Below are 279,637 nucleotides of genomic sequence, written 5' to 3'. Positions count from 1 at the left end.
ATATTTGAGGCTTTCTTATATGCTTTGTAACTCTACTTCCCACCTCCTCTTCATTTAGATCCTTCCTAAAGAAAAGGGTATTTGAGAAGACCCACATTTGCAAGGGAAAAATATTCATAGTGGAAACTTTCTCAGAGATGTATTTCTCCTTTGTCTCCAACTGCATCTTGTCTTTCCATATCCATCTTCGCGATGTTAAGTCTCCCGTATAGCCGGCTGCTTTGTTATCTGTATCTGCCAGATGAAATTAATGAAGATGAAATTCTTACCTCTCTCCAAGAGGGGGAGAATTTATCATTTATTTTGTGGAGCTTCTTCCCATAGCCACGTCGGTCCATTTTGTCTAATTCTGTTGCAAGTTTTTCATTAAGCCTGGTCTTATTGGAGAGCCCGTAAATCTGGGCTCTTCGGCTGGCAGCTCCCAGATTATTGGTGGCCCCTGGGCCCAGGAGCTCACGGTCACCAGAGCAGCCCCCCCTTTACCAAGGTTGGGACAGCTGGGAAGATCGCAGGCCGCATGTTATGCTTAACGGGAGCCGTGTAAAAATGAACGTAAGTATGGTAGGAAATCAGTCACCAGAAAAATGCTCATTTATCACTTCCAAAATGGCTTTTGCTAGCTGTGCTGTTTACCCTTTTTGTTTCCTGAGCGTGTTTAGTCTCTCCATTTGAACAGAAAGATAAAAATGCCAGTTTTTTAAGCCACGTCACATATTTTCAAGGGTAGGAAGATACCAGTGACTTTTATCCCATTTACCCATTTGCCACTAGTATCTCACAGTGCAAAAACAGAAGGCAAATGAAAAAATATCCATCTAAATTTTCAGACTCACCTACTGACTTTTACTCCGTTCTGTGGGGCCTGACTCAAGTTACATTTAAGAGGTATGATTTGCACGGGACGAATATTCAGCTGTGCACTTCCAGAACATTTTAACGGTGCTGATCAGCTGCGCAGAGCACGCAGCCCAAACCTCGCGTAGAGACGCTCCTGTTTCGGGAGCGGGACACCCAACCGCTCCACCATGCCAGCCCGAGCCCCAGACAAAGGGGTGAAATACGAGGGGAATACGGCAATGACAGTCTCTCTTTCATGCTTATGAATCACGCCCCACTCACGTTCCCCCTGGACACGCAGGCAGCCCTTTTATGGTCACAAAGGGGTACTTAATTATGCACATATATGTGTTCTTGTACTACTTTAATAACAGTGTAAGAGTCACTTGAGCTATAGATTTGATTTTATGAACCAAAAGGATAAAACTCAGGTTCTCTGGTGGACAATGAAACTGGATTTTTTCCATTCCTCCTTATTTTATTTTGGTTAATATCACCCTTAAACTTTGAATTATCCTGCAAGTATTAGGGCTCATTAACTTTGTTTTGGCTTGTACTTTGTGTTAATGGGACGTCTTTCTGTAACAAATATGAATCACTTGAATGCTAAGGCTTAAATGTTTAATAAAAGTCATTAGTAGAATTACGTGCTAGGACTTATAAGAAAGATGCTGGTGTTGTTATGGTTACTGCCGTATCTCCGGCCATCTGTGGTCTTTCTGAGTTACCCTCTACTTATGTGAGGCCTTGGGCTGTTACCTTTCTGTGCATGGAATAACCTGATTCTTGCATGCTTGCAGCAAGCTCCAGCCTACTGAACCGGTGCCTTTGCCGAGCTTGCACGTGTGCTGAGGAAGAGAGCGGAGACCTTCAGTCTTCCTGCATGACCCAGAACAACAGTTTCAAAACCAAAGAGCTGCTTAGCTAATCATTGAAATAAAGCATATTGGTTAAAAAAAAAAAAAATCACACATCTGCTTTATCTAGTAGTCTTACCAGCTTGAACTAAATCAGATGTCCCTGCGGATCTGAGCTCTTTGGACTCCTCCTGGATTCTCGCTCTCAAAACCTCTGTTTAAATGGTTCTCTCTTAATTCTCTGGGGTCTTCTGAACCTTTCTTTCCAGGCGCCCACATTTCTCCCAGGGAAATCTCTCTAGTGAGCCTAGCAGGGGCCCAGCCAAAACATCACAGTGACTCGCTCTTGCATTGTTTCCCAAGTGTTTCCTCAAAAATGTATGCCCGGATCCATCTTCTCTCTCCTGGGTACTCTTCCTGACAGCCCAGCTATTGAAGTAGCTCAATGTATGCACACAGTAAACATGTCAACACATCATATTCATAAATTATTACAGGCAATGCCAAATCTGCCACAAAAATTTTTCAACTTTAAGCTGTAGAAGAGGATCTTCAGCGGCAGAAAAGCTGAAAGACTTCTCAAAAAATATGAAGGTTATCTGTTAACCTCACGGCACTAGGATCCAACATGGCATTTGTTTTCCTGCTAGTGGAGGGAAGACTGATGACTATAATACTCAGTGGTGACTGAGGCAGATTTCAGAATAACATAAAACTACAAGAAAGCATTTACAAAGCTGTTCTGGTACCGCTAAACTTAGTCCTGTGATGTTTTGTACACCATTTTTCCTTTTCTTTCCAATTCTTTGATTAAACATCCCATAGTCTACACATTAGTTAAACTTAAAGGCATTACTTTGGTTGCACTCACACCAGTAAGATGCAGTCGATTTTTCTGGATATTCTAGGTCGTGTCTGAGGCCAAAGGATGCTCATTGGCCCTCCTCATTTGCATCAGCATCTGCTTCCCAGGTCTTTTCCCGCCTTTTTCCACCTTTTTCCCTCATTCTACCACCTCTTCCCACCCTGCTCGAGCTCTCCCGCTGTGCTGCCTCGCCCTGGATGGCAGAGACGGGCAGAGGCGCTCTCCTGGATCTGGCTGGGGCGGCTGCAGGGCTTTGCACCCTGCCGCAGCTCTGCTCCCTGGCAGCGCCCGCGCCGAGCCACCGCTGCTGCAGTGCCACCAGCCTCGGCAGAGTGACACGTACCGACAGCCAAAGGAGTAAAAATCAGACCATTACCCTTTTAACCTCCCTCGGTTTGGAAATCTCCCTGCCGGACCTCGGGGATGCGTGGCAGCTGGCAGGGACGCGGCTGGGGGTACCAGCAGCCCAGCCCTGCTGCGTGTGGGGCTGCAGAGAGCAGTCTTGGGGCTGCTCTTGTGTTGCGCTAACTCACCCACAGAGGCAAGGCGTGCGTTTCGGGTGCCAGGGATTTGAACGTCTCCTGTAACTTCATCTGGCTTTGCACTACCCAGTTATGTAGACCTGGCTCCTTCCAGCGATTTTAAGCAGGCGCCTGACAGACCCTACAGCGGCGCTCACCAGTCGGCCATCTGAGCTATAGCAGGTATTTTGTTCCAGCATCTTGGTTATCTCATTTCCTTTCAAGTTCTTAGATGATTCATTGGGTCTCTTTTTTTCTGTGCTTCTGATACTGTCTCATCTTTCATGCATGCAAAGAGTAAATGAAGAGGAGATATTTTCACTATCATCCTATTAATCCAATATGCTAGTTATGCATTAGATACTTTTCAGGCATTAAAAGAAAAAAAAAACCAACTGATCCCTGTATCAAAACAAAGGAAGTGAAAGTAAACAAAGCAGTGGTAATAAACAGGAAAATACATCATGGAGCTTGCAGGTTCATCGTTTTTTGTATTGAAGTTTGATGCAGATAAAAATAAGTACCACCAGTACCTGAGGATCTATGGGCTCCCTCATAGCCCCCCTGCTTTGAAGGCAACTATAGAGCTTTAATCTTTAGCTTATTTTCCCTCAAGGAGAAGGAAATCTCAAAGTTTTCTTAGCCCAAACACCCAATAAAGGGCTGTTGTATAGCAAGAACATGAGAGCCCTTTGGCTGCTGGGCCGTGATTGGGGTCAGAAGGCCTGACCACACGCTTCCTCCTCCTCTCTTGCCAAAGCTCACGCTCAGTTCGATTAATCTCACCTGGGCTGAAATTAGTAACATGTTTTGCTGTATCGTATTTAATTGTTTGTGTATTTGGATTAATTTAACACGAGCTGTACCAAGAGAGGCTTTTTCCCCATAGGCTGAGAACTTTCTGTTTCTAATAAGCACAGCCCACTTTGTTATTCTATGGCTACCTCGTATCCCTGAGAAAACAAAAACTCCAAACTTAATTGGGATAAATCAAAGACAGTGATCAAATTATTTTGTAAACTAGCTTTATGCATATCTCATTAAATGATGGAAGTCATAATAATGCAGTTAATCAGAATATAGAACTTTTTCTGCCAATTTTTTGCTTTTCTTGCTTAAATGTTTATGCTGTTAGGGTAGCCCATCTGGTTTAGATTGCAGAATAGAAATCACAAGACTTACCCACCATCCCCTGACTTGTAATTCTGGAAAAGACTGGAAGTAGTTTGGCAACATAATATGTTTCCCTGCCTCCTGTAGAAATAAATCTTCAGCTTCAGCGTAGATTGAAGCAGACAGCTGAGTAATTTCTAGTCCTAGGCCCAAGCTACAAAATGGGGAACCGAATCCAGATTCCTATGCCTAGTAACACGGTGAGGTTTAGTTTCAGGCTATTACAAATTAAATAGGGATTAGCTGTGCAATCGACATTCAAGCCCAGCTTTGGACAGGGATCCCACGAAGCTGAGTGGTACCTGGACCACTGGTCCGGTTTGAGCTTTTCCCCAGGCATTTCCCATCAGAATCTGGGTACTGATAGTCCGATTCCTTTAACAGTTCATTGAATACAAATGCAAATAAGTGATGAGAGTGCAAGATCTATTGCAGAGTTAGCTGTTGCGGGTGTGTGCGTGGTAACTGTCCCGGTGTCGTTAGTATATTACTGCTCATCACTCCCGTAATCAAAGAAACATTGTTGTTTCCCTTTTACAGGTGAGGAATTAAGGTACACCAAGATTAAGTCACTCACAGAGTCTTAACACAGCTGGGAGCTAAATGCATTTCAGCCGTCGCAGCTCGGCTCTGCTTGCAGCGGGCTGACCTGCAACGCGGAGGGCCAGCTTTTTCTCTTATTTCCGCTTGGGAACGCCGAGGCACACACCAGCACGGCGGTGAGCGGCGGCGCGGCGGGACCAGCACTGCTTCCCCCCCACAGAGCCGCCGCGGCCCGGGCGCCCCAGCCTCGGGCGCGCCGAAACGCGGCACCCGCCGCTGCACGTCAGACAGCAACGGACCAGGTTCCACCTCCCGACCACCGGTTTTGGCTACCAACCTCCAGCTGCATTTGGGTTTCGCGCAGGGACCCGTGCAAACAGGAAGCAGTGCCTTCCCGAACCACCGTACCCCCGGGGCCCTTCGGGGCCGCCTGAGAAGTGGCTTGGGTTCTGCATGTGGACCTTACTTCAGTGCTTTAATTTACAGTGTTCGTTCAGTATACATGGTTTTGCTGCTCTTGCGGGCACTATAACTTGGATCTGGCGCTGGTGACCGTAACCAACGGTGGAAGCAGCACCACGGGGCAAAAAGGTCCAGCTGTATTTTCCTGGAAATGCCTATTTCTGGGAAATACAATGCGCTGATTAGTAGCGCAGCCCTCTCACTGAAACACGAGGGAGCGTGGCTGAAGGACACTCTTGAAAATGCCTGATAGCTAGTGCAGGCTGGTTTACTGCAAGTAAAAACCAGAAACATGGTAAAAATCTTACTCTTCAGAGAGATTTTTTTCTGAGTCCCAGGGCTAAGCCATTTCTACCAGGGATGATTCAGGCTGTCAGACACGGGGAAGTTGCCCCGGCCTCCCCTCGGTGCTGAGGAAAAGCCAGACAGCGATTTGCAGGCCACTGCTCGGCCGGTGCGCCTCGTGCCGAAGCCGGTAGCGGCCATGGTCATTTGGGCACTGCCAACACGTTGATCCCCCAGTGACGGCAGGGCATCGTTCGGACAGACACCGCTCGGATTATATGCCTGCACGCAGCCGGGAGGTGCACGCAGCCGCTACTCTGCACTTAATTCCCTCGCTGGGAATTAAAGTCTTGTGCGTGGCTGTGAATACAGCGGCGTTGCTCCTCTGCAAGGGAGCAAGCGAATGAAAGGCTGGAGGATGCGTGGGGAAGCGGAGGAGCGAGGGGTCCCAGGTCCTCGCTTCCAGCCTACGCTTAATTCTCTTGACAGTATCGTGACTCCGTAAGCGAACCTCTTCAGACGTCCCAGTCTGATGACAAAACATCATCAGTCCTGTGTGCAACTTGTTTCCACCAGAATTAGCTGCGGAAAATATTCGGATACCACACTCCCACCTTTGTTCGTTCTTCCTCTGACCCCAGAGGTAAAGGTAACCTCCCTTAGAGGCCAGCTTTATCAGGCAGGAGGAGCGGTGCCGGCAGCAAAAAGCTGCAGATTCACTAGTTAGAAAAATCTTCTAATGTTTTCACAGCATTATTTAGAGGTGCGTAAAGACATAACACATATGTTATAGCTCATTCATTACGGGAAACACACCAGAAAGAACAGTTATATACAGACACCTCATTTAAAGCCATTTGCTGCAGGATAATCAAGCAAAACTGAAGGGTGAGATTTACATACCAAGAGCAGCGCTTGGGCTCTGAAAACAGGCTCCTTGAGCTTAGTCCAAAGGATTTGGGATCCAGGTCTTATTTCACTGCAGAGGGACCTCAGCCTCTTGCCTTGAGAGCTTCACAGGTTATATGATGACAAAACAGCAGGAAGAAAGATTTTCTGCCAGCAAATCCCACGTCGCGCCAGCTCGGGGTGCCGCGGGCCACCCCACGGCCGGAGGTGCTGCCGGGCGGCGCGTGGGGCCTGCCGGGGCCGGGCGGGCACGGGAAAACCCCTGGGACCCCAGCCCATGTTGATTTGATTTCCTCCCTGCGCCAAACCTTGACTGGGTAATAAAATGCGGAGGACACGGGGACATCAATGATATCTCCTGAGCGATGCCACCCTCCACTTCCCAGAGATACCGAGAGAAATACGGGAGAAAAAACATTATCTCTGGGGAGGCTAAATCAGCAAGTCATTACTAAAAAAGATAAAGGGAGACAACTTTCCGCAGGAAGCAGCAAGCACAGGCTCCTCAGAGGGCACAAGCAATCAAAGACAACTTTTGCCTTTGTTTCTTCAAGTCAGGAAGGAACTAGACGCATACAAAATATTTTTAAAAAGCCCATGTGTTACTTAGTATGCTGCATTATTGCATGATGAAGAAAGAACGTTTTACCCAATTCATATTTCGATGAAAGACAGGGCTGTCTCTCTTCACCCGTCTTCCCCACAGAAGAGATCAGCGTGCTTCGATCTCTGTTTGCCTCTCTATGGCACACCGACATTTGGTCCCAGGTTGCAGCAGCGCATTTGCAAGCTGCCCTCGCGCCCGCCCACGCCCTGGGCAGGCAGGAGCTCCCTGGCCCTGGGCAGGAGCAGGCTTCGGCTATTCCACATGGAAAGAGCTGCAGCAGGCACCTTCTTCAGCTTCCAGGAGTTTCAGTTTCAGATGCAACTTCAAACAGAAATCGTAACAAAGATGAATTTACCCCATTTTTGAAGGATCTTACAGTGATAAATCGTGCAAGTGGTAAATCCAGCCTCGTTTCTGCCGTGTTTCAGCCTGTGAGGCTTAAAAATACAGTTTGGAGGTCATCTGGCTGGTTAGCATTCTCCCCAGAAAACAGCATTTCAGGGCCTTTTGCTCAGCCAGCGAGCCAAGATGGGCTCAGTTTTCTCCAACTTGCTGAACAAATCTGACCACATTCTGCCTTCTGCTCTTAAAGGGTGCGGGGATCCCGGAGCCGTCAGCATCATGCTGGGACCTGCACGTGCTGCAGATACACGTACAAATATCCAACAGGCAGCAGCCTTGAACTCCAAAACTGCAAACCAGAGGCTGAATACTTAAAAAGCAAAATAAAATATTTTGGACTTCCAATAGCACCCACTGTGAGAGCAACCTCTGTCTGAGTGTCTGCAGTATTTCGGGAATGCAGGGTGGCTGCATATTTGCAAATCAATGGGTGGAAGACGGCACGTTTGTAACGAAATGAGAGATCGCAGCAGTGGTGATGGAATCGCTCTGACCAGTATCTGTTCTGTCACTCATCTGCTAGCAATAATAAATGATGGGTCTAATTCAACAACATTCACATCTAGCTTTTATCTATATGGAAGTCTCAAAAAGTAATCTTCCATTGCTTTGCAATGAAACTGGCTATATTTTTTGATGAACTGCTCTCTAAAAATGTGCCTGTACTTGTTATCACCATGCCTTGGTTATGAAAGCCTAATGCCAAAAAAATGAACTTGCTTACTACGTTATCAGGACATGCTTGTTTTTTTCTGCTTTTACCATCTGCTTGCTTTCATATGCTTTCCATTACTGAGACAGTGTATTACACTGCTAACAGAATTAGTAGGAATAATTTAGCTCCCAAAACAAACATCATAGTAAATACAATGGGCACTGTTCTGCTCCCTCTTTAACCTGTGCAGGGCACTGAAGTCTGCTCTGTCACACCTAAATGGGTCGAATTATTCTCTTAATTGTAAAAGTCCAGCTCCTACTGGCTTCAGGGATGAAATCTGGGTATAGACAAAGGAGGAACGCGACTCACGCTATCCTTATACTATAGCTAACATCTAACATAATGAAATAAGGGGGTTTCTTCACTGCTGCGTGTATGTGTACACTATACTTCCAATCTACTTGTTGAAGCAGGTGCAATCTATTTAAGGCTTATCTAACATATCACGCACACAAATTGTAAGAGATCTCCGCCAGGCTTGTGTGTCCACTGGGTAAGAAAAGCTGACAAGCACCAGCTCCAGAAAGCAGCAGGAGACAGGGGCCTCTCCGAAAAGCCCACGGTAAAGCCGTGGCGAGGAGAGGGGCTGTGCTCTGTGCATGGGCCGATGAGGTGATGCACCCAGCACTGCCATCGCTTGGGCTTGGGGGATGCAGCTTCTCCACCGCTTGCTAAGGGGACCTGGACCAGACAGGGGCTGGGGAGGGTGGTGGTTTGGGATCGAGCCTCTGGCTGCGGCTGGGCAGACAGCTAGATTTGGGCAGAGGAGGGCAATAGCCAGACTGAGAGCTTGCTTGTTTTGTGCCTCGTTTTGTGCAAACACAGAGTTTTTGCACTGATCCAGGATGGACACAGCTTTGTGGAGCAGCTGGGGGAGAGAACGAGACATGATGGTCGGTGCCTTAAAGAACAGGAACAGAAACCAAGGCTGCATAGCTGCATTTCCACACCGCTCCTTAAAGAGCACTAGGAAAACACCACCTACAATGCTGTTTGGAGAGCAAAACTCCGCGGCAAGGGCTGCAGGCAGCTGGTGCCCCAAAGGCGCAGAGGCGCAGCAGCGCCAGCCACTCGCACGCAGCCCACCTCCCTGGGGCGTTCGGGGTTATACTTGCACGGAGGGGAGAGCTGATGCCAGAAAAAAGGAGTTTTATTTGCCAGTGTCTACCAGTCTACCGTGTTGTTACTTCTATTATGCTTTTCAAAGGAGAGGCACCCCTTGAGATAACAACTTCAAAAAAACGAAATCTGGCAAGGATCACAAGTGGCAGGCTTTGTATTAGCAAAATATCAAACAACCCAACATCTCTATATGCTGTAACAGGAAAAATACAAGCATGTGAGCCATCACTAATGGCCCGGCTATTCCTGGTTTTCTTACAGACTAAGAAAAATATGATTCTACTGGGTATTTTTCATCCCATTCTGCTGGGGAGTCGTGCACTCGATTCGCGTGAATGCTTTTCAGCATCAAGATGATGCTATATCCCTTAGTCTCAATCACTTCCACTAGCATCTCCACAGGGAAATGATCAGTCTGAATAAAAAGAAAGTAGCAAAGTGAAGAGGTTAACTCTGTTGCATAGAAAGAGCAATGCCAGGGAAGGACTTGGAGGCGAAGCTGAACATCTTCTCTTTATTGCATAATTATAGAGAACAGAGAAGCACCACTTGTCGCTGGCTTATGAACTCTTCTTTCTGCCGCATTTACTAAAGCTTGTTTTCAGGTTACGCCATAAAAGAGAATGAATGGAACCAGGTTTATCTCTGAAATGAATTGCGCACATGGCTGCTGATTCTTTTCCCCCCGCAGAGCACCGTTTGGAGTGCTCTGAATTAACTCCCAGCTTAACAAAATAAACCGTAATATATAAACATCAATTAATATACATGGTAAGTGAACTTCCTCCCAGATTTACTTGTGGTGAATAGGTCCTGGCTCCAGTCCTTGAAAACCAGCATTGAAAGAGCAGAGCTGAAGCTGTTATAAATTATTGTTTGTGATAGCAGTGTCATAGACTAGAAAGCTATCAATGGGAATCACAGTAAATCAGGAAAGAACTGGTATAAAATGTGCTGGTGATGTAAACAACAGGCTTTTTGCAACTGAAAAGCATGTGATTGGCATCAAGTTCTTGATTCAATAAAACATTCCTCTCTTCGTGGCACATGAGCTTTGTTTCCACAATATGGTCCTGCACTTTTTGCATTAGGATGTTAGAAACATTGCTTCCTTGAGCTGTTCAACCCAGCCGCCCCTCTCCGCTGGAGGAGCTGCAGGAAAATGGAACTTAATAGGAGATTTAAGATACCGATATTTGTACTGTTATTGTTTTAGAAAGTTTACTTTGACTTCATAACATGAGGAAAACAATTTATCTGCGATACATATGGCTAATAGCACTAGGAAACCTGGTTACCTAAAGCAGCATCCCTCCTACTTGCAGCAACTGTAGTGGCGTCTTCTCTGTGACATGGTAAATCATAAAGATTGCATAAATAGGGTGATCTGAAGGTAAGAAAAACACTGCTGAGGGTCTGCCTGGCATCAGGCATCCAGTGGAAATCAGACAACCATTTCAAGTGCTAATGTGGTAAAAGTCTTCTTTTATTGGGTTGCTCGTGGTTACTCGCAAATGTATTTGATCCTTAGAAAAGGCAAAGATAATAACCGGAGAATATCTGGGCTAAGTAAGTTGTTGAGCTGAAAAATGTGTCTAAACATATACATATCAAAACAAGTTAGTGGCATCAATGCCTTCCTTTTTCAACTCAATTCAATTCATCTTATGAACTGCAAATTAGTTCTTTGCGTATTTGTCATGATTAGGCTAGGTTTGAGTTATTCATAGGAGACGGAGAGCGGAATACACAAGAAAGGACGGGGAAAAGCAAGGAGGCCGGTCTCTCCGGCACGCCGCAGATGGGCACGATACGTGGTAAACGTGCCGAGAGCACCGCTTCCCTCAGCAGGGGCAGGAAGCATCAGCGCAGTATTTGTACAGCTCAGGTACTCCCAGAAAAGGCCCTGAAATACCTGTTCCTCATACCAGGTAAACAGGTTTCCGAGGGAATATTTTACTGCATTTTTTGCATCTGCAAACCAAGCCTTCATAAAAAATAATAATTAAAAAAAAAAAAGAAAGAGAGGGAGAGAGAGAAATGGTTAGCATTGTTGGTGCTGCTTGGGTCTTGCAAAACAGTTCAGTGCGAGGAGGAGGAGACAGGATGTGACAAACTCTGCATGAGTTCACTATCAGTTTAAGGCAGAGAGTAAGGTTAAGAAAAGTTAGAGAAATGATTACTTAATGTTTACTAGCACTGAATAAAGGACTTCATAGGCATAAGCACAGCACCATCCTAAAGGGCACTCAATTTCCTCGTGTTTTGCAGATCTTTGAAAGGTACGTGCAGTTCAGGAAGATGCAAATAAAGATTATGGTGGCAGATTAATGTTGCCATGCCATGATGTAGTAGTTTATAAAAGAAAGAGAAAAGGCAGCATAAATAGATGACAACCTGCTCAAGTTAAAATAATTCTGAAGAAAGATAGTAAAAATTGTCCCCCAGGAGCAGCCTGAGAAAAGGTTAGCTCTCTGTAACTCTCTCACAGAAATACCACTTCCCATGCCTAGCCTGCCAAACAAATACGGATATACTCCCGAAACACTAGCGATGTAAAGGCCTAGCTGCTCATGGCCTGGGACAGGCAGATTTCCTCAGAGTCACTGAATCGACAGGTAGAGCCACAGCAAAGCCCTGGTTTTGGAGAGCAGGGAACACATTGTGCAGGAGCTAATCATAGGCAAGAATTGGCAAGGAGCCGGCACCGGCTCATTCAGATAAAATTAAATCAAAGAATAAATAAAAATAGATCTGTTACTATATATTGAACTAAATACCAGGAAAAAACTAGTGAAAAAATCTTGACCAAATAACTCGGGGACATCAATTTAGAAATGGCTTGACATTTAGATCAAAGAAACCTTCCAGCAAGTTGGGGGAAAAAGACAACTTGTAGTGAAAAGCTTCAGATCTAACAGGATGAACAATCACTTCAAAATGGCTATTACTCATAAGGGAGATCAGACGCTCGGGGTTGCCAGAGCAGTCCTGAAATATCGAGATTGTCCTATATATATCCTGGCAAAAGCCTCCGAGACACCATCGAGCTGCGGGTTTTCTCCGTCTCCCCCTTCCTCACAGGGAGGCCGATCCCGCTGCCGCGTCTCCGGAGGGAAGAGACGGGGCCGGCTTCGACCCCGTGCTGGGGTGCGCCCCTCGACGCCAGGAAGGGGCCCTGTGCCGCCGGCCCCTGCAAAGCCAAGCAAAGCTAGTCGCCCTCGCGCTAAGGGACGGAGCAAGACACGGGAAAGAGGCAGATCAGCAACGAGAACTAACTGAGAGGCCAGGGAGCACAGAAATGCAGTGAAAGCTGCTGGAAGTGAAGCATTGCGAAGGAAATTAAAATAACAAATGCCTCTTCAGCTATATAAATAAAAGGAACACAAGTGGGGGGGGGGGGGAAAAGAACTGCTCTGAAGTGGGGATGATGCAAAGATCAAAGATAACTCAAGTGTGGCCCCAAATCTAAATGAGTCCTTTACTCTGGTTTTCTCTAATAACAGTGGTATTGAATTTGGTGGGGGAGGGCAGGATGGATAACAGGAACCAAGGTAAGAAAGCAGCGGTGGAACTGAGCGTGTCAAGTTGGGATGGAGGGAACGAGAGGACAGTTGCTGTCCCTGATGCTGAAAGACAGGAGAGCCAATAAATTTATCCAAAAAGCTAGCACCTACATAAAGAAAGGGATAAGCAAAGGGATATGCGAAGCTATCGCCTACATAAAGAAAGGGATAAGTGATCTGGGCATGGTATGTCCTTTTGGCTGAGCTCAATTCTGTGTAATTCATCAGGACAACTGAATAATTTAATTTTGAATAAAATAAAAGTTGAAGACATGAAAGCAAATGGAGGGGAAAAAAAGTATCATGATGTTACCAGAGGTTTAGTGCTAGACTAATCTCATGTTTATCTCTGAGATAACATTTTTCTAGAGGAGGAAAAGACAAAATTACAACTAAGTGGACTTTGGCAAAGCATTTGCAATAGAGTCACATGGGAAATTAGCATTTAAATCAGCGTGTGCATTTTGCCACACAAGCATGCAGCAGGCAGCAACAGGTCCACTGCAAAAGGCAGGGCTGCGCTGAGTGGGCGTCCTGCGCGGGCGAGGGCCTGCTCCATGAGCTGCTCTCCCGCAGCAAGCACATTGGAGACAGCCTCACGAAAATCAAATGTGTATTAACAGCACGATCTGGTGTCACAAATTTAGGGGTCGTTGCCGGTGCGGCAGAGGATGAGAATGTCACGCAGAAAGATGTAGATAACTTTGAGCAATAGAAACAGAGTTTATCTCTAAAAGCAAAGGCTAGTAGCAAAAACCTTGCTGTAAGACGGCAGCACTTGCGTCCCCGGAGCGGGGCCGGGGCCCTCACGGAGCGACCACCTGCTTTGAGGGGTCTTGGTGCGGGTGCTGAGCAGGGCCGGGTTTCGGGTTGCACTGGAGGCAGCACAGAGCACCCACTGCAGATGAGCCCCCCGGGCCCACACTGGCATCTGCCAAGAAACCGAAACATCTCAGCACTGCCTTCCCCGCAGCCCGCCCTGGCCACGCCGGGTATTTTCCACCATCTGAATCTCTGCTTTCCTTCTCCACCACCCCGGATAATGAGCATTTTGCCTTACTTATAGTTCATTTTGCCTGTTGTGCATACTGCCAGGTACACGCTGTCCTGCAACTTGAATAACATACCAGCAGCTGAAGACAACATTTCATTTCCATTGACTGATCACTATATCCCCAGTCCCTCTAAAGGCACACAGCTCTGCTGAAGTGAGCACAGCTACATTAACTTGTTGTGGCTAGAGATTTAGCCAAAACATCTGAAGAAAATATGAGAAAAAACATCAAGATTAAGCAGGGCTGCCTGCTGTAGCCAGCACTGGTACCCTGCAGCTTCTCGGGGTGCAGCATCTGGGGGTGCTGCCATGGGGCAGGGGGTGACACTTGCCCAAGGCAATGTGTTTTTGCAGTATTCACTTGCCTCCTGCCTTGTGGGGCTGCAGGGTCCCCACGTTTCGCAGCTGCCCTGAGTAACGGCTGCATTTGAGCCCGAGGCGAGTCCCTCGAGCATGCCAGGCACATCCGATCACACGAGAGCTGAAGACCAGCTACGTAGGTAGGCGAAGTGATCCTAGCTCCTGCGCCGCCTCAGCAGGGCCTGCAATGCTCACGTTTTACAGAGAGTCTATAAATCCAGCTGTACGCACGTACACATGCATTCATTTAATTTCACAGTTATGAGTAGCTATATGAAAACCCACAAAAATAATTTGCCAGACTCCCACTCCTTCTTTCACTGGGTTATAACAGCTGGTATACGGATTTAGATTTTGGACCTAATACCGCAGCTGCAACTTTGAAAGTGTATTATCCTTCTCCCTCTGATAGGACCTGCCTAAGGGTGTCACCCCAAAATTAACTTTGTGGGTGTAGGGGGATGAATCTTAATCGATGCATCATTTCTGATCTTTAAGAAAAGCTCAGCCTAACATGGATAGTCTGACTCTAGTAAGGTGATTGTTAAATGTCTTTTTTCTAAGGGATACAATTTATGAAGTTTTACCACAGTATCTTTGACATGAGAAGCCAGGCAATGAGGAAGAAACGCACAGAGTAGCTGGGCTCCAAGGGAGGGAGGGAGGGCGCTTTGCTTCCCAGCGTGGGATAGGTGTCGTCAACAGCAGGCAGGGGAAAACTGCATCCATCAGGGTGGCAGGGAGGCAAATCTCCCAGGCTAGGAAAGGATGAAGCAACTCAGGAAGATCTTGACAGATAAGTAAAAATCAGAATGGTGTTTTTCTTTCTTATAGATCTCTTCTTCAGTAACAGCTTTCATTATTGCAAATCTATGTTTTCAGCCCTTATTTTACCTGCATAAAATAAGCATATACCTTTATTTTCTGGTCTTATCCAGTTATGAGAGTGCCATGGCAGCTCCAAGCACCTCCACGCTGGGACATGGCAGGTGCGACGAGGGTGCCCCAGGAAGCTCTTCTCCGCACATTTTGGGGCTTCAGAGAGTCTGGAGAGAGATCTGAAGTCACAAGGACTTAGCTCCTGGCTATTAGCTATGTAGAAATTTGTGACCGATGTATTAAGGTTAGTCTGGCTGAGGTGTAACTGGAAATGCCTGCATGTCAAAGCACCACAAGAAGCAGTGGAGCAAATGTTAAAAAACTACCCTGTATTGATAATGACAACCCAGGAGGCGACTGACAGCTGTCAGACTGCAGACACTGAGAAGCGTGCCCACATGAAGACCAGCCCATCCACTCTCCAATAGGGCTGGCTCCATCACTGATGATCCACCAGTAGGTCTTGTACTTGAGTAATGGGAAGGTGGGAACCAGGATGCCTTACATCACTCATGCCATTCGTCCCCTTGTCCCAGAAGGGAGAGGAATTAAAGTGGGGAAACAAAGACAAAGGGGAGCAACCTTGCTTTTTACATCCTCGGAGGATGGAGTGAGCAAGATTTGAGACCAAAGGATTACCATGGTTACTTCTTCACTCCTAAAGGGACCAACACATCTGAAAAGCAGTTTGTCATTTGCATTTGTAGAGAAACTGCAGAGATGTAGTGAGGGCTCAATGGCTGGCACCTCTGTCCTCGTGCTCCTGGGCGTGGGCATCTGATGCTTGTGAGCACGTGGATATGAACATACATAAGATATGCACATGTGCGCACTCATGAGAAACCAGAGCATGAGGGACTGAAATTACTTCTGTTTAAAATAGTCACCTTTCCCTTCCGTAAGGTCTCTCACTGGATTTTATTGCATTCATTTCCTACAACACATAGCAACAAATCTGGGGAGAAAAGTGTTTGTCAGATCCCCTTCAGCATGCACTAGAGAAGCTGGAAAAGTACCTGGAACTTGGAGGTCACTCCCCTCTTGTCAAGATCTCCTTTACTTTTTCCCCTTTATGTCTTTGTTTCAATTTGTCCACAACTTTTCTTCTCACAAAGACTTCTGGTCACCAGCCAACATTTTACTTATGATTAAACAGCATACCTTGTCTCTTTCTGTTCTGTTTATTTTCCCTTTTTCAGATTTCTCTTGTCAAAATGTACCTTTGCTTTCACTTAGAAGTTAAAATTGTTTGATCAAATCTGGAGCTACTCACCAGCATAACACAGCTTGACTAGGTTCAGGATATTGGTAATAAATGACGTACTTCTACATACTTGTGTCTCATTCTTTGGTTTGTTTTGTCTTTCTGCATATGAATACTTACTTGTATTTCACTTCCAGTTAGAATTACATAATTTACTTCCTGGAAGGAGCAAAAGTTAAGATGTTATAACATAATTTTATCCCATATTGACTTGTATGCATACCTCTGGTCTTTTCGCTAAACATCCTGAACTCCTTTTTCTACAGTGTATCACAATTCATCCATTAAAATAAGTTTGTTTCACTTGGTGGACCCTTGAGTATATTAATTTTGGAATGAATTTTCTAGTACAGCTGTGATATCACCACTAGAGCTGCTGCATTTTATCATTACAAAATTAAGAAGACACAAGAGAAGAGATTTCTTAACAGAGGAAAGTCTCCTTTAGTTTACTACACTTGTCATAAAGCAGAAGGGAAGAACTGAAAGTAGGAAGGTAAATATACCGTAGAAACATGTTCCTGATCACTGCTATGGACTGGGAAATGCTGTCCTTAGCACATGGGTCTGTGCCCATCCCAGGCCCCTGCTAAGTACTGACAATCCCAAAACACGGAGTCTCTTACTGGGTAACCTTAAAAACACATGAGGTAATGCTGCCTTTGGTTCAGCACTGGTGAAGTCACATCTGCAGCACATTCCAGGGAGGACATGGACCTATGAGGGACAGGCTGGATGGGAGGAACAGAAGAGGTCAGCCGCCTAGGAATCATAAGCCACGATTACAGGCTGAACAACTGTTGTTGTTCAAACCAAAGGAGAGACCGAGAGGGGAATGCAACATCCTTAAAGTGCAACCAGGCTGCTGCAGACAGAAATGACATAAACTAACTCCCATGTCCATGATGGATTGGACAAGCAGTAATTGCAGAGAAGCAGCAGACGAGACTGTAATTGCAACAGTGACAATTTGTGAGATTTACTCTAGATATTAGGAAAACCACAATCAGGATAGAGATGTACTACAATAGGTTCACCGAGGGGATAGAGGAACCACCATTAAAGGAGGACTTTAAGAACAGGCTAAAACAAACCTCCTTAACGCATAGTCTGACTTTCAGTACAACAAGAAAGTGACTCCTTGAAGCCACACCTAGCTGTTTCATAAACCACATGTATCACAAACCACACGTATCACAGAGCTCAGCTGTTTCCACACAGATCTATGTTCCCAATGCTCTCAGTCCTGGTAGCACATCCATGAAGTGCTGTGCCCTATTTTAATTCATCACCCAAAGAAACAACAGTTCTCTCTGCGTAATTCACCCTGTAAAGGTGGGTACCATGAGTTTTATTGAATGAAGGATGTACCAACTTGCACATCAATCAAATGGCTACACTGTGCTGAGACCTGTAATGCATAAAATTTGAGAGGCTTGTGGGAGCATGGATTATTCTGTACTGCTACATGTGGCTTCCCTGAGCTGTATTATTTATATGAACCATTGCATTCTGCTTCATTTCATGCAAGTGAGGTGAACTACTAACCACAGTGAGTTCAGAGGGAGTACTGACGTGAACTTCAGCAGTGCGTGATGTCAAAGGAAGTGCAGCCTTTGGTAGCTAGGGAGTTTCCCCAAACGTTATCTCAGTTCAGCCACACACAGATGGTACTAATCTCTGCTAAGGAGGAGCTCATTTTCTTTCTATCACAAGAGCAAGATGTTCCAAGGCTGCTGCTTCACCACAGGTAGGACAGCACTGGAAGGAGCACCAGGAGAAGCAGCGCAAAGCTGTAGTTTCCATAGAGGTACTGGCACATTGGTCAGTCTCTCTGTGCTGTCATTCCTGCCAATCTACTCCTGTGCTTCTGAGGTGCAAAGGGGGAAGTTTCGAGTTCTAACATGGATCCAGCAGGTTGCGAGCCAGCACTGGCTTGCTGGGTTTTGACTGTGCAATACTACTGGATGCTCTACCCTGGGTCCTCTGGCTGTAGCCTGCAGGCAGCTAGATGCAAGGCACTGGCTGTATTGCACTGCATTGGGTAGAAGTAGCCCAGCTCTCTTTTGAATCCCAGATCCTACACCACCACAGAGAGTTGAACTGCTACTTGCTGGGGGAGGAAAGAGTGCTTTTTAGTTAGAAGATCTTAATTTCTGCCCTAGCTGATGCCAGCAGCAGCCACAGCACGAGGCATAGCAACAACTGCAAAGCTCTTTGTTGGCCCATAGCTTATAACAATATATATGTAACTCACACAGGGTTTGAGGATTAATTAGCTAATGTTTGTGAAGCTTTGAAGATAGAAGACATTCTGTAAGTGTTGAAGGATTGCTATCCTGGATGTGGTGTCATCAGGATATTAAGGGGTTTTCTCGCTCTGCAGAGAACAGTTTCTTCAGGTAGCTCTACATAGCAAGCTTTTTTTTTTTTTTTTAAGCTTAACTTGTGTTAAACTTAAAATTTGATTGTGGAATGATTTCAGTGAAAGATGCAAGAACCTTCTTTATGATACCTTTCCATCACAAGCTCCCCTCAGTTCTACAGGCCATGTCTTGGGCCATACTACTGAGAGGTTTATTTAAGTTTTCCAACACACTTTCCTGCAGGAGAAATCCTATTGCCAGGATGCCAGGAAGAACAGATGCAGCACACCTAGCTCTGCCATCCTCTTCCGCAGCGACAACATGCTGTATTGGTCCAAACACACACCTACGCGGAGCAGCCGCCTGAGGAGTCAGGTTGCAATTGGAACAGCTTTGAAGCTCAGTTTGTCGCTGACTGTTCAGTTCCTGCCGTACGCAATACACAGTTGTCTCTGGTGTCTATTCTCCAACACTGACAGAAAACAAGAGACTGCCAGGTTTAAGAATTGACCGACCTATAAAGACACAAATTTTGGAGGATAAGGGTACCTATCTCTAGTACCTCTTTCTAGGCATGCATAATCACAAAGTGTTTTTAACATATAAGCTGCAGCACAAGTGCCAGCAATTTGTCACACCAGGGCTGGACATAATTAACCACCTTCTGGAATCTCACCTGGTTCACCTCTCTCAAAGGTCAAACCCCATTTTCTTAAAGAGTAAATTAATCCTCATTCTGCCCTCAATGCTTACTGTTGGTTATAACTCCAGAACAACTGTCAGCTCCAAAGCACATTAGGAACTGAAAGCAGGATTTGATGAAAGAAGAAAAAAACCCACCTTTCCTAAGCTTTCTGGGAGAAGCAAGCCAATTCCTTTACTGAGAGTGCAATGGAGAGCTTTCAAGTGCTTCATTCAGTCTTAACATTTAGGGGTCCACATTTTCAAAGCTAGGCAGGATCTGAAAGCAGACACTAGGTGGGATTTTTAGAAGTCCCTTGGTGCCCAATTTCTATTAATGTCATTATAAATCAGAAACTGAATTTCTAGGGTCCAACCCTGACTTAAGCACTTAAATTCCTTTGGTTTTCCCTGGTTAGTCTGAAGCAAATTGATTATGAGATCTAGAAACGGCAGAAAAATGAAACATATGGAACTTTTTTTTTTTTTTTAAATACCATGTGCCAGTTGAATGAGCCAATATTTTCAAGATTTCAAGTATTTTCATATTTCCAAGTGGACATAGTTGGAGAACCCTATAAAAGCTCTACCATTCTCATCCTCTCAAAAAAGATGAGTCTCTGCAAAGTCTAGAGAATTAAATCTCTCTCCGCCTCCCTGGGTATGAGATTTAATGGGTTATATAGGCAAATGTGTTCCATCATTCAAATGAAAGTTCAAAAACCCTTGGGCAAAGATAAAATATCTCTGTAACATCATCTCTTATTTACAAGATCTTTTGTAACGTGGACATTAAATAAAGCCTGAAGTTCTGAAAGTCTCCTAGTTTCTGTCTTTGTCACCCAAAACCTGCTGTTTTGCTGAAGGTGCTGGTCTCAGCATACTGTGTTGAAAGCAGAGATTACAGCATTGCCTCAGATGGCTACTGGAAATAGCGTTTTCTACACTGCGTGCATATATTAATCCTGGAGGACTTGAGGCTTATGAAGCACATCTGTTTGAAGAGAAGAAGAAACCTGCTGATTTTTCAGCTGATTTTCTTGCTTGGTCTAGGGAGACATCTCTAGGTTTTAAGGGATCCCTTCAGAGAAGACACTAAACTGCAATTTCAGGCAAAAAATTCTCCAAACTTCTCTGGACAATAGGTGATTGTGACAAAATAAGGTTTTATAATTTTATCCAGAAGGTTGTTCTGTTTCATCCAGAAGGTAAAAGTCTCTGGACTTTGTTCTGGACAAGTCTACCAAATACTGTTCTCTCAAATGTCTTCCTCAGGGAGCAGGTTTTTTCCCCCCTGTTTCCTCTCTGCTAGCAGGTGCCACACAGCAGAGATGCTAAGTGAAAACTGGAGGCTCCAACACTGTTATAAAAACTTCCAGAAAAGTGCAAGTTTCCTGCTATTAATAACCAGCTAAACAAATGTCTTCACAAAAACAGGAATGGCAGTTGGTGCAGAAACATTACTCAGGTAAGAAGAGAGGGTCAATTCGAGCCCCTTGCCATATATCAAGAGAAACAGGGAAAGCCACAGGTCGAGCACGCCATGTGCTCGGCTGCTGGGAGGACCAGCACAAGGCATGTTGCCCCTTGGACGCGTACCCGAGCACGGCCCTGCAGCAAGGCAGGGCAGTCCATGCAGCAGCCACTGTGCATGATCAGCTGAAGGTGCAGCAGCTCTGTTACTCTTTACAACGATCACACAACTTTCGTTATTTTTAATTTACAACATTGGTATTTTTATACCATTAATTTTAAGTTAATGTTTTATTTTTAATGTAGCCCTGTCAAGTCTACTTTGGCCCAGAATCTAGGTTACAAAAATGAGCTTTCACACAGCCCACAGTCGAAAGAAATGCTGCCATGAAAACCAACGTTAACAGGTTCCACTTAAAACAATTTATAAACATGCACACGCACACATTCCTGCGCTAAACAAACAAGGGTACCCATGTCACCTGTGGTAGTTTACTTGCATCTACCAGTGCACGGGAACCTGAAAGTGAAATTGCAGCTGGCCAGTGTTTCTGTTATTCAGGGAAAAATGCAAGTCAGAGGAATCAAAAGGGTGACCACTCGCTATGGCATATCTCTCATCCTAGAAAGGGGCTACCACATGCTCCGTCAGCCAAAATGGCCCAGGTAAGGCAAATCTGCCTCTTGTAGCCATAACTCACAACGAGATGCAAAACTAGAAATCCCAGCAGAGCTGTTTCAGCTACATTGCATTTCTCATGCAATTTGTGTTTTTCTTCCCCTATGCCACTCATCTTTTCAGCTCCAAAATGTTCCCTATTTTTAGTACATAATTTGAATTAAAAATTAAACAAAATGGGAAATAGCAGACTGGCAATCACTGTCCCAAAGCACTGTATGCTAATTGCAGACACGATACATGTCTCAGCCTGATTCTCTTTCCACTGAATTGAATGCACATTTAACCAATTTTCCCTCCCTGCTCCTGTACAAGTCTATTGTCCTTGTTTTGCTCAGCATATATTTGATTCCTTCTCCTCACTCCATCTTCTGATAGGAAACTAAGAGAAGATAAAAACATCTATTATTTCCTTTCTCACAGCACACTTGCTCTTGGGCTAACTCCTGAAGTGCTTATACCAGTTGTAGAGGACTGGTTCTCTACATGCAGTTTTGTCTCAACATTGCTGCTGCTGCTGCTGCAAAGCCACTGCTGCCAAGGCGCGTCGGGCAATGCCGCGCCGGCGCCCCCGGGAGCTGTCCACGAGGTAAACAACCTCGTGCACCTGCACGAGGTAAAAAGGGCACGAAAAGGGCAGAAGGTCGTCTCTAGGGCATGAACTGCACAGACGCATTTGCCATCTGCGCATGAGCAGGAGACCCCCAGAGGCCCCAGCCCGTTTCTGGAAGGTTCCGAGAGGGCGGACTGCCCATGACAGTTAATCTGCATGGGAAGCGAGGAAGCACCTCCCAGAGGCGGGGCAAGAACCTATAAAAACTGCAGACGGCGTGAATGGGGGGGGGTTGCTTGTGATGACTGAGGAACTTGAGCGGAGTCAGCGGAAGCAGACAGGAGCTTCCCGCTGCTGCCCCCCCCCACCACCGAGACTCCCAAGAGAAGAGGACCAACGGGACGCCGCTGGATCCATGGGTGGTGATATCTGTCTTTCTCTCTCTCTCTGTCTTCTCCTTTTCCTCTTTTTCCCCTAAATGTGTGACGCAGGACGTGTCTAGTTAGTTGATTCCTTAATAAATGTTAAAATTGGTTGGCTGGTGTCATTTCACCTTAATTCAGTCCAAGGGCATCATGAAGTTGGTCGTTTGGCCCCAAAGGGAGGGAGGTCGTCCTGAATGACTCCCTTCGGGCCGCGACACCAGTGTGGCTCCCATTGACTAAAATGCTAAGGAGGAGCTGGGGCAGGAGAAGACTGGGAAAGACTGGAGGGGAGATACAGACTTCATATAGATTGAAAATTTAAGTGGAATAAAGAAAAAGTATATGTGCAAGCATAAGACCTTTGCCTATCCAGAACTACTTAGAACTTAATAGAAAATAAGCAAAGTCCTTGTGGGAGGGCATCAGCATGAAATCACTTTCTGTTACTTGCTCTTACATATAAAGCACAGCAGCTCTGCCTGCAGATACACAGGTGAATAGAAGAGGAAGCATTTAAATGATGGAAATGAAAAGCAACTTCCTCAACCAAACAGTTATTCCATCAGTATAAGTGTCTTCTGAACTGGTTCCCTATTCTGAGAGATTTACTAGAGTCTGCAGCAGAGACCTCTGAAATCAGGGAAGATCTTTCAATCTATTTCATATGGCTTTTGATTAGCCTCTTAGCATGGACTAAAAACATGACAAGGTACAACAGAGCTGAGAAACAGGGAACAGGCAAAGACAGGTTTCCTAGAATATTACAGGCAGCCCAAGTTAATTCAGGAGAATTATAATGTCAAGTCCCAAATAGTTGCAAAATATTTGAATTGATATGTTCTTTCTAATCCATACTTTATTTTTAATATGAAATTATGCAAGCATCACCTCAGACATCATCACTGCTTAGATTTGCTGCATTAGCTCTAAATTTACACTGCATTACTAGAATCCAAGATTACCAAAGTTAATCTGTGTGAACAGCTCTGCCTAGAAACACCACAGGTCATGTCTCTCCTCATTGTAGAGGTTATCCAAGTTCAGACTCAAACTTGCTGGACCAAGTGGCTCAAGCCAGTCCCAACCACACTGCTTGTGCCTGGCAGCTGGTGCATGCAGTATTTTGGCAGGAATGAATTCAGGCTGGCCTCTATCTCCCATAATTCCTGTTTTAGGATGAGAGGACCCTGCAGGACATGCAACTAGCACATGTCATGTCATGATCTTCCAGCACAGCTTTTGACAAATGTCCCATCTGCTGTGGCCTCTCAGGCCCAGACAGGCTTTCCAGCACAGGCAACAGCCTGGTGCTTGGGAACACCCCAAGGAGCCCAGTCAGGAGATCAACTCAGAGCAATTGACCTCAATGGTGACAAAGGATGGGTCACTCCCCAGCACCAGGTTCCTGCTCTTGCCCCAGACAATACACCTGCCCTCAGCTCTGCTGCCTGGCAGACACCAGCATGGAGCAAGGAAGCCCATCATTATTGCAAGAGGCACATTCAAAAGCCCTGGCCACACCATCCCACCCATTTCCAGCATAGCAGCAGTACCTTCAGGCTTCTTTGTCATGACCAGCACCTAGTGTGCAGAAGAGGATGGGAGCACCAGCCTGCCCTGCTTTCTCAGCACCTTAACCAGACCCTCAGCTTTACAAAGCAACCACAAAGCACTTAGTCAAATGGTAAACTGCTAGAGGAGGCCACATGTTATATACTCTTCACCACCACCTGTGATGCATTTTATGACCTCTGAGGAACCAGCTGGGTTCTTTCCACCTGGACTGAGCAAAGCAGGGGGTTTGGGGCTGCCTTTCCTGTTGCAGTCAGCACTCCAAAGTCCCATGAGGGAAGGGCCACCTGCACCATCACTCAGCACCGTGACCTTGGCATGCACAACAGCCACAGCTGCCAAGACCTCAGTCTGCCATGCCCTATTAAGGCTGCCTCTAATCTTAATAGGCAGTATATTAGCAAGAGCCCTTACACATTTAACATGTTGTAAACAGGGCAGGTGTTTTTAGTTGCCTCTGAAGACATGTCTGGAAGGCTGTGGATCAGCTGGCTCAAGCTGGCTGGGTGCTGCTTGCACCTATATTGCTCTTAGGGCTGGGACTTGGGTGCTGGCCAGCTTCTCTGTGGCAGCACAAGTTCAGCTGCTTGGAGAACGTGCTGCAAGGAATCACCAAATGTGCAGGAATGACAAACGCAGCAGGGTGTCGGGAAAGGGTGGGCTCAACCCCAAGCTCATGACAGGGTAAGGGTAGCCAGAGAGCGTTCACCAGCTTAGTCTTTTGAAAATCAAGCACTTTGTCCATAAATTGCTACTGGGCTTAGTAGCAGCGTGTGAGAATCTCTTTCACTGCAGTTAACACATAGCACATCACTGCATATGTGAACTATAGGGAAGGACTTCCTTTGCACGCTCAGCGGTTATTTCCCAAAGCTGAACACGTTGGCCACATGAGCAGGTTGAGCTCCAGCGATGTGTGCGAGGTGTTTGCAGCGGAGCGGTGGCAGAGCCTTGCTGACAGCCATGTGCCCAGGCCATGGCCCCATCGGGTGCTCTTCGCGCACGGGTCCTTCTCAGTGAGCCAGGGCTAGGCCCCTTGGAGAAGGAGCATAGGGCAATAGTGCACACAAATAACTCTTCTACTTTTGAGGAAGAAATTAAACTGAGAGAAGGGTTCAAGGAGAGAGAAAGAGGGGAACGAGCAGAGCTGCTGCATCGATGCGGCTGGTTGCTGCTAGTTTCCCTCCGTGCTCCCGTCCCAGCACAGGGCGCCGTGACGGTGTGAGGAGCTCACGATGTACGTGGAAACCCCACAAAAACCCTGTTCCCAAATGCTGGCTCTCAAGGACACTGCCCTGGGGGCACTCAGTGGCGTTGGTGCCTAGGCAGCGCTGACCCCGTGGGCACGAGCACCTGGCCACGAGCCCTGCCGCCTGGTGCCAGGCCGTCGGGCCTGGGGACCCACCTGGAGGTCCCCATCGCCCCCCAGCCTCCTGCGTGGCTGCTTTCTCCCCCCTGGGAAGACACACGGGAGGAGGAGGAGGGGCACGTGCCGCTCGTTCCCAGCGTGGGGGCTCCCAGGCCCCCAGAGCGGACGCGGGGGACGGGCATCGTGGCTCCGGCTGCTCCCGAGGGGCTGGGAAACCACAGGAAAACATGAATGGAAACAGTGCAACGCGTGATTATACAGTTTAATATTTGATATGCAAACCTCCATTCGTGCCCTTAGCGGAGGTGTGCCCTGGGCGCTCCGAAACCACCGCTCACAAACGCCCGGAGCCCCAAGCCCTGGAGGAAGGCGAGCGGCGCTGCCGGGCACCGCGGGGCCTCTTCTGCCCGGCTCAGAGGTCCGCGCTGGACTGCCCCGCTCTGGTTTTCCCAAGGGGAAATACCCAGGACTGCCACTGCACTCAGCGCGGCGGCCGTTTTAAATAAAAGGAGAGCTTCTGTGTTGCTGCGCTTCGTACAATATTCACAAACTCTTCACCTTTTGTTTTACGCTTCAGACATCATTTGAATAATAAGAGAATATATCAGCCGCTTCCTTGTTCTTTAATGCGTTTTGAATAGTATTCTTTCCCGTTCTTCTAAAAGCAACGGTAAAGGGACAGATCTGGCACATAATTGCGGTAAAAGACGTTTCACATAATCAGAGATCAACAGGCATGTTTTTAAGGCTTTTTTTTTTTTTTTTATTCTTCCCACTGAAATGTGTTGAAACACAAATAAATATGTCCTGACAGTATTTGCAAATTAAACACTGGGATATTGTATTGAAACATCAAAGCCCAAAAGTAACATTGACAGGAAACAGATACAAACAGAAGTGCAATGTTTCTAAGTGCTGAACTGTAAAAAGTAAACAAACCAAATTAAGATACAGTCTCGGTTTTCAGTATAACAAGAAACACAGGATACAAACTCTTAAAATGCATTATTCAGTATGATTATTCCTCAGAGCACAGAAGCACAGAGCAACCCCTCTACTCCAGAACCCTGGACGTTGAAGTTCGGTACTCCAGGCCTCTGCCACACAGTAGCAACTCATTTTTTGGGTTTTTAATGTATATGCCTCTTTGTGTTTCATTACCACTTTTTATATTCATTGCATAAACTGTAAGGAATTGCTCCTTTTGATGTGTTTTTATGTCAAAACATTTATTTTTCAATGCAAAAAGCACCTGGCAATACCTCTGAAGGATACATACTTGCGTGAGCCATCACCGCATGGCGGCACGTTCACTTCCACTAGCCTGACCGTAGCTGTGGTCACAAAGCACTCGGGTGAGTTCACTGTCCATATTCAGTTTATCCACAGACTTGTCATATGAGGTGCTTTGGCCAAGAACTGCACATGCTTTTCTGCCAGCGTCAGGAAGCCAGCAGAGCAGACGTGGTAGTTCGCCCGTGCCAGGTGAATGCTCCTCTCCGTGTCTGCAGGCGGGATCACCTGCGTGGCATTTCCATAGCTCACGTCTATCCATCAGCTTGCGGTCACCTTGGAAATAAGATGCGCACCCTCTGGGCCTTCCTAACGCGCCTTAGCAGGGGTATAACGAAGTGTTACGTGATCAAAAGTTGCTACAGACCAACCTAGAGCGCAAGCGTGAGCAGATTTTACAGGAGCTGAGCTTGCACATGCTGGAGGAACTTCTGAAATTCCCACTTTTATTTTCTCAGCTGCACCTAGGTCTCACGGTTTGCTACTGGAAATGAATTAAACCTCAGAGACCAGTCTGGGCTCATTGTGGTGATGGACGAATTGACGTTGCTGAAGACAACAAACGCTCCGACTGCCTGGAAGCTGGGCAGCACTGCGGACTGCTGTGAGAAGCCAAAGTGCGAATCCGCAAGCCGCAGAGCTTGGCAGACTTTGAAGAGGCTTGAAAATTAGATCGATTTAGCATCATAGACAAGACCGTTATTCTTACAAAACTCGTGCGTTGTTCCCAACGAAAAGATTGTTGTAAGCACAGAAATGTGAAGTGCTTTGACAGGAAAATGCAGCAGCAAGGAGCTGACATTGGCTGCCTCTGTAAAGCTGGGAAGAATTAGTGTTTTGAAAACAGGGGTCAGATGTTCAGCTTTGAAATATAGAAGGCTTGATGCCACTGAGTTCGGCGTAATTGTACTGTCCAAGCCATTACTCCTGTGCAAGATATTCTGGTATTATTATCATGGATCCCCCTTTTACTGGCAGGGGCAGGAAGACCGCAGGGCTGGATAGGGTGGGAAGATGAGTACAGAACAGAGGAAATAAAAAAAAAACCCTATAAGGAAAGAAAGAAATGCACGTCTGTGTCATGAATTTTAGATGACCGTCTGCATGCAGATGCTGTCCGGCGGGAGTAGGTGCACGCCTGGACAAGCTTTCCCAAGGGATTGGGGGGGGGGAAGCAGTCCACCAGGAAACTCGTCCCACCTGGTGCCTCCCATCGCCAGGGATCGCCCGATCCCACCAGGGCGCCAGGAGGGGCAGAGGAGCAAGGAGGGGTGCAAAACCTCCGTCTCCAGGAGGACTATTAGCATCAACAAATGTCTGTGTTCCTGCAGGAGCTGTGGCTGATTGCACCGAACTCCTGCAGACACATCTGAGGAGCTGAAGAGCGCATTATGAAAAATGAATGGGTTACGCAGAGCCACACTTGCGTCAGGGCTCTCCTACCTGCAGCACAGCCTGGGTGCCGCTGGCTTTATTTAAGCTATGTTAGGTTGAGGACTTACTTTAAAGAAACATGCACAATTTAACTGAGAAACATCAATTTATATGTGCACTTAAACCGAATACCAGCTACTGAACCCCTTGTTCACAGAATCCAATGGTTGAATAAAGGTGAATTTGGATCTGAGTAAAAAAATCTTCCAGCATATTTATCCAAGTCCAACAATCCTCCATGAAATATTAATGTGCCTGCCTTACCATACACTTACGCATCAAAACTTCACACAAGCTATCCTAATGCGTGTGGCTGGACTTTAGGAATACAGTACCGGTGACTTGCGACTCGTCCTCAATGCAGCAAGGCATCAGCTGTCTATGAGCATTTTTACTCCTTGTACATAATACTGTATATACGTACCAAGCTGTGTGTGGTTATTTATTTACACCCTTATTTCTGCCTTAAACATCTGAGAGAAGACAAAGGTGAAGAGAGGTATGTTTGACAGGCCTTCAGATGCAGGGATTTCCCCTGGCACGTGCTGTGCTGTGCTCAGCCCAGTCTGACCGCAGGCAGGTCAGTCGTCCTCCGCCAGGGAAACCTGCTGTCCACTGCAGCGGGAATTTGAGGGAACACCACGGGTGTCCCCCCCCAAGGCAGCAATGCCAGAGCCACGTGGAATTGCTGATAGCTGTATTTACCATGTCAGCATTGGCCCAGGTCATGTAGTCAGAAGACCATTTTGAATTTTTAGATTATTTTTAAATGGAATTGTGCCGAATGAAGCACTGTCTTCATCAAAAAGCCGCCTACTTCCTAAGTTATCCAACGACACTCGTCTATGAACAAAGCTCTGTTACTCCTTCCCTATGCTTATTTGCTCTTTTCATGTCCTCTGTATTAATTCCCCTTGGGTTTCCGAGCCCTTAGTACAGTTTGATGAGGAGATTCTTTCATTTGGCCCCTGGTACATGGTCCTTCACCTGCACAGTGGCAACAGAAATAATTAGCCCAAATGGGACGGAAGAGCGAAAGACAGCCCAGCTGAACGCCAGCTGCAAACACCCCGTTCGATACTCTGCAGTGTGTGTTAATGCCTGTTTTCAGCACATGCCAATAAGACACTGTGCAAACACGACTGTGGAGTGGGCAGGCATGAAAACTGATGAAAGTAATGCAAAATCTCTCAAATGATAAATGGGAAAAGAAACATTTTAGATAATTCCTCACTGACATAAATGACCAGACAGAGATCTTCGTCCACTTCGGCCCTCAATTACATGGTGCAGTGATCAGGCAATTTAGGGGGAATGGCACCTAGGTTAGCGATGATAGCTTGGTTCCTCTGTGTATTATAATTACAGGAGGCAGGGAAAGCTTTCAAACACACACAGATACAGCTTACACCCAGTTCTGTGAATCCAGCATGTGAAACACGTTCATTTTTCTTCATTCTTCTAGTTTTATATCTAATAATTCTATCTAATAAAAACCATTTTATATCTAATAAAAACCACCAAGTAAGTATGCTATTATTTAGTAATTGAGCAAATGTAAAGCACTTAGCATTTTTTTCATAGAAACATATTATTTTTTTGAGTTTCAGGTTCCTTAGAACACTTACCTTACCTTAGTCTAGCGATTCACTGATCATGCCTTTCATCTCCTCTGCTTTTCAGAGAATGCCACATTGGAGTAAACTGTGAGGAACTTGCCTTTACTGCAAAACCACGGGACTGACTCAAGCCTCCTTGGAGATCAGCTTGTTCAGCTACTTGTACTAGCCTTAAGAAAGGGAAAATACTTCTGGAGCTAAAGAACCTCCCAAAACTGTGAATGCATTTAAACCTGGGTATTTAAAACCGTACGTCTTTATTGTCAGGTAGGAAATACGCTCTATTAATTTAAAAGCGGTTGATAATGTTTTCCACTTACTATCACTATAACAATAAAATGCCAAACTGTTTAATTCTAAAAGTCAAAACAGTGTGTGGGGGAGGGAGACGTGCAGGATTTAATATGGACAAGCAAAAACAACTCAGGCTTTTCAGAGGGCAGATCAAGCCAGAGTTATGGCTATATGTGGTGAGGAAAAAGGGATTTGTAACTTGATAAGACAATGCTTTTATGTTTATTATGTATATTGGCCTGTAAGATTTACTGGGAGACGTATACAGTCTTTAAGTATTAATACCCTTGCTTTTAAGTCTTTGTTTTGTAAGTGCTGCGATAGCTGCTTATCTGTAGGCATTTAACAAACAGTCACTTGTAGCAAAGCATAGGACTGGATGAGACTAGACAGATACACGGCTGTTTTGTGGATGGGGCTCATACGCTCTAAGGCTTGGTTCCATCAGCTAATAAACAGGCTTATTTTTACAGCTAATAAACAGGCTTATTACTATTTCTTGGTGACAAGATCAAATAAATACCCAAATACAGTTGGGTCTGTTTATTAATAAATTAGAATGACAATAGATTAGAATACAGAGACTGTTATGCCTAAACTGATCTAAAACTGAGAAAACTGTGGGGTTTCATCCTGAGACCAGTAAGATATGAGACTCTCCCTATTTGCAGGAGAACACTCAATTTGAAAAAGAAACTCTGTCACAGTGAAGCAACAGGTCCGCTTTGCTAAAATTTCAAAGAAGATGCCTTAAAAAAAGCTTACAATCTCTTAGTTTGATTTTTTTGCAATGAGTTCCTGTTGTCATGCAGCTTATTTCTAAGAAATATAAAGTGTCTTACCTTCTATTTGTATACTTTACTGTAGTCCTTAACGGTAATAAATTTGCACCTTAGAATCAAGTATTGATCCGTTTTTTTACCATATGACTTAATAATACCCAAAACCCTGCTGGGGTTCTTACAGCTCTTTATTCAGCTTCAAGAGATAAATAAGTACCATGTAAATAACAATTTATTTGTCTTCCACCAAAACTGCCAGCCACCTTCCTTCTTCAGAGGAAAACAAATCCCTCCACGAGATCAATGGGAGGAAAGAGGATGCTTGTACGGTGCAGGTCTGCAGGCAGTGGTGGCAACGCGGAGCTGTGGCAGGAGATGGAGGTTTCCCAGGAAGCCGGGAAGCGGCATGGGCTTGCTCAGCCTCAGGGGCCACTGGAGAGCATGGGACCAGAAAGCCTGGCTGGAGTGAAGGACGTGGACCTGCAAGGACGTGGGGCCAGGAGGGAGGGCCAGCTCCCGACGGCTGCTCTGCATGAGGGCAGAGGATGGGGCCTCTGGCGACGGGGAGCAGCAGTGCAGAGCAGAGACAGCGGGGCAAAATTCTCTCCTTTGAAAGTCACTTTTCTCAGTTTCGTCTTTAGCCTTCGCATTGTTTCGTTGGTCATGCATGCAGCATTTGGAAACCGTTCCATTTTCCCCAAGGGAAACACCAGATTCTCAGCAGCTGGTGTAAAACCATCACATAGGTCTCTCTCCTTGATGGACGGGTACGCAGGCAGCACCGTGCTTTTTGTAATCATGATGCATGATACAGGTTTTCCAGGGATCTGGCGATCAGCTCAGCCCACCAGCAGCCTGCCCTGCGACTGCGCTGCTTCAGCTGCCGTGTCCCAGAGCCCGGCTCCAGGCTTTCTTGGGCCTGGTAGTGTGTTGGCAAAAGCAAAGAAAAAGCGGGAGAAGAAAGTTTCTGAAGAGCAGGGGTAAAACTCTGCTTTCAGGAAGCTCAGGGATCCCCGCCGGCTCGGCAGGGCTGCAAGCGAGAGCAGTGTGGTGCCCCTTGGACTGTCCCATCCCAGGCTCGGCCGAGCGCTGTCACGGCGGGGAGGGAACGCAAAGCCTGGCACCTGCCTCCTTCACCGAGCACCTCCCATGAAACAGCTTGATCTTCCAAATGTTGAGCAGCCACAGCTCCCACTGAGATCACCGAGAGCTGTAGCAACTCAGCGCGTGTGAAAGATTGGGGGATTTTCATTTGCACATTTAAATATCAACTTTGGTGTCTAGTTTCAGGTAGCCAACACTTACAGTGGGGGCCAAGGCAAATAAGTGCGTCTGCTCCTGACTAATACTTTCTGGAAAGCGGAACACACCAGAAAAAAATCATAGGACTCGAGGCCTTTTTCAATAAAATCATTTTCACATCAAGAAATCTGAAACAAAGCAATTTCTTGAAAGTATTTTTAATGTATTTACTCATACAAAATAACAATTGTTTCTAATACAGGACCGTGCGTACAGAACAAATAATGGAGTCGAATGGAGATTTCTCTAGCGCATCTTTTCATATCCTCACTTCTGCTCCTGATTAGGTTGGAAGGTGGGTGCTGGGTAGCAATAATGAACATTGAGCCAGTAATTTATGAGACAGGAAATTGAACAACCAGCTCCTCTGCCATTATTCCTCTGAATTTCCCAAGCTGTAAATGCATCAAACAGTAACAGAAATGCATAAATTCTGTTAAGCAAAAGGTCTCATTTTTCTAGGTCTGTCTACAAACTTTAAGGAAAAAACACCCTCTCAAAATCAACCTGCTGACAGAAATTCTATAAGACCAGATTTTGACTCTTCTGATAATGAATTACCATGATGGCCTAAATTTTCTGAAAGTGTTAGTGATTTCAGATGCCCCCTCATTTGGGATCCTGAAACCTAAAAAAGACACTGGTTTCAGAAAAAGCCACACATTGGCCACCCCAACCTCAGACTTTTAAAAAATGTTTTATATTGGGATTCCAAATTGATGGACACCCAAAACAGTTGATTATTTTTGCCAAAACGTTAGCCTGTGGATGTGGAAATGGGAAAAGAGGAGGTTGCGGGTGGAAGACATTATTCTGACATGAACACAATTAAATGCTAATGTACCATCTTCCCAATGTGTTACAAATATAGGACTTGATTCTACTTATCAAAAATAAGGATTAATACCACTGCAAGTTTACAGAATTAGTGTTGAAAAACTGGACAAAGAGAATGAGAAACTTTGTGATCCTGTCTGCCATGAATTTGCAATCTGATAAAATACATTTGCACAAGGAAAACTGTGCAGATTCCTTAGTAACCAAAACTTCAGAGAAGTTTAATTCTTAGGTGTGTTTAAATGGTCTGAAATACACTGCATCGAAACCCTCAGCAGCAGCAAAGAGCAAGATGCCCGTGTCCATTGAGTAATACAAGTATAAAATTCAATTCTATTTTTTCACTTTGACTGCCAATTTTATGGCACTTCGTTTAAGCCTGAATCTCCAAAGAATCAGTTCAAATTAGCTTTATAATTTTCCCCAAAGAATCTGCTTTAAAATAAATTGAATTAGAACATAAGACTTCGTAAATGAGTATGAAATGCAAGTGAACTTATCTGAAGAAAACCCTCTTTTAATCAGAAGACAAATAAAGCTCAGGTGCAATAATATATGACAGCTCTGAAAATAGTTTGTCCTTGCTGGTGGTTTAACATCGGACAAACCATACTTCGTGTAGTTGCGATGTCTGAAGGTTTCATGTCATGTTACTAGGAATAGGACTTCTGATATAAGGCTGTGCTGTAATGCAGACATCAGACTCCTCCTTTTTTAAAGGACTGTCATTTCACCAGACCTGAGTGGTGACGCTGCAGAGGACCGGCGCTTTTTGACTCATTTTTGCACTGCTGGGGTTCAGAATGAGATGAATGTGGTTTTCCACCACAGGCGAGCAGGATCGTGCCCACCACCAGCTGGAAATAACGGCACCATGGTATAGCCGAGTGCTGGGGCACTTGTCTGAAAAAGCCGAGGACACTCACCTAAGGTGATATTAACAGGTTTTAACCAATGACCGAATATTCTGCAGAGCTCTCAGTATAGGGTGTCAGTCCTACCCCATCATCAGTTTTCACTATGTCTCCTTGGCAATTCATTAGCTTCCCTTATGTTTTGAATAGCAAGCGCTGAGGAGGTGCTTAGTGTAATTATCATATCAAACATACATAAAAACACTTTGCATGCCACTTACATGCAGCTGCTTTCAAGGTGGAAAGCTGAAATTGGGATGATGTTAACTCCAGCCACAGTTTCAAGCTGCCCCAGTGTCAGGTTTCCCCCATAATCGAAGGGCAACGGGGAGATGGGCATGTTTTTCTGTGGATGCCTGGGGAATCTTGCGCCGTTGTATTCAGCGTCCAGCAAGTTCACTCGAAACCCTATTGAGGGACATGATTCCTGTTGTCTCGCTGCAGCCAGAGAAGTCTAGGTCTCAGTTGACTGGCTGGCACAGCTCTGACCATGAACATGCTAATAACATGGTCAAAGAAAAAAAAATTGTGATCACTTTGTCTAAGATCGCATGTTTATAGAGATGCTTTGTTGTCACTTGTGTTGTCACCTTCCTTTTTCTTTAAAGATGACCGAAATCAGTAAACCTGATTGCTTTCTATTTAAAACACAAGGAACAGAGGAATTAAGCCATTGCTCTGAGTGTGTTTAGGACAGCCCTTAACTAGGGAAGCAGCATACTGCAAGTAGATGTGGTCAAAGTCTTGGTGTTTTGGAAGCTTTACCTCAGGAGGCCTAAAAATGTGAAAACCGGAACCTGAATTTTTCTTCCCAAAGGGAAAAACGGCATCGTTTCAGGTGGTGCAAAGGAAGTGCGCAGGTCCGCAGCGCTTCACACAGTAACATGGGAAAGGAAACCCTCTCCAGCAACAAGAGAAACAAACCCTCAGGGCTGTCCCCACGGCCAGAAAGCAAAAATACTCCAGGAACTGAAGAATGCTGTTTTGGGTCAGGACAGAGCATGCAGCACTTCCAGTGTAGCTCGGCCATGTCTCCTTTAGACTTTAAATAACCCCAGATCACAAATTGACAGGTGGCAGCAAGGGCCAGTGACTGACACAAAAAGCCTCTAATATGCTTTACTCTTTATAATATGAACAGAAACAATACCAAAGAGCAGAAGGCTCCTCCTTTGTATCTGACAACCTTGATTAATAGTATTTCTGGCTTCTGTTTGAAAAAAAATATTGCTAAGATCCATATGGGCAATGACATACTGAAGATGCCAGCAGAGAACAGAGTACAGGAGTGCAAAACAGGCTTTTGATTTTCCACAGATATAGTCAGAAAAGTCTTCAATCAGGACACCTCATTATTTACTTAATTATTCATTTCGTTTATTTACAGTACTGATATTACACATAATATGGTGTAAATCCCTAGCATCTTCAAACACCAGATGCTGGTTTCTCTCTGCAATCCCAAAAGGAAAAATCAAAGCGTCACTGTGAGAATTAACAGAAAAGCCCAATTAAATTCCTTGCCAGAATGTTAATTTCCCAAAGATAAAACCAGCAAATTAATAATAAGCTTCTAGTCACCTCCCTTATCACTTTTGCACACATTTGAAATGACAGTAATCTGTATTTAAAAAAGGACATGATCAGGTAGACAAACAAATTTTTAAAATGATTTGAAACCCCAACTATATTTTCTAGAGGCACTTCACAGTTTCTCATCTCAAGTACAGCTCATAGCGAAGAACTGCTGAGGGCAGAGTTAAGCTGAGTGAGGGGTTATGGGCGGGTGTTGGTGGAAAGGCATGGGAGAGGAGCCGTCTCCATGCAGAATACACCGAACCACAGAAAAGGGGCTGGAAGGGTATCAGGGGTCATTATCTCATCTCCATGCTCCATGGCAGAATCAACGACACCTAAGCTTTTCTTGGCAGGTTTATGTCAAGCCTGTCCTTCGAGGCCCCCAGCCATAGGCATCCGACAGCCCCTACAGGCAATCATCCTGGCCAGTCACTCCCTGACCATTAGAGAGTTTTCCTTGCTTTAAAGTATATCTCACTTGCTGCAGTTTAATCACGTTACTTTTTGTGCTGTCAGTGGACATGAAGAAAAGCATTAATTTTCATATCTGAAGCGCTCCTTTGTGCATTTGAATAACACTCCCATCCCCTTGCTCAGCCTTCATATCCTCAGAGTGAGCAGCCCCAGTTCACTCGGTCTTTCCTCAAAGATCAAGTACTCCTCGGTCCTCACCATCCTCGGGTCTCTCGCTAAAGGGTCTCCATTATCACGCAGCTGCTGAACCTGAATGTCTTGGCAAATGTCTATTTGCAGCTCTACATGGCATGTATTCATATGACTCACATTTTTGGGAAGGGATACAGCAAATAATGTAAACAAGCCTAAAAGACCTTTGGTGGCTGAAAGCCCCATTCCGCTGTGGCTTGCCCAGCACTGTTGGAGGTCAACAGGCTGTCAGCAGTGATTGTCTATCTGCCCGGTCTTTTAAAGCATGCTACTGGGACCAGTGTGTCCTGAGGCGCTTTGCAATTGCCCCGACACCACCCTCCTATTTTGGGGAACGAGGCTGATGCCATACACGATCGGGTCAGAGGGAATTGTGCCATTTACTGCAGCAGAGGCTGGACTGAGCCCTGCTGTTTTTCTGCTGCCTCTGCATCCTGCTCATCCCTGACATTTCCTCCCTGTGCCAGGGAAGCCCTAGCAGTACATGATAAAATGGGCTGGAGGCTTCCTACTAGTACTACTCCATGTTCATACGAAAGATTAACTTTTTTTCAAGTCCAAAACAGTCAGGTATCTTCCAGCCATATTTTCATTCCATTTGGACAAATTATTATTAAATGCACATTTTTAGAAAGATTTTGACAACACATTGCTCTTTTTTTATACGAGGGATCTACAGAATCAAGCAGGCTCACATTAAACACACTTCTATTTCATGTGTGGGACCAAATCAGCACTTTCATTATCAGAGCAACACATCTGAAGTTTCAACCAGACAACACTTGAGCAATTATGTGCATATATTATCTGGCATAGGGGGGAGAAACATCAAATATAGCTTGCCAACATACTGTTGCCCATGCAGTTTTTATGATAATATCAGAGACTATTTCACAGAGGTTAAATATTTAGGTTTTCTGTTGATTGATGCAGGAAGGGGCATTGGTTGGTTCTGTAAAACATGCAAAAAAATGCTTTATTTGTGTAGCTGGAGATAAGTAAATGGCTCAGAAAATAGAGGAGTAGGAGGTTATCTCAGCAGGAAGAAGGAGGAATTGAATATATTCCTAGGTCTTAGAGGTAAAGACTCATTTCTAGACATGTTTGTGGAGTGCTCAGCCTAATGTGACCTTGTACAGGGACAGATGCTCCTGCAGTAAATATACCTGAAATAGTGATCATGAGTATTTAAAGGAAGGAAAAGATTTTATACCAGATCAGATGCAGTCTCCAGCACGGAATCATCAGCGAGCTGTACAAATGAACATGGGCAACGATGGACCATGAAGGTCAGAACACTAAGGCTTTACAAGTCATAAAAATGCAAAGTTTCAGACAACCCTAGCTCTATATTGCAGATATGTGAACATCACATTTATTTTATTATATATGGTAATGGTGTAACTATAGAGTTAAATTAACTCTTATGCTCTGAAAACTGACTATAAAATGAGATTGTAGTGTTTCTTGTTTATTGGAAATCAAAGATTTTTGAATCAAATATAAGTTTCTAAGTAAAAAGAGGCTTTGTGTAGTTGCAAATCTCCCATCAAATCTTCCAGTAGAGCTGACATGTAACTAGATTACTGTTTTCATGCACTATCATCAGAATCCACAAAATAAAATCATCCTCACTGGCATCGTTGCAGTTCCACTGATTATGGGTGGGATATATTAAAAATGTCCAGGGGTATTTCTCTGCTGTGGAGAATAGCACAGAGACATCCACAGTAGCATTATATGAGCTTGCTCAGATACTGAAAGCAGCTTAGCTTCAGCCACGTTTTACTGACATAAATTAGCTCGTGTGTAGCTTTTTGTGCCATGTCAAGCCCTAAGGTATTGAGTAACGTTGTACCTAACCTCAGTGAGGGATGCCACTAACTCAGTGTAGACCCTTTTGAAAATCTCACTTTTACCTTCAGTGGTGCCTGTGTAGTCTTTCTGCCCTTGTTGGGTTTGTACCAGGTGAACTGGATTATAAATCAACAGACACAATTAGTACTGCTGTTGCAGTCATGCTTATGGAATAGAAATATATCAAACAAAAAAGTTTCATGTTAATATAACTTCTTTTCATAAAAACCCCACTTTCATCTGTGTGTGTATTTCCCTCTGTACTTCCAGGGTATTTCTAGTGTCATTTTCCAAGGTTTTCTCAATTCTACTGACACGCTCTGGTCTGTCTGACATGACACCGACACGGTTGGTCCAGTTTGTTTCTAGACACTTTTCAGTTCTGATGTTCAAAACAACGTCCAACAGCTTTTCTGTTACACTATCAGCAGGATTTTTTAAAGGTGGTAACATACTTAAAACTTTTCTCCTGTGTTTAACACCTTTAGCAACAGAAATCTAAATTTTGTTTCATGCTGTTGAAAAATAAATAGACAAGTAGAGAGGAATCTGAAGTTATTCATTTTAGAGTATGAAGATTCAGTCTCTCTCTGGAAAACAGTAAAATATAATCTATGTAACAGTTGCTTTGGCTTCAGCTTCTTCAGAAGAATTTTCAGGTAGACTTCCCAGGGACACGTGCTCAAAGGATCCTTATGCTAACTGAGATTTTATCTCCTGGAAATCCCAGCATTTTCACGTAATAACAGGATGTCACGTCCATAACCACTGTGTAGTGGAAAGGGTAAAGAAAACCTCTCGAGTGAGAGACGGAAGATAGCTACTTCAATCCTCGTCGCTCACCTCGGAAGCTGTAGCACCTCCTGGAACCCAAGATACGATGGAGAACCGCAGCCCAGGACCACGATACCCTCTCCCCCTCCACTGCGCAAGCTCCCAGAGAAGCTCACAACTTCAAATACATACAAAGTTACTTAAAAATAACTGTGCCTATGATGTTCATTTGCCATAATGCTATTTTATGCTATTCTAGAAACACAAATGGATGTTCAACAGAGTATAAATTACATTTACACTCATTCTATAATCCCTTTGCAGTTTGAGAAAGATATAAAATGGCTCAAATATAAATAACAATGGTAGATCATACAAGAGAGAATAGAATACGCAGTCAATAAGAAATCATAGGATGGTACTATATTTATGTCAATCAACACATTTTTAAAAATCAGATCCTCTTAGATAAACGTGATATGATTCTCCTTTGAAATTATAAGTTTAGTGTATCAGTGTTATTCTGATATACAGCCTCTGTAAAGCATTTGACTCAGTACTAAACATTTGGATTTTGAAATCACTTCATAAAAGCAAGGTAACACACAATAAAGGGATTCCAGTGTCCAAAAAACCCTCAATATGTAACTGTTCATGAGGAATCTTTCTTGAATATATATATTTAATTTTTTCCTATAAAGACTAGTTTTGTGATCTACATTCTTTGTTAATGTTATTCTTTAACAGTTGTGTTATTTCATAGATTAATAAAGCCTTGCTATAATAATGAAATAATTATAAATTCATACATAATGAAGTAGACAGGTCATTTTTACCACATTTGGACACTGGTTACAACACACAATGTGCATAGGGCACATCCTTGAGAGATCTGGGGAGCCAAATTATCTGTTCCTGGCTTCTGAACGGGGGAGGCTCTGCTCTTCCTTTGCATTTCCATTTTTCTCTCTTCCCCCAGGTTCACGACCACATGAGCTCACCACCCGCCATGACCGGCTCCAGCTCTCGTCAGGGTTCTCCAGGTGTCAACTGAATCCACTAAAATGGTAGAAAAATAGCCCAGCAAGTGTGTCCCTCTTCCTGAATACTAGCTACGCAGCTATTACTTCAGTACAAGGCATTCCCACTAATACCAGACCTTTTAAAAAGACTGTGGTAGCTTCAGCTGTGTTTTGTAGGGAGCTTGATCTGCTCCGCATGTGCAACTATGTTAGATGGGCTTGAATACACTGCACCAGCTAGGAGGCTGTAATGGCAGACATACATTTTTTTTCAAAATAGCTCCAAGAGAGACCACAGGAAAGTGTCTTGGAGATCCTCTTGGGCAAATGCAGTCCTGCACTGGTTGCAGTTCAAGGTTGTGTCATAAAGAAAAAAATTATTTACTTATTTGCAGCCTAATTAGATAGCAGTTTTGAAATAAAATATAATTCAGGGTGTTTTTCCACCTCTTCTTTTGGATGTGACTTCAACAATTTTCCATCCTTGATACCAGGGTACATGTTAAGAGCTATAGCTTTGCTCAAAGCACTATAAAACTTTTTTAAAAGAAAGTAAGTGTAAGTGAGAGCAAAGTTGCTGCTTAAGAATCTCCTCTGTGGTCAGAAGGCTGTTGCACACTAGTAATTAGCAGTTAAAGACTTATTTGTAGAGCTTCCTAGAATTCAGAGGATGATGCGTAAGGTCAGGAAATAACCAATCTATATAAAAGATCATAAATTTACTATGATAGCCCTTGATTGTTTACATTTTCTTATGCCACAGTCCAGGTTTTGTTTTTGTCAGAGATGACTGGAAGGGTTCATTCCAGGTGTAGCATCAATCTGTGTTTAACATTTTCCTGTAAATGCAGATGTCTTGTTTTCTCATACGTCTTTAAGACTGTGAGGCTTGTGACACAAATGGTTTTGCCAGCAAAACTGAATGGGCTGCACTGAAGCATGGTGGACAGCTTCTGCTGCACACGTTGTGCCATGGAGCCATGGGCTAAGAAATACAGAGAGATCCTGACTTTTCAGCTTAGGGAGGAGATGTCGGAGGGGAGATATGATCAAGCTTTACAAAATTATAAAAGTAGTGATTAAGGCAAATGGAGACTGTTATTCACAGTATCTTCTAAGGCCAGAACTAGAAACATTCATTGAAACTAGTAGGAGACTGATTTATGAAAGAAAAGATTTTTTTTCACTGTGGGGAATGGCTTTCTGAAATTTGTTGCCACAAGAGGTTCTTGGGTACAGACAGTATCAGCAGGTTCAAAAGGGGATTAGACAAATTCATGGGCGAGGTCCAAAACAGGAAATAAAGGAGATAGGCAACGCCGTGCTGTCCAACTTTCTTAACTCAGTGACTGTGGATGCTGGGGCAGGATGAGGGGAATGAACCGCAGGTAGCATCCAGGCTTGTGTGCTCTTCCTAAATAGCATTGCCCATTGACACAGCTGGACACAGGCTATTGAGCTAGATGGACCAGTGATCTGGCCCTATAGGGCATTTCTCAAGTTCTTAGGATTTCAGTAGGACCAAGGTACCTACATTTCTTTGTGTCCCTAGGCCTATGTACACCATTTGTAAATTTTTTAGTTCCAAACTACAGTTAGAGAACTGCATAGGGAACAGAGAACTGCAATAATGAATCACTGCAATAGAGAACTGGTACAAATCAGAGCCACAAATATTTTCTTTTAGACTTACTGTTCTTTTTTGCCATGACCATCTCTTAACTACAGATCTAGCAAGTCTTCTCATGCTGGACTTAGAGTCCTCAGTTCTATACATCTGAGAATTAGTCTTTCCTGATCTGAGTTTTAATACATCATACTAAATTCTAGCTTGCGCCAATTTTCATCATTATAAAAAAAATATTATAATCATGGCAACAATGTAATTATAGTTTCTGACCAGTCAGTGTTAAAGGCATCTAATAAGTTTCAGTATTAAACGATTTTTTTAATAAGCCCAGATGACTCACTTTTCTTAAGCTCCATTTGTCTCCAGTAAATTTAGGTGATTTGCTAAGTTTAGAAATCTGCAGCTGTTCTCATGAATTGCTGTGAATACAGAAAATCTCTCTATGAAGTAGCAGCTCCAAAATTTGGAGCACCACAGCTTTGTCAGCACAGTAGCACATAACACCCAAACCTTGTTTCTAGGCAATATTTTCCATGATATTGCCCTGCAGTGTATAAATATGCTAGGAGTCAAGTGACAGTCTGATGATCCCCGCACTGCACCTCATGCTCTTCATGAACTGCGGGAGTGAGGATGCCTCTGACGTGTCTGATTTCTAAAATTCTTCTTTTTTGTGTTTATTCACATAAAGTGCCCAATCTTAAAAACCTAAAACTGCAGGTTGATTCCTGCAGGATTTTCAAAACTACATAAGTAGTTAGTTTAAGCAAGTTAGCTTCCAGTGGAAACTGGCTTTTAGGCTAACTGCCTAAAAGGTTTTGCAAACTGCAAGAACAATCTTCGCATTTATATAGGTGCTTAAATATTGCAGAAATGATTTCTGAATTTTATTTTTTATGATATGTAATTTTTGTTTTAAATTTATGATAGTAAAGTTATACAATGTATGAATAAAAAGTATGGGAAAAATAAAGAGTAATCTAACTGGTTTCTAACATTGTTTCTGAATTAAGTGTATTTCAATCTCACTATTGAATCCTCAGATTATTATTATGAAAGCTACAGAACATAAAATGAGAAACACCATTACGCTGCTATGTAAAGCAGAGAAAGAAATAGGTATGGCTCAGGATGGAATCACTTCTATAACATGGGACTTAACAGAAAAGAGTTTTAAGTCTCTGACTGCTGGACACACAGAGTGTGCTAGGTAGGAAAGCATCACTCTCCGCACACCCTGTATGCTTAATCATCACTACTGCCCACTGTCACAGACAGGATATTGGACTAGGTCGATCTGACCTGTACAACAGTTCTTACGATTTTCTGTCACTCAGATTAAGTCTCAGGACTCCAGTTTTCATCCTTTTTTGGGTAGAATCCTATGAATCCCTAACCAGATGGGGCTTTTGGGCTCCAACATCTGCATGACTCTGCAATTGTTCCTGTAGGTGTGACTTCCTGTCAGTATTAAAATTCATAAAATCAGTAGAACAGTAAAATCTGTTCATTTTCACAAAGCTAATTGTGAAAAATCATATTTAATTACAGGTATTAATTCAGATCAAGAGACTCTCAGTGAAAAGAAAGCTTAAAAGTAAGATGCTAATGCATGTCCTAGCTTATCAGGCAGTGACCTATCTTCCAAATAAAGATCTGGAAAATCTAAGATACTTGGGGTCCTTCTTCAGGGATGCTCTCTTTAGGGAGAGCCTTTCAGTTTTGTAATAGTGCCTTCCTCTTCTGAAACAAAGCTGTCAAAAATCAGAATTTCAAGCCCTTTTATCTTCTAAGGCCTTTTGAGCCAGGTAAATATATCTGTTTGCTGCTTCCTCAACAGAGCAAGAAAGTAGAATTTCAAATGACTTTCTATTTGTACTTTTTTATCAGTAGGATTACATGTTACTAACTCTCAAGACTGCCCTTCGCCAGAAATAGAAATGCTAACAAATATATGACACTTATAAATTAGTACAATGTTTGACTATGACATGATTCCATAGCATCTGTTATATCTCAATATGTCACTGAATATTTCACAATTATTTAACATCTATCACAGCTTTCTTCTCCAAGAAAGATTAAGTATTTCAAAGTTCCTTCCTTCTAGCATAAATGCTCTGCAGTTACTAAGGTTCTCCTAGTAAGACTATCTTAGGTCATTTAATGCAGCAACTCAGCCTAATACTTACTATTGTAGGCATCTTATTTCTCACAACTAGTTTGTAAGCCATCTTTATCTACATTCTTCAAAGTTTTCTTGTTTTCAGTAAAGTAAATGGTTAAACAAACAAAGTGTTCAATTTAAGTACCAAAGCTAAACGCATCTAAATACAAACTTGACTAGACATTTTGCAGTGCATACAGAAGAACTCCTGCTTGTTGTTAGTGAGAGATTTCATCTGACTAAGGCTGAGATTTGCACTGAAGCATGGATATCAAAGCAACTATAAGCACCAGGGCTTCTCTGGCTAGCTCAACATGAGCAAGTAATTCAGTGAAAAAGCAGCAGATTAGTATATTGATGCGATTGCTGAGGCTCTTACCATGTGGAATTTGGGGCATTTGCTACAGGCTAGACAGTCTGGTCCACTAGGTGAAATGTTCTCACCATGTATTTTGTTCAAAATTTTCTGAATATGGCAGTTGGCGCAAAACTTTCAAATGTGGAGGAGAGCAGTGGAAGCCATTCCACTATGCCATTACTCCACCATGATCACACAATGTTTTAGCACCCCATTCCTGTGTTCAGAAGTGACTGTCACCCTGTGGAGCCTCATGATCCTTGACTTTGAAGCCTTCTCTCCTACTGATTAGTGGCTAAAGTTTGGGGTAGGCAACTCCTCTATTGGCCAAGTCGTAATCAAGGGCTCTAACACCGTCCTTCTAATACTGATTAACAGTCAACTGCAAATTTGAAGGTGCAAAGGCCATTTCGTCATTCATACAGCATGAGAAGCACTTCAGGACACAGTAGAAAGTCTTGACCATTCTAGAGTCTCCTAATAGTGCATGACTGCTTGATGTGAGCTGGAGGACTTTACAGTGGTGCAAGATTCACTCACTGAGATCCATATGTCTCCATTAGGCATTGAAGCATGTTTAGTGGGCATCTCAAGTGGACTTCTTGTTTACTTTCCTTGAAAATGAATCTAATTTGCATGCACCATACCGAAAACTGAACCAGTGGGGAAAAGTGGGGAAGATTAGGGGAAAGGATTCACTTCACATGATACTATACTTTGAGCCAAAGTGTTAATGCATATGCAGCCTATGGGTTCTTTTAAAATTCATCACTAATATTTTATTTCTTGTAAATAAGAGGGTCAGAAACAGAACCTTAAAGAACTACCATAAAAAAATAACTTTTTTCTTCCTTTTTCATATGGAAATACGATGTCATATATTTTTTCAAATCTTTATTGGCAGTCTGTACACAAAAAGTTATACTAAGAGTTCCTGAGTCTTTTTTACATTTGAGTGCCTTTCCACTCAAAGAACAGTGTTAAGGAATCAAAGCAGGGATGCAGCCGTAATTCTTGCTAATTTTATGACTGCATTTCATTGCCAGAGAAGCGTAAAGCCGGTACGTTGTAGTAAATAAGAATAACACCAAAGCTTTTCCTTGAAGCGTGACATTTTGTGTGCCAGCTAGTAACTGGTTTTGACTTGTCAGTCACCACCCACCTAATTGATTAAAGATAGAAGACATGGTAAAACTCCCACAACCCTAATGTACTGTCTTTACACAAAGTTTTATTTGGGGACCTTATAGGTACATATCACATATTCTATGATGTACTGCACGAATTTACTTTTGGTTTCTTCTGATTATTGAATATATGGATAAAATACTGATTATCTGATACAGCAGAAAAAAAATATTTCAGTAAGAGAAATCTTGGTATGGGCTCAATCCTCTGAATTCTACTTCAATCAAAACTCTCCCTGATTTCAGTATATTACGCTGTGCAAGCTACCAGGAATGTTTGCTTGCCCAAATGCCATACTTTAACAACCACTCATTCCATCTATGCAATCATCCAAATCCTTTAAAAAGAAAATTACTAGATTTCAACAGTTATAGTGAATCACAGAAGCCCAGGAGAAGAAAACGAACATATTTTGATAGTATCTATGGTTATGTAATCTATCTATCTACTGAAAATGGTAGCAACAAGCTCAGTACATAAAGGATCTATCTGCAACAATTTAAATAAATTGATCCCTCATTTGAAAATTTGAGAAAAGTAAATATATTTTTCACAGGTATTCTTAACACGCAAATCCTGCTTGCAAATTCACTGAGATGCCAGAAAACAAAAAAGCCTGCATAGTAAGAAAGTGAATGTGCTCATAAACTTGGAAAACACAGTACAACATCCTGGTAAGTAAATCCCGAAGATCCACCTCTGTGCTGAGTCACAGGGTATGTGAATAATTATTTGTTCCTGACAAAGCTATGGCTCTTTCTCTATATTTACCACAGCTCAGCTTTTTGCTGCTGGAGGTTGACCCACAGTTCAGTTCCCAAGGGTCAGGCAGAGATAGTAGCCATCAAACTTTTTTTTCTGGGCACAAACCACTAATGGCCTTACATGCTTGGGATGAGCTTGTTTTGAACCTAATAAGAATGTGACCTACTAATGAGTGTATAATCCCATTTTATGTCAATTTACAGCTGACATGAATTGTCACAGAGTTGTAGCTTGCAAGCTAATGCTGCAGCTCATAGCTCTTAGCTCTGCAGATCCTTTCATGTTGACTAAAAGGGGAACCATTGCATCAGCAATAGAAAACATACAAAAACAAAGAGTACATGATCTCTTTCTTCCAATAATTGGGTAGCTATTGCTCTTACTGTTTGCCAAACCATTACCGAGAATGTCCCAACCACTTCACCCACCTACTAAATGTCCTTTTATCAATCTGCAGTGATAACTGAAGTGTTTCTGCACTTTGCTAGCCAAAACCCTGATAAAGACAAATCAGTAATTAATTTTTATTCAAGTATTCAGTAGGGAGAGTGTCACCAGAGCCTACCCAGTTCCACTCAGTTGTGGTCATCTGCACAGTTAATTTCAATGAGTCCTCATGGGAGGAGAAACAAGAACACTTACAATCCCTTATTAAAGTTCTGCTTTTTTCTAAAAAACTTTTGCAACATGGTAAAATAATTTCCTTGGCCTCTCCTGGAGTTTCTGTTCTCAGTAATTCAAGTTTATAGCAGCTTTTCAAGTACTTGGCAAAATGAGGATTGAGAGTACATGAAACTAAAGGAAACAGAGAGCTCTTTCCTCTCTAAAGCTTCTTGCCATATATAAGATATACATTTTTTTTTCTTAAAGGGAAAAGCATACAAAGACCTTTTTGTCTGTTATAATCTTTAACAGAAGATTATACTTGTATAGTATAATGTCTATGAACAGCAAATATTGTCAAATATTTAAATAACAAACCACAGTCAGGCTAGAAAATTAAACAAAAGAGGCCATAGATTTTTTAATCTATGAATAAAAGTTATTACCAGACATTAGACTTCCTGCACTTGGAAACTTCTCAGATCAGATGCCCTTCTGAACTACATAATTATTTTTTAAATAAACAATATAAAAAATAACATAGTAAAAAATAAAATACTTCTGCATGGATTTAGTGTTTAGGAAATGTACATGGATTGAGCACCATGGAAACGGAAGTCTATTGAGCAAAAAAATACAGTGTAAGTAATGGTACAGCGCACCATCATATGCTTCCTTGTGAATGCATCTAGACCTGTAGAAACTATCCTTGTGGGATAATAATTCAATTTTCTGTGTCTCTGCAGAAGCTATGATGATATTGCTAATTAACATCCATGGTGATGATTCTCTTACGAAAACATTCATCTATTGGGAAACGGCATTTCTAAGACAAAACCCCAATCTATTAGCATGTCTTGCTATCACCTTTCAAAGGAAACACCAGTTCTCTCTCACCGATTAGCATATAAAGCAAGCTATTTGAGTTACAGCTCATTTCACCTAATGGATATCTGGTTCTTATATATAGAATCAGATATATCTACTGATATACTCAGACTATCCAATTTCCTACCATCATTTATGCACTATCTGCCTCAAAGGAGAGAAAGATTTTACTTTATGTATGCCTAGCAGGATATATATACATGTAAACCATACAGGAACAGAAAATGTAGACATCATCTTATAAATACTTCACCTGCATATTACACTTTGGCATGTCTCACTTAAATTTTGAAAAAATAAATGGAGACTTCCCTCTTGATTTAGAGTAGGATTGATAGCTATTCTCTTCCTCTTAGTGATCGTTATTATTTGTTATTTATCTACAGCAGTAGTAATTATGTGCACAGCCTGCAAGCCCACCTGAAGAGGGGTTTGCTTCTGGACAATTTCAGAACAAATCTCTAATCCAAGTAATTCAACAACTGTGAGGGAAACAGAAATAGAGCAAGAGAGTGGACCATATGATCAGATATGGTGACCATAATCAAATATCTATTATTTATTATTATTAATATGAACACATAAAGGAGTAGGAAGTAACTGATCATAGATAAAATGAACTGAATAAGAAGGATTTATCTCACCATAGCACAGTTTGGATGGCTGTATAAAAGTTAAAGTAGGCAAGAACATCTCCATAGTCAGTCACTAGGTGAAGAGGGAGGGAGGAAGGAAGGGAGGGAGAGAGAGAGAGAGAGAAGACAGCTGTATAGACAGTGACAGATTGTTATACTTCCCCACAGTTCTTGGAAAATTCTCTGATCTTGCTAAAGTGCATACATCCAAATTTTTCACTCAAACTCACCTGAAAATTTGTATCTACAGTATTTTCAGCCTGACGGACTAAGGAACATCATGTATGCTTTAAAGACCTAGTCTTATCTCCACTTAAAAATTGTTTCAAAAGGGAAAAGCTAAGTATTTATGCTGACCTTACTTCCTTACTTTCACGGTACATATACAACTCTTGAGTTGATTTTTTGTTGTTGTTCAGAATTACATCATGCAGATAATTCACCAATAAATGTAAAATTAAAAATAATTTGTAGCATATGTACTGAACAGTATGCCAAAGTGAGACAATAAAGGAAAGACAAATATACTATTGATTCTAAAAGACCAGGCATTATCAGTCATACATTTACTCAGTTTGTACATGGGTGAGATATTTTGTTCTGTCAACAAAGGACTGTTGAAAAAGTGAACAAATAAATTTCATAGTAACTGGAAATCAGGGTCACTCCTTTTTCATCTGTTAAGTCAAAAAGAAAAAGTATACAGTTGCAGTTCCTAACCAGGGTGATTGGGAATCAATAGAGATTTCAAATATTTTAAGTATTCTACACACGCATACACATGTAAATTAATAAACCCTACTTGTCAACAGTAAAGCTTCAAAGGCTGTTCTTCTGGGCTACATTTATAGTCAAAGTTCTTAAAATGCTAACTGAAACAAATGAAGTTCCATTGATTTTTAAATATCTTGAGATCTAAAGTTTTCACTTTGTCTTTCACTAGAGAATATACTTTAGGCAAAGTACAGTGTTGATACTTCATCTTGTCCGTACTTCATTGCAGATTCAAACTCTTTGAAGCTGACATGACCATCAGAATCCTGATCAACTTCTCTATAAGAGAAAAAAGATTTGGTATTTAAAACCCAAAAGACATTATGTAAAACAGAAATTGCACTTAGTTGAAGATATCCAATGCCAATATTGTTCTTGAAGACCTCAAGAGTCCTACTCATTGGAATGCTACACAAAGAGTTAATGAACTAAAAATGCTTTTTATGTAGTACATTTTACAAGAGGATCTCAAAGCTTTTTAAAAAGAGTATCATCATCTGTATTCAACAGGAGGTAAAAATGAATCACAAAGAGATAATACGATTTCCTCAAATTTAGCACTTCCAGTAAAATAGCTCCTTTAGCTCTTCCATTCCCTTCCTAAATCAAAATTTAATCTGCTGGGACAGAGATCTTCCAAGTTCCATAAAACAATCAGCAAACCAAAGCCTCTAGGTCTTAGGATATTATAAACTTACATTTAAATTATCCCAAATTGTTCCATGACCTTCACGTGTTGCAAGCAGTTTTTTTGAACACAGAGTATGTCAGCAAAACGCCTACTTCTTGTAGTTGTAAGAAAAAAAAAAAGTTATAGACTAGTATATACTCTAGTAGGCATTCTAATAATCAAAGAAATGTCTTTGAAAAGTAAAAACTGCTAATATTTATCTCTATGATATAAGCTGATAGAAGATGGCAATTTAAGTATTGCCATTAACATACAGGGCTAGTAGCACACCAATGGGATGCATCTTCTATACAGATAAAATTGCAAATTCTAAATTAAACCATGTTGTTTAGCAGAGATATATCTTATTATCCTTTCAATGCCCTGGAAATTGCATAAGGATTCTAGACCCTGAGAAAGTAGTACAGTAGCTCAGTTTTAAAGAAAGCCTCACACACAGGGATGGAATGTGGTGATTGACACTTACTCTAAAAATGCTCTCGAGAAAAGCCAGGTTAAGGTAAAAGAAAATAATTTATTTACAATGTCTTCAAATACAGAAACACAGTTACAAAGGTTATAAAGGCTGATAAACAGAAAACTGCTTACATCTGCCCATCCTTACATCAGTTCCAAGAAGCTTCTCTAAATTATCCAGTTTTCAAGACATCAGTAACTATCAAATCATGGTACTGAAGAATTTTTCTGACAAAAATACTACATCTTAAGCAGTTGTCTTCACAGAAAGTGTGTCTTCACAGAAAGGGGACTTGGTATGGGATATGTGCCACCCCTTAATTCCATCTCTCTGAAGAAGTACTATTTAGATTAACATTTTACCATTCTCCCCTTCAATAAGAATTATTAATCTTCATCTTACTCAAGAATCCTCCAGACTATTGACTCCCCAACTGTTTGGAACTGTTAATATCATTCGGTAAGATTTCCATCTTCTCTTGGCAGTAAACAGTATCTGTCCTAGTGCTTAAGTAGACTATAAACGAACTATTAACCTATTGCGAAGTAAAACACTTTCCTAAGTTGGTCAGCCAAGGGTGAAACCACATGATGCAATGATGAATCTTACATGCCCACAAACATATGGAATGACAACCAATCCTTATGGAAATATTTAAATGGAATTAATTCCTAAAACATGATGATATTCTATTGCTTTTCAGCTAGTAACAAGTTTGGGATGATGATTAGCCTTAGCCAAGTCTTTAAGGACTGCATGATAGCTGGAGATGGACCATTTACTCAAACTGATAAATCACTTGGTAAAAGGGGTCCTTTCAAACACAATATGTTATTATACAAACAAATGCAAACTTATGCATCAGTGAGGGAAGAATGTAGGTCACAATTACAAAATGGAGCTGCTGTCCTGGAAAGCAGTGACTGAAAAGGACTGAGGAGTCATAGAAAGTAATCAACTGAAGATTGTCTCCTACTGTGAGGCTTTACATAAGAGGGTGAATACAATCCTTGAAGCAGGAGAATATCTAAAACAAATATAAGACTGATATTATCTCAGAATAGAACATTAGCAAAATTATGAGTGAAATACTGTATTGAATTTCTGGTGCCCACACTTCAGAAAGGACAGTAAGGAAGTGGAAAGAATTGAGGGAATATCTGCAATGATTACATGATTTCTGGAAAACATGCCTTATAATAAGACATTAAAATACTCAATTCAAAAAAAGATTGGAGAACTGAGTCAATCAAATCAAGACCATAAGTATCTCTCTAGCGAAAATATTTTGGATAGTAAATATCTTTTCAAGGTAACATGAAAAGACATTATGATAGGCACAAGTTGGAAGCCAAAGCTAGAAAAATTTTAAACTTAAATAAGGTATAACTTTTTTTTTTTGATGAGGCTGATTAGCTATTGAGGTAACTTACCCAGGGATATGGGAGATTTTCTATTGTTTGAAAATCAAGACTACATAACTTTCTGCAATATATGTTCTAGTCCAAAAGAAGAATGCTAGGTCTAATTATTTCACTGCTGAATTGCACCGCTGTGGGAAACATTATCCATTGAAACCAATGTCTAAAGTATATTAAGGGTCTAATATAATATATTATTTAATTTCCTCCACTGGAAATAAAGCAAAAAAGGCATATCTAGAGAATAATGGATATAGATAAAGTGAGATGAATCCCAGCCTGAGATTTTAGGAAAGTTTAGGAATCTGATGAATTCTAGATTGAATAATATCACCTCCTTTATCCACTGGTACGGCCTAATAAAAAAGATGCTGTAGATGGTGATTGCTGGTCAATGCTTGCAACTTCTTATTTTCACTTACACATCCCTATTTCTATAGTGATGCTTTTCAGATAAACAGGAACCTCATAGGAAAAAAGAAAAGATTTACCAAGCCAGGTGATTGGTTCATTTACCTGAATATTTTGTCTCCAATGGAAGTCAACAATGGATGCATATGAAAGAAATGGATGAGTGTATAGTGATACACTGTACCAAGTGATACACTTGGTTTACTCTCCTTTGGTTTATTCTCCTTACATTCAGGAGTTTCCTAAGCCTGAGATGTATGTTCGTATTTATTGCATGAATTTGTCTAACAGCTTTTTGAACCACTGTGAACCAATGACATAAGGCTCATGGCTTGAACAATTGCTCTATGAATAAATACCTCCTCTTACTTGTTTTGAACCTGCAAGTCATTTGATATTCCTTATAACCTAAGCACTCTTCTCAGTGCCTATATGCATAAAAGGGTGCACCTTATTTTTAAAGATCAACCATTGAGGCATTTTTAAACAAAAAGCCTGTTTTAATGATAGTGATTATAACTGTAACCTGCACTAGCTATTTGGAAGGCAGTTAACTCATTCAAAGACAATGTATAGATTGAAATTCCTGAAAGAATGTCTAATAATCAAATGACAAAATCTTTTTTTTTCATTATTATGAGGTATTCTCAATATAATATAATCCCAGAAGATCAATTCATGAGTTTTTTAGGAGTCAGTGTTGACAATCTGACTACACTGAAGTTCATAGGAGTTTTGCCATTAACTTTCAGGAGGCAGGAATTTTACCCAAAATATCTGAATTATGGGCATAAATCACATACATAATGTTTATATTCACTATGTGGCAAATAAACTGGAAAGTAGCTAGCAGCAGTAATTTTAAGAAACACTAGATTTAATTTAAATATTATAGATTTTTGAAATCTTGCCAAAAGTAGTCTGAAAGCCACAATGGTCTTGGAGAGTTAAATTTTCATTTTCATATAGCTGAAACAAATGATACACTCACCTTTTGATTATGAAAATAATATGTCACAGCATATTAAGCTTTATTTTAGAGGCCACTATGCATTTAACCTACTTTAGTAAAATATATATAGATATTTCATGGTATGTAGTAGCTACAGTAGATTGCATGCTCTTTTACTAGCAATTGAGTAATAATCAGCATCACAAGTTACTGACTGTGAGATATAAATTATTCTCTTATTCAATTAGGTAATTGAAGACTTCCAAAATCACCTAAGTGTATTTTCATAGGAAACTAGATTAGATAAATGGTACTCTTCTTTTGACAGGAATATTTTAACTGTAAATCTCAATGAGTACAGTAAATGAATAGTCTAAAAGACTAATGTTTGATCTAATTTATCTCTTGAAGTTTCATGTTTATTAATTCACTGAAACAAGTACCATCAAAAAAGTATCTAGATGTAAAGATAGATTATCTTTTTATTTTATAAATAACTGTATATATTAATCAGACATTTCAACTTTTGCCCCACTGTCCTCAAAACAGTTTACATGTGGCCAATTCTTGTAATTCTTGGGAATAACATTCTCCAAAAGTAGCAAATACTGAATTTGGCCACAATATTTCTTCTTTTTGTATGGGAAGACTCTCATGTAAGCATTACTTTTTAAAGTAGGAACTAAATTTGAAATATGCTGTGATTTATACACCATTTCTTGGTAATTCAACATATCTATCCAAAAAGTGTAAAAATATAGGTCAAAGATTTTAATCTTCTCTTTTTATTTGTCTAGGTAATTCAGTATCTAACCTAAGCGGTAAATCAGAAAGCTGAGCAACCTTTCCTATTGTTTAAAACAGAGAGTAGTGAATGCACTGCAGTGCCAGCAGAGACTGCACTCCAGGTGGCTTTCAATTGCTTAGCTCAGTAGGGCAAGTCCCAAAAGTCAGACAGAATAAATTAAATTCTGCTCAGATCTCTCATGCCATGGCCATACACCAAATGGCCTGTGAAGTAGGTGGTTTAAAAGCAGCTTAGATTTCTCCACTGTGTAAACATACTTAAAGAACATTAATTATACTACTAAAGATTCATGGTCCTCACTTTGACTTTGAAAGCACTGAAGTCTTCCCTTGAGGAGGAAGTTTTCACTTCATCCATTTTATGCAGGCAGAAATTTTCACAGATAGAGATCAGTGTGAAGAAAACAGCAGATATATGATGTAAATCAAATTTAAGATGAGAAATATAACATACAGGATGTACCAGTGAAAATGAAACCTCCCAGGTTCCTTCTTACAGCATTCTACATGAAAAGGAATTTTAAATACTTGTTCCCACGCATTTTTAGTTTCATCAGTTTACCAGGCACTTAATAGTTAACTGGAATATTATGAGAAACAACAACTTACAGAGGCCCCTACTACCCATGCACAGTTGTCATTAATCAAATGCCCACATGTGTAGACTTAATAATACATGGACTTTTATACACTGCTATACAACAACCATACACATAGTGGGTAGTACACTACCTAAAATACCAACTATTAGTATTAAAGCTATCAAAACCCGACCTGGAAAAATTTTCTCAGACCAGATGAAGACATAATGAGATATACCATGTGCAGAAGTAATTTATTTCTGTAATAGTCCATGAACTACTGTGATTTTTCTATTGTCCCTATTTTTCTTCTTCCACACTGAAAGACTTAGAGTATTACATACTAGTCTTCTTGAATTAGAGGCAGAAGCATATCAAGCACAGAGGGCTGTGTATATGACTTCAAATCAAGACTTTGCTACAATTCACATTTCACTGGTTTAGGACATACCAAGAATGCCAGTGTTTTTTCCTGATTTATTGTAGCCATGCCTCAAATGAGATTAAATATTCATATACACTTCTATCACGAGCCTCTAAAACCTACCCATATCAAGTTCCCTGCTAGCTCATTATTTAGGTGTATACTGTGAGTAAAAATTGTGTGCATTCTCTTTAAATTATTCCATAGAAGTCATAAAGAGTGCAGTTTCCTGGACTACCACACTAGACTGTATCTAAACTGCAATCCAGCACTATGAGCTACTCAGTAGTTTTGCCCTGAAACTAATTATTTTCTAAATTTCAAATGCTATGTCATACTCAGACACCAGATGCCAGCAGGACTGCTGGCTATAAAAGAGTTAGGCCTGGAGTCCTTTTTTGCAAGTATTTCTGGACATAGTTCCTTTATGCTTAAGTTCTTGGCACCATTCAGATCAAACCATGTCTGACTTATCTTCGCTCTTCTGACCTGTCTGTGACAGTGGAAAGCCCATTCCTCTGTTAAAATGTAAAAACTTACAATGTAATCCAAGAATTTTCCTTTGCAGCTGCTCTGCTTCTGACACTAGCCTTCCTCTGCCTCAGTCAGAAAATCTGGATTCAATTTCCAAGGGAACCAGCTTTCCCATTAAAACTTAATCATCTATTGCATGTACCCCAGGGATAAAAATTTCCAAATTATGTTTGCCTACATATTCAAATGATATTTAAATATATTATTCACATCCTCTTCTTCCACTTTCATTTGCTTTATACAGACACTTATTACTTATTTTCCTAGCCCTTCTTGATCTGCAAGCAATAACACTGAGCTGCTAATGCAAAATGAGTAAACAACGCTGTACTCCTCCTGTCCGCCCCTGTTTTAACTTGCTTCTTATGACCTGAAAAATGTTAACAGATCTATAGGGTAACATTCTGCCAGCCTACCACCAGTTGTAGATAATTGATTTATTGACTTTTGCCTCAAATTAAATTTTAAGAACTTCGGACTCAGGACTCTCTTTTCTTGACTATCTGACTGAGAACAGCCACCCTGAACTCTTCCTTTGGGAATTTTTATAATACAAATAAAAAAACCTTCTAAAAATAAAACAATTTGTTTTCCTACTATCTAGTCACAGGTTTTACAAATTAACATTGGCTCCAATAGGCAACTATTATAAACTAGATAATAGGAATATTTACTAAAAAAAAGGCTTTTTTTTTCTCCTATGCAAACTATTTACGGAAACAACTATGAAAAGAACAGAATATTTTCTCAGACTGTCCGAAATACCAGTCTGTGGAACAAACAGATTCATAAAAATATTCTATGTGATTACAATACAATTCCAGAGAGTAAACAGAAACATCACTTGAACGTACATTAAACTGTACAACGTCGTATAGACTTGGATGACTACAGTAACTGAAATCTTGTACTTTACAGCTTGAATTGCTCTGAATAATAAACTCAGCACTTGACAGTTATTCAGAAAAGAACAAACTATTCTTCTTATGACTGTTGAGGTTACATATCAACTTCTACAGTTTCTGGCAGTTTTGTCGGATTGTATGTTTGTTTTTTCTTAATAACTGTCAAGTACTGAGTTTAATAAATAAAGTTTTAACAGCCAGACAGAGAATTAAATTAATTATATCTTTTATATTCAGATTTTATTGTTATTATGTTTATTTGTTATTTTTAAAGAAATCACCAGGGAAGAATTTAAACCAGAGTCAAGACTCTCACTGCATTAGAACCAAAGCTGTTATACTGGTTGAGCAATGAAAGTAAAAATTACACCTCATGCAAGCAGTCCTGCCAAGGATAAAATAACTCCCCAGTTTAAGTTTCAAGGATGACAGTTTCTTCAACAAGCAACCTTCTCTCCTAATTATCCAGCTGGTTCTTTCTACTCTTAGTCCTTGCCTCTTTGTTGATGGGATTCCTGCAAAGCTCCACAGCTGTTTTGTTAGTAGTATGTGTATTAATTTCACTTCTTTAAAAAGCTAAGTGTTAAGAAAAGCCATTCTGATTCTTAGTAAACACAGAAGAATTATGAAGAAGACAACTTTTGCTTTGCTGTCTAAAACTGGATGTGCTATTGGATTACTAGCAGTTAGAAATCTCAGTTAAATAGAAGAGCTTAATGAGGCATTTAAATCATCATTAAATTACATTACATTTAAAGTAGAAATGCACTTTACTTAAAACAACCTTCACTAGTGTCCAGTTTTTAAAATTATTTTTAAAGTAGGGAACAAATGGATTACTAACTGAGGAGAGGACTGCACCAACAGTATAGTACATTCAGCTGTTTCTCCACTGGATTAAGTACAGCCCTTTTTTCCTGAGTGCACTACCTGACTACAGTACTGCTCTTAATAATTGTAACATACTTTCTACTTGATGTCCAACCTTACACCTGCCATATTATTTATCCACTGATATAAGCTTTACCTGATTTTCTTCCTCCTGAATAATGGAACTAGTGTTGGATGCCACAGGACCTTCACCAGATTCTGTCCCGTCTTTCTTAACTGTTCTCTTTTCTAAATTTTTATCAGTCATGTCAAGGTTGATGCCCCACAGGGCTAGGTTAAGTATTTCTTCAGAGTTTAGTTCTATGATTGCTTCCCAAAGAGCAAACTCCCCCAAATCTTCTTGTTATTTATCTCCACCTTCCTTTTCTACTGACCAGAAGAACTTCACAGAAGAGCCTCTGAGATCCTACTTCTTTCAGTATGTTTCCCAGTTGATCTTGAACTTTTTTGGTGTGTAAATAGAACTGTAACTTGTCCTCTCAGATAGGCTAATTAGATGCATACTTTAGGCCTCACTAGGATCCTTTTCAGCTTTGAGTCATATCATATATCCTTGCCTATGGCAGATAACACTGTCTTCTGCCTTCTAGATTCACCCTCCTGATTAGCCTCTTGATTCCTTATAACAAGGAATTACATAGGTCTGTCTCTTCTTGGTGTTAGTATGAAATTCTGATTTTCCCCATCTAGCTGCAAGTCATTTTTTCTTCTACCATATACGATTCTTTTTTCCTTCTGAATGCTGCTACTTGTCTTACCTCATCACCTTGTCATGAAGAACTACATGCCTTTCTATACTTCTTTGTTATCCCATTATCTCTTCCTTTTCTGTGTTCTCCAATGCAATAAATGCATTCCTCAATTTTGTTTCCTGCCCACTATCTTTTGTCTTATCTTTATATTCACTTACTTTCAGAGATTACATTTTTAGATGAGTCTCCCAAACCCTCTTGGCAGTAGGTATCTGCAAATATGCTGCTGTCAGTGCAGCCTTATCTCTCCCCGTTGCCTATGTCTTCATATTTCTGTACCACCTTTTCTGGCTGTTCCTTGGGTATTCTCTTTCACAAACTCTAATAAGTGATACCTTATGCATAAATAGTTTCTTTTGCTTAACTATTACCTAATAAGATACACCACACAGCTTCTGCATATCAGTCTTATTTATCTTTTCCATTCTTCAGGTCACCTCTAGAGTTCCCTCAGTAGCCATCTTAGTCTTCTTTTTCTTGTCTCAATCTTTTAGAAAGAAAAGGAGAAACCTTTCCTTCACCTCCTCTATGAATTCCCATGGAAATTCCTCTTTACTGCTTTTTGAATTCTGGCTTTCCTAAGGGAAGCCAGTGCTTCTTGCCATTAAAGTATTTTATCAGACTTTACCCAGTTCGAGCTTCACAGTTAGCTTCCTCTCAATGTCACTTGCAAGACCTTTGCCCTGTTCCTCACACAAAGCTCCAGGAAACCTCTGCAGACAATAAGCTACAGTCAAATCAGAACTTTTGTAAACTGCAAAATACAACCAATGAGCCACCAAACTAAAGATTGACAACAACAAAAATTCTCTTTCATTTAGGAAAAATAATTCACCCCTTGAATGTAAATGCCCCAGCTTACATCAATCTTTTTTACTGGTTTTTATTGTTCTTCAGCTTCTGCCCCTTAGGAAAAAATCTACTGAAGCTTACAAGGATCTACAGGTTCTATAAATGAATTAAGAAATGGCGTACATAGCTCAAGAAATAATTGCCATTGGGAATCATTATAAACTGAATGTGTTTCTGTTGGAATTCCTTAACAAGCAGTTTTAAGAACTATATTAATAAATATTTTTATCCATGATTCATAAGTAAGTATTAAAATAACTGCAGGTACAGTCTATGGATGATTCAGACAATGATGCAATAGTATATAATGTGGAAGATATGGCATTTGGATACAACGCTCTAAATAGCCTATTAAGCTTTTCTGTTCAAATAAAATCAGGTTTTATAGTCATAACTAGAAGCCATATACCTAGGAAAAAGAAATGCAGATTACATTTGCAATGGCAGGCTTATCATGGAAAGAAAATCATAAAGGACTTAGGAATCTTAGTGGAAAAGCAACTCAGAATGAGCTTTAAATGAGCAGTCAAGTCATAAAGAGTGAACTCATTTTTGGTTACATAAATAAAGGAGAATGTGTTATTTATGCTGCAGATGCAAAATGCCATGATGACACCAATACTGGTATATTGCATTCAATTTTTGTGTCTGTGTTTTGAAAAGAATTCTTAAAATTCTGGATGATGCAGAAACTTTCCCTACCAACAGAAAAATTGCCCTAAAGAATTCATTTTCTTCACGTTTCATCATATGCTGCTGACATGACCATCGCATACCTTTGTAGAGAGAATACTTCATATCAAAGGGCTTGTAAACAAGAACCAATGACAAAGGCTGAAGAGAGAAAATGAAGAATAACACAAATAAATTTAGGAATGAAGGTGATTAATCATTATGACTAATTACTAATTGAAATCCTGGTATTCCACTTCTTCATATTTTCAGACCGGACAGGATTCTTTATGGAAAATGTGTATTATTAGGTACATTACTGGTCAACTGGGTCAAATTATATATACATATAATGTACATAAACAGCCTGTAATGTACAATTAGTGAGGCCTTTTTTTAAAAAAAAAAATGTTAGTCACCATACTTGTACTGAAAGAGCTCAGATAATCCCTCACCTCTTCCCATTTTACTAAGTGTAACTTAGCATTAAATTAAAACCATCATCCTTGCTGAGGACTAGATATGTAACTTTAGAGCCTACTAATTCTGCCTTACGTTACTCAGTAAAAGCACTGAGACTGACTCAGAGATTGACTATTGTTCCCATAGTACTAACTCTCATCAGCTGAGGAAAAAAGTGAATTTAAAAATGAAGTGTGTCTTCAATGTCATGATAACCCTGGTATAATCAAAGAAGTGCATATGAAGGTTAATTTTTATTCATTCATAATTTCTCCAACCAATATTTACACTACTAAATTTTCTATTGGAAAAATTTGTACTCCAAAATAAAGATTATTTTAAGAATTTTAAATGCATTTTCTGGAAGTCTCCTGTTTTGCAAATCTTGATTTGTAAGTCTTTAGATAAATATAATATATTTAAGATTTTCATCCTTTTACCTCATTCTTGTAGGCCTGAATAGCTTTATTTGAAAACATGAAATGCTTTCCTTCATGCTAACATAATATCTATTATTATCATTCATATTCATCTTCTGTTGCCTAAGGGCCCCAATCAGGCTCAAGATCTCATTTCATAAGGCACTATAAAATATAGAAGACAAAGCCCGTAAAAATGACACCTAAAAAAGATGACAGATTAAAAAAAATCAAAGTAGATGGGCTCTATTCCACCTAAATCCTGCCTAAATTGGAATTTAGGTATTAAAACTTCCTTAAATTCCAGGTGTCAGCTGGTCAGCCTGCTTTCCAGAGCTGCCAATCTTCGAGGTGGCTTGTTAGATATTGCCCTGCCAAGCCAAGAATTCCCTGTGTGACAAGTGCTTACTGTTGCTCACCCATGTGCAGTAGAAGCAGAAGAGAGCCTGTACTCACACAAAGCTGCCGTTCAAGCAGATGGTCACCTGCACTCTCCCCATGTTCCCTGGAGAAGTGTAAATAAACATCAGCAAGCAACTAAATTCAATGGAACAAGATGGTGTCCAATTTTTGCCTATATTTTATTGCTTATAGCATCACTCAGTGTGTGAGGGGCCCTGCAGATGACTGGGTTCATATAGTGCTAGGCTTTGAATTATTCTGAGGCAGAACTTCTCCTACCCCTCTTTCTAAGGCTCATGCCAGTGGCAATCAAAATGTAAGAGTCATCAAAACAAGTAGAAAACAGGCAAGAAGGAGTCTAATTCTTCCTTAATAAATAGGTGCTCCACTGTAAGAGAAACAAACTGACTCTAGACCCAGCTGCCTGAAATGAATATGCCTCATGTGACAGTCACCAGATATAACCAAAAGCAGGGATCAGGTCTTCCCCTCTCCAGATGAATTCCCACTCAGCCGAGCTCCAGGAGGATGGGAACTGAGTGGATGGAAATGCCTAACATCCTATTTGTTTCTTCACATTGGTTTGTTCCATTGAGAATGCAAGAAACCAAAGGGAAAAGTAAACATCAGACTGAAATGGAATGAGTTACTTTTAGGAGACACTAAGTTCCCTGTACAATCATGGGAAAGATGGAAGCGTTATCTTCAGTGGATTAAATGCCCCCTATTCACTGGCTTCTGTGTCTTTTCCCCAAATTCAGATGGTTTTCTTAGGTAAACTGTAGCACTTTTGTAAGTGAGGCAATGTCTGATTTGTAAACAGATGCAAATTTTTAAAACATATGATTGTGCTCTTAAGTTTCCTATTCATATTACATCCATCTCCCCAGCCAACATCCTCCACTTCTTAACATTATTTGATTCTAATACTGAAAGAACAATACTACAGAAAACTTGCAGACTGCAGAAAACACACACATATATATATATTTCATGTTTTTTCTTAGAATCTCAAACTGCACTTTCAGATCTTGCAACACAGGCAGGATCAGATCTGAAAAGTTTCAAATAAAAAGTACAGGTCAGAAGAGCAGACCTGTACTTCTGTTCTGATATTCATTCTTCTGAGTAATTCTTGAAACAATGTTCTAGCATGGATGAAGAAGATACTCTGTGATATGAGATGTTATCCTTTTAAACAGATTAAAAGTTGAGTGTTGAAGGTCAGGGACACATGAATGGGCTAACAAGTGGCAAGTTAAGGTCTCCTGCTTGTCCAAAGCTGCAAACTCATGATGTAAACTCTGAAAGTAGTGGCAAACATTCTCCTTGAACTGTGCAATTTTCTCACACTCTTAAATGTTTACCTTTCATGAACAGCCTTCCTGTTTCTCAGCCTTTCAAATGCACATCTGCTCATTTGTGTGCAACTGCTGTAGAACAGTTTGCTCTAAGTTCATGGTTTGAGCTTCACAACTTAAGACAACAACTTTAGGTGGTAGCACTGTCTGCACAAATCTGAACCCTATGTCACATTCAAAAGACATTCTTGTGTATTTTGATTACTATATATTCTTGTTACCTACATTTTAAACTGGATATTACCAATCACTTAGACCTGTCATAATCCAAATTTATTGCAGGACATGGGATAGAAAGAGCATTATTGTCTCTGTCAGATAATCCACACTATGAACAGGGCAGGCATCTCTTCTTATTTCCTCCAGCATCTCTGCAGCATTCGGCATAGCTAATGCACTATGAACTATATGTAAAAGAGGTCCATTTTTTGAAATAGCTTGAGTTATTCCAAAAGAGCCATATCCAGAGAGGCTCAGCAGAAAAATGTAGCACACACTTACTTCCCCTTTTCTTCAAACCAATTTTAAAGTATACATGCAGACACTGGAAGAACTGGTAAGGGGTCATGAACTCCAGTGAAAACACCAAGTAGATATCACAAAATCCTACCCTTTTATCATATTGTATTGCATACAATAACACAGTGTCACCAAACTGCCTCAGTACTAGAGCTCATAGATTAAAAACAGAAGGTGGAAGCAGAAACAGAAAAAGAGAAGTTACACTGGTGGCAAGAAGAAGCACATTAAGAAGCTTGTGGTACAGTGAAGTATCTTTTGGCAGATGTTACACAACCTCATTTAGGCGAGTCAGTCTACATTTTAGAACTGATCCTGGACTTCTTTTTGACAATAACTCTAAAAGAGTTATGAGAATTCATCCCATCTTTGCTGCTGATGATTTGGCCTCTGTAATACATGTCTTTGTCACCTCTCAGCTGGACTACAGCAATGCAATATCCCAGGCATGAAGCCATTAGCCCTTAGGAAACTCAAAATAGTACAGAACACAGCAGCACATTTCCTCTGCAACACAGGGTCCTGTAAGCACACCAAATCTGCTTCCACTTTCTACACTAGCTCCTGTAAGATACTGAGCTAAGTTCTGTATCTTTATCATTGTCTTTAAGGTGTCCAGTAGTTTAGGCACAGCATACCTAATACTGAGAACCTGTAGCTCTGTCCCCTTAAGGGCAAACCTGATTCTGTGTTACAGATAAATCTTTCACAGAGCTGCTGAACACATCGTCATAACATTTAAAGCATCATTACTTGCTATTGAAAGTACAAGACATACTTTCTGCATCTTAATAACAAGCTCTTTTGTAATGACAACACAGCAGTTTTGAAACAAATTTATAAAAATCTAACAATTTTTGCTTTCTGTAAAGGGAGAAAATGAATGATAATAGAATCAATCACACTTCAGTGTTACCCACATTTTTTCTGGAAGCTATCATGATAATAAGCAAGGTATAAATATCTGAGTAGCAGAGCATTCACTGTTTCTTCCAAATGTAGTGGCACCGCATGTTTCACATGAACCAGGATATTCCATGTCAATGATGATTAATCCAATTGTTAAAAAAAAATTACATGTGCTTGAGCAATGTGCTTGAGAAACCTTTAGGAAAAAAAGCATAATATTAAGATGCAAGGTAAAGTTTTCTGAAGCACTTTAAAAGTTTGAAGACCTAAGTGTAATTTATTCTCCGTGAAACAGACTTGTAAGTGGATAGCAGACCCTGAAAGTAGGACTTAGGCACTTTTAATAATTTCATTTAAACTTTTTCTCACAAGCAAAGATTAAATGAAAAAAAAAAGACATAAAATCCAGAAACACTCTATTCAGCAAAGGATGAATATAAATGAAAATTGCTTCATGGAAATACTGATCTTAGTTTCTCTGTAAAAATTACCAAAAAAGATGCCATAAAATACTAACTAAAATACTGTTTTATCAACAGAAACCATTCTGAAATTATGATTATTAAAAATTATGTAATCATCGGATAGTAAAATGCTAAAGAACTGATGGCTATTCAAGTAAAAGGGCCTGTCTCCCATTATGCCTTCTCTGATGCACCAAGTTCCCATTCTCTCCACCTAATTTAGGTACAGAAATGCATTAAATACAATGTAATTTTTCCTAATGGTATTTATTAGTATCAATGTAAATAAAAGAGTTTGAAATCTTACCTCTATTATATCAGTTTCTGTTAAACAGATTTGTGCTCTAAATGTCACTCAAGTCTTCAAGTAAAGGGACAGTTGCAAGGAACCATAAATATGTTAACATTAATGGAAAGAAATGAGTCTGTCTTAAACACTATGGTACCAAAAAGGAGATCAAATAATTTCTATTTCAAATATATAATCACTTTAACTGAGCTATCTAGTACCATCTTGAACTTGATTATGAGATGAAAGAAATGGGACGGAGATGATAATCATTTAATCTCTTAAGAACAGCTATTCTTAAGAGCTTTTCACTTTGTGCTCAACAGTCTCCTAGCATGTTATGATCCGACTAGAAAAGAAGCATAATAATGAGGAAAATTATGTTTCCAGTAACACAGATTTTTCTAACAGGAAATTCTACAAAAGAATAAATAAAGGAAATCTGATCACTTTAACAGATGGTATCATAGATGAGTGCACACATGTAGTCTTTGAAGGTGACGAGTTCATACCGTAAGATTTGGTAAGGATTTGTAATTTCAGAACTAATGTAGAAGAGATTTCACACATTTGCCAATTCTGGATGCCAAGCAGATATACACATAGGACTGGAGGAGAAGAGAGACTGCATGGTTCTGACTGTACGTTCACTAGATATTCAAAGCAAAATCCTAGTCGTAATTAGCAAACAGAGGGTTCAGATGGATGACATACAAATACCCAAGCAGCTCCTACATGGACTGTGGGAAAAGGAAGTGTGATTGCTCAAAGGGGTGTTTCAAGGACCCCTAAAGGACATGTTTGACCAAGTACAACCTATTTGTCAACTTGTTTGAGTTCTTTGCTGCAAACAGACAGCAATGGAGTACAAAGATATGAGAAAGAACAGGCACGCTTGAAGTGGATGTCCTGAGGTTTGCAGGAACTGTTTGTGTTGTTCCCATGGAACATTAACACCATCCGTCCTCCAGGCTAAGCACAAAAATGCCACCTCAAAAATAACTCACTGCAAGAGTTCCCCTTCTATGATATATTTAAAAGAGCATGAAAACAGTTGTATCTCCTTCTTATCAGCTAATTTTTGCTGACACCACTTTTACCTTTTCAATTACCCTAACATTTGAAATACTTTGGAGAAGCTTGCCTATTATTATGGAAAGTTTTAAAATAGGCTATCAGTCTGATATAAACAGATGTTCCTTGGTGGCTGAGTAAAGACAAAAACTAACATTGTGTTGTGCTGTAAATCAAACTTGAATGCAGTCTAAAAAAAAAGCAGTTTGAGGAAAGAAGCTAATAAAATACCACAAAAGCAGTCTGCACAGTAATATTTCAGGAGACTTGATCTATAAGTCCTGTTTTGCATACAGGTTACCCAATATTTATGACTAATATAATATCTTTTTATAATATCATATGGGGTCTAGGGAGTACAGCATCTAGTACACGTTTTCTTCTCAAACCATGATATGATTTCCATAAAGAAAAAAAAGGAAAAACAAGAACTAACCAATATCAGTTATTATGCTACATAAAGGGAACAGTTTACAGAGTGCTCATTTTTAATACTTTGAGAGATTCAGGAAACAGGAAGAGAATCACTTTGATCTATCAACATGTGAAACAAAACCTTGCCGTAGGAAACTTCTATCTTGTAATAGCTATCAAGCTATCATATACTGAGGTAGCCAAACATTCCTATATTGTAAGATTTGAAAACAACTCTTTAGCCACTGAAGACAAAACTGAGGATACTTCAGAGTTTTTTTCTCTGATAATGGCAGGATATTTCAGTAAGTGTGGGTCAACTTTTGTCCCTTGGAAAACTTATATACTAAATGTTTGGGCAGCAAGTAAAATTAAAATTTTAACAACTTCCTGGAAAGTCTAGCCCATATAACGTTATACATTTTTTTAGGAAAAAGTATGCTGAGTTTTCTTACTCAGTGATAATATATGGTCAATTCTGTGTCTTTAAAATCTCAATAAAAAGAACACTACCTCTTCATATGTCTTTATATATCATCTACTTGTAAACAAAACTGGTGCAACCCCCAACATCTAGAAGAGCTCAGCAAACTGTTAAATGGACACATATGTCTGGAAAAGTAGAAGGTATCTGTGCATAATTAATGTGCAGCATAAGTTATAACACAAGAAAACAAGAGACACTCGTACTTTGAGTAAAATAATCTTTTATAAGGAACCTCACTATAATTTTTTTTTGAAAGAATTAACATTCACTAAAGAGGTTGCAGTAAAACATAAATCTGTTGATATGTGAACTTAATGGGTCAAATACAACTGATGGCATATACAGTATGCAAAAGGCACAGAAAAGTTTTTGCACATTATTATACATCATAGAGCTCTGATTCTTAATATTGCCATATGTTAATAGCAGCTGGAACTGGAACATATCCCATATCACTTACTGAAGCACAGAGATACAGTTATAATAGATTTATATTAATACTTCACAGGTAGAGCTATCACACTGAATCTTCTACTTTCAGATTTATTTAGTTCATCTCTTAAACTATGCCCCCCACTGTCATGATTAGCATGAACTGTAATATTATTTTAAAGATTAAATTTTGAGGTAAACTTCAGATACACAACTTTTCCATAATATCTTACAGCAAAAAGGAAGAATATGGCCATTTCGTGATTGGAAAAAAGTAAAATGTTGAAAAGACCCCTTTTTAAAGCATTGGCATCCATACAAGATTCTGTACTTTGCATGCATTTGGCTTTTAATGAGAATGTTTTCTATAATACACTTCAGTGAAAAATAGGCATCTCTCAATTCATTTTGTTTTCACAAGGAGTTCTCTTGTGATCACCTACTGATAGTATTAATTAACCAGAACATACTTCTTATCCGTCTATGTACTTTTGAAATACAAATACAATGGTTTCTGTGGGTAGCATTGCATAAATCCTTTGTCAGATAAATCAGAATTACTGAAGAATGCAGTCAACCCTATACCTTTGATTATCACATTCTGCCTACCGAAACAATTCTTTCTAACTGCATATAGTAAGCTTTACTTCTCAAGTCCCACTTATTCCTTGCATTACTATACATTTCTGCCACATTTCTCCTCTGAGGTGGTTTTATTCCAGTAGTGGGTGAATTAATTTGCATATATGATTGTAAAACATGTAAAGTGACATAAAAATGTAAGTTTCTAAGACTATCTGTATTCTACTCTGTATACCATAAATTTTCCTCTACTACTAATGGTCCAGATTATGTTCTTTGTTTCGAAGCAGAAATCTCAATGAACATCAATCAATACAAAATTCTGAAAATGGTATCAGGAATTTATGCTTTTCAAAGATGCTATTTGCACGCTAGTACTTCACATGAAGCACACCTTAAAATAAATATTTTTATTCAAAGATTTGATAGTAGTGCTCTATTTTCTCCCACATTTTAATATTCCTGTGAACCTCTAAGGGAGTGCTTTCAAGCACTGTAGATATCTACAGCGGAAATGTATAAACTAGCCAGTAATTTAAGAAAAAAGTTGATTCTTAAACATTTTGACTTTAAGTTTTCTATTTTACATACCTTATTCTCAATTTGGGATCATGGTAAATTAAGTTTTCTAGACAGAAAGAGGGTAGGCTTTGGAAATTCTTTTAGGAAGCTACTTTAAAAACAAATGAACCTGAAAAAAGCAGTGCTAGTTACAGCGAATTCGAAATTGCTTTTGTGCTTCCTTTTTTCTATTTACTAAATATGATTCAAAAACATTGACTGTACAAGAGGTTAAAATAGCATTAAGTATGGGTCAAATGATTTTCACTTTGAGGTTTTCAGATATTTAGGCCTTCTGATTAATTCTTCTCATTTTTCTCCCCGTTCAGCAATTGGATTTACTGTCTGTTTCAGTATGAAACAACACGTAAGGGTAGCATAGAGCTAGATAACATAGATTGCCTCAAAAGCTGCCTTGATAAAAACAGATGGAATCATACAAATATTATCTATAAATGTGCAATTACTGAACCTATACTTTTTCTTTACAAAAGGGAACCTTTAGTATTTATTTAAAGAAAACCATGCCAGCTAGCTAGACTATTTGATAAAAAGGTATTTTGTTATATAGTTTAAACATTCAACTAAACTATCATTAAACCTGCATGCATCATTAGTTGGGTTCCTATATTGCAGTACTGTATTCAGTAATAAGTGAAGACATGCATCAAAGCATAAAAATACAAGTACATGTTTCAGGCAGGTTCATAAAGAAATCAGTAGAGGTAAAAACATTTCTCTTCAGATTTATAGAAATCATAGATTTAAAAGAAATGCTAGCTGTTTAATAAAATTGCCAAATAAATATATTTTATATAACCCATTATTCTACACTGGAGAATTTATATTTTCATTAAACTTTTTATTTATGTTAAAAAAGACTTTTTCTAAAAGTACTGAAGGATATTAATTTTATTTTACTAAAATAAATTTAAAGTTCTTCAAAGATGTACAATATCAGCATGTTATGCTTCAGGTAGAGAGGCCAGACATTTATATTCAAAATTCTTAAAGGAAATGAAGGCTATTTACCAGTATATGGAGTTTGAGTATTTTGTTCCTGCAAATCCCCACTATTAGGAAGGGCATGCTTTCACTTTTGAAACCAGAGGTCAATGAGCCAGGCATGTGCTCCATCATGAATACAAAACTCCATACAGAGTTTCATTAAAAGCTATGCACCTTGCTGTCTTAGGGGACCTCCACTGATGGATTAATTGAAAAAAGCCCGAAGGAAATGAGAAAATTGGAGAATTTACACTGAAATTCTTTCACTCACTGGTAAAATTCTGTTTTCTTTCACAAATCAGTCCTACAGCTTTCTCTCTACTACACAGATATAACTATAATAGATAAGAAAGGAAGTGGGAAACAGTAAAAACAACAAGATTATTTTCCCAAAACAAGAATCTGATTAGACTCAGAGAGTATAATTTTTCACTGGCACTTCATATTTTTTCAGAATTTATACATTCCTACAGCAAATCTATAGAATGCCACTACATATTTTATGGCAGAATGTTTGTTACAACCACACCCTCTAACAGCATAAGAGGATTTAATGCAGAGCATAATCCATTCGCATAGCAGCTGAAATGAACTAGCTTTCCCTTTAACATTAGCCCTGTAAGTTAAAAATAATCAACCCCTGCCCCATATAAGCACAAAAATTGCCATACTGGATCAAACCATTGTTTTTATCTTGTACCAGCCTTTGACAGCTATCAATAGCAGCTACTTCAGTATTTACTACTACACTAGTATTTGCCCATAGTCCTAAGTATCAAAATAAGGAATAATTCTTCCCAATGGTTATTGCTATGTGGCTGCCTTACACTCTAAATGTTCATAAAAAGTCTAAAAATCTTAAAATATCTATTTAATATAACTTTGTATATTTTTAGTCTTCATATAAATGCTTACATTTTTTCTGAATACTATTGAATATTAGGATTTAGGTAATATGTTCCTATGTTCACACAATCCTAATTGCATTTTTTGTCATGGTGTTTATTCTTCTATTACAATAGAAGATGAGTAGCAGTTTCCAGTTCTGTGTCTTTTTACCATCCTCTGTTTCTTTCCATCATGTATGTTCTTATTCATCTCTTGTCTGAGCTAACTGATCCCAATCTTTCCAATTTCTTCTTATGTGCAAGTTTGCCCTTATCTGTAATACTTTTTGCCCATTTCTGGATTTTTTCCATTAAAAACAAAGCCTTGCTGAGTCAGGAGGTAGAATTTATGTAGTATAACTTGTCATCTAAAAGTTCTGTCTAGTTAAAACTAGCTATCTTGGTTTCCTCTAGCCAATGGAGAGAGGGAGAGGCACTCCCTGAGAAGAAGTCATTCCATCCTACCACAGGCATTTATCTAAGATAAGTGGGAAGAATCATCCCCTACAAGAAATCCTTAGAGGAAGATGAGACTATCATTTTCCCCTGAACCACATAGAGCATCCAAGGAAATGGGATACCAGCAACTTACATCAGTACATTACAAATTTTCCAGTATTGTTTTCCTTCTCATTCCTTTTACTACCCAACACTATCCCCATATGTTTTTGACTATTGCTGAATATGAGCTGAACTTTCATTGAAATGGCCATGAGGCTATTCAGGTCATTTCCCTGAGTAGTTAGAGTTAATTTAGAATTGAGAATGCATGTACACATTAAAACTATTCCTCTGGATGTATATTCGCTCAATTCTTTAGGTAATGGTGTTCATTCCCCATTGAGCTACCAATTTATTTAACACTGAAGGTTCCGTTAAAGACCCCGATAAGCATGCTCACTCTCTATCAACATAAATAATCTGACGTTCTTTATAGACTAGTAACTTCATTATTCAGCCTTTTGGATAATTAAAAAATGTATTAAAAATTTCAGAGCTTAGAGTCAGGGGACATCCTGCTACTAAAGTCTCATGTTTGCAGTTTATCCTTTATCTTACATTTACTATTCTGTTGTTCAGACAGACCCATAGAGTGATCCTAATCTTGAAGGTGCCAAAAGCTCCAGTTGGTATGAAAGCTCATATGGAAACAAAAGTAAAGTCTCCACAGAGGATGCGTACTGTCTTTATTGGAGAGAAAAGAATTTGGAGAGAAAGGTACAGGATCCCCTTTACCCATAAATCCCAAGGAAAGTAATGAGATTCCACTATTTAGCAATGTAGATCATGTAAAAAGATTGTGTGAAAAAAGAGACAGTCAACCTGCAATGGTAAGTCTTTCTACCAAATGATACTATTACTTTATAGTTAAATTTATGTATAATTATCTTTATTTCTTAGAATTCTGTTTACGCAATGACAGAAAACCTCTGTGATCAGATGCAACTCCTTATTTTATGCTGAAATACTGCAGATATACTGTCAACAGCTATACAAGCCAAACAGAAAGACAAATGCAAGCAGAGTAGTAAGTAATGCCTATTTTACTATTTAGATATAAATACTATATTCTTTCCCAAGAAGGCTTGTAGTTGCTCTGTAAATAGGTTACATTTCTTTTTCTCAAAGGAAATCATATGCAGTTGGAAAGGCACTATATAAACAATGGAATGTGTCACTCCACTTAAAGAACTGATATATGAATTTAATAACCAATCATAGACAGACTCATAAAGAAGAAATATGGATGACAGATGGATGGTTTAGTCTAGAATTGGAGGCCTGTGTTCAGTTATTTGTGCTTTTACTAGTTCCATGTATGACACCAGCCAAGTCCTTTCATCTACCTTGTGCTTTAGTTTTCCTATTTGCAGCATGGAGGGAACATACCCCTTCACTCCCTGAAAAGCTGTGATAATACACTATTAATGGTTGCAAGATGCTTAGGGGCTAGTGTGAGGACATAAAAGTTCCTAAGAAATTTACTACACTCATCATTAAGGTAATTTGTAATTTTCTATTATGATGTTCACACAAGATGACTTTTTTTTCCATTTTGTCCAACAAATAGATAAAATCACAGCAGGTTAGTAATTTAACTGAGTCAATCACAGGCAAGGATTTTTTTCTCTTTACATTCCTTCCTTGCCTTTTTTTCCTTCTTTTTCTTTTTGCTGTTTTTTGGTTGCGGCTGTCAAAAAAGAGTTGAGGCAAGGAATTTATAATTTGGCCCTTAAGACAAGAAGACTAAGTCAACCTTCTGTCTTCTGGTAAGAACTTTAAAGACGTTCATCTATGATTGAGGAAACTCAGCTTTGTAGTTCCTACAAGATTTAACTGTTGAAAAGCTGTTACTGGAATTTGAGAAGTACTGCCTCCAGCATGTTGTATCAATACTGTAAAAGGCCTTTAAGACAAACACTAAGACACTGAATTCATAAGCATAACAGAAAAGTCACTGTTGGGTAGGAAACATCAGACTGATGGTCTCAAACGGCTTATCTGAGCACACAGATTGCTACGGCAAGGACTAACAGATTGGAATTGTAGCAAATGTCTTCATTAGTTCATGAAGGCAAGCTGTAACACAGCCCGTATGTTGTAAGACAGAATGCAGTCTTCTATTTGTATATGCACAAAAAACCCCATAATTGTTTTTGCTTGTTCCTGGCTCACCCAGTAATTCTGAAAGGATCTGAAGGGCAATCTGAAAGGACAATTTGAAGAAAAAGTCCCTCTAATCTACACTTGAAATTAAACAAATGTTACTAAACTAAAGTGCTTCTTTCTTCCTACTAACACTGTGTGTGTCTCACCTGGTCTTTTTCTTTCAGATATGTTTTAGCCAGGCTTAATCTCATCCAAACAGGTAAAGAACTGGAAGACAGCACTATCTGTGACAAGTGTAAAGGAGATGTACAGGCAGATGAAGACTGCGTGAAGCTGGAATTTTGCACTGCTGTGTCTTAATATCCCATATTAGTCTAAGCATTAAAAATGACAGAAAAACTAACCTGAATTCCATGGACAAGTTGTCTGGAATCACAAAAGCTGCTGCTCATCATTATTTTCAATGACTAAAGGAGAGATATTTTAGGAAAGCAATTAATGCAGTTTCTGTTTATCCTAACCTTTCTCTTCAGTGCTTATCATTTGCTAAAAAGGTAGAAAATGCCAACACCGCATGGTCTCAGACTGCTCAATTCTCTTACTTTAAAGAGTATGAGACATGCTATGAAAGGAACTTCACTGCTTTTTATATGGAGATAAGAATAGCTACACATGTACTTCCAAATGACAAGGTCTTTCTTTAATTTGAAGTTCCAACACCGAGCTTCCGCAGGCCCAAGTATTTTTTAGGCTCAGAGTATCAGTTATGATACAATCAGTGTAATGTTGTCAAAATTGTGATAATCCAAGAACTGAAAAATTTGTGAGATGAAGTAATATCTTTCATTTGAACAGCTGAGACAGCTGGATAAATCAGAAAAGATTTTGAGCACACAAGCTCTTCAATTCTTGCATCTCCTAAATAATTTTTTTGGTGGAAAAAATACATTAAAGTTATTTTCAGCTATTGCAGTTTAAATAGAATTCAGATAAAGGCAATTATAATAAAAGAGAATTTTAAAAAAGAAAAATACCATATGCTAATATTTTACCACATTTGGATGCCACCACTGAAAATTCTTTTCCATATAACATCAAAATAGCTAGGGTACATAAAGCTCTTAGTTACAGTGAAAAACAGTGAGAAATAATGTATATTTGATTTATTCAATCTTACTACAGCCAGTAAAGATATTAATTCACAATTTCTATGAAGAAATTACATTTTAATTCTTATTGTGTTGATATCTGACCATAGTGATGGTATTTTGGAAGGAAAAATCTTTGCTGACCATCATTTCTCCAAAAGTAATTTTCTTCATTGCATTTGACCAGCTTTATCCATTGGCGCATAACATAGTGCATTTAGTGTTTTAGAAATTACACTTTCAATCACCACCAGTCCCATAGAACAAAATATTAAAGTTAAGTGCTGAAAAGTGTATAACTGTCTGTGAATTCTGATGGGTAATTATGCAAGGCAAACATTATACCTGTGTAGTAAGTGGTATTTACCTTCTTTCCATCCAACCATTTTTCTGTTATAGAGGAAAGTCATGCTTTTAATCTGTAGCTCCTCATATTTTTACTGTGCAAACCAATGAAGCAATAAATTTGTTTGTAAGGAAGGAATATTTCTGCCTATTGAAATTTTAATGATAGTGACATTACAATGTGGATTTAACCTGATAACTGTGAAAGAGAACAGTAAAACCATATTCATACACAAGCTAACATCTGTAAAGAAAATACAGTTCTTATAGGCACAAAATACTATTAATCCTGAATATGCCTTTTCTGGTTAGTAGAAAGTTCACAGGTCATAAGGTCATCATACTTCAAAGTACCTTACCCAGGTATTAAATGCTTTCACACAGATAACAATCTGTTTTAACAACAATTTTTGTGTTTGTATTTTTTGTATAAACTATTTATAAGAAAGCAACAAACAGGTCCGAAGGTGGCTTTATAGTCTCTCAAAGTAGGAGTCATTTCTGGAACATCTTTACTATTTAGGTCATGATGTATTTAAAAGCATTTTCAAAAGTGAATTAAAAGAGTTATTTCAGATAGGTGCAATGGTTTACAGATGGCAAAAAACCATGTCTTGCTATATGAATGTCTTAACTAGTGAGAAGCAAAAAGAGCACTTTTCAAAATATGGAAACATAGTGTTTCAAATGATTCTCCATCTGATAACAGTGAGATTGTTATTTTACCTTTTGGTGGCTTAAAAATATGAAAATCAACAGATTGCAGACAAATGATTAATAAATTCATAGGCTTAAAACTGAAGTTGTTCTAATCATCTAGTCCGTCTTTCTGCATAAGAAACCAAAAAATTTCCAATAATTCCTCAGATGAAGTAAATTATTCAGCTAGTCAATCTAGTTATTTAATTTAGATATAGATAAAATGCTTTATTTTCAGCAACCTTTGAAGAAATAAGAACTGCATTCTATGGGATAGGTATCTATACATGCATTAAATATTCTAATGATGTGATTTAGATAAATGGATAAAAGACAACAGCTTTGATCATAAAATACTTCTTTTTCTTGGAAATCGTCTCCTTTGCTATATGCCTGAATTAAACATAGCTCAGGAAAATTACGGTATCATTTTAGACTACTTATGTCTGAATTTGCACAACACCAAAACACTACATGAAAAAAAACCATTGAAAAAACAACATTATGACTTAAGAGGCTCATTCATTGGAATGCTTTGTGACAAAGATAAAAGATTAGCGTACTTTACAAAAATCCATTCTTGGAACACTTAATCTGATACACAGCATTGCCATTCTGTGGGACAGCCTAAACGACATCTCTCGTATCTCCCAGGATCTCAGCAGTATTAAGCTCTAATTTTTATCTCTCTGAAGGAATAAGTAAAAGTCTGGCACTCCTGTCCACCCACTCCAACCACATCATTTAGGAGTGCTTCAATTTTATGAATATTAGGTCTGACCAACAGGTCAGGTAATGGAAAGAGGTTTGATTTTAACGTGAGACCAAATAAATCGTAATAAAGAGTATATATACCTGTTAATAAGAGACTTCAGATGCAATACTTTCCACCAGGCACAGACCTTGCCCCCTTGAATCTAAGGAATGTAAAGTTAACAGAAGGGCTAGTTATAAAAATAACATTTTCTTTTCGTGTACAATTTTCAAATTCCACGTTCACTGTTGAAGAGCTGAAGATACAATTCCTATTCAAAACCTTAATGAACCAAGTTAAAATAAAAAAGAGTAGCATTACATCAATCTGTCTGGTACTCAATAGCAAAACTTGCTAACTGGAGAAAAGTTGGTAGGAAACATCAGACTACATTCTGGTTCCATATGAAATGCTGCATCTGAAATAAATATCTTATTTGACAGAATCTCTCACCAATCTCACATGTCTAGAAGAAGGGAGGCAAGGTCTCTGATGAAAAGACTCACATTTTGTTATTGGTTTCTTTAGGTAGGAAATGAAGCTTCTTTTTTTGTTTCTCATATAGCAAATTGAAGTAAAATTTAATTAACAAAGAAAATGGAATAAACCAGGAATATAAGAAAGAATTTAACGTTGTGAAAAACTGTATCACCAAAATTATCAAAGATCAGGCACAGTCACAGGTCATACTAAGAATGGAACGAAATATGTACAGAGCCAACATACAAAGAAAATGATTCGTAGAACAGCAGAAACTCACTAATCAAAAGATTTGCATAATAATCATCCATCTGTATGAAGCACCATATGGCAAACAAGTCTATAATTTCACTGAATATGCTTTCTAGGAGAAACATGTTGCTTGTGGATTCAACTAAGTAAAAAGAAAAAAAATAGTGATAAATGGTTGATACACCCAAGTGAGGGGCAACTTTTGAGGTCAATATAAGCAAGGCATGGAAGGTAGCACCCTTCAATAATCATACACCTGAAAAATACATTCCAAGTGTGTAGCAGAATATATAACAAAACAGTTCAGAGAAGAAAAGCAGTGGGCTACTGGCAGTGAATTACACATAAATCACACACAAATAATTTCAAATAACTAACATATCAAAAACTGAATTCCAGCTTAGCTTTCAACAGTGAGCTTTGTACAAATACAAATAAAAATTAACACTGCAAGATTATTCTCTTATATGCATTTGAAATAACAGAAAAGATCATCACAATTACAAATGCAGTGATAAGATCTATAACACTTGTATTTATTTATGTAAATTAAGGCAACATTATTATTGGCATAAAAGAAAAAAATTCTTTGATCAGTTATAGGAGAAAGTGGGCCATCTTTAGGAAGGTTTCCTTTCTGTAGTCACTGACAAAGCTTCTACTAATTTCCTTGGGAAAAGAATCACATTGTAGCATCTTTGTAATATTTAGATAACTGTGCTTCACCAAAAATAAAATGTCACTGATTTTATAGTAAACAATAATTCCAGCAAAGCAACTTCATTCGATAAGGATTTTAGGAATTTTGTGGAACTGCACATGTATTGAGAGGTTTTAACAACTAAGCTAGGATCTGGTTTCAAATATTGTTGAGGGAGCTTTTTAAGAAAAGTATTTAAGTAGACTACCCTTGCTTGTATGCTATATAATGAACCCATGCTATATAAACAAATATTTATGAATCAACGGGCATAGAGAAATGTCAAATCAAGGAAGAAACAGAATTTGTGTCTTATTGCTCATGAACCTGTTTGGTGGATATCTTTCTATAAATATGGCAAGCAAGCTCAGGACTATAAGCTTCTTGCCTTTGAAGAGGAGGGTAGCCAAATTTATCTTTGTAGAAATGAATCCTTAGCTCTTCAGCGCTAGCTACATTGACAGAAACTACATTGACAGCACAGTAATAGTTAAGGTTAATTTTCAAGGAAGAGACTTGTTACACCTCAATCAATCCATGGGAAAACATAAACAATAGAACAGAAAGGTAGTGAAAGGTGGAAGAAACTAGACCAACTGATTGGAACTGCATAATAAAATATACAGAATTATTTTATTAATCCAGGCTCACATAACGAAAAGTCTAACAGGAACGTGGACCAAAAGGAAGTACCTGAAGAAACATCGTTTTCATTTTTGGCAAATGGAAAGTCCACAAAACAACTTACAGATGCTATTTAGAACACACTATTCTTTGCCCCCACTAATCATGGATTAAATAACAGAAGAAAGTATTTTTTGCATGAAAGAGACTCTTGTCAGCTTACCTCTCAAGCACAAGAATCTGCCACAGAGATTGAAACAAAATTAAATTTTAGGGATCTCTCCAAGTTAATCTAAAGAAATGTTACTGAGAATATAAGTGACCAGAATAAAACTCCATTTAACCTCTCCAGATGAAATCCTGTCCCATGAAGTCAATAGCAATTCATTAATGTGATGAAATTATGGTCTGACCAAGGATATATGTAGATGGTGGTGATTCAGTCTACTGGCTAGGGATGTTACAGGGGAGGTCTCCCTAATAAATTCATGCTTGGAGCTGACACATTCTTGGCGAAACAAGCAAAGTAATAATGAACAGCTTATATTTTTAAAGTTACTAGTATTTAAGGTTAGTCAGAAATGGAGCTCCTAACAAACACATTAAAAAAGATGGTATCTTAAGAAAAAAAAAGTAAGCCTCAGACAGCAACTGACTTTGGCCAGTTGTGACGTTTGCTATTTACAGAAAATTTAAGACTTTGAATTAAAATAATAGGTTATACAAGTAAAGCTGAAAACTACTCCAGTTTTCTGTACTGAATTGATGATTTATAAAATAATCCACTTATAATGTTAATCTTAATATCTGTAGATGCTGTTGTGGGGGGGATTATAAGTATTAACAAATATTTTGAATATAATATTGGTTTAAGGCTCTAAAAAGGATATTTAAAATCTATTGAAGCATATAAATGATTAATTCAAATAAAAACATTCTGCAATTTCAGTCAGTTTTAATTTTATATTCATTTGTATTAAAGTGAAACAGCATAAAACATATCACTTCAGTGTAATCACCTCATAAAATATAATACAAAACTGAAAGAGAACATGCACATATAACTCTACCTTTTTTTCACATGTAACAGCTGTTAGGTGATCATATTCAAACAGAATCTATTCCACAAACAAAAATACCTCCCAAACTCCTCGCTGTCTATAAAAATCCCACTCTGCTAAAAAAAACTTTAAAAATGTAATGAGGTATGGAATTTCTTCCATTTCCACTCCCTTCATACTGGCAAATGCTACGAATAATTCTATATTTTGGATGGATTTGGAAGAGATTTCTCCACCCTCAATTTGCTAGATTGCAAGTTGTTTGTAAATAGAAATCGTTAAACCAATGATTACTCAGTGACAGTGTAAGTCTAGTTCCCTATGAACTAGTGTCTATGCCATAAACACCTGCCACCTACAATAGCTTCAACTGGCAGTCTTATCAAAGAGACTGGGACTTGAAAGTTATTTAAATACAGGAATTGATCGGTGAAGTTGGCATGGGACAGAATGATTTTCTTACTGTTAGAGTGGGCTCCTCCATCGTAGACTTGAAGCACAAAAAATAGGCAGCACAGAAAAGCACACCGTGGAACTGTACATATTGCAGATCATTCAGTTATAAAATTTCAGAACATGATTTCATCTAAGTTTAAATATACTCTCTCTGTATGTTCATGAAAAATCCTAAACATCTAAGATAAGGAGATGTCCTGGTCTGGATAGTCTGAGATTAAGGTATTATTTTGGAATAAATATTTCATTTGATTACCAAAAAATGAGAGCTGTGAATTATTTCTCCTTCATTTTCACTATACATTTTTCCAGTTAAATATTTCTTGATTTAAATTATTATTCAGTAGAACTTTTGCATATTATCAGTGCCTAAGGAAAAATATACTAGATGTATACTTTTGAAACACCGACGATCTTTTGATCTTCAATAATGTTACATTGTTAGTTTTCAAAATTGGAGCAGGCATTTTTAAATCATCATTGAGGCCTGTAGATTCCATACTCATTCCACAAGTTTCGGTTTTAACCACTGCCAAAGATTTCGAAGGCAGTGTCTCTGGGAAACCTTAACATTCACAGTATTTATTTTACATAAAGAAGCAGAAAGACAAGATATTAATGGGGTTATGTGGACTAGGAATGTCACATACTAAGATCCTCAGTCACCCCCAGCGCATGTAAAAGAAACTGCTTTTAGATTTGCATTTTTCTTAGACAGCCTGCAGAACTGTTACAACTGTTTACATATGCTTTTTAATGAGCAGAGCTGGATAAGCTATACTACTGGCCGGTAATCATAAAATAAATACACAGTTACGGTAGGAAGTATATTAAAGACCTCAATTTAAAGAAAGTCTCTTTGCCAAGGGAGTCTTCCCAACGTCTTATACAGTTGCACATATCTATCATGTTCATTTTAATGAGCTCAAGACAGAGGTTACATCTTTGACCTCTGAAGCTCAAAGATCAAGATATCACAGTCTTATTTTGTATCAAAAATCTCTGGAATCTATTCATATTGTGGGCATTATGTGAACAATTGTTTTAATCAAAATTGGGCAAATACTGAAGTAGGAGTCAAAGTAATGTGTTGCCTACAGCCCCAGTGTCCATAACGGATTCACCTTTAAATAATTACCATATCACCTATAACCCTGCCGAAGCATGTTTCAAGACTCAGGGCTCCCTGGAGAAAATTGTTCTATTACTAATTGGGGATGAGTAGAGAAGATGGAAGGAGAGGGAGCTAGCTTTAACTCTACTTCTTCTTCAGTGTTAGCATAAGAAGCAGGTAATTATTTCTTTTTATGCTGGTCCTTGGTGTTTTTATGTTTGTTCAACAGTCACATATATGCAACCACATAGCAAGATTAACTGCAGGTTAATACTGGGTGTCCAATGAAAATACTATGATCCTTGCCTAATTTAAGCAGATATGGTGCAGTAATTTCAGTTTGGACTTTTAACCTGCTTTCTGAGCAGAGGTAAAGAGGTAAAGAGGTGAAGCACACACATATCCTGGGCAAAATATATATATATATATAATAACTAAAAAAAAAATAGCAAAGAACACTTAGGCTGTTCTTTTGCACAGTTCTTCAAACGGTAAATAAGACAACTATTTCAGAAAGACAGCAGTAGCCATGAAGTGGCTCCAAATTTTTTTCTTTTGCTAGAGTAAATAAACCTATAGACATCCAGTAAGAGAACTATGATGTGGAATGTCTGCTACATAATATATTGCAAAATGGAAGTTGAAATGGTTGGTAAAACAGTTGCAACAGGAATGAGTGGGGAAAAAAAACTGTCTAGGGAAAGGAGAATGACTTTGAGGTCACTGTACCTGCCTACCTCAGTTTCTGTCTCACCCACAGATCTTGTGTGTTATCTTCTCTAAGTCTCACCCTCTGTAACTCAGTTTTTGAATAACAGGAATTAAAAAACATAATTATTTCACTTTCTGTTTATTTCCTCAACTCCAGCAGAATTCCATGTGAAAATATAGCAATGTGATGAGCCTGGATACATTGTTTGATAGTTGAGATTGCCTCTAAATGGTGGCCATAAAAATAACTTCCTTTGCTGTAACTTACAAAGAAACCCTAACAGTATTTTGCAATGGTTTAGAAAGCTCAGTTTTCAGCCAAACAATAATACCAGCCACTTCAGAAACTCATTAACTGAACAGCATTATTAAAACTGTCAGTGAATTTCACTCCTTCTGGCCAAACTAGATGAGAAGATGATCCGTAACTGTACAGCTCCTTTCTGAGCAGATAGTAATGTAAATCAACTAAATCAACAAACATTTTGTATTTTTCTACAATCAGCAATAACACTGATTGCCAGAGAGCAAAAGTAGCTTGGAAAACACTGAACTTGCCCAATTCCATTGAACAGGAAATGTCTACTGATGCTGACAAAGGCTGGAACCCTTCGTGACAGAAGACCTTCATGTTCTGAAATCTGCAACAGGGCTTTACTGTGGAATTTATGCGATAGTCCAGTAGGACTAACCAAGTAAGTTGTCCAGGAACAGGCTAACTACTCCACTGCTGTGGACACTGCAACAATCCTGCAATGCTCTATGTAGAGAACTAGACTCTGAAAGGATTACTTGTTCATAGATGGAGAGAAGAAGGAGCTTGTGAGAAAAAAGAAATATTTCTAGAAATAACAGATCCTTGAAGGCATAGTATTGGTAAGTCATTGTTGGTTGGCTCCACTACTGGTACTGAAGTAGATTTCCTGAACAACACCCAAACTGGCACTGTGATTTCCCAAGCATTCACCTGCCTCTGGATGAGAGTTTCAAAAGCTTCTCAAGAAACACCTGGCAACTTCTTAATGGAACATGCCAAGGGGGACTTTGAGTGGCAGTTATGCTTCACTGCTGGTGAGGGACTTTGAATCTAGAACACATGGATGTTTTTGACCCACACCTAAAAATAACAAAATCTGCATCTCATTCGCCAGAGTCATTTACAGTGCTATTGCTAATAAAGGTCTATGATTGCTAATAAAGGTCTATGTATGGCTATATCTATGGCTACGTATTTCTACACTGTCCTTTGAGCCTGCAACCATGGCCCCAGAAGCAGCCTGAAGACTCCTCTGAGAATGGTGGACCATATATATGAACATGCTTAGTGGCTGGGTACATTATTAGGCTTACCCATATAGGCTGTCTTAAGGCTATCATATAGATTAACATGCTTATCAGACTGATCACACCACACTCACAACTTCTTAAAAGCAATACAAACAGAATTAGTTGTCTTCTGTTACTGGAACAGATTATTGAGATAGTTTTCTATGGACTCATAAATTTTAAAGTTAAAAAGAATCATTAGCAAACCTAGTGTGACCTCCTGTACTCCGATGACTTTTAAATTTTTCTGTTAATTGGCTGTATTGAGTCAAATAACTTCTATGTATTTAAAATACCCAATATTTATTTAAAAATAACATGAGATAGTTTACTACTTCTCTTAATAATTTGTTCCAATGATTAATCACCATTACTGTTAAGTATCAGTATTGCATTTCTAATTTTCATTTCCCTGGCTTCAGTTTCCAGATAGTGTAGTGCTTGTAATGCTTTTCTCTTTGGTTAGTATATATTTACTACCTAGTATTTTCTCCCAGTGGAGGCATTAATACACTGTAACCAGGTGGCTCTCAAGCTTTGTAATAGACTGAACTTGGTGAGCTCAAAGTCTCTTAATATAAGCAATGATTCTAGACCTCATTCCATCTTCAGGTTTGTCTTCTATACCCTCTTCAAATTTTAAAGAATTTAGACATCAGTATTCCACACCATATTTCAATATCAGTCTCATCAATGTCATGCAAGGAGAATGAGAAAATAACCTTCCCATAGACCCTCATTACCTACTTCAATTATTATATCCAAGGACCGCATTTGCATTCTTTGTCACGTTGCTCTGCTGGAATCTCATGTTTGATTGCTTGCCCACTATGACCCCAACCACTTTTCCCAAGTAGGAGCTTTTGAGGATATAGTCCTTGTAATTCAGACACAGCCTGGAATCCCTGGTTCCAGATACTTGATTCCATTTGGTTGCATTAAAACATACACCTTCGAGTGACTACCAAACTACCTAAGCCACTTTGCATAACTGCCTTGTCTCAATCGTTCTTTGCTAGTTTGCTCATCTTAGTGTCATCCACATATTTCACTAGTACTGGCAAGTCACTCACAAAAATATTCAATAAAACCAAGCCTCGTATTCATAACTGCAAAACTCATGTGAAAACACCTCCATTCAGTGATAATTTCCAATGACTTTCTGAAATATATTCAGTTGGTTCTCAATCTATAACACTTTTATAATACTATGTTTTATATCAGACTGTCGCATAAGTTACATGCTGTACAATATCCTAAGTATGTTACGTCTACACAATCGTCTTTATCACCAAACCTTAAATCTCACAAGAATTACATCGGGCATTGTTAGGGACAGTAAGGGAAAACCAGCAGAGACTAGGTCACATTTACTCATTTATACCATCAGAGGACCCTACAGGGCACAGGGAACTCACACAGCTTAGCACGTCACTGCTGACAGAAGTCCTTGAGCGTGTATGCGTCATGATCTGCATGTACATTACAGTAAGAGCCACATTTACCTCATCCTTAAAAGCTATCTTTCTCAGAGATGTTGGAACAAAAGACTATTCGATATAAAATATTAACAAATGGTAGATTCCAATATGACAGTATGCATTTCAGTATAATAATATCTTCATAAAGATAATTAAGTTAGATCTAGTAACTCTGTGGGACCTTACATCATTTGAAATTTTTTTTAGTTACTTGTATCAGGGATGGAAACTACCAGATCATTTTTCTATTATATTTATGGGATATTATTGAATACTGTGCTTATAAAGACATTTCACCACTTCTACTGTACATTTCCAACTGCCAGGCTTCCACTTCTGAACAATACAAACACAACATAAGAAACTGGTTGATAAAAAATAGTAAGTTGATAGTATTAAAAAAGGAACAAAAATCCTTTGTTCCATTCCAGAATTTTTTCTATCTCTAGTGGAGGTAGAAGAATAAATACAGTTCTTTTAATAGTCATGAGAAAAGTGCTGTTGTGAGAAGAGCAACAATTAATGCTAAGCAAGAGAATGATATAAACTGCAATAAGATTAGAAATAGCACCGTAACTGTAAAGCATATATTCTGGGGTAACAAAGGAGATCAGTTAACACTGCAAGTATCTTGTGGCAGTGCATGTCATTTAGACAAGTACATAACACATGCACATGGTAAAGGTCTTTATGATACCAATTATTAAAAAAAATCATTCTCAGACAGTATCATAAAGTTGGGCCTTCATCCAAAACACAACACTTCATTGGCCAGTATCCTATCCAACAGCTGAGGATGAGGTCAGCATCCTGGGTAGCTCCAAGGAAAAAGACCAGGAATAATCGCAGCGGCAGGTGCACACTGTCAAAGCGCCACAGCTCTACCTATTCCGCCTGTGTTCAGGACTTTTATTAGCAGCTGCTATCACATGATTGAGTCTTCCCTGTCACACCCTCCAAACAAAGCACACTACACTTGTGTCTGCCTTAACACAGGTATTTTTAGGAATTTATTTTGTCTCAAGATAGAATCTTCTGTTTCTACAACAGGTAGCTTGTTACCAGAGGGAAGATCTTTTACTAGAAAGAAAAAGGATTACCAAGGAAAAGGGTGCAAAATGAAAATATTTTAGGGTCTGAGCATTTGAAAAGTGCTTTAAATCTAAATTGCTCTTCCCTGCTTTATAGCATCAATATCTTGTAGAACTTTTACATTAAATCTACATCAAAGTCTCAGATATTTTTTTGTGTACCTGTGACAATGGAGTTCCATGCATATTCCATGTATACTCCCAATTCAGGGCAGCATTTGTTAACCAATTACTTCTGTGCATATGCTGAAGTACCAGTATATCCATTAGAGTCAACAGAACTCAGTCAGCTCTAGGTGCATCACTGATTTTGAATCTTTAATTTATTTGAATAAACATTTGTAGGAGATTTAAAGATAGAAAAAGAACATTTGAAGAGTCAAGAACTAAGGCCCAATCCAACCTGTACATTCACTATGGTAGAATGGTTCTCCACTTGCTATTTTCTGAAGCCAATAACACATAGACAGTGATAAGAATTGACAAAGGCAGGCTGAAAAAAGCCTCTCAGCTTTTTAAAAGAGAATTCTTTATAATTACAAAGGCTGGATCATTTTCAGAATGAAATATGATTTTCAAATTTACAGTACATCTTCCTCTTCTTTACTCTCAGCTTCCTGTTTGTAATGTGGTGGTTGTAACAGTCAGCTGTTTCCAACAGATCTTCTATGGTGTTGGTCTTGAAATGTCAGAATCAAAGATCTGTTTAGTTCAGCTTTCATTCTCCCGCAATGGCTCCTTCAGATCCTTCACTGATAGGTACATGAAACTCCATAGTAGCAAATCATTAAATGGATTGTTCATAGATAAATTTTCTTCTTAATCTAATCCATCTGCAGCTGGTGATCATCTTGTAATTGCAAAGTAAGAATCCTGATTGCTTGTCAATGTCACTGCAAATAACTAATGTAACTGTGCAAATCCTTATAATTAATATAACTGTCTCAACTTCTTGAATAGTGCTAAGCTTTAGACCTTGGGTTCTATTTTATGGAATATACTTTAAATGCAACTATCCGCTGGGTTGAAACAACAATCAAAAAGTATTTTCTTTCAGCAAAATGAAATTTCTTGCCATTCAATTTTATTATTACCCCTTTGCTTTACTACCTCATCAAATGGTATGTTGAAATACACCATTTTACGTTTTCTTAGCAACTGTTATTATGTATCCTACTATTTATCTGCTTCCTAAATTAGAGAATCCCAAATTTACAGCGTCTTTTCATGTGGAATTCTAACAAGGTTTGTTCCTGTTTTTTAAATTCTTTTTCTTTAAGTTAGAGAAACCTAGTGTTCAAAGGCAGACCACAACTTTGATTTATACATTTCTATACTTGTTTGTAGTATATTTCTCTATCCCGTGTATATTCTAGTACTTCTTCAAATTAGGAGTGCATTTCCAGTGAAATCTCAACAAAAGCACTCCTCCCGATTTGAAATAAAGATATTCAAAACTGAGTAGTAATTATTCATTCCAATTTGTATTAGCTTTATTGTTGAACACATCACTTTTCCGTCACTGTGCTGTCTATTATCCTAGCTTTACTGGGAGCCTCTGACACACCTCAAAACTTGTCTACTTGTGATTAAGGTAAATAACATTATGTCATTTGTAAGTATTGCTACATCACTGTTCATCTCCTATATTGGATTTTAAAACCCTCAGGCTCTTCCTTAAAAGTTTTTTGATGATAAAAATGGCCCAATTTTTCTTCCTCTTTTCTTCTTACACACCATGGTACAAAAGTACATTTTAAGAGATAGCTCATTTCCTTAAAGCTTCTCAAAAAGGTTATTCTAGAAAGCCTTCAAAAAATCTTGGAAGCTTGAATTCAGTCAATATTTATGCAGTATTTTGAAACCATACTCTTTCTTGAGAATAGGGACACCTATCTTTTAATTCAATGTCACCACCAGCCTTCAAAGGGCAACATCTTAGAAAGCAAGTTGCATATTAAAAGAACTTCCTAATTAGAAAAAAACACACAAAAAATGCAAAAGTGCAAGCTAAGATTAATCTCAACAATATCTTGGTGCAAAATTCAATAATTTTCTCTTGAAAATATTTTGAAGTATACTGGATCTAATTTTTCTGTTTTCTAAGCATTCTTATCAAGCCTGAGGTGTCTCCTCCGGGAGATTTACTGTTGCTAGGTTTATATATCCAGTCCATTGTTTCAAGTGCTGTGCAAGTCAGATTAATCTAACTATTCATTTTGTTTATTTCACTGTTGCTGAATCAAGGCAGGCCTGCGTCTTGTAAGAATAAAAATACTTTACATTTCTAGAGCACATTTCACACAAAGTAGTTAATTTTCCTCATAGGGACCAATTATAAAATATGAAGGAAATGACATTCATTCACCGATACTGCACCCTTAAAAAGAGCAGCAGAAACGGTAACAGTGGAAAGCTACTTATTACTTATTTTTTGCTCTTTGCAGAAGTTAATATATTTATTCACAATGATTTTTGTTAAAGCACTGATATACACTAAAGAACTTCAGGAGGTTTTAAATGTTTATTTAAATTTGTTTTATCTCTATAAGTCAGCTGTGGACGGTGACTAGAAGGGCTTGGATCTTCTTCAGCTTGGTTTTCCATTCTTTACTCTTCTGCCTTGATGGCAGAATAGAGAAACAATCCTATAACCTTGCTGTTGTTGAACTCTTTGGTTCCTGATAGCCTTACAGAGGTAGCAGAGACATTTGCAGGCATCAACGAAGAGAATTGCAGGCATTTGCCTTGACTGCAGAAGAGGAAGCATCAATGGCTATGCAAAAAGTATCAAGAATAAAGAAGGAAAGCAAGCAGTATTAGTCACAAAGGATTTTCTTTTGGTTTTAGATAATGGTGTGTTCCTGGCAACAGGAGTAAATTTATTTTTTTCACTGATTTTGGGGGAGGCTTTCCTTTGAACATAGCACTCAACTCAGTTTGGTGTAGTGTTACATAGTTTAGCACTGTTTTCAGTTAAAGATTTTGTTTCTGTGTTAGTAACAGCACATGAAGTTATAGCCAAAAAAATCAAAGAAGATAATAATAAAACTGTTTTGCTTAAATAAATGTCATCTTCACACTTAAAGCTGTTATATCCTAATTGTCCTGAGAGTAGCTTTCTCATACATCGGTACTCTGGAAAACTGTTCATCCTGACCCACCTAACTGGAAGACTTAACTCCCTTGAGTTAAGAAACCACTGGAACAGCCACAAGGTGCTGTCACAAAGAAGCTTCCATCACTTATTTGGTTTCTAGGATGACACACTGATTTCTACAAAGCAGAGGGGAGCATTCTCCAGAGAAAAGCCTTTCTAGATCTATCACCCAAGAGAACAAAGGGAAAAAGACCTGGTACCATGCACTATCTTTTGTTTCTTTAACATCAGTCAACAGTTCATACCACTTACAGGATCAGGAATACATTGGCCACGCTTACATGGCAAATCTGGTATGTTTTAGACATTCAAGCAGTCTAGTAGACATATAATACTTACAAAAATGACAAGAAATGCTAGTTTTTATTACAAACACTTTAACATTTATATTGTTAAATATCCCTGAGTCATTCATGCAAAGTTATCAGTGAAGTCAGCCTGAGGAATGCTGACTCATGAGTTTAGGAACACCAAAGATTCACCATGGCAAAACAAATATTTCATGAAGTAACGGAAAAAAATAATGGACTTGTGAACTCAAGTTTTTAAAGAAATTGTTAAAATGACCAATAAACCAAGAAATACTGATACCTGAAGTGTCAGATTGGTGTTCTGTACTGTTAAAGAATGGCAAAACAAAAACACAGGAAAAATGCAGCTAACATCCATGTATTCAGGGAGAAATGACTCAGCACCACCAGTACCAGCTCACGGGTCTTTATGATCTGACTACTTTTAGTGTTAACATTCTATTCGAAGCTTTGTTGCTAATCTGTTCCTGCAAATTAGGATTATTTCTACACTCCAGTCATTTTTGCGTTTGCAACAAGTTTTAAACTTACTCTGCCCTCAAGGTCCTCCCCAACTGTTTGTATATGTTTTAACATCAAATAGTTGCTTGTGATCTTGTACAGGTATTTGGAGGGAATAAGAATTTTGTCTAACACAAGATAAACTTTTATTTTCCATTCATTACACCTGCCTTTACACACCACAAAATTTAAACTTGAAGTTGCACAAAGAAGCTGCACTTGAACAAGCACAAAGAAAATCTTGCTTTCTGAAAAAGAGATAACTTGTTTCACATGAATTAACTTAGATAATGGAAAGATATACATACATTTTGCATGTTATATGCTGTATGTATCCCACTCAGAAATAAACTTCATATCATGTGTTTAATGTTAACATATGTTTTATATGATTTCTTAGGCACAACATATAAAGGAGACTTGATGACCAATGTGAACCAAGCAACGATTGGCAAAAATATCTGGTCTTATAAATAAAACAATGTTCAAAATACATTTAAGCAGAAGTTTGACTGTGTTTTTCAGTCCAGTGTCTTGGTAGCAATGTTTTGCTTTCCAATTGCTGTCCTGATAATTGCACAGTACCTCTTTCTTGCAGATTTCAGTTGGGCTATTACTCATGAACTGTCTTTTACTCTTCCCCCAAGCATACACAAAACCTTCTTACCAAACTTTGGTGGTGCAAAATTGTTCTACTGTGGCTCATGGCCACCCATTTATGGTTCTGAGGAATCAAGTAAATCATTCAGACATTGATAGTCTTAAACAATTGCACACACATTCTTCCAACATGCCCAGGAGAGACGAGATCTCCTACTCTTCATTAGGAAAGACACAGAGAGCAGATCTCCCTCTTGTAGCACAAGAACCACCGTCTAGGACTCTGGAAGTCTCAGTACTTACTACTGTTGGTGCAGTAGCAGAGGATACAGTAATATGAAAATGGCTGTACAGTTTGATTAATCGCACCCAAACTAACTTTGCAGAGTTTGCATGGTGTGGAGTAAATAAAGCACAAGGCCACATACTCAACAGTAAGGATGAAACGGACTATCGAACAGATGCTCATTTATTGAACAATGTCCCCTGATAGCTCTGAATGAAACAATGAAACAGGAATTCCTTTGTTAAAAACAAAAAAGGAAACAATATGTGGTCACATAACAACTCTTACAAAATTCATGCTCACAGATTGGCTCAGATAAAAACATGCAGCAAACCCACTTTAGATTGCTTGATTATGCAACCTCAGAATTCTTTTAAAATAAATTTTATAAGCAGAGTTTTTTAAAAAATCAAGTAGATGTGTATTAGTATTCAAATGACTTCTGATTAGAGTTGGAATCTATCTTACAGTCACTTGAGCTAACAGAGCACATATGCACATTAATGACCTTCCACCTTGTATATGGAATTGGAGCACTGTAACACTAGATGTTACAAATTCCTACCAGGAGTAGGAGAATACAGAATCTTAGGAGTCTTGGGATTCCAGTTTCTGGAGGGGTTGTGCTGTAGAAAACAAGAATCTCTTCTCTTTCCCTCCAAACTCTGTTGACTTGCCCTTTTTTCTCACCATCTTCTCATCCTAGCCCTATTCTTATTGCCTATATAGAGACCATTTCTTCTTTTCAGTCTTTTTCATTCTAGTTGTCCTTACTATACTTACCAAGTCATAGTCTCAACTCTTTGGATTCCTTTCCGATTCTCTGCCCAGCTCCTAATCAGACCTTTCACATCCCAGCTCCTCAGAGCATCTCTTTCTCGCTCATGTCTGCCACCTCTTCCAGCTATTCCCATACTAGTTCACAGACCCAGTCTTTGTGCCCAAGCTTCTTGCCCATTCTAGTGAATCTCCTCTCCTTAACAGTTTGCCCAGTCAGTCCTACTCCTCTCTTCATCAAATCCCTTCTCATCAAATTGGTTCTGATCCACCTTTTCATCTCCCTTATTCCACTTCCACAGTTCCAATCTCCTTTTCCACAAGAGACATCTTCCCTTTGGGACCAATATCCTGAGGGGGTATCGAAATAGGGGTTTGCCAATGTATTGCAATGGTTGCACACCATTTTCAACTGAAACTCTTAGAGATAACAGAAAATAACAACGGGCAGCCCAATCACAGAAAAAGTATTTGTCGATAATAACTATTTAATACTAAAAAATTAAAGCATTTTTAAAAATATGAATAGTTTATTTAAATTATAGAAAATATTTCCTCAACATCATTTGTGTATATTTTTCTGGTTGATCTCCTTCTATAAATTATTTTTTCAATGCAAAAAACTATTCCATATTTTTATATGCAAATTTCTAAACATATACTATACAGTCCTCCCTCCTAATTTTAGATTTCAGGACCTTGTTACCACATGGTTTTATTCAAGTTGTTATTCGAATTACAATATTCATAACAAATTTAGAAACTACAGCTGAAAAACAGACAAGAACCTAATTTAAAGTGGTCACAGATCTTAAGTAGCCTATTTTTCAATAATTCTTATTCATTATGACTATTATAAGAATAAGATTCATGTAATAACTGGCATATATTATAACAATATCTTGTGGTCCTACATTAAGGTATGATCACTGTATGGATACTGAAACTTTGTAAAAGCATTAACAATTATGGTACTAAGGTGCTCAGTGTGACTGGTGAGAAATGTCATTTTGCAATGAGGAAACTGTGGCACAAACAGCACAGCAATTTGCTGAAGAGTATGCAGTAACCTTTGGCAGTTAAATAAAACAGATCTTCTCACTCTTCTTACAAGACAACCATTCTAAAAATATTCATTGATTTGTCCATGTTGGACACCCACAGTGGAACTTCCTTATTCAAGAACGTTGAGCAAAAAAATCCCTGAAATTTGTTTTGATACATTTTGATGATAAATTCTCCATAAATTCAAAATCATATTTGAAAACAGTCAAGTGCAAAACTGTGCTAGAAGGAATTTTATCTATGCGAAGCATTAGAAAATTAATCTTTAAAAGCAACCACAAGAACACACTCTTTCTAGAAGTGATTTAGAGGCAGAAGCTGCAGGAAAACTGGATTCTTGCTGAAAGAGAGCGGTATTATTTCAGACTCTCATATTCTAAGTAACTAAGATAATTAAAAATCTGTGTTAATTTTAGGTTGAAAAATAAACTATCATGTTTTTTCAGTTTATTATTTTAGAGTCTTTTACATTTTTCTTTATAGTCAATTCATGTTTTGAAATGTATGTTTCCCCTAGGGTAAATATATTATATTAAGGCATTATTACAGAAAAAGTTGCTGTCTATTTTTGCTACCTAATGTTACAGGGAAAAAATCAATCTACAAAGAATAAAAAGTGTTTCAACATTTATCTTAACATTCTTTAAATCCATTTTTTCTCCATCTTTGCTTTTTCATCTTTTTTGTATTCCTGATTATTAGACTGTACCATGCAGTTCATATGCCTCTTTCCTTTAATTACTTTTCGTACTTTTCTTCATCCACATTTTTACTGCTTGTTGCTAAGCAACATGCATAACATTAGGACATACATTCATCTATCTTTGAACAATTTCTACTTCCTATTTGTGTCGTTCCTTTCCAATACTTTATCCCATTCAATTTCACCCTTGATTTCCATTCTTTCACATCTTGCCCCGAGTAACTTTCCTACCAATAACTATACAATTTTTAATATAATTTCTAAACAGCTAATATAGTTTTAATATTCAACTATTTTTATCACTGTTTATTTACAAAAGATTAGATGATACAGAAAATATTCCAAAGTAAAAAGAAAGGCATGTGTTAACTTGGGCAGAGGTATGAAGTCAAGAATAGAAGAGAGAGCAGGACTACCAAGAACGCTCCTGCTGGAAGGCCAAAAGACAACATGAGTTAGCATCTAAGATGCACATTGCTTCATAAATGTGTCACGGTCTTGGAGGTAGAGAAAAGTCTAAATTTGATGCAGTTAAGAAAAAGGAGCTAATGTGAGACTTAAAAAGCAGAATGTCACGTACAAAGCAATTACTTAAGCAATTAGGAGGCGGAAAGCTTTGGTCCTGGCTCCATGTCTTGAAAGTTGCACAGAATAGCAAACAGATTAACTTTAGTAAGCATCCTCTGAAAGACTTTTAAGACTTATCCTATAGATATCACAGGTGTCTACTTGAAAGGCTTCATAATAATAAAAAAACTTGAAAAAGTTTTGTTCTAAACTATTACAGAATATGCAAGAAATTCAACCACTTGCCATGCTCCAATCTCCTATAATTCTGTCCATTTTTGTTCTTTTGCTTTCTTTCAGAAGCATAAAAATATATTCTCCTCAAAAACCCTGACAGGGTTATGGCAGGGTACACAGGGGTTAATGATGTCCTAAGGAATTAGCCTTGCCAAATAACAGACGCTGTCAGCATCAATCCAATTTTCTCTTTTAGAAAAAAATTAGAGGAACAGAAGCAAGATCTTTAATGAGTAGAGAAATAATGAAATCTAGCATACTATAAATTTCCTACGTCTCCCTATCAAAATAACCCAATGCCCTAGTGACTTTTCCCTTTACAATACTTCCAGTTCTCTTCATGCTTCTCACCGTCTTCCTTTTCCTTGTACATATTCTGCGTTTTCAGGATCTATTCCCTAGTTGTACAGCTGAATAACAGGCAGTATATACCACAGCTGACTGAAGCTATATGTATGTTGAAAAACTACTTACATGTAAGAAATGAGTAAACACCATTAATAGATAACCTGCTTCTGTTTCTCAGAATGAATAAGTAGTATGTTCTCTGCTTCAGCCAGAAAACAATGTACGTTGCCAAAAATCTAAGTTCTAAAAACTCAGGATTTTTGAGATTTCTATTTGTATCCAGTTTGGCTGAAATGGGCCAGTGTATTAAAAATAATTACGATGGGACAGACAGAAAGCGTGATTGCATAAGACTCGTTTCCCTAGAAAACCAGAATGATAAATGGTGAAATAAAAAATAGAGGCAGTTTTGTCCAAAAGTCAGAATATAAAATGAGGAGTCAAGGTTCCTCTCTATTCCATAGTAGGGCACATTTCATAATTTGCTTCAGATAACCTTGTTCTTAGATCTTTCTTCTATACATCAGCACATATATATGATATGATAAGGATTCTGGAATGGGAATCTCCCCCATGGTTCCTGATGTGGAACACAACACCAAAAAATTTTCAGTTCTTCTGTTATTGCCTTAACTTTTCCATGAATCCTGGTATGCTTTCACTGTGTGTTTGCATAGTCTAAAACTCTGGCAGGATTCTGTCTTCTGATATATATGGAAAAGATTATTATGTCTTTATGTGTTTTATAAGTTGTTCCTCAGACTTTTTTTGCCTGCTTATGATTTTACATTTAACCTAACAGAATTTACAGTCCTTCCTTCCTTCCTTTCTTCATTTGGACAAAGCTTCAACTTTTTAAAGAATGTCTTCTTATTTTTAACAGCTTTCCTTACCCTCTTTTGTTAGTTTTTTTTCTATTTTGTTTTTCTGTTCTTTTTGATAGGTGCTATGCATTTGCTCCAAAACTCCAATACTATGTTGTTAAATAATCTGCATGCTGCTTGCAAAGGATTACTTATTTGCTTACTTATTTTATTCTTAGCAAACTTCTTCACTTGTGTTTATGTAGCTCCTGTTCAAATTCAACACAAAAGTAGTGGATTTCATAGCTTTTTTTTATTCCTGCATAGATGCTGAACCTAATGCCTTTATGGTCTTTGGTCCATAGGGGAGTCCTTTGGCAACAACATTTTGAACCAGGTTTGCCTATTGCTTAGGATGACGTCAAGAGTTGCTTCTATTTTTGTGACTTCCCTGAAGGATTCACTAACAGCATCTAAAAATTTAATCTCAGAAGCTCACCTAGCCTTGGGTTAGCTGAAGTCTCCTGTTACTACTGTGCTTACCATTTCTGCAATCTATTCTGTCTCTCTCCTTGTGTAACAGTCTCTGTCACTATCTTATTTGGATAATCAATAATATACTCATAATATTCTGCTTCTCCTGCTTAGGTCCTGCTTAGGCATTTGATCATGCTGGCACAATTAACTTCTTAATCTGATTTGACTCTAAGTTTTCTTTAATATATAGTTTCATTCCTGCACGAGCATGATTTAGTCTGTGTTTTACTGACCTACCTCCTTTCACCAAGTTTTCACTAAAAGTTAATAATCTTTGTTTACAGTAAAGCATCCTACTTCCCCCATCTTATATGTTAGACTTCTGGCACTTGTTAAAAAAGCACACATGTAAGTGGTTTTTTTAATTTATTTTTCTGCATCCTGTTTAAATAGGACGCTGTTCACACTATTCTTCACTGCTTCCTATGACTTTTGCCAACTTCTCCCCTCTACCTATTTGAGGATTACATCTCAAACCAAAATAAATGTGTACTTTTACTCACTGTTATTCCCTGCAAAGCGGACCCTGCACAACCTGGCCAGCAAATTGTTCCCAGACCATCAGGAAATACCTGAAAGCCTGGAGTGGGCAGCACCGACCTCAGCAATCAAGTCAGTCAGATAAGAGAACGCATCTCTCCCTAGTCAACAAGGTAAATCACATTTGTTCCTGGTTGTGGATGGACATCTGCCACCATACTGGATTTTCTTGATATTTCAGATATTTAAAACAATTTAACCTGAATAACCCTAAAGACTGTCAAGAATGCTTCATGATACAAAACTGATTCCCCATTAAAGCCACTGTAGTAGGCAATAGTTTCTTTAACATCTAAAAGCCCTCCTACTATCAAGACACACAGAGTTTGCATCAGAATAGAAGGCTATATCTATGGTATCTTACTACTTTGCAAGGTCCTGTAGATTTTGAAGCACAATAAAATGATATGCACTAAACAAGCAGCAAGTGTGTATATGTGCCTCTATACGCTTGACCCTACTTTCAATTTCTCCTAGATAACATCATTCTAATTCACATTGTAAATATAATTAGGATTTTGTTACCAAACAGATTAAAATCTTTTTTAAAAGGTTATACAGGGTTGTCACCTGATTTCTTGACATTAGTAATTGAGCTGTGGACTTGGATTATTATTTGTTGCCACCAAGGACTATAACAACTGAAGAACAGGAAGAATTTTTTCCCAACTTCTATGCAACTACTTAGGTTTTCCACCCCTAATATTGAAGGTATAAAACGATATAAAAGATGAAAAGATCCAAGCTTTTACAACCCACTGGTCTGGAGCACAGCTAACATCCAAGTACAATATTTTCCAAGCCCATTAAAGTCTAAATACTGCTACTGCTCAGGGGGAAATTCATGATCACTGAATACCAACAATATTAATCACTTGACTTCAGAACATACAGTCTCTAAAGTTCATATCCTCTTCAGCTATCTTCTTGCCTACATATGAGGTATGATTATTGTTTACTTTCTTCTAAACGAAGGACATCAGCACATGCACAGGGAAGTTCACTACCTGAAGGAGCTGACTAGGAGAAGCTTCCAGTCCTGAACGGTCAGGATTTAAAGTGTGAGAAAAAGAGGAATGGGTCTGCACAACAGAATTGCTGTGCTATGCACATACATGAAAATAAATATAATACACATTTTCTAAAATCAATCCTCAGGAAAAAGAACACCACGTAGCTGAGGGCAGAACAAATTACTTAATTATAGTCTTGTTAATTAAGTGAATCAGTGACTCCTTACTGACCTTTTTCACTAGATGACTCCATATTAGAGTCCATTTTAAGTGTTTATGAAGCAGTTTGTCAGCATTAAAAAGTTAGCTTGAAGAATTTATTAACCTTCCAACATAATATGCCAAGAGAAAGAGTAAATAGTTGATATCATTCTTTCAAATAAAACTTCAAAAGTCCTTTAAATTACACTGAACTGTTTAAAAGATTACAGAGTTATTACTTTTCAATATACAATTAATCTAAGGAACAATTTATTAGCTCCTTATACTGGAATAACACTCATGCTCCAAAATTTTAGTGATAGCATATTATATATATTTAGACATAAGCAGAAGACAATGCTGCTGTGTATTTATATTCACTAACTTATGTAAGGAATTAACATTGCATTTGGCATTACAGTGCATATACCATATACATATATGGAATAAACCAGCAGATAAAGACCAATAGAAGGAAGAATAGAATTTGCTGCCAAGTTTACCATTCGGATATACTGGCTAGTCCTACACAACCCTAATCCTTAACTAAGTCTCTCAAGTACTACTGAATATCATGTGACTTCTGAGGTTCTTGTGCTATCACAAAAATCACAGAAGCACACAATGATACACAAATCTGGGTTGAAAGGGACCTCTGGAGATCATCTGGTCCAAACTTATGTTGAAAGCAGGGCATAAGATTAGGCTATCCAGGGCCCTGTTGGATTGAGTCTTGAATCTTTCCAGCAAGGGAAGTTCAACCACTTCTCCAGGTAACCTATTTCAACATTTAATTATTCTCAGTGGTGAAGAACTTTTTTCCTATATTCAGACAGATTTTCCCCTGAAGCAACTTATACCCATTGCCTTTTGTCACCATACACCTCTGTGCTATGCTGTGGCCTTTTTTATGATAGTAGGATTGTGTTTATCATTACCAAAACAGAAGACAAAGCACATGGTCAAGGGTATCTGTAATCTTAATCTATGCTTCTATGATTCTACAATTAAAAGGTGATCTTCTCCCCTTATCAAATGTATTTTAAGAAAATGTGTACAATATATGAAAGATTTTGGCGAAAAATTCAGTAGATACATTTTAAAAGTTTAGAAATCATCTTCGATTATTAAATCCTTCAGGACTTATGGCATTATGCCTTTCAAACTTCTGAGGGAAATATTATAACACAAGAATACAGTAGTTATAAACCTGATTAAACAAATAGTTCTGTGAATAGTGGAATTAATGACACCTGATTGCCTACAGATTCGTGTCTTATGATTGACTGACTTTAGAGTCTAAGGTGAAATCTTCGAAGCTTTTCTGCAGTTGGGCCCTTATAAGGTCTTTCTTCCATGCAGACTCTCTGGTGTCTGTTAAGATTCATTAACTCACATAACAGCCCTTTCCTCTGTTGGGACACTTACAGCATTGCTCTCTTCTGCTTGGTTCCCCTATTTTTATGAATTTTGCAAAAGTCCAATTATTTATAAGACCTCAGTTCTTTGTGATATTTCACTGATATGTGTCTGTATGTTCCAAAGCTATCAGTGAGAGGACACACATTATCTCATATGCCTTATTTTCATAAGAAGTTAGTTAAAAAATCCACAGAAATATTGCTAAAACTGAAACATGAATACTTCTATAAACATTGCCAAATTGGTGAATATAGGGATTGCTAGAAATACACATATCATTTAAATGCTACTAATAATCTTTTATTCTTAATTAAAACAAAAAAAATAAAGAGGAAGCAAAGGGTCACTGTGTAGCTAACTCACAAACAAAACATGCTGCCAGTTAACTTGAGAGTATTTATTAAACCAAGTAATGACTTAGTCTGTTGTGTTAAAAACAAGTGCTGTCATCAGGTATCTCTTTAAACTAGCTATTAATTTGTTAACATGTATTATTACAACATCCTCTTTTCTATTGTGCTGCAGTTTTGATGCTGATTAGCATTCTCAAAATGCAGCAAAGAAAAAGAACAAGAAAAAAGAACAGTATCTAAAATCTTAAAACACAACTGGCCAATAATTTGACAGGAAGGCTGTTCTAATATGTTACAGACTGGCTCATTTTGATTTTTGTCACAGTTTTCATCTAGCATAAAGGGACCCTAGACTTTGCAAACAGGTCTTTGCTACTGCAAAGAGTTGTTGCTATTGATATTATTCTCTATTGATTAAAGTAAAAAAAATTCCAAACATACCTGCATTTGAGGCTAGCAGCATACATCACAGATTACACTTCAAATAAAAGGTACAGTTTATTTTGCTTAAAATCATCTTTTTTCTTAATACTGGAGGAAAATACTAGTTTTAATAAAAAGCATGCTCTAAAGGAGATGAAGGAACATTTTCCGCTTTAGGGTAGAGGTTCAGCTCTGGAAGATGATGAACAGGAATTGTTCCCTTCTAATGGCTGTTTAATAGTAGATTTGAAATCAGTTTGGTAGGGTCTATCTTCTTCCCGGTTTCTATCGTCCAACACTGTTAAAAAATAATCAGCCTCTGTGTAGGTAGCCCCTCTAAAGAGATCACTAGACTGAATAAATATAAGCAACTTTTACACTGCTAAAAGCAACTGCTTCATAGCTGTGGCATTTTGGCAGGTGAGACAAAAGATATCTGCACTGCTACTATCCCAGATGTTATTCATACCAAAAACAAGAAAAATTCAATCTTTGATGTTGTGAATTTGGTCTATTTTATAGTGCTACCTTCTCATCCTTTTAATTATATCTTACAGTTTTATCCTATCTGAAAGAAACTGTCTTTTAAAGACAGCCCTGAGGACATAACATGCTAAGCACTTATAGTGGCATTAGAACATTTTAATAAGTTATAGCACCATAGCTGTAATATGGTAAGTGACCATGTGCATGCTCCTACTCCATGGTAATGCAAAATGAAGTGGATTCACATAAACTACCACTGAGAATGGTTTATGCTAAAGCAATTTACTTTGCACTTCAAGGACCAATGAAAGAAGGCCAGCATGAATGGCAGGAGTCATAAGTAAGAGGCATGAGGCAGTGATTTATTAAAATTTGCTAACATAATTCCTAATGTTTCTTTTGCCAGAGTCTCAAAAATAGAAAAAAAAAACCACTTAAATACCATCTTTAAGCCAGAGGTCTAGCTTTTAAAAAATTATTTCAAGATTTGTTTTATGCAGTCATATTTTCCCAAATTAGAAAAAAATGTGCCGGATTATTTAGAAGGAATGAATGTGTAAACATGTGGGACTTCATACAACATTCACATGCTAAGTCTCAAACCTGCAGAAATTCATGTGTGCGCTTAATCCAAGTATACTAGCCGTTCTTTTATCTTCAGTTAAACCAATACACACAAAAGTGACTTTTCTGGAAGATTGGGAAAATAGATGTAGTTTATGTCTGCTAAAAATTCGGTTTCAAATTTTTGTTAAGATGGTCTGGTGTCAGAGTTATTTATAATGAAAGCTCCACGCACTGAAAAGTGCATTGATTTATTGCTCCAGAAGGAACTGTATGCCCAGTTCCTGGTAGATTTATCTGGAGACGTTTTTTATTAGACCAGTGTTAGCGCTAATGAACAGTTTGAATTTATAGTAGTAAAATATGCTAAATAATTAGTTTACAAGTTTGGAAACAAAGTTATAGAAAGGAAAACCAAACCAAATACATTATCAATAATTGCCCATAAGATATATCTATCTTTAGGTGCTAATTCAGGATTTTCTACTAAAGGTTTTCAGCCATGCATGTTTTCTTCCAGAACATCACCTCACTTACCTGAGCTTGAGACACAGTCTTAACTACTAACTGTGGATCAGTTCCCTGTGTAGTGAAGCATCAAATAGGTACCGCCTCGAAAAGCACGAACCTGTGTTCGGGTAAAACTTCTTAGTATAAAAATTATTTAATTTCTTTGTAATGCAAATGGAGTATGAGTGCCATGCTCTAGTATTTTAACTAGCCCATTCTCTAGTGTTTTAACTATCCAGTTTAGGCTTAGGCAGATCCCTCTAATTCATTACAAAACCACACACTGTAAAAAACAACTATTAAAAAAAACTTATTAACACCACAATTAGCTTATGATAGTATTCCACAGAGATCTAATCTGACATAGAAATACAATCAGTTATAAAATTGGGAGACATTTCCACATCCTATTATTTAGAGGGAAGTCTATGGAGGAGTCGCACAGATCAAACGTTAAAGTCCAGGAAAAATTCTTAACAAAAAGAATTTCCCTTTTCTTTATTATTAGTTAGTTACGAAGTGGCATTGCTATGCACAAACACACACTACTACCGTGCAGGTATTATAAATATGAGGCTTTATCCTTTAGACTATGCTCTTATGAGTGACAGATGCAAGATCAGGCCTACTGACCTGTTCTAAAGTCTGTATCACACAGAGCCTTGGGTTCCTAGACAAACACTATAATCTCTAGACCTGTTTCACCTAAGGAGGAACTGTTTTGCTCCTCTCATCACCTTGAATATCATTAGTATTCTTTTAGATTAAGTATGAGGGCCTTTTTTTTCAGCTCCTCTCATTTCTTATCTCATAAGGATGAAACAGAATGGGTACTATGACAGCTGCTGGATTCTTCATCTCATGAATACCATCTAAGGACAGGTAGGAGAATCTATTGGATGATTTTTCTTCCTGTCTTCCTGGAGTGAGATATTGGTTATGGAAAAACAGTCTAAGTCCAGTCCATGACAGAAGATAGTAAATAAAGATGCTGGGCCAGGTCAGCTACACATTTTTAGATGACATTGACTTTCTCTGGATTCCTGGGGGATTCTGATATTGAGTCTGGTTTACCAGACTTCTTTTACCTTCTTTCTAAAACAAAAACTTCTTTTACCAGTGTTAGGGCAACAGTATATTATCTGTGGGCATGGGACCAGCTTTTAGCCAATGACTCGGAAAAAAGAAATGTACCTACACACATATGCACGCACAGACAAAAATGGATCTTTTCTGTTGGAAATGGTTCTCAAGAGATAAGAAAACAGACTTGTGTAGGTGATTAAGTGTGATAATATGAAAGGCTGCAAGACAGTTGCTTAAGAAACAAGAACAACAAAGGAATAAACTACTGCAGGCATCACCAGAGCTGGAATGACATTGTACTGTGTACTATGTTTCCATGGCAACTAGCCATAGGAAGATGAATGTTTCATATTCACTGTGCTCTGCAGTACATGTCTATAAATCAAACTTGCATAAAAGAGCATAAGATTTCTTCTGTGGGGTGGCTCTCCAAACCAGGTTATTTTCTTGTTACTAGATAATTATATGAAAAAATATGAGACAATTAGGTCATTTTTAGTATAGAAAGAACTAATATATACAAAAGTACTAAAATACCTCTAGTGTGTGATCCTATCAATCTAAGAATATAGCAGCATGCAATGCAGATTATGAATGCCTCCTTTTCTTCCTTAAGATCTGATGTAGGCTTGCTAGCTTTAAAAACTGTATGAGACTTATCTGTCCACTTTTGTTTTTTAAGACATTTTTCATCATTCATTAGTTCATTCACATGTGATTGGTTTTCAGCTTATTTTTTGTTACCGTTTCCATTATTCTAGTCTAACAATTTAACATACAAATACCTACCTTTTCGATACAAATGATACAGCTAAGACAAGTATTTTCTTAGCAGCAGTAGTTAATAATATTGTGTAATTCCATTTAGATGACACATTCATACTCACAATGGAAGAAAATATTACTTGATATTTTTTCTTCAAGAATTTGAATCCCACTTTAAAAAACATATTCATTTACAGAGAACAAGAAATTACAAATCATTATTGCAAAGGATATGTCACATTTCATATCTATGTTCCCAAATGCAGAACAACAGCCTTATTATAAAGAAATTCTCTTGTATATTACCTATTTTAAAAAGCCACACCAAGAAAGAACACATCATCAAACCATTTACCATACTAAGTACTCCTGCAGTTCCAGTGTCAGGCATGAGTCGGGTTTTTATGGTACCGTGGCATTTCAATCAGATGCACACCAGACACATGATAAGCATTTGAGCATTTTATTCAATATAACTGCAATATTGGCTCAGAAACACTAAAAAGTTACAATACTGTAAATATAAAATCAGCCAAGATTATGGTCAGTTAATACAAGCAAATCTAAATTGAAAACACTTGCATTTTGGAAAACTTAGCAACTAACAACACAGGATATTAGTGATGTCTGTAAGAAAAACAATCCATCAGGAGCACGCACCTACATTAAATATTATTTCAACAGTATGAGATGAAAATATATTTGCATTGGTCCTATTTTCATGGCATAAAATAAAGAAAAAAACTACCCACTTACTATACTCAGAAACACTGCTAAACCAGGTATCTTTTTTCTTTCATAAAACAGAGCATTTAACACCACCCCATACCAAAGTCCCTATTATTAATTCAAATTAATTCAATACATCTTTAAACATTTGTAAAAGAATATTCAGTATTAAAGTGAAGCAGAGATAGTAACTGCATGTTTTGTAGCCCTCTATTCCAGTAAACACAATACAGCCATTGCTTGTAACAGGCCACAAGCTTTGTACTAAGTTTGCAAGGCCTGAGGTTTGTCAGACTTGGCTTGTCTGAGCTAGCTTCACCTGCCTGGAGCTTTTTAATTGGTTTAGCTGTAGCAGCAGTTCTTCTAAAGACCAGGTGGCTATGCTTAATTTGTTTTGCTCATTTTTACACAACATAAACAGTTTTATATAGACAGAAGTAATAAGAATTTGTTCTATGTAAAATGAAATATTTATGACTCTAAGATAATGACTTAGTGTAGAGAAACACAGGCCTAGTATGACAGCAGGGGCCTGGAGATGGAGGGAGAAAGAGCATATAGGGTAGAGAAGCATAGGCATGGGATGGTAAGATGCAGGCACAGGCTAACACCGGCAGACCAAGGCCATAAGCAACTCACCAATGGTCAGTTAAAGAATTGCAGCTCTGGGAACTGGACAAAGCTTGTTTTAGGAACAACAAGGAGAACAAAGTATCTAACATATTACATATGTGCCATACATAGTAAACTTGGATATGCGTGGATCCTACCGTGAGAAAGGCGAAATTGTCAATATGAGCATCATACTCCTTCTCGTAAAGGACTCGGGATACTGGCAATGCACCATACCCTGTCCCCGAGACTGAAGCCATCAACCTCAGGACCTCAGAAGCAGGGGAAGGAAGACTGAGAATAACACCAGAAAAAGGGGTAGATACTAGGAAGTTTGTGCATAACAAATTTAACTGTATTATTACTGAGACCTTTTCTGTAATAGTGAATTGTTTTCTTTTTCTTTCTTTTTCTGCAATCATTAGATTTGGAATAATAATAATTCTTTGATTAGCCTGTTGATATTTCAGTTATACTAACAATAAATTCCTGAGTTTACATGTCAGTGTGTCTTCTCTGTAGTCATAACAAGATTTTTTGCATAACAGTTGTTGTACAGGTAGGTTAGAAAAATAACCCTTACTCTTTATCCGGCTTCTTGCTATATTACATTAAATATTTTAAGTCTATTTTAGCATTAATAAAATATATGAATGGTAAATAAAAGAATTTCATTTTAAAGTCTCAAGTTTGGTAAAATTGATGCAAAGTGTATGGATGCCTCATTAAGAGCATTTTGCACACCTACAAATGAAGTAATTACATATCCAAAACCTGTACTATTCTAACCTTGGCATAGGACTCTTGGATTTTGCTTGTATATGTATTATGTGATATATTCAGAGCTCAAGGATTGCAAATGGATTTGAATATTTTATCCTGAATATTAAATTTAGAGTAGGACCTTACTTTCATACAAATTATAAGCAAATGAAAATAGGTAACTCATGTGGTCAGATGGAAGAGATGACTTTGAAAAGTGATTCATTCAAAAGTATTTTAGACTTTGGCATGTATTAGTATCTCAAATTATGATTATGTACGTTTTAAATATTTGAGGTGAATCTACTGAAAGTTAAACGATTTCAGCAGGGTCCTTCATTCTTAATGCATATCAATTACCGATGTTCTCCCCTCCTTGAGTTTTGCATAGCATGAATACCTTTGTTTTCATTTTTATGTCAAAGAATATGTTGAGGATTATGCTTGATAGCAGAAGATAATTCCTTACTCTGTATGGTAAACAGAGAAGTTGGAATTAAGTACGTGCTTTTAACTTTTTTTTCCCTTTCCTTCTCTTGCCTTTCCCTTAAACCCATGTAGAGCTAACCAAAGGTTTAACGTCTTCTGTAACTTTTTACATTTTTTAAAGAATAATAAAATACTATATCCAACAGTCCAATACAAAGCTATAAAAAATTAAAGGAGCCCACCAGTACATGAAGTGGTTTGGAGATAGCATCTCCATTAAACTGATAATTTTATAAACAAACAGAGGAAGTTATTCATATGACAATTTCATAAAGCTCTGAAATATAGCTATTAAGCTTTTTCTTGTCTCAATAACGTGCCCCTATTTTTTACCTAAGATTTGGAGTGCCTTTTTGAATTGAGTTTCCCAGTCTTCCCCACTGATTGTACATGGCTCATATCACAGAGTGATCTCCGAGTATGCAAACTGCATTCCTTTCGGAGGAAATTAAACCGAAAGATGTGCTCCAGGCACGCACCCAAAGCACTCCAACTCCTAGTGGGCATTCAGTCTATTGACCAGATTCGAATTAGTCCAAGTAATCCCCTCAGTGAATGTTGAGTAGACATTGGGTCCTCAGCATAAACTTTCTGCTCTATAGATTTGACCGCTACATGTTGTATTAATTGCTAATGCAGACATAGGTTTTGAGAACTCTTTTACAATATGAAGGTAATGCTAAATATATTTGATAATTCTTAAAATAAGAAAAATAATAAAACAATGTATTAAAAACACAAAATAAAACAACATGAACTGCAATTGCATATGCTTTCTTGACCTAAAAAGCATTATCTAATGTCACAACAGAAAAACTGAACATTAGGCCCTTCCTAAAAGTTCTTAAAATAAAATACTTAAAAAGAGTAGTCCCTCCAGCTATTCTGCTTACATTTTCATTTCTGAACAGTGTACCCCAAAGTGATATTAAAATCACTTGGAGATCGTAAGAAAAATGTATCACACAATTTTTCAAACCTGTGGAGGGCATGAACACCAACATTTCTCTCCTTTTTTGGAATAACGTGAATTGTTGAATTTTCTTCTTTTTGTAATATAGGGTGCACTGTAAACTGTGTTTATGTTTATCAAAATCCTTACGCCTCACTTCAGTCTGATAACATGATTATTAAGTATCACTTTATAGACTTTGCTGCAACAAGCTCCCTTGCTTTCAAAAGTCCTAAAACAACCTTTTTAAAATAATTACTTTTCTCAAAATGTATTATATCTTTAATGCAAAAAGACAAGAGGATCATCTAAGACATTAGTCAGTCTACACTATGATTTTGTTATCCCACGTGAGTGGCCTAGAAGATGCACATACCTATCCCTGTTCTGCTGTAATGCTTACATATGCACTGTACTGGGACATACACAAGAAAAAAAACCTCCCCAAAGCGCCACATAGCACACACAACCAACACCACATTATTACAGGTCATCTTCACCTGATCTGTAGTATATTAATAAAGTTCAGACCAGATACTGCCTGTAATCTCAATTTCATATTATATGATGCCACATGACTCTTTTGTTGTTATTACTGAGTAACATGAAGGTGCTTTGCTTATTAATACATAGCCTATAAAATTAGAAAATTATTCAGCCCTCAGTAAACAAACAATTTCCCAGCCTTGGAGCTTAACACATAGATTGTTTATATCAGTTCAAACAGAGGTTAACATCCTTCACACAATTGTATGCTTGAAAATTGCATGAAAACTAACATCTTTTAACGATGGTGCTCAACAAGCTATCTGATGTCATGCCTGCAATAGCAAGAGAATTCTTTCAATGACCAAGTTGCTTCCAGACAACTCATTCACATCACCAAAAGAAAGTTTAACACCTTTCGAGACAATGTTTTCCAAAATACTTTTGAAAGAGTGTCCACTTGCAACTGCAGAGTAAGAGCAAATTTTTTACAATCTACAAATTACTCTTCCAAATTTTACCTTTTCAATCCTGAGCCAAGGTTAGCTTATAGGAAATCCCACCACTAGTGTCTATTACAATACACACTACAGTTCTAATTCTGAATTTTTCAAGAGAGAGCTCTTAAATGCTGATTTCCTGAGTACATCAGGAAAATGTGAAAGTAAATAATTTTAGGCTTCTCGAGAAACAGTGCAGGTTAAAAATTATTTTCCATATTTGGTAATATTTATTGGATTTTGCAATATATATTCAAGGTGCTGAGCATATTCCTTTGCTTGGATTTTATGTAAACCATATAGGGACACTGACACAGTAATGTACTGAAGCTTTTATCTTTTGTTGCATGACAGAATCTAATCATTTCAATTAACTGAAATATACACAACAAAAAGACTGCCATCTAAGAATAAGGAACTTTCTGTCAATCTTACCTGAAGGCTTCAACTACGATTCTTTCAGACAATCTTGGAGAAACGGAATTGAAGACTTTCTTGAAGTCTTCCAAAGTCAAAAATCCTCTGTCTTTTAAATCAAAATTAGAAAAGAGAAAAATAATATAAATTGTTTCTTTAAAAATGGACTAATTCATACGATTATGCTTACTTGCTATCTAATCTATTCACATTTTTGATAAGCTTATACAGTGTTTAAAGTTACTGTACTTGCAAAATATTTTAGGAAATGGCTACATTAAAAGGGGGAGTGGATGAAGGATCTATGAAGGATTTTTTACTAGCAATTCCTTTGTGCCATTGTTAACTCTGTTCAAAAGTACTGTGCCCACAACATCTACAACTCTCACATTTAAAAGCTTTAGTTTTAAAAATAGTGATTTTGAATAGAAAATGTAAAACTTTCAAAACGTAGCCTCTAAAATATGTGAACTTGCATTCCAAATCTATCATTTTTATTGAGATCTTTGTTAGCTACTCCGAGCACTGTTTCAAAAAACTTCCTTTCATAATGTATTTTTCCTTCTGATTAATTCAGTTGCAAACTTAAGCTCCTAAATATGTTATATCAGAATGATATCAACTGATCACTTTGTCTATCAATTCATTTTGAGATCCAACTGAAAAATAAAGCACCTCAAAAAGGGCTATCACATCTTGCGTGCAACGGACAGTAAGATAAACAAAAGCACTTACAGCACTTCAAATGGTTAAGTTCCTTGAAATAACTCACTTAAATGATAATGCTTAAAAATTTACTTTTAGTTCATGGCAAAAAATTGCAATGGATGCTTATCTGACCATCCCAGTACCTGATCTGCCATGTACTGCATTCCCACTTTTCGCGGGCCATAGACCTATTTCATGTCAGGGAAAAACACGGAAAGGATCATCTGAATGCTATATGTCTGTTAGCTCGGAGGCTCTTGATGAAGTTCTCCTTTTTTCATTTTGATGAAGAGAGATCCTCTTTGCTGTCTAGCAGGAATGAAAAAGAATCACCACATCTATTTCTCAGTGAGAACTAAAGAAAATCCTTGTTGCTTTGGTTTCCCTTCCTTTGTCTATCATGATGGGTAAAAAGATCTATAGCCATCACCAGGGACAGAAATCTGCAGAGCATGTGGCCTAAATTAATGAGTGGAGATAGCTGGGTATGAGCAACAGAAATAATGAGAGGTGGTAACAGCAAATATGTACGGCGATTGGCTAGAAATTTGTTTTAATAGCTGGAGGAGCTCACAGCACAACAGACAACCCAGAACTGCTGTCTAGAACCCTGCAGATTACTGATCCTGACTTTGTTAACAGAAATATCATCAAGGTCTTTGTTACTCTCCTACTTCGTTACTTCACTTTGAAGCATCTGGGACACTCTTTAACTTCATTTTATTTCCTTTAAGTATTCTATTTGGCTTATTTATTTTAGATTTAAATTAATATGCATAATATCGAGCAGAGGAGAAAAAGGTACCTTGCATGTCAAAAGCTGTGAACATGTGCCTTGTTTCACTATCCAATAGCTGCACAGCCTTCTTTGTGCTCATGAGATTTAAAAATTTTTCAAGTAATATACCTAGAAAATAGAAAACATAAATAAATCTCCCTGCAAAAAAAAAGCTCATTTATTTTTTCTCCTTAAAAATATGCATGACTCTGGTCAAATAACTATGAATAATTTTAATTTTATAAATAAACACAAAAATAAAAATGGAAATAATGGTTCTCAAAGTTAGATCACACGAATATCTCAGTATCTTTTAGACTTGAGTATAACGCTTCTGTCTACTTATACTTCTTGCTAGCTGCCATCTCATCTTTCTTTAAACTGGAGAGAAACATAAACTTTCCTAAGTCAATAGTACTTGCATGCCATAGATAAGGATACACAGGATACAGCATAAACAATATATCTGGTATCATTCCCAGCAGTGAGTGAAGGCTCTGAGATGCTCTATGGCCTCAGATACAGTTTCCTAATAAAACTGAATAGTAAAAGTGGGTTCGTTATTCCTCTTGTGTACTGTATGAAACTCTTCATATGTACATTTATCTCATATTTTTAATGAACTGAAAATGAAAGAACTTGAAATACAAACCTAGTTTGTAAGTTCTGTCTTAACTGACCATTTGGTTCTTCTAAAATCAAAGTAAAATGTAAAAATTAATAAAGAAAAACCTGCTCCCAAAACTTCAGGCCTCCCCATGAAGTGTGCAAAAATCTTGACATAAAAATTTCTGTAGAAATTTTCTGGCAAAAATAAATGTAACTTCAGTTCAAAATGTAAGCAGACTCTAATATTCTTCCATATGTCTTTCTAATATATGCTTTATGCTCATTTTAAAGAATTTAATTTTCTTTAGAAGGCAATGTGACTGTATCCTGTAGGAATTTTTCTTTATCAAATAACATAACAAAAGCTCTGCATTTCTCTTTATTTTGATTTATTCATATTCTCTTCTTTTTGCAGTGGTTCAAAAGCACAGCTCCTTCAGCTCCACCTGCTGTCTCAATTCAAATCTTAAACTGCAAGCTTATGGATTTCCAGTGTTTCATTTCTTATTTCTTCTTGAAAAAAATCACATATTAAGAACTACTACACTCTCAGTTTCCAGGAATACAAAGACATGCTGATTTCAACTGCTAGGCTCTGTACATGCACAATTTCTTTAATAACAGAGGTTGCTTAAACATACTGAACTTGCTTGCATGAACAGCTTTCCATTCAATTGGATAACTATGGAAGAGAAACCATAAAAAGCAATACAAGCTTTCCATCCATTTATTTTTCTCTTTCAGAGTAACATATGAGCCCAGAAAATTATAGTATACAGTTTTCCTTTTCTGGAGTGATTCCTGTAATACAGTGCCGCCTATTCATTGATCTTTGAGAACTGGTGATTTATGTGCTAATAGTACAGGCTGTAAAGCCATCTAAACACAAAAAGGTAATCTTAAAAAAACCAATCAAAACAATTAGTAACAAATCCATAATATAACTTTATATGTTAGTTCACTATTTTTAGATCAGGTATTCATATGTGGTTGCTGTCTTGAAAAAATTCAGGTAAACTACTCAGTCCATATTTTTGCCTACATGAAAGATTTACAAGTCAGAGTACAGTTTAACGAATTTTCTTTTGACATCAGTGCCAGAACAAACAGACCCAGCCTTCACAGCACCCTTCAGCTGTATCAGTACAAACGTTTATGAAGTCATGTGAAAAAGAGGATCAGGGAACTTACTGTTAAAAATAACCAATTTTTTGCCACATTATTTTTTTACATGAATCAGTTCTTCAACATGATTTGCCACATGGCCCCATAAACAGATGTACTGGTACAATTGAGAGGGCAGCATAAGGACAGGAAAAAACAAGCAGAACTGTATAAATAGAAGGGCTGTCGCAGGAAGAAATGTTTATTGAACTGTGGTGTAAGACTCCAGTATTCACCCAGCTAAACAGTGGAACAGTATCAAAAAATTGATAAACCCTTTTTAATTACTTAACAACTCAAACACTGGAAATTACTAATTACTTCTCTATATCATCACCACTAATTATATTATGTTGCTATTAAGAAACACCACTTTGAGAAGCATGAGTAAGTTCAAAAGTGAATTCCAAACTAAACTAAACACAAAACCATTATAAGTGTTCCAAAACTAAATAAAATCATATGATCCTCTTTAATAGCCTCGAGCAGTTCATTTCTCAGTAATCTAAACCAGGTTCTTCAAAACTCTTTAGTCTAAGCTATTGATTTATTAAAATTATGAATGAAAGAGGAATAGAAATCATTGACAGCTCAGTGTGTGTGTATTACCTGAATTTTCTGGTTGCACAGAAGACATTACTGAATCCACTTCCACCTGGGAGAGAGGAAACATACCATGTTTGGGTTTTTTTTTTTGTTTGTGTGTTTTTTGTTGTTGGTGGGGGTTTTTTTTTGTTTGTTTGTTTGTTTTTTTAAACAGAAGTGATCAATGTGAACTCCTACATGATTTCAATTTTGTACTAACAGTTTGTGACTTAACTAAATTTTGATATCATAATATTACATGTAATACTGCAAAATCATCTGTGGTATTTAAGAAAGAAAAGATTTTATTTTAATATTACAAAAACTCTTCCTTGCCAAGTAAACTAGATATATCAGAGGTCCTAAGAAAATCCTAATCAGGAGCCCAATCTTAAACTCAGTATGCTTAAACAAACATGCTTAACTTTACACAGACTGAAGTCCAATTGCACAAAAAAAACCATAATATGCAAAATTATTTTTTTGAGAATCAGCATCCAAATTTGTGATTTCCTTGAAACAAAGAAAGAAGTTTCTCTTTCAACAGTTACATTGGAATCAAAGTATTTCCTGAAAACTAGTTTGATCAAAATTCATATGATAAAACTGTGTAAAATAATAATTTTTTTAAAGAGATTTAAAAAAAGGGAAATGAAACAATAAAATGTATGCATCATCCAATTTCTCCTACGACCATCCTGAAACCAGTCCATCCCTGTTTGATGTTATGTACTATGTTGCTCCTTTATTGTCTTTCATTAGGATCTTAACTCACATTTTTTTCTGATAGGAACATGGGAGTGACACTTACATGTTGATTAGTGTGTTACTGAAATTCACTAATATTTTTGAACGAAGAAAAAAAAGCTAAATGAGGTGAGGAAAAAAATATATAATTTTCAGAACTGAATTAGTAGCTAACCAAGAAATTACTGGAAAAAGTCTTTGACCAATTTATTAAGCAGAATGGGAGTATATGTCCAAGAAAGCACAGAGGTACACCTAGGGCTGTATTTATACTGCTTTTTAGCATGACTGAGTACATGCTCCTCAGTCCAAACTCTTGCATCTATGCTGCCAGAATACAAGACCGCACATAGTTGCAGTGCTGAGACAACTGACGTGGGAGGAGATGACATGGTAGCAGCTCTTGGCACAAATCTAAGCACACCCTTTTCTGGAGAGTGGACCAGCCAAACATGCTGTGGCCAGTTAGGCTAACACCACACAATCTATTTGGCCTGCGGCACGTTTCACATAGACTGTGTTGGGCAGACAAATAGGCTAGGGAGTCGTTTTCAGATGGCTTTAGTAAAATATGCCAGAAGAGCAGCTGGAATTTATAAGCAGCCCTGAGCTTAGGCTGCCCTTCTGTATTAAGGATGCCAAGCCGCTGGCATCTCGTTCAGCAGCAGATGCCAAACTACCAGTGTCCTGATATGAACATATGGAGCTGGGTCAGGGAAAATGCTGGACATGCTTTTTGGCCTTGCACAACATAGCTTTCTAAGTACAGCGTAGACAGTGCTTTTGTTTAGATATTGCACTGAGTATTCAGAGTGAAACTTTGGCTGGGACAATGACATGAAAACATTTGAATGAGATGACTTTTGATATGGTTTACATCAGCCAGCAGATTTTTCTACCTTAAACTGCTATTCCTGCAGTACCCTTTCTGTTTGAAGCACTTAAGATCTGAATGTGCATTTAGCAAGCTGAATGGTTATTGATATATAAGAGCATTTTAGATCAGTTCAAATATTTTGGGCACAAAGGGGACCACTGAACCAAATTTTACAGGAAAAAAATATTATCTCCCACTAACATGATTCCACAATGCTGTTAGTTTCCAGAAAATGATGACTTATATGTGCTGATAAACTTATTAGAGGTACAGACAGTATCAGTCCAAAAAATCAGGTTTATCTCTTCCCATTTTCATGCTTTCCTAGTTACCTGTCCCAGAAGGCTTAATTTTAAACAGTAGCAAGTTCCGAACCACTGAGAATAACCATATGAAAATAGTATTTTATAAAAAATGAGAATAGAATGTTGTTAAATCTCATCAAATGATTTTGAAAAAGCAAGTGGAGTAGAATGTGATTCAAATTTAGTTTGCATTTCTTCCAGCAAAGAGTTTTTTGGTGACATCTTGTGGGAAAAGTTAGCATTACTTTTTATTTAAAGAACAAACAAAAACCTGAGCTATAAAAATGACATAGCAGCAATTTACCAATTTACTAAAAATGCAGGTGATGCGAAACAGCTGCCATTTCTACTAACAAACATATGCTAGTGTGTACCGTGGTTTAGGAAACAATTTTGCCTTAATTAGTAACACATACACACCATTTCCTATTTCTTGGCAAAGCTCCTCAAAGTGCTGTGTCAGGACTGGTTTAGTGAATTCTGAAGAAATACAAGTGCTGTTACTATAGTCTTTGATTTTAGTAATTTTGACAACAAAATAAAATTGACATTAAAATACTCAAGAACTGGATACTATCAACCAAAATTTAACTGCAGCATTTGTTTCCTGTCTAGTGCATAGAGAAAGCTATGTTTCTCAGAACTGGATTAAGACCACCAAAATGTTGAAGAAAATACTTGCAAGGCCTAACCAACAGTGAAGCACAAAAGATGTGGATGTGCCATACCCCACAGTTAATACAGATTAGTCAAACCAGCGAAGAAAAGTGTCTGTCAATCCAGTGCTCTCTCAGTATTTCACAATGAGTAATCAGTCATTGGAGAAAGTCACGGTTCCTGGAATTGGGACAACTTAAGGAGCTAGCAAAACCACAAGACCACCGAATAGCTCTGGGAACCAGTATCATTAATTCGTTCTTGTGCAGTTGCAGAGAGAGAATGGTCTACAGTCAGGTGGTCACAGCCCTGCCTTGAGAGACAGCAGGTGTGACTTAGCACCTTTTCAGGAAGAAACATCTAAACTTGAATCCTCTTGCCTCCAGGGAGTCTTTCACTTTTATTTTCTTCCCAAGCAGGAGACATCAGTGACTTACACACAGAACCAGTTCTTGTGTGAATGCTGTAAGCATGCTTTGACTGCTCCTACTGGGAGAAACATTCAGAGAATGTAAACAGGAGAACAAGCTAATTCTCAGCTACTGAGTACAGGCAGGTATAAGCCAGAGAGACTAATATAGTTCAGAGCCTGGCCAGGAACCACGCTTTAATGTGTAGGCATATTAATATCAAAAGCAGGGCTTGCCTATAGTTTAGGGTGCAGTTTAGCATGAGGTCTGCCATTTAGTGCAGTATCTAGGGTGAGGGGAAGCTGAGCATTTTCGTGTTCAGAATTCAGCAGTTAAGACTCAATTTAGAAACCTAACTTTCAGATCTGGCCCTAACTCATTTGGGAAATGTTTATGCACAGCTAAGATACATTTTTATAATTTAAAAGGGTTTTTTTTCGCTTTAACATATAACTGATGTATTCTTTATGCTCTTTTTGAGATCAGTTACACTACTACAGAAGAAACATAGTTTACAGAACTGCATTAAGCCACGTGATTTATCCTTTATCTTTCTGTGAGTATGCAACACATGGTTTCTTTCAATAAACCTTTCTTTTCTTAATATCTTCATACAGCTATTCATTTATATTGTCATAACTAAAAAAGCCCAACTTTCATTTAAAACGCAAAATATCTATGCTTTTAAGAATATGCACTTGTTATTATGACATGCAGTAGTTTCTTGCCAAATGGTAACACAAAGTAAACAGAGTGCATCACTAGTAAGAAACAGTAATTTGGATCTCATCTCCAGCTTTACAATAAGCTCAGTATATCAATTATTTCATACCTGCACAGTACATCCTTCTGCTAATCACGGTCTAGAGCAATAACTTCTCAGCAGAAAAGGTAGTGGTTTGATTATTTTCTTTTGAAATAAATGCTCTCAGATAACAAAATTTCTTTAAGAATCTAGAAGTATTCCTGTTTAACAAATTTAGTGTAGCCCATTCCAATCAGCACAGACCAGTCTGTAAAGAGTGTTCTCTACAAGTCATCCATATATGCTGAATCTTCAGAACATAAATGATAAAAATATATACCTTTGAGGGTTTGTAACCAAACAACATTACTACGGCAACTTTAAAGTCCTCTCTGCTTAAATAGCCTTTGTTATCTTCATCACATGCTTCAAAAACCTGTAAAAAAATTATTTACATTAAAAAACAATAAATCTGATCTGAAACACAAATTTTTTTACTTAGAATAATAGTTACAGGAAAAATAAAACAGATATTTACAGAATAAGCTATGCTATTTAAAACAAGCTACAGAATATTAGTTCTATTTCAGTCAGAACCTTGTCCTACACCAGCTGAAACTACTATGATTAGTCCATTTAATTCTAAATTTTTGATAAGTTACAATATATTCTGTTTCTGTTTTATGCACTTAACAAAGAATGCCTTCCGCGTAAATATTCTGTACCAGTATACCTGGTACAGAATTCTAGAAACCAAATGACACTACATTTTGTTTCTACCAGATCTTTTTTTTTTTTTTTCTTGAAAGATGCCAGGCATATTTAGTTCTCACTGAAGGCACTCTACAGACAGGAAAAAACAGCAAATTTTCTCAGCTATTTTTAGAAGAAAATACACTTTCTGTACTTTATACCTAGATAAAAGATTAAGCACACAATATACAGAAATAGCTAATTCTCATAAGAGGCTTTCAGCCTCAAAAGAGCTTCAGCAAGCATTGATAAACCATTAAATGTTTTCACATTTATCTTGTAGCATCGAAGAGCATATCTGCGAGCTGCTTCAGGAAGAAGCATTGCAGGCGGTGTTATACCAGAACTCCGCAGAAGAGGGCTAAGGAAATTACATAAGCAAGTTTCAGTAAGACGTTGCTAGGTGTAGCTTGCTGATTTTATTACACTTTGATACAAGGCACTTGCATTATTTGTTAACTGCAGTCACAAGCAGATAATAAATTAGTATAAAGAGACCCAAATGCTCTGAGAGTGCATTTCGTTAGCTAGAGCCAGCTTTGATGTAGCCCATGTCTTACTTGGATTAATTTCACACCTGTTTTCCTCCCACTCCCCTCCTGAACTTGCCTCGCAGTGAACTCGCTAGCGGGGGCTGCAGACACAGCAATTAACACGGAGCTGAATGACTGATTATGCAAATGCTACACCTGCCCTAAACTGACAGCGGGGTCAAACGAAGAGTTTCTAGATGAACTCCAATCACCAGGACGTGACTGTTTTGCCGCGGCCGGAGATGCCAGGGCCGCTTTAACGCCTCTCGATGCCCCCCGCCCCTCTGAGGGGGCGGAAAGGCTCTCCGGCAGTCGCGGAGGACGGAGGCCCCTCAGGTCCAGCAGCAGGCGCCCCCCGCGCCACAGCCCACCGGGAAGGGGCGCGCAGGCAGGGCCCCGCGGCCGCCCACCCCGTGCACCCGCACCCGGCGGGGAGGCGAGAAGGGGCCCAGCCCGGCGGCGCCCCTCGCCCGGCGGCGCCCCTCACGCTCCCGCAGCGCGGCAGCAGCGACCCCCCGGCCCGCCCGCGGGCCCCGCGCGCTGCCATCGGCTCCCGTCGAGCAACGGCAGCGTCGGCGCCTATTGGCTGAGACTCGAAGCGCGCCATTGGCTAGGAGCGGGCGGGGCGGGGCAGCTTGGGTGGAGCCGGGCCGCTGCCTCCTCTTATTTTAGCTCGGGGGCCGCGCGGGTGTTCGGGCTTGGGGGAGTTGCCGCTGCTCTGCCGGAACGGGAAGGGGCGGGTGCTGGCGCTGGCGGCGCGTTGGCCGGCGGCTGAGGTGAGCAGCGCGGGGGCTCGTGGGGTCCCTGCGGGGGGCGCTGCGGCCCGGCTGGCGGCGGGAGCGGCCGTTGGGGCTCCCTATGCTGTGGCCTCGCACCCCCCGCCCCAGGGCGGGCGGGCTGGCGGCTCCCGCGCTCTTGGCTGGCCGCGCGGCTCTGGCCCTGCGCCCTGGTGGGCGCGGCTGAGGGCCTCGCCGGGGCAGAGGGGGCTGGGGCGGGGGACAGGCCGGTCCCCAGGGGCAGCTGGAAGGGGGGGGGGGGCTCGGGCCAGCATCGGCTGGGTTATTGCAGGCCGCGGAGCGGTTTGGTTTCTCGGTTGAGCTCGCTTGTCTAGTCTTTTGACACAGTAACTTTAGTTTCTGGCTGTTAGTGGGGTGTTAATGATTGGCTACAGCTGTGTTTTATTTCTTGCTCCTGTGTGTCTGCAATGTAGTGTGCTAGACCTAATAGTTAACCTTGGTGTAACTAATATTTATGTGATGAAAGTCTTTCCTTTTATTTTTTAAGGGCTTTTGTGCATGTGCTCCTATCCCAGCTAGTTCTGAGTGTGCAGACTTACACACGGGCTGCTTCTCCTTTGATGGTTGCTTCCATTGTGAGTATTTCTTTGTCTCCTGGATGCAAAAGCAAATAAGCTTTGTGTGCTATGAAATATCTCCTAGCCAGAAGCCTGGAGATCCTGTCAAATAAAGAAGCTATAAAGGTCATGGGGATGAGTGAAAGGATAGTAGGAAGGAAAATGGCCTTGAGCACAGGAAACATGGTAGAACTTTGTGGGTTTTTTGTCCCCCCTAGGAACATGCTTCAGGAAGGAGCACATGGAAAATGGACGGTATCTAGCAGCGATGAAAGTACTGAAGATAATTCTGATAATGAGAAACCATCTACATCTTCATTATTGCATGCTGCGGGTGGCAGAACAAGCGGGCCACAGTATCCATGCTCTGAAGCTAGGAAAGCTGCTCACAAGAGAAAGGCCTCTCCACTGCAGTTCAGTGATAAAAGTTTTTCTGCAGAAACACGTCCAGCAGAAAAACAGAGACCTAGCCAAGAAGGCTTAGGTTGGTGTCTTTCTAGTAGTGATGAAGAGCCTGAAGATCATGAAAAGCAAGTGCACAAGGAAACAGTGAAAGAAGAGAAGAATGATGCACCCAAAGAGCACCCTCTGAATTTTCACAAAGATAATGAACTCTCAGAGAATCAGAAGGCAGAGGAGTGTTATGAAGCACCCAGCGAAGCCCAGGATACCTGGGATTTGTTGAATGGGGGGAACCCTTTCAGATTTTTCCTCACTAAAGTCAGAGGAATCAAACTGAATTATAATTCTGGAGCCCTACACATAAAAGGTGAACAAGTGAGTTCTACAGAAATGGGCTTTTGGGAGGCTTGTGGGCAAGAGAGCGCTTTTTAAAAATTTATTTATTTATTTTTAATGCATGTATTCTTTGGTGTAACTGAGGCTTCAAATTCTAAATGTGCAAGTTGTAAGAACTGGTTCTGTTATCCTCACCTTTTTCTTTTAGAAGTAGAGTGTATGGCATAAAGCTGTTGATACTGATTTTCTTGTAACTTCTGAGTGATGGTGCACAAACTTACTCTTCACTTATCCAAGGCACATCACATGATGCTTATTGCTGCTCTCCACATGAGTTCATTTGGGGAAATGCACTTCCCTTTGTCATCCTAAAGGGATGCTTTTCTTGGGTGCCTGACCACCCTCCCACATTGGTTGTTTGCACTTGTCTTTATACTGCTGATTGGTTTGGACCTAGTAATTTACTGTTACTTCAAACTGTACAGGGTATCCTTTCTAGAGCTCTACTGCTGGAGTTTGTGGTCCCTCTTCAATGCAATTGAAGTAAGCATGAAGCAGAGAGAAGTCTTCAGTGTACAATAGCAGTGTTTCAAGAATACTTTGGGTGAAGGTAGTTGTAGCTGATCTGAAGGGGGGGGAAAAGCTCTGCACACCTGTAAACATCCACTCTTTCAGAAAAGAAATCTCATGCGTCACAAGACAGAATCAAAAGCAAGCATTAGTAGGGGATTTGTGCACAGAAATCTAATGAAATGGAGTATATATTTCTGTAGTGTTTTGAGAACAAATGGTTGAAGACCCATACAGTTGGTTGTGACTGTTTCCCTACCTGATATGCTCCCTATGAGCATTTGTTATTGAGGACAACCTGGTGTCAGAGGTATCAGTTGCATGGTGCTGTACATCTTTACCTACCTTATGAATGCATTGTGGCTTTTGAGCTTTCTTCTCTTAAGAGTACTTACCTTGCTAAGTGATTCCTTCAGCTTGGGGAGAGGCTAGGTTTTTTGTTTAACTGGCCAAACTAGACTTTTGTAGAGAATGGGTATAAAATATGGTGTCTGTGCTGGAACATATATGTAGGATGTATTTTCAAGTAGCTGCTGCACTTTAGTTACTGAGGTTTTAAGTCCTTGAGCTGTTTAGTGTTTTGTGTTCCCAACAGTAAAATAGACTAAGGATATGCATTGTCCTTTATTGATCTGCTGCCCTTGGCCTGTGTTGATCAGCAAGTTCTTTGACAAAACTGTGGGCAGTTCACCTCCACCCCTGCCCCCAAATGGGGGGGGGGGGGGGAGAACGGGAAAAAAGGGATATTGGGGGCTTCTGTCCATGCAGCCTCCAACAGATAAGCATTAACTATACTCTCATTGCTTCTAACCACCACTGTTCCTTAGGCAATCTCTCTAGAGGAAAGAGTGATCTCTCCCTTTCTCTGTATGCTTTTGGTCTCTCTCCTAATCAGTTTTTAACTTTATTTTTCTACTTTGACAGGGGTTACTCTTTTTAGGACTGTAAGACCTGAATTGCTTCACAGCAGCATCAGTGACTTGAATATTCAAACTGTTAGATTTAATTGTGCATGTCTCTGTTCCACCAAGCCTATGGATAGTGTGGCACTTGTGTTGTAGTAGTTGTCAAGCTGTTCAAGATGTGAATGTTTACTTTTTTAATGATGCTGTTCTGCTTTAATATTTTTAATAGATATTTTGTCTCCTCTTTTTGGGACTCTCCTGTCTTCTGCTCAGGTGAGTTTCCTTTTTGCTGAATTGATTTCACTTAATGTAACTTTGACCTCAAGCCTGCTATTTCATGTTTGTGTCATGTAACTGATAACTAGCTTCTGTTAAAACACAATCGGGGTTTTCATTGTTTTCAACTATGTAACAATTTACTGAAGTGTAAAAAGAAATCATCTGGTGTCCTGCTCTAAATGAAGGCAGATACTAGACTGCTTTCTGTTGCCTGTTTTCTGGGAATGGGCAACTGAAAAATGCGTATTTGTATGTGTGTAGATGATGGCAGAAATGTGTAGTATACAGTGCAGTCTAGGATGATGTTTTTGTTATTGCATGGCAGCTCTAGCTATTGTGCACAGTACAAACACAGAATAAAGAAACAGTTCTTGCACCAAAGCTTTTACATTATGTATATGTGACTCCTTTGTCTGCATGTTAAACTATGAATACTAATATTTAGTATTGAATAATTTAAATTCATCCTTGAATTTTAAAAAGAAACATTAAAGAAAGCATGTGAAGTTCAAAAATATACCTGTTTTTAAAATGTTATTTGCAGTTTAGTAATACCTGTTCATATGATATAAGTAGTACTGTTCGATACCTTTGTGTAGAAAATGTTTTTAGCTGTAGTCATTGTTTTGACAAACTCTGCTTTTCCTTTTTAATGAGTCTGTTTTCTTTTTCTTATGTGCAAGTTTAATTACTGTATAGATGTGGAATGGCTTGTAAGACAGTATCCGCAGGAATTCAGGTATGTTTATTTGCATAGATGAAATGCTACAGTTTCTGACTCGTATATGTCACGCAAGTTTTGTAATCAAGCAATAAACATGTTTGCACTCACAAATTATTTTTACTGATTGTGTATGTGTAGGCTCTTGGTTTTCCTTGTATGCTTTCTCTATGGCTTTAATTCTCTGTCAGTTTCTTGCATCTTTTTGAGGCACTGTTAGCTGCTTGGAGTTCAGTATGATTGGTTTCTGATTTTATTAACTAACTTCTAGAAGGCCCCATCATGGTCTGAAACAACAATGCATTAGAGGATATTAAAGACAGAACAGCAAGTTTTTATGCTGTACAGTTTACAGAGCTAAGAGCACAATAATGCAAGAGAGAAGAGGGAATATAGGAAGAGCACAAGAAAAATGTGTGAGAATGATCAGGATGATATGGAATGGTCTGAATTGCTGGGGGTTGTCATAATAGCAGCTTTTATTCATGTTTCTTTGACACTCCATTCTGACAATTGCAACTCTACCACACATGAAGGGAACTTTTATTATAACTGAGTTTGTTTAGTAAAATGAAGATGAATAAGTGCAGTGGAATGAGTATTAGGAAGTGAACTTGAAACTATCACAAGAATAGGCCTTGCCCTCTCCTTTCCCTCTTTGCTCCCCATTTCCTCCATAACAAATCAATAATTAAATTGACTTACAGACCAACACTGTCTATATCAATAGTTGTAAGTGATTATCTCTGTTTCCTGATAAAGCTTCTGGTAAGGAGCACTTGTCTGTGTATTACTAGTTTTTACTTTGGTGTCTGATTTTTCCCCCCCCACACACACACACTTCCTGTTTTCCTCTTCCATCAACATTCTCTAGCATAATCTTCTTAGTCTATATGACAGTTCCTGGTTTTTTTTGGGGGGGGGGCGGGGGGAAGATAACTGATAATCTGAACAGATTCTAGTGCCATTGTCCTACTGGGCCACTGGGTTTAGGAGCTGGGAGTCATAGCTGTGTGGGAGAATGTTTTGGGCTGATGGCTAATTCACTCAATGTTTTAAAAATAATCTCCTTTTATTTAAGGAAGAAGCCTTTATTGATAGTTCATGGGGAAAAGAGAGAATCCAAAGCTGAACTGCTTGCACAAGCACGCCCGTATGAGAACATTAGCTTTTGTCAGGTAATTAACTTTTGTAACATCTTTCAGTTGAAATTAAGCAATCTGTGTGCTCAAAACCTTGTTGTGGACAAAAAGAAGAATATTTTGTGTTACATGGGAAGTCAAAAAACTTATGCTTTAAGCAAGATACTTCCCGGGACTATAGGAACAGATTAGCTGTGTTCCCGGTGGTCTATGATTACTGTATGCTGTCACCCACAAATAGTGTACACAGAATAGTTGCCCACAAAAATGCTGCAGGGCTCATAGAAGGGCTGACCACCTTCTCCACAAATTTATTACACTCAAATTCTTTTTGTGGATGAAAAGAAGCCCTGTTTATATACAAAGAAAAACATTTTATTATTGTTGTTCGTGTAATTGTAATCTTAAGTCTCATCAAAGAGTTATTAGATCAGATATGTTACAAGAAGATACTACTGGAGAGTTTCAGCAATACAGTTAAAAATCACTATGCATGCACTTGCCAGCATCTTCCATTTTCTCTGTTATGCTTGCTCTTTTGCTGTCCTTGAATCTCAAGGTAACTGGCTCCAGCCTGGGGGAGGGAAGTGTTAATGGCAAGGTGCCAGCGCTCCAGAATTTTGCTGGGAGGAGTATATCCTCAATCCTGGGGGTTTCTTCCTTTTTGGAAGGAGCTTGATGCTGAAATTTTCTTCTTCCTCAGGTAAACTGGTTACACTGAGCTTCCCAGAGATAATCATATTGATGCAAAACTTGGCAAGTTCCTAAGGCCAGGATTTTTGAGCTGCAGTGTGCTGTACTAATCAGGTGTTTGCACTAAGTTGTGGACTGACAACAGTTCTTTGATTTGACTGATAAGACTTTGGTTGCATGAAGAATAAATACATGATTTTGCATGTAAGGTATTCCTTTTGATGCATAACAAGTATTTAAGTGTAATTATCTCCCATATGACAGCCTTGGCTGTCAGGGTAGTTAGTAGTCAGATCCTAATGTGGGGAAGTGATATTTGCGATGGATTTCTTACTTGGCTATACTGCTCTAGAGTCTTCTAGTAGCCTACATGTGTTCCATTATATCAGTACCCTAAAATGAAACTCTAATATTTCAGTCTTATATTCCCCCCTGCCCCCCCAGTATTAACTAGGAACAATGTTGGAGCCATCATTGTATAAAAGTACTTAACAGCATCTGTAGCTCTGATAACGTAATTAAGCTTGATAGCTTTTATTATCATGGTCATGGCCATTGCATGTATGGAACTGAAGTACTTTTTTTCTGAAGGAAGGCTTTTAAGTGGTCTGAAGATATTTCATCCTTTTTCTAGAAATTATGTTGCAAATAGCAATTTTAGTAAGAGGAAAGCACTGAACAGAAAAAGGCAATTCTGTCTCTGGTTCCTCTGTTGATTCTTTTCTTTGCAGTGTTAGCCATCAAACTGCTTATGAGAACTGACATAAGTTTGAAAAGACTGACTGTTTCTGAAAATATTGCTGGCAAGAGACCAGAAAGCTTGCTGTAGTAGTTGCAGCAAAAAGCTGCATTGCAAGTTAAAGTATAACTTCTGGCAATTGGAAAGTATATTTAAAGGCAATAAGAGAAAAAAGTTGCATATGGTTCATAATTTCTCCACTAGAGAGCAGTGAAATGAAACGGACATAAAGCGCCTTCCTCCCCTTAATGTTCTTGCATATAGAAATGCACAATAGAAATTTCTAATGATGATCAACTCTTTCATTCTATAGGCTAAACTGGATATTGCATTTGGAACTCACCATACGTAAGTAACTGCTATGAAGCAGAAAACTACGCTTCTAAAGAGGACCATAGAGTTGGTATATGCAGTCACCACGTTTGGAGTAGTAAATGGTGTCTAATGCTTTAATTTAAAGCATAGGAAGCTAGGTTGTTACTGTTTGAAGACATGATTATGAAGGAAAGGTCTACTATATATTGAGATCAAACCTAGAAGTAGTATTATCTCTTCTGTTCTACATGCATCTGTTTCATGTATCTGCAAGTTGTTTTAAGGCTATAAAACTGGATTTCATAGAAATTGCTGAGTCTTAAGGACAAATTTCCTTCATTATTTTGTATCTATTGATTATGGAATTATTCTAGTTTAAGGAAACAAACCAGCTGTTAACTACATGGGAGATGTGCAAGCTAGACTACTGGAGTCAGTGAACTGCAGATATTGGTTGTCATAACTCATACGAAAACTATACGCAGACTTTAATAGTCATTGACAGATTCGACAGAACACTGTCTTACTGCTCTGTTTTTTTGCAGTTAAATTTGGAAAATCTGGAAACAATAAGTACATTATTAATGATTTTCAAAGAAAAGCTTGAGTTGGATATCATAGAAGTGCCATGAAGGGAATTTGTAGCTTGTAAGCTACAGATAAGAAGAGATGTCATCTTGTGCTTCATACAGCAAAATTCTTTGGTTTCAGGGCACTCCAATTTTTTTATCACTTAATCTTTTTCTGTAAGTCTTTTAAAAGAAGATTAACATTAAATTAAAACATAGATCTGAAATGCTCATTTAAGGCACACTTCTATTTATGATAGAATGCATAGTGACCTTCTCTTTACCTGTTTGGAAAAGCAAATATGCAAATGGGGGGGGGAGTCAGCATTTTTAACAATGAATCTGGCTTCTCTACCAGTGCCTCCATGTAAGTGAGGGATACTGAGGGTATTAAGGTTGATTTGTTAAACTGATCATTTTTAAAGCTTCAGCTTATTTTCTCTTAAATAGTGTAAGCACCAGCTGGCTTAGTCTCTGTATGCTCCCCTTTAAATTTCTTCTATCCCAGTATTTGGGGTTAATAAGTGAAGGTGATGTTAAATGCTGGAATCCTTTTATTTTAAAGGGGTTGTTCTGGATAGTGTACCTCTCAATGCATGTTCTAGTGTGGATGGAACACAGCTAGTAAGGACACAGCAGAACAGTAAATCAGATGCACTGGAACATGCATTCAGAGGTAGATTACCCAAAACAACCTCTTTAAATGCTGTAAGTCTCTTATTTTATATTTAACATTTCTAAAACTTTAGCAGTTTAGAGTAAGTGGGTAACAGAACACTTTTGTTCTAAGAGAAACTTAACAGATTTTACCACAAAAATGTAAAAATTTAAACTTTGTTCATGTTGCATGATGTAAAACTTAACTACATGTTAGCAATTTTGAGGAAGTGGTGTTTTGGTCAGTGTTATCACTTTCATATACCTTAATCTTAGCATATTATTTTGCTGTAAAATTCTTGCTTCACTGTCAGCTCAGTGTGTGCTTGGAATAAGTCAAAATAATTTCCAGATTTGTTTTAATTAGAGTTAAAGGCCTTGCATATTGCTAGGCAGTAAGAACAGAAAATTTGTCTCTTTTCAGTGCATAGTATGTAAATCCTAATCTGCTAAATTCTAACATTAAAAGCAGAAATTTCTGAGTAAGTCATTGCCTGAATTTGAGCCTGATGTTTGCTTAGCATTGATCTTGCCATGAGACAGCAATGAAAATAGGAATATTTTTCCTTATGACTTTAATTTTTGATTATTGGTTTCTCTGGCAACCACACTCTACCCTCTAGGTCATGTGTATACAGTCTTGACACAACTGTGAAAACTTAGTCACTTATGTGAAAATATACATTTCAGTATCTTATTTTTTTCTGGAACTCAATTACTAGTTTTAAAACTCCTTTGTCCTGTAGCTCAAGTTTAGATTTATAGATACCTCTTATGAACACCTCTTCACCATCCTAATAGCTAGCTAAGTACTTTTTTCTTTTTTTAAGTTGTTTGGTAGAACTACTAGATTTTAATAAATTCAACTATAGTAGAAGACCCTTTGGTGTACCTTTAATTCCTTTTTTTAAACAAGCAACAAAACAATGAGTCTATTTGAAATGTAGAAAGTGTTCTGCAAGTATTGTTGCTTTTGGTAGTCAGTAGCATGAGATGTTAAGCTATTACCTGAAATACATCATATGATGCCACTAATAAAAGTATATGTGGATACTCTAATGACTTCCATGTGAGTTTGGAGTAGTATGCCCATAGTTTGAAGTTAATTGTTTGTGCTGTGCAGAACTAAGTAAATGATTTGAAAAAAAAACTCTCTTAATAGAACGTTGTAATGGATTATTAATTCATTTGTTTTAAGTATACTGAGAGTAGAAAATAAAGTATGATTCTATATGTACACTGTCTTTAAGGAAAATGATGTTATTGTTATATGAAGAAGGTCTTCGAGTTGTGATACATACATCTAATCTTATTGCTGAAGATTGGCACCAGAAAACTCAGGGGTAAGCAAAAATCTCTAACAAATCTCTTGTTTCCCTGCAAGTAGTTTAGGTAGTGAGCCCATATGCTTTGTTCTGGGTTATATATGTTAAAGTTGATCTGAAAGATAGGTGTAAGTAATGATCTATTTTTTTGTTTTGTGATAAACAACAGAGATTTGATAAGGGAACATATAGAATGTGTATGGTGCAGGGTTTTTTACTAACTATATTGACTGTGATGTACTAAATCAGAAGCTGGATTTCATTTTTTTTGAATTGTCAGCAGAATTATCTGCATTTGAAGAGCTGGATTATGTTAGTTATGTCAGATAACTGGGAACAGTATTTGAAATAACTTGCTTGGTTTGAACTGCAAAAAACCCATTTTTAATGTTCTCAGGATTTGATCTTAACCATTTTTAGATCTAGTTCATCTAGTTCAGTGTGGATGACCTTTTTGGAGAATTAGGTGTCTTGACTTTCAAAATTGTGCTGACCTACGTTAGGTGCCTAGATGCTCACCTGCATATATAGCTATAATACAGCCAAGCTAAAACCTGCAGTGGGCTAATATTTTCTGAATTGTGCACAGAACAAACTCTGAGGAAAAAATGATAAAACCTGTGAAGCTGGTTCTACTTTGAAAAATGACTTGCTGAAAAATGATCTTTAACTGCTGTGGCTTATCTAAGTGACACTTTCTAATCTGTTTTAAGTCTGTTTTTTTATTGCGCTAGGCATGCAACTCTCTCTGTCATTAAGCACCCAAATATGTTTGCAAATCAGGGTTTAAATTCTCATTAATGCTTATTTTAAAAATCATTAAAGCAGGTTAGAAACTTAATTTCCATTGTTTTGGCGGGAGTTAAACAAATTAGGCACAGACACTGTTTTGTAAGCCTTGTGATGTGGCTGTTGGGATCCTGGGGTGTTAAAACAATTAGAAAAATATAATTTGGGCCTGACTGTCTTCACTGGAAAATAATAAGCATTTGGAATGTATCAACATTAATTGGCATGATGAGATAATAAGCATGTAGAGATCCTTCTTGTGCTTGCAGCTGTTCAAAGACATGTTACAAATCTATGCAAGTAGGCAGTAAGGACTTCTACCCCGAGAGCTCTGAGCATGCGTAGAAATGAAGGACATGATTGTAACAAATGCTCTAATGACTGATACAGATTAGGGGAGTACCTAGGTACTTGATGACATGACTACTTTGAGGAAATGGAGATATCTGTCTGGAAAATGAGATGCCTGCAGCAGACGCTTGTAAGCTTTCTTTGCTTGATACTATCACTGACTACAACAATTCTTAGCTCTATGCCAGGCTCTATGTTGTTTTGAAATGGCACATGTATCACTACTGTTACTTGAACCACAGCTTCAGGGTTAGGGGTTTCTCTTAAATTCAGTTTTGAAACCTAGCTATTTTTTTAGCTTGAATAAACAGCTGTTCAGCAAAGTCAGCTTTGAGGTTAGTTCTAATAAAAGCATAACATGTAGCAACTAAAGCCTGTGCTGTACAAACAGATTACAGGGTCTAAAGAACTGAATGGCATGGAGAAAAATGAGGATGTATTGTTCTATTTTCAAATACAAAAACTAGGTTTCATGAAATGGGACTGTCGGAAAATATTTTCAAAATAAACAAAAGTAATTTTTCACAGATCAACTACATGGTTTGTGAAGAGCTCCTTGCAAAAGGATATTCTGGATGGTAGAAGGACAGAAGATGCTAAAAGGGTACCCCCTTTGGGGTAGGGGGGGCAAGGTCCACTGAGGGTTGCAAAATAGGTGGAAACTTCCTGAGTTGGGGTAGTTGCTCAGCTGAGAACAGCTGGAGTCTGCCCTACGAGGAAATACAGTGTATGTTCACTTTGTTTTAATACTTAGGCATCTGCTTAGTGTCACTGCTGGAGACAGGATACAAGGTATTGCTAGTACAGGATACAAAATGGGCCTTTTCATTTTTCCAGTGCTACAAGTCTTGCATTTTTCAGATAGTGCTGTGCGGCAAGAAACTACACTTAAAAAGACTATAGCTGTCTAGGCCTGAACTCTAGTTGCTTTCTACTCTAAACAAAACTTCATTCAGAGCTGGCCACTACCTTAAACCCATTCTGACCACTTTCAGCTCTTACTATGCCATGCTATCTCTGTATGAAAAGCCTATGAAGCACTCTTTGTAGAAGCTCAAGCAACTATTTAAAAGTTACCTTAATGTTGTAAGAATAATGTGACTGGGCAGATGTTCTCTTTCTACTGTAACTGTATCTAGAGTGTAACTTGATGGGCACAACTGAAGCATTTGCCTGATAAACTGAAATAATACTTAGGATCTCCTTAAACAAATTGGTGGGAAACATGGTTTCTTAATACATTTCCTAATTGCAGTATGTCTTAATACAGTCAATAATGACCCAGTGTCCAAGGAAACAATGCATGTTTTTATAGAGATTTTTTACAAGGGTTTCCTTTTAAAACAAACAAACAAAAAACAAAAAAAACAACCCCACCCACAGGACTGAAAGTGATATGTTAATAATAACACCACCACCCCGTGTGAATTTTTGGGTTAGATCTCCATGGTAACTTATGGTATTAGAGTTCTTTGTCAAACTACTTGAAAGTAGCTTTTCAGAAGTTGCTGTCTTCTGGACATCATCTCATTGCTGTTAAACATGGCATGGTTCTGAAGCTCTACACTTGTCTAAAGCGACCTCTTATGAGGTTGAGTGGCAGAAGTGCAACTGCTGGTTTCTTGCTTTGAGATCTTTTACTTAAAGATGGCTTTGGTATCTTTTGGCAGTTTTACCTTTTAGAAAACTATGATATGAAAATACCCATCTGCGATGATTGACAAGTTGCCCTACTTGTCAAACATGAAAAATATTTTTTCTTTTTAACTTTGCTGTGGTAATATGTAATTTCATCAGTATGATGGCTCATAGGCTTCTGTATGTTCTGTAAGTCTCTGAATTACAAAGGATAGTATGAACTTTCTGTAAAATTGATAATGCAGATGCTTTGGTTACTGTAACTACATAATGTGTGAATAGAAAGAACTGCTAGATGTTAGACTGAAAATAATTGTTCAGGTCTGTTTCCTCAGAGTGCAGATTAACCTCCAGGGTTGTTAGTTTCAGTTGAGAAGGAAGTAATATCTCAGACTCACTATGGTCTTACAATACTTATGACTGCTTGATCTTGTTTACTGGCAACATGTGATGCTGATAGTAGTTTGAGTTGGCTGTAGACTGTGCTGATTTTGTCCAAGTGTTTTTAAGACAGTCTTGCAAGAGCAAAGCACATGTTTGTGTGATGCAGTTATTCCTGAATTTAAAAGGAGTAGGACTTCTAGTTTGTAAATGTCAATATAAAGCTTTAATTTTCCTCCCCTTTAGTAAGCTTTAATGAAACTGGAATAAACTAGTAAGGGGTCTCTTATTTCTTTCCTCTCCACTTAGCTGCTAGTGTTCTTTGAGGCTGAGCTCAGTTGAAATAAATGGGTGTTTATAAAGTTTGGCCTATTCCTGTGGTGTTTACAAGGTTTCTCTCAAAATTCCAAAGTGATGGACTAAAGGGAAACTATAACATAAGAGCAGAGTGCTAGCATGATAACAGTATGTAGTACATTTTCTTTGCTTCAATGCTTGCATAAAGCAGATAGGATTTTAGCAAATACAGTCTTCATCCTATCTTGATGAAAGAGTAATATAAGAAAGACCCTTCTGTTCCCTACTATTTTTCTCTTGTCTTGATAAAAGGACAGTGGAGGCATGAAGGCAGTGGAAAATTGGGCAGTATACTAGATACCCAATAGACCTAATTTTGCTGCCTAAAGAATTTATGATAGTGGAGGGCTAAAGGAGGCATACCCACAATCAGTGATAGAAGAAGGAGAAAGTACTAGAGTTTTAGTCACGATCAAAGGTGACTTAGTCAACTGAGAAAGCAAGAGAAGCTTCTGGGATGTGTCCATCTTGACTTAGTAGGCCTTAATTTGCTTTTCTGCCAATCTTTATCTCAGCTATCCTTTGCTGATGTATTAGGATGCTAGTGCATCCTGGGATATGAAATTCATGTGCCATGTTAGACCTGCATAATGTTATGAAAGCTTCATCCTTTTATACCAGCCTGTGTAATCTTGAGTACTGAAATATTGTCATGTCATGGCTCCCAGTTGCTTTCTCATTTTGGGAGCTATGTGATCTTTTAAAGCTGTTGGCTTGGGGTTTTTTTTTCAGTGAAAGATTTGTGGAAGTTATCATCTCTCTTCTCTGTGTAGAGCCCACCCTGCTTTATTTCAATGGAAGTTATGGAGAGGTGAAATATCATTGTACTCTACCCTTCAAATTATGCAGAACTTTCAAAATCCATAGTTTGAATTTTTCTATGTCATTACACAAACTAGTAGCTCAGTAGAATGTGTTGCAGTGTAACTTTTTTCTATTTGTACTGAAAATCTTAATGGACTAATGGAAAGAACTATTAGTTGGTAAGTCCAAGCCTGGCTTATTTAACAGTGATGTAAAGCTGTAAACATGCATGGATGAATATGTACATTATCCTCTTGATTTGAGAGTATTAGTTTTATGCTCTTATCCTGAGTGTAAGACTTGCAATGACTCTGTAATTGTAAAGTAAAGGCAAGTTACTTTGTAGTTAGTAGCATCGCAGTAAAACTGTATCTGTCCAGTATTTATTTAGGGCTTCCAGATCTGCTTTCATCACTTACTAAAACATTGTGTTAATGTGTGGAGTTTTTTGTTTTGTTTTTAGAATATGGATAAGTCCTTTATATCCAAGGCTACCTCAGGGAGCAACGGGTTCTGCTGGTGAATCTGAAACTAATTTTAAATCTGACCTAATAAGCTACTTGATGGCTTACAACTCTCCTGCACTCAAGGAATGGATAGATAAGATTCAAGAACATGATCTGTCAGAGACAAGGTATATATTATCATGTGTTTATAATAACTTGCATGCTTTTTTCCAAAAAATTAAAAATCTCTATTGTCAGGATCCATTAAGTCATGAGTTTGTTTCTTAAGCTTACCTTGTTGCAGACTTAACAGCATTCAAACATGAGTCTAACTTTAGGCAGTTTTCAGTGGGGCTGAGTTCCTGGGCTAGTTGCTCAGGAACCTGAAGACCTTGAGGTAGTCCAGAGCTGATGGTTTTGAACTGTCATACACTTCGGGTTGAACTTAAAGCAGTAATTGGCCTGCTTAAGTAAACTGTAACCCCTTGCAGATTTTAAAGTTCTAAGTAATGAGCTGCCTTTCTATCTTTAAATGATCACTTTTAGGTATATTTGCAATAATGGCTTTGGCATTCTGATATGTAAAAAATGAATTTCATTTAAATTGAACATTAATAGTCTTAGGGAAATCATGGTGAATTGAGCAATTTCTAGTTTTATAAGCATATGATTTAAAGGAATGAGAAAAGTCTCTCAGCAGTAATCTGACAGAGGTAGCTGTAAGGAGTGATGGAGGCACTGACTTTTATTTAAGTCAGTCTGGCTTAAATATTTGCTTCTGTAAAATTACCATTGAAGAATCTGAATTGTGCTGGGTTTGCTGTGTATGCATGGGTCATATAAGCAAAGGTTATTGTAATGGGATTGTATTAAGAATAGGCCTCTGTACTTTAAGGCAGAGCTCCATCCATTTGTATGTGTACAGAATTTGGCCTGTTACAAGCATGGATCATGTGTAGTATTCTGTAGCAAGATATGTGGTATAATAAAAATGCAGTTATGTAATAACATAATTTGTCTTGAAGTAGTCTTCTCTCATATCACAGTGTTGATATCAGTTAAACATCCTGAATGAAATGATAAGTAATTTCTGATAGATTATCTTGCATTTCTTCTGAAATGAGGTATTTACTTTAGAAAGTATAAATGTCCTTGGCTACTTAATAGCAATTTTATAAGCTGGTGACATAATTGAAAAGAAAAGCTGAAAACTCTGATAAAGTGTGGTGGAAACAGAGACTGAAACCTTGCCTAGTTTAATACATGAAATAGAAAAATGTGCCTTTTTGTTCACATGGAGTCTTACAAAAATACATATTAAAAAAAAAAATGTAGCTTGTAGTCATGTGAGCTGACTTGAGCTTGAGTGTATACTGTTGCTCACTTGATCAGCTGCATGGTTTCTATAACCTGATCTTGGCCAGCTTGGGTAAGCCCTAGCTGATGAGAGTTTTTGCATGAGTTAGGGGAGTGCTGCTTGTTAAGATGAGCATCGCTTCTGCCCTGTGTATAATGTCTAGGGTGCACTCATTCATGGATGAAATTAGGCATAAAATGCAGTGAGGAACAGCTTCTTAAACCATCCATCAGCAGAGTCTCTGGGCAAGTTTGTTACCTGTTTGACTTGCCCTGAAAACAGACAAATGAACCATTACAGTTGAAAAACTTCCTCTTTGCTACCTCTGAGCTATTAGACAGCCAAATAAGATCTCAAATCTGTTGATTTGGACATAGCAATAGATTGGGAATTATGCTTCATGCAAAATCACATGCCCAGTTCTGTGCCAAACAAGAATTGTTTGCACTTATTGCTAACAGCATCCATCTTCTACAACATGGATAGGAACTATCTATTTCAGTGCACAAAAATGCAGAACAGCCTGATGGTATATGACAACCATATAAGATCCTGAAAATAAATTATACAGGGGAAAATCCACTTTTCTTTATATTGCAGGTCTTAAGTGCAAGAGATTAAATATTTATGGTTGCACTTGTGTATTTAAACTATGATGGCAGTTTTTTTACTTGCATGTCTTAATACTTTGCAAACTAAAATGTTCCAGAAATGATGCATGGTGTCTTATGTGCTGCTATTCTTATTCTGATGCTAAATGGAAGATATGGGCATGCTGATATAAAGTGCGCGACCTTACACTTCTTGGTCATCATAATGTAACTTTTCAGACTGACTTGATTTCCACTGACCGATTGTATACTTTTGGGTAGCAGAGCTCCAAATAATCTTTGTGGTGTTTTTTGTTTCTGTAGAGTGTATCTGCTTGGTTCTACCCCTGGACGATATCAAGGTATTGATAAAGAAAAGTGGGGTCATCTTAGGCTCAGAAAGGTACTAGAACTATGGGTTGTTTTGTCAATATCCTCTGAACTGTAACTACCACTTTGGCGAGCATTCTTTAGTTCCTTTCAGTTCTTCCTGCTGTCCTCACAATCTTCTAATGTATTGTTACAGTTGGCAAAAGCGTAAGTTTGCAACTCAGTACAGAGGCTGCATGTAATATTCCTGGGCCCTGTTACCAAGGTCAGCTCGTAGTCTGAATTGTCATATGTGTACAGGTATGTGAGGAGCTGCCGTTATTAAAATGACTTCCTGTCTGCTGTTGATGTTTTTGGTGAATCTGATGCTTACAATGCAGTCTCCTGTGACTGGGAGCCAAACATAGCCCTTTTCAAAGGCACTTGCTGAGGAAAAAGGTGCTGATATAGACTTTTTACATATAGGAAATAGGCTTATTAAATTTACTTAATTATTAAGGTCTATTACTGTTTTTTTCCCCCCAATGACCTAGTAAAAATTATTGAATTAAATAACAATTTGCTCATAGTTAATGTCATTCATTCATGTTTTTTGTTCTACTGTATTTCTAAGATTATTTAGTGACCTTAATTAACAGAATAACTAGGAATACTGATTTTTTTTTTCTCCATTATTTAGATAAGCCACATTGGTAAAGGTCTGCACAACACCTTTGTCTTAGGTTACTGCAGGGTCCCTTCTGTTTCAGTACTTAATTTTAAATAAGTTATTTCACCTCATCTTTTAGGTGCCTTTCACCATTAGGGAATTTTTCAACCTGTATCACTTGGTGAAGTGATACTGTTTCAAATTCCACAGTGAATTCTATATATGATAGGATCCATATGGATCCATTGCAATGCAGTCCATTGCAAATTTCAGTGACATGTAAAATGTCTGTTTATCATGCGCCTTTTCAATACAAAGTTACTGTTCAATCTCATGTTGCATGTAAACAGCATGTTTTCGCTCTGATATAGATGTCTGCTGTATAGGTTCATTTGTCCGGTAAGACATTAAATGAAAACAAGCCAGAGCAGCAAATCTGTAAAGGCTACGGACTGTCTTGTGGCAGATGTTTCTGTGATTAAAAAGCTTAGGGGTTTTTTTTAGTGTAAATGCAGATAAACACAGTGATACTACACTCATGGCTGAAACCACTTATGCCTTCTTGAGAGGGGAGAAAAGGTAGCTACTACATATAATTTAAGGATTGTCTGTATTCTTCTGTTTTCTCTTTTTAATTGGACTTTAAATTCATTCACAGCTTAAGAACTTTAAAAGAATTATTTCAGTTTTCTCTCTGTTCACATTTCCCACTTATTGTAGGGTTCTACTGTAGCTGGGGTTTTAGGATATGAAAGGAATTGGATGGCTAACAACTATCAAATATTAAAGTTTAGTCTTTTAATTTCTTTTGGCTCCTTAAACCCATGTTCTATGTTTTTTAGGAAGACTCTGCAGAGTTTTTTACCCATTATCTAATTAATGGCTCTCTGATTGCCTTGTGACTTTTGTCTTGTGACCTCTCTTGAGGGAGTAGTGGGCTTTGGGGAGATCCTAATGGTAATTAATTTATTAATGATTTGTTAATATTACCAAGTTAAATATGTAGCCTCAGTGTTAATCTTTTTCTTTGCCAAAAATGAATTGGGGAACATGTCGGAAGCAATATCAAACCTGTAATTAAGGTTGTCTTTTCCTGTTGAAGCCTAACAATGTTTTAATTCTTCCTCAATAGCTTTTGAAAGTGCATGCCTCATCGGTACCAGCACAGGAATCTTGGCCTGTGATCGGACAGTTCTCAAGCATTGGCTCAATGGGAGTGGATGGGTCCAAGTGGCTGTGCTCAGAGTTCCAGGAGAGCCTGGTGGCCACAGGCGGCAGTGTGACAACTCTCCTTAAATGTGATGTTCCGATTCACTTGGTATGCTTTTAGATGCTGGTGGCCTCTATTTAATGTTTATTCATTTACTCTTTAATCTCAGTCATTGATTTGCTTTTATCTTTTTGAAGAGGCTAACCTAGTTTTCATCTTGAAATCAGTAGAAGAATCTTTCCCCTTCAGTTTCTCAGTGCTGAAAGTACATATTACTTGTTGCACTGTAACAGGATAATGTAATTTAAAAAAAAAAAACTGCTAGACTTGAGTGATGAAAGCTAAGGGGAGTTCATCTCACTTTGCCTTAGATATCATCATTGGAACCAGTTGCTTATGCTTCCTTGATAGTCACTGGGGGGAGATTCACTGTCAGGTAGTGGAAGTCATCTGACGCATTTTAGGATGAGATAAATCTTGCTCAAGATTTCTGCTGATAGAGTAGATGTGGATGTCTGTCTTGTAGACATTTGAAGTTAAGCAAGATGCTAACTTCCTGTCACTTATCCAGATGCTGTCTGCTGAATTTAATGGTAGACAGGAGAGACCAAGAGCAGAACAATGTTTTTAATATTCCCTAAAACCTGTTGTTACTATTGCTTTTGGACATGTTACTGTTGTTTTGGACGTATGCTAGTTTAGCAGCTTCTTGGATGTATACTTTGGAAGATTTAAGTTTTTGTAAGTTCCCTGATCTGTTTTTCCTTCTGAATGTTGAAACCCAGGTGCTTGCTGTGCAAGTAGATTTTAGCTCTAACTCTGGCTCTTATCTGAATTATTTTCACAAATGTTTAACATCTCTACTTGATGGAAGTATTATGCAGCAGATTATTATGGTAGATTATTATTGTATTATGAAAGCTACATAAAGTGACACTAACCTCCATGTTTGAACAGAGTATTCATATAAACTTGATATACTATAAATTCCATCTGTATAATTGGTTATGTTTTCCTCTAGTGACAAAAAAATTACAATATTCTCATCCTCATTCTATAGCTTGTCTTCCATTGAGTTTAGTAGAAGCAGCTGTTTGTGATGCTGAGGTGTAACTGAACTACCAAGTGATTCATACTTAAAACTATTTTCTAGCCTGATTATTTTGGTGAAATTATCAGCACAACTAAGGGGTTGAGTAGAAACAAGTGTTCGTGGTAGGAGCTTGTTAAATCAAAAACTTCTCAAACTGTGCCCTCACTGTTTGCCCTATGTAGTCATATTTGAAATGCAATCTAAAACATTATATAAAAAAAGTTAAGAACTTACTAGGACCAAAGTGGAAGAAGGAAATTTCTTCCAAAGGGACGAAATTAGCTAAACCATGACTCTTTGAATCTCTACCTTTTGCCTACTGACTTTTGTTAAGCCTTCTAAGATGGCTAAACACAAAGGCTTTCGCTGTTACTGGCACAGGACTGACTTTCCATATCTAGTTTAAACTGCTGTGTAGTTCTATTCATTCTGAAAAATGAAGCTTTCAATGCCCTCCCCTCCAGTATGAATTTTCTGGTTTTAAGGGGATTTTTGGTTGGAAATTGTCAGCTGCGTATTTAGAGCTGCATTATTAAAGTTGTGTTTTTTGTTGTTTGTTTGTTTTCCCTGAAGATTTATCCTACTGTGGACAACGTGAGGCAAAGTCTGGAAGGCTATCCTGGTAAGCAGATGAATGAAGGACGGGGGGGAAACCTTATTGGCATTTTTGTGGTCATAATGTCCTGCAGACTCACTTCAGTGGTTGCTGTTGCATCAACCTGGAGTTGTCATCTTGCGGGGAACTCTGAATAGGTGGCAGTAGAATCCTTTTATTTCTGTTATTTTGGCTCTAGCCAGACTTGGTGAACTGCATAACTCTCATCTGTACAAGTGAACAGCTCCATGGATTCCTGTAGCTAGTGCATCCCTTAGAGTAGTAAAGCTTTTGTGACAGTCCCTATGGGTTCTTCTAGAACAGGTCTTGCATCATGTTTCTAATACACAGCACTGATATAACTCAGTATGCTGTTGCTGTTTTGTCTTTGTTAGAATCTATTTCAAGAAATTGTAATACGCATTAGCCAAAGACTAGATGAGATGCACATGCCATTTCATCATAGAAGTTCTCCTTATTTTTTAAAAATAAAATGGCTGTTTTGCAGGATGCTGTTTTATTCCTGCTAGCTTGTGAGTAATAATTGTAACCTGTAGCTATGAGGTGATATTGTAATCAAAAATATCCGTAGACATTTTTCTTTAAAAGAGGGCTTAATTCCAGAGCTTGTATAATGATTTCTTTTGTCCCAGTGCAAATCTGTTACTTAGTTTGGGGACTTGTTCAATTGTCAGAATGAAAAAAGCTACATACTGTTTTATACCACTGTAGCATTTGACTGTTTTCCAAAAATAAGTTGTGATGATAGTACAGATAACATATTCTGAAACCAGCAAGGGGCCTGGGGAATGTCTTTCAAAAAGCAAATGTAAATATTCTGCAATTTTTTTCTCCTTAAGCTGGTGGCTCACTTCCATATAGTATACAAACAGCACAGAAACAGCTGTGGTTGCATTCCTATTTTCAGTAAGTAAAACTCAGTTCTTTGGTTTTTCTCAGATTGTGTGTTTAAACTTAAACTGCTGTAATGTTTGAGTGTTAGTAGCATGTTAAGGGGTAGTGGTGGGATGCATGATATTCTTCAGCTCCTTAAGATAAATGCCTTTAGCTCTAAATCTGGTGGTCTTATGTCCAGAACATGGTCAAAATGTGCTGAGTTTCTTTGTTTTCAACCTGTTAAAATGACAAGGGATACTACTGCTAATGGAAGACCATGTCAGATTTGGGGCTCTATAAACTTCTATTTAAGCTTTCCTTCTTTGAAATGGCATTATGTTATTCCTTTATGTTGGTTGTATTTTTCTAGAGTTGTTTCACGTTCCCACTTCTGCCTCAGTGTTCACAGGGTTTCAGCCAAGCTTATTACTTTCTCATAGCAGGGTTAGTGGTAGAAGTGGTGTTAGGATGGTGGGTTTGTGGGTGGGGTTTTTTGTTTGTTTGTTTTCTCCTCTGGAGTGCAGCAATTCTGTTGCAAAACCTCTGTTGGTCCCCTGTGTTAATACCATCTTTTGTTAAAGGTGCCTTATGTTTTCTATTAGGAGCTTCTATTTTCACTTGCTTCTAATTTTGCCAAATTCTAACCATCTGACACATTCCATGCCAGATGTCTCCCTCAGGCTGAATCTCTTTAAAAATTTAAGCATTTTTTGAGAACAATGGGAAAAGTTGTTTTTCACAGATCAAAAAAAAATTCTGGTAGCCTTTCAAGACCACAGTCACCCATTCCCTTCACCAGCAACTTTTAGCTGTTCCAGGTGGAAGCTGCTCTGTGCTTTGACTCTTTGCCCATTTCTAAGTATGGTCAGAGTTGGCGAAGTTGTGTTATGTATTCAGATGGCCAAGAATACAGTTGCTAGTTGCAGAGAGCATTCTGTCTTCTGGAGTGAACAGTCCTGTTATTTGCTGCTGTGAGCATTGCTGGTCAACATCCAAGGAATGGAAATGGAACAGAAAGCATGAGGCTTTGTGTCTCCTGCCTTTTAAGTGTGCCCTCTGAGCGCATTCAGCAAAGGAAGAAAGCTACAATCAGAAGTTAAATGACCTTGAACACTTTAAGGTGGCTCAGTCAAGATTCAAAGGAGATCATAAAATTAGGGACACTTGTGTAGCTTTAATTCAGCTTCTGTAAGCGTAATGCCTTATGACAACTTTATTGGAAGAAAAATTTAACTTTGTAGGGTGTGTGCTGGTTCCTGGCCCCCAGTTATTCTCATTAGTGCATGGAACATGACTTGTTAATGAGATTATTTAATTTTTTTTCTGTTCAATGGGAAACCACTCTTATACCTATCTCAATGAGCATATTCATGTCCTGCTCTGATAACAAAAGGACTGTTTCCAATTTATCTGTCAAGAAGTAGCTGCGGTTGACAAGTGGCCCTGCATAATCTGCTTTATAGGGACTACCCAGATGCAGATTATTATCCTACAATAATACAAGACATTAGCCCTCAAAGAGAGCCTGTGTGTAAGCTGTCATCATGTAGCAGTTGACATACAGCATCTTATTATTGCTGGTAACTTGAGAGAGAGAGAGAAAATGGTGGGTCCATTTATATCAGCTTCTCCATAGTGACCACATAGTAGTTTTTAACCTTGCATATTCTTTTGGGACATTGTTATAGAAATGGAGGGCCTTTTGAATTTGAGTGAATATCATGACTATAACAGTCATCAGCATTGAAGCATTCAAGTCTACAAACACTGACAAATCTATTTTTACAGTCTATGGTATAGATTCCAGAATATTGCCATTGCCATGCTCATTTGTTGTTGTATTGTTGACACTACTATTGTACTCAAAGTATGGCTTTTACTTTCGGACAGTGAAATGTGCCATGCTCAACACATGCCACTTAGACTCTGTGGGCCCCAGGTTTGATACATTGCCTCAGAGAACATGCATGATTAGTGGTAGATGATCCTTACAGTGAAGGAGATAGAATAGCTCCTTTTAGAAGCAGGGTGAGATTAATGGATAGGAAAATGGTGTCCTATATTCCCACTCAGAGGTAGAACCTCTACCCCAAGCATGCTAATTTTATAACATCTCTGGCATACTGTGGGTGGCTAGTCTAACTCTTCTGTCAGTTGAATGTATTCAACTACTCTGTAATGCAGCTTTAAACTGAAATAACTTTTAAAGTAATTTCTCAAAAGAATAAGATGACTAACTTAATATTTATTTCACTTTTCTGATTGCAGCAAGTGAATACGAGACTACTTTGTTAAATTAGCTATTGTGTAGATAGTACAGTTTGCTCTGTTTTCCCTCTTGGAGCAGGGTTTTTTGGTTCAGTATTCAATAAGTACGCCCAGTTATTGATGAGAAATTTGTGGTGCTCTGTGGTTTAATTGTTACTTTATGAAACAGCTGATGAACTTTAACAGTGCATATAATATATTTTAATGCTAATTTTAATTGATTGCCGTGTAGTACCATGTGTCTTATGCAGTTAGCTTGTAAAATTTTTATTTTCAAAGAATGAAAGGAGTTGATTTGACAAGACCTTATTTGGTTGGCATTAGTGCATCTTAAGTCTGTAAGCTTAATTGTATTAAAGCATTGTCTGGTCTTTAGTCTTCTTGAGTTCTGAAGAAGAATAAACTTGCTTCTCAACTTGAACCACAGTGTTGTTCCCTAACTTCATAAAAACCAAAGTTCCATGGATCTAAAGATCAGAGAGATAGAGCACTTGCACAAAGGACCTACTGTTCTCTTGCAGCTGAGACCAATGGCAGGAGTTTTAACCATGCTCAAGATATGTTGCCACTATCTTGAAATGGAAAGCCCATTGACTGTTTGAAGAACTAAATGATGAAGGAAATGGTGTTGTTGAAAATGAGTTATTCCTGGCTCTGTTTGTGTTGTATATGTTTGCCTGGATTAATTTTCAGGGTGTTATCATTTGGCTTCCCTGTCTCAGTAGCTCCACTTATAAAGGGGCCAGTGCTTGCTTCTTTCTCATTTGTGCCAAAAAAAGCCAACTGGTGAATGACTTACTGTATGTCTTTGTAAGTGCCCTTTAAATTCAGTGATTGCAGTTTGTTTTCAAACCTCCAAATTCAGTGAAGATTAAAAAGAATATTTATCAAATACATAATTGAAAAAAAACTTCTAAAACTTTGCAAGTGATTAAGGTGGATATAAAAGCAACAGTTCATTAGAACTCTTGTTTGTAGTGCAAATGAATGCAGAAGTACTTTCTGTAGGGCAGAAGATACATTGTTCATAGTACATAATGTCTCGGCGGGGGTGGCAAGGGGAACAAGTTCAATTTAACTCTAAAGCAGCTATTGTAGAACTGGAGGGGCAGGAGGGGCAAAAATTGTTTTACCATGGTGAGAAAGCAGATGGGCTGTTGAATTAAGTGCTTTGCATCATTGTGGAGTCACCTAAAAGTGGCTGTCCTCACATTAGAGGCTACATCTTTTTTTAAAAAAAAAAAAAAAAAAAAAAAAAGGGGTAGCTGCAAGTTATTGGTGAAAACATCTGGGACGGTGGTCTAGTGTCAGAGTAAAGAAATATTAGTGATAAGGAATCCCAGTCCTAAGAGATTTAAAAAAGGGGTGGGGGGACAGCAAAAATGCTTCATATTTTGTTGTTCAAGTAGCTGTTTCTGATAATACCTCTTCGCATTACTTTTCCTCATCCCACACTTGAGGATTTAGGTTACATGATATCATGACCTATTTAACTTTCAACAAAATAACTACTTCAAGCTGTGGTTATTTACATCCATAAAATTTTGCAAAGCTAATTTTGTTTAACTTACTATATTTATCTCCTAAGACACTGAACATGCCTGAAGTTTTACTGCAGCATGAGATCAGTACTTAGCACATCTTCTGCCAGTTACATTCTGATGAAAAGTTTACAGCTTAGAATGTGTTAAGCCAGTTTGACTGGAAGTACCCTCAAAGTGTTACATTCACATAAGCTCTCATTGTTGCTGTGCAAAGCAACTGCTCTTGTATTTTACAGTAGGCTTTTTACAATTGATTTTTGTTATTTTCTTCTAAAGTATGTCAGAAAAGATCCATGATAAAGTTGAAATTTAATTGATTTAAGAATGGATTAATCAGATATTGTACCTATCTGAAATCCCATCCAGTTCTTTTGGTTTATAAGTTTGTTATGCAGTCCAGAGGAATGTGCTGATTTTGAAGCTGAAGGAGAAACATCTAAATGTCTCTTTAATAATGCTTTTGCTAAAATCACCTAGTTTTGAGTGAGGTAATAAAGTTAAAAAAAAAAAAAAATTGAAGAAAATATCTGATCACTTTTTTCTGTCCTTACATATTTGTTGCCCTGTTAAAGGAAATATGGCAAAAATATACATTCTTCTTCCTGATCTTAACTTTCTGGGGTCCTAGTTTCAATATTCTTCCATTTCCATAGTACAGTAAACTAAATGCAGTTAGTATCAATTGTAGAAGAGTGGTAGTTTTGTTGAAATGTGGTATTCAGTTGGATCCATCAGCAATGATTGAGAGGCATAAAGGAAGTAGATTGAGATGGTATTTCAAAATTACTGCAGCTAATGGGGGAGGGGGGGGGGAGTTGTTCCTTGAGTAAGACAGTGAGACACTTTACAGATCTGTATTCAGTTCCTGACTTTTTGGACAACCTTAATGGAGTTAACTTTTCTGTGCCATAGTTTTTCTTATAAGAAAGAGATACCTAAACAGTTGTGTGATGGAGCTGTTAACAAGAATTGTTGAGTTGCAGTATAGCCTTACAGTCTGTATGTAAATATGCAAACTATGGAGTTCCTACAGGGAACACTAGCTTAGTTAGCTGTGTCTGTATCGTATGTGCTTAGCCTACTCTTCAGAAACTGCCTTCAGTGTGGCTTGCATCTAAACATAAAGATATCTGGATTGCTCAAAACATAAGTATAGTGTTTCAGCTCTTGCCCTTTGGGAATGCAGCACTAGTTCTCAAAAACAGTATTTTCAGTCCTCCATTTTAGGGATGTTAAAGTAACCAAGTCTTGACTCCTGAACTGCAAAGTCTCTGGACTTACTCATGGGGAAGTTAGTCTTGAAAGTAAGCTTGGGTAAACCTATAACTCTAGCCCTTCTACTTTCATCTTATTAGCCTTTTAAATGAGCACAGTTCACTTAAGAGTATTTTTCAGAGCTGATTGATTCATTCTGATCTGCCCCTTAGAAAAGGATGCTAAATTAGGAAGATAGGATTGTGACAACTTGCACCAGAGCTTATTACAACCCAAACCCAGAAAAGAAAAGCCTCTGGATGGAGGAAGCCCTTTCACTTCCTATTTTTGAGTGAGGACTAACAGCTGTGAGTGGAAAGTGCTTTTAAGTACCACAATTACAGTTAGTGTTCTATAACAGGGTTGCTGAATTATCCAGCAATGGCTTGTTGTTTTAAGATAGTTTATATATATGTGTGTGTGTGTGTGTATATATATATAATGACCTCTACTGTCTTAAGTGTTCAAATTTCTCAATGACTTAGGGCACAGATAAAAGGAAGAGAACAGGTAGTATCAACAGTCTATCAGTTGTTCCCTGCCTTGGCTTCATGTGTAATAAACTTTTAATAAGCTTGGGGAATTTTGCAGGGTTTAATTTGGTGCCAAGATAAAGCTCATTTGCTTAAAGGCATAACCACTGACTGTCTTCAAAGAAGAAGAGTTGGCTGGAAGTTTGGACTTGGCTTCTCAAGTGCCAGCTGGAGTAGAGGAATGGAAAGCTTGTTAGGGGATCCTGATAAACTGAGAAGAACGTCTGGTTTGTTTTTAAGAAAACATCCCTGCCCTTCTGACTTCCAGTAAGATTGTATTTCAAGATAAAAATTCAGTAACACAGTATTTTCAGCCTTTCTGTAGAGTACACAAATATTAAGAGCGCTGAGTAGAAAAGGGTAGTATTACCAAAAACATGGCAATGTAGTATGGTGATTCTTTTTTAGACCTCATAACAAAACCTTATCTGAAACATTCCTTTTCTCCTCTTTCTAGTAAATGGTCAGCAGAAGTCTCAGGTCGAAGTCATGCCATGCCTCACATCAAGACTTACATGAGACCATCTCCTGACTTCCAGAAGATTGCATGGTTTTTAGTTACAAGGTAAACAACTAACTACACACCTCTCAAAGCTGTAATGTATAAAATTCTGATCAGCCGTAGGCCCAGGTGAGTTACCTCTGTACTCCTTATGATACTAGAAGTAGTGATACGAATTCTAGTCCATACTTAATGTTTCTCTGATGCATTTTTGGGGACTTCGTGATCTCTCTAGAAAGTTTGATCCTTTTACTGAATGATATGAACCTTTCTGTTTAGTGGAAACTAAATTGGCCCTAGAGAGCAGTTAAACAAAAAACAAACAAGCCTTAAGAATATAGATTTTTTTTCCATTGTTAGAAAAGTACTTGCAAGCAGCAAGATATTCTAGATCCTCTAAATAACCTACAGAATCAGTCAGGTGTACACTCTGAGAGCTTAAATGCAAGAGAAAATAACTTTGTGGTGTATAGCCAGATGTTTTTCTTACAGTTATTAGTAATATCTCTTAGACACTTGAATGTTAACTTTAATAACCTATTAAAAATGGCAAATTCATTTTGGAATCCTGTTCTTGGCATCAACTTCACAGGCACGAAACAATAGAATGGTTGCAAAGAATGTGAAGTCTAAGGCAGGAAAACAGGTATAACCTACAAGTTAAATTTGTGCTCCCCATATAAATTGCTGTCTGACCCCATAAGCCAGCATGGGTTTTGACTGCTGAATGTAGCAACCAAGAGTTTACCTATGGAAGATGAGAAGCAGCACTTTAATTCTTTTGCAGGTTATTCATATTTTATTCTGAATTCTTTAGATTAACAGAAATAGTCTGCATAGAAGTCTTTGAGCATGCAAAGTGACATAATACAACCTGCTTTTCTGTATATTGTTAATAAGGAGTTTTTTGAAAGCTAACTTTCAGAAACCTGAGGAGAAGAAAGGTATGGAAGGGAAGGGTAGCGGAAGGGGTACATACTTATTCCTGCTATACCTAGTTCACTTTGTTTCATGGAACTCTACCTCTCAAACCATCTTAGGTTTATTTATCTCTTTAGACAGATGACCTTGTAATTACAGTTAAAAACTTCTATTATCATGCAAATACGTTGCTGTTTGCACAAAGCAAATTCTTAATCCTCTTTAGGAGAGGAAGTGGAATGGTAGTGGTGTATATTTTGAAGTTACCAAAAATTCTAGACTTAATAAAGCTTTCTCTTCTGTAATGTCTCCCACTTACATATATTCAACTTCACAATAGACTAGCCTAGTATTCTTTCTTGTGGTGGCAAAAAGGTGTTATTTGGGAAGAGTGTGTAAGGTTGCCCACTTTCTACAGTTTGTTTCCCTTGTAACTTCCTCAGCAGCCACAATTACTGGGTCTGGGGTGTTAGAAAGTACTTCTCTGCCTATTATTTTGCATTTATTTGTGGAGCTATTGTCCATTAACTTGTCTAATCCTTCTTAAACCTGCTGATAACATCTGCCTCTGCAAAATCCTGTGACGACAAGTTCCAGAAGTTCAATACCTTCTACATTAAAGTATTCCAACTTGTTAAACTGCCTTAATTTCTATAAACTTGATTGTGATCCACTTTTAGCCTTTTCTCCAAACTGAAGTGTGTGCTCCTTTAATCTCTCCTTGAAAGGAGCTGCTCCAGCTTAATTGTTTTAGTTGCCTTTCTCTATACACCTAAATTCCATAGGTCCTATTCAAGTTGTGAAAAGCAGAATTGAAAACAGAACTCAAGATGTGGATGTATCAGGGTTTAATTTGACTCTGCAGATCAGATTCACCTGCTTTTATAGGTGTATAAATCAGAAATCAGTTTTGTACATTGCTCTGCACTTTGTTTGCTATGGTACTTCAGTAGGATTATACGTTGGGGACAAGAACCAAATTCTCTTTGCTACTAGTAAAATGAAAATGTCAAGGAAGATGTCTCTTCCTTCCCATGTTTCTACTAATATGGTTGCTGAAGGATAAGCCGAATCTTTCTGCTGGAGAACTCTTCTGAGGGAGAAGCTGAGCTTTAGTTTGACTGCATAGTTTTGCTGCCTTTACCTGTCCAATTTCCAGGCATACCCATGGAGGTCTTTACTTTTTTTTTTTTTTGGATGGAAGCATCACAGACTTGCTTGTTCTTAGTGAAGTGTTTTCCTGCAGATTTCGGAGTGAAGAATTATCAAGAAAAATCAGAGACGGGGGGAAAAATGTTTCCTGTTTCACTTGAAATACTTTTCTGTGAAGCCTGGATGGATCTCTTGAGAAGCCCACAACTTTGTTCGATTTCTTTGAGCCTAATATGCTTCTTTCCTGTTTTTTGTTATATGGATAAGGAAATAACTGAGACCAAAGTAGTTCTTCAGTCCTTTTTTTGTATGAGGAGCGTGAAGATAGTGAACTTCAACACTTGTACCTCTGAGAACCCTTAGTGTTCACCACCTGTCAAAGCATAACCTGGCACTACCACTGAAAATAACACAACTATTAACTAGGCAGTTACTGATTTCATGTTTCTACTTGGGAGGACTTTTTTTGCCTGAAAGTGATCTCTGTGCTATACAGTTTCTTTGTATACAGTTACACAAGGCAGACATTGATCCAAGACCTGACATAGGCTTTCAACTTCATACTGTTCCAGGGCATCTGCACACACCCACCTTTGATTTAGGAACCTCTGTACAACTTTATATTGCACTTTGTGATGTGCTCTTAGTTTTAAGAAGCTGCAAATTAGTGGTGGTAAGCTGATAACGGAGCTCATCTGGCCAAGAATCCTTGAACTGCAAATGGAAGGAGGCTAGGAGGGTATGTTAGAGGAGTTATAAAACCAGGATAAGAATATATAGGCATATCTTAGAGATATTGCAGGTTTGGTTCCAGACCTCTGCAATAAAGTGAGTCACACAAATTTTTTGGTTTCCCAGTGCATATAAAAGTTGTTTACACTATACAGTAGTCTATTAAGTGCACAATAGCATTATGTCTAAAAAAAAAAGTACATACCTTAATTAAAAAAATACTTCATTGCTAAAAAATGCTAACCATCATCTGAGCCTTCAGCCAGTTGTAATCTTCTTGCCGATGGAGGGCCTTGCCTTGATGTTGGTGGCTGCTGACTGAGCAGGGTGGTGGTTGCTGAAGGTTGGGGTGACTGTGGCAATTTCTTAAAATGAGCCAACAATCAAGTTTGCTGCATTGATTGACTCTTCCTCTCACAAAGGATTTCTGTAGCATGCAATGCTGTTTGATAGCATTTTACCCACAAGAGAACTTTCAAAATTGGAGTCGGTCCTCTCAAACCCTGCCGCTGCTTTATCGACTAAGTTTATGTAATATTCTAAATCCTTTGTTGTCATTTCAACAATGTTCACAGCATCTTCATCAGGAGTAGATTCCATCTCAAGAAACCACTTTCTTTACTCATGCATAAGAAGCAACTCCTCATCAGTTAAGGTTTTATCATGAGATTGCAGCAATTCAGTTGCATCTTCAGGCTTTTCTTCTAATTCTAGTTCTCTTGCTATTTCCACCACATCTGTAGCTACTTCCTCTACTGAAGTCTAGAACCCCTCAAAGTCGTCCATGAGGGTTGGAATCAGCTTCTTCCAAGCTCCTGTTAATGTTCATATTTTGACCTCCTCCCGTGAATCTCATATTCTTAATGGCGTCTAAAATGGTGAATCCTTTCCAGAAGGTTTTCAATTTACTTTGCCTAGATCCATCAGAGGAATCACTGTCTATGGCAGCTCTCAAGTCTTACTATTTAAGAAATACATTTCATAACACTAAAGTTGAAATTGTTCCTTGATCCATGGGCTGCAGAATGGATGTTGTATTAGCAGGCACGACAAGAAGGTTAATCTTGTACATCTCCATCAGAGCTCTTGGGTGACCAGGTGCATTGTCAATGAGCAGTAATATTTTGAAAGGAATCTATTTTCTGAGCAGCAGGTCTCAACAGTGGGCTTAAAATACTCAGTAAACCATGTTGTAAACAGATGTGCTGTCATCTAGGCTTTGGTGTTCCATTTACAGAGCACAGGCAGAGTAGATTTAGCATAATTCTTGAGGGCCCTAGGATTTTCAGAATGGTAAATGAGCATTGGCTTCAACTTAGTCACCAGCTGCATGAGCCCCTAACAAGAGAGTCAGCCTGTCCTTTGAAGCCAGGAATTGACTTCTCTAGCTATGAAAGTCCTAGATGGCATCTTCCAATATAAGGCTGTTTTGTCTACATTGAAAATCTGTTGTTTAGTGTAGCCACTTTCATCAGTTATCTTAGGTAGATAATTCTGGATAACTTGCTGCAGCTTCTACATCAGCACTTGCTGCTTCACCTTGCACTTTTATGTTATGGAGATGGCTTCTTTCCTTGAACCTCATGAACCAACCTCTGCTAGTTTCAAACTCTTCTGCAGCTTCCTCGCCTCTCTCAGCTTTCATAGAATTGAAGAGAGTTAGGGCCTTGTTCTGAATTAGACTTTGGCTTAAAAGGAATGTTGTGGCTGGTTTGATCTTCTATCCAGACCAGTAAAACTTTCTCCATATCAGCAATAAGGCTGTTTTGCTTTCTTATCATTCTTGTGTTCAGTGGAGTAGCACTTTTAATTTCCTTCAAGAACTTTTCCTCTGCATTCACAACTGGGCTGTTTGGCACAAGAGGCCTAGCTTTCAGTCTCTCAGCTTTTGACGTGCTTTCCTCACTAAGCTTAATAATTTCTAGCTTTTAAATTAAAATGAGAGGTGTGCAACTTTTCCTTTCACTTGAACACTTATAGGCCATTGTAGGGTTAACTGGCCTAACTTCCATAGTGTTGTGTCTTAGGGAATAGGAGGCCCTGAGGAGAGGGAGAGAGACAGAGGAGCATCCGGTTGGCAGAGCAGTCAGAACACATGCAACATTTAAGTTTGCTGTCTTATACAGGAGCAGCTCGAGGTGCCCCAAAACAATTACAATAGTAACATCAAAGATCACAGATCACCATAACAGATATAATAATAATAATGAAAAAGTTAGAAATATTGTGAGAACTACCAAAATGTGACACAAACACAAGGTGAGCTATATGCTATTGGAAAAATAGCACCAAAAGATTTGCTCAATGCAGAGTTGCCACAAACCTTCAATTTGTAAAGACTGCAGTATCTGTGAAGCGCAATAAAGCAGAGTGCAATAAAATGAGATCTGCCTGTAGTAATGCTTTTTCTGTAGGGAGCTGCTCCTGACCATTGTCAGAGATTAGCAAGTGGATTAACTGGACCTTTGGTGTGGCTCACTACATCTGCTCTTGGGTTCTTACACAGTACTAAGGAGAAAGATAAGAGTTTTATACAGCTCCTGTTCTTTGTTTTTCATCTACGTGATGAGATTGAGAGAATGTAACACCAGTATGGCAAGTGGGGAGGGAGAGACAATTAAGCAGCAAGTTTTTTTCTATTTCATGTGATCATTCCTTATGCAACAATAAAACTTACACAACCTATGTGGAACTACTTTTGAAGGTAGCAAGTAGTATGAAGCTAACTGGACACTTATTGTAATATGGCAAAGGAATTCCATTAATTTTTATTCTTGAAACATCTTTCTGTTGCTCTGAGACTGTATAACTAGGACTGATACCACTTATGGTAGATGTGAATATTGAAATTAATTTGGATATCTGCACTTGTTAATTTGAATTAATATTGGATATCCATGCTTGATAAGGATGGTATACAGTGGTGAATCTTTACATCTTTTTCACATCTGAAATCTTTCAGTTTTAATTAAGGTTCTTTTTGGGGGTTGTAATCTGAAACATCCATATTGCTCTACAAATGGTGTGTATGTAAAGAAAGAGGCTGTATGACTCAACTCCGTTCTTCATAGTTAACTTTCAAAATTGTCTTGTTTACTGACTTTGCTGTGTTTGCTACCAGTCTTTGTAGAACTTTGAGGTTCTAGTTTCTGGAAGCAGCAGCAAATGCTAGTATTACAACACTATGTGGTATGCAGATGAGTTAATCCATATATTTTTTAGAAATTATATCTATCTATAGATATTTTATAGGGTAAAAGACATGCTAGACTGCTTTAGAAGTGGTTATGTCATCAACTCCTGCTGTGTCCTGGCATGCTTCAAACTGACATTAATCTACAAATTAATAGGGAAGCTTTGCCTGTTAGCTTTTTTGAAGTTAGCTAACATAGGAAAACATGATCTGATTGAAATACAAGAGGGCTTTTTTCTCTCATTCTCTTCTTCTACTGTACACTATTATCAAGAAAGCATCCAATATGTCTGTCAGTTAAAACTTAAACATTTAAGCTTTGTATTTTTCTGTAGGTTTTGACCATAGAATTGCATTCACTTCCTGACTCCAACTTGATCTACTTCGTAGCAGATAACAGATGAAGGATTAGCTACAGTATGATGCAGAATAGCGCATTTAAAAAAAACCCCAAAAAACAAAAAAAAACTTCTTAGTTGTTTTTTATAAATGCATCAAAGAACAAAATGTTAGAAGCAAGAGATACCTACTTTAATACTTCCAGAAATGTTCTATACTAAATGTCTTATAGTCATTATTGAGTAAGCCTTTCATCTTCCTAAATCAAAAGGTTAAATCTGTTTACCCATACCCTTTATCCTTCTGAAATGTGCAGATGAATATCAAAAGGTTGAACTGCTCTTGTAGAATGTGATACATGCAGACTTTTATAATTATCCATATGCAGTGTATGAATGCCCTACTATATAGTACCTCTACTGCTCCCACTGTGCTGTAAAAATAGCAATAAGGAAGAATGGCCAAATTGCTTTATGTGAAAAGACTGTTCTGATTCAAGTCAAGTTCTCCTACTAAAGTGCATTGCTACAGCTGTAGTAGGTCAGTATTTGCTGCTGTGAAGTTATGCCTCACTGAAATGCTTTCTGTCTCTTTGCAGTGCCAATCTATCTAAAGCAGCTTGGGGAGCTCTGGAGAAAAATGGCACCCAATTGATGATTCGTTCTTATGAACTAGGAGTCCTTTTCTTGCCTTCAGCGTTTGTAAGTTCATAGATCATCCACAAATCCTGGGACACTCTGAGAATCTGCAGACTTTTGTAAATACAAATGCAATTGAATAATCTAGTTTGCGTTTCCCATTTAGAGTTTGTAGCAGCTGGAGTTTACATAAGCTATTCTTTCAAATAGATATAGTCTGTTTACCCACCCAGCAAGTATGGATTTGGTCTTGATAGGACATTTTAATATATGTTAACATATTAAAATATTATCTTGTTTCAATAATGTGATAAATGTTTGCAAAGATGATCAAATCTTTCATACTTTTTGAAAAAAGATGTGAGTGCATACTATATTAAAGTGATGTGTACTTGAAAAACAATTCCTAATTTACCACTGATTGCTGGCTTTGTTCTTTTCCTGAAATATGCTTACAAGGCTGTATGACTGTCTCTTCTCATAGTTTGTGCTTTGAGAACAAGTTCTTGAATGTGTCTTCTAAAATCTGAGATACAAGCCTGAGAATCTCTTCATCAAAGGCTGTCTACAAGCTGAAGGAATGTATTTTTTCTAAACTGTTGTGACAACGATCTGTGTGTATACAAGACACGTTTTATCTAAAAAGTCTGTTCTAGTGTGTGGAGTGGAGTACTGAGAGACATGGATAACTTTACTTAGTGTGATGTAAGGACCCTCTAGCTTGTCTGAATGCAATTCCAGCAGATGCTATGGGAATGAACATAAGAAACAGTAGGTATATAATCATCTTTAATATATGTTCCCTGTGATTTTTTTAAGGACTTCACAGATTGCAAATTGTGTCAGACTCCAGTGTTAGTGGCCACAGCTGGACTTACTCTAATTAACTTGTCAAGTTCCTTTTTGAACTAATTTGGCTATCTGGATCCCCCACAGAGTCTTGTGGTAGTGAGTTCCTTGATAAAATTGTGCATTGTGTTTAAGAAATAGCTTCCTTTTTTGCTTAGGTTGTTTTTTGTTTTGTTTACCTCCGCTGTCTGATAGCGGGGAGATCTGAGTTTCTTGTCCCTGCTGTTAGTTTCTTCCTGTGGTGAGTCTATTGGTACTAAGATGCTATTAACAGCAATTAGTCTATGATAAGCATGCAATCAAATGTCTTTCTCTGTGAAAGTGTCCCTTCCAGAGAAGGAATTGCAAGTCTTTCTAGAAAAAAGTTTGTTAAAAATTGTTAGAAATATTTTTTTCTAAGGAAGAATACATCTCTCTCTTAGGTAATGTTCGCAGAGGTGTTTATGCAATGTTTCAGCATGTCCACATAATGTTTCAGCACCTCTATAGGTTAATAATGTAATCCCAAATGAATGGAATATTTTGACATTATGAAAATATTTATATAACATATAACTTCAGTCTCATTGCAACATTAGGATTGATATAGTTTCTGGCTGTAGCTTCTTATCAAAAAAGAGCTACTGTATCTCACTCTTGACATTAAGCAGTTTATGTAGTAGTGTGGTCTTTGTCTCTGTAAGGCTCATGATACTAATCTCAGACATCATTCTTCCGCATGGTTTATGTGGAAGAAAATATTCAGAGAAAATGGGTTGATCAGAGAATGTAACAAGAAAATTCTACAACTTCCTATAGTAGGAAACATTGATATCGGTGGACTCTAAAGCGAGATTGGTTTATTTTGATAACTGTTAACAATAAAGTAATGAAGAGTTGGGCAAAAAGATGCTTCAGTGTGCCAACATTTTATTTGACTTTTGGCAGCAACTGACCTCAAGGGATAAAATAATGTTCAAAGAAGTTCGCTGCTGTTATCTCCAGATGCTGTGCCAAGCAAAGAGAACTTGCATATGATAGTGGTATGGTACTTAATACTTTCGTGTGTGTGTGTGAACATAAAAACTGATCAGATTCCAAAACTATTTTGCATGAACTGAAGGATCCTGTTCTGATTTGGACTTTTCCATACATTGGTCTCTACTTTTAGAAAACATTTCAAATGGATAGAAAATCAGGAATGATTGAAATAGCTTAAGTCTTTTTGCCCAGAGTGACTATACCTGTTTCAGATATGAGTGATCTGTAAAAACTTTTTTTAATTGCCTGTTAGAATGCTTGGCTCAAATCCCACCATTTCATCCCGACCTTTGCTTCCTCTGTAGGATTTCTTGCACATGGAGCATGGGAGTGGTGATCATGAGCATTTTTCAGTGCCAAAATTTATTTGTGGGAGTGGGGGGGAGGAATCTTGTTTTCTTTTTCTTCCCCACCACCAAATTTCTAACAGTCATCTTCAGTGCTTATGACCTCATTCTTGTGGGTTTTTCCATAGCTAATTTAATTCAGTTTCATAGTTATCTAAAATCAGACTTCATTTTGTTGAGCAGAAATAAATGCTTGTTCAGGAACATTTAGTTTAATGCTTGGAAATGTAAAAGACTTTGAAGAACTCAAAGCTTACAAATTTTGAAAATGAAATTGACTGAAGTTAACACTTCTGCTTCTTTGCCAAGTAGTTGGACCTTTCTGCTATCAAACACAAAAAAAAAAAAAAATTGAAGTGTTCCTGCTCGCAGTCCAATCTGATAGCTAGAGCAAGATCCATTTAGCCATTTGTGAAGAGACTGAGAATTATTTAAAATGGAAGTGTATCTTTATTTGTTCTTTTTGTTTTTTATCAAAATGGCTGAAATCTAAATCCAGTGTCTAAGCTAAGCTTACTGCTGATGGGAAGCATATTGTATGCTCATTAAGCATCTGCTCCAGTCTTTAGCAGAAGCCTTACAGGCCTGCTTACACATGAAAATGCAGTAGTTCTTCTAGATTATTCCAGAACTGTATTATAAATCCCTGATGGATACCGTACTAATAACAAAAATTGCAAAGAACTGTGTTGGTGATACTCCTGTGTAAACACCTCCTAATGAAGCTCAAGCCTTGTGGTCATCAGGGTGAGAGGAAAAATAGACACTGGTTGGGTCTGCTTTCATGAGAGGAAAGACTTCACTGTGAAACGCTGCAAAAATATCTGACCTCTTTCTTCCCCCAAATCTCTTCAGGAACAAGAGAACTCTGTTTGGTGTTGGAGAGTGAATTTCTTTGCTTTGAATCTGTCTGAGGGCTTTTCAGCAGTTTTTGCTTCATTCTAAATCCTTATGCACATTCTATAAAAATCCCAAAGAAAACACTGAAATAGTAGGCATGCTAGACTTAAGACAACTGACATTCTGTTTTCCCTTCTGATCAGCCATGTGGAAAAGGCAGTCAAGGTGTTCCTTTTTCCCCTGTTCCAATCCCACTGTGTCTAGGAAGACAAATTTGACTACTGCTCTATGCTGCTTAGATGTTAGTTGAAGCAGCAGGCAGTGCGTAAACTTCTGTAGTGCAGAAGGATCGTGGCTGGAAATTCAGGCTGTACCATAAGTAAGGGATTGCAAAATGTGTTCATTTTGTGGTGGTGTGTTGTTGTTTTGGGGGGGTTTTTTAGTGTGTGGTTTTTTTTTTAAAGTTTTTGTAGTAGCAAAACAGAGGGAGACCTGATACATGTCACTGGGAGCAGTAACTAGAATCCCATGTTGTATATCTGCAAACTAGTATCAGACTGCTTAGAGAAGTGGGATTTGTGTGCTGTCAATCTGCTCCACTGCTCCATAGAATCTGATTGGGTTTGGCTGTATTTGTGAAACTTTGTCTACCTTGCAGTAATAATGAAGTTCCAGTTATCTTCCTCCTAAGGCCAAATTCTGACATGAAATATGCAGTTTCTGTGCTTTTTTAATGTAGAAAATAAGTACAAATTGTTTAATGTAGTCAGTGTCAAATACAAAAGCTAGGGGCCAGTAGGTTGAAAACTGAACTTCCACTTCTAAACCCATGTTTTGGAAGTAAGCTGCTTGGGGGTGAGTGTGTTTGGAAACTCAGTGGCTGTTCCAAGACTGCTGAAACATAGATATGGAGGGAAAATGAGTCACTGCCAACAAGTAAATAAGTGCTTATGAAAACAAATCTGATTGTAGGCATCAAGGTTTGAAACCTTGGCAAGTGTTTCATATTGCAGTGTGAATTTATTCTTATGATGCAGGCATAAGTCTCCTATCTGAAAACCAAAAATAGCTTAATGCACACAAGATGCTTCTGTCTTGAGAATTGCTGGTTGAGTAGTTATAGCAGCAGAGAATTCAGTAAGAACTGCCAGAACTGTCCAAGAAATGAAGGTAGTATAGACCCATGATATGTTTTCATGTTATCGTGAATACCGTGCTAGCAGTGTCCATGCTAGCTTGTTCAAGGCTTCTTCAGGCATGACTGTACAAGCTGCTGTCACTGCAGTGACATGCTTTTCATAAATAAAATGGATTTGTAATATTTTAGTAGGCAAAAATGCTTCTGGCAAGTTTGCCTTTATGCATTAAGGTGATGATTCCAAACATCTTTAAATAAGAATTTAGCACTCTTAACTTGAGATAATTTTCTCAAAGGATATGTTTTAGTCTAATGAGGCTCTATGCTAGATCCTCCAGTGAGAGGAACTGGCCTTTTGATCCCAATATGTCAATTTATTTGTGTTTTAAACCAACTCAAACTGGCCAAAAATGAGTCAATATCACATTTTTAAAGGGTTGGTTCCATGAAACAACTCAGCATGAGATCAGGTGAGTGCTAGTGCAGGGAGGGAGGAGGGGGGAAGTTCAAGCAGGGAGGTGACTATAGGATCATAGCAGGATAATCTTTTGTTGGCCTAAATGGTTACAGAATCATGCAACCTATGAAGAAGGGAGACCATGATCAGTGAAGATTTAGATGAAAATAGATAAAACTGTCCAAGGAAATGTATTGTGCATTATGAGCTGTAGAGCCAAGTCCCCAAATCCTTTCCTATTTGTCACACAGGTTGCTCTGAAGTAACCCCTGTTGGGGGAATAGAAAGTGAGTGGCTTTACTCTGTCATATCAGAGGTGTATCTCAAAACCTGTAAGCACTTGTTTTCAGCCACCAGAACAGTTTAATTGGGCACTTGGGTAGTAGCTTTTTTTCCTGCTAATGCAACAACTCATGGAGATTTCTTAAGTTAGAAGTTAGGCCTCTTCTGTTTCTCTTCTGTGAACTTCTCTAGCCTCTCCTGAAGTGCCTGTAAACTAATAGCATTCCTCTGACTTCCACAATTTAGCAATGTCATGTGAAGCATGTTTTGAAACTTAGGTTCATTTGATAGCTATCCCCTTTTATATTGGAAGAGGCCATAAACATTTGATCCCTATTCACTTCTTCCGTGCATCTCCTTTTAAAGACCTTTGTCTCTTCCACACTCCTTTTTCCAGGCTGAAGATTCCAAAACTTGCTTAATTGTTCTTGGGTGGAAGGTGTTTATCTTTGCCCATTCTTGTTGCCTTTTTCAGTTATTTCTTCTGTTCTTCTGTACCATTTGTATTGGGAGGGTAGTGAATAAAGGGAGAAAGTTGCACATAAGATGCAGGTGTACCACAGATTTATATCTGTGGCACAATGATGTTCAGTCTTGTTTTCTTTCCCTAACACTGGCATCTGGGGAAGTAACCCTAAAGCTTTGGGTTCCAGTTCAGAAAACGGATTGTCCTGGAAGCTAGTTGGTCTTGAATCTGCTTGATAGAACATAGTATTATGTCAAAACTAAGCTAGAATGAGAAATAGCTGTAATAGCTCATATTGCTTCACTTTTGTGTATGTGTTTCTAAGTAATTAAACTAGAAGTAAAACTGTTGCATTGCCCCACACTAAGGTATAAGGGTCCCAATAATTCATAAACATCCTCTCTGAGTAAAGTTTAGAAGTTAACTATACAAAGTTACTTAGTTTTTAATTAGCAAGTCTTACTCAAAGTTTTTGGGAGACAGCAGGACTGGGAAGGGAAGGCCTGAGGCTCCAGGAGTTCCATGAAAGTGTGGTGGTATCTTGCTGCTTGACAGTGTTCCCTATTACCAGACAGATGCTCATTGCCATCTTTTATAGGGTAGAAATGAAAGGAACAAAACAAAACTTTATCCCTGAGCATGTTTCAGGAATCCAAAAAGGGAAGGGTTTCTAACAGCCTTGCTAGGCTCCCTCTGTACTGCTGAATAAAATGCATCCAGGAACTCTTATCTCATCCCAAGACTTAGAAGGGCATTCTGGTCATGTCCATGCTACTTGATCCCCAAGCAATACCACCATCTTACAAAGCTGCAGGTATTTGAGGTGGTGTTCCTCCTCCTCCTCCTCCTCCTCCTCCTAGCTCAAAGTATCTATGTCCTTGCAAGAGCTGTTTAGTGAACAGAGTGTGCTTTTATAGCATAAAATGTTTTGCATGCCTTGGTTTATAGCATAAAGCCATGCAGGTGATGTTTGAGAGGGCAAAGCTTCCTGAGAGAGTTTGGGAGGTCTACAGAGGGTGGATGGAGCCAAGCATGGTGTAGTCTTGTCTGTATCACTTGGGAATGTCCTACACTGTCTCCTCCAAGCTGTGCCTGGGCATCGTCTTGGTAGCAGTTGACACAGCTCAAATCGTGCTGATGGTGTGCTATCCATTAGTCAGCATGGACAGTCAGGTTCCAGGGCTTAAGCCTACTCTAGGGTCCTACTTAATTTAGCAGTTTAAACATTACATTAACAATTTTGTCATTGTTCAGTTGCTTGTATATAGAAGGTGCTTGTGTTTTGCTGGTATTCAATGATATAAAAATGCAACCACTGTAGTAAAATCAGCTATTGTCACACTATCAAGGTTACTAACATCTGTTTTAGGATCATTTTTACAGGAAAGATGGTAGATGACACAATTTATCAAGGTTTTTCTCACTTAGTCAGTTTGGTCTGCTGTGTTTTTACAAAGTGCTATGTAATAAGTTAGCCTTTAATTTCTGATCAACAAGTGAATGAGAAAGTTGTTCATCCAGAATTACCAGAAATGTGTACGTATGAGATGTAACTTCTAATATATCGCAGTTCATGATAAACAGTTCAGTTTGATTTTTATGTTGACTAGTGATTAAAATGTGTGCAATGTAAAGATGCTTCCTGTGAGTAAATTCAGTGCTTTCTCTGCAGTCCTTTTAACTCCGTGGGTTTTTTCCTTGCATGAATTATAGAATGCACGCAAACGTGCCCCCATACAAGTCATACTAAAATCCACTGTGAAGGTGCATGAGTCTCATGTTCAAGTTTCAGACCTCTCAGACCACAGCCTAATAATGAAGCTCATCTAAAGCATACAAAAATATTTAATGTTAATAAAGAGTTTTTAAGTGAATGTTTTTTACTCCCAGCTTCCTAAATATTGATATTTAATTGTGAAGTCTGTGACAACCAGGAAAAAAAAAGTCACCTTCGGGAGCTGCATGATATGATGCTTATGGGAGTAAAGTGGGGAGAGGGACTGCAGCTCTTTCCTTTTGTGGGAAATGCCTGCAGAGGCACCTGATATTGAGGAGGTAGTTGTAGAGACCAATGGCAAATACTTGCCTTATGTATATGCTCTCATCCTATTCAAGCTGTAGTGCTTAACTTGTGAATCTCTTATGCCTATGCCATGCAGTTAACTCTCCATAAAAAGCTTTTTAGGTAATTTAATATGATATGAAGTCTGTACCATGTTTATACCATTTGCTTCTTCAGTATGATTTTATCATATATTGCAGAATAGGCTTAGTTAGGTGAAGGGTGATGGAGAGCTAGGAATAGACTCCCTTACTTTTGGAAACTGTTTTTTTTTTTTTTTTTTTTTTTTTTTTTTTTTTTTTTAAATGCATGTTTACCATTAGAAATATGTAGCATACAAAGTAGATGAAGTGCTTTAAAACAGCTGGAGCATTCCTGCATCTCAAGACTCATACACTCCAGCTGTTGGAATGCCAACTCAATTCCCCACAGTTCTGTTTTTTCCCCCGATTGTTTCATGCAGTTTTATCACAAAGTTATTGACACTTTTTTTTCTCGTGGTCAAAGTTAAGACTTGCATAGTACACGCTTACTATATCATGGTGAAATAACTTCACTAGTTATGATCATCTGTGTGCCTTCTATTTTTTGCTGAATAAAAGTTTGGAAATGGATCACTTCTCACTTGCCATCATTTGCCAGTTTTTGTTTTTTAAAATACTTTCCAGAACTTATGCTTTGAGGTTGGGTCTTGGCCTGGTGCGCTAATGCAGACTCTTGGAATTATGTTGAATGGTTGTTCTCAACATAGCAGCTGTCATCGTTTACCATTTTAGTGCTTAGGGAAAAATCAGCTGATGCTGACATTAGATCACAAGCTTCTCCTGATTAAAAAGCAATGTTTATAAAATGATTGTGTTCTGTGTTTGAACTGCATTTCCCTTTCTATCGCCATTTCTACTTCTCTCCTCCTACATCTTCCTTCTCACTCATGTTCAGCTCACTTTTAGCTGCTGGGCATTCCTTTCCAGAGGCTGACATAAATTGTATCTTTAGCACTTAGAGCTAAAGACGTTGTTGTCTCAACAACAATGACCTTAACAGTATGGAGTTGTTTGGGGAACCACATTAAACTAATAGATATTCCATGTTTGAAAGAGACTGGAGTGTCTAATGGAAAGCTCTTGAAGTAAATAGTTCCTCTAAGCAGCTGAAGCAGAACCTTCCACTATCACAGCTGCTGTGTCTGACAAGGTTGTAGGACAAGCTTAGACTGATTTGTAAAAATGGCATGAAAATGTTTGTGCTATGCTTAACTTTTAAAAGGCCTATTGAAGGATATGATAATAGCCAGTGAACACTTGGAAATACAAAATCAGAGGAATGTCATAGTTGCTACCAAACTGAGCACTTGATTGGGTATGGCTACCTAGTGGTATCAAATGCTACAGTTGTTTCTAGAAAATCAGTCACAGACCTCTAATGAGTATTTCAGGTTCTGAAAGGCTGCATTTTGGTAGATACTTAATGACTGGTAAAAGAGTAAAACACTGCTGCTTAATTGTCTGTGGAGGGAAGGGTATGAACTGAATCTGTGTCAGATAGTAGCCAGCCATTAACTTAAACTAAAACCAAAGTAAAGTATGTTTTGCTTCTTCACTGGAACCTCCACTTGCAAAGTGATGTAGTACCATTTTTCTCTTTGGTTTATCTAGTTTCAGTTGAGGTCTTCTATCCCATATAGAATCGAGTGGGAAAAGATAAATACACTGTCAATAAACTGGAGTTTTTATATAGGGACTTCAGGATACTAAAACTTGCTTTTAGTGTTTGTAGACTGCTACAAGATTTTAAAATTCAGGTGGTAAAGACATCTGGAGGCACATTTTCCAGGCCCAGGAACTTTGACTGTAGATACCTGAATCTGTCACCATGTGCTTCTTGCAAAAAACTTACTGATACAGTTGAATAAAGCAGTGTTTTGAATAAATGCCTCTCAAAATGTTGAGGAAGGATTTCATTGTGTTCTCTTTCAGCCAGAGGAGCATGGTCACTGAAACTTGTGAGGCTCCCTAATTTTTTACTGCTCCTACTGATGGGGTTTTAGATACTGTTGCTAAAGAATGGCACTTTTTTTTTGAATGGGGAAGAATAGTCCCATTGTCATCTAGTAATAAAGTCAGCGGTCTCCTGTTGGAGTTACTTAGTACAGTAACCAATAGTATCTAAATATTGTAGTGACACCACTGTTAACTTCCACTCTGGTAAAGATAGTAATATTTAGCTCTACCTTATTATTTGTGTGTGGTGTGTTGGGTTTTTTGTTTGTTTTTGGTTTTTATCTCAATCTATGTGGTGTTTGCAGCAAAGAATGAGAGAATGCAGAATTTTAAAAGCTGTACTCCCTCCTTCCCTCTTTTCCCATTCTCCCTCCCTGCCTACTTCTACATTGGATGATGCAAAGGTACTACAAAAGGTCATGGCAGCATCTGAAGCTTCATAAGTACAAAAATCTTGCACTTCTCACTTGAGAAAGTGTATCTCTCTAACTTTTCAATATGTATTGCTGAAAACGGCAATGTCAAAGAATAAAATATGTCCACAGAGGAAAAATTCTGGAAGAAAGAGTATAGCTGCAGAGGAAAACTTAGAAGTAAGGCAGCATTTCTTAGGCAAGACCCTGCTTTTTTGTTTTTGGAAACATCATGGAGAGCTGTCAACATCCAGGAAATGCTCAAAACAGACAAAGCGTGCAACTAGTTTCAATTTGTGTGTGATCTTCTGTGTAAAGATAGACATGTGAAAGTTATTTTTAAAAGCATGTGATTCTCCTTAGAGAGCCTTGTTAAAGAATATATTCCATAACGTAGACTTTATTACTCCAGCATGTTTTGAGGAAAAGTTACAAGTATTCCTTTTTTGGTGTTTCCTGAGTAGAAAATCTGAAAAAGTTGAATTCTGAAGGACAAATGGGACATTTGAGGATCAAATGATAGAGTCCAGTGGTGGTGGAGTGGAGAGGCAGCAGCAGAGAAGAAATAAGACTCTCAGGAGAAAGGAAAATGTGATTGTGTAACTACTGAGAAAGAACAAGGAAAAGACGAAAGCAAGGTATAGGACAAGAGAGGGAAGCAAAAAGCCTGAAAAGAAAATGCACTGAAATAGTCATGGGGCAGAGCAGGTAAAAGAAATGAAGCGGAGACAAAAAGGAAAAGGTTAATGCGTTGAAAAGATGTATGCATAGGGAAAAAGTGATTTTAAATGTCCTGCAAATTTCTATACTCTGTGGTGCCTGTTCTTTCATGTTATTTGAAAAGCACCCATAGCTTTGAAATTCAGAGGGGAATAGATGTGAAATGGTTTTTGTTATTTGAATTAAATTGACTGAGATGATTAAGTATATATTTAGAGTCCAGGGTGGCAGTTCATACCTGTACTGTCTGCTTTAATAGCAATGACTTCACAAATTTCAAACTTGGATCAGGCAAGGCAATAGTTGTGTAACTTTGGTCTTGGTCATGCTTTTTATTTTTGTGTGTGTATATATATATATATTATACTATATATATAGTGTGTGTATATAATTCATGATACACCAGAGAAGCATCTTCTGACATTCTACTTCAGTCACTGGCTGCACATGGAAGACAAGTGAAAAGCTTGCTAGGCAGTTGGCTTATAGGAGATGTGATGTCCCCAGTTTAGTTTGCAACTAAAAATGTCACCCTATAAGCAGTAAAATGTCACCCCGTTAGCAGTATCCAGTGCAATGCACATCCCCTGCCCCCCCCATCAAATGAAGCCAAACTACTACTATTTTTCTGCAAAAAGTAGCTCATTTTTTCCCATCCATCATCCCATATTCATATGCTTCCTGTTCTTTGAGCTATAGCATCCCTGGGACATTTCACATGTTCTTTCCACTACTGACCTAAGTATGGTTATCTGCATTTTTATATGAAATTTCTATCAATCTGAGTGCTTCAAGATCACTGGAAGTGAAGCTGTACAACTTGATTGTCACATCTTTTTCTAAGTAATTCTGAATTTTGTATTTTCCTATTCTGCTGACTATGAGCTTTTGAAATAATCTGTATCTCTGCATTGATGTTTTGAATGTCATGTTATTTGTTACCCTAAAGCCTAGTCTTTACAAGGGACCGTAGCTTGATTTTAATGAAACTTTATCAAAATCCCACTGACCTTAAAGGTATAAGAAAGTGATGTTTGAAACAGATCCCTGGTACAGACAGTCCTTAAGCATGGACTCCCCCCTTCTCTTCTTTCATATAAAAAGCTGTATTTTTACCTAGTCCTTGAAGTAATACGCACCATTTCCTACTTCATAACTACTAATTTCCTGTTACTTTGGGTTATGAGATAAGTTAAGGTCCTATATTCTAAAGGAGCATCATAGGCTGGCTAGCTAGAGCTGCTCTAATATAGATTGATGTTGTCTTTAGTAGCTTTCGCTTTTCTCTGCTATGTTGTTTCCAGAATATCAAAGGAAAAAGTGTGAGGTTCCTTTGCCTCCTGTGCACTGTGTGGTCAGATGGCTGTCTCCTCTCCTGACTTATTTACAACACTAACATTTTGAGGAAGCAAACGTTCAGCAAAGAAAAACTTGTAGTGTTGTAAAAATAATGTCTATATGTGGTGATGTTTATTCAATCAGTACTTTCAGTACTTATGTTTCAAAGTGGTTTAATTTAGTGGTAATGAAGCTTGCTTGTACTGTCACAGACCAGTAGTCTATTAAATAAACTCAGACTGATGGATGCTACAGCATAGATAAAAATATAAGTTAATATTTAGGCTTTTTTTTAAGGGGGCTGTATGTTCAGGATTGGAAAACTACCCTTGAGTTTAAGAACGCTTTTAGAATAAAAAAAAATATGGACTTTAAATTTGTAGTCTATTCTAATCAAACTGTATTTGAATCAAAATGGACTTTTGCTGTCATATCCACCACCACAGAATCTCAACATATTAGGGATTGCTTTTGAAAAACTTGTTAAAACTTATAAATGGGGTCCTATTCCTCTGGAGAAATGGCTGAGTAATAATGTTTGCTAGAGTTACTTGAGTCATATCAAATTCATCTGCCCTTGTATTGCATTGTGTAGTAGCATATCTTTTCTCACAGTCCTTAACTTGTAACCTTTCACTCTTCTTGAAATTCACTGTGAAACTCTAAATTCAAGCAGTTTCAAATCTATATATGAATTTTTTAATATATGTGGCATTACCCAAGTTATCTGAAAAGTATGACTTTGAAGATTTGCTTGTGTATTACAGGTTTAACTTTAATTCAGTTCACAAAACACACAACATCTAATATGGTCAAGATGAAATTAAACAGTAAAGAATTTTTTTAAAGCTTTTCCCAGTAGTTAAATATTAACCACTATATGTTCAGTAGTCATAACTAAAATTTGATTCCAATGTCCGTAAGCGTTTATGCAAAAGAAGCAACAGCTTGTTGTACTGGGATACACTGCCTTTATGGTACTAGCAAAGACCTTAGGCAATTTTGGTCTGGCTTCTGTGAGCAATTCTGCTCACACGGTGCTGTGCTCAGTTCTGTTGCTCACAGAAGCAAGACCCCAAGCCTGTCTCCCACCTGAATATAGGTAGGTGGGTGGATGTGTAAGGGACTGGGAAGGTAGAACATGTTCAGTGTGGACCTACCTATGGGGCCAAACCAATCAATGTGGAAGAATGAAGAGACTGAAGTAGTAGAGATAAGAGAGGCTGAATTCTTAAGACAGATGCTTTAGTAAGTATCTTGTGTCTCAGTAAGGAAAGCAAAGCATTTTGTTTATAAAATAACTCTTGTTGAAAGAGAATTCACAGTGAACTAGGTTTTTTGGGTTTTTTTCCCCTAAACTAAGTCCTTTCCTTCTTTATATTATCTTTCTTCTATAGGGATTGGACAAAGGTTACTTTCATGTGAAAGGGAAGCTGCTTTCAGAAAGTAATGATCCAGCGACATCTTTTCCTGTACCTTATGACCTGCCACCAGAACAGTACGGAAGCAAAGGTAAGGCATGACTTCAGAAAGTTAAAAGTATTACATTTATTATATGCTTTTATTGCCATAAGATTAGATATAATATAATATATATAGTGTATATATTATATATAATTATATACATATATAGTATACTTTTTATTTGCTTTTAGAGCAAATTATTCTGAGTAACTTTACAAGCTATTTGAACACTTATGTTCTAAAGCTTGATTTTTAACATTATCGGTTTGGCTTCGCACTTGAGATATCACTCCCATATTTTGCTTGCGACTTTAAGCAATTGTAGAGTATTTTGATTCTAATTTTGCTTTATTGTTATTTAGGTTTTGGATCAACAAGCTAAATACTGTTTTTTTCATTTCTCTTCCATAATCATGTTATGTATTAGGAAAATAGATTTATTTTTTCTTTAGATTTGCAGCACTTTTCCTAACTTTTCATATTTGCTCTGGGTATTTTTTTTCATACACATATCCAGGGGTTTCTTCTTGCACTTACTTCCCAAACATTACTCTCTCGCAACTCCACCCACCCACAAATTAGTTCTACAGAAAAAGATTTTGAGTCCATAAAGAATATCTAAGAGGCTGTATTGTATCAGCTGCCTTTTAGTCTATTCTATATTTCATAGTTCAGGATTTCATTTACTGCTGGAATCCTCCTTGGGGAAAAGAAGGATATATTGCATAATACTAGAACTGTTTTGCAACACCTCAACCTTCTAAGCTTCTGAGACTCTCTCTAGAACAGACAAATCAGGGAAGTGATACGTAGGTGGTGTTGTAGTGTGATGGTTTGCAAATCTAAAAATTCACTGAGGATAATGATGCTAAATCTGAAAAACTTGGGAAGAGTTAACTTTTATATTTTTGTACTTAAAATTTAGGGGAAAAGATTGTAAGTAGTCTTTTTTTAAGCTGTAAGCTAAAAAATATTGAGCTTGAAATGGTAGAGATTAATAAAGAGTGTGTTAAAGTAACTATTTATAGCAAAACAAATCTTTCTGTGAGCTTTTGAACTAAAAAATGACAGGAAGAGAGAACACTAGAAAGTTATGAAGAGAATAGACCAACCATCCCCTTAATGTATCAGAACCCTGGTACGTAAGTAACAAGGATTTGTCTAAGATAAAATACGATATTCACTGTTCAAGACTGTTGTAGGTTTACTGAACCAGAAGAAAGCTGCTCCTGGAAAACTATTTGCTATCTGACCAAAATTCTAAGTGTGAAGTGCTATTATTACTATAACTGAGTTCCTTGATTACTTGAAATTTGTTACCTGTGTATAGAAGCTCATCAATGTCCACTGGCTTGCTTTTTCTGCAAGTTCCTGATGAATTTTCTAGGTGAAATGATAAGAACATCTGTTTTCGACAGTGGGCTTTACCTTTGTCATTTTGCTTCTGCTGGCGATCTTGTAATGCCCAACCTTTAAAACTTCTGACCATCTCTGAATAACCTCTCTAGGAGTACCTGGGCATGTTATTAAATTGTTGGGTTTATACATACTTTAGCTTGGTGTTTTAGGTGTAGGGTGGTTTAGGTGCAAGTAGTGGAATGTTGCTTAGTATTTGTGTATTTTCTGTGGTGTGATCAACAGACAAAATGTGTTGATGGCTCTGCAAGAAATCTGTGGATCACCAACTGAGGCTGCAGTGAGTCAAGCTTAGTAGCTGAGAGTTATCGTTTAATTCTTGATATCTTGGCAATGATGGCTGTCATGGACTATTTTATCGAAATATATGTTCACATTTTAACCTATTCTGTACCAAATATATACATTCATAGGTCAAGTTTCTAGGATACTGAGAGGTGAACAAAAATGTGCCTTTTTCAAAAATTCTAATCCCTAAGAATACATTTATACTCTTGAATGATAAGGATGGAGGGGATTTTTTTTGCCTAAGAATGCAGTCCTTACACTTGAGCTCCTTTTAGCCTTGGTTATGCTGACCCACTTGTCTTTTCTCATGCTGGTAATGGTAATCATACCTGTTCTATTTAATCTATAATTACAATTTAGTGGATGTTCTTGTCCTTTTCATCTGGCTTCAACAAGACTTTGAGCCTGCAGGCTGTAATACATGTTACTTTTGTAACTTGCAGGGATGCTTTAAGAGCTTACTGCATTCTTTTGAACTATCTAAAAGAATTCATATGTGATATTTCAGTTTTCCCAGTGGAAAAAATACTGGCTTAATATAGAAATGCTGATTCAATGTATCATTACAACTTATAAGTAAAAACACATTGTCCCCTTAAATACTGTTAATGTTGTTTGGAGGTGAGGGGTGTTTTTTTCTCGGCTTAGATTACTTGCTAATTAAAAAGGGAGAATATATTCCATATTACCATTATTATTGAGTTGGCTTTCAGTTCTTCTTATGAATATGTTGTAAGTGGTCATATGTTAGCTGATGTTCTAGTGAGTACTGTGAACATCTGTACTTGTGGATGAACCCTTATGCACTGCCAGTTATAACTGTTGTACTCAGACATGTAAGCACTGATGTCTGGTTGGTAGCTAATGCCTAAACTGATGTTTTTGAAAGGTTTTTCTAAAATGCCATACTTCATTTTAAAATTCCCAAAAATACAAAACTAAAAATAAGAATTCATGTGTGTATTCTCAAATCTGCTACATACACTGTCTTCTTCCTGCTAAAACTTAGTTACATAATTAATGCTGGTTTTGTTTTAATTCTGGCATTTTTATTTACTGCATCAGTGATGTTCTATTTGGTCAAAATATATATGAAAGATACTCCCTCCCCCCACTCTTTCCCTTTTGTATGGAAAGCTTATTTGTGGAGAGAATCTGTCTGTAGCTCGGCTTTTGGGTCTCTGCTTTCTCCCGTGAAAAGGATGGAATTCAGGAATTGAAAGGAGTGGAATTGAATGGAACTCCTTTCAATGGAAGCCAAGTCAGCTACCTATACCTTTTCACATCTCTTTCCTGAATATTCTCTTTGAGTTCCTAAACCTCCTTGTGAAACAGATGTTTAAAGAATGCCTATGTTATGGGATGGAGTCATCGTAAGATAATCTATCCTTAACAGTATGGTTATCAACTCCCAAAGTCTCTAGGCAGTGATATAAATAGATTCATTTTAATGAAGTCTTGAGAAGCAGAAATACAAGTAATTATCATTTCTCTAAAGAAACCATATTGACTGATCCCTATAATTGAAGGATAAAATGCTCCAGGGGTTTTTCCATGAACTCAGATTCTCTAAACATGGGAAAGCAAGCAGCGCATCATTTTCATATAATCAGAAAATCCCTTTCAGCAGCAGGATGGAAGACAAAATGGAGAGAATGAGGAACACATGGTCAGGAACAGGGCCATACATTTGCCATGTAATGTTCTAAGTAGAAGGTGGGTATACTAAAATACATCAGTTTTTCCTGTACTTGTGCAAATTCAAACCTTAGATCAGACATACTCAGTGTAACAGAAGTCTAAATTGCACATAAAATGGTAACAGACAAAAGTGAAAGAAAAGCTGGTCCTTTGTTTGTGGAAATGTCTTTATTTGAGCAGATTATTCATTGTTATCCTGTCACAATGCTTTTATCTGTCATATTAACTACTATTCATCAGATGGGACCTGGGCTCCAGTGTGAAAACTGTTACAGTGAAATAAATGTATCTTGAATTTTGAAAAGCAATAAAATACTTTTCAGGAGGTAAAGTGATAAACTCATCAATAAATGATCTAAATAGTCTGTCTGATTTCAGTCATGATAATTCATGGATTTGATCCAACATCTTTTAAAGTTTATTAAGTTCAACCACAGTGAAATAATTTGGTCCCTGTCCTACTTTTTCTTTAGCCCATATAGCAAGGAGAAAAAAAATTATGGAAGACACTTTTCCACCTTTGCCTCTAGGTCTCATCTGCCTCATGAGTCAGTGGGTTTCATTCTAAATCCCAGGTTTAGGCAAAACAGAAAGATAGGATCTCTTGGAGAAACAGTTATGAAGATTTTGTTCCTCCTTCCTTCTCCTTTTCTCCCAAAAATTTTTAACAGTATAAATTGAGGTGGCTATGAGACAGACAACTTCTTCGTTTTGCACTTTTTTTTTTCTCCCAGAAAGATGGGTTATCCTTATGGAAATAAAATCATAGGCTAAGCTGGCTCTTGATATGGTAATTGTGCTTTATCCCCTCTGTGGCATGTAGCATATTTAAAAATTTTCTGTGGCTTTCACATAGTTTGCAATTGTATTTCTAACTTTTGCCTCCTATATACTCTTGTGCGAGGCTGTTTTACAATACATATACAGGTAAATTCCACCTGCTTATGCCAACTGAAGTTGTTAGATCTTTCTCAAGGGAAGGTGGAATAACATTAAATTCTGTCTCAAACCACTGTTGGCAGTAGTATGATTGCTTCAAGTGGAGATGAGAAGTTTAAGCTGTCTGTCAGAGCAATCAGATCAGGGATGTTTTAGCATCAAGTGGTGTCTGATTTTAATTATGTAGGATGACATTTTGTTTGGGGAAGGGGGGGACAAGCTTGAGAAATTGGGTTTTGGACCTGAAAATTCTTGGAAAATTGAGGTTATAAGATTAATTAGCCCAATGAATCAGTGAATCTGTGCTTCATGCTCTGTTACAGTAAGCTTAAGTATTTTGAGCTGTTTGTCTTCCTCCCCCCCCTTTCCCTAGTGAGTTACACTTAACTTTATAGGTATGTTTAAGTGCAATTAGAATTTTGCTTTAGTGGCTCTGCTCTTTTAAGAGGACCTCAGCAGATGAAACATTTCTGCAACACTTCCTCTGCATTATTGGTTTGCCAGATTTCAGATTTATTAATCTTGTACACATGTTACAGAACTCTCTTACAGTGCTACTGAAAAATGGATGAGTTAAAATAATATGGGTCGTTCTTTAAATTGTGACTGGGTTACAAGATAGGAGTTCATATAAGTATTTTAAACTGTTAGTTAAATTGTTCAGGAACTGCTGAAACCCTTTGAAAAAACCTACAAAGTAGGGACTAAGTAGTTTCTGATAAACAGTTACTTCCAGTTTAGTTTTCTCTTCAGTGCATGTATTCAAATGAAGGAAAGAAACTGGCTGTTCGGTTGACTGATAGCATACAGAAAATATATGTTCGTACAAGAACTAAAGACAGGTTCCAGCTGAGTTCAGATGAACCTGAAGGTAGAGTGGAACTATATATGCACTATATATATATACACTAATTATATGAACTACGTTAGGCTTCAATTATTTCTCTTTCTGTAGAGGGTTTTTCCTCAGTCATTCTAACAATTTCTAAAAACATATTAAAATGTGTTTCATTATTTCCCAGTGGAAATCAATTTTACCCTTAATAACTGTGGGATAAAACTGTCTAATCCCATGCCATGAGAGACTTGAAGAACAATGGGCAAATAAGATGGAAATTTGCTTTAATACAAGTTAAAGCATTTTGGAAAAAATGAGCAGTTCACTTAGCAATTTATTAGTTACACACTAGCTAATGTTTGCAGTCTATGACAGTCATTATTTCAGTTTTTTTAAGAATATACAGAAAGATTTGTAGCATGTCTCACATGAGCAGGTCTCTCCCTTGTGAAGAGCCCTGCTCACTGTTCAGTATTCCATTGCCATGCTGCAATGAAGAGCAAATTGACCTTTTCCTTGCAGCTTCAGATATTCAGCACTTGATATTCTGTCCAGTTTTTCAATGAGTTGGAATTGAGAATATGATGAAATTACATTTAGGAGATATTTTTAGTGACTTCAGGAAACTAGTAACTTTTTTTTTTTAAACAGTCCAACTGGTGTTCAGGGACTAAAATAGGAAAAAGTTCAGGGTGTTGTAAGTTTGTCTCCAGTTCTGGTGTGTTCAGATACTTGATTTTTATCCTATGACTAGAAACAAGTTACTTAACTTGGGATAGCTTTCATTTATCTTTCCTTGTGCTAGTGACTGTGTGCCCAAAAGAAGAGATTAGTGTTTTGTCCTGCTAAGCTAAAGGAATCTTCTATTACCCTGAGCTCCCCAGAGAGACCTGCTGTATCCTTAGGAGGTCAGAAAAGCCCTGGGAAAATGTTACTGTCCTTTGTCCCTACCTTTCTTCTTCCTTTGCTTCTCTTCCAAAAGTCCTAGAATTCTCTACTTTCTCTACCATGTAATTAAAATATTTGTGAAGGAATTAAAATTAGGGAAGATGACTTGTAGGGAGGTTGCTCATATTTTTCAATAACTTCCTTTTTTTTTTTTTTTTTCCTAATTGACATTGCATAGCTACATGGAACTTGTGTACTTTCTAAAGTTTGAAAGAACTTGACTTGTGAAGTGTTGTATTTGAATTATTAGAGAACTTCAAGTCCTCTCAGCATGCTTAATATGGTACAAACCCTAAGAGAACACCCTTCCTTCTGAGATGATAATTAGAAGCCTGTTCTGTTTCTAGGAATACTAATATTTCCAATAGAAAATATTTCACTTATTAGACTGAACATTCAGAGCAAGGGTAAATATACATTATGAATATGTTTAGAAGTTTAATTTTGAATGTATGGAGCAGCAAGTACACAGTGCCACTGTAGTTCACATACTAGGACTTTTTTTGGACAAATTTCAGTCTGTGGTAGCATCAGTTTCCTTCCTAGATGTAACCCAAATCCTTATTATAATCTGGTAAAACTGTGTTTTGAGGTTGCAGCTGCCTTTCAGACACTTCCTCATATGGCCTCCCAGAGCCCAAGCGTAACACTTGGGTACACTGCAGAACCTGTTTTTCTCCATTTTTTTTTAGAACAGTTGTGAAGAAATTAACATTTTGTATCAGAGGAAATTTGAGTTACAAAATCACCATTTAGCTTTACCACTTCCATGTATTGTTTTAGTACAGTCACAGACTTGAAGGTCACTAGATTCTCTGGTCTAAGAGAGAGCTTGTAGAATATGCTTCAGATCATCAGCTGAGGGCATCATGAGATGGCAAATTCACCACTTAATATTTTGCTTCAACAGTTAGTCAACCCAAGAGTTTTAAAAAGCACCCTATTTTGGTTATTCTTTTTTGGGACAGATGTATAATGCACAGTTTAGTTTTTGCACATCTTGCATTTGTTTTGATTCATCTTCTGCAGAGTGCAAAATGTGTAGTTAAAGTCTGAGGAAGTACAACAATAAGTTATCCTAAGAGATCAAAATTAAGGTTGCACATAAAATCTTTGGCATTTTTCCTTTAGACTATTTCTTTCAAACTGTTTTAAATTACCAGCACAAAATGAGAGAAATGAGGTTGCAGGAAGAAATTATCAATTTTATTATGCATGATATATGTAGCTTACATCTTTCTCTTGCTGCAGGGAATAACATGCACATTTTACATTTGGCAGTTTTAAAACAAAGATCAAGATCAGGCCTACTCTGAAGTGACAAAGGACCTCATTAATTTTTAGCAGATAACATCTGTCGTCTACAGCTTGTATATTATAAACTCTGCAAATTGCTGCTTTGAACAGCTGTAGTTGTTCACTTCCACTGGATGGTTGAACAGCAGAAACCCATTTGAGGGCAGCAGATACATCTTCGGAACAGTTATGGAACTTAAAAAAAGAACTTATCTGGTAGATGATAGAACTGTTTAATATCTTGACAGATAAGCTATATTGGTACTATAATTTCCTGAACTCCTCTGTAGTTTACTAACAGATCAGACTTTTTTCAGGATGCCATAGCAAAAAAACGCCATGAAGAAACTGAATGTTTGTACTGGTAGTACTAAGATGAGAGAAAGGCATTCCAAATCTATAGATCATGTGTATAATTCAAGAGTTCCCTGGAAGTAAAACAAATAATGATTCAGCCTGGTATTTGGGAGATACAGAGACAACAGCCTATCTTAGGTATTTATAATTAAAATTTCCCTGTGTTTTGCTGGTAATATTTAGATTTTCATTTCCCTTTAGAATCTTTCAGATGAGTAGTGCTCTTTATATGATAAAAGTTCTCTCTTCCTACAGCTGCATTGTCACATCTCACTTGCACTACTGCTAGTACATCTCTCGCCTATACAGGTTGGCCTGATCTTGTGAAAGCACAGCATTTCTTTGAGAAGGCTTGAGAGTTGTTTCTCATGTCATTTTGGTTTCACCCTCTTGAGAAGTTTCTTTCAACAGATTCATATTATGCAAGTGGATATAGCTCCAGTTTTCAGTACTGGCAAAGGAACAAGCTGCTCTCTGTAGTCAGGGAATATCATGTAACTTGTGATTTTAGGTATCACACACACCTTATGATGGAGGAAATCATCTGCTGTACTAAGAGGAACTTGAATACGTAGTCATTAAGTTTTTAGCATAGTTTGGGAAAGGCCTGACAGATGTGCAAAGGACTGTTTTGTCATCACATCAACATGCTGAAAAACAAAGCAAATCCTGTTTTTTAAATTGCAATACAACATACATAGCTGTCTGAGCTGTTCTACCAGTTCCCCCAATAACTCAAGCACTCTCAAGTTCAGTTCCCATCCTAGCAGAGGACCTCTTCCAGCAACTGGTGAATTTCCAGAGCTGCACAAAGGGGGAAGAGGCACAAGGGACAGGAGGATCTGTGACTATTTTTAAGTGTGTATATGGAGTTGGCAGGCTGTGCACTTTAAATATGGCAACCACTTTATGTGGGAAGCCTTAATTGATGTGTTCTAAAGTGAATTTTATTCTGTTTCAGTTATAATTTTATGCATACCTTGTTATAGTAGCATCAGATGTTTTTCTAAAGCCAACAGCACCCCATTAATAGAACAAGTTTCCAAGTATGTTAATAGCTATCCTAAGAAAGACTTAATTTTTTAGGATTGGCACAATAAAATAGAACTCAGTTATTGAATTAGGCATTGGAGCCTATCAGAGTCCTTTAAGGGTGACTTACCTTATTTCTATCTCTGAGTCTGCCTCGTCTGTATATTTTGCTGAATTAAACAGAGTAACTGCAAACTGTAGTGAAGATGGATAGGTCCAAGCTGCATAATGTGCTCCTGATCCCAGATTTCAATGCTTGAGTGGGACTGGATTTATTCTGATGTTGTATGTAAAGGTCAGTAATCAAATCTGAATATATGTAAGCCTTCATGCTTCTTCCAGTGTAACTTTATTCTGTGCCCAGACTTCAGGAACAGCAATTTCAGGATTGTTGTTTGCTATAGTAAGATTGATGGAAAGGTAGCATTTGCTATGTAGTAAGGTATTCACCTAAAATACAAAAGGTACGCTTGGCTTTCAGGCAAGAGGCAGATAAAAGCAGCTTAGGGAGATAATGGTGCTACTTTTGAGGGATCACTTGGTCTAGACATCCCAGAAACCAGAAAGAGTTTTTGGCAGTGCACTGTCAATTGGATGCTGAAGTTTCATCAGCTTTCTAGAGCCTCTTAATTCTTTGTTCTTGGAAATCACCTATCCAGGGTTTACCAAAAGCCAGACAACTGCTTATTCCATCCAGAGACTCTGTCATGGTTTTAAACCAGGGGGAGAGATGAATGCTTGCTTTGCTTGTTGTCCTTTTGTAATGTTATGTGAAAGATGGCATCTGTTGCGTAGGCTGTGCTTTTTCTATGATTAGGCTTCTGTGACTTGTAACTTCCCTATCAGTCTTCATAAAATCTAAATGTAGAGACTTTTTTTCTCCATGTCAAGCAGATTCAATTTTGTTGTAATTTAAAGTTTTTATTCTGTCTTATCCTCTTACCACCGTAAATGGACATGTTTGTAAAACACTTTGGTTGGGGTATGTTTCGCTGCAATGTACAGAACTACGGTACTCCTAGAGTTGAACTTACTCTAGCAGCATGAGAAGAGGGCTGCTTTGAGAAATACTCTCCCAGCCACATGTTTAGTTGGCTTGGCATCTGTCACAGAACGTACAATTGTATAAGGTAATCAATTCACTACTGCTCCTGCCACTTTCTTACTCCTATTCTCTCTACCAGTAATTCTCACTTCATATTTTGTGAGAACTGGTATTGGATCCCATAAACTTGGAATTTGCACAGTAATAACCATAATCAATAGATTACCTAAAACTTAGATCGACAAGCATGTAGCAAAGCTTCGTTACCTAGCATACACATATATAGAAAAGCCTGGTTTTGATAAATGAAGTACTGTCATCTTCAGTAAGTTGAGTTGAATCTATGCATTGTACAAATTAATGTTACTGTCTTTCTTCAGGGCTTGTTTTGTAGATGGAGAAATGAACCAGGCTAGATTTATGTGAACTTACTTGAGACAGATCATTCTGAAAGGAGTCAAGGAATTTCTTCTGTATATCAGCAGCCTGAGAGAAGTAGAAAAATAGTTTGGCTTCCTAAGCAAGCTGATCTTCTGCAACATATATATGGTGGGAGGAAGAGCCTAGAGTAGGTTGCAGAGCTATTGGTTAGCCCCTGCTGCTTTGCCTTTTCTCCTTCCCAAGAGTGTGAAAGTGGGAACAGCTTCTGTGCTCTCAAAAGTGGAGGGAGGGAACCATCTGCTGCAAACCTATTGCTCATCTAAAGATGTAATGTTTGGAGAAGTGAGGTGGGAAGTTGAACATTTCTGAGTTTGTGCAGGGTCATTCTTTGATACTGAATTCTTACTGTCCCTGTGGAAAAAATACTATAATCCATATTTATAATTCCATTGAGTTAAGAGGTATGCAGCACAAAACTTACTGCCTCTGGGCCAAAGCAATTTTGGTTGCATTACAGTTCTTGTATGCTGTCTGAAATAAACTTTTCTTACAGCTGATGTCAGGTTGTGATATTTATATTTAAAATAACATTTAGGGGAAAAGCAAAGCCTTTTTAAATAAGTCTATGATTAAATCTTACCTTTTAAAAAACAAACAAACAAAGCTGAATAAATATTTTCAGTAAGCTGAAACTGCACATAGTGATGTGATAACCAGTGGGGGGGCTTTAACCCTCCTCCTTCTCCCAAGGGGGAGGAGGAGGAGGAGGAGGATCAAAACTTCATGTTTAATAAGTGAATTTTTCATGAGCATGTTTTTGGTTTGGTTTACAGATCGCCCGTGGATTTGGAATATTCCTTACACTAATGCCCCTGATACACATGGAAATATGTGGGTTCCATCGTGAAAGTTTCCAGTGTTCTGTGGTACTTCACCTACTGACACTGAGCCTTCCACCCTAAATGTGAGACTGCTTCTCTCTGTTTTTAAGCTGTAATGGCTAACATGAAAGAATTACTTAAATATTGATAATGGGGAGATTTTTGGAGAATCTGTGACTCTTGTTATATAACAATTCATGACACTGCATTTTTAAATACCTTTTGTATGTTTTTCTTTCTTACTGTGGTTGCCAATATGCTTTGCAAGGTTAAAATGAGCGTAGACCGTTCTCAGAGATTTCCTCTACATTTTTAGCTGTAATGGATTTAAAATTTGCTCTGCTATGAAACTGTCATTTGGCCCCTGCTAGCTCTAATAAAAGGTTTTTTTATGTAAAATTTAAAGTACAAATAAAGTCAATCTTGTTGAAAAATCTTGTTTGTTCTATCTTCTAAGCCTGTGTACATTTCAAATTGAATTGAACCTTTGCTTTGGTAATTATCACTTCTAATACAAGATCTGATGATACTTGCTGTTTTGGCTTCTTGCAGTATGTCACATCAATTATTTCCTAATCCTTTTCTTTTTCCTTTTTTTCTTTTTCTCCTTGCAGCAGACATCCAAGTACTGTCCAAAACAGTTAAAGTGGATGGACTTGGATGCTGAGGAATAGTCTTAAATAGTGCTTACAGGATGTATGGTCCCGTAGTCTGAAAGTCTTATTGTACAATGCAGTATTTTATTCATACTTCCTTCTGGATCCCAAATAATCTGACTAGGTAACTGTTCCAGTGCCATGTCTTTCATTTTGCAGTCTCATCCTCTGAGATGATTGGGAGTACGCTGGGAATGTACTTCTGCGTAATGTTTGTTTAATGTTGTTTTATTTTGCAATTCTATCCTTGTTTTATTGAAAAATTTCCTTAGAAAAAGTAGTTCTTCATGAAATTGTCACAGCTTCTGCCTAGAAAGGAGTAGTTTTTTGTTGTTTTCCTACATTGTCACAGATCATTGTTACAGAGCAACATTAAAAAGTATTGCTTCTTTTCTGTCTTTCATATTCTGTCCCTTTTGTGCCATCTCTAGTTAAATTCTGTTAAATTAATTTCTCTGCAGTTTTGAGATCAAAAAGGTTATGGCTTTGGGTCATGGTTGGGAAGCTTTATTTTGCAGTTTTTTTTTTTTTTTTTTTTAACAGAGCATAGCGCTAGATAGCCTTGCCCATAACAGTTTTACACTCATTCTTCACAGCAAATACCAGTAACTTACATTGTTCAGTTCTTAGCTAGTGTTGACAATTTAGAGGTGGTTGCTGTAATTGTTATTACTACTTTATCCAGTTTTGAGAACTTTGCAAAAAATGCAAGCAGAGTGAGGGCAGGATGCTATTGGGATGTCCATGCAACAGACTGGAAGATTGCTCTCTGGTTTCCATCTCTCCTCAATTCCATAAGCATATACTTTACTAGTTATACTGTATGCAATAACTGGTTCTGTCCCTGATGAGCTTGAAGAGATGGAGATCTGGGAAAGTGGCTGGTAAATAGAGGAGTGTGCTCTGAAAACTGAGAGATCATAAACAACTTCATAGCCATTGTTATTTTTTTTAACAGAGTATGTTCTCACTTTATTTTCATGATTCAGTCTGTGAGAATTAAAGAAGTTCTAAGTATACAGATGTCTTCATATGAAGAAGACTTTAGGACTCCTGGAAGGTAGGTTAACAATTAATAGACATTGATCATGAATTTGAAGAATGTTGTGATTTATTAATGTTACATATATGAACACTTCTGGTTTTGCATAGAGTGGTTTGACTGGCTCTGAGGCATTTGTGCTTGAATTCCAGATGGAATTTTTCGGTCTCCAGGAACTTAGCATGATTTTATTTCAGTTCTCTGGCACTCAGATTAATCCACTGTCAGAACATCATTCCGAAGTCTGTTGTGGGAACAAATAAATCAAGTGATTCACTCTTTTAGAAGACTTGGGAAATTTTTCAGCACAGAGCTGTGACCCAAAGCAACTTTTACTCTGGTATAAGCTTGCGAAGTGAGGCACCGCTGGGTGGCGGAGTTAAAGGAACGAATAGAGGCTGTTAGTTTGGCTTGCTCAGCAGTATGCGGGTGAGGTGAATTTATGTTTCAAATAAAGGTTGGGCTTGATTTAAATAGGTATGCATGTAGTTCTATTTAAACTTCTGCTCTTCCAGAAGAATAAGGAAAACTTGTTTTGAAGAGATTGTTGCCAGCCTGAAACTCTAGTGTCTTTGGACAGTCTTTTTCAGTCAAGCCTATAACAGCACCCCAACACAGCTGGGCTTGATGATGCATTAGAGCTGTCCAGAAAGCTACTGACAGAACATCAACAGCCAGAAAATGTTGTTTAGTTAAAAATTTATACAGGCATTCTTAAGATGTGCAGCCTCTCAGGTGCCAGGACAGACTTCTAAGACATTTTCTAAGTTAGAATAAAAATTTAGAACTCCTGTTGTGCAGGGTACTTTAAAATTCCTTTTTTCATACTACTGTTTTTGTTACATGTCGTCATTTCACAATATTCCTGTTTTCACTTGCATTTCATTTAATTCTGGTAACTAGTTAAACCATACATGATGATTTGTGTCAGAATTTTGTATGGAGAAATGGAGTCCTAACATTTTGAAAGTGAACCTGTGAAAAATGCAAAGGGGAAAAGGGACAACCTAGTCCAACCCACAACTGAATGGGTAATAAGTAATTCAGGCTGCACTCAGGTAATTCAGGCTGCACTCATACTATGTGGTCTTTGGTTAAAGTGTCTTTTAGATCTGTTAGACTCATGTGCTTTTCCTTTATTTTTAAAAGATAGTTTGCTTGGGGCAGGGAGAGAAAAAAGGCAAGAGTGCTGTCTGTAGAAGTAATTAGAATTCAGCACATCTTCCCCCCCCCCCCCCCCCCAATAAATTGCTGATGATTTTCTCTTCCTGCTGAGAATGAATCTGATCTGGCACCCCTTCAGAATTAAGTGCTTTTCATTACAACGTCAGTGAGAGGATTCATTGGTAATGTTCATCAATATATGCCCATGCAAATAATAAACATACATTTTTTCCAATGTTGCTAATTAGGTTATAAAGAAAAAAGTAAAGTATTTTTTTCTGGCTAAATGGCTAAAATTATTTGATCAGGCTCTAGCCAATTTCAATGGCTAATGAAATTGGTTACCTTTGCTAAAAGTGTAACTGGCTCTTAACCTGGCTGTCCAGGTCCTATACTGATTTTTATAAGCCATCTGTCCATCATAGAGGTCAGCATGGAGGGGGAGAAGACTGCAGAGCTGCCATTCACCCTGCAGAAGTAGAGATCAAGGCGGAGGACTGGAACTTTGGTTTTGTAATTGCACTTCAGTGTTGGACTGCATTGCTGTAGCCATTAACGTAATGTGATAATACCAGTTTACTCCTTTCTGGAACAAGAAAGGAGAATTGATGGTTGCTTGTGATTCTGAAAAGACTTTATCTTTGATCTGGGGCAGCACAACACTGTGCCCTTTCTTACTAAAGTTGCATAGTAAAGCAGTGGTCTAATCTTGGTTTCTTTAAGGCCGTGATCCAGTGAATCTATCTAAAGAACTTTCACTGCGGTTGAGATGAAATGCAGCATCGTATAAGGTAAAAAGGTGCAAAAGGTATGATGTGTTTTGTTCCACATGTTTTGATTACAAAAATGCAACAGTATTACAGCTGACTCATTTGGTGGCTTTCCTAAATGTGTTACTGTGCTTTTTTTGAGTAATTAGTGATATGGTAAATCCTGGTGCTTTCTGCTGTTAAAGCTTTCTACAGTTTTGATATTTCAACCTGTCTTCCAGTGAACAAATATGAACAAGTAACAGGGAGAAATATCTGTACACAAAATTCCAAGTAAATAAAAGTGAATTAATACAGATATGATATTAAGAACTGAACACTGAGGTCAGTAAATTAATGTAGATATTCAGTTTGACATGCCCCAACTACCTGATGTACATACTGGAACAAGACTGAACAGATTTTAATGTTCTTTGTTATGCTGGATACTACCTAATCCCACAGACATTTCTGTTGACATCAATAAAATTTGTCATTTTACTGCTATAGAATTAATCACTATGACCCAGGAGATCAGAATTTAGCCCCAAGACTGGTGTTACATCACACCATGCCATCTCTGTGACCTCAGAGTTTCTTTTAATCTGAGCAACTGTAACTGGCATCCTGAAGGGCAAAAGGAACATAGCAAAAAGCATTAATGAGGTTGAAAAGAGCTATAAGTTTAAAGAAATAATTTTCTATTTTATCCTTCAGTCTTTATCCTTGGCTGTTTTTTGTAATATTCTAGCTTTTCTGCTTCTTCATTTATGACAACTTTATCTCTGCTCACACAAACTAATCACCAGTTATGGTTTTCTATATGTTGCTGCAGTGTTTTCAAGGTACCATGACCCAGATGTATTAATCAGAGTAAGAAGTTCATCTTTCAGTTTAAAAAAAAAAAAAAAAAAATCTATCACTTAGAGTGTAAGAATGAGAGTGAGGACTCCTGAATTCTTCTCTTTTTCTGACTTCAATCTGACTTTATACAATTTGGTTCTTCTGTATAGGTTTCTCCCTTAACATGCAAATCACTATCCAGTACAGTTCCGGGACCAAGCTGGGAACTTACAGTAATGCTTAAGAGATTTCTGGGAATTTTATGTTGACCTGTTCTCTTAAATATAACATTCTCTTAAATATATCTTCTTTTTAGTTGTCTGTATCTTTCAATTGCTTTGCCCCTTTATTTGTGTTACATTTTAACTTCTTTCTAAGCAGAGATGGTTATTAAAAGAACATCCTGCTTTCGTGAAGTCTTGACCCTACTGAAATGCATAGCAGTTCTAGCACTGACTTTCATGTATCATGTTCACCTTTTGTGACATTTTGTTCTATTCATTGTGAGGTGGAAAGAGTAAGGTTGAGATGGTTCATTTGGGGCTTTTTTTAACCATTCAAGATGTGTATTCAAGTTATCTGGTAAAATATTCTGGAGACCAAATAAAATAAAGATGTTCTTATAGTCCAAAATTTCTGAAATTCATAGAATATCTTGTAGAAATTTCTTGTAATCTTCATTGAATTTCTTGTAGAGACACATTCTTCTCATGATACTTTGTACAATACCGTTTTGCTACCTTTGGGGGAAAAAATACATTGTACATGAGAAAGTGTCTTTTTACTATGTTTATTGAAAATTTCCCTGAATTCTGCCTTCCTCCCATTCTATCAAGCTATTAAGTGTAAGCAAGTCTCTTGGTTGGTTCTGCCATGCAGGTTAAGTAATGTATTGCTTTTTCATGTAAATATCACAAAAAATTAAAGTCTTGTTTCTTTGGAGACAACTCCCATGAAAACATCTATTGAATGGTCTTCTGCTTTGTGCAAGACGATTTCACTAGATAAAGGCAAGAAACTTGCATTCCTTACTTCACATTCAGTGAGACTCCCTGAGGGACGTAATCTCCTTGAAACTCTTAACAATGCAACAGATGAGTCTAGATGCCCCAAGTGCCACATGTTTATGCAGTAAATTTTTTTAGATTAGTTTGGTAACATTGAGGTTATTAAGTTTCAAAAATTTTGCTCAGCATAAAAAGGTAATAGAATGCTAATTTCTCAGTTTCTCTAAAAAGATGTTTCATTATGTATAAAACTTGTCTGGAAGTATAATTGCAGCTCTTCTATAGCTTCTCCAAAGACAAGCAGTGTGTTTTAAGTGTAGCAGGTTAATACTTCCAAATGTGCTGTTCAGTCATAAAGCACTGACACTATCAATGAGATACAGTAACCAAATCTCTGAGAATTTTCCTCGTTATCTGCTGGTGCATTAATAATAGCTCTGTTCCAGCCAGACATTTGTTGGTAATTGTTATTAGGATACTGAATGACTAGCTTTCTTAATTATAGGGCTTAAAATTTAACAATAGAAACAGAACTAGTAAATTCAAGGGTTTTTTTGTACTATTTACAGTTGTTCTAAACCTCACCACCACTGATATTTTTTGTCACTCAGTATTGGCATATATAAATACAGTGGAACTGTGTGCTTATGCTGATGAGGAAAGGCATATGTAGCTAGTTTGTATTGATATAATACCACAGATGAATGTACTGAGGTGAATGGTAGTGCATTCAGTGTTCAGGCTCACAAGATGTTAATTTAGATTTTTTTGTTAATTTAAATGTCAGCAAGACGTTTAACCCTTTCCTTCCCTTCCCCGAAACTAAAAGCTAACTTGTGTTCTTATGCCAGTGAACACATTGCATTTTTTGAAGCATTTATTGAACTCCATGCCCAGTAATTGAGTGAAAAAATGATTCACTGTTGTGGAGCAATACAGAATTGTTGAACTGAAAGATAACTTATTTTCTCTGGGAGGAAACACTTGAACCATAGCCATATTCAATAGGAATGTGCCTTTTGGGAAGCGCAGTGCTAATAGAGGATACACAGATGAATTTTATGCATTGCACAGTACAGTGTGACATCAGATACAGATTATTCAGCCCAGTTTAAATGCTCTGGATAATCGACTGCAACTTTACCCTTTGTACTCTTTGCATGTTCAAGTTTTCCCGGCTATCTACCCAAGAGCAATGGGAATACTGAGCTTTTTTACAGGAACATATTCTTTAGAATAAGCATCTTAATTTAAACAGGGGAAATCAAGAGACAAAGGGTTCTTAAATCACTAAAAGGTACCATACATGTGATATTTGTCAGCCATCTTTTCATTTTCCCCTTAAGGATTCCCCTCAATATGAGCTCACATTCACTGTATCTTAACAGGGAGCATGCCCTTAGAGCTGGTTGGGCCTTTTGGACACCTGTCTCAAGGGATTAAATCACTTCATGCCCTTTATAATATTTTAGTTAGTAATATATTAATGTGGTGGTCCCTCTGTACATAAAAGCAACAGAAAAGTAACTATTTCTCACTTAAAAAAATATAAATATATATATATAATAGGACAGACTCAGTATTCCTGGATGATTATCCCTGGATCACGCTTCGCATTTCTTGGGGCAATCACATAGATATCATGATCACAAGCAGTTAAAGGCTGCTGTTCATGTTGTGCTAATCCAAGCCACAGAACTGTTTTGATGGGCAGAAACCTCACTGTAGGCCAAGAGTGCTCAGCTGGTACCTGTATGTGCTGGGAGAGCATTGATTTTGATCCATGTTCTCTCTGGCTGGCAAAGGCTAGCAGGGAAATAGTTTTGGTTTTTTTCCCCCCTCTCTCTAATAGAAACTGTCAATTTTAAAGATACACCAGTTTGTTTTTATGGAAGCACATGGTTGTCTTTTGCACTTAGCACAGAGTATGACTAGCTTTTTTTTTTTTTTTTTTTAATTTTTTTGCTGATTTAATGCCTTCCTCCATCTCTGCTAATTTTAATTGCCATATGTATGGTGAAGAATAAAGATGGAATAAAATTCTGCAACATAATGTGTAACTTATCACCTATGAATAGCAATAAATAGGAAGGAAAAACAAAAGGGAAGCCTGAGTCTTACTCATATTTGGCTCTTGGCTTGCTGTGCAACTTGGGAGAAGGACTTATCCTCTCTCTGTGCCATTCTGCCAGGTTGATCCTTTGGCATGCCCTTTGCCATCCTCTCTTGAAACTGGCTACAGCATTGCACAGTCTTTCCCATGGACTCGAACAAACACCCAGGATGCAAATATGTCTCAGACTCAGAGATGATCGATGAGTTTCATATTAAGTGTGTGATTATCTGCCACTAAGAGAGATTGTAATTGTTAGTATTAGTTGCTACCGCATTTTAACTGCAACATAATTCATACAAAATGAAAAAAGTAGATGTTGTAGTAATACTTTATTAAGCTACTTTTAAAGATAAAATATATTTTAACTTGTATTGCATTGGAAATTGTTTATATATTAATACATCATTTTAAAGTAGAATTCAGCACTCTAATAACTGCCAGCTGTGGCTGAGTTTGGCTTTTTATAGTAACAGTTATTTTTCCGGAAGGCTTTGATCGAGAGCTCTTTGACACTGAAAACAGTTTATTTTGAACTACAGCGCAATCGCGAAAACTGCACCTGTCTTTCAGACGCGATTTCCCTTTAATTGCTCCGTGCTGGAGAATGGAGGTTTACCAACTTGTTGCGAAAAGACTTTGTGATCGGACCTGTAAAGAAAGAGGTGCCCTCTTTTGGCAAAAGGGAGTAATTTTTCTTGCTTCGCGGGCGTGCCATTAACTCCAGACTCCTACTAGGGGTTTGGGTGGGGCTGCAGCCGGCCGGCGGCCCCGTTGCCTGGCTGCTGCGGAGTCGGTAGCACCTCGGCCCCAGGGCGCCCTGCCCGTCGGGCGAGACTGAGCCCGGCGCTCGCTTTGAGGCGGGGGCGCGGGGCCGGGGCGGCCCGGGCGCAGGTGCGGTGCAGATGCAGCACTTGCGCGCAGGGAGGAGACGACAGCGCGAGCGGCGGCTCCTGCCCCGGCGGCGGCGGCAGCAGCCCCCGGCGCCCTGCTCGTCCCCGCGGAGCACTGAGGGACGCGGGCTGCGGCCGGGAGCCCGCTCGGCAGGTGCGGCGGCCGCCGTCCCGTCCCGTCCCGCCCCCGGCCACCCTTCGGCCCCCCCGCCGGGGCACGGAGCGGGCCGCCCGGGGCCCCTGAGCGAGGCGGGGCGGGCGGCTCCGCGGGCCGCGAGCCTCGGCGGGCGGCGGCGCCGGGAGGGGCGGCCGCGCCCCCGCCATGCGCCGCGGCCCCAGCGCCGGCGGGGCGGCACCAGCGCGGCTCCGCGGCGCGCTGCCCCCGGGCCCGACGTGCCGGCTGGCGCCCGGGGGCGCCGCTCGCCGCCCGCGGCCCCGCGGCGCCCTGGCCCCGCGCTCGCCGGGCGGCGGCGCCGTGATGCCCGGCGGCGGCGGCGGCGGCGGCGGCGGCGGCGGCGGCGGGGCCCCGACGTAGCGGCGCTGCGCGGCAGCCCGGTGCGGCGGGCGGAGGATGGCGCGCCGCGGCGGCGGCTGCTGCTGCTCGGGCGCGGGTCACCTGAACGCGGACAACGCGCGGTTCCTCCTGCTGGCGGTGCTGATCGTGCTGTACATGCTGTGCGGCGCCGCCGTCTTCTCGGCCATCGAGCTGCCCTCGGAGCGGGCGGCCAAGGCGCGCTGGGCGGAGCGGCTGGAGGGCTTCGCCCGCCGCCACAACCTCAGCCGCGCCGAGCTGCGCCGCTTCCTGCGCGCCTACGAGGAGGCCAGCGTGGCCGGCATCCGCGTCGACGACGCCCGTCCCCGCTGGGACTTCACCGGCGCTTTCTACTTCGTGGGCACCGTGGTGTCAACCATAGGTGAGCGCCGGCGCCGGGGGGCGGCGGGGCGGGGCCCCGCCGGGACACTGGGGCCCTCCGAACACCGGCCGCGGCCGCGGGGGGCGAGCGCCGGCTACGGGCAGCGCCGAAGTTGGTCCTTGTCCTCGCTTCTCTTTTTTTTCCCCCTCTATCAGAAAGATACAGCCCCGGGAGCCACCTAATTCGCGGAAAAGTGCTTTTCTATGAAGCGCCTCGGCTATAGCGAGCGGTAAAATCGCCCCGCAGCAGCCCCGCTCCCCGCCGGCTCTCCGGGCGCTGCGTCCGGCCGGGCAGCGCGGGGCAGCGCAGCCGCGCTCCCCCCCGAGTCCCGCTCGCCGCCCGGCGGAGCCGCCGCAGCACGTGGCGGCGGCCCGGAGCCCCGCTCACCGCCGCGGGAGCTCCCTGAGGGCTCTGCGGTGGCCTCGGCGCTGTGAACTCTCACCACAGCGAGAGGAGACGCGGGCTGAGGCAGGCTTCACAGGCTGCGAGCTCAGAGGAGACCTTTCTGGCGACCTAACCTGAGCTTTTACGTAACAGGGGTCATAAAACAGATTTTTGTCCTGTCCAGCTGCAAAATACAGTGTCTGGAGTTGACTGTGACGGCCTGGATTTCAGGCCGCTCAGCGTTTTGTTGTTCCTGGCTTTCTCCGGCAGAATCAACAAGTCGGTGTGTGTTGCATATTCCGTTTGTGAATAAACCAAGTTTGTTCAGGCTGGAGGAGCCTTGAGGGGAAGGTGATACTGAGGAGCAGTTCTGGGGGGGAGAGGAGGGTACCTTGAGATGAAAAGGGACGGCACCAGGAGCTGACATGCGTACCCCAGGGAGCCTGTGGGTGTCAACAGAAAGGCTGCCTTCAGGTTGCTGCCGGCAGCTAAAAGCCCTGAAGAAACTGAGCTTGCTTTAGTTAAAGAGAAACAGTCTCGGATGCGTTTTCCACCGTGACAAATGGGGTCGCTAAATCCTGGTGATGGTATCTCCAACTCAAATCAGTTCGCTCTGCCTGTGTTGAGATACGCTGTGGAATGGCTATTTAATTAATAATAGCGATTCTCCAAGAAATCTCCATTAACACCTTCTCCCTGAACAGCAGTTTTGAGATGTCTTGCTTTATGTTGGGCACTTGAGACTTTGTGTTGTCCTGCTGTTTGAGGATACTTGACACTATCAGATAGTTCTGCTGAATCTTTTCCAAATACTGAGTTTCTTTGGTTTTAAGATTGATTTTGTTGTGCAAGGTTTTGGTACACCTCAGAGCATGAAGGTTTGGGTGCTTTGCTGCCTCAGACCTCGTCTGTAAGCCTGAAGAGCTATGTTTAAATGTTCTGCTTAACTGGCATTTTAAAATAACGTACAACATTGTTAAGCCCATTTTTGAGAACTGCTGTAGTTCGCTGTCTGTTGTAACATCTCCTTTAAGGTGTATGTTTCTTGCATGATCAAAATACAGTGTTGGTCCTAACCTTTCCTACTGCCGTGAAATCATAGAAAACAGAGCTGGGAAAAGAGCACAAGTTTCCTTGGTGTTGCAAGATAAGAGTAGTTATAGGCAATTTTTTGTGATGGATGTTTCAAACTTGCACTGTGGGAAATTCCACTGATTTCACAAGGAATCCAGTCTAGCCCCTTATTAGCCTCACCAGAAAAAGAGGCTTTCCTAACGTCTACCTTACTGCAATTTAATCACTTTCATTAATTTTGTCTTATCAGCCTTCAGGCGCAGAGTTTAGTGGCTTCCTAACAGCCTCCCAGGTACTCCAAGACTATCACCATCGTGCCTTCAGTCTTTTTTCAGTTCAAAAAGCCTCATTAACACTGCAAAGGAGGGTTACAGTAAAGTCACCTTTTACATGTAATAGCTACTGCCAGCAGTTCTCAATGTTAATATTTATTTTATCTTATTCAAATGAGGTTGTTAAGGGAGAAGAGCAATTACATTATTAGCTGAAACTGCTTGCAAGCACAAACATCCACTCATCTGCTCACACTTTCTGGTAATTTGTCCGGTCCACTGATTTCTGTTGCCTGTAGTTTGGAGCTCCGTCAGTGTTTCTGTAGAGACCATCTCGAGACCCTTTCCTCCTTCAGCGGTATGGATGGCTGCAGCCTCTGTGGGTTGATGTCCTTTGCCCTCGAGTGGCAGCGCTCTGCCTTAGTCTTATCAGTGGTGTTGCTTTTTCAGTTTCTCGGTCTCTGCTGTCATGTGAAACCAACTGTGAGTTTCAGCTCTTTCTCTTAGCCCGTGCTGAGGGTTGGACTGGGTGGACACCCACGAGGTTATCGCTCGCTGGCCAGACCCCGAGGCTGGAGCTGTTCCGTGCGGTGCAGGAGCGCTCTCCCGCATGCTCTGCAAGCACACGCTCGCTCTCATGAACCATGATGTGGTCCTGATGACAGGCCATGTTTTACACATCTCCGATCAGTCATTTTGCTCTCTTCTGGGCCCTCTCTGGATGGATCCACACCTTTTTTCATGCCCCAGTGCAGCGCTCCAAAATTAATGTATTACTTTAGCTGCAAACTTACTGTTCTGAGGAAAGTGGAAGGATTGTTCCATGTGTCTTCTGGTCTGTACTTCTGATAGATGTATGTATTCCTAGAGCTAAATAAAATTTATGTCTTCACTTACATGCATTTTTCCAGGAATGGGTGCTTTTATCACACATTGCTATTATCAGCTAACCTGCCACGCTCAGTACTAAGTGCTGGTGTAGAAGCTATTGATTTAGCAGGTGAATTATTGTAATAATAGGTCTCTGTTATTTCTCTTATAAACTTTATATAGTGTTATGTTGATCACTTTTCCATAGAATAAATTGTTTTGCTACTCAAGTAAATGTATTTCTTCTGTAATAAATAAGGCAAACCTGGCCACTTTGATGTGCTGCTAAAGCATCACTGAAGCATTATCTGTAGCATCAGCTGCCTACCTATGCTTTAGCTAGGAAGTAATATTATCATGTATTTTTGGCTTTGAGAGGAAAGCAGACAGTTTTACAATATCTAAGGGAATAATACTGTCTTTTTAATTAAGATTCACACAAAAAGTTTGTCACTGATATCAGAGCATCATATGAGTGCATTGAGTCAAGAGGCTGAACTAAATATAACAAACCTATTTTCATTTGTCAGGCAAATACAAAACAGAGCCTAACTAATGCAAAATAAATAATTTGTCCTTTTTTAGTTTAATAATTTAGAGTTTGTTCCATAAAAGGATTTATTCATATCACTGCTCAGCCTGTAACTCCTAATTTTGATGTGTCTTTTACTTAGTGTGACCCAGTGTTAAGGTTACCCATGCAATATATGGAAACGCTAGAAATATAAGACGACAGCCACAAATATCTGTCCATTTGGGAGGCTACCTAACCAAGCCAGGAGGCAATCCCTTTGCGTAGAGTAATAAAAAATTCTGTAGGCCAGAAAGTAAAACAAAACTGAGGTCTTAGTTCATACTTCAATGGGTGTGTATGCCTTTTACAAAGCGGTATAGCGTTCGGTAGGCTGCAGGTGCTCGGCAGGGTTAGGTTATAAGGTCGCGACCATCTGCAGGTGCTGCGATACCTAAGGGCCTCTCTGGTACCTCGGGACGACAGAGCCTCTGAGACTTAGGCAGTGGCAGCCCTGGTGCCCTGGATCCACACACTGGATCCGTGATAGACACCTGAGCACCCCAATTCCAGTTGAAGTAGGTGGACGATACTATCCTTGAGCAATGCAGAGGGTTGGCATACATATTTGCGGTGTCTAGATCCTCCTCTGCACTTTGCAGCCATTGGAAAAAACAGTTCCTGACTCCAGTTGCATCAAATGGAGAAATTACTTACGTACAGCTCAGTTTCTCTTTGAATAATATTGCTTAGCAAAATCTAAAGGACTGTTTACCCACACACACACGCACACCCACACACCCACACACACACACACCCATTACAGCCAGTATCCTAATCTTGATTACAAGGTGTTATTGTAACTATAAATGAAATAAAAATGTATCTTGTATGCATAGCCTAAAGGAAGTAACTCATCAGGCTGACGTACTGCATGAGATGGCTGCCCTTTTCCCAGGACCACAGCATGGTCGGGCCTGGAAAGGACATGCTCTGGAGGGCATCTGGTGCAACCCCCGGCCCACGCAGGGTCAGCCAGGGCAGGGTGCTCAGGGCTGTGTCCAGTCAGGTTTTGGATATCTCCAAGGATGGAGACTCCACAACCTCCCTGGGCAACCTGCTCCAGTGTTTGACCACCCTCACAGTAAAAAAAGTTTTTCTTCTTATGTTGAAATGGAATTTCCTGTATTTCAATTTGTGCCCATTGCCTCTTGTCTTCTCTGTGTGAACTGTTTACTAGGAGGAGGAAATGATACTGTCTGCATAAAATGAGGTTACATTTTCTGGAGAAATTGTCAAAATTTGCATCCTTCCCCTCTGCAAGCAGCTGCAGCATGTTGTTCTGGAGGTGTAAAGTCTTGGTGCAAGGTGAGAAAAGATTTTTGTGCACCACATACATTGCCTGAGGCTGTAGGAGGTAACATTTCCCGGTGTGAAGGGTTTGCTTCTGAAAGCAGAGAGCCCCCGGTAACAGCACAGCGTATTGTACAGAGGGGTCACGGCGGCGTCTTTAAGCAGCTGCAGAGAGAAGCGTCATCGCTGGCTAATGTGGAAATCCGCGTAGCGTGAGGCGGAGACGGGTCCGTGTTACAGCAGCCCGTCGCAGTGTGAAGGAGGGAGCACGGGTGAATGGCGGGGAGAGGGCTGGTGTCCTCATCTTCGCTTACCTGCGGTACCTACTACTCAGTGGAGTTGCAGCACTGCAAAAAAAGAAGGGGGGAAAGGGGGAATAACGCCCAGCCAAGCCGTAAGGTCGTTAAAACCCGTTAGGAACCACAGAGTTGGGCTCCTGTGCCATAGCCTGCCGGTTACCCTGTCCTCACCATACCCCGAGCGCGCGGAGGGTGGCACCTGGGCTGCCAGCTCCCTCTGGCGCTGGGGACTAAGCTCCTGAGGACGCGCCGTTAGCTGGCCGTACCTGACCTGCCTGCCTGACCTGTCCGAACTGGTGCAACGCAGAGCGCGTTGTCCTCCAAGCTCCTCCTTTTCTTCTTTAAATATTGCTTAGGCTGCAGACAGTCCTAATGGCCCAATGGCAAAAGAAAGCCCTATTTTGAATTATAACCAAGGCTCAGTAATTGCAGGTGGGACAATGAACTAAGCTCTCAAGAGCTATCTTCTTCTTTTTTTTTTTTTAATAGATTTGTTCAGTTTCTGGATTTTTCTAATCTTAGATTCAGGAGTTCTCTTTTTTTCTTGGTGAGCCGCCCCTTCAAGAGAAGTTGTGCATTTGCAGGAAGCGTGTGGCACTGTTTAGAGGAAACCAAAGGAAGTCAGTGCTTTTAGTGTTGCTCTTATCTCTGCCCCTCATTCATTAATAAAGTGTGAATATCATCTCTCTGCTTCACTTTATCCAGCCCAGAAAAGAGAATAAAACTATTCTTTGGCTCCAAGAGAGGCTAAGCTTATTTTAATGCCCGTAAACTGTACTGTGGTTCTTGTCCCTGAATGACAGGCGCTTAATCATGAACTTTGGAAGGCATCGTCAGACCTTGAATCCTGTCCTGAATGCAACCCCCTATATATTTTCTTTTAAAGAATTCAGCTGGGTTCACTTTTTTCCTTAAAAATGGTGGTATGTAGCTGTTAGATAACAGCTTAGTGATTAAAGCTCTGACACAAGAAGGGGAGTTTGGGCTTTGGCTCCCTGCTTTGTCCATGTCTTTTATGTTCTGGCTATTCTTGACGAGGGCACAGTCCACCTGTCTTTCAGCTGTATTTAATGAAGGATGATCTTGTACTGATTTGAAGATGCTTTTCACCAAGGTTCCTCTTGGCTATGGAGATATTCCTGTGGCTAACTTCTCCCAAGTACTGCGTGCAGGACCAGAGCACTTGGGAGGCTTCATTACACTCCAGCAACCAGTGGTGTCCAAGTGTCTAAGACACTAAGTGTCAAAGTCCTTCACTGGATCTAAAGTGTTTTTTGTCATCTCAACATACTCATCAGCAGAAGCCCAACAGATTGTGCAAGGCTGTTCAGATTCTCTTTCAGTTAAAAAGTTAGAAATCCAACTTTTAAGTCCAACAAGCTCTGATAAAGGGTAGCATATTGACAGTTTCCCTGCTTTCTTCTAATGCAGAGTGGCCTGAAGGATAGAAATACCCAAAATATCAGTATCATGACTGCTTGAGTTAGTGTGACACCCCCTCTCTCCTTTCTTCCGAATCTACAACATCCTGCAGTCTGTGACTCGACAAGCACATTGCACTTGTACCCTGAAAAAGTGGAAGACAGGTTGCTGAATGTCAGGTCTGATTACGCCTTTCCTTGTGGCATACTTTTCAACTTATAATTACTTCTCATTATAACAAACTATGATAGGTATTTGAAGATCTCATACTTTCAGTGCAGAAAAACGAATTCTGATTACTGGAAATAGCATAAAAGAAAGGGCTTCATAAAAATGTCATTGCAGTAATTAGCAGTGTGTCAATAACTGTATGGTGATAATTTAGAAGTGAAAAGTGGGTCTGGCTAAGCAAATAAAAGCAAGGAGCTGAAATTGAGAAGGGGACATTATTCTCAGGAAATATTTTACACATACACAAGAAACCAAACCGCAAAAAATTTGCACTGATTGCTTTGGAGGCTGTTTTCTTCAGAAGCTATGGAGACAATTCTGTTGGCCTTTACTGTGTAAATAGAGCAGAACATTTTTTTCAAATAATATAGCAGTTCAATTTAGAGGACTACAAGGAGGATTTTAATTAAAGGTAAAAAAAATCTTGCTCAATAGAGGTCTTAAAAACTGATCTGCAAAAGAAAGAGGAACAACATGGCTTGCTTAGTGCCAACAAAAGGAAGCAGATAGCAGCTAGAAAACATGAAATTAGAAGCAGTGAAAAACAAGGTGGTTTATTTGACATGCAGGCAACTGGCAGAGAGAAAAAGGGAAGAGTCTTTCCTCTTTCAGTTTGATACTTTCCGAGGAGCAAGTTTTTTCTAGCATATAAAAAAATAATCACAGTGCCTAGCCTTTGTCTTTTATTAATTATAAGTAATCCTTAAAAATGGACTCTCATTGATAGTCCTGGGGACCTAGGAGACCTGCAGCCTCCAAGAATGACTGTGGGACTGATCCCCTTCCACTAGGCTTGGAAGGGGCTTCGGGAGAGGCATCTCCAGCACAAAATGCACTTCCCATTCCCACCCGTCCTCTCTCTCTCTCTGTTACGTGTTGCCAATAAGAGCACTTAGGCTGAGCCTTTGGGGATGCTGCAGGTAGGCTGATGCTGTTTACTTGCTCTACAGAGGCTAGTGAGGAGTCATCAACTCAGTTAACTTCTCGTTACTACCAGCCCAGGACTGCATCTAGTAATAAAACCAGAATATTCCCAGTGTTTGAAGGACTAATTTGCCCAACTAAGTCAACAGTTCACTCTATCTCTTACTGAAAGGCTTCTGTAATATATGAGAGATTTGCATAAAGCAAAGATGTAGAGAGAAAGGTGAGAAGGAAAACATCAGTTATAATGACAGAATGACCACTGGTCTCTGCTATATGCAGAACAAAGCAGAACTTTTCAAGCAGAGCAAACCATGTAATAGAAATGGAATAGGAAATTAAATCAAACTGGAAATCCTTTTTCATGCCATTTACAAGGAAGATCTCAAAAAATACAGGAATGGTAGCCTGTCCTTTTCTCTCCTGGGCTCTGGTTGAAGCTTAAGATTAAACTTCATGGTTGTAACCCACAAGGCTAGGGGAACAGTTAGGTCAGTTCTCCTGGGTAAGTTTTATTACTTCAGTTAGTGCCAGAGTCTTGAAGTGTTCTTCAAGTCATCCAAATTTAAACAAGATATCTAAAATAGGTCGAATGAATTAACAGGTCCTGATGTGTCTATTTCTCTTCCCTGACTAGAAAAAACAGCTGAGGTGCCAAGTGCAAAAGTAGATATTTATACTCTTGGTGTTGAAAATTAGGTGAAATAAATCCCACTCTAGCAATCTGAACGTGGGCACCCAGGAAGTAGCAGACCAAAATAATACGCCACTGCTGGAAACACTGAATGCTGTATTACTTCTGTGCCACAGGCTCTCTGTCTCTTAAGTGAGGTCAGTAAGTAGCTAAAAGCACTCTGAAATATGTAGAGGAAGTAATTTTATCATTCGCCTGCTCTCAAGAAGATTGGCATGAGGCTTTTTGTGAACAACTGGCAAGATCCTCCAGAGCACAAGACTTGATCATAATAGATTTATCTACTTACAGGTTTATGTACTGGGAGATGAACAGAGCAGAGCACAAATTCCCTAACAAGCTTTTGAAACACATAAGTAACTAAAGAGGAAACCTGTCTAGATTTGAATCCAGTCTAGCTGAAATGTAAATGTAGAAGGAAACTGCTGTGACCACGAAGTGGCAGAATTCATTATTCTTTATAGGAGAAGGAGAAAGAACAGAAAACCAGGGGATTTCAAGAACACAGCTTTTAATAAAGTCAGAGATTTGGAGTGTGCAATGTCAGAGGAACCAAAACTAAAGAAAAAATGAGTTAAGGAGGGTTAGCAGTTTCTCAGATGAAAGGTGCTAATGATGCTAACTCAAGGGATCCAAGTGTAGATGAAGGACAGGAATTATAATAGAAGACCAACATGACTGAATTTTAAGTTAGTTATTGAAGGAAACATATAGAATATGGGTAGAAGGTCAAATCAGTAAAGACAAATAAAAGGAATAATATGCAAATACTGGCACAGAATAGAAAGTCCAGCTTTCAAAATGTGGTGCCAATGGCAAGTGATATCAAGGGTGACATGAAATCATTCGTAAGTACAATACTGATCAGAAAGGCAAAGAAAAATATTGATCTGCTGCACAAAAATGCAGCAGACTCCAGGAAGTTGAAATGTTTCATGTCTTGTTCTGCATCAGTCTACCGAAAAGTCAGCTCTGAACAGATGCATGGTATGATTAACACTTATGATGAAGGGAAAGTAAAAGAACGGGTTGGAATACTTAAGTATGTCAGATGTTTTTGAATCATTAAAGCCAGCTCAGCTTTATCCTAGAATATTCAAAGAAATGACTAAAGCAATAGAGAGCCCTTTGGGAACTCACATTAGAGGCTGCAAATCTGGACAACTTATAATGGCAAACATTTTGCTGGTCTTTAAAAAGGGGATAATGATGGGATGAAATTATAATAGGAAATTATAGCCCTTAAGGCTAATAAGGTTAACCATAATTCACTAAAAAATATGTGAATGGATTATCATATAAACTATTTTTAAACATCAAAATGGAAACAAGGAGACAAGTAATGACCAGCATGAAATTACCAAAGTCAACCTTGTCAAATCAGTCTGTTTTATTCTACGACAAGGTAGAAAGCCCTGTAGATAAGAAAGAAGCAACCAGTACCGGGTGTCTTGGCTTTAGCATGACGTTTGACATTGTCTTACATTTTATAAGCAACCTGAAGAAATGTGGTCTTGAAAATAACTATTGAATCATGGGAATTGTACTCCTGGAATAGTTATCAATGGGTCACTGTCAGAATAGAAGGACATAGCAAACGGGGTTCTACAGGAGTCTGCCTTTTTTTTTTTAAGGAAAAAAAAAAAAAAGGAAACATTCCACTGAAACATAGAAGGAAGATTATAGCTCAAGTGTAATATTTTCACTATATTCAGTACTGAGACACATTATCTGGAATACAGTGTTCAGGTTTGGACTGCTGCACTTCTAGAAATAGGGACTATAAGGAAGTAAATACGTGATCAAACATCTAGAATACGTAAATTACGCAAAAATTGGGAGAAATCAAGGAAGTAGCATAGCTGGTAGAAGGGAATAGTGAGGAAGAACATAATATATGAAAATCTAATGCAAGAAGATGTTATTGCTGTATTCGCTAAGTGCATGGCAGATAGGAGGGAAGTTAATGGGCTTCAGCTGTAACAAAGAGGATTCAGATTATACATTAGGAAAAGTTTCCTAACACTAAGTAAAATGAAGCAGTTGTATAATAGCCTCCCTTGGGATGCTGTAGAGGCTCCACCATCACAGGCTTTTAAAATCAGGTTAACCAGACTCTCTCAAGAATGACACTGGAATCTTTAATTCTGTCTTTGGGCAGGGGAATGGGTGAGGTGACCTTTTCATGCTTTTTACAGTGCTGTTTTTCTCAAGTTGTATGGTAATATATATTTGTTATCCCTGTTATCTTCCAAAAATGAAGGTTGGTGTTCACCACAGCGCATATAGAATTTTGTTCTGTGGAAATTTTCACTTGTATTTTTAGAATACAGATAAGGCATTTTGTCACAAGTTTACAGGGAACTCACAGGGTGTTTTTTAATTTAGTTTTAAACTTTTAGGAAATCAAAGCAACATTTTAAAATGAAGCAGGCTTTGATGCGTGCAATTATGCTATCGTGCTAAGTGTACCTCTCAAATTAAATAAACTTTAAAACAGCCTAAAAATAGAATTTCATGCACTGAGAAGCATTTAATTAGAGCAGTGAAATCAGATAAAACTATCTTTACTGCTGCTAGAATGAAAAATCCTGGATAGAGAAAGATTAATCAAAATCATAATTTAAAATTAACTGATCCTTACTTTGCAGAACTTGCTCCTGTAAGTGCTAAGTACTTTGCTGGAAATCTCTATTTTGGCAGCTGTTACTTATTGTACCTCCTTCTTCTCATGTTACATATACCAGTAGGATGTAGAGACAAAGTGGAAGGAAAGTACTGTTATTCAACAGATGAAGAATTAAGGCTGTGAAATTCCATTTAATGTGAGCAGTGGATATGCTCTGCTGTGCCCTTCAGGGTGTAAAGTCTCCCACTTGGTCAGAAGAGGGAATTTGGTGGAATAACCCATAGTTCACTTCTGGTCTGTTCACTTCAAGCCCTTTCCTGCAGAAAGCCAGGCATGGTGGAAATATGCGGAGGAAGGAGGGCTGGGGGTGCCCAGGTCTTGCCTTCATGTGGTGGTGGGACATGGCAGAGGTCACTCTTGAGAGACCTCAACCATCAGACATACACAAACAATAAATCTCAAATATTTGAAAGTGTTGGAAGGCCTGAAGGATTTGGGTGGCCACATCCTTCATTCAGAAGTGATTTAACTCAATTGCACTTTCTAGAAGTCAGTATACCTAACTCCCAAGCCAAGGCATTTTTGCACAGCCACTGCTGAAGATGGGACTTACGTAGCCTTTCCAATGACTTGCAGTGGTGCGCTTGGTAGGAAGTCTGTCTGTCCAAAGGGAGTGCTGTGAATTCACTAGGTGAGTAAGCACTCCAAAATGTTCCTTTTTTAGCATGCGATACCTATGGTCTGTTGGTAGATCTGGGCTGTTTCATTTGAACGAGCGTGGGTGACTTTAGTCATTCTAATGGGTCAACCCATGAGCAGTGTAATACATACACCATCGTAATGGTGAGCTTTGGGTTGTTTAACATTATGTTTCTCCTATGCAGTCAGTTTGGTTGGTTTTCAGAATTGTTTTTTTTTATAAGGATTAAACAGAAAAATCATTTGGAAAAAGCAAAAACTATATCCTCCTCAAATGATGCAAAATGTAGGGGACGGTTGCCCTAAGTACGGCCTGCTCCTGGCCCTACATGAATTTTTAACTGCAGGTTAGAGCTAGAGGTTTTAAACACTTACGGTTTGCTTCTGGCTCTCTCCAGGTGGGCCATCTGCTCTCCCATCTATTCACCTTGTGCAAAGATCTTTTCCGTGCTATTAAGGCCCTTTCCTGCCTTTCCTGGGCAGTCGCGCTGGCTCTCGTGGTGCAAGGAGCCATGGGCGTCCTTCACTGCTGTAGTCATGATGAGACAGCTAAAAAGAGTGAGGAAATCCTCACCTCACTGTGTTATCTAGTCCACGGATGCGACTCCGACGGGATGCCCCTGGAAAGACTGGAAACTCTGGCTCTGTGCAAACACTTTCTAATGTAACGATGACTAACTTGCTCGCTGTAGGGTGACCTGAAAAATATTTAGGCACTACTTCTGCCTAGTACTTAATTGTAAGGCATCCATAATTTTCCAAGCTGGAAGTGTCCTGAGGAGCATGCTGCAGGCTGCGCTGGAGATTAATGCCACATACTAGAGCACATAGCAAATGAGGGCTTTCTTACTGGAGCTGGTGACACATGCGGTACCAAGTTTTCCTATTTCCTGGAGGGAAAATTACTTTTTTAATTGAAATCAAAAGCCTGATCAGAGCTGAGAACATTAGACATGCCATGAAGTGGGGTGAGTTGGATGCAGAAAAGAAAAACACTAATTTAGACAGATTACATGCTGGTTATTGGAGTAGTTTTAATTTGTGCAGTGGATCAGTGCTAGGAGGAAGGAGGGTCCCAGTATCTGAAATAGTGAGATTGTTCTGAAAAAATAGGAGAGAGACTATCCCAGCTTAAAGTAAGTGATTAAAAACAAATCAGTTCAAGTAATTATTTCTATTATAGCTATTACATTAATGTAAAATAATTATTTTAATTTGGATTGAATCCACTTGTGTAAAAAGAAAAAGAAAGTTGTGCTATTGTGAGTTTGTAACTAAATCATAAATACTGCAGGGGGAAGGGTTGCAAATTCCAATTGCAATATTATCTCACTGTCTTAACTGAATTTTACAGCAGTTTAGTCAAGATATACTGAAAAAAAAGATTTGGGTGAATGTTTGTCTTTTCTCATATGAGTAGTACAGCGGAGTTACTCCTGCACTTTAAGTGAAGCATTTGTTCAGGTGATTGATGCATGATCTGTTAATATATTATGTTAAAGCTTTTTAGAGCAGCATAAAATATTTTCATTTCAGAATAAAATTGTTTCAGTGTTAAAACTGAAAAAAATGCTTTCATATAGTATCAGTATTCTCAGAACTATTATTACCTTATTTTAGATTGCCAGGAAGATATTTAGAGTTGTAAGGATGGGATTTTTACAGCATTCAGGAGGCTGAGGTGTTCCAATGCTTTCACACTGCCATCTCTGATGGCAGAATATAGCTGGTGGAAGTGTTTCAGTTTTCTTGGTTAGCGAAAATTCAATATATCAGAAGGCAGTATTGATTGCAAATATAGCCCAGGCTTCTTGTATACAAATTTTGAGTTTGCGGTAGTTTTGTTCTCACAGTAAGAATGTTAATTAGACCCTACATTTGTTTCTATTCGCACAGAAGAAATTACAAGCATTTTGAATGTGACACTTAATAGAAAGCTGTTCTGTGTAAAATCTGTTAGTCTTCAGTCACTGGAAAACTAAGAAGTGGAAAGTACATATCCTGTCAGTTTAAGACTGCAACATTGTAAAAAAAGAAAAAAGTAGCAAGAAGTAGTAAAATATTGAATTTAAATGTAATAAAAATGTAAACTAAAAAAGGTTTTCTATTTTAAGCATGCATTTGCATCCATTTTGCACTTTTTTGCCTACAGTAATTACTCAGAACTTCACAGCTTGAGCTGTGCAGCCTTCCTGCTAAAAAGGAGTATTCCTTGTGTACATCTGCACTCCTCATGATTCTCTGCTACGTGTCAGCAGTGTATATATAGCCTGACACACCTGAGCTTTGCTGATTCTCTCTAATAGAGGAAAGCACATATCAAATAGGCATGATATTGAATTCCTCCTCCTTAAGTACACACATGAAGTTACTTATAGTCAAGCTCAAAAATCCTCTTCTAAACTTGTCTTTTAAAGCTAGTTAGAGCAAAGCAGTCATGCTCGATGAATTGCTTTGAAAATAAGGAAATGTTATAGTTCAATTAGAAGAAAAAAATGATTTTTTTCCTGAAGTTCTTTCTATAAAAATATAAATGGGATAGTGCTGTTAGTGTGGAACCTTCTCTTTAAATGAAACTATTCTTTTATATTGCAGATGTAATTACATTTTTTTGATTCCTTAAACTTTTTTGTTCCTTTTGCATTCCTCCTACATCACATTCCTTTTCTATTCTTTATACGCTACACAGTGGTACTGTGGTGCTGTTTGTTGTCAGAAAAATGTTCTGTAATGGCCAGTTTCTCTCAATTTAGAAGTAGGAGTTTTGTTACACAGGCTGTCCTTTCTCCTTTCATCTTTTATGTATAATGCTGTAAATAGGAATTTTCATCTTCCCAAAGAGCTAGAGTCTCCATTGTCCAGCTCAGGCTGCAATATTCCTAATTCATCGACTAAGCAGGTACAAGGCTGGTTTGTAGCTTACTGAGAAATCATTTTAGACCATCCAGTGTCCTTCACTGAGACGTATTGGCAGTTCCTTCCTCTGAAATGCTATTTCACCACAGATTTAAACATGGTTGTGCTGCAAGAGGCATTGCCTTTCGGAGGAGCTGTAGACCAAGCCCCCATATCAGTAGACTTTTCCTGGCACTCTTTGTGAGTGTAAGATTTTAACCTTTCCCGCGTTTTGATTTGGGTGCTTTCATTACATGTACTTAATGGGAATTGTCCCCGTGATTTCAAATGAATGCTGTTTTCTGGCTGCTGCCTGATACCCAGTGGTTTTTTGTTTGCTATCACGTTGCATCGCAGCCTTGTCTCATGACAACGCTGCTATAGTGCAGTGCAGGCTACAAGACACCAATATAAAGTCTAAAAAACATTTTGGAAAGAAATGGGTTTCAGAAGTTATTAGTATTACCAATATTGCACAGAAATAGAATGTTTAGTGTTAAGGGTCAAGTTTTGATCCCTTTAAAGATACTTTCAAGGATCCCTAGATTTGTTCTTTCCAACTTCTTTCTTTGGAATCCAAAATACAGAAGAATAAGAAGTAGTATGTAATAGTTTTGTCATAACTAGATATTAAATATTTTGTAATTTATGCAGTGAGAGCTGGGTTGTTGCTTTGCGAATTGTCCTTTAATAAAGGGAAATGCTCCTGTTTGCAATATTTTTTTCTCTGCTGGTCCTCTAGAAAGAATTATCTGCTCTTTAGAGAACTGATTCAGGAGGATACTAGGGAGAGCAAATTAACAGGATGATGTTTTGTTGCAGAAACTTTGGAACTGATTTCCCAGTGTGTTTAAAGTTGAGCATGTAAATAATGGGGTGAGTGAGCTTGCAAACAGTTTAAAAGCCACATTTTATAGTGTACTTCTACACAGATTTTAAAGCATTGAGATGCTCAAATCAAAGACAGAATACTGTTTTTTGAAATAACATTTTACTTAGTCTACAAGTCTATGTCATATCTTGGAGAGGCTGTTACACTGAAGGGCAAATAATTTTCAGATGAATTTTTTATCTTACCAGAATTCAGGGAAGAAAATTCAATATTTTTTACACAAGCTATGTGTAGAGCCTTCTAGCCCTAAAGAAAATATTGCCCTGACTCAAAATACACACAGACCAGGTCTGCTCAGTTTACTAGATGAATTTACAGTCATATTTCAGAGCAGACTTGCACTTTAAAAATCAAATTTTGCTCCCATTGAATAAAAACCATCAAATACTACTTATTAGTTTATTTACTCACACTTCCTAAAGCTCTTTCCCATTAATTCCAGGGACAATTCACCTACATGACCACATCAGAGAAGTAGACGGAAATCCTACTTGTAATCTTCTGTGACGGCTGTCCATGCTCCAAGGAAGAGCTGCCGTCACCTGGGCATCACTGCTCTTTTTTGAGTGGGTGCATGGGCAGGGAGCAGGCAGAAAGGAGGGGGAGGTTGCTGGTAGAAATGGTGAAGGCAACTGCAGAGGAGAAGGGGCTCCCCAGTAAGGGCCAGTGGGAAGGCAAGTGTTTAGGGCTGGGATCATGGAGTTAGCCTCAGCTGCTGAGCTCCAGCAGCAGCACAGGTACTCGCTGCCCCCTGCTCAAGCTGGATTGATCCTGCTGCCTTTCAGTGGCACTGAATATTGTCCGTGCTAAATGCCTTTGCCCCTCTTTTGCTGATATCCCAGATGTTATGAAGACACAGGTCTGGCTGTCAAAAGAGCATGTTTAATTTAGACACGTCACTTTCCAACAGCGAAATTATGCTCCAAAATCTTTTGGCTTGCGTGTTCCCAGAGCCTTTCCTAGAGTGCCTGCTATGAGTCCTAAGACAGATTTTGCTCCACATGCATGACAATTACTGCGTCACACTGGCGCTTGATCCTGCAACGTTTCATTTCTTCATTAGAGTCTTAGAGCCTGAGGCTTTCTTGTGAAGTGGCAAATCTGTAGTTCCTGGAGGGGAAAGACCTTCAGCATAATGAAAGGATCTGTTGTTAGTGATGTCTATCCATTTATTTCATACATGGAAAGTCTGTTTTTCTTCATAAGGCTTCAGTGGAAAGCATTTTAATCACTTAGAGCATTTGCAGAAAATGTAGTCACTTGGAGTAGGTACGGTTGGCTGTTTTTCTTACTCAAGGCAAAGGCTTAAAATTTGTGTAATCTTATCCTAATCAAGAGCACAGGAAGTAAAACTCCCTGTATAGGTATGGGTAGGGATGAGACCAGTCATATGACCATCCTTGTTATGAACAAGGAGTTAACATGAACCAGGAACCTAATTAGAGTACAAATGATCTCTCCTCTGTAAGCTTCTCTCTTCCTCAGCTGCAGCCTGGCAGTCCTGCTCAGGCCCTTCTCCAGGGCGGTCCCAGCCTGGCAGGAACCTTCCTACATATTTAAAAATTTACGTGGATTTCTGCACAATCCTAGCTCCAGAGACCTGGATCATAGAGCTATAGCTGCACCGTGAGTGCCGCTGGTGGGACCTGCCTTGCAGACCCTAGGTGGCAAAACAATTTTCCTGCAAGAAAAGGGGAGACGGTGACTGGCATTTGCATCGGTCTGAGGCAGTGAGGTTGGTATTCAAGCAGTCACTGAGGCTGGCTGAGGGAAGGGTAGAACAAGTGTGTTAAATGTCACTGATTTTTGCATCCTTTTTGGGCATCCTTTCTCAGAAGGTCTCTTGTGCAATCCTAGCTGGAAATCAAAAGTGCCTCGATCCAGCAGGACCTCCAGGGTGATCCTGCTGCTGCCTCCCCTGCCACAGCTGTGCAGGAGAAAACCCTCTGGAGGTAGAGCAGTCCCTGTGATCACCTGCGCTGAGCTGCACCCTCTGTCCCCCACTAGAATAAATCAAGTGCTGGCTAGAATAAATAACCTAAAACAGTATTTCTTCATCTATGTTTTTTTTCTTAGAGCAGTGCATTATATCAGCAGCACATCATTTTTTCCATGACAGAAGATGTTACACAAGAAGGAAGTCATAGGGAGTAGCCCAAATCTAGCATGAAAATGAACAGATCAGAAGCAGGCAAAAATATCAGCGCTGCTTCTGCTGTGTTTATTTGCTGCTAGAGCTGTGAGATACAGCAGGCTCAAACCTAGAGTTGCCTTCCCCTTGGGTTAAAGGTGGAGCACCAATAAGTGCTTGCAATCCTGACAAAATTACGGCAGCTCTTGACGTAATGAGTAATAATGAAAAGCAATGGTGTGAAATTCATTTAAGTATGAGTTTGAGGTGTCTTAGAGTTGCCAGAGAATCAGCACCCGATCAGCATGGAGAAAAATCAAAACAAGAAGTCTGGGTCAGAACGAGAGCTGCTTCGAGCTCTGCGAGCGCCTCTGAGCACTTGCGCTAGCCTTGTTCCTGACGCAGGCGAGCGTCTGAGACGCAGCTGCCTGAGCCGAGGAGGTGGCGATGTTCAGAGGGCTAGCTTTCGCCTCGCTGTCCTATCGGAAAGATTGGGTAACTAAGCTACAGGTCAAACCAGCTGTGGAAGAAAGGAATAAATGTGAAGGGACGTGAGTTTACAGGAAAACTAAAAAGTCATCCACAGCAGGGGGGACTCAGTCAGTTGGGCTGAAACATTAAAACCACATTAGTTACTTCCCTTTCATCTAAAATAACATCTTGTTTCCAAACGCAGTCCACTTTTCTCCCCCTGCATTTTGACTGTTTTCCTATATGTGAACTGGAGCCGTGTTCAAGTCACATAGCTGGAAACTGCAGGCTCCTACCGTAGCGGCGGACGTGTGTGGCTGTGCGAAGGCAGGTGCACGCAGAAACCCGTGTCTGCTCCTGGCAGCTGCGCAGGGGTCCTGGAGCCAGGAACGGGCATCTGTCCTACCAGCACACGGTGTCGAGCCCGTTACACCACCGCTGCCAGCGGACAATGCCCCTAAGAGCGGAGGAAGGACTTATTTTCTGCAAAAATATTCTTCTGTTCAGTTCTTCCAGACAGCGATTTCCCTGGGTAGCCCCCGCGGGCCCTGGCCCTGTGTCCTGCTGTAATGCCAAAATCCTGGAGGACTTGTAAGCAGCTATGCAGACAGGGATATTAAGGGGGGCAGTCTCTACCTGACTCCAGCTGAGTATCAGCTTCTGACCAGGAATGATAAGTATTCCGCTTTATCTGAGCTCTGGTAAAAACAAACATTTGGCTGTAATTTTATCTATCCTTTAATGCTAATTTGGGCATGTAGGATATCTGTGAGTTTGCAGTGCTTCTCTTCAGTGCTAGTGGATAACTCAGAATTACAGACTCGGTTATAAAATGAAAAAGCATTTCTTAGCCGAACTGTTTACAAAACAAATAATAATCTACTTTATCAAAGAGGAGCTAGCTAGTAATTAGCAATAGGTCCTCTAAACACTTGATCTCAGGAACTGTCCCAGGACACAGCTTTAACGCTCAGTTGGATTTCTAGAGAACAGTATGCAATAAAAGAGAGACTTGGGAAGCCAGTTGAAAGGAGTAAAGGGAACCAGGTAAAGTGGAGCTGGTTCAGACTCAGGATTTCCATTATGCAGGCGATACCATTTGAACAGAGATTCCAGAACTTTCTGCAATTCACCTGCAAAAATTTTTTTGCAGAAGTATATTTTTTTCTTTTTGTCTTTCGAAACAACGTGGAGCAGCCAGCTATGCAACGTCAGGGATTTTGCACGCTGCCAAGTGCAGCAGGGACTCCACTTGCTGGATCTAAACAGGAGACTGGTTTCTGGGAAGTCTGTGGCACTGGAACAAGTGGAGCCCTCTCCCAGAGCAAGGGCAGATCCCCCCATGCCGAGGGGAGTCTGAGGGGCACCTGGGGGCCTCCAGCGCCGCTGCGGCTCCACAAACCTCTGCCCCTGTGCAGGGCATTTCGGGGGTGACTCGTCACCGGAGAGCCCGCGCGCAGGGCTGCCTCGCGGCCGCGGAGGTGGAAACCAGGGTCTCCAGCAGACCACGAAGCAGGCAGCAGGGCAGCAGAGGGCTTCGCAATTGTCGGAATCCCGTCTGTGTTTTGGGAAGAAAATATGCCAAAACCAAATGTTCCTGTGAAGTGCTTGGGTTTGATGTTTTGGCATTTCCCTGTGAAAAAATGTTTTGTTAGGAAATTCCTGGTTCATTCTACTACATAGAAACAATTAGAATGTAAGTAAGTCTCTTTGTTCCCTTATTGTGTTTTTTTTCTTAAAATATTCTATTTTTAAAATTAGAAATGAATCTGGCATCTGGCAACAGGGGCTTTTTTTCCTGTCAAGTAACTATTATGGGACTTGGTAAAAGGTCAGTTTGTTCTGCCCCGTGAAGTTAAGCTGTGGTGGCCAATAGAATTTCGTTTGAATCCAGAGAAAACAAACATGCTTTTTTGTGCCTCAGAGGGTGTCAGAAACCTCTACCCTAGCCACAGGCCACATTCAAATTCTCCTTGAAAAAAGACCCGACGGTGCTAAAGGAGGCGAACGTGAGAGCGTGAACGGCGCCTTCCCGCCATTTCTGAGCCTTGTGCTCTTGCAGCGCTCGGGCTCGGTGAGCAGGTAACTCAAACCTGTGCTAACCCTGCGTTTAGACTCTTAACTTCAGGCAGATGAGTTTCATCAGCTTGGTTCGCGTTGCCCCTGGCAGAACTTTACAGGCTTTCTGAGTTTTCAGGAATTATATAATTTTTTTCTCATTTATTTATCTGAAGCTGCTGGTAGAGTGCCCAAATGCAAACAGGTGTATGTACTATATACATTGCCATGGCAATGTGTGTGTCCAGGAGTCTGGTTTGATTTCTCACATTCTTTTGTACTATACCGTATTTCACATGCTGGTGGTAATGGTATGGTTGTAAACGTGAAAAAAAGTGTGTTCATACGTGTTCGGTCAACCCCTTTGATTTTCTTTTTTTGTTTTATTGATGGCTATGAGAATACTGGCTGTGCCTTCCTGGGAGCCAGGGCGCCGTGATGCAGAGGTGTGTAGGTAGCTGCCTTTGATGGCCTTAATGAGGCTCTGACCACAGCAAACCAACAGCATCCTCGTGCCTTTGAAATGTGTTGTAGGCTTCACTGGGCAGGAGCCCACGCTGTGAGATGTGAGTTACACACACATTTCAGCTAATCATATTTAACTCTCACTTAATTAAAATGTTAAAATGGAATAACTTTACTGATTGATGCACCAGGCAGCAATGAGAAATATTTCAGATTACAACATGGTTAGTAGGCAAGACAGGAAAATTGAGTGGATATGACAGCCGTTAACAACATGCCTTGTATTAGATACAAATTTAATTGGCTATCATTATTTCACTAATTAGGAGGTGATCAAAGGACCTGTAGATAGAGAGAAGCAAAAGCACCAATGACATCAAATACTATTTTTAAGTATGTAGAACAATGGCTGTTTTGAAAGAAGGGGCAGAGATTTTTTAACTGTACCATCTTCAAATGGGACCACTCATTTACCACCAATGTCCTTGCCCTTTCGTAATAGGTCCAAAAAAGTAACTCTCTTTAAGATCACCCCAGACTAAGCAATGTAAGAGAAAGAGGTACTCAGCAGAGCAGATGCAGAGTTGAACATCGAAAAATTAATGCTATAGGATGGGTCAGATCTTGAAATACCAGGTACTGGTTTTGTTTCATTTTCTAAAATAATGAATTTGGTTTTGGCCAAATAGAAACAGTAGCAGTGGGACTTTTGATTTCAGAAGTTTAATTTTTGGATTGGGAATGTAATGCCTACAACTAGTCCGGTCAGAGAAGTAAATCCCCCAACAGTCTCTGTGGATGTTGGTTTTTGTGTCAGAACGCAGTAAAGCTGCGGTTGGTAGCTGATGACCAGAAGAGTCAAACAGCCACTGCTACAGATGGTTTCTTTCATAAGTTTTTTCGACTTTACATAAAGGTGCTTTCATCAGCCATGGATTTTCCACTCACACGCACACACTCTCTCTCTTTCCTTCTCTCTCTCTCTTTTGCTCCTTTTTTCTCTCTCTCACTCTCTCTCTCTTGCTTCTTTTTTTTCTCTCTCTCTCTCCTTCTCTCCATCTCTCCTTTGTTTGTTCATTAGTGACCATTACCTTGTTCTTGACCCAGGCTTGGACCCAGGCTTGACTGAGGCTTTCTGGCTGCTCTTCATCTGGATCTTTCTGCTTTCTGTTCATGGGGAAGGGAAGCAATGTCTGAACCATCCCTGTGGCTGAGCAGGATTTAGAGTTGAAGTTTCTCACCTCCTAGGTGAGTGTGTCAAGCACTGCCCAGGGTGTCCCATATAATAAGGTACCACCATGAGTGATGCTGAACACTGCTCATGGTTGCCAGTGCCTGGTAAGTCTGAAAATGTTAGTCAAGAGACTTAGAGTTTAGACATCTCTCTACATGACTCTGAAACACAATGAAGTTTACATGGTCAGGTCAAGACACTGTAGAGTATGCATCGCCACTCATGTGTGTAGGTGCTTAGGGAACTTTGTGGAGGAACAAGTAGGCTTTAGGAATTTCAGAAATCAGATATCTGCAAAATGGAGAGAGTCTGATTAGTGCTCTTGACTTTTTGTGGCGAAAATGTGGCTAAAATAGAGGGTGCTGTAGGCAGGTATCTGAGACAGTCTGGATGTTCGCACATGCTCAACCTTACACACCCTCAGTAGTCTCCCTGATGTAACGGGAACTACTCACTTTTTCATTCTGTGCAAGTAATATGTATAAACAGTTTTTTTCAGAAATGAGTTTACCTTCTGCAATTACACATTAAACATATAATTCATGTGGCTGAAATTTCTTTTTGCTTATTTTAGTTTAGTTCCTCACAGAATAGCATAGCATAGCTAGTTTCTTTTGTACCAGCATTTCTTACAATAAAATGAAACAAAAGAGTAAACGAAGGCTTCTGTAAAATGACAAAAAAATTGTCAGGAGGAAAAAATGGCCTTTATTTTTAAAATTGATTAGATTTCAAGACTTTAGTGTCCATTTAAATTCATATTTTAAAAAATTTAAAGGTATTTTGACAAAAATATGTAGCCCTGAAATTCTGATGCGTGAAGTGAAAGAATAAATCCAATGCAGTTCTATAAATACTTGCTGTTGAATAAATCCTCCTGCTGTTGATCTGAGCAGTGTGAAGTCTGCCAAAACTTCTCATAACAGCACCATGGGAACCTCTGGAATCTTCAAAGGGTTCAGTGATTACTGTCAAAACATGCACAAATTAGTAATAAAAAACAACAACCCTGCCACATTTTAGAGATGATCATCTCCATTAAAGCTTTCTGGATTGTAATTTATACCAGTTTAGTTTCACTAAATTAAGAGCATTTTGTTGGGAAAACAATTATTGTCCCCTTTGACATAATATAATGAACCATGGCAATAACAGTTTCATGGTCATTAGTCAACTGTATACATGAAGTGTGAAGACTAAAATGCATGGCTTTTTGCTTTTTAAATCACAAGCTCTCAGCACAAGAGGCCACAGTGCCAAAGACTGCCTTGACACGCAGCCCGGAGCCTGACAGCCCGTGCCACTGTGCATATGAACCACGCTAATCCACAAGTGCGAAGCTGTGATATTACCTTAGACTTGGGTAAAAATCACTTTTTTAGTGCATCAGTGTTTAGAAACCTTCAGCTTATAAAAATGCTTCCTTTCAGAGAAGGGCTGCCCAGACTATTTGGACGCCGCTACATGGATAAATCTGGCACGTGCCATGCCACAGAACGCCTTGCATTCATATACACATCTACACACGTGTGCGTGCATTAAGAGAGAGAAACAAGCCAAACCCACAAAATTGTCCTCAAATTTATCAGTGTTTGATCTGGGATTTTAACGTTTTCAGACTGATAGAAACCATATATCATCTAGCTGGCTTCTGTGTTTCATAGGCAGATGAAAGGCATCCAGTTATTCCTTTGCTGAACCCTCAAATTTGTCTGTCTTATCAAGATCCTACAGGAGACTAGTGGTGACGATGAAGTCCTTTTTTTTTTTTTTTTTTTTATTTTAGCTCGGTTTCACTTGGTCTGTGTTCTTGTTCCATAAGCCAAACCACTCTACAGTAGCCTCAGCTGTCCCCATGTATCTTGCAACCCCCTCCCCTTGGCAAAAGCCAGCACATGCTATGTCTTATCACCAGCTGCATTGCTAAATGGCTGGCCAATATGTATATGGTGATTGCTGTCAAACCAAAGGTATAGGAGCTCTTTTCAGACTGCCTTTGTTTCAGCACAGCATGAGTTACAGTCTCTCTCTGCTACCCAAACTCTTATTGTCAGAAAAGCTATAGGAGCATAATTATCTTCTAGCTCTGTGGCTGAGACTGATCAGCAGCTCCACAAATTACTCGAGCAGGGTACGACTGACAGATGATGAGAGAGGGGGGCAGGTGGGCGCATAGCTCTATTTTGTTGCAGAACCCAAGTAAAAATATGTATGTGCTTATGTTTTCAGTTGCTATCACTACTGGACTTTCCTACATCAAACTTTTCTTTAAATTTATGAAGACTTTGAGTTTCACAGCACATCTGTGGGTGTAATCATTTTGCTATTAATTCACGGCTAGGCATGGTAAGAATGTCTGTATTTACATATTCTGTGTGTACTTACATAGATGCTATAGAGAGAGAGGACTTTTCATAGCAGAATTAGGCGTGGAAGCCACGAGTGCTAGATCTTTACAAAGTAACACAATCTTTGCCTAACAAATATTTTGCTTTGTAAATCACCTCTTAATAAACTAGAATGCAAAAAATTAGCAGGAAGTACATAGGATGTGAGAGTCCCTATACACAAATGGAATAAAATTTGAACTGCTTTTGAGCAACAGATTTTTCTTTTACGAAAATGAGTAAGACAGAACTTTACTTTCATCTTTCAAATACTGTCATCTGAAATCATTAGTGCTACCTCCGCTGTTTTTCTACCGAGGAGGAATTCCATTTCTCCTCTTTGCTAGGGGACTATGAGAAAACTTGCTGGGTAAAAATGGAATGACTGTATTTTTTTTTCCCCCAGTGAAGTGCAGTGAATCATCTTTGACTCTTGCACATTGCTCATTAACACATTAAATGAAGAACAAGAGCCCAAAGGATCTTCCTCAGCAGCCGTAAGATGAGAGTTACTGGACAAAACAACCTTTGAGTGAGCCGATGAAAGGCACTAAGAGAACTCTGCAGGGATTTTCACTCTTCCTTCCACCAATGTTATAATCATGGACCTGCAGATTATCAGAGTCCTCAGTGCCCACTAGGGAAAATGCAAGACAAATTATCAGCCTCGAAATGCAAAGAATGGAAACCATTGATTGATTCACCTAGATATTTGCATCCTCAAAAATATGGACCATCTTTCAGAACCAACACATAGCACCATCTAGGAAGAATCATAACACAGGCATAAGGAAAGAAAGCCTATTTCCTGATAATGTTCGCTGATTACTAGGAATTATTACTGCTAATGCCGTCTTATGCCCATGGCAATATGACTTTATGAATCTGAGCTTGCAGCTCTCAATTACCTCAAGCTTCCATATTGAAATATAAATCATCCTGAGATGTTACTTCTGTCCTCACTTCAGGAGCCATATAGCAATGAAAGTAGTAGCTCTGCACATTAGAAAAAAATGGTCATTGCATATTCATTTTGCATATATATGTATATACACACATATATATATAGAAAGAGAGAGAGAGAGTGTTTGTGAGGTATTCATGAAGTTGAACCTTCATGTTATACATAAGTGTACCCAGCACATTGGGATATGAAACTCACTGTTAGATTGATTTTGGTTCTTCACTGAAAGAGGCTCTGCCACCGACCTTTGCTGAGAGCTGAATGTGCTCTGAGCCACAGGTCTACTCTCTTAGGTTAGAGCTTGATGGCAAGTATCTGTGCCCAGACAGTCCTGAATTTGGAAACTCTACCATGGTTTTGTTTCTTGGTAGTCAAATAGTAATATGGGAAAGAAGAAAGGAAAAGGAAATAGAGTCACAGTTTTCTACCTACACAGATTTTCATTATATATTTTTTCTTTGTTTCAAACTCTACATTACTGGATTTATTCTTTGAAAAGTGATGCTTTGTTCTCATAAATAAATGTGTGCTCTGGAAGGAAAGAAATGTCCTTGAGGAATGGATGATTTTAGGTTTTCATGATGATGCATCCTTCATCATCATCTGTTTCATGAGGATGCATCATTCATGATGATCTTTATCCATGTGTTAGCTGTAATGATTTATACTTAATCCTGCAATATCATTGGATTGGATATGTGCAATGGAATGGGAAATGTGCCCAAAAAATCATCAGGCTACACTTGGCAGGTAGTGCTAAAAGGTATGACTTGATTGAGATCTTATACTGAAAGCAGTGTCTTCTTTCAAAGGAGCCTCCCTTGACAAGACATTTGAGTAGAAAATTGGAATAGAATTGTCCAGGTGGACTTATGTGATTATCTCAGTGCAAGAAACTAGACCCTGAAATTAGTTTTCACACTTGGACAAATGTGGCAGCCAACATGTTATCATCAGCTGCTTACAGATAGTCTTGAACATTAAAATTGAAGTGGATTACTGTTGTGATCTGAGTTTTGGATACCTCAGAGTTCCCATTTATGTAACAGCAGGGATGATTTGCAAAGCACTAGAAGTTTGTGAACGTCAGTTCTCTGAACTAACATTTTCCTGTAGATCTTTCTGTCTTCAGAATTTAATATTGTACTTAACTCAGAACTCAATAGCAATATTATGCTTCTCTTCTAAGAAAGAAAGTGATCTGTGCCTCAGCAGATATGCATATGGAAAAAGAGACAAGGAAAAACATATTGGTTAGGACTGCAGGACTTCCCCCTATGCCTATTCGTGCTATAGGGTCTTTACATCTCACCTTCACAGCAGCCATGCGCAGATAGAAGCAACACTGGCTTGATGTCTCAACATGAGAAGAAATGCTTGATGCCTTCTGGTCTTATGTAAGCACTGCTCATCTTTCCTTGTGGGAATAATTCAGAATAAAGAGTGTATTAGCAAAATGATCCTGGAATTACAAATTATGAGAAAGCCAAAATATTCAGCAGTTATACCTTGCTAATACCACGGAAACAAAGTTTTTAATGCAAAGTTTGGCTAGCATGGTATCCTGAAGGGTTAAATACACTAAGGAGAAGCAAGTGCAAAGTCCATCGTTAGTGGGAGGCAAAGCTGAATTTGCAGAAGGAGATGCCTTAGAAATGTAAGCAGACATAACACAATGTTTTGCTAGAAGTGAAAAACAGGAACCATTCTCAGATACACTTTTTACTCCAGATTTCTGGTAAAACAGAAGAAAGTCATTTTCTTGATGGTCTTAATATGGCCCACCATCACCCAAGTATTTTAGCAGTCTTCTGAATTGGGGAGTTTTGGTCTCCTGGAGGGCCCAAGCAGGCGGTGCCTGAGCTGCTGGTGGGGGAACGCCTCCAGCTCTGGGCTGGGCCGGTGCTGGGTGCGCATGGGGCTCGTGCTGGCCTGGCTTCCAGGGCAGCTCGCGGACAGACCCCTGCGCCCCGTGGAAACCACCTCGCACGTTGTCAGCAGATGCATTTTATGCATCGGCCCAGTACGTAATACAAACACAAAGGAAAAGTGCTTATGTTCTTCTAAGATATATTTGGCTTAACTAAATATATACATACTTGTATACATCATGTGTATATGTACACATTGTATTTACATGTAATATTATTGTATATTTATATATACATATAACTTTTTATATATAGAGAGAGAGAGAGGGAGTGTTTATGAGGTATTCATGAAGTGGAACCTTCATGTTATACATAAGCTCTTCAGTGTAGACCAAAGGCCATGTTCAAAAACTTCATGAAATGTGGTGCTACATTTGGTTATACAAATATCTTGCATAAATGCTGTCGATTTGGGACCTGTAGGCCTTTGCTGAAAAACAAATAATCTGCTGATGTTCTCTATGCCTGCTTCACTGAGCTCTTTTCTAACCCAAAAGAAGACAAATCATTTCTGATGTTCTGCTAGGGTAAAAAATAATCAGGAGAAAAATGCTCACATTTACGACGTTTCTTCATACATCTTCATATGCAGCGAAGAAACTGCTTACTTCATGGTATACCCTTAAGTGACAGGTACGCAAACAAAGTGGGCCATTTGGGGTTTGCCCTTTACCAATATTCAAATATTTATTAGCTCTTGTGAGGATTTTATTGTTTTCCTTGCATGAAATAACCACTTACTCACTTGGAAAATAAATACAATAGACGGACAATAAAAGAGCTAATAGCTATCCGCTAAACATGATCAAGTAGAACTTTAGGAGGAAACCAGGAAACCACAGGAAAAATATTTTGCTACAGCTTTCCTAGAAGAGGAGGGCTGGAGTCCGACTGAACAAACTGGCAGTGCACAGCTGGACGTAGTTTACAGAGGAAATCATTAGATAGTTGAGACACACAATAACCAGATTATATAAATACATAGTAGGAGTTACGAAGGATATTGAGATAAAGATGCCAAAACATTACTAACAACTTCAAAGACAGATTGGAAGCGGCCCCGTGAGTGCCGTCGTGCCAGACAGTTGCGGGGTTACTGTTGTCTGAGCAATGAAACAGGGAGCAGCCGGTCGCCTCCGCTGGCGAGGGAGCCCTTGGGGCAATTGCACAACCCCTGGCGAGTTAAGCTGTGGCAAGCACAAGCTGGCTCGAGTTGGCCAGCTCCTATTTACGCAAATAAAGCTTTCTTAACTAATTCATGATAATTATAGAAAATAAATCAGTAGACAGCTAGTTCAGGATATGCTACACAAGAGCATCACTTGGTGTTTTTTCCAGGTCTGGATTTTTGACTTGGGGGAAAAAAAAAAGCAAAATAACTCTGATATTTATTGTCCCATTGGAATAAAAATAAATTAAGTAAAAAGTAGCTTTCCCCAATGATAACCAGAATATCAAAAAATGAGCTGTTTAAATAACAAAGCAAATTTTCAGGAACATTTTTGGATTGACTGACAACACATCTGAAATAGATTGGCCTATGTTCATTGATTTGAATGACGTGGCATTGAGCTACAGCTGTTAAAAAGTTACAGCTGCTTATTACTGATATTGGGTAGATCTTTTCTGAGAATGTTCTATTAAAATGATTAGGAAATGTCCTTTTCAAAAAACAAGAATTTTCTGTAGAAAAAAAATTGCTGGATATTTTACGGAAAACAAATCTCTGCCAGAGAGAAGAAAGAATATTTCTGAGAATTAGAAAAGTGAGATGGGCATCCTGTGGCAATTCACCTACTGCATTCACCTGCTTTTGTTTTTTCTTTTCTTTTTTGTATGTATTTCTGTTTTGCATCTCAGAACTTATTTTTTCCTGGAAATTCTTGCCTGGTCACACTTTTGTATTTTTAATTTTAGATAGTCCAGTTTTTGATCATTTCAGGAAAATATTTTGGCAGTTTCTCATCCCCTGTAGTTATGTCAAGAAAGAAAAGGCAGCTTGAAGTTTGGATCCCTGTGTCAACAGGGACTGCAGTTACAGTCAGAATCTCTTCTCTAAACACCAGATGTTTTCTTTCTTCCTCTTTTTTTAAAATATGGAATAGAGAACAGCAGAAATATATATTAAGGTAGGTGTATGTATACTGATATACTGACAGTAAATGGAAACGAAATAAAATCATTTTGTTTCCTGTACGGTGACAAACCTGGGGAAGGAAAGAAATGAGAGGCAAAAACACAAGAAGAGAGCAATATATGAGTAAGGGCCTCATGGATTTGTCACAAACCTGATTTCTTTCCGTGACAAGGTAAGAGGCCTTTTCAGGGAGATGCCAGAGGTCATCATTTTAGCATGCCTTTTGATGTCACCTCACATGACTTTTCATGAGCATCCTGCATAAACTTGGTCTAGATGAAATTACTATAAAATGAGTATAAGCTGGTTGCAAAACTGCGTTCAGACAGAAGTTAGCACTATGAATATGTATAAAAATATGAAGTAGTGTACCTAAGGCAGAGTAGCCTGGTGCCAATACTATTCAGTATTTTTCATAGAAGTCTTTCTGTGAAGAAGGAGAGAGTGAACTTATTGAAATCACACTTGTCCTAATGGCAGGAGGGGTACAAGCCTATTGAATGACAGGACTAACATTCAAATCAGAGGAAAGAGCTACAAAAATGGAATGAAATCTAATGGAAATGCAAAATCCTGCCCTGGGTAATTCTCAGCTTTGCAAGTGCTGGACAGCGGGTGATAGAGTGAGTCCTTCAATAGACACAGCTAGGGGTTATAAAGGATCACAAGGTGACTGTGAGTCAGAAATATCATGCTGCAAAAGAAAGGAAAGCATCGCTCTAGGGGGTGTAAGCAGGAATACAGTGTGTGAGGCGTGTGAAGCAACCTCCGCCACCTCTCTGGGTTCCTGGGGTGGTTCTGGGAGCCGCACTGCAACAAAGAGGGGGGACTAGGCTGGAGAGAGACCAGAGGAGGTCACGGAGAACAGTCAGAGCCTTAAAACCTGTCCTGTTGCCAAGAACTGAAGATTTAAGATGGTGTTGAACACTGCAAAGGCAGAGGAAATGTTCTGTTCTCTGTCTGGGTGAAGAGGGCATGATGTGCTAGGCATGCATCGTATTAAGAAAAATTCAAACGAGATATTAGGAAAAAAGTAATCCAGTGACATTTGGAGCTTACTAAACAGTTAAGCAATCTTAGTTAGCCTTCCTTTGGGGGGAATCATGGAGGAGATGACCTTTTTGGTCCTTCCACCCTTCTTTTCTCTGCTTCGGTGAGTGTGACTTTGCTTACACCTTGAAGCAGTGAAGTTTATGCATCTTATACATTTTTATCATCTTTTATGAAGATGTGGGTATTTGTTTTAGTGCAAATATCATTTTTGGATCCTTGCTAAACTCATCGTAAAGCAGCAAGTCCTGCAGCAATATTACCAGAATGACTGTTATTTATTTTAATGATATTGCTCTATGATATGTTATTGTTATTTCTGCTGATCAGTTTTGTTTATATTTATATTGCAGTATACCCAGAAGACACCCACCTCTGGGTTGTACTGTGCAAGTGTGTGGTAAAGTCCAACCCCTGTCCCAGGTGATTTACATGACAATATTTTTTTCTTCTTCATCAGTATTTGAGGATGTGTTTCTATTTAAACAACTATCCTCTTGTTCTGGGGTTAGAGGAGAGCATACACAAGAATGCTTCACTTTCTTTACACCATTTAATATGTTTTTTTATTCTGTCATAATGTATATTCCCTTTAAATAAACTATATACCTCATACCTTAGCTGCTGTATTTTTAGAACAATTCTATCTCCTGTTCCTTATGTTCCAGCATTTGTTGGCTATTTTGACTGTCACTGAGCTATGCAGTTTTTTTAATGATAAAAAAGTTTGGTATTTGCCTACTCTCTGGGCAAAAAGTCAGTGCGTGATTCAGGTCTCACTCGGTGTGGATTAAATCAGGAGTGGAGGTGCTACCTACAAAGTTTCAGGAAGAATCGGGGCCAGCTTCTGTGTTGAAACTATCATGAAAGGCTCAGCGCTCTGACTGATACGCAAGAGCAGGGGCTGACAATGTTTTTCAGAAGGGAAGACCCAGAAGTGGATGTAGAAGTGATCTGTATATGAAAAAGGGGCTTTAAGTATCTCTGGGATAGTTTGCACCTACATAACTGAGTGGATAACAGCATGAATACTTAGAGTACAGCAATATTCTGCCTTAAATAATGTGAATGCTTTCACACTTGCCATAGTAACAGCAAAATCGAGAGTGGTAAAATTAACTTAGTCTTTGTATATTTTGGATTATTGCCATTTTAACACTTGGTATGGCTTTTACTTTGCCAATGGCCAGAATATATAATAGAATCAGAAATGCTACAGTCTATTAAATTAGCCCTTAATATTGGTTGTAGGGCATACATGTGAATGGTGGTTTAAAGTTCATCCTTGGAAATAAAGTTTGATTCAGAGCATGTCTTTGTCCAAGAAAAATGGGGAAAAAATGCAGTTCTAAAACACAAGCCATCTTGAGTTTAGGATACATTTACTGCTAACTGTGCATTTTATCACCGAGGCTGTATTTAGATTTTGGAGAGTCACCACAGACTTGACAGGGATCTGCGTTCAGCCTCGTCTCCCAGGTGCTAGTTGAAGCTGCTCTGAGGTAACTCTGCTAATAGCTGATTCTTCCAATGCAAGCAGCAGTGGAAATCGAGTTTTAGAGCAAATGGCAGTATTTGTCTGCAAACAGCAGGAGTCTCCCAATACATGTGATTGTTCTAGGTACAAATATATCACAGATCTCAGTAATTTTGAAGGAACTGTGAGAAATCTGAGTGAGTTTTACATGGATCAGCCTATTTTTTTTAAAGAAAACCTCCCTCTTCTAAGAAATTCATCTTTCCTGCAAATATTTCCTTAAAGAAAAAATTTCTGTTCCATATTCCAGCCGTCAACACTAAAAACAATAATATCATGTACTCATAATAAATGCTTTGGGGGCAAGGAAAATGCACTGTTTTTTGCAAGGCAGCTTATGTAGATCTGTTGTACTTTGAGAAACTGGACAGCTCAACTGTCCTGTAGTCAATTCATTGAGTTGTGTGGAGGTGACAAAGCTCAGAAGAACAAAAGGAAAGATAGCTTCCTCCTGCTCTGCAGATTTCTTCAGTCGAGAGCTCTCCCCGGAGCACCTCTTTGCCCCTCTGTTATTTCAGTAGCAAGGTATCCCAGCAGGAGCTCTCTCAGAGCCCTTCAAGCACTGAGCCTTGGAGGAAACCCTCATGTTGATGCCTCCTGATGCCCCCACAAGCCCTTTTGGGAATCAGTGGGTTTAGTCCAGCCAACCAGGTGCCTGTGGCCACCCCAGCCCTTGGCAAGAGGTGGCACAGCAGGTGGCCCCGGGCTGACCCACTGCCCAGGGATGCTGCCCACCCAAAACATCTGCCTCCTGACCAAGGCGTTTTGCACCCAGAAGTGCTAACCCACAGCTGCATCTAGTGTAAGCAGGCCTAGCTTTCTGGACCCATTCCATATTTTTTTCTATTTCATGTGTCATTTTGGCAAAATAAAAGAATTTTTGAGGAGACCCACACAAATTTCCAGGGGGTGGAGGTGTGGATAGATGAGGGAAGGTAAAGAAAGGGTAAGAGGCAGTTAAGGAATGGCCTGCAGATATTTGATAATACAGGATAAACTGGTAGTAATCTACAAGTATTTGAAAAATGTAGATATATGGGAGGAGAGGAATTAGCATAATAAAAAGAGTATGATAAACAGTAATGTGTTAAAATTAAGCAAGGAATAATTTAGGATGAGTATCAGGAAAAAAGTATTGGAAACCAAGTAGTATTAACCATTAGCTGTCAAATTGTGGTTTTGAATAAGTAGTGGTCTACAAGATGTTTGGTGATGTTTATCTATTTCAATCTGTTGTGTTAAAGACAGTTAAAAGTACTCTGAATCTTTCCTCTGATCTCCTTCCAAGTTTGCAGTTGCACCAAGCTTGACACAGAGATGGTCTGTGATTGCAAACGCAAAGGGAATGGATGTGCTCAGTCACAGGTAGGAGAGGTGTCTATGGAAAATCGCTTCTAGTACGATGTGGTTCTTGCATGGGATAAGATTTTACAATCTGTTATGAGTCTATGAGGAGTATTTTATTAGAAATTATGAGAATACTTCTACATGCTATGTTTTAACCACCTCAGTAACCTCACTGGATTCAAATTCTTGATTTAGAAAGTGTCCCACTTTAAATTGTGCTATATCATCTAACTTCATTTTAATACAAAAGCTACGCCCAGCAATTAGCTTTCAGAATACTGAATCTTTTCAATTTTTCTATGTATGTAAAATAAAAGTAATATAGTTGAAGCATTCTATAGCTAATTACTCATCAACTATGCTATCAAAATGACTTGGGGGCTTTGGTGTTTTTTGCCCCCAATATTAGTCATCCCTACCCAATAGTATTTATTTTGTTCATGGATTCTGAGTCATTTGTGGAAAGTTTCACATCTGTTGTTTACAGCACATTTATATGTCATTGAATTTGCTTTCTTGTTGTCTGACTCATCATTGTGTTGCCCCAGTGTGAACAGATTTTTTTGTAATGGAGTTACAAAGACATAAAAATGCAGTAACATGGCACTAGACCAAACTCTTTGACTAGTGTAAAATTTTCCTGTGTGAATACCTGTACAGGGCTAATGACAGCATCCACAAATATAAAGAGAGGATTTTTCAAGAGCTTTTCTTTTCATAAGATATCTAAGTCATTATGCTGTAGGGTCTAAACTGATCTCTAACTGGTCTAGATAGAAGGAAACTTCCTATGGACAAGTCATCAGCGCGGTTTCCCTTTCTGAAGACTGACATTTGGTTTTTTCTCGGGGGAGGATACACAGTGTTAGACATGTAGATGTTGGGATGCCATAACTATTTTCATAGGGAAGCATAGGGAAGTAGTGAAGTGGAGGCAATTTTAGGTAATGGTCTCCCCCTTATTTAATGCCATTTACAATCTCTTCCAGCTTGCGACCTAGTGCAGGGCTCCCACGGTAAGTATATTGCTTTATACTGTGTAACAGGCACAATATTTGAATATCAATGCCTGTGTCTGTTTTAAGACTATAGATGTAGTAAGGAGTACTAACACTGGGGAACAGCACACAAGGCTGATGGCAGCCAGCAAAACTGTCCTCCAAACCTGGACAGGCATAAGCCTTAACTGTGCTAGGGGCCAACATGCTACCTCATCAGGGAAGCTGGGAACACAGCAACCTTGCACTGTAGAGACTGGAAAGACCATTGCTGCTTTTGGCTCTTTTGCAGTTCATCCTTTCTGAGAAAGTGACAAAGTACTAAAGGTTTAGGGATGCAAGTCCTGTGCAGGGTCGAATATAGAATAACTTGTCCGTAGGAGGTCAGTTAAAGGTCAGTTATGCTCTACCATGAGTTCCCATATATGCCGTAATAAAAATGTCTGTTTTTAAAGGGTGACAGTTTCCTTAACTCACAGGACAGACACCATGCAAACGAAAGTTAATTTAAAGAGGCATAATTGTCCTTTGTAATCAAGTATAGAGACTCACAAATGTATGTTCTAAGTGGAAAGATATACATCCAGACCTTTTCAATATGATTAACCAGTCAGGTGATAGGAGTTCCAGAGTCTTTTTGTTGCACTTAATATTTTAATATGTTTGCCTCCCATGCATTCATTTTATACTCACACAAAAGCTGCTTAGCCAAGGAGTTAGTGCTGTAGATTATTTAAAGAAGAGAACTGGCAGTCAAAAACTTTTAGCATCTAATTGAGATTCTGCCACTAACCGATAGGCAGGTTTCTGCCTCTCCTCTGCCTCAGTTTAAACATCTGGAAAATTAGGTGAAAATGCTTAACTATTTAATGCAAGTACAGTGAGATTCAGTTTAACTACATACATATGTAATATTTAATTTTATGAATTCTGAAAAGTACAAATAAATAACAGTGTTTCAGACTTGCTAATCATAATTTTCGTTAGCTTCTTTCGTTTTCAAGGTGATGCTTTGCCATTGCTTTCAGTCTAGCCAAGATTTCGCTCCAAATGCAGTTTTCTTGTGCATTTTGACCTAACAGAACAGTTTCTTTAGATTATCCCATAGATTTATGATTATAGAGAAGCATTTTTATAAATTCCCTTCCAATAGCCTCACATGGACAGAGAACGAGTAATGTTGGGGCACTGATAACCATTTGTTATGACAAGCTCTCTTTAATGTCCTGTTCATTGCTTGGGTTTTTCTTTCTTTCTTTCTTTCTTTCTTTCTTTCTTTCTTTTTTTTTAAATAGGACACCTGAGGTGTACTAGTAAACTCTTCTCTGGGTTTCTGTCTCTTGGTCAAGTCTATGCTCTGTCCTTCTTGCTTCAAGAATACATTAAAGAATAGAGAAATTGCAAGAGGAAAACAGGTTACTCCTTTGGTGGAGAAAATAAGCATGTTCCTGAAAGGAGGTGGAAACTCGATGAGTTCCTGGGTAGCCGATGTTCTGGGTGACTAATGCGTCCCAGCAGACAGCACGCTTTGCAACACGGCTAACGGGAGTGTGTGCATTTCACAGCCAAGGTTGAGGCTCACATTCGCAGGATGCGAGATGGTCCAAAGAAGTTTTGGGGATTAGTGCAGGTCAGCAGCTCAGTGTGCAGCCTGAGTGTGGGTCTGTGGATGAAAGAGCTAAGGTTTTTAACTGTCTTAGCAAGGAGATACTGAGACGAAGTAGGGAGGTTATAGTACCCGTGGCCATGCCACTAAGTCAAGTGCCAGGGAGTCTTATTCTGGAGCACAAAGAGGGGAGATAAAATTTTAGAGAAGGGTCATGGGAATGAGTGGAGTATCGAGAGACTTGTTTTCTAAAAGAAGTCTTGACCTTGTTCTGTCTAGTTTCCCCAAAGGGAGGGTGTGATGCTTGTGTAACCACATGAGGAACAGAAAATTGGTTATAGAGATAGCCCATCTAACAGCTAGGGAAGCATGAGCCTTGTCGAGATTGTACTCCCTCCTCATCCTCCTCCCTTTCCCCCTCTCTACATTGCCCTTTCTCATTAGCAACTCCTTTGCTCTTAGCATCTGAGCTAGAAACTGGGCCTGGTGTAGTGCCCTTGGGGCTGGACCAGGTACCCCTGAGCTGGCTCAGGAGCACGTGAGCGCTCTGGCTGTGTCCAAGCCACTTCTGAGAAAGCCTGGTTTACCAGCAGTAGTGTGGTTTGGCCACCTCAGCCTCTGCAGGGTCTTTTTTAACAACTGGAGTTAGCACAGGATTTGTCCAGCAGCATTTACAGTTGAGCATTCTTACATTCACCATTTGTGAGGAAGGATTTTTTTGCCTGCTGAAGATTTCATTGCCTTTCCATGGAAAGAATTGCTAATTACTATCAAGAATATCAATATAACTGAAAGTAAACTACTATGTATTATTTTCTCTTAATTTAAACAATTTTATTGCTTTAAACACAGTCTTCTGTCTTGCATAATATGCTCCTTTTCAGACATGAAGAGCAAGGTAATACACTTGGAAAGTTCAAAGCTTTTTTATTTATCGTTTTTCATAAATTTCATGTGATGTAGGGAAACAAGGTGATTCCTTCTATATTTCTCTGCAGTCTGGGTATCAAAGTATATGAGAAGATGCTCTGTGGAAGGTGTTTGTCTCCAGAGACAGTCTAAATCTTAGAAAGGAAGCCAATTTAATGTTTTGTTCAGGGTCCTTTAATAATCATTCCATATGCTGATGAACACACATTGTGGCAAACATGGTGATTATTTAATGGAAATATTTTTAAATGATCATTCCTCCATAGTGTTTACAGTCAAAATATTAGGGCGTTATATATTGCTGCGTGAGAATTTGTCCATATATAAAAAGCAGAACTCATGCTTCTTTTCACTATGTGGAAAATAGCAAAAAAAAAAAAAAAAAAAAAAAAAAAAGGGAGGGGCACAAGTGGCAATTACTGAAATGCTTTGTTGGTGATTTTTCTCTCACTTTCAGTATTGCATGATTATATTATTAACATTGAAGAAGAAATAGAAATGCTTGACTTTCAAGTTGCTTTTTGATTTGAATTGTAAAAGCTAAATTTATCGCTGATCAAACCAATGGTGATTTACATAGGATTAATCAGGATCAATTTAACCCATTTAAAAAGATAAAGCACAAAACATCAGGTTTCTGCCTCACTGAAAGGAAATTCCAGACCCATCCATTGCAGTTGAGAACGCACTGAAAATCGTTACTGAGATTGAATAGCCAGTTATCATTTACTCCCCAGTCTTTCCAAGGACATGCACTTCAATTTGTTGTGACTTCAAGCCAGTAGGTTCTCACCATGGGCTAACTTAAGCAAATGTATAAATGTTTGAAAGCAATCACAATATTTTCAGTCATTCACCTTTTGGTGAGAAACTCAAGGGGCAGTCTGTGTATTGGAGGATCAGCTTCATTGCCCACGTTGTGCACTCTATTATTATCTGAATGTGCCCTCAACAACTGGTTTCCTTTTAAAAAAGTTGAAGTTCCTGTTTCCTGTCACCACTTCACTTTTGTCGAGGTGTAAATGCCATAGCATCTGTCCCCCTTTCACAGCAAGACTTTAACTTCTGTCTGTCCTGCTAAAAGGAAGCTTCTTTTCATAGCAATTCAGTATTGTTCATTGACATCCAATGGATTCAGCCTGGAAGATGGAAAACGCGTTGTCAGAAAAAGAGGACTTTTAGGCTTGAGACTTAAAAAAAATAGTAAGATGGTGTCCATTAAGCCATGGAGCTGTATTTAGCTTTCCGTGAGGAGCAAACATGACAGTTGACTGCATCCTGTTATTTTGAATTCTCAAAATCCAGCTTGTATTAATGAAGTTGTTCACACATCCTGCAGTATGAAACTTTAGATTCCTCTGTTGTTGTACTTTAATTTCCATTAGTGAATTTCCTCAGTACTTTCTCATGTTGGGGGAGGAGAGTATTTCATAAACACAGTGCATATGAATGTGTTGCACATAGGCTTTAAAGTGTAGTTTTTTCTGTACTGTATTTCTTGTATAAAGCTATAATCCTTACCTGCAATGTTCCAGTTAGTTTATATGCACACAAATAGAAGGGAAGAGAAGCCTAGAATCTTAAGAACAGGAGATTCTTGGTTCCCAGTGAACTATATATCAAATGTGAGAAGAGAAAAAAATACAGGCAGGAAAGCTGAATGTTGTCCTTTGGTAGAATCATGTCTAATGAGAAGACTTCCCAGGGTTTTCCATGAGGTGGTAGCAGACTTCTTACTATCACTGTTTAGTAATGCAAGAGAATAATTAGAGACCTGAAGATGTCAAAGTTGCCAACATGACTTACTTGTATTAAATCATGCAAATTAAATCATGTATTAAATTTGAGCTTGCATAAAATCATCCTTCATTGAAAAAAATGGCAATGAGGTGTAAATTGGGAATGCATATTTCTCTGTAGAGCCTGGCTATATCCTCTGGGAAAGAGAAGAATAAAACAAATGGTATGAAATTAAAAAGCTGCTTGGGAATGTCAGGGTAAGTTCTTGTATATCTTTGCAATTGATTTCTTGCCTAAGAAACAAGTTTCATGATGGATGAATCTCAAAGCTACACATGAATAGAGTTTGGCTGAATGAGATCCCAGTAGATCTTAGTCTGATTTGGGTTAGTGTTAAAAAGTAAGTTGCTGTATTTGAAAAAAAAGATTGATTCAGGCAAACTGCTTTAATATAAAAGGAGGTGGATGTAATCTAATCTGTACAACTCTGTCCTGAAGAAGGACCCTGGCTGTACCATGCTATAGTTCATCCTTCTCCTCCTGCGTAAACAGGACCTCTGTCAATGAAGCATGTAAGGAAAATCAGAACATATAAGCAAAGTAATACTTCCTCTGGGACATAGGAAGAGAGAAGCAACATCAACAGCATGAAACACTAAAGTAAGAAAAATGAGTGACTTGATTGTCCAGGTGGCCTCTGAGATCCAGATGTAGTGCTGCACACTGGCTCCCCACCTGCAGCCCTACAACCTGAGCAGTGTCCAAGAGTGAGATAAGAGCAGCAGGGGAAGACAATCTGGAGGAGCTCCTTCATGTTTCCAGCAGTAGCATGAACATATGTGGTATCTTGCTTTCCCAGTGCTTTCTGGCTTGGTGCTGTACAGTCATAGGCAGGTTTTCAAAATTGACGCATGGCAGTGTGTATGAAGCTGTCCATCTTAGAATCTTAAATGCAATTGCAAAGCAGCTGGAGGTGAAAGTCAGGTCTTTAACTCAGGTGTATAGTAGCTGTTTCTGCTACCTTATGTGTTAATGTAAAGAACTAATGGTTTTTTTTCAATGGAGGGTTGCACAGAGGGATACCTGTTTTTTTCCTGGACAGTTGCTAAGGTTAAACTGGCTTGTGTAATTGCCTACTGCAAGTGCCTTAGAAGAAACAAAACACAGATTTCCTGGGTGGTTCCAAATTAAAATAGAAAAAATTAGTAGTACTTAGCTAGACTTGTGAAAGGTAATAAACTGACCATGATGGACAGCTCTCCCTCGGCAGATTTCAGCTCCTCCATGTCTTTGATGAAAGGGGAGAAGGCAGTGGAGGCACATGCTGAGCTGGCTGCTTTGCTGCATCTCCACCTCCCCGCCTGCTCCCTGTCCTCAGAGGGACAGACACATGCATGCCCTCATTTTGGGAAACATGAAAACTCACATGTGCTGTCAGGGTGGAGTGATGACCTCAAGTCCATTGGTGTGTTGGCTGCAATTTTTTGCAACTGCTTGCAGACTGCTTGCACTGCTGTTAGATCAGCTAGCATTTATATCAGCTCTGAGAGAGCTGTTCCTGCTGGGCTGTTGTTTCTACTTCATCCCTCCGGCTTTCTCTGCCTTTGACATATGTTCTCCTACATACAGTTGCCCATGGCAACACCCATTTGAAAAGGCCCCTGGTGCTATCGCTTAGGTCCTCCACAGAGGAGCTCTGCCAGTGCCAGCAGAAGCAGCAGAATGCACTCAGCGGTCCGGACCTTCCCTGGTGAGCAGGGATCAGAGGAAACATACCTTCAGAAAACGGGAGTTTCCAAGAGTGGCAGGATTGCATATCCAAAAAGCAAAACCATTTGACAAATCATATAGTCACATGATGACAGTATAGCTACACTGGCAGTTTTCTGGTGGAAGCACGACATCCCTAATGTGCATTTTGCTTCAGAGGCAGTTGTGCACCTGGTAGCCTCTAATCCCTGCCATGTCCAATACTTAGCACCACCTCTCTTCTCCCACCTGCTTGTTTCTTGTGGTGCTATGCAGTTAATTGGATCAAGGAACTGGTCTGGTTAAAACTAACCTGACCAAAAAGGTTATTTTTAACCCCTCCTCTGGATCAATGTGTGGCCACAGAAAATTGCACTGGTGCAACCAGAAAGTTGATGCTGGGGCTGGTGGGCGAGAGCTGCTCCTGCTGCTATTGCCACTGAAGTAAATGTGTGTCAAATTTTGATGTAAACTGAGAAACCTACCTTTCTTGTCAGTATAGCTGAGCACTTACGTACTTATGCTGACAGAACTGGCATAACTACAGCAACAGAGCTCAGACAGAACCTGGTAGTGTGGGACCAACCTGCACTGGAGTCTTGCACTCTCATCTGCCATCACCTGAAAGTATGAATGATTTGGTAAAAGATTTACAGTGCTGATATGGTTCCAGCATCTGTCATATCTGTGGTTCAGGGTGGCTTCCAGGCTCTCCATCCTCAGTTTTGGGGATGGTTGGACTCAGATCTAAGCTGTCTGCAGCAGGTCTTTGTCTTCAGAGCTAAGCTCCTTCTGCATCCTCTGTGCTTTCGACTTCCTCACAACGTATGCCACCGATGGCCAGCTATGTGAAACTGTGGGTCTGTAGCTGTTAATCTGTCAAATTACACAAATTCCATTTACGCAAATAACAAAACTACAGCAACATTTAGCATGGCTTGACAGAGTCGGGTCTCTGAGCAAGAACTACTGAAGCTGACATGCTGCAACTTAGAGCAGTGGCGCAGCTCAGAAATCGGTAAGGAAGCTTCAGGGTCGTCAGGCCTGCCCCTGGTCAATGCTAATAATGCCTTCCTTTTCCTATTTTTTGTTCGTTACACTGAATTTATCTTCACAGGTAATGATTTGCTGAGGGAGATTATTATTTCTTTTCTTACATCTATGGCTATTCTCATGTCCAAATACAAATTAGGAAAGATATGTATGTGGCAGACTTCTAACAAATATCATAAAACAGAAGTATCTTAAAGTCTTTCAAACTGAAATTAAATTTCTATTTGTTATGTATAGCCTGTGGTTTGGAGACTCTAGGAAAATACTTAGTATATGTGTAAATCCTAGATGAGAAGCTTATGGAAGCTATAGCAGGAACCTAGATTTTCCATAGACAGTGCAGTGAGCAAAAAAGCTCAAATACTCATGGATACCTTCCTACTCAAAGCAGTTAACCAAGGCTGTGAGTTTTAAATTAATTCAGTCTGTGAAACTGTGTGCCTGATGCAGCTTGCAGAGGGTCAGTACAGGCAGTGCTGTACCGTTCACCACACCCCAGAGAGAACATTGCTGCAACAAAGGGCTGAGTAAAATGGGGACTCAGAAGTCTTTAAATGACATACAAGAATCTTCCAAGTAAAAATATTAAAGGATTTTAAAAGCCTCTCTCCTTTACCAGTCAGTGTCATTACATGGTGAAAGATGTGATCCTTTAGCAGCATGCTTTAGCATGTGCCTATCTTCACAGCTTTGGAATAAATCCATAACTTCTTCACACCTGCTCACATAATTAAAGTTATGACTGTGCTGATTTATTGCCTTCACACTGCAGAGCTTAGAAATACTCACTTCATCCTATTTTAAATAGAAATAATTAGAGGATGCCATAATAAAGACTCACAATTTACTAATGTGAGTAGACTAAGTAGAGCAATAGTCACTTGCAAAATATGAGAAATAACCATACAGTCCCCTTGAAAGAATGAGCTCCGACTTTTATCATTTGCTTTTTACGGGGTTATAGAAAAGGGGGCAGGGTTTTTTAATTTGTATTTTGTCATGTACCAAAGTATTAACAGAATACTGTAGACTTCGATGCTTTAGAATTAACCTGCAGTGAGCAAAGTCCCTGAAAGAAAGCAGTTACTGTTCCTCATGCTGAATAGACTGCAAAGCAAATGGTGTCTTTGCCTGAATTATCAGAGATCTCCTTAAAGTCCATTGTTGCAAGGTAAAAACAGAAAAGTCTTTAACTTAAGTTGTGAATGTTCTGTGGCAAGACAAGAACGCAAGGTCCTGCACATCCTCTTCCTCTCGAGCTCCAAGGCCTCCGCTGTGGCAGGAGACGTAGGAGGTCATTTCCACAGCACTGTGTATTTTCATAAGTGAGTTGCGAACAAATATTGAAATGCATATAGCCTCCATCATCTTCTATAGACAGGAAATATGCACCCTCATAGTATATGAACATATAACAGTGATTTGCAATTCAAACTATGGGTTTTTTTCAGCCTTAGAATCTTGTATTCAAATTTAAATTGACATGTAGTAAATTAATCCTCTCTTGCCAATATCCCTTGATAATTTTATGGAGATAAATTAGTTCTCATATTAAGACTTGTTTGGGAGGGGGTTCCCAAAATTTAACCATGTATGTGATGTTACTCAGCCCCAAATCCCTGCTTTCAGTGTTGTTTTTTTAATGTGTGAGTATATTGTACTTGATCTCTGTGAAATGCTAGAAGCTAACTGATTAATTAGATGTTTCTAAGATGCTTTCATAGTAGTTACTCCCTAAGATATATGATTTATTAAGTAATTAAACTAGGTGAAAAGGATTTTCTGAGCGTGAATTAATACTTTTGTTAAGGAACACAATAGAAAAGTGACATCTAACCTAAAACTAGGGCAGGCAAAGTGGGGGAGACAGAAAGAACCTTCCTACCAGATTTGCAGCCAAGTTGGAGTAACATGCAAATCCTGCTGGGTGAGCAGCAGAGCAAGGCTCTCCAAGAGCACACAAACATGAGAAGTTCCCTATGCGGTCAGGCCAGGGGTCTGTTCAGCCCAGCGTTGTGTTCCAGCAGCAGCAGGAGGTGCTGCTATTTGGGCACGTAAGCCTGCTCCGGGTTTGAGCTCCAGGCCCCTCGCACTCCCCCAGCATCCACGATTGTTGGACGTGGATGTTAGAGGTTACATTCTGACCTATTCCTCTTATTATCTGCTTATGTCCATGAATTTGTCCAGTTCTTTTTTGAGCTTGCTGATACTGTCTGACTCTACAATCTCCTTCAGAAGCAAATTCTAGACATTCAATACCCTCTGCATAAAAATGAACTTTCTTTATGTTTTAAGCCAATTTCTTACTTGTTTCATTTAGTGACCTCCTACTCCTGGTATTTCAGAATCTGGTGAATAACAGTGCTGTATTCGGTTTACCTGATGCATGGATTTTGCAAACCTCAGTCATACCCATCCTCAGCATATTCCTCTCTAAACTGAGAAGTCTTTTTGCTTTTCCTCATAAGGAAGCTGCCCCATTCTCTTAATCATTTTAGTCATCCTTCTTTGTACCTTTGTTAACTCCACTGTAACCTTCTTGAGGTGTAGAGGCCAGAACTGAGTGCTGTTCAAGATGGCTACACCAAGGTGACTGAACTATGACCTTGTTTTTATTTTCAGTGACTTTCCTGATGAGGCTTATTTTTTTTCTGGCTTCTTTTTTGAATGTTGCGGCACATTGAGCCAAAAAATTCAGAGAACTGTCAATTATGACTCCATGGTGAAATGGCCAGTTCTGAGTTCAGTATCGTGTGAGCATGGTTTAAATTTTTCCGTAGGTACATGACCTTACGTTTCTATACTGAAGTTCATCTGCCACCTTTCTGCCAACTCAGTTCTGTGAAACTGCTACTTCCTTACCATCTGTGTAGCATTTGACTACTCAAAAGAACTGCAGATCTGGGGATCACAGCTGTGCATTCCCTTCTCCTGGTCGTCGATGAAGATACTGAATGAAACTGGTCCCAATTCTGATTCCTGGGCAATTGGCACATTTGACAGAACTCCTGTCTATAGCAACCTACAGGCTATCTCTTTTTACATTTTTACTCATGGTAAACTAGTACACAGAATGATAAAAAGAAAAAAAAATGAAGTAACCAGGCTTCACTTTGGAGGTTCAGATGCGTCTCATGGATATCTGGTAAAGAAGGGATATAGGAAGAAGAGAAAAGTTGGTTCTGTGAAGTAACTCTCAGGGGCAGAATGTTTCTGATGCCACTTCTGTAGTTCAGATGAGTTAGAAGAAGAGTTAGAGTATGAACAGAGAAATTTTCAGGTAGATGTTTGATTTTTTTTTTTTTTTTTTGTAATTTTTTTCTAGTCCTGTAATCAGGTGTGGAAACTTGTACTTTGTTAAAGCAGTGATTTATTCCTTTCTCTAATCTTGGCTTACACTAAAGTCCATGGAGATTTGGCAGACACCTGGCATGCTGCTCTTCATGAAATCTAACTACAGTGGTGTGCAGGTGTGTCTAATGGCACCTTATGTTCAAGACATGTTGAGGGGATGTCAGCAGCTTGATGCATTTCTCACAGTGCAATAAAGGTCAGTTTAAATGCTGGTAGCACAAGGGGCCAAATTCATCTAGAGAAGCCTCCTTTGACAGGTATTACCAGTGTCCTTTTGGCTAGCAGCAGTGCCTTTTCATCTTTATGCCAATATCCAACAGCACACTAAAACAAATGAAACTTAATTCTAACCATTGCACATTATGAGGCAGAACAAGGAATCCATACCCATTATCTAAGCAAAACTTTTGGAATTTGATTACCAAGCATTGGCAACAAGCTGTTCAGGACGAGTGTACAGGTTTGCCTGCAGCAGTGACTCCATAAATCATTGTGAGCAGCGTGAGCAGAGACTCCCTGTCTCTGTGTGCCCTGAGACTACATGCAGGCAGGGGAAGGAGGGACTGCATGGTGAGCAGTGCTGATGGCCTCGGCTGGGAGGCCTGGGTGGCCGCACTGAGGCAGAGCGAGTGCTGGGAAGAAGCAGGGCCCGAAGCCGTGCCGCTTCACTCCCTGGGCACGTTTCTGGCAGTGTTTTAAGCAATGTGCATGCACGCTGGCTCAACCCCAGAGCTCCGCACAAGGGAGCTCCAGAGGACTGGATCCAAATCTCAGTCTTCCCATGAAAGATAGGCACCACCAGCCAGGGTTTTCAATGGAAGTGGCAAGCGGTGCCGCGCTTTGTGCTGAACGCAGCCCTGTTGCGGTGTGATAGTCATGCTTACACCATAGCCAGTGGGCCAAGTGCCTGGGGCACTCCGGACAGAGGAACACCTCGCCTGTGCATCCCAAAGCGCTCAGGCCAACAGAGGCAATGGCATCTACAGGCGCACACACAGAGGCAAAACTAAACACCCACAGAAGGGTGTGTGTGTGAGAGAGAGGCTGGAGATAATTACCTGCAGACTATTCAGTAGCTAAGGGAAAGCTGGGTTTTCGGGGATCTCTTTCTTAGAAGTTGTCACCTAATGTTTTCCTGAAACACACTTTAGGTACCTGTGTACCATTTTTGCTTTGATCCTTGGTAAGTATGTAAGATTTACTTCGCAATCAATATAACTTCTTGTCTTCAGCCAATAATTCTTTCACATACAGCCAATTTCCAGGTGTTTTTACTGCAACAAGTAAATTCCCAGCTGTGTTTTTTTCCAGGCAGTGTTAATTAAGAGGTTACACTTCTTTTACCAAGAAAAATCGAGTTGTGTACTCCCTCTGTAAACAGCCTCCTGTGTGTTCTCACCAGATTGCTGTGCTTGGGCCGAACTTACTGGACACTGTGCTTTAGCTTCCTGAATTTGAAACTTTTTTTAGTCTCTCTAACACATTGCCAGGAAAAGACTGATTTTTTATCATTTCACGGATCTCACTGTTCAGCTGCCATGGCTTTCAGGACTGGCACTGATCCCACAGGATACCCTGTCGGTTTAAGCACCTCCAGGCCCAGGGCCTGAGAACGGTAGGAGTCAAACTGGTTCTTTTCTGGCTCTCGACCCTTCTGGAGATCTTCATTGGCTACCCCGAATTTGGTTATTGAAGTTAAATTCTTTTTCATTTTATTCCAGGGAGGAGGTTGATATGTGTCAGCCTTAGGCTGGGTTACTACCTCTTGATACAGATGATTTTATCCAATCAGAAACTTATCTTCATACTTACATATACTTGTAAGTTTGTATGTACTTACATATCTCATAGGAGTCACAGAGTGCGGAAATCATCACAGAAGATGCTGTAGTTTTCTCATTCATTCCTCAGGGCCCATTGTCAGGTTTTAAGAAACTGAACAGTCTTGGGCAATGTTATGCAAACCTAAGGAAAGACAGAAGGATCATGCAATGTGAGTATATGTGGTTCTCAGTCTGCAGTATTCCTCTGCTTTTCATAGTTTGTTTCTGTGATATGATAGCCACTCTCCTCAAATCAAAACTGATGGCAAAACTTCACCTCCTAAGGTGACAGTAGCAATCTCCAGGAATTTCACATCAATAGCGGCAGGCAAAAACCCAGTTTCTAGACAAGATAAATTGCCAGCAAAAGTTTTATTCATTTTACATTTTTTATTCATTTTATTCATTTATTCATCCTATTTTTAGCATGTTGTGTTTCTATCTGCCAAGATATTTTCATTATAAATAGGTAGCTCCCAGTGAATCCCAGGGCTGTGGATCAAATCTCACTCCTATTGCTGCAAAAACAATATAATTCCATTGATCTTAATAGTTGTGTCTAGTTTGTAGCATATGATTTGTATCAAGGCCAAAATCTGACTGTCCAATGACTTTGTCTGATATGCAGTCATATACAACCGGTCAAGGAATCTGGCTAAAACTGCACTATATAATTATTACTTGATCAGCTGGATGATAACTTTTAAAGCCTTTCTGAAACTCTACACTGGCAGTCACTGCAGGAGTGACTATATTTTTCATACTCCCACCTTTGGTTATGCCTGACAGAGAACACTTGGAGGATAAAATATATCAAAATCATCTCAAACACCACATTACCATAGATTGAAAGGGGCTAGCTTTTATCAAACAACTTTAAAATGTCATATATTATCACCTCCTTTCGTTTGTATATTTAATGTTTTTATAATCTGTGTAACCACTACATATTCATTAGTAGACAAAGTTGCAACTCTCAGATACATTTATACAGGAGGCATTTTTAAAGAAGAAGTACTATTCCTCAGACGAGGTGGGAATCTTGAAGTAGTGAACCGATTTTTTACAAGCAGCCAAAAAGTATGTAGTCGAACAGTAGTCAGGTAACAACTTGATTTCCAAGCCAGGAAGCATCCCCTATAAAAAAACTGGCACAAACATGCTGAAAAAGAAAATTGCTTAAGACAAGGATGCTCAATGATAGGCAGCTGTGGTGGCAGGTCATCAAATACAGTTTGAAATTTTAAGTGAAAGATGTTTTGCCTAAATAAGTTCAGTCCTTAGGTCCGAAAGGCAAGAGAGTTGCTGAAGAACCCAAGTTTTTCAAAGCCTTTTTGGAAGAAGGCACATGCCAAAAATTTCAAACAGAGAAGGGACATTTTTAATAATTTGTGAAGCAATTTGTTAAAAGCTTTTTGGTCATCAGTCACAGAAATAAAACTGAGCTTAACATCTAGGATGTGGAAGCATTTTCTGATCCTTAATACCTTTTGCTAAGAAGCATTTTACTGGAGTTTGTAAAACTTTCAATATGAAGTTTGTCAAACCACCTTTCACACATATAGTGACATGGCCTTACAAATTGTCTGCGAGTATGGAAACGGTTTGTGAGAACAGATTGTCCCGTCTGTTACCCATGCTGAAAGGCAGAGCATTTGAGACTTTTTTCTGTAATCAGGGTCCTGAACAAATGTTTACTGCTGAAATATTTATCATGGATGATAGCCAAAGCAGGAGACTGAGACTTGAATGCAGGTTCAAAGATTATAAGAATAAGACAACTCGTGTCTGACTGAGGAGTTACTTAGCCCCACAGACACAGGGATTAAAATGTTCCAGGTGAGAAGAAAAGACACTTTAAAAGTGCTTCCTAATTAATTATTCTGAATGATCCAATAAATATACCAGTTGGGGGAAAGCCTTTCAACACTGCATTATTATTTATAAGAAAACCCAGAGTTCATAGAGTTAGACTTCAGTCCTTTGATGCTTCTTATACAGTGGGTTATTAGCCAGTAGTTTAGGATTATCTATTGCTTTTATCCGTTGGGATTATCCAACATTTTATTTTCAGTAAAAATGAATACACATTTAAACTGGTTGTTTCTGTACACAATCAAGTAACAATAGCTTATAGAGTAATTTTGGGTATCCTACTGCATCACCTCCCCAGCTAAAGAATAAATAATAAATATATTATCAGACTGCATAATAAACTGTTATGGCAAACTGCATCATGTCTGTAACTAAACATGACCCTGACATAATCACCATTCAGAAAAGACCAGAACAGGCACATCTCCATTTGCTTTAGCCAGGTTGCTCCAGTGTACTAGGATTTTAAAAACAAAAGACTGGAGATCCTAAAAATCTGTAGTGATTATACTGTATGGAGAACTAAGGGGCTGGGCACGTCCTCCACCTGTGCTGCCCGGATTCGGTGCATTTTGTAGGAACATTCAGTACCTCCTTTCAATACTACAGCTCTTTTGAGAGTGGGAAACATGTAAAAAAGAGCATCCCCAAAATAGTCAAGGATATAGTATGTCACTTTGCCCAATCTTTTTTGAATAACACGAAGGATCTGGACTAAGCTGACATCTGGCTTTTTCTGAATCCTTTAAGATGCTCTACCTGCCATTAAGGAAAGCCTAAGAGGATGCCTGGATGAAAGAGGGAAATTTCTGGCTAAAAGAAATCTCTTTAGCACCTGCAGGTTTTTTTCACTGTATTTCTAAAGGGCGTGCTAATTCTAAATTGGATTCGCTCCAGCATCAAGGACATGTGGATCATTTCCCTCCTAGCATCACGAGGCTGATCAGGAATCCTGTTTGACTTTATTCTTCAGAATTGTGTAAAATATATGTTTTTAAATAGAATAGTGACATTCCTTTTTCAGATTTTCCTGTGGCTTCTACTGCTCATGCAAAGTCTTTGTAAAACTGATGCTTAACTTCAGCAATGGTACTTCACCAAACCAATTTCTTCTGGTTTATTTTATAAATTTACCTGGTGACGCAAAACAGCAGATGTTGACAGTAAGACACAAGATATAAGAAATAAGCAGACCTAGTTACCAGAGCAGAAAAATAGAGTTTCTGGGTTGCCTGAGCAGCAACCAGGTCTTTTTCAAGAAAAATTTACTAAGTGAAATGGGAGCAGAAATTAATATGACTTGCAGTAAGCCCCTCTGCTTGGAGAGGGAAGGCCTAACCAAACGTGGTTACAGGTTGTACCCACACCAAGTCTGGGAAGGAGGGGAGGGTATTCCTAGGCCTTCTCCACTGGAAAATACTCCATGGGTTGTGTGGTTATAACACTGAGATTTTCCAGTGTCTGAGCCAATTACCAGCAGTACTGTTCTTGAGTAACTGTCGAAGCTAGTTGTAATCGAGATTTTGGAAAATTATGTCTTTAGTAGAAAGTCTAGTAAAAACATCTTCAGTTTTACACATTGTGCTGCCAGTTGTGTGGCTTGTAAATGGATCTTGAAAAGATCCTGGTCTTCCTAGCCACAATTTGAGGTCAGAAGTTACAAGAAAGAGTACATAAATAAGCAATAACATACATTTGAAACGGCTGCCGCTGATAACCAATGGTTATCTGAATGCATTGAGATCTTCTGCTTGATTACACATCACCCTCAGCATTGCTGTGATAGGTAATTAGCAAATTTTAGGCAAAAGAAACTGTCCACAGTGGGGCAGAGTGGTTCAGAGTCCCTGGAGTCAGCCGTCAACACACATGCAGAGCTGGATGCACTTTAGCTTGCTCTTCATTATCAGGGCTTCTTCACTCCTCACTCCCCACACAGCAGCTAGTATTCAAGGATAGTCTCTATAGTTGAAGTAAGAGTGGGTTTAATATTATATATATATTATATATATGCCAGACATTTAAAATACTTCTTGTTCTGGTGATTGTGGATAGCACTGGATGCTTTTTTTTGGTACCTCAGCTGGAAGGATTTATCGTATGAGTCGATTTAAAGCTTGCTATTCCAGTATCTTTGTTAAAGGACTTTTAGTGGTGCATTTTGTAAAAGATAAATCAGAAACCATAAGCTTGTCAAGATTTGCTAAAAACATGTTTCTGCAAGTCCAGATATGTATCTGGTGAAGAACTTCATCGCCATGTTTCTGAGTAAAGTATCACTCTTGGGACTGCAAGACAGCTGCTGCTTTTTTTTTTTTTTTTTTTTTTTTTTTTTTTTGTTAGTTTTTGCTTTAACCACTTCTAAGAAAACATATGTTTAAAATAAAAATATATATATACTAAGCAAAAGGTATCTTAGCCAATTTTCACTTTCTAGGATGTCAGAGAGGAAGTGACAGTGATGTTTCTTGGTCAAATACAGCATCTGTGATACAGATTTTCAGATGTTCCCAGAGAACCTGGCTGGTAGCAGCACTCACAGCAAAATATGACATTGCCAGTTCAGCCATAATTTCCATCAGCGCATCCCAGGAACTCTAATAGCCTTGACGAAGCTGAGCGCATTCAAATAATTACTGAGTTTTGTTTACAACTCCCCTTTGTTATTTCATGAAATATTTTTATACTGTCCTAGCTAACTTGCTCTTTCAGCATTTTTCTGATAGTACATATTCAAACCATACTATAGTCCTTAAAAACAGAATGGAGTTTTTTGGCCATTTTTAGGAGTTTGGCAGTTGTGGTCTGCCTGTTCCTTTGAAATGAGGTTAATTTTTCTCTATCTATCTACATCATTCCGCATTATGAATGTTGAGAACTTTTTCAGGATGTAACAACATAAAAGCTTAATCTTTTCCCATTCAGTTAAAAACTGTCTTTTGGAGAATGTTATTTCAGTATCTGTTAAGAAAGTTGCTGTGACTTTGAAACCATTAATTTCTTCAGCTCCTGGCTGGATACCAAAAAAAGGTATTTTGTTCTATGTAGTTCACAGGCCTTGTTTTCAGAGGAAAACTGGTCTCTGATGGAAGTCTGGTAAACGCCCTCCCTTCAACGACTTCACCGACAGCCTTTTTAGTTTAAGAGAGATTCTTTTATGACACGGGCTTTTTCACCTGTTATTCAGTATGTGCATTATATTCTGTATCAAAGCACTATTTCCTTTTCAAGTATGGCAACCTGTTTTGGATATGGCTGCCAGTAAGCCGTCATAGAGAGACTAAAAACTGGACAGATTTCTCGTAGTGTGGAAAGGACTTGATAAGTAGCTTCAATACTTCCAGATTTGTTTTCAGGTAGTTAGCGAAGGTATTGGTCACTTGCACTGCTGAGAAATCACGTTATTTAATTCCATGCTTCTTTTCCAAAGTTTAAAGGGCTATTCAGCTGCAGGATAGGAACTGTGAATGATGAGGTCAGAAACATTTAAGTCTATCACCATTTACTCAGAACAGGTAGCATCTTCGAAATTTCTGGAACTTTGGAAACAGCTAGGACTTTGCTGTTTCATGATAACTTTTTTCAAGGGTTTTAAAATGAACCATGCACTTTGTATTAAGAGACAGTCATACATTTCTTCCTCCCCAGCTGAATACTTTATGAGTTAAACATGTGATAATGTAGTTCCTGTCATAAATATATGTAGTAAAGGCTTTCCCAGCTTCACCATTTTCATAGCCAGAATCTGTGAAATCATTGTCATTAACTGCTGCTATTTAATTGGTCAGCATTGAAACTACAAGGTAACCACCACACATCTGTGAAAAAATATTTACAAAGCAAAGAAACTCTCTACTTCTGGATATAACAGTTTCTGAAAGGCTGGAAAAAGCTATTTTCTATCTTCCAAAAAAGTCTAAAATCTCTAGGGTGATTCTTGTGACAAACTTCATTTTCTGCTTTTTAAAATGCTTTTTTTCTCCATTAGACACCAATGTTTGAAATGATGGCCCTTTCTTATGTAGCTCTTTCTTCAGCCAAGTCTAGCACAGAGACCAGGAAATAGCCCCAGATTAGATCTTTCAAAGTTACAAAGTTACTTCATGTGCTGAGTTCAGTGTAATCTCTTTAATGTTCAGGCAAGAATTTCCCCCCAAAGTTTTTACTCTTACATTTTTTGCCCTTATGATTTCAACCTGAGATTGTTAACTATTCAAGTAATCACTCAGAGAAGGGTTCGATTTTCCTTGGGGTTCATAAATATCAAACTCTGATAGGAGAGACCACATAGCTATGTATACATGTGAGCAGAGGTGAAAGCCCTTCTGAAACGCTTTGTTTCCAAAGACGGTGCAGTGCTCTGTCATGCTCTTCTCACAAACAAAACTTGTTAATTCAGTTAACAAACTTGCAGAGAAAAACCTCGTAAAGTGGAGAAAAAGCAAAATAAAGAGTTTCTCTGGCTCTCTCAAAGGCTACTATTAGGTGTATTCAACCTTTGATCAAAAGTGTTTCAGCAGCAATTTCACATTTTTCTTCTAGTAGGATTCAATTCTATTTTATCTTTTCATAAATGAACATCTCTCTTTCTTGCAGACATCATTGAAGTATGATTTTTGATTCCATGAACCCATAAACAATTGGCTGGAAAGTCTGACATCTCCTGTGTCCTCTAGATAATTTCACGTCCAACTGGACATGGCCTTGAGCAACCTGCTCTAGGTGACCCCGCTTTGAACCAGGGCATTGGACTAGAGGCTCTCCAGAGGTCCCTTCCAACCCTAACCACTTTGTGATGGCCTCAGTACACCACTTGTCTAGTTATAGCAGAAAATGTCCAGCTTTGTAGTTCATGACCACCCTTTAACACCTTGTTATAATCTCATTCAATTGTACCCTCCTCTGCATGCTTGTGTTGTTCCTTCGTAATTGTTTGCATGGTTAAGGCATCTGGCTTAGATTTGAGCATGCCAGATGCACCGAGAGCAGGAGCTTGTCATCACCCAGATAGAGTAGAGGAGAGAGAAACAGTCCTTGCAGTAGCTGTTACGCTGTTTGTTTTAATGTTTACAATTGCACAATACTTTGAGTGCAAGCCAAAGTTATTATCTGGTAGATCTGGGAAGATCTGGAGAGGTTCAATGTGAAATTCCCTGACCATTTTTACCGAGAGGTTCAGACTTGTAAAATCATTTAAGTAGGATAAGTCACTGGACTAAGGTTTGTCACACAGATGCAAAGCACTAGTCCTGTCACTAAAAGAGTGTTTCTGGCTTCACAGGAAGGGGCAGTTACATCTTGCCTAGCAAATCCGGGAGATGCATGCTGGATTGTCCCACTGCTGTCCATTCATGCTTCAACAGGATGCTGATTCAAATCATGGCTTTATGAAAAAGCCAGACATAAACTGCATTTAAAGTACAGAATTATACACTTGTTTGTTATTATGCACATGGAAGCCAGCACACTGTTTTGGCAATGACTTACTCTTTTCTCCAAACCAAAATTCACTGTGTTCTCTATCACTATTGGTAACATTTCTTTGATATTTTTTTCTATATAGAGTTCCAAGTTTGTCTTGACATTTTTACACCTGGTGGGAACAAATGCATCTTTTCTAGGTGATATATTCTTTGGATTAGCCTGACATTATTTCACAAATTCACCTTTTATTTCCAAGTGTCCAACTATCAGTCCCCCCAGCATAAATTCATGCTTTTAAAATGCCAAAAAGGGTAGGAAATAGCTTTTGCTCTCTCTGTAACTCCTAGCGTTTGAGGTACCTCAGAAAGATTAAAGCATAAGAAATTCAAAGTTGATAAAATGGGTGTTCAGGTTCCTTATCATATGCTCATAAATGGGTTCAGAGAATTGTCAGCTCAACATTGCCACTTCTCCAATGGTAAATATTCATTGCCAGTTTTGATAACATTAACTATCAGCAGTGTTTACCAGTTCTCATAGTTTTAATGACAATAATAATGTCTGTTTCCCCTTTTATTTCAAAAATCTTACTGGAAGCCATACCAACAACTTTTTCTATATGGTGTGAGCTATTATTCCTTGTTTTTTATTTGAAGTCTATGAAGCACCTGCTTTGGAACTGGGATTTTTTTCTCCTTGTACTTAGCTTTTGGGGGCTTTATTGTGGTGTCTGTCTCTGAGGAACTAAAGCAGTGTTTGTGCTAACTTTTTTACTATGCTCCTTTGATCTATCCTTCAGTTTGATGTATCCAAGCATCAGGCTAACCTAATTTTCTGGGCAAGGTTTTCTGTTACTTTGAGGTAGAAATGCTGAGGGTTGTTGGCACTTAGTGATTCTGGTCCTAATGTCTCCCAAGCTTCCTCTCGAGCATCAACACAAAGCTCGAACTTGGTTAGGAAAATGTAATCACACACAAACACACATGCGCACATACTATTTTTTCACTTAGTTACCAAAAATTAGCTTTTCTTGTCTGTGGCCAGCTTCCTGCTAGCCTATAGTGAAGGAGATTTTTATTCCTCTCTTTTCTTCGTTGAGCTTATTAGTACTTAAAACAGGTCTTTCTTCTTTAGCAGGACTGCCAGTGACCCTGTTGCGTGCATAAAATTGGTGTTATTATGTTGGTGTTTAAAGGTATAGAAAAGCATTATTTTACAAAATCCACTTCACTCTAAAACACCACCAACATATTTTCCTCACACTCATATTATCTAGAGGATAAAAACACATACCACATATTCCCACTTGTTTGTTTCCACAGTGGGAAACCAGAAAACCTCTCTTGCTTTCCATAGGTTTATCCCAAAATGAGAAGAAACACTAAAGCTGTACACCAGAGAAAAGCTGCATTACTGTCTTGGATTGAAAAAGCAAATCACAGAAGCAACACACATATGTCACTTTCTTACAGTATTAGGTGAAAAATTCCTTCCAGGAGACACATAAATCTTTTTTTTTTCTGCAAGAGAAATACGTTACCTTATATATACATGCCAAGAATAGAATTCACAACAGGCAAATTTAAACTAACCTCTGAAAAGCCCTAAAACACACTTAAATTTGTAATATTTAGAAATAATGTGAGTTTTATTAAAGCATTTTAATTAATGTTGAATTAAGTATTAAAAATAGCATTTCCTTTCGATAGGTGCAGAGCCCTACATGTAGCTCTGACACCATGTTTGGTCCAGCCCAAGCGCTCGTCAAAGCCAGCTGGCCCTGGCGAGACCTCGGCGCCCCCGGGGGCACTGCCGGCACGCTTGCGTTTTCAAATTAAATCAAAAATTGCGTGAACCTTTGAATGACTGTTCAGCAAGTCAGAAAAATTTTGAAAACAATGTGCTTTCAAAGCTCTGTCCTGTTCTATGCCTGTGGTAACGTGAAAGGTGTAAACGCTTACAAATATATGGAGGGCTGGGGGGAAGCAGGGTGAGGCGCATGGCACCTCAGGCTCCAAGAACTACATAAAACTTCTTATAAAGGGAAACTGGAAGGTATGCATAAAATATTTATGCACAGTATATATGATGGCAATGGAGCTGTGATAAGCTTGTGCATATCTTACACAAAACCTGTCATGAACCTTAAATAAAATATAAGCTTAATTGCATAAAACCAGATGGCATGGTTCCCATAAACTATCTTATGCAAAAGACTTACAATAATAAAAATTGCAGAGGCGCTCCACCCCAAAGATTAATGTTTTTTTTAAGGGTGACATAGTCTTTGTATTAGAGTTATCAACAGACACATAAAGGTGTTTTTCTATTAATATTGAATTTTTATTATATTTAGAGCCAGTATTGTCCCTTTAGCATTTTTTGATTTAAGCCTTTTAGATTTCTTAAAACTAGAAGCTTTTCTTCAGCTAAAAGTTTCATAAATTCAATGCAGAACATTGCAGTTTATATATTTGAAATGAAAACAGACTGGCAATAACAGGTATCCTGCTCTCTAGACAATTTTTAACAGTGACTCACTGAGCTAAACTTCACTGTATTAAATACAGGTATTGCATCACGTGCACTAACACAGTAACAGCTTTCCTAATGCTCTCCAAACACAAATCACTGAGAGTCCCGAGATTTTGCTATTTATACTCTCGAAGTCCCATTCACACACTCATCATGACACTAATTTTCTACGTCCATGATACAAGATTCAGTTTTCAGAAGGCTTTTACTCAAAGACAAGGAAATGTTATGCACAATCTCTCACATGGGTCTTTTTTGCTCCCCGTGTGGCACAGACTGACCATATGACTGGCACGTTTCTCGAAACAGCATCTCCCTCCTTTGCTCCAGCCCCTGTGGTTTCTTGCACACTCTGGCACTTAGCTCAAGCCCAAGCATCCTGGCCCCGTCCGTCTCTGACTGCAGGACTACTGCTGCCATTGTGTTCCTCCAGAGGGTCTGGGAAAGCATTGCTCAATTGTTAAAAGATGTAAAAAAGAAAGACCAGTAAATCATGATTTTAGGGTTTTATGTAGTCACAGGCAATTTCTATTTCCATTTTCTCTCTCCTATATTATCCAAACCAGCCAACATTTTTTGGTTATTTACATGAAATTCCTTTCTATATTTGAACTCATTCAATTTTCTTGTTCTCATTTCATAGTGACCCATAATTTGGGTGATCATCTTTCCATTTTGGTATGACTGGTCCAGGGGAGAGACCAAGACACCAAGGTCCATCTCTTTGCCCAAAAGCATGGCCAAGGAAGGCATAGCTTGAAGAATAGCTGTGTAGAAATTGTTGAAATTTGGTATGAGGACTGGGAAAGATGAGGAGTTACTAAGCTGAAGAAAGCATGGCTTGGGCCATTCACCCAGGACTCCAGACAGTGAAGTCTTAAAGTTCCTGCTTTAACACAGTTTTAATTCTTCTGAGCCTCATTTCCTCTTTAAAATATGCATCAGTGTGGGTGTTATGCGAGGGACACACAGGCTGAGGACATTGTGTCCCTGGGTCAAGCTCGTCTCCTGTGTCTCCTAGTGCTCTTGTGCCTGGGTATAAAGGGCAGAGCAGCCCTGACACTGCCACCCAGGAAGGTTTCTAAGTGTGCGCACATGCGTACATGTGCATGTGTGTGCATTTGCATACATGCACGAGCCTGGAGTGGACTCCCCACTCTGTGCATCTTGGGGAAGCACAGTCACTCAAAGGTGGGACTGCTGTCTCCGTCTCTTGAAGGCATGTTGAGAGGGAAGATATTAAAAATTGTGAAATTCCCAAACATTTCAGCAGGAACGGCTGACTGTGCTGATCCTACCAACAGGCTTATATGGTGGAGGGCCAGGACACTCCTACCACCTTCAGGGACATAAGATGTTGGAGAGAGAGAGCTCAGGGACTAGTTCACGTGGGAGACGATGGGGTATCTCGGGATCCCACCATTCCTTTGTAGGATGGGGCCAGGCTGGGCATGTAGGTAGGGCCCAGGACAACATGGCATTGTTGGCTTTGCAGAAGCAGGGACTCGGGCCACCCAAGATCTCCATGCCAGCACAGTCTCTCTAGTTCAGCATGAGAGCCACACCAGACCTTACTGCATGCCACAAGTGGCTCAAAAGTATATATGGACCAACCAAAGTATATATGTGGTTCTACCATGGAAGGACTGTAAATACCGAACTCCAATACCATAATTCTTTCCTGTCGTAATATTTTGTGACTGTTGACAGTTAAGATCGACATGTAAATAAGATGGGCTGTTCCAGTTGCTGGAATGAGGCAAACTTTCACCGGTTGACCACTTGGCTACCATTAGCTGAAAGAAGAATTTATCTGCATTATGGTTTGGTCTCGCTTCTCTGGAAGTAATGTAACGGTCTTTGAAACAGTGGAGACAGCGGTGTATGCCAGGTTTGAAGACTCTCCAAACAGCAGATTTCTGAAGTTAGAGAGAGAAGAAAATCTCAAAATATTTGAGAAAGTGTCGATTGTATCAAGGGAACTATATTTATTGTTTCAACAGAACATCTTATGCCATTAGTTTCAACAACAATGCTGCACTTAAGGAATGGATTTAACCACACAAGGAGCTCTACAGAAGGTTACAATCTCTGTAAGTCGGTCTAAGCATCATGCATGACATTACAGATGTAGACTGGCACAGAATGAAGTAGCAGCAATGCTTGTCAAGGTCAGGGTCCTAGGTCACCAAGCAGCAGATCTCTCAGCATAGCAGTACATCTGCAGATATGACTCAACTGTAATAGCCCTGGAGGAGTTTCCAGCTTTTACAGCTTCCCAGGGTGCTCTGACCACAGGGAGGGAGGCGCAGAACTCACTCAGACAGGCAGATCTAGAAACAGACTAGCATACAGCACAAAGGAGTGCTTTTATATGCATACATTCCCAGTGCTCCCAGGCAGCCTGAGCACTTCTCCACCACATAGCTTTTTGCAAAAAAGAATAAGTAACATTAGCCAATGACATAAATGCTACTGCATGCCAGGCTGTCCCTGATAAAATACTGTTCTGTCAAATAACTACTGCAGTAAAGCAGAGTTTCAGGACACAGCTAGCTCGTTCTCCCCTTATAAGTCAGAGAAAAGGTCAAGATGCCGAACTGACTGGTTCTGTCCATGTGTATGAACATAACCATCTCACCAGGAAACAAGTAAGTTTAGATGTAGAGCTTACACTGATAAGAAATCACAGGACTCTGTGTGTGTGTGTGTGTGTGTGTGTGTGTGTGTGTGTGTGTGTGTATCTTATTTTCTGTGTACAGCTATAGACCATGCTAGACACTTTTTTCCCCATCAGAAGTTGGAACCAAGTTCATTTTAGTGCTGTTGGGTAGTTGTGACAGTACTGTGCCTGCATCCATGGACATGCCCTACTCCACAATGAATATCTCCACAGAAATGTGTCTTTTTCTTCTATTCTTGGGAAGGATTTAATGTTCTCTTTCTTTTTTAAATTAGGTCTCTGTTATAAGCTTGCTGGCATAGAAGTATTGTAAAGGGACTGATGTGACATGATTTGAGGGTGCTTCTGCTGTTCGGGCAAGAGTTCCTACCATAGACACACTTACTCAAGCAGAACTAGAGTTTTGCTAAGACAACTTATTCTGCTCAGAGAGCACCAGAATCAGTTATCATGGCAGAAGTGAATTTTGCCAAATCATGAGTGTCTGTACACTGCACGAACAGTACACAGTAGAGTACCTTTACTCAACAAAGTCTTTCAAGTACAGCTTCGCTTAGATTGTTTTTTCTGCCTCTCTTCTAGAAGGACATAATATTCTTTCTAGCAGATAGCTCAGTGTGGAACATACAATCAGGGAAAAAGGATCAGCATCTTTGCAGATAACCAAGGCTTCCTGCAGGTAACAAGAAAGGAAAGAGGAAGATATTTCTCTTAGCTAATTACTATTTTCTTGATGATCTTTTCAGTGTAGTTGAATATCTTGGTCATTCAGTTCCCACCTTCCATGATCCCCAACTGTTTTCCTGTGATTGTTCCACTAGTGAAATTCATGATTTCCCCAGTCATGACAGAAAAAGAGCTGATAGATAAAAACAAGGCAAACAGTTAATCAAATAAATAGAAAAGGTATTAGGAAGATAGCCACAACATCACAGACAAAGAGCTCTGATTGCATGTTAAAATGGAAAGCCATTTGCTGATGATATTTATATTTGTAACATCACAATGATTCATTATTGTTGCTATAGTGTTACCCCTCTTTCTATCCACTTCCTCTTTGTGGAAAAGGGCAGGAGCAGCTAACTGTAATACTGATAGCACACAACTCATGCATTTCAAAAAGGAAATGAAACCTCTTTGAAAAGAGAGATATTTTGCAACACAGTAGAAAGACCTGACATTCATCATCCAAAAATTAACTGTAAAATCTATATGTCTGTCCTAATCTTCCTACAAAAACATTATATTCAGTGCTTCATTCATGCAGAATTAGGTTTGATGAACAGTTTCTCATACTCTTTCATGGCATTGAGTATACCAGAAAATGAAGACTGAAGGCTTAATTAATTTAACTTCCGAATGTCAGGAAATCCAGAATTCAGATACAAGCCATATACCATGTACCACCTGGCAGAGAGAGATAAGTGTGGGTAATGATGCAGGAGGAATTCTTACAGCAAGGATCAAGCAATCTGGTAACTCTGGAGTAGTTTATAGCAGAAAAGATGAAACAACCTAATATTGGCCTGGAGCAGGCAGCTGGATTCGCGAAGTCCAATTGTTCTGCCCTTTTGCCTTCTGCTGTGCCCCAGGCTGTGTCCCGTTGACTGTGCTGTGGAGGGCGATGTGACGGGCTTGGGAGACTAGTGCAGGACAAAAGCAGATGAGTGGGACTGCCATACAGCCTTGCCTTGTAATGGCTCGTCTTTAGAAGCTTGTACTTGCTTAGATCTAGCTTTTCCTTTTCTGATTTTAAGAAGTTGGTAGAATTTTCTGGAGAAAAATAAGACACTGCTGGAGAGGAGAGCAGAGCAGAGGAAAAATTCAGAATTAGTATGAACATTCAGCAGACCATTTTGAATTCTTGTTTAAGCAGGGAAAAAAGACAAAAGATGCAGGAAAATTGAAACTATAAGGAATGTAGTTGCTTAGTATAGCTGGATATTATGAAATGTAATACCAGGATATATTAATCAATGGATCATGGGACACAGGCAAATCAATATCATTCTGATTTCAGAATAAAAATCTGAAATTTCTATTCAGAAGGTCTTCTTCATCACTGGAAACCTCTGTGCTGGTATAGTTAGGATTTGTCGTGCATGTCCATCAATGTCAATAATATAGTGTCATATTCGCAGAGATATCTAACAAGCCAATTGAAATACTTTTCAGTAGTTTGAAAACATTCGATTTTTGCAACTCAAAATGATCAGATTCCCACTTTATTAAATATAATCTTGATTTTTGCATATTTTGCCCTGAAATAACTGTTTTTCAAAAAACGTCACCTTACTTGCAAAATAAAGTTCAGTAGTATTCACTCATACCATAAAAAAATGTTTCTCATTAGCACTTTTTTTTTTCCTGCGGTTGTTTCCTGTTTTTATTTCTTCATCACAAGAAGTAATCTCATATGTTCAAATAATCTCCAAGTGTCAGCCACTGCTTTTATTTCCTCTTTCATGTGATTTCATAATTTCGTTCTGTTCATTTGCTTCTCTGGCTGCTGTTTAACTTCTTGCCCTTTCACTATTACGCTTTATGGATCAGATTGCTGTTCTAGTTGCTCACTAAATCATTTCCTTTCTATATTTGACTGTTGGCTTCTCATCTATTTCTCATATTTAAGTAATCTATTTCAAACGGCCAAGACTGAAGGTTTTCACTTAGGGCTTATAAAGGAATTCAGACATGAAATTGCTGCTTAACTAAGTGTGGTTTATAATCTAAAAACAGTTTTGGTGCAAGGAGAATAAAATGTGGCAAATGTAACACCAGTTTTTAAAAAGGGCTGCAAGCCTATTCCTGGCTATACCAGAGGCTAGCGTCTTCTGTACAGGCACATTAGGAAACTGTAAACAAGAATAGAATTAGTAGGAACATTCATAAAGATAATACAGCTTTTGCAGAGGGAAATCATTGCAGTCTCACAAAAATTACAGCATACCTGGACTTTCAAAAAGATTTTTCACAAATGGCCTCATCAAAACCTCTAAAGAAATAAAGCTCTAAAAGGATAAAAATTGGGGTCCTGTCATTGGTAAATAACTGTCTAAAAGAGGGAAGAAAAAGCCTGGGTTTCAGTATTCAGTTTTCAGAATGGGAGGACATTCAACAGGGTTCACTGGGGCTCGATGCTGAGACCTGTGCAGTTCAACATCATCATAAATAACATAAAAAAAGAGATGAATAGAGAGATAATAACATTTACATAGGATGGAGAAGTATTCAGGATAGTCAAATAGAAACCTGAGTATAAAGAATTGCAGAAGGATCTTATAATATTGAATAACTAAGTAACAAGATAATAGATGAAATTCAGTGGTGACAAATGCAAAATAATGCACATGGAAAAAATAGACCTGGATGCACCCACACATTGCCCAGCTCAAAATAGCTATCAAATAGCTAACAAACTTTGGGCAAGGGATCTAAGATTCACTGTGGATAAGTCTCTGAAAATGGCAGCTCAGTGGTCAGTAGCAATTAAAAAGACAGTTACTATTATGAAATAGGGAGGAAAGCAGAACACATCAGTATGCCCTGTGTAAATTCATAGGACTTCTGCATTGCAAATACAGTTTGTCATTCTTGTCCTGCTCCTTCATCTCTGAAAGATTATATTAAAATTAGAAAAGACTAAAGAAAGGAAATAGAGGTGGTCAGAAGTATGGCTTAGCAGACTAAAAGCTACAGGTTAAATGTTCTAGGACACTTCAGACTGGAAAATAAATAAGAAGGAAATGAAAGAAATCTATAAAATTGGAAAGGGGGAAGGTGAAGGGAGAGTGATTATCATTGCAACTAACAGTGCAGAAGGTAGGAAGCACAAATGAACCGTCAGGTAGCAGGTTTGAAGGAACAAACAAGACTTTTTTTCTGCAAAGTGTAATTAAATTGAGGAACTTACTGCCTCAGGCTTAGTGGAGACACAACCTATATATGGTTTGGAAAGGAGTTTGACAAGACTGATGGCAGAAGTGTTAAAGGTGATGTCCAGAAAGCCCCTAAACTGCTGATTTCTGGAAGCTGGGAGGACATGCTGGGGAAAGATCACTCTGTTCTTATTTCCTTACCTATCTATACTTCTTATAGTGTTTCTCCGTGCATCAGCTGCCCAGCACCGCCAGAGGCAGCAGCCCAGCGCCAAGGAGCACCGCGGCGCCTGCGTGGCTCAGCCCTGCTCGCCCAGGCTCCAGCCGCGGCGCTGGCCCCAGCCCCACCGATGGCCCCAGCTGCTGCACAGAGCGCAGACGACTGCTTCCTGCAAGGCGTCTGGAAAGCAAACGTAGGGCAACTGCTCCTGAACACATCATTTTTGCTGTAAGAAACACTAAGCCACTACGGAAAGCTTAGCTACAAAACTGAAGAATAGGGTATATTTGGATACTTGCTTTGATGATGACAATACCAAGACCTACACGTGCTGGCAAACAGGATTTGCAGCTATGAACGCTATGTAGGTCCAGTGTGTGAATATACTTGATATTATAATTACAGTGGAGGAATACTTGCATGCACAAATCTTAGCCATCTCAAGTACACAACAAAAAATAAGTCGGCAAGTCCATATATACAGTCTTTTATCTGGACTCTGCAGGAAACATTAAAGGTATAAGGGCTCTGTTTTCGGTTACAGTTTTAAGAAATTAGAAATGAAAAGTCTGCTGTTTGTAGGGCTGTACTTTTTGTTACCAAGAGAAGGCAGGCCGAGGGCAGTTCTGCCTGTAGAGGCCACAGGCCTGGCAATGCCGGCTGCCTGCTGGTACCACACCAGGAAACAGCAGAAGTGTGAATTTCCCAGGATACTGTGGGGGCAGGAGAAAGTCAACAGGCAGAGCAATGGGTGTCCTAACATGTGCCCAGACTTTGTGTAAAAACTGAAGTATTTCAGCTGCAAAAAATGAAGTATTTTGGCTTAGAAATGCTGCCTCGATCAAGGATGTCAGTTGTAATTCAGACACCTCCTGGCCTATTCCTCTCTGGTTCAGTTTGTCAGATCAACTGCACCTCACAGGGCACTTCAGAGGAAGCCTCAGCTGCTATGGAGAGACCTGCCAGGCATGTTTTCATATTAAATTTTTTGCAAAAAAATTAAACGCTGCAATCTTTCAGGTTTTAAAGGTTGTAATGGCACCGCAGGCCCCGTTCTCCTTATCTATAATGGAAGATAGTCTCTCCTGGTGATGAAGGAAGGCTTGCAGGTTATAGGTCCACCACAGAGCTTAGTCCACAGTTGAGAATTGCATTATCGAATTGAAAAATGTAGATATTTTGCCAAAAAAACCAGGCATTTTACTGGCAAAGTAGGGGCTTCATGTCTTTGGACCATTGCACCATAGGGCATCTGAATCCAAAGAGTGGCAGCAAATGTTGTTTTTGCCAGCGTCTCCCTGAGCTCCTTGGAAATAGCAGGGTGAGACACTAATGTTGTGTCTGGGTGGGGGAGCACAGGTGAACGTCCAAGGAGTGTTCGTGAACCTAGAAAGCAAACAACAGGCTTATTCTGTTGGGTTTTGGTTAGCAGGCAGAGCTTTGGTGTGAAAGCTTTCTCCGACCTCATGAAGGATCTGATCTTAGCCACAGATCATCCGTGGCTAAGTTGTAGATCTTCTGTGATCATCATCTTTGCACAGCACAAAATCATCAGTAATTTTACTAAAAAAAGAAAGAGTCCTACTGATCTGCTTTTTAGTCAGTGAATGATCCACATTTTTCCTTATACAAATTTTGGGGGAGAAAAAAAGAAGAAAAACAAGGAAAAAAAAATTACTGCCAGACAGTGTTTGCAGGGCTTTTATATGAGAAGGTTTCTGAACAAATTTTCTCTATCAGCAGAGATTAGTGAACAGTATGCTTCTAGTTTCATGGCTAGCAGGAAAAGTTAGGAAAAAAATAACTTGAATATTGGAACAGATTCTTTTTTAGGTCTTTCAGAAAGACAAAATATAATGAAAGTTTTGATTGGTTTGATTTGAATCTTAATGAAATGTTGCATTCTATTTTAAGACTATTAAACCTTTAAAACGCTATAGGTTTTCCACACAATTTTTCCCATTCTTTTTACTTCAGTCTGACCGTTTTTAACCAAAAAGTGATTGATATTTTGAAATGAAAAGTTTTATCACAAAAATACCAAAGGAAAACATTTAATTTCATTTCACCTGTTTCAGCCTTTTATAAATTTTCCCTCTTGCATCTCTGGGATGAAACAATTCACCAAGTACATGAATTTGTGAATAATTTCAAACCTCCTAAAACTCCCTTTGAAGGCAAATTTACCTACTGTCAGACAAGTTTTAGTCTGTAACACAACATTTCAAATTAATCCCTGGAGTAATACCATGATGATCAGAGTTAACCAGACTGAGCATGGCCCAGTATGTGGAAATACAAGACATTTCAAGAATTAAGACTATTTCTGGGATTAAAAGCTTATAGCTCATTTTTGACAGATGATCTCAAAAAGAAAATTGTTAAATTAATATCTTTATTCTATAATACTTTGACATTTTCCATTTTAGTGCTTCTTTGGGAATGTTAGTATTGATTGCTACATATTGAGCTTTACAAAGAGAAAAACAAACAAAAATTCCATTTTCTCCAAAAGGTCAACACTGCCCGCACTGAACTGACAAGGAATAGATTCAGGGCTCACTGTCTTTCTGGTTCAATATTCTGCGGTTTTTGGCATTTGTGGTTCACCTGCTTTTCCCAGCATGCCTTTGCTAGTGGGGTTTTGCCCATGCAAATCTGAGCTCAAAGACAAACCCTAGTAGACCAAACCCATCAAGGTGGTGAGCTCCAGCACTGGCCACGACCCTGAGTGGCGTCATGGGTGGGGAGGAGGCAGCCTGGAGGCATCACACTGTGCTAGGCATGAGCATGGGCCCATGCAGCATTTGCCATCGCCTCATTTCTCCTGCCAGAGAATGAGCTTTGCATGGTGGCAGGACTGCATGCCAGCACCCGCTGCCTAGGCTCCCCTCCTCTGCCTCTGCCCCGCCTGCAGGTCCTTCTCCTTTTTAAGGAACAGAGCGCCCAGGAGTCTGCAGGTCACCTCCGTGCTCGTCCCCACTGGCTGCCCAGAGGCTCCCCTTGTCTGTCGGTCTTTACATGTCTGTCCACAGGGTGGAGGTCATAACTTGCATATAAGAGAGACTGCACAGAAAATAAGTTGGCATCAAAATTAGGATTATAAGGGAATTAGTTCATAGAGAAGAAGGGGAAGGCAGAACGTGAATGGGAATATTTCTGTGCCAAGAGGAACACCAGCAAAAAAGTTGTCACAAAGAGCATTTTGTCTATGTGATTTCTTTAAAGGTACCTGCTTGTGCTGTTCCCTATGACACAGAGCTGCAGTCCAGCTCTTTCTTGACGATAACACTGATGAGATTTGAGCTGCGCGTCGTTGGGAAGCTGTGGTTTGGTGGTGGCTGCTGCCGAGGATGTGGCGACGCTCGAGAGGCTGCACTCAGGCGCTGCCACCTGAGCAGCCGCGGCTCGGGCAGGAGGGAGTCATGCCGGCAGGGCTGAGGCGAGGGCTAGTGTGAAGCTGAGCAGCGCTGGAGTGAGATGAAGCTCTGCTCGTAGCAGGTTTCCTAATGAAGGGAAAATGAGTGTAATTTAGCTCTGTTGGAAACACGATGGTCTCTTCACAGTGCATTTGTCTGTCTTCCAAGCAGAAATGTATCACACTTTGATTACAATTTCCCTTATTTGCCATAGCCTGGTTTCTTTATTTCAAAATTAATGTCCCACCGTTACAAAGAGAGGGAAACTAGCAACTGCATATCTTGTCCAACGTGATATTTCTGTCCTCTCAGCAAGATTGTTTTGGCTTAATTGATCAGTCATTTATTCCCTTATTAATCTTCTTCAGGCCCTGTTCAAACAGCAGCAAGCATATTCATCAGGCATATTACTCCAATTTGCTCAGTCATACTCTGGACATGCTTGTTCACTTTTCATTCTTTCGTCATACCTTATTAAAGCAAGATGGTCTTGTCAATAGCTTTAACCAAAACAAAATTGGTATTTGCAGGCTTTAGGAAGGGTGGGTGATGAGGGAAAACTGAAACATCCCTGACCTGAGAAATGCCACGGCAGGGAATGAGGCCAGAGGCGGCAAGCATTAAGGCTCAAATACGGTTTTGAGCTGTGGAGCAAGACATGGAGAAATAAGAAAGAAGGAAAAGTGCAGCAGTGGTGATTTCAAATAGATCAAATAATGTGCTACCAACAGAGGGGTCAGATGAGGGGCTGCTCTAATGCATTTTGGGGTCCCCACGAAGGATGGCTGCACCAAGCTTCTGCCCTGGTGCGCTCTGCCAGCGCGGGCTGCCAAGGTTGGGGCGCTGGTGCTGGGCATAGGGGCCACCTGCACGTACAGCAGCAGGGAAGTGGGCTCGGAAAGATTTAGTCATGCACTGTAAAGATCTGGTGGGGATGGACCCAACTGTCTGCGATTTAAGAGCCACCCCTGGATCAGAGTAAGGAGTGAGTGCAATAATCCTGAAGCCTAGAAATGAACAAGGCACAAAGAGGAATGGAGCAAGCCTAAGAACCAGACCAAAATTCAAGCCTTCAATAAGCTATGTTTTCTTTCCAGGGTGTTTTCTTTTGCTTTTTGTTTTGTTCTGATTTTGGAGGAAATGCTGCCATGAATTTCCTTCCCCTTATTTCCAGGCCTGGGACAAAGTGAGACGTAAGTAGGTAAAAGTTTGGAAGAGTGTCCTCATTTTTTCCAGAGCTGAGCTATGCCATAGAGATTTGCTGCCATTTCTTCCGGTTTGAATGTGACAAGACTTTGATGCGATAACTAATGGTTTCTCTTTTTTTTCAACTATTCTATTTTGTCTTCCAGGGTTTGGCATGACCACCCCAGCCACCGTTGGAGGCAAAATTTTTCTGATCTTTTATGGCCTTATAGGATGTGCGGGGACCATTTTATTCTTTAACCTGTTCCTGGAGCGCTTGATCACAGTCATAGCTTATGTCATGAAATCCTGCCACGAGAGACAGCTGAGGAGGAAAGGAGTCCTTCCTCACGACGGCCGGTGGGGCTCGGGGGGCTCCGAGGTGGACAGCTTGGCGGGCTGGAAGCCCTCTGTGTACTACGTCATGCTCATTTTATGTGTAGCATCACTCATCATTTCCTGCTGTGCCTCTGCTATGTACACGCCAATTGAAGGGTGGAGTTACTTTGACTCGCTTTATTTTTGCTTTGTGGCCTTCAGCACTATCGGTTTTGGTGATCTGGTCAGTAGCCAGAACGTCCAGTATGAGAGCCAAGGCCTTTACCGCTTTGGCAACTTTGTCTTCATACTCATGGGGGTTTGCTGTATCTATTCCTTATTTAACGTGATCTCTATTGTCATCAAACAATCCATAAACTGGATATTAAAGAAGCTGGACTGCAGGTGCTGCCATAGATGCCAAAGAAAATTATTTAGATCACGGAGGAATGTGGTAATGCCAGGAAATGTGCGCAGCAGAAGAAACATCTCCATTGAGACTGATGTTATCAATGAGAGCGACACAGATGGACGCCGGCTGTCAGGCGAGATGATCTCGATGAAAGACTTCCTGGCTTCCAACAAAGTTTCACTGGCCATCATGCAGAAACAGCTGTCAGAAACTGCCAATGGCTATCCAAGGCAAATGAGCTCTAACTCAAAGCAAAATGGATTCTCTGGTGGGGTTGGAGCCCTAGCAATTATGAATAACAGACTGGCAGAGACAAGTGTGGATAGGTAAAACTAACAGTAATAAGAATGAAACCATATGAAGCATTTCAACAAGTATAGAAATAACATGGAGCAAGTGGAAATAGCTAGAGGCAGAGTGCCACCAGAGAGGGAGAGTGACATGGCCAGCACACCTTCTGCTCAAAGATCTCCCACTCTTTCTTTGGGCTGTTGGTTAATATCTTTGTTCTTTGAATTGCACCAATCTCAGCCTTCCTTATTCTCCTTCCTTCTGTTCCTCAAACAGACTACTGCAGGAGAAATTTCATTTGGCCTTCAGATCAGTTGTCCATGCCCTGTTTTCCTCCGTTTATGTGAAATACAGGTTTCAGGATAAGAAATAGGGGATATTGGAGGAAATCAAGAGTGTCTGCTGAACATATTCTTAATTCAAAGATTGTTTTAACCTTTCTGTCTTATTCTCTTCAGACCTGTTTTCTGAATGTATCTTATCTGAGACCAAAAGAGGAATCATTATAAGCCTTTCTCTGTGATAATGCAGATCTAGTTTAATGGAATAGAATAACAAACTATTTTCTTTTAAATCTCTTTAAAATGTATTCCTATTGTGAAATAGCTTTGCTTGAGAAGCCAAGTTCTGCTGCTATTAATGTTTGTATAAATCTGGAGTAATTCTACAGAAGTTACTAGAACTACTCTGGAACTATTGTGATATAAATGAGAGGAGAATTTTGCCCTTAGAATTTAATTTAGTCTTCCCATTAAAAGGACACTGTCAAAAGTGATAGAATCAAAATGTATCCTACTTTTGTTCTCTCCTGCCTGTTTTCAAAACACATGTGATTTTTTTCTAGGCTATTTTTTCCTCTAGAATTGAGTCACTCCAGTCTTCTGTTTCAAAAAGATCTAATTAAATTGAAATTCGCCATACTGACAAGTTGTATGAACAATTCCACAATAACAGTCAGAGACCTTTCCAAATCTGTGTGAATTATGCTCAGTTGTGACTGTAGCAATTGAACATCAACATTATGAAACATAACTAATAACTGTGTTTACACAACAGGTTTTATCATGCAATTAGATTGCCATGCCAACTTTCCAGTGTATTATTATAAGCGACTAAGACCACAAAATCACTTTGGCAATGTCCTTTTTACCTTTTATGTAATTCTGTTATTCTTCACCTCTTTTCTGGCATTCAGTGATGATAATGACAGGGTCTTGACTAGGGAAATAGAAAATGTATAACTCCTCATTTTTCTCAATGAAATGTTTTGAGTGTTCATTATGGATAGAAAGGAGACTTCAAGGAGAACTGTAATAACAGTGAGAAGAATATAAAAACAGGAAACTAGATGATCTTTAATGACAGTGAAATGATGCTTTATGTTAGGTAGCTGGAGAAATAAGGGATTAAATTAATATAAAGGTCAGTAAGATTTTAAGGAAGCCTGGGCTGAATTCCTGGTTCTCCTCTAATCATGCAGTACATTAAACCTAAAGAGTATATGAGGGTATAAATAAGCAGAATTGATCACAAAGGATCTGATCCAATTCCCTCCGAAGAGAAGAGCAAGCGAATCAGGATTAAATGTTTTCTCACTTCTGATAGCTAGAAAACCTTTTAGAATACTACAGTTTTAGGGAATGTACAACACCAATGTGCAGTTCTTAATTTCTCTTATAAGGAACAATGCAGATAGCCTCTTCAGTTTAGTTTGTATTAGGAATATATTTTATAACCTTTTTCTTACTCCTGGCCAAAAGCTCTTGTGTTTAGGGTTCCTAATATTATAGGATAATATTTTAATACCCATTTTAAACATTATTTGTATTTAAAAAGAAAAATGTACCTCATGGAATCCTCTCATATAACAGAATAAAACCTACATGTTAGATTAAACAATTCTACTTAACTAGTGAAAAGAATTGCAAACTCTTCCTGACATTTTACCGCTAAAAAGTCCTGATTAAAAGTCAAATCTCGCTGTCCTTACTTACAAGGACAGCTTCAAGCTGAAGCCATTAGTCCAGATTCTGATATCACTCAGCTTTGCAGCAGCAAAATATCCCTGGGGGGATCTCTCCGCATTTACATTCATGTAAAATCAGAATCATCTCTTAAACCCTAACTTTGGTGAATAAAGCAGTCTGATTTGTTTCTGGTGTTCTTAAGTAAAATTTGCCACTGAGATATTTTAGAATATATTATAATACCCAAGCTCCATTACATTGTTGTGCTTTTTTTTTTTTTTTTTTTTTCTCCCAATAACTTCATTTCATCCTTAGTGAATGTTAAAATACTTGGATATAAAAAGAGAAGAGTACTGCTCTGTAGCCTTCTTTCCAAAGTCATTCAGAGGTGCCTCTGTTCACTGCCTGTAACCCTATTTTCACTGTAATTAATTGAAGTAATCCTCATGTTGCCAGCTATCAGAAATAGTCTAGGACTTGACCCTTTGTTTAAGCAGGGCTTTCATCCTGGGCAGAATAGCCACAATCTTGAAAAGTGAGGCTTACTTTGGCATTTATATTAGTTATTAACCCTGAGTTGCAAATGACAGACTTTGCTGAGCAGCAAAGACGAGAGAAGTTATCCAACAATACTTCCTTTTCCAGATAAGTAAGGCAATGCCACATTATAATCTTAAATAAATAACCAAAACATGCAAGTTTCATTAGTCCATTTGTTGTGTAGTTCTGTGTAATCATTAATGAAGGTTCTGGCTTCCATCTAGATTTTTCACCCAAATCCTTCCATACCTAGGTAGTCTTCAAAATTTGGTTTTGGAAGTCTAAATTCAGCACAAAGGAGACAGTTGAAATATGATTTGAGGAGACAATCATAGCAAATAGATGAGAAAGAAAATAGAGAGAAAAACATATATACACTGATGGAAACTGATAAAACATTACAATCTATAAAGTCAATTCAGCAGAGATTATTTAGCTTTTAGAATACGACATATCCAAGTATCAGATCATTAAGATGGTCTTTGGGTTGCTTCCGCTGCTCCCAGGATATGATACAATTAAATCACTCCTTTCCTGTCTTTGTGATACTAACCCTCAGTTATTTATCACCACAGAGGAATCTTTGTCAGCAATTTTCAGTAGATCTGAAGACATCCTGGCTATGAAAGCAAAGGACTAACACATAGTCTGGACTGAAAGAAATGGATTTATCAAGCTGTATGAGATTTTCCATGTACACTAGCTCTGCCTTCGTTCACTGACCTTCCACTCTCTCAAGCACTGGCCTCTCCATGACCCAAGCCTGCTGGGCACAAGGCACTCTGCAATGGTTTTGTGGCCTGATTACATGTAAATTTGCAGATAAAGAGGGAATAAGTGCACTAATTTTGTCTAATCATCTCTATTCAGATTTGAATTGCAGCTCCAGAGATGGAGGGCCAGCACATTTTGTGACTGTGCCATCTTGCATCAGGAAGTGATACTATCCCCAAAACACCTCTGGCTTGGCAACTGGAGTCCCACCTCTAGAAGCCTTGGTGACTGTTGAATGAGGTAGCTTTACCTGGAAGGCTAGAATAATTCTTACAGAAAATATTTCTGGATTTGAAAAGAAATCTTTAGGATTGGAAAGGGAAAACTATATCTCTAGTCCAGTGATACTACCATAGTTGCTTTTCTTAAAGAATTGGACAGAGAAATCCCAAAGAGCTCAGTTCATAATGTAGCAGCACGTTACTAAAGTTTTAGAACATGAGGGATATAAGCATGTGTGTCCCCAAAACCCCAGAATTTATCACTAGCAGTGCCAAATGCCCATCCTGTGTGAGAAACAGGCTACAGCAAAAATACAACTGACAGCAGCACATTTCTTGTAAACTCCTTTTTTAAGCAGTGGTGAGGAATTAAAGGAAACGCTGTCGAATTAAAATTAAATTAAAGCCAGAGATGTATTTTTCAAAGCTGTCTAATCTGAATTTTTGTTCCATATTGCTTAGATAGCACTGAAATCTCAGTCAACAAGACAGAAACATACTTTTTATATTATGAATTTCCCCATTGCCTGTTATAAACTTGTGTTATGGCTAATGAGATGTGTGTGTCTTTTTTTTTTTTTTTTATGGAAGCATGTTTCTGTGAAGTCTTAATGTACTGAGGCTCTAAATCTGCAATTAACAGGTCAGGAGTACAAAAAAATCAGTGGATTAAATAGTGAATTGCAGGCTGGCAGACTAAAACTGAAAGTTTTAATGGACTGATTTCCTGGAAGTTATTCCACACTGTAATAATATCATTATTCTACAATATAATTATTGTATTTTGAAAAGAAATATTTAATGCTAAACAAAATATGATCACATAAATTAACTAAGGGTAGTTTTTAGGTATTTTGGCTAGTCTTAGGTTTTGTAAAATCTATGTACAAAATTCTTTGCTGGCTAAGGAGGTGTCAAAGGCATTACATTAATCTCTGCCAAGGACATGGTCCTGTGTTTAAAGGGATAGGAATAGGCTTTTCAAAGGCATCTAATACTTCCTGAAGTCAGTTCACTTCCTACCACACACTGACTTTCAGTAGAAGTTAGGTACCTAATTCCCTTAGGCAATTGGAGAAGCACAGCCAAGTTTTATATTTTGGATTTAAGCTGACGTGACAGTGTCCCTGAAAAGTTCAAGCAATTGGAGCAGGGTTTCAGTGCTGCAGCATAAAAGCTGAATTCATTTATTTAAAAGCCTTTTATGGTGAAAGCTTTGCATCAACCGAAAAGCACAGGCAATGTTACACTTTCTTTCTTTCATTTAATCTTGCCCTCCACCTGTTTTAATTATATTTTACACATTTAGAAATTGAATAGCGATCGAAGGTTGGGCTAGGCATGAAAAACAAACTGGCTCCATTTCTCAGATTGAATTAATCAAGAGAAAGAGGTCATACTGGAGAAAGAGCTTTCTGATTAGCATTACATTTGAATAAGTTTCAGTCAAAGGTGGAGGGTGTGAAGTTGTTTGCACGGCTGCTCTGCAGTGGCTGGGCAAGTGGGACCACTTGCTGTGACCTGCCACTGCCCTCCTCCACTGGAAGAGCAGCACAGTGAGCCTTAGCTGAGAAAAGGGTTGAAATTTCAACCAGTCCAGTTTGCATCTTTTGTTATTTCATTTTAATTTACCAAAATTTGGCAAATGCCATAATTTGTTGGACTCCTCTAAGAAGGAGTAAAGTTCTTTTGTATAATTCCATGTGAAGTTGCGGAAAATCACTAAGTGAAGGCTTTCCACTGGGCAGAAAATACTGCTAAACATACCAGTACAATCTGTCTATTTGACAGTTTTCACAGGAGTGTTTTGCTTAATCCAGGAAATAAGAATTCACTTTCCTCTTCCCTATTTTCCATACATCACTTGGCAGCAATGCCTTTTTAATACTGTGTGCTTACTGCCTAAAAGATCACATTTCACTTGGAAAACTAAAGGCATTGCTCATCTAGATGGACCAAGCCAGTCCTATTCTCTATCAGCCTCAACAGAAATATGATGTGAGCAAAAGGAACGGCACTTCAGGTCCAAATAGTCAGAAGCTTTTTGGAACAGCCCATGTTTACAGAGCTGTTTCATATCAAACCAGAGAAAAACCCTGTCACTGCAGATATTTAAAAGTGTTAGTAAACATAGGAAGAATCCTGTGGACTATATATGCTATTTTAAATTTTGTTTCTTCTACAGTTCTGCTCTAATATTTTCATACAGTTTTCATAATTTGAAATCATTTGTGTTTACATAAAAGAATCCATGAATTTGCAAAGATTTTGAGAGGTGTACTAGGGGGATTTGTTTAAAATGCAATATCCTTTTTCTCTCCTCAGTCTGCCTCACTTTTTATAAAGGGAAAGTTTTAGTAAGGGCAGAATTAAGGGGGTTGCTTTCCTGTGTGTGTCATTGCCGGGATTCCTAACAGATTTCCCATTAGGTGCCGGTACAGAAGCTGTTAGAGAGAGGCAAGGTGGCCAGTTTTCAAACTTTATCTTTTAAAATGCCCTTCAAAGCTACCCCTGCTTTCAGAGCAATAGAACACTGCCAGTGTTTTCTGTTTGTGTCTTAGGCGAGACAACTCTGCATTGCTCTTTGTTATCTTTAGAAAGAAAAGATGCACATGAAGCAAAATGAAAAAAGCCTTATTAGCCTTAATAGAAAATGTTCCTGCTTGGTGCTGCTCAAATCCTTTCCTTTCTTCTAACTCAAAGTTTGCATCAGAGTTTAATTTCTCCAGCTCACAGAAGAGGTTTGGCCTTATTAGTGAATAATTACAGTTCAAATCAAATAATTCTAAAATTGTATTTCTTCTTCTGTTCCAAATACTGGAAATGACTTGATGGTCTGAATGGCTGATGGTAGCTTACCAGGCCTGTTAGAGCTAAAAAACCTGGAATCGCCACTGCTCAGATGGAGTTGTGCTGGAAGTGGAAGTTTCCCTGGAACTGACTGCAGTTCTGCAAAGGCTGGTTTTGATCTGTGCTGCCGGCCTGTGTGAGTCTCTTCTTCCCCTCAGCTTTCTTCATTCAGTCTACACATGTCAGAGCCTCTTGCCTTCTTTTTTTTCTTTCCACTCATCTTAGTCTCAGTTCATCAAACCCTTAGCCAAAGATACCATGGGGTATTCCCTCTCTTGAACATTGCACTTTAAAGTGGACTCATTGTCCAAAAAAAAGATTCTTGCAAAACAAACACCTCTTTATTCAGTATGGATTTAGAGCTTTACCTCATCCATTCCATTTACTGATACAAATTTATTTTTACTATTTTTCATTCTGACTTCCACTGAGAAAAGCAAAACAGTTATCAGGAAGTTGGAATAAAAATTTCACATACAGGTACTTGGATCACAGGCATTCATTTTCTTCACCCAAATGATGCCAGTTTTTCCCAAGTCATGTGTCTGATGTCAGGATCTGTCTTCTGCAGTCACAGTCTGACTCCCGAGACTCTTCCATCTCTTCCCAAGTCTCTTTTAAATCAAAAACTAATGCAAATAAAACACAGCAGGACACAGAGTAAGAGACTGCTGGCTACTGTAGAGCCACCCTTCTGCAGCCCTTCGTGAAGGACCTGGATAGAGCAATAACGGCCAGACAGCAGAGTTTCACTGAGCCAGGGCTGACAAAGCAGGCGTGGGTGTATTTTGAAAGGGGCAATGTCCTCTCCACCACCACTGCTTCAGCTGAGTTAGGCTCAGCTCCAACACATATGACAGTTCTGGTTCAGCGCCAGAAAAAAGCAGCAAATCAGAAGATGCAGCTCAAATCCTCAGACCCGTGCAGGATGGAGAGCAGCACAAATGTCTTGGGCTCCTTGGCAGCTGGAGGGGGTAATCTGCCTCTTGCTGTACCGATTTACACTTAGCAACCGATCTACACAGATACTTCTGTAACCTAAACATGCTTTCAGTAGAGGCTGCTGAGTTCAGTCAGCCTCATGCAGTCAGTATTTGTTGCTGTTGGTTTACCACATTTTTAATAAATGAATATGTCTGTGCTGTTCTGCCAGCACAGTAGCAACCAGCAACAGGCCAGACTTCCCCAGGTGTGAGAGCAACAACAGCCTTGACTTCAACCTTCCTCTTTGGTAAGGACTAATCCTCAAGGCCGATACAAAATGCAGCTATGTTGTAGATGGAACAGATTTTATCTCATCAGCTTCTCTGCCATGATCTCACTGACATTTGAGTGGAATTTCTCCCACCGATACCAGGGGCAATAATAAGACATTCTCAAAATGGTTTTGCCTGATGCCTTGTGGAAACAAAGTATGCGGGATCAGGCTGTACACCTGTCTGTGTGCCTCTGATCCTCCCCAGTAACAGTGGCCAGTTTCAACCAAAACTGCCGAAGGGGGAGAGGTCTCAGCCAGAATCAACTTCCTACACTTTTTGTGAAATGTTAGCACCCGCCTGAGAGGCAGGCTCGCAAGTGACTAGATTCTAGAAAATCCACATAAAGCAGGTCAGGAGGAAGAGGGAGTGAGACAAAAGAGAGAACCATGTTTCGAATGGCCCGTCAACAGAAAAAGCTTCAAATGGAGCGTGCGCCTCCTCAGACTCTCAGCGCAGAGCCAAGGCGAAAACAGCTTCATGTGTTCCAGAGACCACACAACTACCCTTTTGTCTCAAAATATAGCTAGCTTTTAGTGAAAAGAAAATCACTCAGATCCCTGAGTGAGTTTACACAGCTGATTGTTAAAGAAAAAAGTAGTTTTAATTTAAAATCAAACAAAAGTAAATCTTGATTTACTTAGCCTCAAACACAAACCTACACTCTGTCCTTTTAGAGTAACTTATAAAATAACTGCTTTCCAAAAGCTAGTAAAGTAGATGAAACTACTTGAAAGAAGACCTGGAAGAATTCAATCTGAAAAATAAAAAAGTACATCAGCAATACATGATAGGGTTGGTTTGTTTGTTTTTTTCCCAAAACCACACATCTCTATTGTAAAGGTTAAAATCCATAAAAACAAAGTCACGCATGAGCATGAAAAATCTTTCTATTAGAAGCAGAAGTTCAATTTTAATTTACATTTGCACATCAAATCCCATTTTAGGTGAGATTATGTTAGACATATTTAACCTGATTGGCTAAAAGGACTGACACACGGAACAACTATTTTTTTTGTGATAAAAATGTTTTTCAATAACCATTTTCCCGTCACGCGTGAGGCTGTCGATTACCATTTTGAACCATTGATCTCTGTGGTGGGTAGCAGGAAAAGAGCCGTGTGACCAGCAGATCACAGAAACATCCTTGCTTCATTTCCCAGATTAACTTTGTAGATCTATAATGAATGCGATGAATGTGAGAGAGTTCATTATTCATTCATCTAAGGCACCTCAGCACCTAGTCCTGTAGAAAATGCTTGACTGACAAGAAAAAAAAATGTGTAAAATATACTTTGCCTTCCTGTTGGATACCCTTTTAAGGAAATTATGCTTGCAGTGAAGTCTGTCTTTGCGAAGACTTGCTACAGGGAAATTGTGCTGATCCTTCTCAGAACCATGGAGAGTTACACATTAAATATATGAAATACATTTATATTGCAGGAAGTAGGTCAATACAGTGAACTCATCAGTCTCTTGATTTTGATAAATTTTGAATGGGCTCCTGAGAGGAGTCATGTTACAGCTGTTTGTCAGCGGTAATAACTGAAATCAGCAGTTTCTAGCACAGAGGAACACAGACCTGAGTGGGGTCTCTGGAAGCAAGTGTAATATAAATTAATAATAACAGCAAATAACAGATACAACGTAGAACAGGACCTGAGAGAGCAAAGTTATGAGGTCTCACAAAACATATTCCTTATTTTCTTACTACCATTAGGAAGTGACACTGGATGTAAGTGAGGACTGGATGAAGGTTGGGACTTCTAGCCCAGGGAAGTGCTGGTCTCTTTTCATATTCATGGTAAGGTGGGAAGTTCTGTAGGGCTGCTTTTTCAAGAAGTTGTCCTGAATGTGTTAGCAAAAGTGTCTGCTGCATACAGCATCCTGGTGATCCTATTGCAGTGGTGAAGTGTAGCAGAGGGAACACCTGACAATGAAAGCATGTTTGTGTCATTATTACAGAAAGAGAGCATCAAAGGGAAGAGAAGGACATAAGTTTCTTAAACACATCAGGTTCCCCCCAAATAGTAAAATTTTCAAAATATCTGGGTGATTTAGGACCCTGGGTCTCAACATAATGGTTATTTTCAGTGAGGCTCTCATGCCAGTAGGCTGCCTAGAAACAGTGACTGTCTTTCCAAACAGCAGCCTGTGTGCTGGGTCCCTCACAGACGCTGAGTCCCAGGGCACCTGTTGTAAGCCCTCCTGCATCCATGTGTAAAACCCTGCTTTCTTTCCATATTTTTAATGCCCCATCTCCTGCATTGCACCTGCTCCCTGGCCAGCGTGTCCTAAGCCAGAGGCAGCAGGACAGGCTGCTAGCAGCCTCCGTAACAACCTGCCCCCTCTTTCTCCTGGGGATGCCTCTCTCCCTAGCCGCTTATCCACATGAAACTTGCAGAAATTTCATATCTTTCAGATTTCTACCCCTGCTTCATCTGTGATTGAAAGTAGCCAAGACATGCAAATGTTATTTCAGGAGGACTGACAAACTGTCAGATAAACAGATGAAAAGGTAGCTAGCGAAACTGTAGGATTATATTGACCACAATACTAGAAGCAAATGCAAGGGAGCTGCATTTCTAGACTTTCAGTTGTCCACTTTCAGACTGTGGGTCTTTAATTATTGGCAATGCAGCACTAACCAGATTTTCAAAGGCATTTTGATACCTTTGCATGTAAGACCCTGGCAGTTCAGAAAGGCCTAGGTACCAAACTCTCATTGAAATAATGCATTTGAAAAGCTCTATAGGCAGGAATGACCTTACATTCAGAGAGTCCAAACAGTTGTATTCCTAGCTCATTATGAGTAACAAGTCTCAGCAGGACACTGTACTATGACAAATCTCTAATACTAAACAGGTAGGTTAACAAGCACAAGAGTGACCAGCTTGTGAAGGAGGGAAAGGAATCTGTGTCTGACTTGGTCCAACTGCCAGCACAAATAATCTAACAATTAATCAGTCAGAGTGTTCCAGGAAAGAATATCAGAGTATTCTAGGATGAATAGTCAGTGGAAAATCTGTAGAAAGAAAAATTTTTCACATACATAGAGCTAGAGATAATTTTGAAGCACTCCAGAAACACTGATAATTAGCAGATGTAATATCACAAACCACTTCAATATATGCTATTTTAAAGGGAAAATATGGAATTGCACAAGATGGGTTCTGAATGATATTTATATAGGCAAGTAAAAAAGCTATTGTCTGTATCTCCAAAGGTAGCTGAATGATGACATCTGCTCAAGGTGCGGAGTAAGTGAAAAACAAGTGGGATGTGAAGACTTATTCAGAATCTGTGCTATTGTGCTATGTAGATCAGATATATGTCCTCGTCCTTATTATTGTAATAATAATAATAATTTTGCCTGACAAAAAGATGATGACAAAAGCTGAAAAAAAGGCCAAAGGAAGAGCAAATAAAAATATTGAAATCAGAGGTCCCTAAATGCTAAGGTCTAAGAGAAAGAGGCACAATGCATATAAAGAACAAAAAGTCAGACCTATTTGCAGATCCTAGGCATGAAATAAGTTTGAGCCTTGCTTATATTATGACTGGACAGGAGAGGAAAAACAAGGGGCATGGGAAGTGTGCAAATTGATGGAGTCAGTTCTTCAGTATTGGCTCTCATGGGTACTAAGGGGGGCATTTATTCCTCTCCTGTCCAGTCACAACATGAGCAAGTCTCACACAAGTCCCAGCGAGTCTGGCAGAATGACCACTTGCAGAATAAAAGGAACAGAGCAGGTAAATATTGGGTCCCATTTGGCCATTCTTATTGAAAGAATTAAAAAGAATTTGGATAAAAAGGCAAAAAAAAAAAGGAAAAAAGTGGACTTTCAACATTGTGTTTAGTTAATGCAGAACATTAATCATGTAAAGCATGTAGCAAAATTTAAAAGATGGATATTTACGTAAATGATAATTGTGCTAGCTGATATAGAAGAAGGCTTCTGAATCCTCATTCCTCTGGGCAGATAATGTTAAGCAAAAATAGTCTTCTCCTGCGACACACAAATTTTTGCACAAAACTTATATGAAGGTTTTACACTTTTCTCTTGAGCAGATGACATTAAAGACTTGCAACCAGACCAATAAACCCCTGCAGTTCTCCTGAATCCTGTTTCCCATGTTACTAAACCACTCAGGAAACACATAAGCAAAGCAAATTTACTCTAGAAATATATCTCTGGTAAAAGCAGTATAGATCCCATATCAGAGTGAAGTATATATTGAAAGAGCAGAATGTATGTTCATATACTGCAGCCACATCATGCATTTAAAGATTTTTCTCCGTTGCTAAAGAATGTCCAAGAAAGCAGCAGGTTGGAAACAATTTTATGCAAATGACCAAGTTCCTTTTCAGCTTTGGTAAATGCTGTGCACCATTTAAGGGAGAAGTAGTTACATGAAGGGAGATTTTTCAGCTGGTGGTAAACTGACAATACTCCATTAACTCAGATTTACACCAGAGAAGGATTTGGCCTTTGGCACTACATGGCACAACTATTAGGCCAGCTCTTTCCTATTAAATTAATGTACTGATTTCTCTGAAGACTTCTGTAGCGCCCACATTTCTGAATCTTGCAGCGGTTAGATATTACAGTGACAGCAGAGGTACAATGCAGAAGTACATTTACATTAAAAGACCTGTAAGGAAATAAATACTAGAGTGCTTTTTGTATATACATCTATGAATCTTTTAGACTACATATTAGGTGTTGTATTCCTTCATCGTATTCTACTTTTAAATCTATTTACTTTTTGCAGTGGTTGGCAACTGGCACATAAGCTTAGCATGGAGGATGAGGCTAATATTCCAGGAAGATAGGCAACTGTCATACGATATCATTTAAAACTCACATTTTATCATATTCAAGTCTTTTGAAGTGATTTTTCCACCATTTTTTGAACTGCCTATTCATTAGATGACACTTTCTCATTGAGAGATGTTCAATTATTGACCAGCTATTAGACAGATTGGTGCATTATGCTGAAAAGCAATAAGAAAGTATAAAATCTGACTCTGTAGAAGAACTATTGTCACCAAGTTTGGCTCTCAAACAAGAAGAGCTATGAGAGTATCTGATAGCATGCAATCCAGTTATTTTCATGGCCAGAAATGGTTTGTAAGTTATTAAAAATTAAGATACTGATATTTTTCTATTCAATAAAAGATGGCAATCGTACATGCGTAAGGTTTTTTTTTTTTTCAGATAACACTGACCAAAGTGACTACTTGCTTAACCTTACAAACAAGCAGACGTTAGCAAACAGGGGTTTTTTTCCAAATGCCAGTTTGGAGATTGTATAAGGGCAGAAAGAACAGCACTCTGTTACAAGGCCCAGAAACTTGAGAGTGAAGATAGGAGTTTGCAGCTTGAAATGCAAAATAAAAGTGTTCACAGAGGTCAGAAGACTGCTGTATAAACACAGACGAATCGATCATTTTGACTCTGAGAGAAGGTAAAACAAGCTGACTTGAGGAGAACGGAAAGAAAAGCAGCCGCTGGTGTGCTGGAGGGATGCCACGCTCTTTCCTCCCCCACGCTGCATAACTGTCCACCAGCACCCTCAGCCTGCGCCCGCGCTCCTCCTCGCTGTGCCCTGAAGGGCTCAGCCCCTCCTCAGCGCTTAGCACCCACTTTTCAAACTGTTCGTTGCTCCTTTGTGGGGATGGGAATGCCCCGGTCCCCCATGGCAGCCCCTAAATGGGGCAGGGATGCTCTTGGCCCACTGGACCCTGGTGGGCCTTGCTGCCCCCATGGGCCTTGCTGCCCCCATGGGCCTTGCTCCCACCCCATGGGCGTTGCTCTCCTCTGTGGGCCTTGCTACCCCCCCCCCCGTGGGCCTTGCTGCCCCCCCTGGGCCTTGCTGCCCTCTGTGGGCCTTGCTCTCCCCTCCATGGGCCTTGCTGCCCCCATGGGCCTTGCTCCCACCCCATGGGTGTTGCTCCCACCCCATGGGCGTTGCTCTCCTCTGTGGGCCTTGCTACCCCTCAGTGGGCCTTGCTGCCCCCCATGGGCCTTGCTGCCCCCATGGGCCTTGCTCCCCCCCCGCCATGGGCCTTGCTGCCCCACAGCTGCCAGGGGTTTGGGGGCGGCCGGAGGGAGCCAGCGAATCCCTGATGGACACAGAGGACGAAACCCGGCTGGTAAAGCCAGCCGGCCTGGGGGAAGCGCTGTGGCCAGGCTGAGGTGGAGGCCGTGGCGCGGTGCTTGGCAGGGACGGCTGGGGAGAAACCCGGATCCATGCGGCACCTTGGGAGAGCCGTGACCGAGACCTGCCCAGGCGGCCGGGGGGCTGGAAACAGGGTAAGTGCGGTGAGTGAAAGCTAGGGGAATGCATAAAGCAATGTGGCCGCAAAGAAACAACGTGCTGTGTAAAACCATGCAGGTGGGAGAGGGGAACGACCCGGTGCCCCCCAGAGCTGACCGGGGGACATTTTGTGAGCGTGCATGCTGGCCAGAGCGGGGCGATGGGGCTGGCGGTGCAGGGCAGCCCCGAGGCACGGCGGGGGAAAGGGGTGCACTGTCCGGGCGCCATGCGTGTGCCCTGACGCGTGGGGTTTGCCTGGGCAAGCGGGGCTGGGGTGTCCCTTGGCCCCAGGGGTGGAAATGCTGCAAGGGAAAGGCTTCACCTGCTCCGGGGCGCCAAGCCAGCGGAGCGGACACAGAGCCATTTTGAGCAGGAGCCCCTCAGGCTGCGTCCCAGCAGCACCACGCGGCCCTGCCGGTGTCTCGTCACGGCTCGCCTCTGAAATTACAGCGTGGCAATTAAATGCTCTCTAATTTAATTTTCCTGTCACTGACTTAGGCCATTTTGTGTGAGAGCACGTCTAACCCAGTCTGTTAGTGCGTTTACACTGCTCATCAGGACGCACCTGTGGTTTAAGCAGAGCGTTGAGGCAGCGACAGCGAACAGCTAAATTGGATACTTGCCCCTTTTAATGCAGCGTATCAAATGCGTGTGTGTAGCTCCTGCGTATGCCGCTTGCTGGAAGGCAGATCTTTCTGTTCATTGAAATTGACTGTCTATAATTAAGATGATTTTTGCATCTTTGTTTCAGTTCTATCTTTTAGGAAGCTATTCCAGTGGCTGTGTTTGCGTTCCTGACAAATATGGGATCCATGCTGGGTGAGGGAGAGCTCAGTTCCCACATGTGAAATAAAGGAGCTACGTTGCCCTCACTTTATAACCTGGGGCTTTTGTTTTACAAATTCCTGAAGGTTTTTCTTGTTGCAGTGCTTCATATAAGATAACAAATGTTGCAGGAAAATGTATTAGCTTTGCATGAGTGCAGGACAACTACTCTGATAGATATCCCTTTTGGAAACAAGTGATCAGACCTCATTTTTGTTCTAGAGAGGAGTCTCCTACCTTCTAGCTAAGTGTTCCAGTCACTGGCTCATGGACTGTTTTCTTTGGGTTATATTCTCATAGAAAAATTTTGTTACAGGCCACGGCTATTTATGGCCAGAGAAAACTTGGGGACTAGAACTGCAGTACAGAAAACCTCAGTCCTGCAGCCTAGACTCAGTGTGTTTCACACCTACGCTGTCTTCGTCTTCCTAGCACACTTGAGATGAGTTATTGCAGCTCATCTTTACAGCTGAGACATTACTCACTGCCTTTTTGGCCAAGAGGGTGTTTGTTCAAAGGCATTAAATTCTGTGGGATCTATTTTAGAGACCAGCTGAGGTGGTGAGGGATTCTGCTGTGCTGGCTGAAAAAAGGAAAGCACCACTTTCGTTTGACTGTAGCCCACTGTCTTTGACATGGTGGAGCAGGCATGATAAATACTTACCAAGCCGAGACTGAAAGAGAAATGCATATATATGTCAGCATGAATCTAGTTGTTTTTTATTCATTGGTTGTCAATATCTTTGAACTTTATCTCTTTAATTTCCTTTCCCTCTTCCTCATTTCCAATCCAACTGATCTCAGCCAACAAGTAATCTACTAGGAATCTGTTGTGCTTTACATTGAGCAGCAGAGTTGCTTGATGTTAATAACTTTGAGTACATGACTCTGACTTGTCGCTACCTGGTATTATCCTTGTTTTACATCAATGCCAAGGAGGCTAGAAGAGCTTCTGGGACTCTATGGGTAACAGCAGCTAGTGCTCTGCCCCTTTCCTTTTTGGGGGACACTCAAATCCTGGGTTTAGGATCCTGTCTTCCAATGACCACTGTCAAATCTGATGAAAGTTAGAGTGGGAATGAAAGCCTGTCCCAAAGATTAGAGCAGAAAGCTTGGGACAAGGCCAGTGCACTAGCAAGATAATAGAAGAGGTTATGCAATAGATTTTGGATTCTGAATTTGGTTTTTTTTAACTCTAACTTGGCTTTCTTTCATGAGTAAGAACCTTTGTGGTTTGATTCATTTTTGAATTCCAAGACTCTCAGTCCTCAGATGAAACAACCAGTTTTTCCTTTTTTTTTCAATTAAGTGTTACTTCTGACATTTATTGGGTGACTTGCTTCTCTCAGTGCTTCTTAGTATAGTCCCATTGAAGTGGTGAAGTAGATTTTAGCCGTTGTATGAATTGTTATATATATTCTGGTTTGTGTCTAATTACTCTAATTACTTCTGAAAGTCTTGTTCAGACTCTAAGAGGTAGCCAAGGAAGGTAAATTAATTTTGGACAGTGCATTTTGTACCAACAGTGAGAGCAGCTGGGGGAAGAATATAATCCTCTGCCATGTAAAGTTCCACTCCTGGACCCTCCTGCCAAACTTGTCCTTTTCTATTTTTAAGCTTCCCAGAATTTACTGGTTACTTCCTGATTGACTCAGGCGTTCATTGCATGCCAGTGCCACTAACAATTTAAAGCTGCTTGTTGCTGATGAAAATAAATGTAAGTGGTCTCATTTACCTCTCTTGACCATTATTTTGGATCTGGATGTCAGAAGCTCTGCTCAGAGGATGTCTGCATATGCAGATTGATAGAAATCTGTGGGCGCTCATGGAAATTTGCTGCTTAGCATGCTTGCAGTTTCCTCCGCATTTATGGCCCTCTTTATCCTTTCCCTGCATATAGCAGATGTAACCCCCTTGTGAGTTAATCATCTGATATTGAGAGGCAAAATGAGTTTTCATATCTTCCTGTACTACATTCTTCTACTTCTGTATTAAAATGTCTGATTGAAATTGAGATGATTGTAGGTTCTGTTTCTTTCTGATAGCCTGTTTACATGGGATTTATGATGGGGCAGATGACCTGAAAAAGAACAAAGAAACATTCTGCTCCTCCATTATTTGTTTGAAGAAAATACAGAATAGTTCATTTTGTCTTCTCTGGTGACAACAGAAAAAAGTGGTGTTGAATCATATGCTCTGCCATCAAGTCTTTTGTCTTGGGCAAAAGTCTTAGCATTTTTTCTTTGGAGTTGCACACTTTATAGGTGAGGATATGTATGCAGTCTTAGCAGATGCTCTCCTCCATCATCCTCCTTTAAGGCCTCTCTGCAGCAAGGGCCTTTGATTTTGAAGGGGTTGGCCCTCTGCATACAATTTCTCAAGCTCTTGGACCCCGGCCACAAGCAGCCTCTGGAAAGGCTTTGTCCAGAACATACTCCCAAATGCAAATCTAGCTCCCTTCTGCAGGAGTTGGGGGTCCCAGGAGCCAGTGAAGCTGTGGTAGGAGATCTGGGCAATGTCACTGCCTCTGCAGCCACCCAGGATAGCAGCTCAAGCTTTCCAGCACCCAAAATCTGGGTGCGAGTTTTCACTCAGGCTTCTCTCCCTGGTGAGCCTGGAGATGATGGTGTAAACTTTGGTAACTGTCTTCACAAAAGTGCAGCAAAAATCTTAAGTGGCTCTTAAGCAAAAGTCAGCAGGAAGGTGGACTTTCTCTTTTAAAAAGAAATGGTCAGTCTAAATTGATGTCCATATAATTCCACTGAAATTAGTGCATGTGCATAGCAATAGAAAATAACCTGATTCTTTGCAGGCCTTCCCTGCTCCTCAGGAGAGGATCTCTGTGAAAACCTTTGGGTGTTGGAGTGCCCAGCTTTGCAAGTCTGCGAGCCAACAGCTGTCAAAGCACTAGATATCTGTATTTGCCATATAAGAAACAGTAACTGTAAAAATAACAACACTGAGGAGATCCACAGTCTGTTCCGATAAGAAACCTCAGCCATGACTGCAGAGTAAAGATCTGGCAATCTGGGTTTATTGTCAGCTGGGAACCAGAGCACAAACTGCCTGGGGATTCTGCCCATGCAATTCAGTACGTACAGGCAATCTGCTAGTGCATTTTAAAGGTTGTGTTCTTGTTGCCCCTGTTCAGATAGCTAATTTGAAACTAGCCCTGGATTTATCTGCACATGCTGCAGTTTTACCTAGAGTAAAAACATCTAGCCTGCTCCTAGATGTTAAAGCTGCCTAAATTTATGCAACTCAATTTTGTAAGATTCACACAGATGAGAATCTAGTTTAACTTGTTTGAATTAACTCCTAAAATACTTCCGCTTTATTTTGCAAACCTGTTTCCCTTAGCTATGTGCTTTTCTGTTTTGTTTTTATAGCTAAATGTTAAGAGAATGATAACATTTCATTGATTAAATGACAGCGCTATGTAAGGCAATACCTTTTTTTCATATTGCATCTGTAGCAGGCTAGGAAATGAGATTGAACTGCAATTGCAGGTAAAAATTCACAGTCCAGTCTATGCAAGGGGAGTGCTGGATGTATGTCCCAGTGATATATTCAACTTTTCTTTTAAAACTGTATGGCTTTTTCTTTTTTCACCCATCTGTGTGTGTACCTCATATTAGCTTTAACTAAATCTTAATATGTGCAGTTTGCCTTTTCAAGCGTGTGCTGTTTTTACTGCAATGTAGCTCTTCTCCTGCCATTCAGAAATGTTTGCCTTTGAACAACTTGGTAGCAGACAAGTTTTATGGTAAAAAATACTTTCGTTTTCAGCAGATGAAATGGTAGAGCAAGTAGTTTTAAGTAACGGAAGTATCGGTAGTAGGAAAATGGCTGAACATTTCATTTAACTGTGAGCCCATGTTCACCTAGCACTTTTGTGGTTGTTGCCATACAGCATGTATGTCATGGTCATCTGAAACTTCTCAGTGACAGTGGACAAATCTGATCATCCTGCTTCAAGAGCACTTGACTCTTATTGCTTGAACAAGCAGTAACTTTTGCCCCAACTTTAGCAATATGACACAAAGTCAAGCAATTTCATTTGCAGCACAATGTACTTGAAAGAAGACTTAACAAGCCAAATACACATCTAATATTATAAGAATACCTGTGTCTGTCCATTATGTATCTAATCAAATATACTTATTGTACCTGTACAATTACCACTGGAGCAGCACTACATTAAGCACACATTTTGTTAAAATAACTTTGATCTATAATAGTTCTAATGTTTTGAGGATATGTCATAAAGCTGCAGGATAATTTGTAGATATTCTGATTCTTGCTAGGTTGGTTTAGGTACTTACTTTAGCACTTACTGTAATAAAGCACCACAGTGCAGGTAATTCCCTGGTGTATTAAAGACATTTCTTTTATTGTCACTGGTGATTATCTTGATGAATCTCTTCTGAGAACATTGGCTTCCACTCCTCTGTGCCTTGCTGTTCTGGGGGAGGGGAATTAAATTTAACTGTGAGTAGTAATGGGTTACATTCCTATTTGGATAAAGTATATTAAGCAAGTGTTTTGTATTTGTCATACACTTAGTGGTGCTTCTCTGGAGAGCCCTGGACTCAGATTTGATAAGGAATCATTCAGCCAGCAAACTGATCAATCTAAGAAAAGGGGAAATTAGATCAGACTTACCCCAGTTCTGGCAGACATAGTGAATTTGGGTTTCAGGTAGAGACACAGGCCAAGGTTCCACATTTTGGATTGTGGACAGGGAGGAGGAAAATCCTCCTAGGACACGGAAAAGAGAGGTCACTTCAGCCAGAATCTGATTCAAAACAGCCAAGTGGCTCTGCACTAATAGTTACACTAGTGCAAATATGATAAAGACAGAGCTTGGTTAAACATCCTTCGGCCTTGCCAGGCCATCTGTTATGAATGTGAAGCAACACGCAATTCAAAACTATTTTTTAATGAAGTGTTTTGGAGCCACTGAGTTATAGAAATTATTATTTTTTCTCCGGCAGCCTGGACTGTCTTCGTTTATTAGAGTAAGATTCTGCAATTTCTGTCCACCAAGTATAGCAGCTGCATCCCTCCATGACAAGACTCAGAAATCTCATCAATCTCAAGTGGCTTCACTGAATATTTGCTTGACAAAAATTATCTGAGTTCAGAGAAAGACACAACGGTACTTTGAGCCTTCAGAGCGCAGCCTGGCTCTGACAATTACAAGATGGGGCCCATTTGTGGGGAGGGGAGGTAATGCCATTTCTCACTAAATCACTCATCTGTGTTCTCTGCTCCACGGACAAACACTTCAGAAGGAAACTGTTAGATTATACACCGTATTGCTTGCCTCTTCCGCTTGCCTATGGATGTCCTGTTAACTAACTTTACTCTTCAAATATTCATTCACACACAGGCAGCTGAAATATGGTGGTTAGTGCCACGCTGCCTGTAGTTAGCACTGGCTACTTGGAAGAGTGGGTTTGAAAATCTGTTTTAGTGAACAATAATGGTTTTTTTTTCCTGTCACTTGGAAACCTCTTCTCCAACTACCTGTGGTGAAACAGCAGCAGCTGTCTGCTTCAGTTCAGACTTGCTCCAATGGATAGACACAACATCTCATCTTCTCTCCTTCCAGTGCTCTACACGTTGTGCCAATATTTTGTAATGGACAGGAACACACTTCTGCAATGCTTGGGCTTAGTGAGATGTCTTCAAACTGGAGCTTATACAGCGGTAAGCAAAACTCCCTTGACCTTACCAACACAGTGACCTGTAACTCAATGCTTCACCTTAGCTCTCAATTCTTCAAAACTTTTTGTGACATGTCATTAATGTCTTTAAACTATTTTTATTTTAAAAGTAACATATTTGAAGTAAAGAGGTTGTAGGAAGAATCATGAGAAACCTTCAGAAACATAAATCCTCTACCTCTGTCTCATCCCAAATAACCCCCTAGGACTTTCACTCTATGGGAGAAGGAGAATATAATACCAGATTAGATGAATGGTGCATTTAGATCTGTGTCTGGCAGTATACAGTGCAAGATGCTTCAAAAGTGCCTGAATCCTGTTAATGGATAATTATGAAATAATCTGCCTATCTGGAAAACTTCTTTTTAATGTCTTTCACCTAGAATGTAGCTTGTGTTGAGAAACATTAACGTTTATATTACTTATAAAATATGCATGTCTAATATTGAATGGTCCTATCAATATGGATGTTGTTGTCTTGCTTCTTCTGTGTGGAAGAAATCCTGCATCTGACTTTTATGGGTTGAGTGTAGCACTTTAAGCATCCATGCAAAGTTCGTAAGAGGAAAGCAGTGGAGAATAAGGCCAATGGTATTAAACCTGGCTATTTTATCTGTCTTTCCTGTATGCTTCCTTTCATGTGCCTCTGTGATCAGGGCGCATGTGATGGGAAGGGACACAATCTCCTTGCAAGAGCTGAATGTACTAGTCAAAAGGGAGAAACACATGCTTTCATGCACAGATGCAGCAACAGACAAGGCACCAGTATTGCAACTGCTTCCAAATATTCTATAGGATTACAGGATTATTTGCAGGTGGTCACAGGTAACTTCACATGACAGTGGGGCTCAACTTTAGCCAAGTGACTCAGAAATTGAGATGAAAGGTTTTTTCAGATAAAAATGGAAGTACCTCTATTAATAAAATATAGAAATAGCCTGTAAAAAGCAGACAGTTTTCACTCAAGTTTTCAGGTAAATCTGATCTTCCATTAAATGCAGTTAGTACTTCTCAGAATAACCTACATAACAGTTAAGCAGTTTGACTCTCAAGCCCTGCAAGTCTTGCTCATCCTGTTTTATTTTCTGCAGCACTGTTCAGCTTGTTGGCTTTTCATTCTCACATTTACATGCACTGATGCCGGCCTAATTCCCCGTCCCAAGAGCTGCAGGCATGCTTAAGCCTGAGCCTGAAGACTTTTGGCTTATTTTGGACTACAATACATGTAAGAATGCAACAAATGTCCTTGTTAGTTACAAGTAATGGACACACTCAAGCAGCTCACACCCCAAATCTACACATTCTTACCAAGAGAATATATTATTACTGTGTTTTGACATGAATATTTTGGGATTTTAAAGGGCAAGGCTGAGATGCTTAGTATCTGTTTTCATAGGCACTTTTCAGAGTATTTGCTGTTCTCTTGTACAATACCTGTTGCAAAGAAAATACTTTGGTACAGTTTGACACTAACTTGATACTTGAGGGTTTGGAGAACTCTGCTATTATCTGTCCCTGTGTGCTACTCGCCAGTTAAAGTTTGGGGGGTTTTGTTTGTTTTCTTTAGGAAATCTTAACATTTAACCAAAACGGTGCTAGGATAGCATTAAACATTCTCACCAAATTTCAAAATATTTGGATAGGTACCAACCCCTTAAGTTTACAGAATTTAGTTACATGAAATATTAGCAATTTCTTGAAGCTGGGTTGAAAATTTATCCCACTTGATCAGGAATGTAGCTTGATGAGTAAGCTGCTGTGAGGCTTTGCAATCATTGATCTGACCTAATTTGTCTTGCATCTAATTACCATGATCACTCCTGACATCTGATGCACATGTTTTCTTCTACCCAAAAGAAAATATAAACTAATGGTCTTACAAGTGCACTTGCAATGCAGGTGTGTCCTGTTTGAGCAACAGCTAGCTTTCCTCTCAGTAGGATGGAAAAGCCTTATGATGTCCTTCCCAGAGAATATGGGATGTGGAAGCCACTGTCCAACCTTCTCAATGCCCCTGCGCTCACCTCCTGGCTGCTGCTGCTGCCACGTGCTATTCAGGAACATCCCATGGCATCCATGGTGCTTGTCCCAGAAAGGGGATAGCTACTCTTACCAGTTTATTGGTGAAAATATGGAATTTTACCAAACCCCTTTTTTTGCACCTTGACAGTGAACCACAATAACCAGTTTCCAGTGCAGTTTTCAGTCAGTTCTGATTCACCTTTAAACAGTCTCATTTAACTCATTTAACATAAACAGCCACATTTCTCTCCATTGCCTATGAAAATGCTGTGAAAGATGGCAATGGGCAAGATGTATGATCTCTACCTCTTCTCCCTTAGCTAGAAGGCTCCCAGCTGTAGAAAGAAATCACATTGGTTAGCTATTTTTCCTCAACATACCCATGTTGGGTCCTATTCATCTACTTGGAGCTGGGGGTGGGCTCTTTGTTTTATAAGTACTTATAAACAGTTTAGTTGTTTCTTTGCAGAGATATGGCCCTGACAGGAGCTACTGAACTTCTCCAAAACCCATATAAAATTAAGAGTTGCCGACGAAAGCACTTGAATAAGGAGAGAGAATTTCTAACACTTCTGTGGTTGATTTAACGGCTTCAGTATTACTTAGGTACTTTCAAATGTCATTAAATGGAACCTGCTTTAGGCATTGTTCTCCAACAGATGCTGCAAGGCACAGAAAGTGGGAAGACTTTCTTAGAAACAGAGGTGTGGTACCCCTTCTCTGTGTGTGTGTGTGTTTTTGGTTTTTTTTTAATTTGTCTCAAGATAAATTAGAACATTAGGACAAAGATATGTTGTCTTGTCCAAGTTCTTTGAGTTGCCTAATAAAAATAAGTGCAAATTACACTGAGAATAAGAGTTATTTTCTGTGGACAGAGCATCATCCCAGACATCAAATAGTTTCCTATTTACAAGGAAATCAGATGATTTGGGTAAGATGAAGGTTACATGAGTAAAAGCACTGAAGACTCGAGCCAAAAGGGGACTGAACTCTTGTACATACCAAAGCAGACGTGTTTTATAAACTGGGCTTACAGAGAAGATGACGAAAGTGAGATCTTCCATCTTCCAACTTCATGTCCGGACTTTTACCCCTGAGGCCGTTTAATGCAGAGCTTAGAAGACTTTGCCTTGAGGTGACTACAACTAAGATTAGGTGGAAAATTAGCTAAATATTGGTGCTCCATGAGGTTATGAGAGAATCTGCAGATTTTCCTTGTATATGGAGGGATCTGGCTCCTGCTCCAGAGCAATGCCTCTCCTCTCCTCGCTTTTGGCAGCAAGCTGTCCCTCTGTTCCCATTCACTGTATTTTCCTGGTGATTTGTACTTGCAGTTTGGGAATAGAAAAATAAATGACAACTGTGACTCAGAGAACAAAGTTTCTTTGGATGCTGCCCATCTCTATCCCATAGGCTGAGAAGTTTGAATTGCTCAGACGAACATCGCAGCCCTTAGGGGACATGTAGAGCTGTCCGTAATCTTAGCTGACAAGTTAATGGCTGGCTTATGAAGACCCCCCAAGAGCTGGAAAGGCCACCTCCAGCAAGGCCAAGCTGTTCCTGGGCTCAGTGGCCCCTGCAGGACCCTTCCTTATTCTGCTGAAACCACGGGCCCAGGGCAGCAGAGGCACCAGAGACGGTCCCCACCGCATGAACACCTGGCCCAACTGCTGATGGCCTCAGAGGAGGCCAGCGAGAAGCAGTTTGGCCAAGGTCGCCCGGCAGGACAGTGCCAGGCTCAGTGCCAGCACCTGGCTCGCCGACAGCTGCCCCAAAACCTTCCTGCTGTCTTGGGCGTGTTGTGACTCAGAGCTAGATGGGAAAGATTTTTCCCAGAGCCCCAGGACAACCTTTGTCCATCTGCAGATGATGCTTGCAGCGATTTCCTTTTCAGACTGGAAAGTGAACTACTCACCCTGCTAGGTGTGGATAAACAGGACAAGTGTTTTTTACTCTAGGAAGTATTTTGATTCGAGCTGAGAAGCTGTTAATTTAAGAAAGGCAACTGGGCTGGTTCAAAGGCAGAAAGTCATTTCGGTTGTTTTTTGGGTAGTTAACCAATAAAACTATTTTTCCCTGTGGTAGCTTGAATATCCTGAAGCTATGATTAAAAAAAAAAAAAAAAAATTATAATGCTTCTCCAGGGAAGCTGGTGAAAAGGCCACATTTAAGAAACAGCACACCTTCCCCTGCAGCCCAATTATACCAGCCCTTCCTGGGAGGGAGCCAGAAAATGGATTTTCACCTTTTGCTAGCAATATTTAGGCTTCTATGGAGCCTGTGTGCCTGGATGTAGCTGTGACTGAATTGGACCTTTGAATAAAACACTTTATTTTGAATTAAAAAAATTATTTTCACTACCACCACCACCACCCATCCCTAACTGAAGGTGTTAGGAAATGAATCTCCCCAATGTCAGGATTACTTTCTGCTCTGTTTCATCAGCCTGCACAAATTTAGTATTAACTGTGCTTCAAATAGTAACATAAACATTTTTAAAACATCTTCTTTCTATGTAGTTTACATACAATGACAAAGTTTAAAAAAAAAACACAGGAAAGAAGTCAGAGTTTGTGGGTGCTTCAGGAAAATTAAATTAGTTTTTCAGCACTAAGCAGACAGTTGTGGGCTCAGTCCTGTAAGTGTTTATGCAGGGCTTTAAACATCTCAGTAGCTCTGTGTACCTCATTAGTAACTTGTGCTATAAAGTTTATGTGACTCTTCTGTTCAGCCGTCCTGTTGTCTCTGTCCCCTCACTGCTGCCTCTTGATGCCGCAATGGTGCGCGCTGCCTGAGAGCAGGGGACAGCCTGGCGCCTGCGTTTCCAAGGGTGTTTGGGCAGGCGCAGGTGCAAAAAGCAGCTTGAAAATTCCCCTCGGTGCCCACAGGCCTAACACCTATTTGTCAGCCTTACCTTAAAGGTTAGGTTTGGTGGGGTCAGGGGCTGTGGCCCGAGGTTGGGGTCAGAGCCCTGTGCGAGGCTGGCACTCGTGCAAGCAGCGTGGGTGGCAGAGAGCTCACCCTGCCACCTACCAGTCCGTAGGCTTGGAGAGACTGGATGCCGTTCAGAGCCTGGCTCCTGCTCACATGCCTGTAGGCTGAGAGTTTGCTGGATCGGATTTATGTCTTTAGAGTTGCGTAGTAACAGAACATTCATTCTGAGAATCTAAATTGTGGATATAGATGTCTAAATCTAAAATTAAGTATGATTTGTGAATCTACTCTGAAGTGCCTGTTTTGTTTTTGAGGTTGTTCTTAATAGTTCTAAGGCTTTCTCAGTAAAACTTTTTAAAATACCCTAACTTTGGAAAATCTGTTATTTATATCTGACAACGTTGGTAACTACAAAAACAAATTCATTGTGCACACATGATGTCTCATAAATCTTGTCTGCTGGTCATGCATTTCACAGTCTAGTGAAATGATGCTGCCTCTCTGCAGCACAGTTTGGAAAGTGGACTGCCACCAGCATAATTAGAAATCAACTCCAGGGTCTCCCACAGCATATTTATTAATTCAGGGTCTCTCAGGCTGTGAGGAATGCAGCATGCATGTTTCTTCTTGGGGCTCCCTAGACATGCTACTTCATCACAACATGCCTCACACACAATCTTGATTCATGATCTTGATACTGTGGGTGAAGACAATGACACACAGACACCTCTGCCTCTGCTCTCTGCTCAGCTCTCGCTGACATCAAGGGCTAGCACTGGCAGCAGAGAGAGTACACAGCCTTCGTGATATTACTAATAAACAGAGGGAGGCCCTTCAGCATCAGGGATCAGTTAGCTCAGATACCATCCCTTCATATCCCACAAAATGGCTAAGACTGGCTGAGACATTTGTGCTGTCAATACAGGGAACGAAACCTCTCAAGATCAGCATCTGGAAGTTGTCAGCTGAAAGACGAATCACCCCTTGTAAAATCTGGCCCAGTCTCTTGGGATTTGGGGCTTGTCAGTCTGCTGATATTTTTTTTTTTAACTAATGATGAGGTGCTCAGATGCCTTGTTAACGGGCAACCTGCCATAGAAGCAACTGAAGCAACTAAATAAGTGGTGAGTCAAAGATTCTCAATAAAAATGAAACATGATGGCTTAAATCAAATTTAACATCCAAATACTTCCTGCAAATTGGAGCAATTGAAACATGGCACAGAAATAGCAATGGCTTTATCGGAGATGGGATATTTCAGTTTCTGAAACAATACAGATTGGGTTGTGGGAAGCTTATTAGGCTACACAGGTGAAAGCTATATGTGCCTGGCAAGACGCAAGCCTACCCCTTTTGGTTGTGTGGTGCTGGGAAAGGGGGCACGAGTGGCAGCTCCCAACACGGGCAGGGTGAGAGGCTGCAGGGCAGCAGCCAGCTTCTGCTTTGGAAGGAAAACTTGCTCACTGCGAAAGCAAGCATATGGGGGCTTGTGTGATGTGGGACAGCGAGGCTTGCTGGCAGCATGCACGGTAGGAGAAGGGAGACTTTGAGAGCTGATTGTGTGACTGCAGCTAGCTTTGATCAGGGAGCTGGGGGGGGACATGACACTCTATCCACTGTTTAAGTACAGAATAATTACAGAACGTACCCAGTAGTATAATGGCTGTCACATTGGTCCAAACCATTGGACCCATCTGGGCAATTATTTCCTACAATACCAATAATACTGGATGTTCTTTAAACAGAAATGTTCAATTCTTTCTGAAAAATACACACGTGAGTCACCTATTGGGTCTCATTTTATAAGCCTTACAATCCTATCCTCGAGGTTTATATTTAGGCACATCCATGGCTGAGTCAAGATTTTATTGCAACTGACAGAATTAATCTCCAATTGTA

At 39.3% G+C, this 279,637-nt stretch overlaps 3 protein-coding genes and 2 long non-coding RNA genes across 6 annotated transcripts; 3 read left to right on the top strand and 2 right to left on the bottom strand.

The window, feature by feature from the left end:
• Positions 1-1,444: 1,444 nt before the first annotated feature.
• On the bottom strand, positions 1,445-4,812 carry LOC135328459 (uncharacterized). The gene is made up of 2 exons (XR_010389346.1): positions 4,263-4,812; positions 1,445-3,359 (listed from the first exon to the last, which is right to left on the bottom strand). It is a non-coding gene; the product is annotated as an uncharacterized LOC135328459 (long non-coding RNA).
• Positions 4,813-48,682: 43,870 nt separating this feature from the next.
• On the bottom strand, positions 48,683-115,687 carry EFCAB11 (EF-hand calcium binding domain 11). The gene is made up of 6 exons (XM_064512202.1): positions 115,627-115,687; positions 114,525-114,620; positions 110,468-110,513; positions 108,113-108,214; positions 106,618-106,708; positions 48,683-49,201 (listed from the first exon to the last, which is right to left on the bottom strand). The coding sequence occupies exons 2-6, from the start codon at positions 114,549-114,551 to the stop codon at positions 49,102-49,104; spliced, it is 366 nt and encodes a 121-aa protein (XP_064368272.1). The 5' UTR covers positions 114,552-114,620; positions 115,627-115,687; the 3' UTR covers positions 48,683-49,101.
• On the top strand, positions 100,591-103,498 carry LOC135328458 (uncharacterized). The gene is made up of 2 exons (XR_010389345.1): positions 100,591-100,683; positions 103,126-103,498. It is a non-coding gene; the product is annotated as an uncharacterized LOC135328458 (long non-coding RNA).
• A 439-nt stretch (positions 115,688-116,126) lies between the features above and the next one.
• TDP1 (tyrosyl-DNA phosphodiesterase 1) lies at positions 116,127-174,992 on the top strand. 2 transcript variants are annotated; one of them, XM_026112048.2, is made up of 17 exons: positions 116,127-116,246; positions 116,755-116,842; positions 117,043-117,593; positions 119,267-119,310; positions 120,000-120,055; positions 121,119-121,215; positions 122,925-122,959; positions 125,403-125,495; positions 130,261-130,431; positions 132,515-132,593; positions 134,302-134,487; positions 136,046-136,094; positions 136,928-136,994; positions 143,021-143,128; positions 150,001-150,103; positions 163,370-163,484; positions 174,511-174,992. In XM_026112048.2, exons 3-17 carry the CDS (start codon positions 117,047-117,049, stop codon positions 174,582-174,584), a joined length of 1,824 nt encoding a protein of 607 aa, XP_025967833.2. In that variant the 5' UTR covers positions 116,127-116,246; positions 116,755-116,842; positions 117,043-117,046; the 3' UTR covers positions 174,585-174,992. The 2 variants fall into 2 exon arrangements, with proteins under 2 accessions (XP_025967833.2, XP_025967842.2); XM_026112057.2 differs by lacking the exon at positions 116,755-116,842 and having other exon boundaries at positions 116,145-116,246.
• Positions 174,993-183,596: 8,604 nt separating this feature from the next.
• KCNK13 (potassium two pore domain channel subfamily K member 13) lies at positions 183,597-254,548 on the top strand. Its single transcript, XM_026111590.2, has 2 exons — positions 183,597-183,939; positions 251,440-254,548. Exons 1-2 carry the CDS (start codon positions 183,597-183,599, stop codon positions 252,330-252,332), a joined length of 1,236 nt encoding a protein of 411 aa, XP_025967375.1. The 3' UTR covers positions 252,333-254,548.
• Positions 254,549-279,637: the final 25,089 nt, after the last annotated feature.

The sequence above is a fragment of the Dromaius novaehollandiae genome, chromosome 5, assembly GCF_036370855.1.
Source record: "Dromaius novaehollandiae isolate bDroNov1 chromosome 5, bDroNov1.hap1, whole genome shotgun sequence".
In the NCBI taxonomy this organism is placed as follows: domain Eukaryota; kingdom Metazoa; phylum Chordata; class Aves; order Casuariiformes; family Dromaiidae; genus Dromaius; species Dromaius novaehollandiae.
Note: the sequence above shows the minus strand (reverse complement) of the source record. Positions and strands in the feature narration are given on the sequence as shown.

Coding starts and splice junctions, on each gene's coding strand:
- EFCAB11 (XM_064512202.1), bottom strand. CDS start 114,551: ATGTTGTTTGGTTACAAACCCTCAAAG. Junction 108,215..110,467: donor TGTGCAACCAGAAAATTCAG/GTAATACACACA, acceptor TCTATTTTCTAG/GTATATTACTTGAAAAATTT. Junction 49,202..106,617: donor ATCGTAGTTGAAGCCTTCAG/GTAAGATTGACA, acceptor TTTCTCTTATAG/AGAAGTTGATCAGGATTCTG.
- TDP1 (XM_026112048.2), top strand. CDS start 117,047: ATGCTTCAGGAAGGAGCACATGGAAAATGGACGGTATCTAGCAGCGAT. Junction 150,104..163,369: donor TTTTCTTGCCTTCAGCGTTT/GTAAGTTCATAG, acceptor TTTCTTCTATAG/GGATTGGACAAAGGTTACTT. Junction 163,485..174,510: donor AGAACAGTACGGAAGCAAAG/GTAAGGCATGAC, acceptor TTTGGTTTACAG/ATCGCCCGTGGATTTGGAAT.
- KCNK13 (XM_026111590.2), top strand. CDS start 183,597: ATGGCGCGCCGCGGCGGCGGCTGCTGCTGCTCGGGCGCGGGTCACCTG. Junction 183,940..251,439: donor CACCGTGGTGTCAACCATAG/GTGAGCGCCGGC, acceptor TTTGTCTTCCAG/GGTTTGGCATGACCACCCCA.